The 286,065-nt window shown below is 48.3% G+C and overlaps 3 protein-coding genes across 6 annotated transcripts; 1 reads left to right on the top strand and 2 right to left on the bottom strand.

Annotated features, from left to right (window-relative positions):
* Positions 1–6,608: 6,608 nt before the first annotated feature.
* LOC120511304 (agouti signaling protein) lies at positions 6,609–30,499 on the bottom strand. Its single transcript, XM_039728134.1, has 4 exons — positions 30,370–30,499; positions 13,664–13,866; positions 11,480–11,541; positions 6,609–10,453 (listed from the first exon to the last, which is right to left on the bottom strand). The coding sequence occupies exons 2-4, from the start codon at positions 13,842–13,844 to the stop codon at positions 10,277–10,279; spliced, it is 420 nt and encodes a 139-aa protein (XP_039584068.1). The 5' UTR covers positions 13,845–13,866; positions 30,370–30,499; the 3' UTR covers positions 6,609–10,276.
* Positions 30,500–96,458: 65,959 nt separating this feature from the next.
* EIF2S2 (eukaryotic translation initiation factor 2 subunit beta) lies at positions 96,459–103,451 on the top strand. The gene is made up of 8 exons (XM_039728173.1): positions 96,459–96,657; positions 97,564–97,667; positions 98,649–98,784; positions 99,071–99,171; positions 99,566–99,714; positions 100,551–100,607; positions 101,012–101,097; positions 101,880–103,451. Exons 1-8 carry the CDS (start codon positions 96,477–96,479, stop codon positions 102,053–102,055), a joined length of 990 nt encoding a protein of 329 aa, XP_039584107.1. The 5' UTR covers positions 96,459–96,476; the 3' UTR covers positions 102,056–103,451.
* A 7,719-nt stretch (positions 103,452–111,170) lies between these two features.
* RALY (RALY heterogeneous nuclear ribonucleoprotein) lies at positions 111,171–232,809 on the bottom strand. 4 transcript variants are annotated; one of them, XM_039728120.1, is made up of 10 exons: positions 232,660–232,809; positions 190,726–190,810; positions 133,974–134,238; positions 127,055–127,127; positions 120,076–120,123; positions 119,447–119,604; positions 118,612–118,725; positions 116,659–116,798; positions 112,992–113,040; positions 111,171–112,765 (listed from the first exon to the last, which is right to left on the bottom strand). In XM_039728120.1, exons 3-9 carry the CDS (start codon positions 134,227–134,229, stop codon positions 112,996–112,998), a joined length of 834 nt encoding a protein of 277 aa, XP_039584054.1. In that variant the 5' UTR covers positions 134,230–134,238; positions 190,726–190,810; positions 232,660–232,809; the 3' UTR covers positions 111,171–112,765; positions 112,992–112,995. The 4 variants fall into 4 exon arrangements, with proteins under 4 accessions (XP_039584054.1, XP_039584053.1, XP_039584056.1 ...); XM_039728119.1 differs by lacking the exon at positions 232,660–232,809 and adding an exon at positions 231,938–232,213; XM_039728122.1 differs by lacking the exons at positions 112,992–113,040; positions 232,660–232,809 and adding an exon at positions 231,938–232,220.
* Positions 232,810–286,065: the final 53,256 nt, after the last annotated feature.

Here is a 286,065-nt window from a genome sequence, read left to right as displayed (position 1 = left end):
ACTGTCATCCTGGCAAATCTGTCCCTGCAAATTGATGGAATCTGGTGATCAAATGAAATTAATTATGAAAGATTGTACTCATGCTACAATCAGACAACTCTAATTTGGCCAAAAGTAATCAAGTATTTCTCAAATGTCTGTCAGACTAACATTCTGTTAATGCTTTCCTTATTGTTACCAGAGAAAATAACCCTTCTCTTATAAATAAGGCACCTCCTGCCTCTGTTTTCCCTCCATGGTTGAGTCAGAAGTGATAAGAGAGCACAGGCTGTACATTTTTCTCCATTTATCTCAAGCAGAAATGCCAGACTCTGAGATTTTTTAAATTTGCAATATTGTCTTCTTAGGCCCTGCTCTTTATTTTTCTGCGAGGCTGGAGTTCTATGAAATGGGGATTGATGGAGGTGCACAGGATGCCTTGGGAAATACAGATCAGTGCAGAGGGGAACAAGGCATGGCTGAATGGATGCTGCACTGGTGACTCTGAGATTCATGACTGAGATTGTTTTCATAGCAGTGGTTCTTCCTGCAGATGATATGAAGCTTCTTGGAAGCTAATTGTGGGTTTTTTTAGCCTGTGGGGCTTTTTGCTAAGACAAATCAAATGTAGTCTGGGAAGCCTCAACAGGGTTTGCAGTAGCATTGTTTGTCACTGGACAGCTTTGCACCATTGTAACAATTACAATTATTTTTCTTCTCTTTTAAAATCCCCTTCATGCCTGTGGTTTGCATGCCAGCTTAGGGAAAGCAAAAACAAACAATAGACTGACAGAAAAATAATAAACAAAACCCCAACCCTGTGAAAAAAATACTTCCAGAAATGAGTGAGATTAAAAAAAGGGTTTAAAGTTCTGCAGCATCCTTTTTATGGGACACCCCAAATTCTTGTCTAATTCCCCAAAACTGCACAACAGAAAGATTAAATTATTTAGGATACTTAGAATGTTTGTAGTAAAGTTTTTACTTCTTGTTCCATTTGCAAAGTCCAGAGACGATTTTCAGCAAACCTGGTACTTTCCTGTAGCACCCTAGTTTTGGTTTCATTAACCAGAAAATCATTTATGTAAGGGAATATTTAATGGGCCACAGGCATAAGTATGTGCTCCTTTTCCCTGATGAAGCAGCAGCATTTTGCAAGTAAACTGAACAGAATAAATGCTTAGTAATCAGGCACAAGGTTTTGGGTTGAGCCAGGGCTTACTGTTAGCATCTGCCTTTTTATTAACTTGTTTCCATGAAGAACAAACATTTCGTGGTCCTGTTCTTCCTCCTCTCCAAAACTTATGTCCTATGTATTTTATTAACAACTGGCTGCAGACACTTTTGACCCATTTTGGGGTCTGTCCTGCCCCTGAGATGTAATTTTGGAGATAAATATCAACATCTCTGACCACACTCCAGAGTTAGAGCAAAGGAGCAGTTATGGAGGATGTTGAAGGGAATACAGGTTTTGACCCATTTTGGGGTCTGTCCTGCCCCTGAGATGTAATTTTGGAGGTAAATATCAACATCTCTGACCACCTCCAGACTTAGAGCAAAGGAGCAGTGATGGAGAATGTTGAAGGGAATACAGAGAAGCAAACCATCTGATCTACCTATTTAGTGCTCCAAATATTTGCTTCCCAAACTGAGAAACTGACATTAATTGAATTACAGTTTTATAGCAACAAAATCTTTGAAATGTTTGAAGTGGTCTGGCTCTGTCAGGTTTTTCTGAGGTCTTTTCAGAGGAGGAGGGATCCCTGGGTGTATAATTACTTAGAATGTTCCTTTTTCCACTTTAGAAGACTCTAAGATTTGATGTCTTTCACCAACAAGTGAAAGAGCATTCTTTTAGTGAATTTATGTATATATTCATAATAGATGTATATTTTAAATGCTACTCTTATTTGTTATGGAACACAAGGAAAAGTGAGACTGTGTATTCTTGTGATTAATTTCTGGCTATTACTGTTGTAAGTCACAAAATACTGTTGTTCATCTATTTGAGACAGCTGTGCACAGTGAAGGGGAGCCCATTTGAGATCCCAAATGACATTCTAGCTGAGGAAACTGCCCAAAATGGCAAGGGTACTACATGAACACTGTTAGGTAAATCTAATAGATTAGCTAAAATGTAGAGAGTGATGAAGGGGTTATTAAAGTTTATTAGAGTATATTAAAGGATGATTTCCACTGATTCCACAGAGGGTCTGCAGTGGATCACTAGGAAATGGTGTATTTTCGTTTTTTCCTGCCTTTATCTGTATAAAATGAAACCACATGTGAATTGTGTTATGTCATTAATATAGCCATTTTAGGGCTCCCATATTTCAGGCAGGGTTTCATCTTTAAGGATTTCCTGGATGGAAAGATATGTGCATATGCCATGCAGCAATTGAAATAGTTTCTCATTTCACTGAAAAAAAAAAAACAAACCAAAAAAAAACCTTGCAGAAATTACTAAAGCCTCCTTTTTCTTCTGGGAGAGTGACTTGACCATATGTTGGCCATCTGCATATCATCTGGGAAGCTTGCCAATAAAATCTTTGTATCTGCAGGCCCCACAGGTTTCTAGGGGCACTTTGGGAGTGGGTGGTTGTGCTCTCAGGCAGCCCCGCGTGTCCCTGGCCTGGTGCTGCTCCTGCACGTGGGAATGGGGTCCCCCAGGTCCCACGTCACACCCGCCAGCCTGGCATGGCTGCTCCTGCTGTGGCACAGTGCCCTAGTTGAGATGGTCACAATCCAAAGCAACACTCCATTGTCAGAAGGCTTCAAAACCATTTTGATTCCAGCATGCATGCTTTTCATACATTCTTACAAAACTCCTCAGTTTACACTTTACTCATTGGTCAGGAAAGACAAACAAAGTGCTTACTGAAATAGGCAGTTGCAGGTTTCTTTATCCTTTCTTTCTTGGTCTCTATATTAACGACCTTGGCAGAAAATTCTTTCAACATGGATCCTCTTATCAAACTTCTCTCTGGTTCACAGAAGTCACTGTGAAACCTCCACAGCACAGGGCCTCTGCTGCTGGAAGTCAGGCAAGCGGCAGGATTTCATTTCCCTCTCCCAACCCTCTCTAATGTGACTGTGCAAGAGGCAAAAAATACTTATTCTGAAGGACCAGAAAAACTTGAACTAGCCCGTCATGCCAGACTGACACTGGGATGTCTTTGTCCCCAGATCAGGGATAATTTGCTGGTGAAGGGGAAGAATATCCCACCAAACCCCTTTCCAGCTGTGGAACTCCATTGCACAGGTCCAGGAGCAATTATTGTGGGTGGCCAGATGCTCTGGGCAGCCCAGACCCCCCGTGTGCCAGGCTCACCCCACGGCGTGGGCAGCAGGGCAGTGAGGGGACCCTGCCTCTCTGCTCCCCTCTCAGGGGGCTGCCTGCAGCTCTGGGGGCTCACACGTGCGAGAAACGACCGCTCACTTTTTAACATTTTAGAGGTTTATTAAACCTGTGATAGATGAGTAACGTGATGATTGACTCTCACAATTAACAGACAAATACCATGTATACAGGTTAATAAAAGTTTAAGAGACTTATGGTTATGTTTTGCCTCCTGACGTGGTTATCAAGAGACAGCTGGGGCTGGGACATCTGGGAGGGTCAGCTTGTCACTGTGGTGACACCTGACCTCCAGTCAGGATTTGGGGAAGAGACCTCCACCACTGGACAGTGAAGAAGGGGTTGATGGACAGAACTTTGGGAGGGGTTAAAGGGTTAAAAAGGGGAAACCATTGTGTGGGGAAGAGAGCACATGGTGGGGAAAATCTTTTGCTTTTGGTGCTGCAACTTTTTTTCTCTATTCAGTCTTCTGTTGTATTTTTTATAAGGTTTAATAAACCTTCCTAAACTATGAAAAGTGAGTAGCTATTTCTCACAAACCTTAACAAAAAATACAACAAAAGGACTAAATAAGGTTAAAATTGCAGTGCTGGGAGCCCTGCCTCTGTGACTGCCAGCCACCTGGCTCATCCTCAAAATGAATGCTCTGCCTTTTATACCTCTAGCCTCTCCTAAAGTCCTGTCAGTCGACTCCTTCCTTGCTGCCCCGTGGTGGAGATCACTTTCTTCCACCTTGGTTGGAAGCCATGTGCTGCCATAGTAACAAGCCAGCCTTCCCAAATGCCCCGACTACTAAGGCCATCCCGTGACAACAATACTGCAGGAGGACATATTACAGTAACATCACTCTACATCTATAAAACTTCTCTTAACATAATGTTCACCCTTTAATTGGGAGAGCCAATGATCCCATTACTCATCCATAACAAATGGGAGAAAGACCTGGAGCTGTTGGAGCAAGTCCAGAGGAGGCTATGAGCTGAGCTGGGGGTGCTCAGCCTGCAGAAGAGAAGGCTCTGGAGAGACCAAATTCCAGCCTTTTACTACTTGAGGGGGTCTGTAGGGAAGATGGGGTCAGACCTGTTAGCTGGGCCTGTTGTGGCAGGAGAAGGGTTGGTGGTTGTAAACTGAAAGAATGTAGATCTAAACTAGATGTAAAAAAGATCTTTGCTTTTTATGCTGAGGGTGGGCAGGCCCTGGCACAGGGTGCCCAGAGCAGCTGGGGCTGCCCCTGGATCCCTGGCAGTGCCCAAGGCCAGGCTGGACAGGGCTGGGAGCAACCTGGGACAGTGGAAGGTGTCCCTGCCATGGCAGGGGTGGGACTGTGTGGGTTTTAAGGTCCCTTGCAACCCAAATAATTTTTCCTTAAGAGCAAGGAAATGCACTGTGGGACTGGTGTGTGTATTCCTGTTCTTTGTGCTGTCCCATGAGCTGCTGATGCCTTTGAAAAATACCCGTTGGAATCTGGACACTGGCAAAATGAAAGCCGAAACAGTGGAGGTTCTACAAAGACAGGAGAGAATTGCTCATGGAGTGATAAGATTCAGCACTGCCCGCGTGTGTGTGCCCATCTGTGATGTCCCCAGTGGTGTTTTTATGACTACGTTGTGACCTGCCAACTGTTGCCTTTATGAGGCTGGGGACTTCACTCATTGCCTTTGGCCAGAGCTTGCCAAAAGTGACCGGTGACTTTCTCATCCCCACACTTAGAAAAGCACATGGTGCTTCAAGTGGGTTGCAGATGGCCCAGGAAGCAATTATTTCTTTCTAACTATTAAATCTACTACAAAAATGTAAGATTATATTTCTGGTTGGCAATGAATGGCTGCTTGCTGTGCATTCTTGGTTTTGGAAATGAGGTGCCTGTGGCAAATCTTCCACAGGTATTACAGGGGTAACTGGGATTTTGGAGTGCAGTAACCACAGAGGGCCATCTCACGTGTTTCCTGCTGGGTTCTGGAGATCATGGACTGTGGGAGCAGCACTGTCCAGAAGAGCAGCAAGGTTGGAGCTGAGGAATAGACAGGAAAAAAAATAGCTTCTGGGTTTGCTGCAGGAATACAATGTTAATTATTTTCTTTTCCAGGCCTGAGTGTGCAACTCAGAGGCACGTCTTGGAGTTAAATAGATCATTCAATGTGGACAAGTGTTGAATTGGTCTGTTTAGCATGTTTATAGAGTCACTTCTGGCCAGAGAATGGTCCAATTCATCTTAAAATGCTCTGTTGAAATATATTATGATTTAATGTTTTTTTGCATTGGCCTTGAGTACCATTTAATGTCTGCAGCCACCCAGGGAGTGAGCTGGAGGTTGCAGCACCTCACGAGGAGTGTGTCCCACCATGCTGTAGCACTGGGATGGATGTCATTTGTGCCCTGTGAAACAGAGCTCCCACAGAGGCACAGCTGGGCACAAGTTCTTCCTCAGCCCCTCGGTTTGGTTATACAAATCTCCTGCTGCTGCTCCAGTAATTCTTTCCATCATGGGTTTAACGCTGTCCTCATCTCAAAGGAACCTTGTTCAGTCTTTCACCACCCTCAGCCAAAGCACTATCACAGACACTGCTGACTCTTCTAGAGAACTTGGAAAAAGTCATTTTACCTTCCATCAAATCTTCCCTTCTCTCAGCAATTCCTGAAGGCTTTGGTTGGTTTCCTTTGGCAGTCTTCCAGAGAATTTGCGTTATTAGCTTGGAAAACTATGACATGTTTAGAGATAGTTTGGTATAGCCATTAAGGTGTTAATTCTACCACTTGTTTTATGCATCGGGATAAACTTGGATTTTATGGGCTTTGGGTGTGACATTAAGCAATCAAGTCAGGAAAATACAGTATACATGTTTTAAATTTACACAAGGCAGGTGATATGTGGAAAAGCTAACAGTGATTTATTTGTGTTTCATTCTACTAACCTCTAATTGGGGTAAAATTTCTATTAATCTGTAGGAGAACAATGACTCTGTCACAGAGCATACCTGAGACTGGCTCTACCCTTACTGAAAACCCAGTAAGTTTTCAGTGGAGACAATTTGGTGGGTGACAGGTAAAAGTTACATACTCCATCTTTGTTATGTGCATGTTTTATCATCTGTGTGCTGATGGCATTTCAGATGGGACCCCAGAGGGACTCCTGCAATGACAAACATCCCCTCAGTATAAATAACTGCTCAAACTAAATACATTGAAGCAAATTTTTGGTGTACATATTTTGCTGATTTGTACATCCTGTGCAATACCTCATGCAATGTGATTTTTACCCAGAAAAGTCAAGTCACTAAGGCTAGTAACAATTTCAGAGTATTTGATTATATGTATTCTCTGGTGTGATAGATGAACAGCAAAGAAAGCAAAGACTCTTTCTAATCAATTCCAGTTACAAAGAAGGCTTATTAATAAATCAAATTAAAAATACATTACAGATATATTAAAAACTACAGCTATATTAAAAACTATATCCATATATCTTGAAAAACAAATCCCCTTACTGTCATTGACAGCTTTTTTTCCTTTTCCTTCGTTGCCTACATGCATCATCCTGTGCTTGTTTGGGTCAGCTGTCATGTCCGGAGGTCCTTTGGTGGGTCTTGGCACTTTAATTTCCTTGTCTGAGAGCCCCAAGTTGTGTTACATCTCCATCATGATGTGGGGCCCCTCAGAGGTGTCTGGGCACACAGCCCTGCTGTGCCAGAGAGATGTGCTGCTGTCCAGAGGGACTGAGCCAGGCGGGCCAGCTCAGCAAGAGGAGCACAAAGTCCTGTCCCTGGGGAGGAACAAGCCCAGGACGCTCTGGGGACACCCAGCAGGGAGCCAGGAAAGGCCCTGGGGCACCTGGGGGGCACCGAGCTGACCAAGAGTCACCAGAAGGTGAACTGGGCTGTCTTGGGAGCATTGTCACCGCAGGTCAGGGGGGATCCCTCCTTGCTGCTCACTGTGGAGCTCATCCCTGGACTGCTGTGTCCCGTTTGGGCCCCCAGTGCCAGAGACAGGAACACACTGCAGAGAGTCAACCATCAGGAAACATTTCTTTTCCTGGTTTTAATGGAGAGTGAGGGTGCCAGAGCACCAGGACAGGCTGCCCAGGGAGGGGGTGGAGTTGCCCTCCTTGGAGATGTTCAGGTGCTGTCTGGATGTGGTCCTGGGCAAGCAGATCCAGTTGAGTGGCTGCCAGAGGTCTCTGCTGACCTCGACCATCCTGAGGTTCTGCAAAGCTGGAGTGGGAGCTGCAGTTGAGAGCAGCTGTTTGCTGGATTTCTGGCTCTCCTTCCTTCCCCTCCCTTCCCTCTGCTCCCACTCCCCTTGAGTAAAATCTAATTTTTTTTACCATGGTAAAATCTAATTTTTCTGACCAGCTGGACTTGCTGTTATGAAAGGAAACAAATTATCTTGTTTCCATATAAGAAGTAGTGTGATGATTGGTATGTTTTAGTATCAATCTGATGCCTTGAGAGGCTACCTGAACAGAGGCTAGGCAGTGTTAAAGGAATAAAGTAGGGATTTATTAAAAGGCCTTCAAAGGATGCATCCTGCACAAGATCCTGGCCAAGGCTACACCCCAGATGGACCCTGGGTCACAAGTTTTCACACTTTTATAAGTTTTGGTCCATTTCCATATTGGGGTCAATTGTCCAATTCCAGCTCCAGGTTCTGCAGTCCCATCCTCCCAGCTCTCCTCAATTTGCTGTTGTTTACACTATTTGGGCCTTTTGGGGCTTTTTGTTGTTTGCACTTTTTGGGCCTGAAGCTGCAGTGGTGTCCTTGGTTCTGGGGCTGGAAAAGAATTGTTTTGTCAGACTGAGCTGCGAGGAGAACTTGCTGACACTTTATATGAAGTTCAGAGTTCTATACCAATGCAGTTCAGAATCTGAAAAATATTAAAGCTACAGCTGAAGGCATCAAATCAACAACAGTTTGTTATGGTTACGAGAATTTTGAAAATTTTTGATGGAACATAAATCTTTACCTACTAAAAGAAGCAGCCACATTATGAAATCCATTATAATGTATTGTTCTTCCTTCTAATCTCCTTTTTCATAATAACTGAGTGGCTTACAGATTCCAGAGCCAAGAAATCTGGCTAAAAGACATACTTACGTATATTTACAAGAATTCAAGCTTATATCAGACATGCCAATTGATGTGCCTTATAAAACATAAGGAACACAATGACATTCTGACATCATTAGGGCTCTTTCTTAGATTAATCCAACAACTATATATGTATCTAGTATGAACAAAAATTTCTGTCAATATCTGACCTTAGTTTTGAGTTCTGGGCTTTAGACTGATTATTAGAATTTTTTAAAAAAAACTCTTTTATATGGCTTAAGCCCCTTTGGAGTGTCACCTGCATCATCTTTTTCTGCCTAGAAGATTTTTGTAGCCTTCAGCTGTGTTTAGAAATAAATCAGTAAACAACTGTCTTCTCAGTTAGACCTGCAGAGGGGATTAGAAAATTCCTGATTGGGATTATAAATTCATGGCCAGAAAAATCTGGTTGTGAAAGCTAAAGAGCACTGAAAGGGACCTTGGTGTAGGCAGGTGGAGAGAGCACAGGAGATGTGGGTTAGCCCTGGAGTGCTCCTGTGGGAACCAAGAGTAGCAGCTGGATAAAGGAAAAAACACTAAAAGCAAGGAAGTAGGACAGAAGAAAAAAGAGTGTAAGGAAGCAGGGGAGAGACACAGTGGGTACAGAACAGAGGAGGTAAAAAACAAGAGCTGGAGTCTGGCAAATAAAAAGTCTTCAGTGTCAGGGACATTTTCTGGGTCTGCTCCCTCCTTGCTCTCCTGGGAATTTAACCAAGAAGGGTTTTCCTTCTGTGCCATCTTGGATACCTCAAATTTAAGACAAAGAGCTTTAACAACAAAAGAAATAAATCTTCTGTTGCCTTGAGCTTCAGCCATCTCTTTCTGAGCCTTTAAGTCTTGATACAGCATGTGATGTATTGTTTTCCCCTGGCTGCTGCAGCACTTGGATGTTCCTGCCTGAATTCAGCCTTGGAGATGGTTCTGGGAGTTCCTGCAGCAAGAAAGGGCAAAGAATTGATTCCTTGGAATGGTTTGCTTCAAGACGTACATGTGGGACATACATTCATCTTCTGCTGATCTTTCCTTTCTTCCTCCAAGTCCCAGATATGTCTTCCTGCTTTTGGGCTCTGTACATGCAGTGTCCTTGGCAGCAGGAGGAGAAAGGCTGAAGAGCTGATTCCTACGGATATGTCTGGAGAAAAAAGCATCTGATTTTTATATTCCAAGGCACAGATACATTTAGGTTTATAGTATATATGTATGTCATACCCCTGGGAGGTACTGCCTGGTGGCAGAATGACCAAAACCCCTGAAGGTGAATGCTTAACTGAGAATGACTAAAAAAATGTCCTTATAGCTTTGGGTCCATCTTTGCAGGTGGAATAACCTAGATAAATTCTTGTCCTGATTTTTTTTGAATGTGTCAAAATGGGAGTTAAACCCAAACCCTGAATTTTCAGCCTGATACTTTGGCTGTGCTGTATGCTGGTGATGTCCCTGTGGGCAAAGCCAAGCTCTAGTCCCTCACTGGCCTAACCAGTCCTGTTTTAGTGGCCATTTGGATGCCATGGGGGCAGGTTTTATGGTGCTGGTTAGATAATTCTGCAGTCTGGCATTAATATGATCCTTCAAATAAAAGCTCAAACCCACAGGAATCCAGAATTCATTATAAAGCACAGCTCTTTTGCTAAAAATGCCTAATCAGTGCCAATCTCCCTGACTGTCTGCTTCCTGAAATAACATCCAGCTTGTGGTAACATTAACCCCATAAAAACAACTGTCCATTAAAGTTTAAGAGGGGTAAATTCAAGCTTCAGAGCTCTCTATTTTGATTACTAGAGACATGGGGCAATTTGAAATATGCACTTGAGAAGCTAATGAAAGACAGAAGGCTTGCTGTGTTTCTGACTTGGCTTAACACTTGGGGTTTAGCATCAGGCACTGGCAGATCGTCTGGAAGATTCGGCATTTGCACAAAGCACAGTAGTGACAGCAGGAATTCAAGTGTGGCTTGCAGGTTTTGAAGGTTGGCACACAGTTAGCAGCAGGTGGGGGCCTTGGCTTTGGAGATATCTTGCGTTTAGCATTTTTCTGGAAGATAAAAACATGAGAATTCATAGACAGGTGAAATGAGGGTGGTGAACAGTGGGAGGTTCTGGGGGAATGAGCAGCTGACGGTGGCAGTGGGAGCTGTGCTAGCAATGCAGAAGCATTGGGGCTGGGAAATGGGAAAAGGTGGCTTGTAATAGCAACCTTCTGAGCAAGATGACAAACCTCATTTTGACCATGACTGGATGGAGCTTTGGAAAGGGGCTCTAGGAAGGAGAGGGGCAGCAGTGAAGAAAGGGGTGCCAAAATGTACTCAGATGGTGAAGTTATCAATAAAACCAATTAAGGTGTTTTGTTTGGATCTCCCAGCTTTTCAGATGAGTGAAAACTCCCTGTCAGTCTTGTTTGCTGAGCTGTGACACTGAGAGAGCAGGGCAGTGGCTTGGCAATGCTCCACCTCGTGACCCCAGTGATCCTCCATCCATGGGAATCCTCCCCTGCACACACAGTTCAGGGAGTGGGAAAAGGCCTCTCATCTCCCCCAGGAATGCAGCTTCTCTGCTGGGGATGTGGAAAGGTGGAAGATTTTGGGTTGCTCAGCATGTGCCTGAGACCTGGGAGGGATCTCGAGCCCAGTGGCTGCAGGCACCCTGTGCACTTCTGAAACTCAGAGTTACAGAATTCTTTGGGTGGGAAGTTATTTTAAAGCCCACCTCATCCTATCCCTTGCCACAGGCAGGGACACCTTCTGCTATCCCAAGCTGCTGCAAGCCCCGTCCAACCTGGCCTTGGACCAGGGATGGTCCAAGCTTCTAATTTTCTTTCCACTGTTACCCAGGCTGCTGCAAGCCCCGTCCAACCTGGCCTTGGACCAGGGATGGGGCAGCCACAGCTTCTAATTTTCTTCCCACTGTTATTGTTTCACATCTATTTTTACAACACTTAAACTGTATGTAAATTATTTAAATCGGGGAAGGACAGTAAAAGCCTTTCAGATGAATGCACTGAGGGAAACTCTAGAAGTAACAAACTGTTCAATCCAACAAAGTTTTTTGAACAACCACCTACCTTGGAAGATTTCTTGTTCTCTGCTTCTTTCCTGCTGACTTTCTGGGATTTTCTAGTTAAATCTTCAATGAGAATAGCACAGCAAAATACAGAATCAGTTTTACAAATGTTATTTTGATTATATAATCCTATTTTTGTGTGAGAGGAGGCAGATAACCTGCATTGCCACCTCATTGCTGCATGTTTTGCGGTGATGTTCATTTCAGTTCAGTGTCTGAACTCTGTCACTGCTGCTTGTGCAAAGCAGAAGAGCAACTGATATTTGTATTTTAGAAAGGATTTTTTACATATTGTATGGTAAAATGCAAACAATGAATTATTTCAGAGAAATAAAATTAAAGGTCTCTGTGAAAAAGATTGGGGTGCTCATGCACAGTAGTCACATAAACAAAAATAGGAAAAGTCTTTAGAATTCTGTAATTTCTTCTGTTAAAATGTGGTGCTACATTCACAATTTTGGAAGGAATTACAAGTGTACACTGCTTTCCACAAGCAAGAACTCTGCTGATTTGGCATAAACTCTGCATCTGTGATGCCACCTTTCATCCTGCAGTTCTTTGTTCCTTCTCCCCCGAAAACCTCATTTTATATAATGTTACTTGCAAAGGTGTTTCATTCACATGCCTGTAGTTTTGGTCCCTCTATATATTTGCCACCATATCTAATTTTAGATATTTATAACTGTGTAAATTCCATTACTTGTTTTGGGGCTTGTTTTGGGCTCTAACACAGCAAGACTGTTAAAGTGTGAGACACCTCCCAGCTCACCAAGCTATTGTGGTATTTTTGATACCTCTATTCTGAGTGTGTGAGTTTTGTAATAAGCACTGCCTGTATGTAATGGATGATTGTGATAAAGAACATCCATATCCCCGCTGGTGAATGCTGGCTGCTTATCTGTTCCAGGATCCTCTATCAATATATCTTTGAATATTTTCTAATTGCTAGGATTTACTAAGTTGCAGAATGAAGAACAAATATTTTGAGCAGGTTTGGGGGGGTTTAATTTATTTTTCTTCTACCATTATAAGTTAGGATTATGCATCTCTAAGAAGCAGTGGGGAGAAATGTGCCACAGCTCAGCCCATCTGCCATGTCAAAAGCATGGGCTCACTTCTGTGAGAAGATGGAATATCAGCTGAAGGGTTTGTATTTTATAGCTCTGATTTTAATTGGGACATAAAAAAGTTATGGGAATTGTGAGAGTGAAGGCATCAAGGATCACAAGGACCATGAAATGGTACAGCTTGGGAGGCTGCAGAACAGCACAAGCTCTGCTAAACTCTCAGTTAAACAACACTGAGTTAACTCAGGATTCAGAGGTTCAGATTTTTTTAGAAATGCATGTGTTTGGCAAGTGTTTCTCCTTAAAGATATGTTGTCCTGAGCAAGAGCATGGAGAAAACACAGGAAACAAGGTAAGAACCAGAGTGCTTTAAACTAAGTCCCTAAAAACATGCAGAAAGGACCTAAACAAGAGAAGGTTTATATTTTAATTATTAGCATTTTGACACAGTTATGAATGCTCTGTAGCTGATTATCTCCAAACACCCATGAGTTTCTTGAGAGAAGAAGTTGGTGTAAATTACATGGAAAGAGTTAAGGCAGACACAAAGAAAGAATTTTGTGAAGAAAAGAGTTAAGCATCCCCCCAAAGAGGCTCTTCCCAAACAGGACAGGTGGTCATCTGCTAGTAACTGTAGAGACAGAGTTGGTCCTGTCTTGGACAGATAAATTAATGATCCCTGGCTCTCCCTTGCAGTGCTCTTTTCTTCCCCTGTTTAAAGGTTAGGTAAAGTGAAGTTATATTAATACCTGTTAATACTGTTGATTTTTCTACCACAAGAGCAGACCCTTAAAACCCTCACATTATGTTATTTTTTTCTCATATGCATAAGATTTTGTAAGCAAGGTTATTTCCCACATTAGCACAAGACTACTTCTCTTCAATATAAAAAGGTTTACAGTGTGATGGGAGCTGAAGGGAAAGCTATAAAACTGAAATAAATTTTATTTTTTCCCTCTAAACTGAGGTTTACCACATTGTCATTCTTGGGTGGTGCAGCCACCACAGTTCTCTGCCTTATGAAGCCAAGCAAAGTTATCCAAATAATTCAGAATAATCAAAAGCAGTGTTTCCTGCAAATCTTGTTAATTTGGCACAGAAGGGCAGGCTTTACTCACCTACGATGGAGATGGGTGGAAGATCTGAGAGGTCCATTTTGCTCCTCCTGGACACGTTGCATTCTGTCTTCTCCTCAATGACCAAGTGGGAGTCAGCAGCCCTGAACAGGCTGTAGCAGAGCAGGAGGCTGAGGAAGAGGTTCTTTCTTGCCATGGTGGAGAGGAAAAATTCCATTGTCATGAAAACCAAAGTTGGTCAAAACCTGTAGAAGTGATGCAGAGATATGAATCTCAATGGTTTTCTGTCATGTTGTGCAGCTTTAGAACAAATCTCTGACAATTATTTTATTTCCAGCACCTTGCCTCTGGTACTGGAACATCTAAGAATTGTAGTTCTAAGAGTGGAAAAACTCCTTGTTGTATTTGCTCAAAAAAAACCTCAAAGTTGTATTTGCTACCTCAAATACAACTCCCCGAGATGTTATTTTTTCCTGATTCTTTTCTCAAAAGGTTTATTTTCCAAAAGATGTGAAGGCCCTCCCAACTGAGCTTTATAATGGTTATTATATGGCCACGGGCAGAAACTCAACCACATCATCAAATTTTTCCTAGGAAATCTTGTCTACAAAAATGTCCTGGAAAACACAAAAGAATAATGACAATTTAAACACTTCCCCCCACCCCCGCATTGTGTTTCCTGTTAATTTTCTGGTCTTAAAAATAAATCATAAAGTAATATCTTGTTTTATTACACCTCCAAGTGGCTGCTATAATCCCATATAAATCACAGCCGTAACTCATGTGAGTTATAAAAGGCCACTGCTGTAAAGTGTTTATGTGCCTTGGGGTTATGCACTGAATAACTTCCAAGATGTGGCAAAGTCTGGGGCTTGGGGATATTTATGGAGGACCTGAGCTGTGGAGTGGCCGTTCACCTGAGGTGACAGTCCCTGCAGGGTACACAGAGCATGTCAGCAGCCTGGACTCCTTTTCTTGTACTTTCTTGTATTTCAAAGCTGATTTTTATTTCCATGTGCATCAATTTTCTGCAGTGTCAGGGTTATGGAAGCCTTGTTCCCCCAGAGGCACTGCCGGCCTCCAGATTTATGGTTGACTTTGTGCAAGTGAAAAGCTGCTGCATGCAGCAAAAAGAGCGAGTGAAACCAACTGTTTTGGGCCATTCATCTGTTTGTAATGACTTCATTACATGGAGTTAAAAGATGAAGTTTCTGCATTGGGAGGGCTTCAGCTGGTCACTGTTGCTACACCAAGTCTGTTCTACACCTGCTTTTGTAGCCCTGCCGACTCCTCCCTGGAAGATGGTCACTATTGTGCTTCTAATTCCAAGTGCTTGGAATCACTTCTGGAATTCTCTGTTCTGCACACCATGTTCCTGTGCCAAATCAGTGCTGGGGGCATCGAGGCTGCTTCCACTGGTGGCTGTAGCTGTGCCATGAGGACACTCACCTCTGCTCTGGAGCCAGGCTGGGAGCTGGGCAGGGGAGTTCAGCCTGGAGAAGTCAAGGCTCCAGGGAGACAGAGAACCTCTTCAGCCCTTATCAAAAAGAGGGAGAGCAACTTCTTATCCATACAGAGAGTGATAGGACAAGGCCGAATGGTTTTAAACTAAAAGAGAGAGATTTAGATTGGAGACAGAAGTTCTTTACTCAGAGGGTGCTGAGGCCCTGGCACAGCATGCCCAGAGCAGCTGTGGCTGCCCCTGGATCCCTGAAGTGCCCAAGGCCAGCTTGGATGGGGCTTGGAGCAGCCTGGGATAGTGTAAGGTGTCCTTGTCCATGCTGAAACTGGATGGGCTTTAAGATCTCTCCCAACCCTAACCATTCTGACAGTCCATAATTCACTCCTGGATCTGTCTGGGCTCCATTGGGATTTGCAGGGATGCACATGCTGGATCCTTTGTGGTTTATACACCTGCATGAGCCGCAACTGAAAGAGATGTATCTGAGCCTGAAGTTTCACAGGGGAGGATTAACCTCTGGGGAGGCAGTGCTGATGTGCCTGAAATTCTGCACAGCTGGAATCATTCAAAGCAGATGTGAAAGTTCAGACTCTGGCTGGAACAGAGTCATGGCTATGGGTAGGAGTCTCCTTTGAATGAACTGAATCAAATTTTATCATATCAGATGTGAAGAGCCTTTGATTTAATTCTGAATCTGAGAGAAGAAAGTGCATCTTATTTAGAAGACTCTAAAAATTCCAGTAACCAAAAGGAACAAGACCTGCCATAAGAATTTTTTGTTGTCATAGTAAAATCATGGGCTTGAATTTTCGGTTACTGCAATTTAGGAAAGTAACAAGGTGACACTTCTGTGTTAATTCTTTACCTACTCTGATTTTGCAAACTCTTGTACAGAAGCTCAGCCCTCGCCTGTGGCAATTGCCCATTTATAATGGGAGTATGTGAAAATATTTGCTAGGTCAGGATCCCACCCTCATCTTTTTCTTATCTTCAGAAGAGTTGCCCTTTTATTTGCTCTTCCCCATCTCCTTTTACAAAAGAAATCTCACTGAGATTTCTTGATGCTTCCTAAAAACTGCTCTAACAAATACCTATGTCTGTAAATAGCTATTAGGTCATAACCTTTCACAGCTCACCACTGGAGCTTCTTTTCATCTAACAGATTTTACCAGCCTGAGTATCCCTGGTGATGTTCATGTTCTAGGCAGATGTTTACAATTCATACAAGAACTGAACAATGACTTGTGTGTCCAAAAGCTTGTCTATGTTTTCCAAATACACAGTTGGTCAAATATATTGCCTAAAAATCTTAGCCTGCTACACATTAAAGTTTCCTGGTTTTTCATATTTATGCTTAAAGAAAATAAAGAAATTTTTTATGGTGAGTGTGATAAAACACTGGCAAAGGTTTCCAGGAAGGTGGTCATGCCCAATCCCAGAAAACATTTAAGGTCAGGTTGGAGGGTCTTTGAGCAACCTGATTTAGATGCAGATGTCCCTACTCATGGCAGGGAAATTGGACTAAATTACCTTTAAAGTTCACTTCCAACCCAATCTGTTCCACAATTCCATGACAGAGGGCTTGTCTGTGGCAGATGGATGGAGACATTTGGGCTCTAATTCTTTCCCTGCTCTGAGCTGGAATGACAAGAGGGAGCTGTGAGCTGGAAGCTGTTTTGCTTTGCACATAGTAGTGTTCATGCTGCAGATTTTAGTTTTTAAAGCAACTTTTTAGCCTTGATGCAGGATATGCTCTGTCAGATACCTGTGGTGTTCAGGTCACTGTGTGCTGCCCACCTGGAATTTTGGCTGGCACAAAGATGGACATCATGTTGGCCTGCCCCTAGTTCCACCCCAAAATGTTGTTTCTATTGTATTTCCTTGTCTTTATCTGAGTAAAATTTCCAATGGATGTGATTTTGTCTGAGCAAACAGTAAAACTTTACAGCTGACATCTGTTTACTTCAAACAGCAACACCTGAACCATGGCTGGAGTGGAAATGCAAACCTGGCTTGGTTTGAACCCTGGTGCACATGGGGATTTTAATCACAAACACCTGGGTGGTAGGGATTGTCCAGCCCTGGGGTGAGTGCTTGAACCTGGAAATTGCACATATTTGAGGAATATGCATTTGTTCTGCAAAATTCTGTCCATTGGCTGGAAAAGCAACGCTCCCTGGGGCAGTGGAGTCTGTGAGGGGTGAGCTCATGGAGGGATGAAGGAGGAGAAAAGTGGAATCAGAGGTGGAGTAAAAAGTGTTCATGGCCCCAAACTTGACAGAGCTCAGGAGTGTTTGGACCATGCTCTCAGGCATGGGGTGGGATTTTTGGGGTGTCTGTGCAGGGCCAGAAGTTGGACTTGATATTCCTTGTGGGTCCTTCCAACCTCAGGATATTCCATGATTCTATGACTAATCTTGGCTTTCCTCCTTTGCATGATATTGCAAAACCCTTCCTTGTTTTCTTTTTCTGACATTAAAGAGAGGTTTACTTTTCCATTTTGCTCATTATTTTCCTTCTGGGACTCATCAAAGGCTGATTAAAGCAATCAAACTATTTTCCTTACCTCTAGCTGTCTTCACATCTGTTTCTCTCTGAGCACTTACATTTAAAAGTTTATTTTCCTTTTGAGCCCCTAACAATTTAGAATAAATAGCTTTAATAGTGAAATCTTGAGAGGAGGGTTCCAATTTCCCTAATGTTACTAAAATGAGCAAGGAGAACTTTAATCTTTGGTTCTGGAGACTTAGTCTTGCCCAGAGATGAAATTTAAGCAGTGAACTTTAGCTGCAGTTTAGCAAATTATGTAAGGAAATAGTTAACATGTCGCAGTGGCCTTGATTGTCAGGGGAATGACAGAATTTTATTTAAAACCAAAACAAAGGCAGGCATTTGAAAGTTTGTTGACTGTCATCAGAGAGCACAGTACCCTTTTCTGACCCACTGCCTCTCTGCTTTGGTTTTTTATATTCAATATGTAAATAAAGTATTTTAATCTCTACCCCAATTGTTGTCTTTCACAAACATGTTTTCTGAATGTAAATTTGGAAAACGACAGATGATGGGAAACATTTTTCTCTTTTTAGTCAATTTTTTTGTGGTGTCATATTAAAAGTCTTCATGGAAATTTGGTTTGCTTGGAAATACCCTGGTATATTCAACACTTTTGAGGAGAACTCATTTCTTGTCACAGCTGATTTCACTCTGTTCAGAGATTCATCTTCATCCACAACAGAGTGAAGAGTGGGAGACATTAAAACAAAGAGTCTGCCACTGTAGAGGGACAAGTTGAAATTTTCTTAGACAGATTTTCTGACACTTCAAGTTGACTCAAATTAATCAGCATCTTTCTATAGAGCTGAAAACAGCTGCTTGGGAAAATGAGATGGTCAAGTAGGTGAACAAAGACCTATAAAATACAGAAAACCATTTTACAGCACTCAGTGAATCTTCACCTACACTGTGCTGCTGAGCTTCTGCTTTGAAAAGGATCCTGGAATCATTAAGGCTGGGAAAGACCTCCAAAATCACCAAATCCAACTTTTGAACAAACACCACCGTGCCCACTAAACCATAGGAGAGGACAGGAAAAAAAGGGAATGCAAGAAAAAAAAAACCCAGGAATTAGTGGCTGCCTTGAGAAGTGTTGAGATTTTTAGAGGGTGAGAGACTGAAAAATTTGGGAAATGAAACATGGAAGTTAATGGGAAGACTGAGGATCTCCTGAGGGAACTGCATGGTCACCTAGATCCATCCTATCCAGTCTGCAGAGCAATCCCACCTCAACCCTCAGGTTTCAGCAAAGGAATAGCAGTAAAAAGGGAAATGGTGTATTAAGGAGCACTTGGAGGGAAAGGAATGGATCCCCCTGAGACAAATGGGAATCACTAGTGTCCCAGGCAGAGCTCTGCTGACCCAGCCACAGGGCGTCCTCCACCTTGGAAGTTTCCTAACAGTTTAGGATTGACTGCACAGAATACACACAGAAAAGACAGGTACTTTTCCAGGGCTGTAAAGATGCAAAAACACATGACGGAAACCAAAGAAATAGCAGTTACTCCTCCTTAAATCACAAAATAATTTAAAATTAAATTTATGCAAATTGTACAATTGAAATTGTGCCAGCACAGAACTCTGTTGGTGGCTCTGTTTGGATTCTGACCTGAATCTCGCTGAATTTCAATTGTTTCACTCAGTGATGGAGGACTGGGCTGATAATCTCAGTGCCCCTTTTGGGTGTGGGCCTGCCGTACACCTCTGAGAGAATAGTGACAGGGCCAGACCTTGCAGAGAGGTTTTGTGTGGACACCTGAACTCCTCAATCCCCTCCCCATGTTCTTCCATGCCCCCCTGGAGCTCTTTGCCATCCCCACCCAGCACATCTGCCTTTTTTCCTACACTATTAAAATAAGAGGAAAGTTGAGTGAGACCTTAATGTAGAAATGTGACTCTGCAGATTGGAAATACACTCAACACACGCTCGATTCCAGCTGGGTTAGGGTGGGGTCTGCCCTTCACATGTTGAAGTGGATCCTAGGAAGCATGAGAAGGGAAATACCAGCATGTTCCTGTTCCCCTGTCATGTTCTGGTCTTAGTTCTTAGACAATTTTCATGCTCTTCAAATCCAACTGCAAAAGACAAGCTCTTGAGCACATCCAAAAGAACAAAAATGAAAGGAATTTCTTATTTTGCAGGTACATGGATGCCTCATCCCTGGAAGTGCCCAAGCCCAGGTTGGACAGGACTTGGAGCAACCTGGTCTAGTGGGAGGTGATGGGGCTGGCACTGGATCATCTCTAAGGTCCCTTCCAACCCAAACCATTCTGTGCTTCTATGATTTTATGACTCTACACAAGGGAATATGTTTTTCTCAGCATTTGGATCTATTCATGTTTTACTCAAGTTCCACTTGGGTTGTGCCACTGTTCATGCTGTTGGAGGAGGACCCAAGCAGGTTGTTTTATACAGCCTGCAGCCTGCAGACTGAGATGAAGGCATTCTCTGGCATTGCTCATGAAGCCCAGTTTCCAAATGTTTATAATCTTTTCACCTTCAGTGACTTTGCCAGGAGAAGGGAAGGCTATTTCCCAGTAAGGGAGGTCTCTGTATGTACATCTATCCCTTCCACTTGACCTTCAGTGCAGGTTCAGTTGTTTTTTGGGTTTTTTTTGAGGTTTTTCCCTTTGGGAGATACCCCATGTATGCCCATCTGATACTGATCATAATAGAAACCCTCAAAATACTCCCAGTTTTCCTTATTCCTGCAGCACACAGAGACGCAGGATAATAAATACCACTACACTGCCTGGAGAGAAAAGTCATGGCCACTGCCAGCCCCAGTGCTTGCATGGACATATCTCTGCAGGGTTTGTGTTTCATTAGCTCAGATCACTGGGGTTATAACTACCCCAGTTCTGCCAAACTCAGCTGTTCTGGAAGCCATGAGCAGTTCAGTGCTAATCCCACTGGGTTTTGGCATTGAATCAGGAATTCAGGTTAACTTGTACACCTAACTACCATAATCATTGCACAAATGCATTTACACAAACTGCAAGAGATGTTGTGTTTGTTCTGAACACAATTCCTTATTTCTCAGTCAATGATTACTGATTCCAATATCTTGTTTTTCAAGAGCCAGGATAAACGCCACTATTGGATTATCCCATTTGTGTACTTATTTCTGGGCATCTTTCATTCTAACTTCTCTTTTCTGATTTGCTCATAAAAAATTGCCCATGGTTGTGGAAAGCAGGCTCCAAAAGTGTTCCAGTCTCACACTTCATTCATTATTTCATGTCTTACCCTTTGTATTTTAGCTCATTTTTTAAAAATGCAAAGCACTCAGCTGTGGTGCTTGGGTCTAAATATAAACTCTGCGTGGTTAAAACTGATCCATGTGCTGTCTATGGAGACAGCCATGTCTGTAGCTGAAATTCAAATTTTTTCAGACTTCCAAACAAAATTAGGTCCAAGTCTGTTTTCTTTTAAGGGTAACAGTTGAGGCTATTTTTAGTTTTCCTCTAATACATCTACTTAAAGCTACCAACTAATGTTCTCCTCCAACCCAGGTAATTTCCCTTAGGCTCCCCAGGAATGACCCTGGAGGCAGAGCTGCAAGTGAAGCTTGGTTTTTACACCCCTTGCAGTCAGGGATTTCATCCATGTGCTCAGATGCTGCCAGACAGGGACATTCCTGCCTGTGCAAGACCCTCACTTGGAGCATGGTGGGATGGCAGGACACTAAACTCCTCCCTGCAGGGGCTAGGTAGCTGAAAGAACTCAGTTTCCCTTTTAATAAAATAGGTCAAAATCCTTATTCATCTGTATAAAATGGTGTCATCTTCATTTGTTTTTAAATAGAAGAAAAAAAAATTACATTAATTTCTAGGATTGGGATTTCTATAGGATGTCAGTGTGTTACATCTAGATTTCTGCTCCTTTTCACCATTAAATTGAAAAAAAGCCTGTAACATACTATTGACCAAAGTCAAACTGACAAATGGCATTGGAGGCCTTCTCTTAGCTCATTCTCATTCCTTTGGTTCTTTCTTCCAGATCTGTCTGGTCTTTGTGTATTTTTTTTGTCATTCTCAAGTACAGGGGCCTGGTCCAAGAGGCACTGTGTCTTCTCTAGCTCCCCTATATTGACTCCACAATCAGTACATCCAAATGAATTGTGTTTGTTGTGCAGACAGAAGTGCATCAGACAGAATTCTGTAGTGTTTGATGCAATATACTGTTTATGTGCAACTCTACCTTTAACATTTTTTAAACTTACTGAACTCGATCTACCCTTCTTGCTCCTTTTACTTCAATTTTCTAGTCCTACTTTCTGTTTTCTTTTTCTTTCGTTTTCAGCCATCCATTGTGCCCTGTTACTTTTGACAGAATTCCCTTTTGGCAGTTTTCTCTTGCCTGCCATGTATTTAGTTCTTTTTCCTTTGCACACTTTTATTGCTTCCCTACCTTTGTCCTCAGCATCTCCAGCTGGATAATCCTGAGGAATGAAGCAGTGAAACTGAATGAGATACAACAGTGCAGAGGTCACATTTAAACACTTCAACCTGAGAGCAAAAAACTACCAATTTCTAAAGGTAATGACTTCCGGATTTCAAATTATAGAAGAACCAGCTGTATTGTTCACAGCATGACCAAAAGTAAGAATATGATGCAGCTGTGCATAAAAAGGCAATTGAATTCTAGGGTGTGTCTAGGTATTTTGCAACTGAAATATGAAAGTGTTCAAAATTTTATCCACACACTGGTCTTCATTTAGAGAATCATGTCCAATTTTGGTCACCCATGTGAAGCAAAAATGTGTGCAAGTCAGAATGAATGCCAGCAAATAATAATTGCTTGAGATAAAAGGTGATCCAGCAACACCTCCAGTGTTCCTGTGCTTTACACCCCATTTCCTTATACTCCACGGGCCAAAGTTCCCTTTTTTACATCAACCCTTCCTATGATCTCCAAATCTTTGGGGCTCCTTGCAGCCTACAGAGCAGTTAGGAAGGTCAGACAATATAAAAAGATTTGCCAAATGCACAAATATGCAATGACAGGCATAATTGGGCTTGCATATATACCCCTGATTTACAGATGCTGTATATATTATTGTGTACACAAGTATAAATGCAACCATTTTTAACTGTGTGTGTTTGTATGTGAGGGAGGGGACAGTTCAGCACACTCTTTCAAACCATCCTGTGTGTATTTTTCTCTCACAGTTTTGCTAGTTTATCAAGCCCCTGTAATTAGGCATATGTCAGACTATTTAGACCAAAACCATTTGAGCTTGGGTAGGCCGGAAATGAAGAAAACAAATTTCCCTCTGGAGGATCTTCAGCTCAGTTCTCTGTGCTATCATAGCTCAAATTTCAGGCAAAAAAGGTGGGAATCACACTTTATGGCAGTGAGGAGCCCAGACTAACTGGCTTTCAGAGACAGCTGTGGTAAGACTGAAAAGGAAGAGTCCTCTGAGAAGAAAAACTTGTCCATCACAGCCTCTAGAATTCAGGATAAATCACTCTGCTTGTTCTCCTCTCTCCTGCTGCCTGTTTGGAGCCATCCCTGCTCAGATGCTATGTTCTTTGTTCAGGGTGGAGAGAACACCAAGCTGAGGTTGGAATTGCAGGAGAAAAGGTTCAAAGGAGAAGAAAGGGAAACCTTTCCCACATGCAAGGTAGGGAAGCACTGCAATCCTTGCCTGCATAGTTATTCAGTCTCCAAAGTCAGGGAGATCTAGGAATGAATTAGATGTCTGTCAGTCTGCTCTGACACTTCTCATATTCAAAACTAACACAGATTCAAAAAAAGTCCCCAAACCAGACAAATCTGCACCCTCCCAGGAACTATCCAGTGTGATGGTGCATATAAAGCCCCATCAAGGGTTGGATCTTTGTCTCACTTTCCATACAGAGGTCAGATGCCACAATTGAGGATGGAGTGAATTTTAAAACCAGAAATAGATTAATAACAGAAATACTTAGACAGAACTAACTCCTAAAGAAGTAACTCTGATGCAAGCTGGGTTCTACCCAGGTGGAAAAGGCCCAGGGACTCAAGAATTCTAAAGCCTCTTTGCAGGGATGGGGATGAATGATGTGGCTCTCGTGAATGGTTTTAGGGATGTGGCCTGTACCAGAGCTATTGTGCTCATTACTGCGTTTGCAATGGATTTGGAAGAGACTATTGCACCCATAATTTAGAGGAACATCGAGAAAGTAGCCTGAAATCCCCAAAACAGAACTGGAGAAATAAAGTGCTGCTAAATATCTAGGAGGGGGAAAAGCTGTAATGAAGCTGCAGCTTGCAAAAGCAAACAAAACCATTGGGATCATATGGTCTGATATCTTCCAGGACAGGCTAGAGACCCTGCCTAGATTTCAGTATTTCAGGGTTAACTGAACCAAAGTGATAACATCTCTGGTAATTCATTGCTCTGAATTTGTCTGATTTCAATTTCTAGAAACTGAATCCTTCTAAACCTTCTTCTTCATTGTGAAAAATGCATTTACTTTCTTTTTCCCTCCTGAGAGGTGCCTGGATGAGCAAGTAACTTCCTAATAATCTCCCAGCTCAGGTGAACGGGTTGAGCCTGTAGAACTGCTAAATATAAATGACTTCTCTTCCAGTTCTTTGGTTATCCACATGGCTCTACTGTGCAGCTTGCTCATTTTTTATCACAAGCAGAGGTAGTGACCTTGAATGTGACAAATAATCTCCTTACTCCACTCAAGTCATCTTTAATCAAGTTCTCCACCTTCTACTCCAAAATTTTGCTAGGATTTGAGTCAAGCCAATGGCCATGCAACGGCTTAATTATCCACAGGGCTTGGATCCATGTGGCTTAATTATCCACAGGGCCATTAAGTCAGTGGTAATTACCTGGCTATTCCCTGCCTTACTGAAAGCATCTCACCCAGCTTCACCAGTTTGACAACTAGCACCTAATCTGAGATGGCTATTTAGCTTTCCTTCAAGGTGCAGCCTGGAATTTAAGCTGTCTATGAAGGGTATAATTTTGTTTCCTGTTTTTAAGTAATTCTGCACTTTGTTTTAATACCCTCAGCCTTTTATAATATTTTGTCTATTTGAAATTACATGTGTTCCTGGTCCCAGGGTTGTTTGGAGCTGAGCGACAGGACTCTTCAATTGCTTGAAAATGTACTCGTGCCTTCATACTGTGATTTAGGGGATTTTTAAAAAAAAACATTCTTTAAGTGTTCTCTCTTGTTCCTCATTTTCTGCATGTTTCAGTCTTTCTAGCTCATCCAGGGAAAATCTAAAATATAATGATTTCTAGCTCTGTGGAACTGTCTCTAGAAGGGTGAGCATGTAAGAAGGGAAACCAGGGAAGTGCCTTGGAATATTGTATGAAAGAGGAAGCTGTCAAGCTATTGCTGCTTCATTTTCACTTTCCAGAGAAATTCTTATTTTAAATACTTAGCTCTTTGCTATCTTGTAAGAGCTTGCTTTGTCTTGTAAGACATTATTTTTTTGACAAGTCCTTCTCCTCTCTTCAAGTTCATGACTAGATACAGGCTTTACTGACATGTATATGTGAGACTTCGTGTTAGTATTCCCTTTGAAGCCTCTGGTGTTTTGGGGTTTGTTCTATTTGCACATTCAGGAAAAAATCAGCTTTTATGTTACAATCCAGACATCTAAAATGTGAAGTTGTTTTTTCTTAATAGAATATTGGTCTATGACTGGTGGAGGTTGATGGTGGATTTGCCTCTGAAATCCTTTGGCCAACAACAATCCTTCTGGCCACGGGTTAATGTGATAACTATTTCTGACTAATGGTCAGTTTATATCTGGTGGTAAAAACAGAATGAATTTGCTGTCTGGCTGCTCCCACTGATCAAGTTTTAAGCCACTTGCTTGACAGTCAGAGGATAGAGCTGGGAGAGGTGCCGAGGCCCATGTGATACCTATTTGCTGAGGATGGAAGCAGAGTGAGGAGCAGGAGCTGTGCTGTTGGCAGAGGTTCCCACTGTGCACCACATGCCCAGGAGATGGGGTGCAGCTGTGCTGCCCGTGGTGATCCATCCAGGATGTCCTATTGCTGGGTGTTTCTTCCCTGCTCCAGGTCATGGGGCTGGCTCTGATACAGCACAGCTGTACCCTGGGATCAGGATGCTGGGGCAGAGCCCCCCAGGGCCTCCCTGCTTCCCTTGGATCCATAGAGAAGGGAGGAATTTCTGCTTAGCTTATGGCAGACACACCTGCTGAAAGAAAACTTGAAGGGGCAGTGACTGAGGGATTAAATTTAAAAGAGAATAGTAAAAGTCTTTCATTTGTGTTCTATGTGTAATGGGATTTCTAAATATCCTACTTTTATCCCTGCCTATGTCCTTGACAACCTCAACGAGAGAGTCTGACTCAAATTAATCTTGGTTTGTAAACACAATTTCTTCTTGAGGGCACCACTTGCATATTGGTGACACATGTTGGCCTGTCCCAGCTGAGAGTGCTGAGTGACAGGGAGGGGAGACCTTTCTGGCTGCTGATGGGAAGAAAGAGAGTTTTCTGGACACTCGTTCCACATCCTGGCAAGGTTGTGTTAGAATGACTGTGGCACAGACATTTAAGAACACTCAGAGCCACTGGATTCACATAGAGTAGCTGCAAACTTTATCTGCTCATGTGCCTCCACTAGCAATGAGGGAAAAGAAAGCAAGAATAAGGTTATTTGCATTGCTCTTGTGTGTGTGTGTGGAAAATCCTGGGATCAGGCAGATGTTGTGTCCCATATGGAAGGAAGACATTGGAGCAATCATGGGTATCTGTGCAAGATCAGTGAGAGATCTGGACTGCCTACAAAGCTCTGTGAGGCACAGCTTTTCCACGGGAGGAGGGAAATCCATGTGTAGCCCATAAGTGGGAAGTAAGGATGAAGACAAATTTCTGCAAGTGGCATATTAATGGATGAACTGCCCACAGGAAAATAACAAACATTCTAAGAACAAAGTAACGATGGACAAACACCCAAGGAAAAAAATGTGTGTTGTGCATTTGAGAAATGCTGTTCTGGGAAGCAGGAATGCAAAAGGGTTTGGGATTGATGTGGAAAAGGGCTGTCAAATTGCAAATGGAGCTCTCAAATGGGAAAATGGGAGCAACTTCAGTAGGAGGGGGGATATTCATTTGAGACTGGTGTGGTCTGGAAGGCACTCCAAATACACCACTCATTTATTGGAAAGCGCTTGGACAAACCAAAGAAATTGAAAATGTTTATGTCTAAAAAGAGACTCAGAGCTCAATTCCTGGAATCCAAAGGGAAAATGGAGGGTGTCTCAGTTCCTGAAAGTGCTTGGCAGGATTGGATGGGAATGGGGTGAAAAATGAGTTTTCAAGCAAGATGACAAAGCTCTAATGGGATGAAGCTGCCAGAAGAAGCCAGGTCCAAAATTTTTCCAGGATTTGGACCATTCTGGTTCAGTAACAACTATACTTTAGAACTTCTAGCTTTGGCTTTTCTACTACAGAAAACTGATTTTTAAGTTTTTTTTTTTTCCTAAAAAGTACAGCTTCTAAGAAAAAATTGATGGATATTACATCGCTGTTTGTGTTATGGGCTAATGACCAGAACTTCAGTTTTATTTATCATCTTACTAGTCTGAAGCTGTGCCGAAGTGTGGATGTTCACTTCAACTCTGGAATTTTGGGGACTCATACAATCATGAAAACAAAGATGTTGCTTTTACACTTACGGCATTCCAGTTTTCCTACCAACTTGACCTAGCTCTGTACTTACTTATTTCCAAGTGGGTTTTTTAAAATTTTTTTTGTTTGTGGTGTTCACTTTTTTGTTTTGTTTTTGGTGGTTTTGGGGGGGGGGGTTTGGTTTTTGTTGGTTTGTTGGTTTTTTTTATATCTTACATTTTAATATCTCCAAAAACAGCTTTAGGTCATGGAAAATAACAGTTACCTCCACTGTGTCAGGTATTGAATCAGACCTATTGAAGCAGTCCATTTCAAAATCTTACGAATATACTGAAAGAACAAGCCTTGAAATTCAACATATAAATTATTAATAGCTCAGTGTAAATATTAAATCATAGATGCATAGATATTATATATATAAAATAATGTCTATAATTATTATGTATAAAAATAATATATATTATTACATTATGTCTGTGTGTGTATATATATGTGTGGTAACATATGTTAAATCTGATGATTCACTATAGCCCACTGGGAATTGGCCACTTTCTGAATTTTTCTTTCAAGCAAATACATTTCCACCCACACAAAACATGGATGTCTCTGTCAGCTGAGCCTTCCCAGAGTGTTCCCCTAAAAGAACGTCCCTGCTGCCACCAGCAGCTGGCTCTGGGACCTGCAGCTGCTCCGAGCACAGCTCCCCTTCCCAGGGCTGCTTTCCACCGGTGCAGAAATCGCCTCAGTCAAGGGAACTTTTGAAAAGTTCGTGGCAAAATTAATTTAAAATTTTGCTCTGCAGGGAGATACAAAGAGGCTGATGGGCACGCCCAGACATTTTTAACTGGGATATTTCTATTGTCAGGGCAAAACCCTTGCTTCATATTTTGCTAAACAGTTAAAGTTATCCTGCTGAACGGATTCACAATCCTTAATTCAATACTATTTGGAATGTAATTTCTTTCTCATTATCCCAGGATGCTTTTTAATGGCATGAGCATTTCAAAATGCAGAGAGAAGCAAATGAAAAAGGTGTAGTGAGTGCTCCCTGCAGAGAGTGCTGCCTTCTCTTTCCTAACCACTCAAATTCAATATACTTGTTGCAAATTAAATAAAAGTTTAACCACTCAAGTAAAGAAATTTGAAGACGAATTGTCTGATTTGAAAGAAAAAAATATGACTATTCCACTTATGTTGGTTTTTTCCATTAAATATGTTTTTTAAAGAATATTATTAATATTTTAAAAATGAATTAATATTTATTCTACACAAATATCCTCCATGAGCATGCACACTTAATTAATAAGGTGTTAATTATTTATTCAAGGGTTTTAGTAGGTGTTCAGTCTGCAAAATACTGATTAATGTGTATCTTTACTTCTGTGTCTGTGTGTAACATACTGAAAGGATTGCTAAAGAAAAAAAAATTATAGTTAAGCCAGCAAAATGCTTTAGTTTTCAGTGAATTGGGGTTTTTTATGTACAAGAAAAAAGAAAGATAATGAGAGAAAGCACTTTGTTGTTTGTGTGTTTTTGCATTTGGACTAGAATGCTGTGAAAGCTTTCTGAGCCTGCTTCAGTAGGGAAAAAAATAATTGTTCTGTGAAGCAAATGGCAAATGCATCGGGAAGTGAAACTCTGATATTTGTAAAGCAAATAGGGGATGTTCTCGGGAAAAAAAACCCCATACCAGAACAAATAACCAAAGAAAAACTAAACCCAACTAAAAACAACAACAAAAAAGGCTCCAAACCACCACGAAAACAAAACAACAAAAAATCCCCCTGCAGCCCTAATAAACTGCAAAAGACCCTTCTGAAAAAGATTGATTAAAGTGTCAAAAATGAGAGACTTCAGCCTATCCAAACAAAATGCCTGGAATTTTAAAGGGGCAGGCAGCGGGACAGTCCAGTGATGCCTCTGCAGGACTTTCCCTGCCCTGGTCAGAGCCTTTCTCACATTAAGAAGATGCCCAGAAACTCCAAAATCTCCAGGCACAGCACCAATGGCACTTTAGAACACAGTGAGCTCTCCTCTGCCTGCGTGGTGTGGCTGACAGGCAGCAGAGAGAGCTGTAAAGATGGAGAAATAAAGCAGGAAAAAGTAGAGAACAATCTGGACAACAGAAAGAAATTAGTCCTTTTTGGAAAATAACAACCGCAATGAAATTACCAATAAAATTGTTCGTTTTCCAGTGACCGCAGGGTCTAAAAAATTGCTAGAATCGAATAGAAATTGATGTTGAAAAGAAAAATTCTGGTGCTGCAAACAGAAATGATCTCTGAATTTTGTATCTTGTTAACTGTGTAAAGAAACCATTGCTTGCTGAACTCGTACAAAATTAAAGAATATTAAGAATACCAATGGAAGACTGGACAATTGGATATGTAAAATGTAGGATTCGTTTTGTGAGGTGCTACAGTAAAAGCTGACAGGGCAAGTCAGAAAAGTAATTACAGTCTGATGTTCAAAGACAAATATTATCAGTCCTAAAATAGATAAAATCCAATCCCGCATCTTTCTGGAGTTATGAAAGCTTCGAGGAAATAGAGTTGTTTTTTTTTTTTTTTTTAACATTATGTCATTATTTTAGACACTGCACTTAGGGGAATAAAATAACATAGCTAATCGATTGGAACAGTGTAAAAATACAGCTTAGGAAATGTACGTCGTTAATTTTAAAATCATGTAATAAAAGAGTGAAGAGAGATAATGTAACATCTAAAATAATTTCAGGGGAAAAAAACTTAGAAGTAGACTATACAAAGATGCAAAATTTGCAACAAAAAAAAATAATAATAATTGAAGAGACAGAAACACCAAACAGAATCGAAACAACCTAAATCGCAGGCAGTACCTGGAAAAGAAGGTTTTGGAGTAGAACAGAAAAGCAAAGCAAATAAATGCAGAAGAACAAAATGGTAAAATAACAAAGCTAAGAGAGTTTTAAAACGTTGCTGCTTGCCAGAGCCGTGAGGGAGATCTGCAGGACTGCTCTGAGGTGAGGGCGGGCAAATCTCTCCGGCGCTGCGCGGCAGGCACAGGGGATCGGCTGGGCGCGGGGAGCGGAGCGCAAGGAAAACGCCCTGGGAAGGTTCAGGGCTGTGGTCCTACCGAAGCAGAAGGGTGTCGGGGTCACCAGGCCCAGGCCCAGGAGCCGCCGCCTCGTCCCGCCGCTCCGCGGCCCGGGCGGGCCCTGGCAGCTCAGCGCTGCCGCTGGCCCGCGGCGCCCGCGCCAGCCCGAGCGCGGAGCGCAGCACCGCTGGTCAGCCTGCCCTGCTTCAATCCCTGCTTTTATCAGTCCTCCCCTAGACACCCCCACCCCCGCTTTTTTTTTTTGGTTTTTTCCCTCCTTCTCTCTTTGCTGTCTCATGGTAAAAAAATCCCGTGGAAGGTTGACCCTCAGCCCCTCCTTTTTCCTCCCGTTTGAAACCCACCAGGACAGACCCGGTGCGGCCGTCTTCAGGCAGAGGCGATTGCAGCTGGGATTTTCCTGCCACTGAGGTAGAAAAGGATGGATAGCAGGGGGAGGAAAAGGCCTGCTGATGAAACCCCATCCGTTGTGCTCTACCCCGCTGTTCCGGGCTCCTTGCGGCAGGGTTCCCTGCCTGAAGATCCCTGAAGATCCCCGTGAGTGCTGGGCATCTGCACGAGCAGCTCCTCCGCCATTGCCGGGGCAGAACTGGGAGGTTTCATTAACTCCACTCCAATGAGACAGTTCTGTGGAGGCACTAAAAGTCAAAATGCCACAGCGGAAAAGCTTTTTTTCTTAAGCTTGATAAAGGCATGAACAAAGACCAGATGAGTTTACCTGAATGTGGGTGTGATTATTCAGGACATATCAAATGTCTCTTTATCATTTCAAGGGTTACATTATACATCTCCATGGTATATTAATACTTTTTGTTGGCCATTTTGCAGCCATGTGCATGTCATGTGTGCCATGAGGGCTGGGGTTTTTTGGGCTTTTTTTGCCTACTTGGGTGAATTCTGTTCAAGGGAATAGATAGGAACAAGGAATGGCTGAGCTCTTTAGCTGCTGACAGCACTGCTCGTGTTTGCAGCCTGGGGCACCAAAAGCTCTGACTGGACGAATTTCAAAGCAGCAATGGGTTTTTAAGAAGCTGAATCATCAAATTTGATTTAACAGCCTCAAGAGTGGTTGTATAATAAAAGTTAATTGAGGGGTTGAAGCTCTGATATGAAATAAAACTGCAGCCCCCTTTAATTTCTCTGTCTTATGAGCAAGTTTGTATTTTTTAGTGCTGAGGATCTCATCAGGACTGTTCTGGGGTAGAAAGAATGCCTCTTTAGGAGGTCTTTTTATTACTCTTTTTTTGTTGTTTCTCTCAGTCAGCCTGCCAGACTGTGGCAGTTTAGGTGAGAAAGGTGATAGAAAGGTAACACGAGCTGACTTTACAAGAATTGAAAAATTTGCAAGGAAACATGGGGCCATGGGACTTGCTGCCTTGGAGCAGGAACCACTCCTTACAACCTCCAAACCGGAAAATTCCGTAAATATCTAAAATTGTTAATTTTCTTTTTTACTACTTCTGATTAAAGGTACTAGCAGTTTATGACGTTGCAGTGTTTTAGAGTGCAGAACATCTGCTAAAGGAGATCCACAGTGCTCAGCCTGTGTTTTTTCCAAAAAGCATCCTAAATGTTAGCTTGGGTCTTGGGACACTTAGGGGCTACCCACCAACAGAGTTCCTGCATGAAGGAAAGATGTGTCCAGCCACCAGAAATATCAGGGAAATACCCACCAACAGAGTTCCTGCATGAAGGAAAGATGTCTGGTCCAGCCACCAGAAATATCAGGGAAGAATGGAACTTCTGTGAGTGCTTGAGAAGCAACATTTGAGGGACCAGGTGGAGAGGAAATTGATGAGGAAAAACAGCTGAGTGGTGCTCGGAGCAGCTTCTCAGAGGAGCTATGTGAAGACACCTGGAACAGCAGGGGGGACACAGACCTGCATGAACATAAGGAATTTCTGAGGTTCTTGAGAGATGTTTTTCCCTCATTCCTGCTTCACTTTTGTTGGGTGATGGGTTTGAAATGGGGCACACTGGCAGAACTAGCTGAATTTCAGAGGGTTAGGACGTTAGCTTCTGAAAATGGGATTTATCATATGAAAATCTTTAACAGCAACCAAATCCTTCATCTGAAAGCATTTGAATTACAGAATTACATGCTGTTATCTACAGGGAAATTGACAGTATTAGCAGCCTTCCTTTTGAAAGTGCAATTTCAAAGTTCATGTTGAATTTTTTTTTCTTTTTATCCTACTTGAAATAAAAACTTAGTCTAAATTTCCCATTACAAACCCCCTACTTTTCAGACACTGCTGTTATCTAAATTAGGGACAAATTCTGTTTTTAGCTTACCTTCCAGCCTTGAGACCCTGAATTTAAATGTCATTATATTGCAGACTTCTATGGGATTCAATTCATTTTCTCATTTAAAAGAGAAAGAAATCCCAGGGATTTGTTCTGTGCTGCTTTGTAAAGAAAATCCACTATCATGGTGGACTGTGGTTTGGGTTGTCAGATGTGATGCAGAACACCTGGTTTGCATACACTGTACCAGTCTTGTAAAAATTTGGTGTGTGAGCACATTTGGGCCTCTTTTCTTGGCTTTGAAACACTCAGTGTTTCATTTTCTCCCTATTTGTCTCTTTTTATTTTCCATTCTTTTACGTTACAACAAAATCAATGTATTTTGCCTTTTCTTATTCTCCTTATTCCATAGTTAGCACATCTTGGTTTTTCTTCCTCCTCTTCTGTACAGGAATATTTTCCTCTATGATATTTGTTTTCCCCCATTTTTCCAGCCAAGTTTCCTTTCCTCTCTGGTGTGTTTTTACACTCTCCTTTATCCCCCGTTTTTATCTGCCTTTCCTTTATCCCCCTAATTTTTCCTAATATCCATGCTTTTTGATCTCTCTCAATTCCCCCCATTTTGTCAACCTCTCCATCATAATTCCTTGTGGCTCTCTCTCCCTGCCCTCCATCACTCCTTGTGCTGTGACTCCTTTGTGCCACCTCCTCCCTGCCCCTTCCCCTGAGCATCTCCCTGCAGATGCAGTTGGTGGCACTGGGAATGGGTTGAGACAAAAAGTCCCCACAAGGGTCTGGGTACATATGGGGTCTGTTTGATTCACACCAGGGTGAGTATGCACCCATCATCTGCAAAGCCCTTTGAATAGTCTGTGGATTGTTACAGATCATGTGTTTTAATGGCCTTGTACCATCTTAGAAAAGGATTTGACGTCTTTCATGGGTATATGAGCTCTGACTTCTGTCAGCAACATCTCTTTGATTTTTGGAGTCATGTTCCAGTGACAGAAAGCAGCTGAGCTGTCCTTGGTTTGCTGCATTTGTACAGTGCAAGAATCTAATTTATTAATCATTTTTAAACTTTAATCTCAGTTGCAAATGTTTTTATTGGAAAAACATTGCTATTCTGAAAACTTTCCTCTCATGGCTTAAAAGGTGTATTTTTTCTAATATATAAATAAGAAAATTAAATTAAAGTACTGTTGTTTACAAGTCTACCACAGGTTTAGTAGGCAGAAGGTTCTCTGCTTCTGTGATGTGCCAATACCAGCAGATAATCCAAAAGTATTTAGTGGAAGGACCATCTGAAGGGACAGTTACAGATTTCACATGATTGTACTGCTCACTAATAAGAAGAAAAAGAAAGTAAGTTTTTGGGCAGCAGAACAGTACAAGGATGGGAAACCCTGGCAAAGTCAAATTTCAGCATTTTCATGCTTTGAGATTTGTTTTTCTTTGGTTTTGTTTTTTAAATCCAAGCTGAAATCTTCTCCTGGAAGAACAAGCTCTCAAACCTCTGTACTTAGTAATAACTTTCTTTCATCCTCTAATATTAAATGACAGCAGTAATTATGTGCAATATCAGGTTACAAAGCATCTTGTCCTGGTCATCCAATGAGTTTGCTATGATGTAAATAAACCCAGCATTAACTCAGATGTGAAAGTCACTGCAGTTGAGATTACCAAAGCCAAAGAATAAAAGTTCTAGTTGATTAGAACTAGATGAAACTCATATCCAGATTGGTGTAAACTCTGAGTAATTGGCTTGAAATATTATCCAAAGAAGGGATGGATAATTGGGTTCAGCACCCCCAAAGATCTCCTGTGTTTCTTGAGACAATTGATCGTTTGTACTTTGAAGCTGCTTCCCATTTTCTCAATCAGACCAATTTGAGAAGAGCTATTCATCTGATAACTTACTTGTCAAAGCTTGCTAGGCAAGGCAGGACAGAAGCAACAAGAGCTTGGGTAATTTAAGAGATGAACTTGTGCTGGTGGCTTCACTATAATGGAGATCAAACATCTCTGAAACAGTTCAGTCTAAGCCAGGGATCACATGGTAGAAGAAAATAACCAGGCCAGGAATTATTATGTCATTTTATGTAAGGTTTCTAGAGAAAGATAAAAGCTGGATATGCACACATAGAGCACTGTGCTCCAGACCCCGGTGCATTGCAAGTCCTCTACTTAAAATACTTGTGTACAGAGCCATAGAACAGAATCACAGAATGTCCTGAGCTGGGAAAAGACCCAGAGGGATCATCCAGGGCAGCCCCAGCCCTGCCCAGACCTCCCAACAGCCCCACCCTGGGCACCCCTGGCAGCGCTGTCCCAACGCTCCTGGAGCTCTGGCAGCCTCGGGGCCGTGCCCATTCCCTGGGGAGCCTGGGCAGTGCCAGCCCCTCTGGGGAAGAACCTTTCCCTGAGCTCCAGCCTGACCCTCCCTGGCACAGCTTCATTTGTTTCCTGGGTCCTGTCCCTGGTCACAGAGAGCAGAGATCAGAGCTGCCCCTCTGCTGTCTCTCATGAGGATGTTGAAAACCCCAATGAGGTCTCTTCTCAGGCTCTTCTTCTCCAGCTGAAGAGACCAAGTCCCCTCAGCTGCTTCTCATATGGCTCCTCCAGACCCTTCCCCAGCCTTGTCGCCTCCTTTGGATGCTCTCTAAGGGCTTAATGTCTTCTTTTATACTGAGGTGAACAAACTGCCCCCAGGACTGGAGGCGAGGCCTCTGCAGAGCAGAGCAAGACAATCCTCTCCTTTCCCTGGCTGGAGATGCTGGGCCTGATGCCCTCCAGGACAGGGATGTCTCTCCTGGCTGTCAGGGCACTGCTGACTCACATCCAACTTGCCATCAACCTGGAGCTCTTCCTACAGCTGCTTTCCAGCATCCCATTCCCAGTCTGTGCACACACCCAGGGTTACCCCATGCCAGGTGCCTTGGTTAAACAGGTTATATCTGATTAGTTCTTGCTTTTGCATGGGAGTAAATGTAACAAATACCCCAGAAACATCACGTTATGCACAATGTGTCTTTGCAAATGTCAGTGGAAGGCAGTTTAAGACCTTTGTTATTTCAGTGGCACATCTCTTGCTGCTGGTTCTGCAGAGTTGCACTGCTATAATTTTTTTTTCTATGATAAGTAATGGAGAAGACAGGCATGTTTGAAAACTATTCAGAGAAACCGCTGTGTTGGCAGTGGGAGAAGTGGCAAATGAAGTGAAAGTGAAACCAATCCGATTTGTGCTTTTGAGTAAAATATTGTGAATTGAAGCATTGTATTTTGGTGTAATAATGCTACAGCTCACAGAATGTCTTACCTTTAGGCTCAAGAGGTCTGGTGTCCAATGGTTGCTCTGACAGTCTGTGAAATCAAAGGATGCTGTTTCACTAGAAATAGTCAAAAGGACTGAAATCTGCACACCTACAGGTTGGTACTGGATTTCCTGCTGGGTTTATGCAACATAAAACCCCCCAACCTCCCACTCCCTGTGGATAGGTTTAGCAGCTGGTCTGCAGGCCAAACAACTGAGTTAGCAGAAGAAGAAATTGATAAAATATGAGTTTATCCACAGCAAAGAAGAAAGCAAGGCTGTTAGCATGGAAACCACTAAATAGACACATAAGGGATGCTTGCAGTTAGAGGATATGTGCCTTAGTGAGCAGCGTACGTGCCTAAATAATTTGTTGTAAACTCTTACCAATTAATTATTGATGTTAAGTGCTTTGTACCAATAAAGCACAATGAGCTATTGCTTTGTCCAATGAATATAATGAGCTGTTTTGATGTAACTAATGACTGAAGATCATGCTTTGTTAAGGGAATAAAACTTAAGAACAACTTGTAATAAAGACAAGCCATTGTTGTCTCTGCACAAGTGTGTGTGTGTGTTGTGTGTCCATCTCAACAGCAACAACTCCCTGTTGATATTCTCTGGTTACTCTTTTCCCATCTCCATCCTTCTCTCCATCCTTTCTCTCATTCCTTTTCATTGCTTGGAAATTCATAACGTGAGTTGTCTTTCATTCTCATGGTGATCTAAAATATTTCAGCCAGATTTTACTTAATTTCTTTACCCTCATTTTTAGAACTTTGTGGTCAATATAAGATTTTGTTTTGAAATTTAAATACTTTAAATCCCTGAGAAATAGAGTGTGTTGATGATGGAAATATTGAAAATGTCAGAGCTTTTGGATTGGAACAATTATAGGTAAAATATTTATTGAAAAGCTTTATCCATCATGCCTTTAATTATGTAATTTAATAATGGCAACTGCCCAAGAACAGTTAATCCTAACCTTCTCTTTCACTCTCATACTTAATCAGGAAGAGTTTTAGCGTAAGACTGAATGTTTCAAATTTGTGTGATAAACTTGTCTGACTTGATCCTGCTTTCATATAAAAAAATAATAATAAAAGAAAGAAAAGAAAAATAATATCTTTAGTGGATGTGTTCTTTGTTAAAAGTTTCTTTACTTGCTTAAAGAAGAAAGGCAGCAAAAGCAGAGCATTAGGAACAATGAAGGGAAGAGACGGGCAATGGTAATGTGAACTGACAGGTGGCAGATGTACTTTTTATTGTCAGTAATGTTTTCAGGACTTTAAACTGCAAATGTTTTTAAGGAAGGAATTTCCATTACTCTGTGAAGTACCTTCTGTATTTCTACCGCTACAAAACTCGGTGCATCACCCGGTGCTCAAAATGTCAAATATCTTCACTATGTATGTATATTCTACAGATAGAAAATGAGGTTTGCTAAGTGCTTCAGTATTTTACATTAAATTCTTACATTCTTTGCATTTTAAGTTACAGGCTCTAACGGTTGTCTTGACCAACTCAGTAAAAGAAAACACAACATTTTAATTAAACTAATTTACATCCAGCATTCATAGCTTTGGTAATTCATGTTACGTTCATAACATTTTTCCTATCTTAGTGAGTTACTGTGCTGCGGGGGATATATCTGAACACTAAAACAGGCAATACTGTTGGGATCTTGGAATGTGATAAATAAAATTTAATTGTTCTCCTACAGCCATATTCTGACTAATCACAGAGAAGGATTTTAAGGACCCCATAATATTTAGTAACGATTGTCATTTTTTCAGCATCAGACATTTCTAAGTAGTACTGATGTATATTTTGAGATAAAGCACTGCATTTTTTGTTGCAATGGAGTTTGAAATGGAGGGGGGAAAATCCACTATAAAACCAGCATCACAATGCATTTCTTATTTTAAAAATTATTTTGGTTTTTACTTTCCCACCATTTAAAAATTAAGATATAGTAAATGAAGATCAGTGGTCTAATTACCCTACCAAAAAAAATCATCTGGGCTTGCCATCCTCGCTCACCAAATGGAGAAAAAGGTCTCGGAAACTTGCTAGAATTAATCTGAAAGTGCAGAACGTGTTCAGCGCTCGTGTGGGAGCCGCAAGCTGCGCACACGCGAAACCCAGCGGTGGATTCAGAACTTCTGCCTTCTTATTTTCTATACCAGAAAAGCAGCAGGCATCTGATCCTTGTTAATGCTATCAGTGTGTTTACAGATTTTGGAATTCTGCTTAGGTCATAAAAACATCTTGTATAAATCTGAACACGTATGATGATGTAGCATGTTAATAAATTTGTTGAGAGTTGCTGGTACAATAACAAGAACATTTTGGAAGCGGTTTAAAACAACCCAACTGAACATTCAATGAAATCTCTCCTTAAAAAGAAAACTAAACTCTCCACGGTGAAGAAGCTACTTTTTCTCCCCCCATAATATAAAGAATTTGAGGGTGGTGTGGGACAAAACTCTGGAGGAAGTAAAAGTGTGTTTCATATATGAAAAGATGTTTATAAACTTTAGCTGTCCAATTTCTAAAGGCAAGCTTGTAATTTAAAAAACAGAAAGAAAACATTGTCTTGCCCGTAAAGGAGATTAATATTAATTATAATTAACTAATTAATTAAAAATTATTAAGAATCAATTTATTTAAATTAATATTTATTTAATTAAAACTTTTCTCCTTTTTTAATATAGTCAGTTTATGTTTCGCAAAAAATGGTGAGTAGTTATAATCTTCAAGTTTCAACCAACCTGTGCTGCTATTTTAAAAGTAAAAATTATGTATCTATTTATGCCTACATATAAGCAGAATATTTAAACTATTGATTTTTCTGGCCCCTGTATTTTTGTTTTAGCTTGCTAAAATATCCATATGACATCTAGAGTTCTGGCTGGAGCTGTATCTTCTGAAAATATTTTGTTGTAATTTAAAACAATAATGAAAAATATAAAATCATTAATAACTTATAAATAAAAGCAAAACATCCACTTACACCACAAATAATTTACTTACCCCGGGAATGTAGCTGAGGAAACTCCGCTTCCAACCAGAGTGGAATGTCATAAAAGTGCTGTACATTGACTGGTAGTTCTGGCTTTTTTCATGGCAAGAAATTCCGCTGCAACTCAGGTGAAACTAATCCTACTAAATCCTTTGATTTATCTAGAGTTTCTTAGGTAACTCAGCTTTTAAGGCCTCTATCTCTATTTATTTTCCCTGAAAAGGAGCCACCAGAGCAGAGGAGGGAAGGGAAGAGCTCTGGGAGCGCAAGGGCTCCTGGCACTGCAGTGTCAGCCCAGGCGAGAGAGGCACAGCAGCATGTGCTCAGTACATCTTCTTTGGCTGCATTAGAGATGAGCCTCCACTCTGGCTTCCTGGTTTTATAAATCAGATGTGAAGTGAAGGAGGCATGTGAGCATTCTTGCTTATAACAAATATCCAAAACATGTTGGCAGGGGCTGTACTTTGGAAGGGTTATCATTTCTTTCCTCCCTCTCCAATCCAATGTCAGCCGGGAATTCTGCTGTCAGTTCATCCCATCCTTTAGTTACACAACAGAGGTTTGTAATCAGGTATGTAGGGTGCAGGAGACCCACCCACGGGCACTTCTGGAGAAGCAAGAAACTTCTGGCTTAGTTCTACTTTTGTGGGTTGTGTTGCTGGCTTTGTGCCTTTGGTGTTGGCAGCTATCATACGTTGAAGGCAAAGCCCCATCATAAAAGGAATTCTATTGGTTTGGCACATTCCTCCCATGAATTACAAAGTGATCAGGTGACCTGGGTTGAAAGGGACCTTTACAGTTCCATCCCCTGCCATGGGCAGGGACACCTTCCTCTATCCCAGGCTGCTCCAAGCCCCATCCAGTCCAGCCTTGGGCACTTCCAGGGATCCAGGGGCAGCCACAGCTGCTCTGGGCACCCTGTGCCAGGGCCTCCCCACCCTGACAAGGAAGAATTCCTTCCCAATAGCCTAACATTGACCCTGCATCCATCAGTGGGAAGCCTTTCTCTTTATCCCATCACTCCAGGCTTGTGTTGATAGTTTCTTTCTCCATCTTTCTTGTCAGCTCCTTTAGGTACTGGAAGACCACAATTAGGTCATCCTGAAATGTCTCAAAAAGGTACCTTCTTCAGAATGGTCTAATGGGATTTTAAGGAAAAAAAAAATCACTCCCAACTCCAAGAACTAAATTAGGCTTTGCTAACCAGGCTCTTCACCCGCACCATAGGCATGAGGCCTCCAGTCATCTTTCTGCCTCAGTCATGGTGGGCAACAGCAACCTTTGAGCATCTAGCACTAAAATCAAGCCACTGAGTATTGGGTTTCTGGCTAATTTGTGGGGAATTAAAAAAGGCCACTGAGCTTTGTGGTCTCTAGAGAAGACAAAGGCCTCTTGTTGGCTCCTTTGTTTTGCTATCTTGTTCATCCTTTGCCAGGAAGTTCTGAGTAGACCCTGGCCTCCTCTGCCAAGGAAGATGTTGGTTTGTGGGACAATGTGCAGATGATGACTTGGGGCTGCTGTTCTTTTGTCCCCTTCTCCAGTGGGAAACCTCTTCCTTCCCCATCTGAAGAGCATTTCCTTCCCTCACACCCTCAGGACACTCACTGATCCCAGGATGGCATGGCACTGCTCCAGCAGCTTGCTCAGAAAATGGAGAACAACTGATGGCCACCAAGGGGAGGGGGAAGAGCAGTGCAGGCTGGCACTGGCTCCTCTTTTCCCCCTCCTGAAGGAGACAAGGGACACAGAACTGTAGAACTGTCATGGCCTGGAGACACAAGATGGGACAAGGACACAGCAAGTTGGGGGTCAAGTATTGCAGAACAGAGTCTGACTTGGCCACACAGGGCAGGAGGCTGAGGCACAGAGCTGCCACAATGAACATTGTGGGTGTCTGGGGCGTGGTTGGAGTGCATGGCCAGCGTTGCTGCTGCCATGGTGTTGGTGTCCTCCATCCTGACACTGGGACAGTGTGGGTCGGATGCTCTCCTACAGCAGTGACCTGAGTCAAGACTCAGTGCCAGGGAAGTGGCCAATGGTGTTGGCAGAGTCCACAGCATTTTGTACAGTGTGACTCACGTACTCCTGGAATGCTTTGTGTTCAAAGGGACCTTAAAGCTCACCCTGTCCCACCCCCTGCCATGGGCAGGGACACATTCCACTGTCCCAGGGTGCCCCAAGCCCTGTCCAGCCTGACCTTAGACACTTCCAGGGATCCAGGGACAGCCCCAGCTGCTCTGGGCACCCTGTGCCAGGGCCTCCCCACCCACAGGGAATAATTCCTTCCCAGTATCCCATCTAACCCTGCCCATGGCAGTGGGAAGCCATTGCCCCTTGTCCTGGCACTTTAGGCCCTTGTCCAAAATCCCTCTCCAGCTCCCTCAGAGCAACTTCAGGCACTGGAATAAAATAAAATAATCTCCCCAGAGCCTTCTCCAGGTTGAACAATCCCAATTCTCTCAGTGTTTCCTTAGAGGAGAGGTGCTCTAATGATGAAATATTCCACTTGTATGAACCACACTCACAGAAAAGAAAGGTGCAGCTATAACACCAGAGGAAAGAACTCTTCTCTACCTCTGTCTTGTCCTTGGTCATCACTCTCCTGTGATGTCAAGGACCGGGAGGAGAGGCTGTTCTTCAGAGCCACCCAATGGGCCTTGTATTGATGATGCTCAAGGGGATGGCACCAGGACAAGGGGAGAGGAAGAAGTCTGGAGCTACAGCATCCAAACCAATTGCTGCTTCCCTGATGCCTGGGTAGGGACCTTTGCTGAAGTGAGTCCTGCTCCTGCAAGACCTACTCGACCATCACCTCTGCCACCAGGGTCTTTTCTCAGCCCTGCCTTTCTCAAGTCTAAGGGCATTTACTTGAATGGAAATTTTTATTAAGCAATAACTAAGCATGAATAAGCATTGTGCAGCATTAAAAACCTTCTCCTTCTTTTTACTGCACGCAATGCTTGTGGATTTTTATTTTTGCTAGCGGCATGACAGCAGTGCTGGGCTGAAAGCATTGCACAAGGAGAGCTGTGCTTTTTCACAGCCTCAGCTATACCACACACAGGCTGGGGAGCCTGTTGGTCAGTGCTGAGGATGGGCACTGCAGCTACACATGTAAGCAATCTACTCCCTCCAGTTTTCCCAAGAAGGCAATAAGAACACAGAACCCCTTGAAGCAGATAAAAGCATAAGGATTGGAACCATTGAAAAGATGGTTAAATAATGTGTGAGAAGAAATCTTGAGAGTCTTTTTCACAAGTTTTGGGGCAATGTAGGATGAATTATGGTCTATAGCTGAAAGTGAGGCTTTCAGGAGATTAAAATATTCTTTATTAACTGGTTATGAAATTGTTTTGTAGTGACTTTTGTTGTATGCAGTCAAGATAGAAAACCAAGAACAGTTAATCCTTCATAATTGAAAGGGTACTTCATTTCAAGATGTAACCACAGAAAATCTGTGTTTTATTTTTAAGGGGAAACGATATAATTTTATTTCCTTTCCAGTATTTTCACTTGATTTTTCTGTTGTTCAAATTACTTTAATTTGCATGAGGTTCAGCCTGACCTTATATATGGTTAGCAAATAACCTTGCCAGAACAAGCTGGAGCCTTCCTCACAAAACTTCTGATTCTTTCAGCTTTCTATGACAGTGATTACACAGGGAATTTTCCTCGGGGAATTTGGTTGTTTATTCACCAAACATGCCTCTTCAGGTGCATAGTAGTTAAAACTTTAGCTGAGAAAGGCAATTACCTATTTTTGTTGGTGAAGCTGTCTTAAGAAAAACATATTGTTATAATTCTGACTGAAGATGCAATATAAGATAATACAATATTACATAGGATGCACTCTTCTCTCAATCTATGAATTTTTCTACCATCCCCTTTCAAGCAACACAATTTTATTATGTAATTTTAAAAGTAATACAATTATGTATTACTTTAATTTATATTTATTACTTATATTATGTAATTTAAAAGTAATATAATTCAGCACAGACAAAATATATTTCATAATGGGAACCAAATCTTCAGGTGATTGTAATCAACAGGTCTGAGTGGAGTTTGGTTGGTCATTTTAAACCATCTGTTAATCTCGACTCATAGTTCTGTGTATCTGATATAGAAACTCCCAGTGATACCAGAAGCCTGTGCAAGTGGGCACAAATGACCAACTCTGCAATAAAAAACTAACTTTGAATCAAGGAGAAACATGTCTTTTTCTCAGGATGGCCTAGTTAACTCCACAGCCCCATCAAGACGTGCAAGAAGGCTCTTACCTTTGCACTTACTTCAAAACTAAATGACAAAATCTTATTGGACAGGAATGTGGAATTATGGCAATAGCCAATATTGCCCATCCTTTTTGATCAGTTCTTCTTGTAGTATTTATCTAATTTCTTTTCTAATTAGAGTGATCTCACTAAGATACAACATCTATCAGAACAACTGTGCACCCAGTGAAGGCAGCATATTGCAGAGAAAACTTTGTTGCCTGGCCACCAAACACGTTCAGTGGTTTGTTTTGGGACCCAGCACAGCTCCAGGAGCCACTGTCACAGAGTTCTGGCAGCCCAAGAGTTAACCTGTTAAGGCACAGACCTGCCCTGCAGACACCTGGCTGTCCAAGCCACTGCATATTTGGAAAAATCTGGAAAATGCTTGCATCAGAACAGAGGGCAGGTTAAAAACTGCTTTGTTCTAAAATCTGTTATAAGACAAATGAACATGGATTGTTTTCATCAGCTTAAAGAAGGCACAGAATTTAGATGAGCATGTGGAAAGTTAGAGGATAAATGAGGGACCCACAGTTTTGATCTTTTCCCTAAATGGATGATGTCAAGCAACTGGCAGACACTACTGCAATTTGTCCATCAGAGCTGGTTGCAGTTGAATGGTATTGGAATATTTCACACGAGACTTTATTTTCTTCATAATGAAAAAAGCCCATTCTTTATTCACATAACTGGTTTTTATACAGTTTTACAGACCTCATGTGTGACTCCAATTAGTTAGTAGCTTTCTTACCAATTACTTTATTAGTTAGTAAAAATTATTTTACTTATCCATCAAATCTCTCTACTCTTCAATTGTTTACTTATTTTCTTCATAGTTCTCATAAGTTTAATGTTTATACAAGTGCTAGTTGTTTTTCACCCAGGAATAGATTGTTATATTAACAAACTACTCACAACAAGATTACTTTCACATCACAGCTTGCAAAGTACTAACTTGACAAAGCCAACCATCCATTTAACAGAAGAGACCTGAATTTATGAAGCCTTGCTTTTATAATATTTTTCCCTTACAACAGAAAGGGACCACAACAGTGCCAGCCAAAGTAGGTGCATCTTGGACAGGGACAATGTGTGAAGCTTTGCAGAAGAGTTGAGTAATGGTGTAAGTGCTACAGGCAGGGTGGGGTGCCAGCACTGATCTACAGCTTGCAGCACTCTGCTCCCAGTGCAGCAAAGACTTGCTGCTCACAGCTCCCCTTTCTTTATTTAACATGTTCTCCTTTGCTTTATCCAGAGAATTAAGAGATTTCTTTTTAACTTTTCACTCCTGCTTGCATCAATTTTATCTCAATATTAAAATATCCCATTCCTCTAGTCTATTACAGGCCCTTCTGGTATTACAGCAAAAGTGGCCAAGAAACCTTTCTCTTTTTTTTTGCATAAACCTCCTGTCACATCATTTTTAAACCCCTGTGGTGTCAGGGTGCTGCAGGGTCCCCACCCTCCCAGTGGGGTCCCATATCTGCTCCAGCCTGCCTGGAAATGGGGCTGGACTGGGGGTTCCTGTGACAGCTCTGTCCTGTCTGTCCCCCACCCCTCTGTAGGGCTGGAACTGCTGGGACAGTGAAGACAGAAGAGCCACGTTTTGGGGAAGCCCCACTCCAGTGTGGCCGTGGGGCTCGGGGGTCCAGAAATGACCATGGTGCTGCTTGCAGAGCACAAGAAATTTGGCTGATTCTGCATCACCTGATGGTGCTGACATGCAGAAGGGATCACCCTTTACCTCTGCAGAACCCACCCAGATGTGCCTCCCAAAAAGAGCAGGCACAAAACACCTCTCTGAAGTGTTTCCACGCTTCTCTTTCCTATTTGTCATCCAGCTCTTCTAAGAAGAGCTCTAGGAAGTGTGTTGTCTGGCTTTAGCTAAACATGCTCCTCTTCCACTCCTGAGTAAAAGATGTGTTCCCAGAAGTGCTGTGTGAGTGGGATGTGCTGCTCCAAACATCCATATGGTTGCTGGGGTTATCATTCTTATTTATAACCGGTGTCATCTATAAAGTCAAATGGCATTTAATGAAAGGTTTTACATAAGAGAAGTGGATGCTTGGTTTCTTTGTGCCTATGGAAAAAATGTTAATCATTGCCAAGATGATGCTTATATGGCTGGTGGCAGGTCCCCTGTTGGTGCTTTATTGGGAACTGGGAAGAACAAAAGCCCCACCTGAGGACGGGTCATGTCACTCAGCTGTGGAGCACATGGTTTCCCTTTCTGTGAATGGACAGAAATGCTACAATAATATGATAGATTTCCTTGAAGGGAGCTTTCTCAGTTTTGCTGAGTGGAGGGACTAAAGCTACTGCTCTCTTTTTGTTTAGGACAGGGTGTCTGTATTCCTGTCCAGAAATCCTCGACAGAAAACAGAAATCTAGGAGCAACACAGAGGGAGTAGGAGGTTTGAGCTGAGTTGGTGTGGGCAGGACTCTGCCTGGTTTTGGGCATCTGAGCCACGACACTGCTCCAGCTGCAGCTGAACTGCTGCTGCCTAGGACATTCTGTTCCTGCCAGTGCTCCACCACAAACACATTCCTGAGCAGCACACAACATCTTAATTTTGCTGTCAATGGGTGGCGCAGGCTCAGCATCTCTGTGGCTGCAGCGGGGGCAGAAGGGAGCGCGGCTGCTGCGCTGAGGGGATTGCGAGCTCTGGGAAATCCATGGAAACCTCCCAATTTCTCCAACAGCTCTTCCTTGTCTTCCACCTGAACTCAACTTGTAGTGGAAAAATGGGTTGTGTACAGCCCCACAGACCTGGAAAAAATACATTACTTAGCAGATATTCCACTAGACCTGGTGTTTTCACCAGAAGTTTCATTTTGCCCCAGGTGTGGTTTTAAAGCACAAACTTGGTGTTCTCAGCTGCAATGCTCCATCTGTCATGCCTAGAGAATGCTGTGGCATTTTTATACAGCACTGTGACTTACCTGTGCCAGAGACTCAGGTAATTTTAGTTGTCTCATCCTACTCAGAGAATACACATATTTTACTATGCTTTCAGTTGTAGCAATTATGTTTAGCATTATACTGTATTCAAAGTGCCTGCTATACACCGAATAAAAGTGAAAAAATGCTAAAAAATGTATGAGTTCTTAGGAATATAACTTTTATCATGGAGTTATTTTTCTGGTGCCCAGAGAAGTTGTGGCTGCCCCGTCCTTGGAAGTGTTCAAGGGATGGGGCTTGGACCAACTTGGTCTAATGGAAGGATCCGACTTTTACTGTCCAAAGACAGAAAATTGTGCATTTAGAGTATCTTTTCCTCAAAGAAATGTGGGAGATTCCAAGACTACTTGCAGTGAGTGATGAAGCAATTAAACAAATGCATGAACTTTTGTTTTGTCAGCGAATGTTTTGGGAAGCCTAAGTGAATGTGTGTTCCCTAAGGAAACAACAATGAACAAGACTAGGAAGAATTTTCTGTTAGGCAGACATTGAGCAATAAGCAGTTGTACTATTTAATCTGGTTCTCTAGGACATCTAGTAAATGATCCTTTGTGTGTGGGGTGTGGCATCTGTGCTTATGGGCTTTCTGTGAAAAATATGAAACTTATAATAATTCAAACTTTGAGTGCCTGACAGTGTAGATAGTGATTGAATTGAAGAAAAACTTCAAAGGCTGAGTCTCCAGACACAGAATTGTGAGTTTGTTGGAACACATTTAGCAAGCATGTAATTACCATGCCATTTCTTGATTCTGCAGGGTTTCTAGGATTCAGAATAAGATGTAGCCAATTTTTTTAATCCTTAAAATTAAAACAATATTCCTCTGTTTGGATCAGGTTTTGAAAGGCTTGATTTATCAAGGCTAGTTAAAGATCTGAGTGCTTGAAAAGGGCAGTGGAAGGAAAACACTATCACCACTTAAGGCTGACTATCCATAGCAGCATCTGGCCTTGATATCCTCTTAGATCTAGGATAGATCAATTCTGGTGTTTGAAATCCTGCAGTGGGAAGGTTGCATTCCCCTCCAGATGTTCCATAAGGTTTTTCTTTCAGTTGGCGGCATCTCCTTGAAAGAGTCAGTTTGAAATAATACAGTCTTTGGGGCTGAGGGAAGGTTTAAGGCAAAAGTCTGGTGAGTCCTTGAGAAATAATTCCCACGTTAAGAATGTTCTTTGTTCTTTGTTTGGTTTTTTGCAGAGGTCAGTGCTTTATTGTCATTCTCTTAATAAGTGACACATTTTTTTTCGTGTTTCTCCTCCCTCAAGGGCTCCGTTTTGTGCAATGCTGCAGTGTTTTGTGTAGGTTGTGTCTCTTGCTCCACATGGGTTTAGGTTTTCCCATGGATGGGCAATGAATTGAGAGAAATCCTGAGTCACCATAAAGGGCACATGGGGCCCAGCACCACTTGTGTGCTCTCAAGTCCTCACCTGGACTCAAGGATGTTGTGGCACTCAGTGTTCTCTGTTCTCCCCTTACCCACATATATCAGCTTCCTGATTCCTATTTCCCAAACCTAAGTCTCTTTGATTATTTGAGCATGGCTACATGAAATTACTCCAACCAAATTGATAGTACATAATGATATTACCCTGATCTGGTGACCAGCAGGTCAAAACGAGAGTCAGTGGCCAGGTAAGGTCCCTTCTGCTCCTGCCAGCTTTGGCTATTTAAGGCATCCTCAGTAGAGAATATGGAACATGAACCTGTGAGGGTGGGCAGGCCCTGGCACAGGGTGCCCAGAGCAGCTGGGGCTGCCCCTGGATCCCTGGCAGTGCCCAAGGCCAGGCTGGACAGGGCTTGGAGCAGCCTGGGACAGTGGGAGGTGTCCCTGCCGTGGCAGGGGTGGGACTGGATGGGCTTTAAGGTCCTTTCAACTGAAACCTTACTATGATTCTATGATTTTGTGGTTCTGTATGTCTCTGATTTTGCTAGAAATATTGAGGTTTGTGGCTTTTGCCTCTGTCTTTTGTAAATGTGTATTTAAAGGCTATAGACCAATACCCAAATTTGTTTTCAGTGTTCAGCTGGATGAAGGAGCATCACTGACATACAGGCCTTGGTAGGATTTGCTAGAGTAGCCTTCATGCAGGGAGAGAAAGAGGCTTGCAAATTCCTGTTCCAGCTTAAGTGTATTGACCCGGCAAGAACAGATACTCTTCAGACACAAAAACCTTACTTGAAATAGAAAAGAAAAACAAAAAAGAAGGAGGCCAGAAATGCCATCCAGTGAGGCTGTCAGCACAGACCCAAGGAAGATCCCTATGCAGTACAGGCTGAAAAAGACTTCAAGGAGCTTAAAAAAATTGTCAACAAAATTAGAGCATCAGCTAAACTAACTGTGTGTTTCTAAATCAGTGGGTTTGTTTTGCGTTTCACTCTTTTACTCCTCTATCTAAATGGAGCTGCTTGTAAAATAGTCCAGGAAAGAGATTAAAATATGTTTTCAGTTTGTTCTGGTCACCATTATTCTGATTATGGAATTAAATTTACATTTATATTTTCCCAGCCTTCGTGCCTTTGAATTGCTGTGGTTCATAACTTTGGTATCAAGGAGATCGACCTGTGCCAAAGGCCCTTAGAGGAAATAAGAGGAATAAATTCTCCCAGAGTGAAGCCCACAGGGACCTGACACCTCCTCCTGAGCCTCACGTATCCTCTGATAGCTCCTTTGTGCTAAAATCATGCCACTGGGACACATCTAAGCAGGACAACTTTTCCAAGGGGTGCCCTGGCTTTGCCCCTGCTTGCTATCTGTGTTCCCTGCTTCAAGGCAAGCATAATAAAGAAATTGGAAATCAGGAGGAGGACTGCAGGTTGTCATGATGGATGTCAGAGCGGAAAACTGATCTCTTGAATCAGCTTTGCTTAGACCTCCAGGGAATGAGCAGTACAAGGGGAGGTCTGACAGTGCTCACAGGAGAGAAATCCCAGAATGATGCTTGGAAAGAGGTGAAAGTGTCCCCAAGAAAACAGGCACCAGAGAACACTTGAGCTCTGGCATGGGATTTGAGCTTGTATGTCTTTGTGTGGGCTTGAGGGTGGGAAGCAAAAGCTAAAAGCTGGGCTCTGGAACTTCTGAAAGATCCCAGAAATGGGATTTTGAGATCCTCTACAGAGAAGACAACATTTGTTTTTATGACCTGGTGGTCAGTAACATTTCCTTTCCTAAAGAGTGCCCAGATCAGTAATGATTTCCCCAGGCAGTCACTTCTCAACTTGTTCTGGGAGTGTTTAGTGCAACACCTTTTATCTGGTAAGTCTTTCAAATATGAACTATTTTTGGAGGGAAGTTGTCTTTCACTTCTCTCAGACTGCATGAAATCAACTCTATTCAGCTTCCAAAGCAAGAGCAGAGACAGCAAAAGTCTGAAAATATCTGGAGATTTTTGCCCATGTTGGATTGATTCAAAGAGGCTGCCCATGGGACTATAGTTGTGCATTTCTCTATTGCTCCAGGGACTCAGCAGCCTCTAGAATTTTCTTTTCCTTGTTTGCATAAATACAACTTTGATTATATGAAATAATGACTTGAATTTAAGCCTAAATATTCATATTTATAACTTTTCAGAATGACAGTTTGAGAGGTTGCAGTATTTCCCTGAATATAGAACAACTGTCTGTATATTCAACTATTACTGCCATTTAGAAATAACAATCAATTTATTGCATCTGTTCTTTAAGTATTATTTTATGCAGATTTTCTGTGAAGAAGTAGTAAAATAATACACAGAAAAGAAAAAATAACAGAAATGTGTCATACATTTATATTTCTGGTGAAAGAAATATGTTGCAGTGTGGTTTTTATAGTTTTATTAGAATGCTTACTGTTTGATTTGTGATCCTGTAATTCTGTTATTTTGTCCTCCCCCTGCCTTTAGAGTGGCATGGATTTCCCATTTTGAATCTTATGTTTTTAAAATTAGGGTTTCTCTCTCATTGTTATTTAGTTCAGTTAAGTGTTGGTTTTTCTGTTTGTCACCTAGCTACTCCCTGCCAAGTTTTAAACCCTCTCCCCTTCCCAGTTGTTAACCCCTCCTGTCCCTGCCCTTTCCCCAGAACCTTCCTTACTCCTCCTTTCATTAAATGTCAATCCCTCCCCGAACCTGCCTTCCCCTTAGAAGCTTCCCCATCAGTTTTGTATTTTTCGAAACCCCATTAGTTCACTGAAGCTCTCCTCCTCCCTTGAAATTCTTTATTGGTTTACCCACTGTATTCCCTTGCCTTGTGTTCCACCCCCAGTTCTCCTGATTCATTAAAGATCCCTCCCCTGAGACCTCTCCCCGTTTATAAGTCATTGTCTGCCCTCAGTTTGGGGTCCTGGGACCCTGGGGACAAGGGGTTTTGTCATCGAATAAAGTCATCCATGTTCCACCCCAGGACCCGGGCTCTGCCCTTTTGTTTCTCTCCGCTGGCAGCTGGGATCCCGCGGAGCGCGGAAGGGAGGCTCTGTCGCGCCCTGTTATCATCCAGCCCTGTTATCACCCAGCCCTGTTATCATCCAACCCTGTTATCACCCAGCCCTGTTACCATCCAGCCCCGTTATCATCCTAGCGCACCGCGACACAAATGTTCTCTGTAGAAAACTCCGCCTGAATGAAAGAAATTGAACTCCAGAAATAATAAGAATGGCAGGGGGAAAATAAATAAAATTCTAATAAGTTAAACTCACTGAGAGTGTATTTAGTCAATTTTTTGTTTAGTTTATTTATTTGCCTCCTGCTAGTCCTATTCTTTTTAATAAGAGCTTATAATACTAATAACTTATGAGAAGTTTAAGGATTTATTGGAAATTTAATAGGTTATGAAGCTTCTAGTAATTTATTAGAAGGGTTTTTAAATAGAAAAGAAATAAATAAAACTTCTGAAGCAAATTTAATGAACTTCAGGAAAAAATGGATAGTGATGTAAATAAAATTCTAATTAGTTTAATAACATCTGTCTTCTAATATCTTTATTAAACACCTGTTTTTAATCAAATTGTAAAATAAATTCTTTCTCATGGAGATGGGAAAACCTCCTAAAGGAGTTGTCAAATGCAGATAGTAGCATCAAAGAATACTCCTGTATTATTTCTCTGTGCTTGTGTGCAAGTAAGAGCTGTCTGCTGTTTTATGTGCTCCCTCAATGAGAGAGAAGTTCAAGGGGTTTTAAATACACATTTTGAAAATTGATCATTGATTGCAATTTCAGAAAATGTAACCTCTCAAATGTCAGTTCTGTAGTAAACCCCAGGCTGAGCTGAGAGATAAACATAGGCTTGATGGTGATACACGAACTAAAAGAGAAAGAAATTGCAGTTCTTTTCTTTTCCTTGCAGATAGAAACACACAGAGGACTGAAACAGAAATCAAGCAGCTCTTTGAACTTCAAAAATACTGCTTAAATAGATTTCTGCTGAAGGCAAAATGTTTACAGACTGTAGCATGAAGAGAAACATCTGCTGGTGGATGGCAGCTGAGAACTGAACATGGACCACAGTAGGACAACATCTGGAAGTGACACAGTGCTGAGTCTCCCTGTGAGAAACGAGATTTTATGCTATCTGTGCAAGGAATGTATCATTGGGAAACTGCTCAATACTGTGACTGGTTTTGTTGCCCTTTTTCGATTGGCCTATTTGTGTGTGAATGAGCAAACCCCAAAACCTTTTGGTGTTTTCCAGCAGCTTTTCAGCTGCTGAGGATAAGTGAAGTTCATATAATTTATGCAGCCTTCTGTCTTCAAAACACAACTGAAAGGCCTTCTGGTGTGTTTGAGAAGCTGCCCTTGAGTGAGGCTGGGCAGAAGGGTTGAAATGAAATAGTGGGAGCTGAAATGTGTGGGACTTGCCCAGCAACCAGAGCTGTGCTGCAGCAAAGGAACACTGCCCAAGACTGACAACTGCTGCAAACCTGCTGCTGGGGGCATGTTCCCCTTCCTAAAATCAGGTTGTGCCAGCACAAAGTGCCTACTTTACTTCTGCCTAACTTTACTTTGTGTTTCCATCCTCTTGAAAGCTTAGGGCCTCTCAGCATCACTCATGGGACAAGTTCTTAGTCTGAATTTTCATTTTCCTTTGACTCCCGCAGTGCAAAGAGTCTTGACCAAATATTTATAAATGTATAAATAAATTGATATGTCATCCCTTAGTGCAGTGAGAGGTGTGGGAGAAGAGATGCCCTGCCTGGCCTTCTCACCCCAGCCCATGGTCAAAACTCTCATAAAATTCAACTTTGATCCAAAAGGAGCATTTAGCCACCAGCATTTGCTGATTGCTCCTCAATCCCAGCCTCACAGTCACCCTGCTGCCACCAGCTCAGTTTTTGTTTGTCAGGACAAAGTACTTTAAGCCAACAAGGAAACAACAGGAGCTGTGTCAGGGGAGAGTCAGGTTGGAGCTCAGGGAAAGGTTCTTCCCCAGAGGTGCTGGCACTGCCCAGGCTCCCCAGGGAATGGGCACAGCCCCGATGCTGCCAGGAGATCTTGTGGTTGTCTTCTGAAACTACAGTGTAATGGGAATTTTTGGTTTGCTTGGCTTTTTTTGTTCCCCCCTCCATCTTAAATTGAACTATGGTGTAAATTGTTGCTAGAATGAAGAATAGTAATTTGCAAAAATATGCCTGTCAGGAGGAAATAGCTCTCTGCTCCACGGACACCCTTCTGATGCTGACCAGCATGTGCTGAAATGCTCACAATCAGGAGAACTGGGAATAAAGTCATGAGTGTCCCAAGGGAGCCCCTTTCACCAATTTGCCTGATTTTCAGGTAATAATAGAGTATATCTCAAAAACCCCAACTGACTGATACAGCCAGCTCATCTCTCTCTCATCCATACGAGCCCACAGTTCAATAGCCTGAATTAGACACACACCAGTGATTATATTCCAGCTGCCTGAGCTGAACTTTGTCTGGGTTCCTGGAACTTCAGAGCCCTGAATGGATTTTGGGCGGCCTGAAGGTTTTCATGGCAGCAACTGTGCAGAAAGTGGAATTCAGAATGAAGGTTATAACATAGCCTGCAGACTGTGATTCCAAGCAGCCAAACTAATGGCACCTCCCTCAGTACAAAGAGAACAAGAGAAGAAAAGAAGAAAGAAAAGTAAGAAAATTTCCTTTCCATTAAGAAAACTTCCTTTCCAAGGAATGGCTGCTTGGCAGAAATGCTTTTCATGGGCTGGGACTGGCATTTCTGGCACCCTCTGCCTTCAGAAACAGCCTGATCTCCATAGAGAAAAATGGGTCTTGGTCACATGTAGGCAGAGCTCTAATGCTGAATGAAAAGAGCTTTGAGGCAGGGGGGAGTGTCTTTATCACAAAGTGCAAAGTTAATGGTGCTGAGAGAAGTTACTGGGTATGGCCAGCGAACAAAGCTGGACTTATTTTGAGACATCCTTACAGGAAAATAAAAAGTATCTGGGAACACCATGGCTTTTGTGCCTTCTCTAAGGGCCACAGCACCATGTGGGGATAAGAAATTTGGCATTTGGAGCTGGCAGCAGGGGCGAGCCTGGCAGGAGCAGAACAGGGCTGGCTCCATGTGTGTGGTGCTAACTCTTGGCCTCATCAGGCGACTGTAATAACACTGCTTTGTTCCACTGCTGGAACCCTGGGTACTGAGAATTTCAGAGTTTCTGTGCTGCCGGGCACTGACCCCCAAGAGAACACTGCATCTGACCTGAGGCTGTAGAGAAGGCTTCCAAAATGGAATTATAGCACTGGGATTGTGGGTGTGGAGTTTGAATAGAAGTGTGTGATATCACAGGGTGGAAAACTTAGAGTTTAAGGGTTTAGAATATAGTAATATATATATAAAGCAAGATGGAGGTTTTAGTGGGGAGGCTGGTCCTATTTCTTCACCTTCTTCTCCATGGGTTTGGGTGGTTTTGTGTAATTGGATAAAAAAGTACCCATTGCGGGCACGGGTGGTTGGTTATTGGGTTAAAAGTGAAAATAATTTAGGTGTCATTTCTTAAATGGACAGCTTATCCTTAAAAGGCCTTGTAGAGAGAGAGATGGGGCTCCACTTTTAGTTTGTTAGAGTGCAGTGCTGTAGAACTCACACTTTGTGAGACTGTGACATAGATAAGAGCTCATAAACCTCTCAGTCCCAACAAGAAAAACCATCTCACAATTTAATCCTGACCTTGCCAAAAAGAAGTTAAGACTTGACAATCCATCTTATTGTATTTCTCCCCTTACTAACACCAATTAACTTCTATTCAGGACTGCTGAGTAGCAGCCAAGGCCAGCTGTGCCCCCACACGTGTCCCTCAAACCCCTTCAGAGGCTGGATGCCTCTCTCACCTGCATTAATGTATCGCCTATTACCACAAACGTGTTGTGTATTTAATTTCTACATTCCTATCAAAGCAATTCCAGCAGTTTAATGCCTTGCCCTTGCTTCTCTCACTGACTCACAGTGGTCCAGCTCTGGAATGAATCTTTATCACAAATTCCACTTATTTTCCACAGAGAGAATTTGAAGTTCGATCAACTCTCTGTTTTTTCTTGTAACTCTGAGTGAATCAACTGCGCCCAACAACATTTGAGGCTTACAAGCTGCAGAGCTCCTACCTAAGGGAATATTTGACAAGAAATCCACAGAAAATAATATTAGTTTACTCTGAAGTGGTGGCTTTGTGCAGAAATTTGGGAATTTGAAAAATACTGGATTATTTTCTTCTATATTTTGAGGCTTTAGTGTACTATTAGTGTATTATTAAGTGTTGGTTTTTAAGGGTTTTTTTGTTGAAGATTGAAAGTATTTGAGATAATAGTTTGTGTTTAGATTTAAATGTTTATTTTTTAATTTATATTATAGTTTTATAAGTAGTGAGTTTTGTAATATTTTATTAATAAAGTATAAAATCGTTAACTATTTTTCTTATAAAGTTTTTAATGTTAAACTATCTAATTGAGAAATAAGACTTAAATTATTTTTCTTTTTAACTTAATAACTAATAACCTGAAGCCTTAAGTTACTTATCTGTAACTTATATTTTGGTTTCTGTCTTTTTTGTCCCACAGAAGTTTTGGTTGGTTTGTTGGTTTGGGGTTTTTGTTGGCTTGTTGGGTTTTTTTAAGAGAAAGAGAACAGTGTCTGCATTACCTGAACCCCACTTCTTCTTGTAAATCAAACAATTTAAAGAATACGCCTTGCTCTTGCAGACCTGGCTACAAAACCAGCTGTTCATTGCCAGCAGCCCACAGGTCTTTCTGTTGGTTGTCTGTCACTGTATTGCCAAAAAAAAAAAAAAAAAAAAAAAAAAAACAAACCAAAAAAAAAACCAGTTTGCCCCTCAGTCATTTGAGTGCCTATATATGTTAAAAGGTTATGAAAAGTCTTTTGTGTGCCTAAAAGTGGCTCTGGTGGCTCCTTTCCAAAGACAGATGCTTTTTCATGTGGTTTTAAATTTTTTTTTAATTTTCTCTTTCCTCTTGGTAGTCCAACAGCTTGTAATCAAATACCACCCTACTTCTGTGAAATTAAAAACGCTATTTACTGTAAAGATGTGTTCCTTAAGTTGTTCTGGTTGATACTGGGAAAGTTGTGTCGTGGTTTCTGCAGCCCAGTTTATGACTGGAGGGATGTTACTGAGGGTTGGCAGGGTGAGGCTCCTCTGCATCCGTGGGGATGGAGCTAGGAATGCTGGGCCCATGGCATCTGTCACTTATCTTAAATAACCTCACAGAAACATCTTTTTACATTGTTTGAACACATAATTAGGGGAAAAGAAAGTCTGTGGTGAGAATCAAATCAGCCAGTTAAAACTTACAGAGAAAACTTCAGGTCTGAAAACAGAAGAGGTTGGAATTATTTTGTGTGGTTCTCACTGTAAAGCGAGATGGGAGCTGTGGATGTGGTTTACCTTCCAGTGAACCCTTTTCCAAAACCACCAATCTCATGGGTGCAGGGAGGAGGGAGCTGGATATTGTCTTCATCATTCAGGAGGGGTTCTGGCAGGAGCAGAGATGGCATCCAGCTGTACAGAAATCAGTCCCTGACTGCTGTGTTTCAGCTGTATTTCTGACCTGATCATTTCTCTTCTGTCTCCTCTCTGTCTTAGCTGGGTTAATACAAAGAGACAAGAAAATCTTTTCACATACCTGACTGTGGGCATTGAAACAACTCCAGTTTCAAGATCAAAGTCAGACAACTCGGGGTGAGGGAGAGGTAAAAGCTGCAGTTACTGCCATGGAGAGACAGGGTAATGGGAATAAAACCAGACATCTGCAGTGCTAGTCTTACTACAATTATCCATCTGCAATGGCTGGTGCTTCAAGGGAAAAACAGCTGAAAACTCACTGTGAAACCATGGGCTTTTTGAACAGCATTTCAGCAGCAAGGAGATACCTTTGAAACAGCCTCCTGAAGGCTCTGCCACTGTTGTCACAATGGGAAAGCAAAGGAGCATCTTAACAACAATCAATAACGGAGGTAAAACCTCTGTCTTGAGGTAAAACCTCTTGTCCTTTATGTAAAACCTCTGTCTTGAGGTAAAACCTCTTGTCCTTTACGTAAAACCTCTGTCCTGATTAACAGGAGTGTAAGGGCAGGAGGGGCAGGGCAGGGGTGAAGCTTTGGGCTCTGCGAGGGATCTTGTGACAGGGACAGGCAGGACTTGGAGTCCTGTGGGATGTAATTGTGGGATGTGATGCTGGAAGACTCTGGCTTTTAAAGTGATCTTCTTTAATGATGTTAATGACTCTTTTAAATGCCACAGAGGCAGAGTGACACTGCTGTGCAAATCCCAAATCTCACCCCTCACCCCCCAAGCTTGTGATGCTCACAGCAAGCAGGTTTGGGGAGGTAAAGTCTCTGAGTGAAATATTCTGTTTAGAGACATGTGTCAGATTTTCTCCAGTAGATCTGCATTGATGTAAATTAGTTCATATGGTGATATTCATTGGATTTGGGAAATTAAAGTCTGTGACTATGACGTAGCTCTTATTTTTCTTTTACTTCCCCCCTGGCTAGGAAGGTAGGTTCTTTTAATTTTTTTTCAATAGTTTACATTATTTTTTATTTATTTACTGAAGAAATGGGTCTTGGGAGAAGAAATACACTAAGTTTAGCTCTTCTTTGTGACTATAGAAAATGTGGAATAGGTATCATGGAACTCATGTTAATGATGTTTCATTTCAAGTACTGTGAGAAAAGCAAAGGAAGGAAATAAAAACCCAAAACTTCTTCTTTGGCTTCCTGAGGCAGGAATAGAACAAGGGAGGGATGTGATTGCGCCCACCCTCATCCAAACAGGCAGCCTGCATGGAATTTTGTCATTGTAAGGCAAATTTTTTTAAAAGTGCTGTCCAGGTCAGGTCACCTCAGAAGCACTTGTTAGCCAGATTTAAAGAGAAATAGGTATTTTGTTTAATGCACATTTCATACAAGGATTTGGAGTCTCTTCTGAAAAGAGAACCTGTAAGAAAACCAACACTGAGGCTGTTCCTGTGCTTGTTGTTACCTTGCCAAAAAAATCACTTTTACACATTATTGCAGGCACTTCAAAAGCACTTTTTGGCTACTCCCTTACCAATATGATGACACTACTTGAGGACCATTATTTCCAAGTACCCCAAATTAAAATGTATTTGGTTTCTTGTAAATCTTCTGCTATTTCTTCTGCCACCAGTTCTGGTGTTTATGACTCTCTGGACTTGCCAAAATCTGTAATTGTTATAACTTTCCACTCCCAATCATAAGACATTTTCCTTTGCATGTTTGCTACCCCATCTCTTTGTCTTCTGATGTAATTTTATGCTCTGCTATTCTCTTTTAAGTGTTTTAAAATCAGCATAGGTGGAATTACTGAATCAAGCAGTAATCACTTAAAGTGATTTACTTTATGCTTTCTGTAATGAAGAACTTTGAAGCATAGAGGTTTCAAGAACTTGACTTTTTGGATGCACTGAACACGAGGGCAAGGAAATATTGTGTCAGTTAAGCATAAATCAGAAAATGCTTCTTCATAAAATCAAAAAGTTTTACAGAAATATATGAATTTCAAAGAATTTTCTCCAAAGCCCTTCCAAGTTTTGATGAACTCTTGCCTGCTTTTTCTGATGCCTTCTTGCCTTGGCTCTTGGCTTTGTGCTTTTTTTAGAATAGTGATCTGAAATGCTTGACTGATTGTTTGGTGGTGGTGCTTTTGTTTTTGTTTTTTTTTTTTTCCTTCAGCCTTCATAAAGAGGCTTTTAGGGACAATATCTTTTTTCTAGGATCCCTCCTTACCTCTGTGCAGAAGCAATCCAATCCACAGCTGTTGCAGATCCTGTCTGTGCTCTATCAGCTGCTCTTGCTCTGTTCCAGCAATGCCCAGGGTGATAAATGATCATCCCTGGGAACCTGGGCAGGCTTTTGGCAGAGTCCTGTCTCTGACTGTTGTGCATCTGAATGCTTCATTTCTTAGGTCCAAGGCAGTTTTGTTGTTGCTTGTTTCCTGGAAACAATTGTAATTAAATCTGCAGGCCCCTTATAAAAATTGCCCTTATTTCTGTTAAAACTTTTTTTACAAGCTCTGCTAACTGCTCCAATCTGTCCCCAAGCTCTCAGGAGGGCCCTGTGTGTTCTTCTGCCTATTTCTGTATTGTGTTTCATTTCTGTAATTTTCCCATGTTATTTTTATTTGGTTTAGAATCATGGAACCACTGAGTTGGAAAAGACCTTTGAGACTGAGTCCAAACATGAACTTGACACTGCCAAGGCCACCCCTGAACCATGTCCCTCAGTGCCACATCTTCATGTCTGGCAAGTGCTGAGGTTTTCTGAGAGGCTCTTCTGTGCCCTGCACAGACAGGACCTGCTGATCACGCTGGTGATTTGTGCTCAGCTCTCTAAAACCACCTTGGATTGATCTTTCTCAGCTCCATCTTGTCTTGCAGCAATTATTTCTCCTCTGTCCCTCTACCCCCATCCCCATTTATACTTTCCCAGTTTACATACTTAAAAATACAGCCAGACTTACAATTCTCCATTTCCAGCTGTGCTTGATGCTAATTTAATGACTGCTCATTTTAAAGCTATTTAGTGTGCCACTGTTGGTTTGTGTGGTTGCAGTTTCTCAGTCCCTGTTTTGCACCACGCTGCATCCCTCTCTGAATGTGTGACACTTGGCACTAATGTTTAAGAATAATCTGCACATATTTCATCTGTAGCCCTTAGGCTGCCAAAGGTTTTACACAGAGGAATCAGCTTCACCACAACCAGAGAGTGGAGTGACCTTTATGTGGAAATGCAGTGGTGGCAACAGGCAGGATCTGCTGATTCCCAGCCACTTCCCAGTTACAGGTTGGAATTCTGAGTCCCATGAACAAGAACTCAGTGAAAACAAATGTAACTAATTATTATGAAACTCAGAGTTGCCTGTATGTTCTGGTTTTCCTCTAGAAAACAAAGCAGTTTGAATGTTTAAAGTTGGTTAATTCAGTCCCCTCTTGAGCGCTTTGATGGAAGGGCTGGCTTCAATCTGGTTCCATCTTATAGAAAGGGCTGAGGACAACGATAGAAAACAATTAATTCAGACTCATTTAATCTTGGGATCCAGTGGGATTAGGAGTTTTTATTTTCAAGTGGCCTGGTTGCTGTGCAGGATGACAGAGTAACAATGCCACAGTCTGAACACAAGAATAAAAATCCATTAATGGATCCACAGAGGGGCTGCAGTGTGCTGCTGAGCAGCCCTTTCTGCTGGCCAGTTTATAATTCAAAGAAATAAAATCTCTGTATGGCACAGTCTCCTCCATGCAGGTACAAAACTGAGTGAATTCCTCAAAACTGAGCGAATTCTGTTCCTGGGAGACCTTCAGCTCCAACACTCAGAATCCAGAGGGAGCAGGGGATGCACCAATTGCTGGGGTTTGGCTGAGAGCAAGCAGGATCAAAGAAATAATCTGAAATAATGTGGATGGAAATGTGGAACATTGCTATAATTTTAGATATTTGTTCTTATTTCAACCACTTGGATTTTTTTCCCCTCTTTGTTTTGGTTTGGTTTATGTTGGGGTTTTTTTGTTTTGTTTTTTGGTTTTCGTGGGTTTTTTGGTTTTTTTTTTTGGTTTTGGTTTTTTGGGTTTTTTTGGTGGGTTTTTTTTTGTTGTTGTGGGTTTTTGGTTTTCGTGGGTTTTTTGGTTTTTTTTTTTGGTGTTTTTTTATTGTTGTGGGTTTTGGTGGGTTTTTTTTGTTTGTTTGGGTTTTTTGTTGTTTTTTATTGGGGAAAATTGTCTCATTTTTTTCTCTCTTTCCCTTGGTCATGAAGAAATACAGGGAAATTCAGTGAATGCCAATGCATCCCTCTGATCTCTGCAGTGCCTCCAGGGCCAGCAGTCAGAAATACCATGGGAAAAACATAATTAATTAACTTAGTGTTGCCTTTTGCCCAACCTGGTAATGAAACTCAAGATCATTTTAGTAAGGAGCCAATATAAAAGTGAATTTTTATTTGAAGGATTTCAGGGGCAGTTATGGAAAGATGTCCACAAAAGCCCACTCCCACAGGGGTGAGTACATTTTTATAGGTTTTAGGAAATTAGCATAATTGTTAGAAAGCACCAATTAGGAGCACAAGTGGTGAGGCAATTCCCCCCCAGGTCAAGCCCCTTCTCTGGAGTCCCCCCTTACCAATGGCTGCTCTCTGTCCATGAAATGGATCTCCAGGAGTTGTTCTCAGCCTTGGTTCCCAGGAAGAACCAAGACAGCACTGGGGTCTTGTACCCCTCAGGGCTTGGAACTCTGGATTTTTTTTTGTCTTTCTGCTTAGGGAAAGGCCTTGGAAAAGTTCTGGGGAAAATTAGTCACTAATAGAATAGGTGACAGAGCTACAAATACAAGTGTGAAGAATACAGAGAACATCCCAAACAACTGAGGGCAAAACCCAAACAGCATCACAGAGGTGTATTTAATAGCAGTCACTGATTGCAGGATGTCTGGTCAAAACTGCACGTGTCACTCACAGAACAGTTCCTTTAAACCACCAGTGGAGGCCCAGCTTCTATTAAAATAAAAAATAAAGATTTTATTCCATTCGCATAATCAGATTTGGCAACAGATATTTTTGGCAGTTGCAGAGAAACACCCCTAAAATTCACTCAGTGGATTTTCCCCCAAGTATTAAAGTCACCTGTGATATGGGGATGATTTTATCTTCCTGTAGACACCTGCAATACTCCAAGCAAGCTAAGTCACCAAGCCATTCCTAAGAGGAATTTCTGAAGAGCTTCACAAATGCACAGAACTTCATTCCTGCAATTATCAGGAAAAGCACAGCTTTCATTAGCAGGGAATTTGAAGGAAGTTCAACTGGTAAAATACAGTCACTTCTAAAACTGAGCTGTATTATCTCGTGTTTTGTCACATTCTAAATTAATTATAAGTGAGAAAACAAAGGGGGAAAAGAAATCTGAAGCAAAACCTGGAAACACATTGTTTTATTAGAGATTTAGAAAGGTGCTTTTTGTGTTTCATGTTTGCTTTGAAACATTGAGTATGGACTGATGGTTTGCATCAGAGCCTGAGTTTTTGACAAATAGGTTTGGTCCATTTGCATATTGGGGGTTAATCTTGTAATTAAGGTTCAGGTAATGAAGTATTTACCCCAAGTTTGCTGCCCCCAACTCCCTTTTGTTTCCATCTCTGGGTGCTGAGGCAGTGAGGTGTCCTTGATTCCCAGCCTGGAGAGGAATTGCTGTGTCTGCCCAAACTGGGACAGCAGCAGCTCACACTGTGTGTGGGGTTTGGAGCTATACACTGAACAATTGCAGGTTACAAATACATGGAAAATAAACAAGCTACAATCCTAAGGCATCAACATGAAATGAATAGAATGGATTATCCATAGATGTTGCAATATTGGAAACACTCCACTCTCACTAAGTAAAACAGTATATGTTGATTTTGCCAGGTTGCCAAGGGAAGCCTGGAGCTGGTGCCACAGGGGTCACCAATCCCTGCAGCTCTTCCCCCCCAGCTCATGCCAGAGTGGCTTTGCCATTTCCCAGCCATTTGTCACCTCTGCACACCCAGATTGTGCCCAGCTGGTGCCACTTAGAGCTTGGCCTAAAGTAAAGCTGGCCCTAATGCTTGAACAAAGAGAAATGTTATGGTTTCAGGGTCTTTCTGTCCATTTACAATATACTATCTCAATTTCAAGCAAGAAGAAAACCCAACCCTTCAGCAAATATTTCTCAATGATGGATGAAAAAGCTCCCAGCAACTGGATGTGCTCAGTTTTCTCCTCCTTAGTTTCTATCACACAGCTCTTGATTAAAATGTTAAATATTAATGTGATTTCTTTGGTGTAGCAGGATTTTTTTTCCTGGCTGAGGTTGTGTGATTTCAGGCACCCTGGAAATTTCTAGTCCCTTCTGCCCCACCTTATCTCAGGGAACACATTGCAAATTCTAATTTACCTGATACTGAACAGGTATAATCTAAGGGGAGGGATACAGGTAAATAATGTCAGAGCAATTATAGGCTAATTATGTTTTAAAAGATAATTCACCTTTTGAGCATAGGCCACATATAAATGTCATCTACAAGTTTTTTCATTAACCAGCTAATTCAATCTACTAATTCAGACTATTTTACAAATGAATCTCTATTTTCTCTATTTTTTTTTATGATTCCAGCAGTGCTGGGAAACACAATACAGCTTAAACACAACAAAATAGGGGAAGCACACCATGGACATGGCCTGTAGAAATGGGATTGTTAAATGTCATCTTGGGAGGTTTTCTAGGATCAGTGGAAATAGCTGGCTTTATTAACTGGCATACAGAAAAAGAATTAGCTTAAGGATGCAGTTATCAACCTTTTTTCTCTTCCTTCATCAATGCTTCCTCCAGGTTTGTAAAGGGCACTGTGGATTTCCCTTTATCCATGTAACTCGTTTGCTATGGTCGATGCACAATGACAGTTAATGCACTGCATACTCCCAGATGATTTGCACATTTGCAAGGAACTAATTTTGTCTCACAACAAACAATTTCTTCCATGGATGTCAACAGCAAGAAGTAGAGTTGTTCCAGTCTTTGTTGTGAATGATGGGGAGCTCAGGATTAAGAACTGTGCTGGGAAGGCTGTGACTGGAGGAGCTGGGGATTATTCTGGTACCATCCCCAGACCCTCACTCAGAAATCAGAGGCAGTTTAAAAAAAAAAAAAAAAAAGAAGAACATAAATTTTAGCTTTGAATGTTAAAGAGTGATGAACATGAGCTAAGCAGAGCACTAAGAATCATGGAATCACAGAATGTCCTGAGCTGGACCCCCAGGATCACCCAGCCCAGCTGCAGCCCCCGTGGGATCTGACCCCAGGCTCCACAGCTGAACAGACCAAGTGCCCTCTTGCTCCTCATGGGCTTCCTCTCAAGGCCCTTCATCCTCCTCTTGTCCTTCCTTTGGCCCCTCTAACAGCTTTAGACCTTGTTTATATTGTGCCCAAAACTGCCCCCAGGACTCCAGGTGGGGCCACCCCAGTGCACAGCAGGGTGGGACAGTCACCTCCCCCAGCCAGCCTGATGCACCCCAGGACACTCAGAACCAAAGCAAGGATTGTGCTCCTCAAGGTCATGCCCAAGCTTTGATTTTCACCCTAAACAGCATTTAAGTCCTTGTTATTGTGCCTCCATTCTTTCCTCACTGTGTGTCGTTGGGTTTCAACATTTCCTCCTGCAGTGCCATTGTCAGGACATTTTTTTTTTCACTTCTTTCCCTGTTCTGCTTGTTTTATTTTAAAACAAATTTTTCTGTGGACAAACCCATGCTCTCTTCTTCCCTGCCTCCCCAAGACATTACCAACCCTCCCCAAACTCCTCCAGTCCTGGCTATGCTTGCAGAGTCTGCCTGGGACCTGGGATGTAGCCAGCTGGAGATGGGGAGCCCTGGGCTGTCCTGTCCCAGCAGCTGTGTTCCCATGGGATGTGCAAATGGAACACAGGGGATCTGCAGATCCCTAATGATGGACATTTGACCATGGTGTCTCACCACCATTTCACCAGCTCTGGGGCACCCTGGATGGACCCTGGAGCTGGTTCCTTGTCCAGCACTGCTGGTGGCTCCTCTCTGCACCCTGTGGGACTGCAGTTTGTGTGGGCATGGTGAGGGCATGGCTTGCACTGGGGCCACCCTTGGCTTCTGGCTTGTCCCCCTCCTGGGGAAGCCCCATTCTTGCTGCTTTCTGATGCATCTTGTTGCAAAATCCTCATTTTGGAGTTCCAGTAAACTATTGCTGCCTTCCTGTGGTGTTACAGGCTGCCTTCTGGCTCGTGTTTGCATGGAGCATGAGCCCAGAGCAGCTGCTTTGGGATGGAAACCAGAAGAGCAAGGGTGAAGCTGGTGTTTTGTGAGCTGTCCGTCCCTCTGGCCTTGGGTGGCAGCTGGAGCAGGAGCAGCTGTTCCGTGGCTCAGCTGCTCTGAAGCTCATCCCCTCTCAAGGCTGCTGGGTTCACATTCAGCCCGTGCTGCTGCTGCTGCTGCTGCAGGGGAGCAAGGATTCCCAGCGAGCATCTCGGGGTGATGGCAGTGATTGCAGGTGTCACCTGGTCACTGTCACTGCAAAAGGGCTTTGAGGCCCCTGTCACTGAGCCTGTGCTGGGTCAGGAGTGCTCCCAGAGCTGAGCCTGCAGAAGTGTCACTCAGCCCCAGGGGAGATGCTGAGTTAGCCCAAAGCAGCCCCACAGCACTTTCCACATTGCCTGCCTGATGCAGGGTGCTGGGAGAGGCACAGGAACCCTCTGCCTGCACGGGGAGGAAGAGGAGGAGGCCTGGGATGAACACACCTCAAGCTCTGCGTGTCTGCACAGTGTGTAGATGAAGCATTTTCCTGAGGCTGATGAAGTAAAACTTACAAAGAATATTTTTCCAAATGATGAAAGAGTACTTGATTACGGGACAAAGGAAAGGAAAGGAAAGGAAAGGAAAGGAAAGGAAAGGAAAGGAAAGGAAAGGAAAGGAAAGGAAAGGAAAGGAAAGGAAAGGAAAGGAAAGGAAAGGAAAGGAAAGGAAAGGAAAGGAAAGGAAAGGAAAGGAAAGGAAAGGAAAGGAAAGGAAAGGAAAGGAAAGGAAAGGAAAGGAAAGGGGAAAGGATCTGAGAATGGAATGGATGCTTTGAATTTTTAGTGTTATTAAAGGCATTTATGATAAAGGGTTTAAACTATGGAAAAGGCTTTAAAAAGCCACAAGAGAAAAAAAATTCCAAACTCAACAAAAACCAAACAAGATGAAAACAAAGCTGACTGCCAAGAGAAGAATACTCAACCCTAGACCATAAAGAACAATTGCAGTCCAGACAGAAAGCACCCTAAATACAGAGACAGTCTGATTTAGAAATCATAAATGGAAACAACTGTCAAAATTAATGTTCAGTAGGATAAAGAACAGTCTAAATCTTAGAAAAATAAAGTCTTCTCATAAAGTGACTCATAACAGTACAATGATTGATTAAGCTCAGCTCTACCCAGTGACATTTATAGTTCCAAGGTGATTTTTCAGTGTGGTATTTTGGAGTTGTTTGCCATGTAATTAGGAACACACAAGTTTTTCTGCTCAGCTTTTAAAAGTGATGTTATAGCCCAATGTCTCTGCTTCCAGCAGTCATTGATCCTCATGCTCTGAGCTCCCTGGTGCTCAGCCCTGCTGCTGTGCCCCTCACTCAGGCTTTGGAAATCACAGAGTTCTTCTGCCCCACATGCCAGGAGCTCAAAACCAGGTCAGGGCTGCTGTCCTCATGAAATCTCGGGTTCCTACAGCAGTGCAAGGGAGGAAAATACCAAGTTTCTTTGTTAGGCTTCTTATTTCCATCATTTTGGGTAAATTTTAAAGGCCATAGAGGTTTTCTGTGAGAAAGCCAATGAGAAGCTGTCTCCACTTAATACAAATGTTATTTTAAATGCCTTCACTGAACACAAACAATTCCCTTGTGTGCAATGCAAATCCCAGAATTGTGGGTTTGCAACGTTGGCTTCTCACTGGTTTAGTCAAAAAGAAGCAGCAACTTTAGAGGAATTAAAGACCTAAGTGTCCCTTATACGAAGCCCTGTGAAAGCAAGAGACTCTTCTAGTATGTTATTATAATTTATTTTTTTTTCACTTTGGAGATTATGAACATGTCAAAACTAATTTTTAAAGCTGCTTTGGCCATACCCAGTTCATCGGGACCATTTTATTTTGCTTCTATCATGGTGTGCACGACAAGAATTCAGAAATTCAGTTAAGGAAAATACTTGCATGACCTGCAGTTGCCTTGGGATGCTTGTACCTGATGCAGGAGTGAGGACTTGAGAGACACCTGGGCAAGCTGCAGCAGATGAATCTGTTAACACAGAAATGTAACTCTGTCCACAACACAAGTGTTAAGGTAACTTTAAGAAAATCCAGATTTTTCAAGGTTACATGACCAAATCCCAATCTAAAATTATTAATCAAAAAAGAGATCATGAGTACTGAAAAAGAGGTACTTTGTAGAATGAGCTAAACATCTTAGCACTGAGGAAGAATAGTTCAAAAAGTATAAAAGCTTTTAATAAAAGAAAGTTTTGTTTTGGTTCCTATTTAGTGTTTAGGGAAAAGGTTACCTAAGGGATTTTATTGAATTGTGAACAGCATTAACAATTAATAGGAATTGCTAATAGAAAAATTGTAAGGGCAATCTATAGACCTGATGGGAATCTGCTTTTACCCTTTCAATAAACCCTAATCCTGCAGTAAAGGTTTGCAATATGTTCTCCAAGCTGTTGATCAGTGCTACATAAAGACACCTGGAGCTGCTCCTCCTGCAGCCTGGTGTCACCTCCCACCAGGCTTTCCTCCTGATCTCCAAAGTGCTGCTGCATTTCCATCTCCTGCCTCTCAGTGGACTGACTGCAATTTGGTGTTTTCCTGACAGAGGAAAACACCAAATCCTTGGGTTTTAGCCCAGGGATTTCCCCATGTTTAGGAGAATTTTCAGGTTTTTGTGTCCATATTCTTTCTGGGATGCAGGGTGTACTGCCTGGGTAAATATTCCTGAATAAAGAAGACTGATATTTTTTTCAATATCACAGAGAACCAGAGAAATAGGATGTAAGAGCAGCTGTGTTGAAACCAGGCCTCTCTGCAGCACCCAAATTTAAACTGAAGACGCTCCTAATTGTGTGCAACTTCTGTCAAGGGCTCCCAGTCAAAAGGAAGTAGGCGTGGAGGCTGTTTAATGTGCAGCAGGGATAATAAATTCCTTACACATGGATCAGGGTGATGCCAAGATGAGTTTTTGCCTTTTCTTTTAGGTACCTTTGAGATACTTTTTATGTATCCTCAGTAGTCTTAGAATGTATCCTTGTAATTCCTTAAGTCTGATAACTCAGCACAGTCCCGGTACTCTGTTAGGCCAGGAGACCAAACATCCTAAAGGTCCTGTGGTAGGAGACCACAAAACCCTACACAATCTTGAGAAACCAAGGTTCCCTCTAGAACATATCCTGTGAACTGGAGATTTGGTCCGTCCAGGGGGGAATTCCACATTGGGGGGATATCACACCATCCATCCAGGCCTCTCACTGGGTCATCCTTGTTAGATATGCTAATTTTTAAGGTCTGTAAATTGTATACACCAGCTGTTGTGTGTGTGTGTTGCAGCTATCTTGGTTTGAAAGGACAGGTGTCTGCTAAGGAAGGCAGGAGCCTCCCCTGAAATGGAAAATGCAAACCCCCTCCCTCTGAATTATTATAATTCTGAAATTAAGGGGATCTCAGGTAAAGACATGGGTAGAGGACAACAGTTCTTAAATAGGGAAAAATAAAAAAAAAAGCAGCAATACAAAACAACCCTGCCAGAGTCAGAGCAGGCCCTGTCCCCTGTGTGTCAGGGTGGTGGCACAGTCCCATCCCATGGGGGCTCAGCCCTCCTGCAGTGCCAGCTGTGCTTCTGCTGGAGCAGGGATCCTGCACAAGGCTGCAGTTTTCCTCTGCAGCTCCAGGGCTGCTGGAGATGGGCCTGCTCTCCCTCTGGGAATGCAGGGCAGGAGAAAGCTGCTCCTCTGGGAATGCAGGGGGCAAAGGCTGCTGTGCTGTTCCAGGCTCAGATTGGATCCAGGTAGGAATGCTTGGCTCCTGCCCTGGGCGCAGCATCTCCCAGTGGGATGCTGGAATTTTCTCAGCCATGCAGGGACACTCAGTGGCCATGAAGAGCAGAGATCTCCTGGAGGGAGGATTGGCTGTGGGAGAGAGAAAGAAAACTGCCCAGAGAACAGCAGAGACTGCCCCAGCTCTGACAGATGGGGACAGAATGCACAGCTCAGACACATCTTGCATTTCCAACCTAGGACAGCAGCGCATCCCACCTTGGCCAAGTGGTGCACCAAGAGGATCCTTATTGAATCCCAAGGTAAAATCCCCTTATCCCTTAACTGTGTCTGGCTCTCAAATTTTAAGACCAGGAAAAGGCATCAAGGGGACCAGTGGCTTGTGAGCCATCCCAGTCCCTGTGCCCACAGCATCACAACATGGTGGAAAGGCAGGAATTGCACTGGGAAGAGGGACCAGCTGGAAGGTGTAAAACAAATGTGGAATAAACCTGCTCCTCCACACAGTGCTCAGGCCTTGGTGCAGGGAGAGAGTCAGTGCTGGACACTGGAATAAGAAAATGGGAAGCTGTGAAAGGGTGGAGAAGAGATTAGGAAGGGCTCTTTCAATAAGGAGACTGGGACCCAAAGAACTGCACTCCTGGTTTAGGGCAGCTGGAAGTATTCCAGTGAATGAACCCTGCAGCCCTGGTTACTATTTGGCTGCTGTAAAAGAATAAAGGGTTGAGCAACAGGCAAAAATGTGAAAATACCACATTATTTTCAACACTTTAAAGGTATTTCTGAATCTATAAAAATGTCAATTCTTCAGACTTTCAGGGAAGAGACAATTTCCTGCTGATCTGATCCCAAAACAATTAAAAGCTTCAGCTCAGCAGTTAAGTCCTTGAGGTAGAACCAGATGTGTTATGTGCTGTTGGGTGAGGAGGGAGCTCAAGGCCAAGAAAGTGCTACTGCTTCTGACCCAGCAGTTGTAAAAACTCAATTAAATGCAGCTCCTGCGGTAGCAAATGGTCAGAGTGCCATGTGAGCTTCAAAAGCAAGAGCAGAAGTAGAAAAGAAAGAGGAAAAAAATATCTAAAGGAGCACAAGTCCAATGAAAGCAGAGAAATATATTTGTGATTGAAGGCTGCTATTTGTGGTCTTTTAAATAAGAGCTGGACAGGCTCCAGATTATAACCAGGTGGCATCTAAAATAACTTTAGTAGATGGCCTGACCCCAGAAATGTGTCCATGTGTCTACCCTTAGGGTATGTAGATGTGGGAACAGCATGGGATGCATTAGAAGGTCTGGGGCAGGCAGGAATAGATCGAAATAATGAATATAGCTGAAAAAAAAAAAACTGTGAGGAAAAGGAATATAGTCTTTGCAGCTAGAACTCCCTGATATGTTCCCTTGGGGAAGGACAGAAAAGGAGGGTGACTGGGTAAAAAGAAAAATAGAAAACTTTGGGGAGCTTTAGATAAATAACGCAGGAATGGATCTGCAAGAGGACAAACATCAGCTCAGTATGGAAATGGCCTTGAGGGATGGAAGAAGATATAAGACAAGGCTTCAGGATGTGCCCTCCTTGATCCACAGGCAGAGACCAGGATGGAAAAAGGGAAGGTGAGCCCAGGGCCTCCATCTCATCAGGTGTGGATGACACAGGTACTGGAAAAGCAGGTGAGGGACTGGATCCTGCAGGTGCAGGGACTTCCCAAGGTGTCAGGGCAATAAGGGATGCTGCTGGGTACTGGGGTGTCCACACCTCCAGCATGTGGGGCCACCACAACAACCATTAATCTGATATGGGATACAGAGCAAAATCCAAAGGAATTTGATCTACTGAACTACACAGTGGCTTGAGAAGAGGATTTAGAGCACCTTGTGCACAGCCTATTGCTACTACCAGAAGAGTAGCAAGAGCAGCAAGACCTTCTGCCTCCAGCTTTTTTGTGGTAAACTGAATTAATACTGGGTTTAGCAAAGCAACATCCTCATCTTCTGTCACAGAGAAAGCTGAGATACCCTTGCCCACAGTGGAAAGCAGGGAGCTCAGCCTTGTTTGAGCAAGGACTGGTGGTAGAGTGCCACATTCCTATAGGGATCCTCTTTAGCATATCCTGAAAGCAGCTGCCCGGGCTCCTCAGCAAACATCTTTCTGTTTATTAACAATTCCAGTTTAGTTTTCATGTGGGAATTTGGATCAAGAAGATTTTTATTACTGATTTTTAGGGTACCAAACACCTGTTGTAGCTCACACCTGTGCTGGCAGCCCTGAGTGAGCGTGGCTGGGACAAAGTGTAGTCAGCTTAGCAGATGTTTTAGTCACCCTGCTACTAAGGGGTGCTGCTACAAGCTTGTCTTGGAAAAAAGGACAGCAGGAGTGCTTGGGTTCAGCAAGGGTTTCACAGTGCCCAGCTGTGTTGCTTGCATCATCTGGATGCAGGAAAAGTTTTCCAGAGTTTACTTGGAAAGCCTGTGTTGTGTATGTGGCTGTGGTGTTTCATGGTCACTCAAATACAAGATAAAAAATTAATTACCCAAGCATTAGTTATAGTTATGGAAACAGCATTCAAAATAAATTGGGAAGAGACCTGCCTGGTACAGAACAAAATGAAATGCCTGGAAGTAGATTTGAGTGAAAAGGCTGACTTTGCAGGAGCTCTTCTATAAACACACTCATGTCAGACCAGCCATGGTGTGTGAGCCAGGGTGGTGAGACCTGAACAAAGCTCTGAACCCCCAGACTGGAATTGTCTGCAGAGAATTGTGCCAGCCTGGTACGTGTGGCTGTAAGAGCCTTGTGCCAGCAGTGAGGCTGTGAACAAGGGCAGGGTTTGGGGTGCTGTTAGCCAGCTCTCCAGCCACACCATGGGCAAGAGCAGCAGTAGAGATAAATTAATTTGGATGTGCTTTGCATTCTCAGATAACCCAATGCCCCCAGAGAAGAATGAAATTCAAGACTATTGCCTTGACCCATGCAGCCCAAATAAAAATGATGGGGGAGTATCTACTTGTAGGTTGTGGCATACCTTGGGTTATGATATTTGTTTCTTCTTCTGTTGGTTCTCAGTTTCTCTTCTCCTTTTTTTTTTTCTTTCCCCAAAAAAAGAAAAAACTTCAAGCACAAACAGAGCCGAAGTCCCATGCTGGGAAATAGTGAAGTCCTACCTGTTTCTGGGCACAGTCCAAGTCATTGCCATTTGTCCCTGTTTCAGAATTCTCCCCTTGGATGAACTCTCCCCAACTGATCCTTGGCGTTTTTTCAGCTGGCTGCAAAATTAGGAATTGGAAATATGAAATGGAAGAATTTGCATTTGAAACTGCACAATTAGGTCCCCAAAAGAGAAAATAATCCTGTCAGTCTCAGGAGTCACCTGAATAAAAACTAAGGTCATCATTTGAAAGAGGGTGGCTAAACTATTAGAGCCTGTATAGGTCTTAGCTTCAATGGCTTACATTCAGTTTTCCTTGATGAATTCTCACAGTATAAACTAGAAAGCTATGTTCATAATTTTCTTGTTTCCTCCTTCTTCTCAATTTCAAATATGTCTAATTTAAGGCACGTTTGCTAGATCTGAAATAACTTTTTGGTTGTTTCTGTCATTCACCTCAGGCGAGAAATTCTCAGCTACAATCTCAACAAAAGCTGGCAAAAACATACCCAGCTCATCTCTTGTTTCTTACCTAAATGGAACTGTTAAAGATAGACCCCAGAAGCCAGAAGCAGAGCCTCAATGCCTAAACAGCCCCAGCCCTGCTGAGCCCTTGAGCATCCATGGATGGTCCCTGTCCTGCCTGTGGTGCCCCAGTGGCATCCTGACACTGCCTAGGAAAGCCTGGATCCATGCTAAAGTGGCATGAGGAAGGGGATTATTTCTACTACAGGCATTTGAGTCTGCCCTGCCCAGCCAGTCTGCCCTGGCTCCATCCTGCATGAGCCTGTGGAGCAGGAGCAGAACTACAGAGCTGCAGTGCCAGGACACTCTGGCTGAATGAACAAAGAGCTCCCTAGTCCACTTCTGGATGTTGATTTTTCAGACTTGTAATAGGATCACAAATCTGGCAGGGACCATGTCCTGGGATGACTTTATGCTGCTCATATCCCCACTCAACTGTTTATCCCAGAAATGAGTTTTGCACCTTTAAGGCTGGTTCTGAGTGCAAAGAAGGGGCAGAAGAAATTCGGGGTTTGTTTTCAGAAGCTGCACTCACTCCTCCACATTCCTGCTCCTGGACTGTGATGAGAGCAATCCATTTCTCCATGTGGCATTGGTGGCATGGTGGCTACAGGGAACCTTTCCTCTGAACATCCACCCCAGCACTGGCAGTCATGGTGCCAGGAGAAGTTGTGCCTCTATGCCAGTCACCTCTGAGGCAGCTTCAACTCCTTCACAGGCTGCTAACAGTAGAAATTGGAAACAGAAATGCCACTTCCATTCACATCTCTTGCATGCCATGGGGCTGAGACACTGGAAGCATCAAGTTTTGGAAATGAGGAGTGGAGATGTGGAGAGCAACAGGGTTTGTGAAAGGGGGGAAAGAGAAACCTTTGCAGCTGGGTTTCTTTTTCCCATCTTTGTTTCTAAGGACACAGAAATTTTCTTTCTTTACCTTCCTAGGAATTCAATAGATTCTCTAATCTCCTGAAATTTGCATTCATTACAGAAAAATGTGTTTGATCATTCCTTATTCTTTCTGTTTCTTCCTTTCTTTCTCTTCCACACCATCCATTTTTTGCTCTCTCTTTTTTTTTAATTTCCTGTAAAGACTTGGATTTCAAAAATCTGCACTTACCTGTGGCAGTACAGCTGTGCAGAGGTAATACATCAGTACATCCAGTCCTAGGCTCTCTGCCTTCTCAGGAGAAAGACAATGGTCCAATGACTGGGGGCATTTCCACTGGGTGATTAACCAAGGTTCATAATTTTTCATCTGCAATTATTCTGATTCCATAAGGTTTTGCTGTTGACAATTCTGTCCTACAGATAGGGGTATAAGAAATCCTTCCCTGTGAGGGTGGGGAGGCCCTGGCACAGGGTGCCCAGAGCAGCTGTGGCTGCCTCAAGATCCCTGTAAGTGTCCAAGGCCAGCATGGACAGGGCTTGGAGCAGCCTGGGATGGTGGAAGGTGTCCCTGCCATGGCAGGGGGTGGAACAGGATGATGTTTAATCTCTCTTCCAACCCGAACCATTCCATGTGCTCCCAGGTGCTAAATCCCAGTGAATAAGGATGAACTCAACTGCAGATTTATCCAGTTAACGTTGATGTTTTGATCCCCTCTTGCATTTTTTCTTCACACATTGCAAGAATCAAAATGTGTTTTTCTGCAGCTGTACTCAAGCCGTGCTAACTGCATTAAAATCAAAAAGTCAACTAAGAGGGGTATTACATCATAAAATATTTAATAAACATGGAGGTAAGGCTGATACATCCTTTGTAGATAACATCTAATGTATATAATATGTTGATTTAGTTCTTTGCTAAGCTATAAATACCACTTTTTTCATTCTTTTGAAATATAAGATTTAAAGGTCGTGGTGTGGGCAAACATGTACTTTTAAGAATGATTGGGCAGTGAAGAGCAAACCATTTCCATGTTATGTTTGGGGTAGCCTCAGGTGGTGCACAGGTCTTAAGTTTTTTTATTCCAGTGCATGTGATTTTTATTACATACTTCTGTTCTCAATTCTCTGACTTCTGCATCAGGAACAGAAAATTAATTCTTTTATCTGAATTACACAGAACAAATTTACAGGAATTTCTTTCATATCCCCCATTTTGCTCTGAATAACCTGACCAGACCTGAGTGCAACCAGTGGAGCACTGAAAACCCATCTGATTGACAGGATTTCTTCTAAAAAAGAAATCCAGACTATACCTTAGTATTACTGCTACTGCAAAATCAGTGACCCAGGAGATGATACAGATAGCGAGGGGATGCTTTTTCCTTATCTGAAGAAATGCAAAAGTGTATAAGGGTCAGCTGACACATACCTTGTAAACCCATAAAATGGGCTGCTGTGCCCTAGGCAGGGACTCAGCCAGACCAGGTGATATCACCATGCCTGAGGAGCTTCATGCTGACACCTGGAGAGGGCTCAGCTCAGGGACCAGAATTTCTCAATCAGCTTCTCAATGTCTGTCCTCTTCTTGGTAAATACAAATATTCCTGTTAGTCTTATGACTCTCTAGCCCTTTTCTGGATCCTCTTCATTTCTTAGGTAGTTTTATTTCATGTCTATGACTTTCTGTCTATATCACTGAGGTAAGAAAACATCTGTGTGCAACCTGCTGCCTTTCACTTTGTTGTGTCTTCCCTTGATCTTCCATTAATTAGAATAGAACCTGAACCACTGGAGCTGAAAAAGACATCCAAGATCATCAATCCAGCTGTTAACCCAGCAGCACTTTCACCAAGTGCCACATCTATGCTTTTTCAATGCCTCCAGTGTTTCCCTGGGCAGCTGTTCCAATGCCTTACCACCCTTCCCATTGTCCTAGGTTACAATGGAAGATGTAAACAAAAGTATGTATTCTATCACCATCTTCACAAGCTCTTAAAGGAAGCTGGGGCAGTGTTCTTTATCTCCTCCATGACATCCCTGATAACTCCCTCCAGCAGATCTCTGCTGTCCATGGCCAGGGAGTGTCCCTGCAGGGCTGATCAAATTCCAGCATCCCATGGGGAGATGCTGTGCCCAGGGCAGGAGCCAAGCATTCCTACCTGGATCCAATCTGAGCCTGGAACAGCACAGCAGCCTTTGCCCCCTGCATTCCCAGAGGAGCAGCTTTCTCCTGCCCTGCATTGCCAGAGGAAGAGCAGGCCCATCTCCAGCAGCCCTGGAGCTGCAGAGGAAAACTGCAGCCTTGTGCAGGATCCCTGCTCCAGCAGAATGTCTATCACTCCAACAGGACTGCTGCCACCATTTAACCGGACTGCTGCCACCACCCTGACCCACAGGGTGCCAGGGCATATTATGACTCTGTCAGTTTAAGCCAGTGTTTTCTGCCTTTATTTTAATTTTCCTATTAAATTGTTCTGACTTGGAATTTCCTGCTGGTTTGTTTTGACACTAGTACACCCATGAAGAAATTTCCCCTAATATCCAATTCAAACCTTCCCTGGCACAACTTGAGGCTGTCCCTATTCCCTGGGAGCAGAGCTGACCCCCCACCCCCCCAGCTGTACCCCCTGTCAGGAGCTGTGCAGAGCCACAAGGTCCCCCCTGAGCCTCCTTTTCTCCAGGCTGAGCTCCTTTCCCAGCTCCCTCAGCTGATCCAGGGGCTTCAGCCCCTTCCCAGCTCTGTTCCCTTCAGACATGCTCCAGAGAACTTGATTTTCTCCCAGTAATAAGCACAATCTTGTGTGTACAATCTTATTTCCACCTGTTCTTTAATTTCTTCCTGGAATAAAGAAATGAATTAGCATAGCTGTACCTTTACAATTTATGTAACCAAACATGTGGAAGATATTTCAGTGCAAAGAATTTCTGGAAACTTGGCTATTTTAATCTTTTTCTTCATTTGTCGGTCTAAACATTAACATTTCTTTGAACACAAGGAACATATTTTATAGTCAGAAATACTGTTTTTGCAGATGGCTCTGTTTCATCTTAATAAATAAAGCTTTGTTTGGTATTGCACTGAAGTAAACAATGTGGTTGGAATTTCAGAGAGGAGAATGCAAATAAAGGAAGAATGAAAATTGAAGCTATTTAGCTTTGTCTCAACTTGAAAATCAAGTTTCATGTTTGGGACCTTTTTGTCAAATCAGAATTTTGCAACTGTTATAAAAACCTTACAGAGACTATTTCATTCCCTTAAAGTCTTTCTGGTAGAAGAGATGTCACTGCCTGGAGGACCATTTAATTTTGCAATCTTTCAATTACAAAGATATTAAATCTTTTCTCAAACCCAAAAGAATGATTTGAGCCTACTTTTGATCATAACGCAATATTTATCCAGAAACTCAATAATTTTCTGTGTTTCTTACAGAGAAGACACCCAAACTTTATAGATCCTAATGGCATATGGGACCAAGGGATGGGTGGATGCTTTTTGTTGGATTATTTATAATCAATTATCCATTCTATTTGCAGACCTAAATATTGGCGGGGGGCACAATATGTTGCTTCACATTTCTTTCTTTATTTCTCAACAGATAATTGGAAACATCTTGAGTTTCTTGGGTGTAACCATCTCAAGGTGTGATTATGAGCTTGTCTTCAGCCTGGAGTGCCAGTGGTTTCTTAGTTCTTTGCTTCTCCGAGCCATTGGCAAGGATTTGAGCAACAGCACCAAGTCATCAGTGAGACAGAACTTCACGAGGAATAATGTGATAATCCCCAGAATGGAGTTTTGCATGAGTGCACAAAGTGCTTGCAGATGGGATAAATTACATCAAATATCTTCAGGCAGAAGGACAATCTGCCTTACCAGCTCCTCCTGCTCCCCAGACAGGTCACCCCGTTTCTGGTTTCCTCTCACTATATTTAGAGTTTCCATAAGAGTATTATTTTTCCATATCCAAGATCATTCTCCTGAAGCCTTCCTTTTGAGGGTTGCATTTTTGGCACTGTTTGTCCAGGACAGATGTGTCTTCTTGTTCCATCTTCTGCCCTCATTCCTATCCTTTAAAACAATGCCAGGGATATTACTGCAACCTGGGATCCTCTTCAGTGTTGCAGATTATCCTCAACACCATTTATATAATTTTAAGTTATGTGAAAGCTAAAGGAGGAGCAGCAACATTCAAAGGAAAAACTGTGAAGCAAAAAGATAAAAATGAAAGAAGTCAAAAATCAGGAATGTGGGAAATGGCTGAGGAAGATGGCACCTAGCTGCTTGTTGAGGAAGGGATATTTCTCCTAAACTGTGTCACCTTTTGGGATTGCTGGGTCTGCACAGGCAGTCTTCTCCCAGCATTCCCAAGAGATACCCACAACTGGTGCGAAATGGAAAGGTGCCTTTGGGTGCCCCACCATTGCCCTGCCCATTTTATGCATATTTTGCCTCCTGATCTTGAAGATAAGCACCTCAAATTTCCCGGGTGCTGCACAGTGGGGCTCTGTGAAGTACAAGCTAGGACTCACTGGAATATTTCAGCAGAATGGTTCTGTAGTTGTTAAGGACATTTGGGCTTTCCTCTTAATCAGGCAAAGTATTTGAAATGCAGCAGCCTTGTATTAAAACATATTTATGACTCAACCAAGCATCAGATGGCAGGAGAGATTGGAAAAGTACATTTTTGTTTCCCCGGTCACTCTGTTGGTCCCTCAGAACCTGTTGTTCCCAAAATCCTTGTCCAGGCCCTGAAGCTCTGGCCCACCTGGCTTCACTGATGACCCATTGCACTGGACATCTCAGGCACACAATTCAGGAGTTTGATTCCAGGCAGGCTTTTCCTCAAGGCTGCTGTGAATCCAATCCTCACCAACTTGGACAGCCTCCCAGAGAGAGTCAAGAGCAAAGTGTAATTCAGGGATCCCAACCCAACACTTGATCAGCGACCTTTGCAAAACTCAGCTGTTCTTTAATGGATAAATCATTTTGGCAAGGTGACAGACAGTAGGCTGGGCCAGCCTCCCAGGGCAGAAGCCACAGTGCTGCTGCTGGCATTTGTTGTACTGCTCTCAGGACTGGCTCTCCCTGGAGCATTGACTTAAGCATCCAACTTTGACTAGCAGGATGTCCAGGATATCCCACAGCATGTGCCACCATCATGGGGATTATCATGTGCATGTTCTCTACCATGTTGGTGCTGCCCTTCTTCATCCCTCATTGAAGAGTATTCGGCCAAACTGCATCACTCTGCACTTAGCATTGCCTAAACTTTAAACACACAATTTATGGATTTTAGTAAGTGTGGTCTATTGAACAGTAGCTCAGCAAATGTGGCAACTTGCCACCCATATGCTAAATTCCTCATGTGTTGTTTCCCAGTTTAAGTGTCTTTGCTATGCACAAAAGCATCTTTTATATATTGCCATGCATACATGGTAAAGCAGACAGAAGGAGAAAATGTTGAGGCAGAAGTAGACAATGCTGTATTACAGAATCCCAGAATGGGTCAGGCTGAAAGTGATCATGGTGAGACAACTGGTCCCAGCTCCCAGCTCCAGCAGGGCCATCCCAGAGCCCATCGCATGGGATTGTGTCCAGACGGTTCTGGAATGTCTCCAATGAGGGAGACACCACAGCCTCTCTGGACAATCTCTTCAGGGCTCAGTCACTGCACAGCAAAGAATTTCTTCCTCCTGTCCAGGTGGAACTTCCTGGGCATCAGTCCCTGCCCGTGGCTCTGGTGCCGTTGCTGGGCCCCAGGGAGCAGAGCCTGGGTCCTGCTCTGCCCCTCCCTGCACACAGGGACAGCCAGGGCTGAGCCCCTCTCACTGGGGCTCCTCTCCAGGCTGAGCAGCCCCAGCTCCCTCAGCCTTTCCTGGCTCCAGGCCCTTGCTCAGCTCCAGGAGCCCCTGTCCCTGCTGTGCTGAGCAGCCAGAGCTGGACTCAGCACTCCAGATGTGCCTCACAGGGCTGAGCAGAGGGGCTGGATCCTTTCCCTGACCTGCTGGCAGTGCTGTTCCCAGTGCTTTCCAGGATCCCAGTGGCCTTCTCAGGCCTCAGGGCATAATTCCGAGCACTGCTGGCTCATGGTTAGTGGTGAAGGACCAGGTGGATGGTTACTGCTGGTGTGATCCTTGTTACACACCAACAGAAGCTGTTATTCCAGGTACCCTGTTTGAACTGACCCATTCACAGCCTGCACCAGGCAGTGTTGTGCTGATGTGCTCCTGTTGCTGGCAGAAATGCAGCTCTGGAGACAGGCCAAGTGCTTTCCTTCCAAAGAGCACCAGTGGGCTCAGAATATGGGAAGGTACTGGCTGAGAGTAAAGTACCTCCCATGTTCCTTGAACAGCTACTGATGCCTTGGGAAGGGTGACCTAGAACAGAGACTGGCCAGAGCTAAAGAATAAAGTAGGGATTTATTAAGAGGCCTCAAACAGATCCACCTTGGGCAGCACAACTGAAAATGGTCACAAAATGCACAACCGGTCATGGGGTCTCTTCCTTTCATAAATTCTGCTTCATTTGCATATTGGAGTTAATTGTCCAATTACAGTTTTAGCCCATGAAGTCCCATCCTTCTTGTTTTTCTCTCTTCATTCTGCCATTGTTTGTGCTCTTGGGCCTGAGATTTGGATCATTTGTCTTTGCTCGCCAGCTAGAGCAGGAACTGTTTTGTCTCCCTACTCTGTGAAAAGAGCTCACCATCCCCTCATATGAAGCCCAGACTTACACACTAAAGCAGCACAGAATCTGGAAAATATAAAAGCTAAAACCTGAGGCATCACTACTTTTTTTGGTAGTTTTTTTTCTTTTTGGGGGTTTTTTTTGGGGTTTTTTTGGGGTTTTTTTGGTTTGGTTTGGTTTTGGGGGGGGTTTGGTTTAATTTTTTTGGTTTTGTTTTTTGGGGTTTTTTTGCTAAGGACTCCAAGTTGCACATAAATTTCATTAAAACCACATAAGAGATGTGTTAAAGCTATAGCAAAAAGTTGTCTGGTGAGGCCAAAGATGACAACAAAAAGAGTGAAAAATGTTCCTTGGTAAAAAAATGGACTTCATTACCAGATGATGAATACTACTCACTGGGAATTCTCAGTTCTCCTATAAAACAACACTGAGCTGCAATTTTTCATAGTGAGGTTTAAAAATAGTTCTTGATGGCAACTGTGTGGAAAGGAACTATATTTTTCAGGAAACCTGCTATTGGTTTGAGTTGTAGAAAGTATTTGCTTCCTGTCTGCAAGCTGAAATTCTCCATGGAAGTATATGACCAGGATGTTATTTCTACTTTCATTTCAGGTTCAAGTTTCTTACAACAAATGGTTTCAATTATCACTGTAAAAGAGGATTTTTATTTTCTGATCTTAAGAGACTTTGTTCTAGATTTTCCAGGGAGAATCCTTCTATTATTACTTGTTCAGAAAGAATATAACTTGATCTGGGTTTTCTAAATTTCACCGTGTTTTAAAAATTACAGCAATTGTCAGAACATCTTTAATGCCACTTCAGGTAGAGCAGGCAGGTAAACTGCCCCATGCCAGGATTTATGCCTGTGGAGCAGACCTGGATAAAACACATGGCTGCAATCACAGGATGCATCCCTAAAGAGAAAATGGTCAGAATGACTCCATGGATTTGTTCCTACATCTCTCAGCTCAGGAATTGTCTTCCTATACACTTGCAGAGCCCACGCTGTGAAACAACCATGGACATGAGGGAATGAGCCAAGGAATTGCCTCGTGGATTGTCCCATGTTCATACTGGCTCAGGCCTTTCCAAGAGGCTTGGTGGCATCTGGTGTCCAGCCAGGGCCAGTCCACCACGTGCTCGTTCATCTCTGGGGGTGGGGACAGCTCTAGATTGTGCTTAAAACAGAAAGGAAAGGCAAAAGTCAAGGACAGAAGAAATCTCCAAGTCACCAGCAAGCAGATGAGCTAAACATGACTTTATGGGCTGGATTTATCTCTGTCCTGGGTTACTGTTCCTTGCTGTTTACCATGGCTTGGCTTTGCCACTGCTGCAGCAATAATAAAGTCATAAATTTGGTCTAGACAGAAGACAGTCTGTTTCTCCTAGAAAAAGGCAGGAATGACAATAGGCAGTGAATTGGATTTTCTCCTCTCCTGGCAACAAAATGAAGAAACTTTGGGATGGCAGACTGCTTACTGCAAAGGAGCTTGAGTCAGTTATTGTAGAAATCTTTCAAGAAATGAAGGATTCCCAGCTCCTCCTGTGCAGAAGGGACAGCAGGAGCTTCTGTCCCCCTCAGACACCTCTTTCCAAATGGCTCCCTGTTTGGGCTGTCCCTCACCTTCCACCCAGCAGCACCTTGAGTTACAGCACAAATCTGTGCTTGCCTTGTCCATGTGAACTGTGGCACCAAGCTCAGAAAATCACTTGAGTTGTGTCCTCAAGGGGTGCCAAAGAGAAGGAGATCCAAATGGCAGGGAAGTGCTGAACATCAGGATCCCTGGGCTCTTCAGCCTGTGGTTTGGGAGCAATGTTAATCCAGAGCAGAACAATAGCCACAAACCCAGTGTCAGCCATTGCAAAGCTGGGATTTGTTCTGACAGGCAATAAAATTGAAGTGAGATGGCCCAAGATACTTTAGTGCATGGGCTTCCCAGCTCTGGGTAAATTTTTCAGGGGAAAGAGGCATATAGAAAGGGATTTTACTCCTTTTCCAGTGCCGCTGCAAAGATGTGGTGCTCACAGGCGAGGGAGGAAATGCTAAATTCCAGATATATGCTGGAACTCCTGAAAGTCAGGCTGTCTCCAAAGGTGCTTCTCTGCAGAAAGGGTTTCATTATAGAATGAACAGTCTCCCTCCACTGAGCCAAAATCTGCCCGTTCACCAGGGCATGATTCAAACCAGCCTTCTGGGCTAAATCAAGTAAACAATCATGTTCCTGCAGGACTTGGGTCCAGCCTTGTTGCATCCTCATTTAGGAAGTTAGCAAAAAAGGTGCTCTCAAGGGTGCTGCTAGAAGCCTTCAAACTGTGCAAACCTCCCAACTCTTAAAATATGCTGTTAGAGCACATTTTAGTAACTGAATAGCTTGAACCTTTTCAAGATGTAGATGGGAATGGATAAATCTTTGTGGCACTTGTCTTCTTACCCTAACACCTGACTGAAAATTAAAATCCATTGTGTGGAGTGGAAAATGCAGCCAAATGAGAGTGTAGTGTATGAGGGCAACAAAGCAGCTGGGTGTGAGGCAATGCTTCATAAATCTCCAGGCACATTTCAGCTGCTTTGCCCATGCCTTCAGGTGATTTAGAGATCAAGGTGTCTGGAGAAGAAATACAGTTTTCACTTCTGCAACTTGGGCTCCTGGCTTTTGTTTTCTTTCTCACTTGTCTCAATATAAACAAAAGTATTCAATACCAATAGAGATGTTTACTTGTTGGAATGTCATGGCTCTTACCATGACAGAAATACTTATGGGAAAGCATACTATTATGGGAAATACTTATAATGAAATTACTCTCTGGGAGTCCAGAGTTTTGCAGACAGCTGCACTGGGAAGATGATGGTGCTGCTGGCAGATCAGAAGGGGTGCCTGCTTTGCTTTTCCACCTTTATTTTCCAGACCTTTATGTTCAAACCCAGAGCTGGGAAGCAATGTGTATTTAGATTTGTATTTGCAGTTCAATGACGAACCCCATTAGATGGGTGGGCAGAAACCCTGGGCTATTTGCAGCCTTTGCTATTCCTTTTACTGTGTATCCCACAGACCCCAAGAAAGGTCTCCTCCTCTGCTGCAGTGGCCACCAAGATAAGGTTAATTGCTGCCTTTTTTCCCCTTCTTCTCTCTCTCATTTGCAGCCTTTGCTATTCCTTTTACTGTGTATCCCACAGACCCCAAGAAGGGTCTCCTCCTCTGCTGCAGTGGATAAGGCTAATTGCTGCCTTTTTCCCCCTTTTTCTCTCTCTCTCTTTGTTGTTGTTTGGGGGTTTTTGTTAGGTTGGTTGGTTGGTTTTTGTTTTGTTTGGTTTTTTTTCTTTACAGTAGTGTCAGTTGTGTTTGTCTTAACCTCTTTTTTGTTTGTTTGTTTGTTTGTGAGCAATCTGTTGGTATGTGACCAGTAGTGCATTTCTGTTTGGCTTACTGCTGTAACACAGAATATTTTCTCTTCAGCTGTCCATAACTGCAGAGACTGAAGAGAGAAGCAGCAGCCAGAGCAGCACTCCCTTGCCATGTCCCTTGCTGGAACAGGCCATCAGTTCCTGCAGACAAGCTGGGCTGATTCAGGATTGTACACGCACCAGACAGCACAGAGGAGGGAAAGAGAGCACGCCTTCTTGCTCTAAAAGGAATCATATTTCCTTCAAACATGGAGCTGGGAGACAGTTTTGTTTCTTCCATTCTGTAAAGCTCCAGTCACTGAGCTGAGTGCCCAGAGCCTGCTGCTGTGAGAGCGTGTGAAAAGGGAGGGAGGGAAGGACACACGAGGCTGCCTTTGGAATTCCCTCTCCCAGCTGCAGCTGGGTCATACCTACAGGTCCCAGCTGTAGGAGCTGCCCACCACTGGAGGTCGAGCAGATCCAGATGTGCTCATGTGCCCTGAACACTCCATGAGGCTTCCCTGGGGTATTTGGTGCTGTTTGGTTCTGCCAAAGGTGCTCTTAGCACAGCAAACACAGCCATGGTTATCCTTATGGAAATGATTTCCTATGGGAAATCTTGGGCACTGGAGCAAAATGAGATTTAAGGTCCCTTCTTCCCCAAAGCATTCTAGGATCTTACTTTGCTTTCATGCACAAGTACAGGCTCAGGTTTAAACTCCCACACATTTGGATCCTGCAGACTTCTGGCTCTCTGGTGACAACAGGCACTGAAATCACCCTCAGCTCCCAGGACCAGCATCTTGTAAAGCACTAGGTCCAGCAACTCACCTGTGTCTGGAGCAAATCAAGTGTAATTTTTCTGAATATGGATTTAATGATAGTGGTGCCTGCATGCTCACGCTATAAACAATCTTTGTGCATTTCTTTTCAAACTGCTGCTAAGACACAGAAGCAGCATTCTTGGCCCAACAGAGCTTGTAAATTTTTTTTAGTACCTTGAAGACAGGTTGGCCTGAAGTTAGGATTTGTAAGGCAATCCCATGAAGCTAGCAGGCTAAAAGTATTATTGTTTGTATAGAAAGCCCTGTCTGATATTCATCTAAGATACATTTATCCTGTTTCACTGCATAACTGAATTTTCTGCCTGTTTTACAAAGCTATTTTTCTTATTTTCAGCACCTTCACCTGCCACTCAGATCCATCTGAATTCTGGATAATGGAAAAACTTCTTACATCTTGTTTAAAAACTGCCCCTTTGTCAGAGTTTGTTCCTAAGGAAGGCTGAGCACTGGTGTACCCTGTGCAGGGACTGCACAGCCCTCATGTGTGCTCCAGTGATATTCAAGTGAGAAATTAATAGCAATTGGGCACTTTATATCTTCTCAGAGCCTGGGGCAAAGTGTCAGCAGCTCCAAGTGTTCCCTTTTGGCTCCACGTTCCAAAAGGCCAGTGCTGTGAAGAGCAGTGGGGGGGAGGATTCCAGCCCGGGAATTGCCACAACACTTGTGCAGCCTCACAAAACATGTCTGGCAGATCCTCTCCTGGCTTTCCAGGGGCACCAGCAGCCTCAGAGGGACAGCATTCCATGCTCCCAGGCCAGCTGAGGTGTGTGTGAAGCCAGAGGTCTGTGTGAGGTGGTGTGATGCTGGGACTCTTAAAAGGCTTTTTTGCTCGTCCATAGCTGTGAGTGCCAAAGCACTGGAACCTATCAAAACGTGCAACTAATAAAACCATCCCCTCATTAACCAAATCAGCTCCTTTTTAATTTACTGAATGCTCTCTGTGGGTCTGCTGTCACCACTGAGGCAAGGCAAAGGCTTTCAAATTTGCCAAATACACAACTTTCTGGACTGAACAGTTTCCCTGTGAAGGAAAGGCATTTCCAGCTTGCTTCCATGATATTACCACTTGAAAATAAGATCAAAGAACCAAATATTATCTCTTTTTGCTATTGAAATAATTCACAGAAGCAAAAAAGGTCCTCACTATCAGAATGATTAAAAAAAAATGTTCATTTTCAGGCCAGCAACTTCAAGATATTGGAGGTAACTTTAGCATCCCTATGAGCAAGGCCACAATATGCCCAGAATAACACTTTTCATTTTTATTTTCACTGTGTGCAAAAACCACTGTGCCTCCATTTTCCAACCACGACTGCAGAGAAATTTAGGAATGTAGGTGAATTGCACAGTGTCCAGCTGACTGCTGGTGTTTGCAATTCTTTTCTACCTTGCACAATAAAACACTAATTAGAAAAAGACTGAGCAGAACTCTTACCAATCCCCCTGATTTTTCTCCTGGAGTAGACAACCCTGTCCTGGGTTGTAAGATGTGGCTGGGCTGTGGATTCGTTCCCATCTGTCAGAGCTGGGGCAGTTCTCTGCTGTTCATGGCCAGGGAGTGTCCCTGCAGGGCTGATCAAATTCCAGCATCCCATGGGGAGATGCTCTGCCCAGGGCAGGAGCCAAGCATTCCTACCTGGATCCAATCTGAGCCTGGAACAGCACAGCAGCCTTTGCCCCCTGCATTCCCAGAGGAGCAGCTTTCTCCTGCCCTGCATTGCCAGAGGAAGAGCAGGCCCATCTCCAGCAGCCCTGGAGCTGCAGAGGAAAACTGCAGCCTTGTGCAGGATCCCTGCTCCAGCAGAAGCACAGCGGGCACTGCAGGAGGGCTGAGCCCCCATGGGATGGGACTGTGCCACCACCCAGACCCACAGGGGACAGCGCCTCTGCTGACTCTGGCAGGGTTGTTTTGTATTGCTGCATTTTTAAATTTTTTTTCTTCCCTATTAAAGAGCTGTTATTCCTATTCCCATGTCTTTGCCTGAGAGCCCCTTAATTTCAAAATTATAATAATTTGGAGGGGGAGGGGGTTTGCATTTTCCATTTCAAGGGAGGCTCCTGCCTTCCTGAGCAGACACCTGTCTTTTCAAACCAAGAAAAGCCCTCTCCTGTGTGTGCAGCTTCTGCTGATGCAGCCACCTGCTCTGACCAGTGCATCTGTCCCCACTAAAGTCTGGGTGCTGCTAGAGTGACAAGCCTTGCACATTGAACAAAGTGGTCTGTGGGAGATGGAGAATGGCTTAAAATGGGGTTTTAAAACTCACTCAACATTTGGTTTTTTCCTTTATTGCAGATTTATTTTGACTGGCCTTAAGTCAATCACTCATAAATTTAGGTAATAGGATGACAAGGAGCTGCTTCAGTGAAATAACTGCATTCACAGCTCTGTGACAGCTTAGAAATGGATCTAATTGTTTTCATTTTCTCCAAGAACTTTGTTGGAATTCCAGAACCAAGATGTAATTTGTGTCTGTTAACACTTAAACCCTGGTGTTGATTCACATTGCCAATTATCACCAGAAGGTATGTGTCAACTTCCAGTTAAGGGTTTGCCACGAGGAAATAACCTACATCATATGTCCATGTGTATCCATTTTCCTCCTACTCACTACTTGTGACAGAAGGTGGCATTTCCATCAGATTGGGAAAAGGTTTTTTATGCTCTTGTACCATTCCTAGACACATCTTTGACATTTTTATCCACATGCAGCTTTCTGTAATATAGACCTGGAACAGAATGCTTCCTGGCCATTCAGTCAGGATTTACTCCCTCATAAATGGATGCAATTAAAATGTTGTGTACACAGGGTGGGCCCAGACCAAAGCTAGTGACAATTTTTCCTGAGTGAGGTGTGAGTCAAGTAGTGTAGCAGTGCTTTGAACACTTTTGATCTCAATTAGCCTTCAAGGGAAGGAGAGTCTCCAGTGGAAAAAAGTGATGCCTCTATAAATGTGAGTCTTGCACCTGTTTTCTGTGAGAGGAGAAAAGGCTGATGGAGACAGGGAATATTGGTGCAGTTTTGGTTATGAACAAAGGCAGAGTCCTCTGTTCCTCGTGGACAGGAGGGACTGAACATCACCCTTGTTCTTGGCTCTGAGACCAACCCAGTCTATCTGCTCTTTTTCAACCACACATAGAGCTTGTCTAAGCTCTGTGTTCATTTTGTTTTTTGGTTTTTTTTTTTTTCATTTTCCTGGTTTTTTTAATACCCAAAGATGTTTTGTCTCTTTTGCTTTTTTCTTTTTTCTTTTCTTTTTTTTTTTTTCAATCTGTATTGTAAAGGGTACCTATCAAAAGCTCTGTCTGGATACTATTTTATTCCCAAATAGATTTTTCTGTGATTTGTATCCAGCAGAGCAATAAACAGCAACAATCTGAGCATTAGGGCTCCAGGGAGCTCCTGGACAGACTCTGCACTGTGGCTACCAAGGCAGGCTGGCAGAAATCCGGACTATAAAAGTTACATGACAAAGGCTACAGTTTCTAACTTGAGCATTTCTCACACACCGGACAAAATATTCAAAGGACACTCTCTATGGCCGTCCAGGCAGAAAGTTCAGCAAACTGAGCTGTGACAGAGGGGAAGTTGGGCTCTCTACACCTACGGTTTTCGCTGAATTTTGAGTACCTGGTTTGTTCACTAACTGTTGAAATTGTCTGCAAACACCATGTTCAAACTATAGCAAAGAGCTGGAGACAGTCAGGAGAACAAAGTCCTGCCTTCTCCTCTTCTCCTGAAACAGCGAGTGGTGTGTTTAAACTTCCCTTTGCAGGAACGCACAAGCGGTGTCAACCATAAACCTCTGCATTCACTGTTTCTGGCCAAGTTGAACTGCGAGCTGACTGATCTTCCAATATTCTGCAAAAACCAGTGCTCTGAGCTGTTCCACGAGCACTGTGCCGCCACTCAGCCCCTTTCCAAACGAGGGGCAGGAGAAAGGGGAAACCCCGGGGTTGCTGGGGCCGGGCCCTGCGGAGCCGCCGCGGGCATTCCCCGGGACTGCCGCAGGGAATCCCGAATCCCGGTGTCCGTGCTCGGGCAGGGCAGGGTGTCTCCCCGGGCACTCCCCGGGACTGGCGCAGGGAATCCCGAATCCCGTAATCCCGAATCCCGGTGTTCCTCCCGGGCACGGCCGGCCCCGCTCCCGCCCCCACAGGCCCGGGCTGCTGGGCGCGGGCGCCCCCTGGCGGCGGGCGCGGCCTTCCCTCGGGATCCCCTCACGGATCGCGGCCCGCCCGACACACACGAATTCCAGAACAGTTTAAGTGGGAAGGAACCTTAAAGCCCATCTCGTTCTATTCCCTGCCAAGGACACCTCCCACTACTATCCCAAGCTCATCCAGTTTGGCCTTGGGACACTTCCAGGGGTGCGGCAGCCACATCTTCTGTGGGCAGTCCTTGTCAGGGCTTCACCACTTGTTCCTTCCCAATATCCCGTCTAACCCTGCCCTGTGGCAGTGGGAAACCTTTGCTCCTTGTCCTGTCACTCCAGGTCCTGGTCCCAAGCGGCTCTCCTGGAGCCCCTTTAGGAAGGGGCTCTGAGTTCTCCCTGGGCAGCTCTCCTGGAGCCCCTTTAGGAACTGGAAGGGGCTCTGAGTTCTCCCTGGACTCTTCTCTTCCTCAGGCCAAACATGATTCCATAACCTCAGTTCAGGTTGCCTCAAACAGATGTGATGGCTTCAGGTTTTAGCACCATGGCACGGTCTGGCTTCAGCATCACAGCAAGCCCAAGAGCAGGGCTCAGAATTCAGCCAGGCAAACCCATGAGAGATTTGTTTGGAGGGCTGGGTAATACTCAAAACCACACTCACAACCTCCACAAGGATGTTTCCCATGACTGGGATTTGCACTGTGCCATCCCCCCAAATTCAAGGTTGCATTTGAAGTTTGTTCCTCCCAGACTGTGACTGCTCATCCCTGTAACTTGGGTAACTGCACAGTACTTGTATTGCACTCAGATTCTGAGCTGTAAGGATCTGAGCTTTAGTTACTGAAGTTAAAATTCTACTCAACCTGTGGGCTCATAGGCCTCTTCCTTATTATCACAACTGTTGCTCTTCAATAAAATAATAAAAAAATTAGAGTAAATCTGTAAATCTGTCATTCTGTGTGTTTCTACAAGCTCTTTAGCCCAGACTGTGCTTTTCTTACGAAAACTGATGTAGGATTTTTTCCCAAAATATCAGATCAAAGATACAAGTTCCACTGGGTCTTGGCAAAATGTAATTGGTAACAAGTAATTAACAACTAATGCACCAGCACTCTTCCACTTCAGGAACTTAATTAATTCACAAGGAAAGTAAGGAAAAATAAAGAACAGGGCAGTCATGCATCCTGAACAGCCTATTGGCATGGGAAGGGGAAAAATCAATATAAGGAGATCTTCCGGGTGTGCTTTGGTGTGGGACTGCTATCAGGAGCTTCAAAGACAGTGTTTTGTTGTCTGTGTGGAGAAACCCCAGCTCAGCACTCCTGCCAGCTGCTTTTCTCCTGAGGTTTTCCAGGTATCATGCATAACATTAGGCTACGTGTTATTCACTAGGCAGCCCAGCCGAAGGGAATCTCAGGATTTTTGATCATTGAGTATCTCAGGGTATTTGTCATCAATAAAACACATTGCCCAAGTACTACTGATAAAGAAAACAGAGAATCTTATTCTAGAATGTGTTAACAAATATGTTATGGATGAGGCATTAGGGAATCATCTGAGTTGGCCTGGTACTGCCCAGGAATCTGATGGAAGTGCTGTGCTCAGAACTGGGCACTGAGCTTTAAGAATATGGATGTTAAGTGAGGTGCAGGAGACAACAATGGAATCGAGAACAAAAAGGTTAGAGGGGCTGGATTTGCATGTTTTGAAAAAGAAGGCTGTGGGGGCAAGAAGAGAAGGGACACAGTGATATTCCAAAGGCCTGTGGGTTATCAGGGAACACTGAACTGTTGTGTCCTCAGGGACACAGAAACAGCCACTGGGTTAACTCACAGCAAGGAGGGTGAAGAAATTTTGTTGTCAGGCACTTGAAGAGGCTGTGGAGGGAATCTCCATCCATGGTGGTTTTTAAGAACAGCATAGATATACATAACTTGGGGAGGATACAAAAATATCATTATCCTGTCTCGGGACAGGTTAGTCTAGGCGAGTCCTGTGCAGTGGGAAAGGTGTTGGGGCAATACAGGCACAGCCATCAGCACTCCACGTGCTCCAGCTTCATGCCAAGGAAAAGCATCCCAGAGCAGACAGTCTCATATGACAGGAATATCAAAGCAAAAGTCTGCAGCAAAAGAAGGAAGAATTTGGTGGGAGACCCCATTCAGTGTTACAGCAACACCAAAGGTGTCTGATCAACATATTTTCTCCAGTGACCAGGGACAGGAGCCAGGGAATGGCTGCAGCTGTGCCAGGGAGGGTCAGGCTGGAGATCAGGGAAAGGTTCTTCCCCAGAGGGGCTGGCACTGCCCAGGCTCCCCAGGGAATGGGCACAGCCCCGAGGCTGCCAGAGCTCCAGGAGCGTTGGGACAGCGCTGCCAGGGGTGCCCAGGGTGGGGTTGTTGGGGGGTCTATGCAGGGCTGGGGCTGGGCTGGGTGATCCTGGGGGTCCCTCCCAGCTCAGGACATTCTGTGACTTTCTGATTAAAGAAGAGCTGCCTGCAGTACCTGAAAATCTGCAGCATCCCTGTGACACAAGAGCAAGTGACAAAGACAAACGTGGGGCAAATACCCAGGGAAATGGGGTGGTACAGAATCAAGAAAGAAAAGTAATCTTTTGAAGATGGGTTTCAGGGGTTTAACAGAAAAGTGTCATCGTGAGAAAAGCTGAAACTGGTCCTGTCCTGGTGCCTGCTTCGTCTCCAAAGTGATGGCTTTGCTAACAGAGCATGCTGAGGGCCCTCACTGCCCACTGAGGCGAGTGGGGAGGACCAAGGATAGACAAAATGTTTCTTGTAGGTGATGACAAAGTTAAATGATAGAGTGTGCATAAGTTTACATCCCCTAATGGGAAGTTATGGGCCTTCAAGAATCCAAATGGTCTGGAAATATTAAAATGTAAAACAAACTCTGCAACAATGTTTGGGCTGATGGCTCTGCCTGCTCTAACACTGTATCTTGCATGAAATGATGACCTTTAAATGTCAGAGTTGGTTGGGAGGGAGAATTTTAACACCTCATGGTAAATAGCTGTTTTCATTGGTGCTGTATTCTTTTATTAGGTAGTATTAGGGAAATGGAATGAGGAAGGTGTTCCTGCCCATGGCAGGGGGGTCAAACTAGATGATTTTTAAGGTCCTTGCCTATCCAGAACATTCTGTGATGACAATAGGACTGGAGGATCTGAGATATGAGGAGAAACTGAGAGAGCCTGGCCATTCAGCCTATAAAGACAAGGCTCAGGGAGATCACATCAGTGTGCACAGAGGTGAATAGAAGACAGAGCCAGACTCTTCTGGGCGACAGAAGGGGCAGAAGACACAGCCTGAAATACAGGAAATTCTGCTTAAATATAGAAAAAGATGGAACAGGTTGCTCAAAGAAGTTGTGGTGGCCCCATCCTTAGAGATTCTCAAAGCCCAGCAGAAGATCCAGAGGAACCTGTTCCCGCTGCTCCTGTGTGAGCAAGGAGCTTGGACCAGATACTCTGAGAGTCCTTTCCTACACCCACAAGTCTCCAATTCCAGGGATCATGCAGGCTGATCAATCAACCTGTGCCCACACAAGTTCAGCAAGGTCAGCTCTCTTTTCCAGCTGGTATTTGACACCTGCCTGGGGCTTTAAGCTATTTCTTTATTTAAAAAGTTTAAACTATTTTAAACTATTTAGGAGGAACTTCTTCACAGAAAGGGTGATTAGGCATAGGAATGGGCTGCTCAGGGAGGGGGTGGAGTCACCTGGAAGTGCATAAGGAAACACTGGATGTGGCACTCAGCACCATGATCTAGTTAACACTGTGGTGATGGCTCATAGCTTGGCTCGATGATCTCAGAGGTCTTTTCCAGCCTAATTAATCCTGTGATCCTGTATTCAAGAGTGAGGAGAGACTCCTTGCCAGAGGAGCTCATTGTGTCCCAGGAGCCACGATCTCCAAAGGTGTTTTCACATCAATAAAAAGCAGAATGCACATTTTTACATACAAAACAGCCCCTCTGATGTTCTGACAACGGGGTATCTACAGCAGCATGTTCCATTAGAAACATCAAGGGATCACTTTTAGGATATGGGGATATGGTGGAGATCTCTGCTCAGCACCAGGTCAGGAAAAGCCCAGCAAGCAAAGGAGACTTTCATGGGAATACTAACATCCCGACACCAAGAGAGAACAGTGGCCCAGCTGGAGGCCTGTCATTAGTGGTCCATGCGATGGGCTCTGGGATGGCCCTGCCGGAGCTGGGAGCTGGGACCAGCTGCAGCCCCATGGTCCCGCCCAGCCCGCTCCGTGTGCTGGGGTCCCGGGGCTGTGCGAACACGGCAGGAACTCCATTCCATTCCATTCCATTCCATTCCATTCCATTCCATTCCATTCCATTCCATTCCATTCGGCTCTATTGCGTTGAACTCCATTCCATTCCATTCCATTCCATTCGGCTCTATTGCGTTGCGTTCCATTCCATTCCGTTCCATTCTATTCCATTCATTCAATTCCATTCCATTCAGCTCTATTGCGTTCCATTCCATTCCATTCCATTCGGCTCTATTGCGTTGCGTTCCATTCCATTCCATTCCATTCCATTCCATTCCATTCCATTCCATTCCATTCCATTCCGTTCCGTTCCATTCCATTCCATTCCATTCCATTCCATTCCATTCCGTCCGGCTCCGTTCCGTTCCGTTCCGTTCCGTTCCGTTCCCCGCCCCTCAGCGCTCCCGCCGCCGCCCGGCGCGTGCGCAGCGCGGGAACGCCGCGAGTGGCGCGGGGCGGCGCGGCGGGCCGGGTGTGTGCCGGGCCGCGGGTGCCGGCAGGGCCTGCAGCCCCGGCGGGCGGCCCCGGCGCGGAGCAGCCGCGGGGGGAGGCGGATGGCACCGCCGCCGCTTCTCCATCGTGTTCTGCGCTCTTTAGCGAAACGCAGCGTTTAGGCGGTTAGCACTCGCTTTCTGGAGCTTTAATACCTCGGGTTTTAACCTTGGGAGCCGAATAGCGACATCTGAACAAATAATAACGTTTTCCGGATCTGCTGGTGTTTGTCTAGGCACAGTACCGGGGAAGTTTGTACATCCGTGTCTGGGAAAATTTTCAGTTATTGTAAATGCCCTGTGTTGGCAGCTTTGCTGGCCTCATTTCCATTGCTCTCATGGGGAAAAGGGAAGTTTTCCGTGTGTGAGGTGCTCATCAGTCCGTGGGAAGCTGCTCCGGCTGGATCCAGGAGGTGGCTGCTTCTGGCTTTGTATCTTCTCTCTGGTGGTGTTTAAAATACCTGTGTGGCTTGTTTCCTTCAGAGCAAAGTGATCACTCAAGCCTTGGAGAGAGGCTTGTCCTGCGTCATAAAAGAGAACTGGTGTAATTATGACTTCTTTTAGTGGTAGCTGTGACTGACTTACTCAGCTGCTTTAACATCTAGAATGAATACGTTGCATTTTTGTGCCTAGATGTGTCATGGGAGCTGCAGTTCTCATGTCTGGGCTGTTCTCATTCTCAGGAATGCTTGCATCAGATGCTGTCTGACTCAGGTGATCACAGGGCATGGAGCAGTTCATGGAGTGTGCTGCTGTGAATTGAGTTTGTATCAGTAAAACTGGTTTTCTTGCATGTGGATTGATTTGACACTGAGGTGATTCCAGGGTTCTGTAGTGAAGTTCCACCTCTGGGCTGCTTTATGTGACAGAGAATAAAGATGGTGGCAGATAACACAGTGGGGCTGGCTCTGTGTGCAGTGAGTGCAGGTGCCTTCCAGCACTCTGGTCTCTGGTTACTGGGAGCCAAATGCTTTGACATTGGTGTTAAGTTGGTGAAACTTTTAAAGCCTGTGAAGTCGAGGAGGATGAAGACATAGGAAGACAAATTGATACTGGAAACTGGAATAGATGGTAAGAAGCTGATTGTGTTGAGCTGTAGCTCAAAGTTTTCAGAGTTGTGTATGAATGAAACTCGTTGCTGGGAACATCCCTGAGTGCTGCCCAGAGCTGGGGCACAGCAGGGGCAGCACAGGCCCAGTTGTGGGGAGAAGTGGCCTGTTAATGTCTGTTCAGTTTGTTCAAAACCCTACAAAGTACATAATCCTGCTGAAGATCTAAAAGTTCTTTGAACCCTGCAGTTTTTTGAAGCTTCAGGCAGTAATATTAGAGAATGCTGTGTTTTGACAAATTTGAGTGCTGCTTGGTCTCAGTAATTGTGCCCCTCACCCTGGACAAAAGGCAGTGTAGTGTAAGGACACCTGAACTGACTTGATCAGGGCAGGGGTGATGTCTCTTAGACATGCCTGTGTTTATTCAAACTAAGGAAATGGGATTTATTTTCTGTTGGAATCCCTGCCGTTTGCCACTGTCACAGCAGTTCAGAGGATCATTGGCTTCAGTCTTGAGTTGCATTTGGTCCATGAAACCTTGCTTCTGTTTCCTCTCTCTGTTTGTTCACTTGCTAATTTTCTGTAAATTGGGATTTGGACTGTGGAGGCACTTGAAGTAAGGAGCAGGTTTATGGAGATGGATGTGAGAAGGAGCCATGTGGAATACAGAGGAGAAAACCCATATGGGAATTCGGCTCTGAGAGCAGGAACAGGGCAGGAATAATATTTTTTTCACACAGGAAAAGCATCCAGCTTTGTTGTGTTTGTGCTGGGGGCTGAGGTTCCTTCAGTAGAAAATCTGCAACTTTGTAGTTTGTCAGCACTAAATGTTATAAAGTTCAGACTAAGCCAACGTGCTGAGCAGAGAAAAGGAATAAAGAAAGTTGGCAACACCTGCCTCAGGAAGCCAGAACGTGACCAGCTGGGTTATCAGGCTGGTTCGTTTATGTCATGACTTGTTAAAGCAAATGTGACCTAAGGCTCCTGCTGAGTGCTTGTTGAAGCCCTTGGTGAGTAAAACATTTCAGGCTTAGGCCTCCTGCTCCTCAGGCTGTGGAGTGTGCCCTGTTCTGAGTAGGTGTTGGGTGTGCAGAAGCCTGGCTTGCCCTGCCTGGCTGGGGTGGCCCTGCTCAAGGCCACGTGGGTTTGATGCTGCAAACCAATCTCCTGCATGCAGGAGCTGTCTTGGTGTGTTCAGCCCAGAGTGGTTAGGCTGCCGACACTCTGTCTCTGTAGGCACAAGAGGTGCTTTGTGGTGGTTCAGATGGCTTTTCCCTCAGAAAAGAGTGATTTGGGATGGGTGGGCTGGTTACTTCTTAGAAGCTGTTACATCTGATTGAGGCATGATCTTCAGTTTGTTTCACAAATGATAAAAAGCTCTTCAGAGTCTTGCAGAGCATCTTCATGGAAATGAGTCAGCCACTTGTGCTGGATGCCAAGGCTGTGCACGGGACCCATGCAGGCAGCTCTCCTGCTGTCCCAGCAGGCTGGGGAGCTCCAGCAGGAAGCAGACGTGGAACCAGTTGGACATGCTGAGATTTCTGTGCGTTGCAGCAGCATGATTCACACCACTATCTATGGAAGCAGCAGAGAAAAAGCCCTCTGGCTTTCTTTTGAAGATCATTCCAGCACAGTGCGTGTGACTAAAGACCCACTTCAGCAGCTTGAAAGCCTCAGGGGTCCCTGTGTATGTGCAGGCTTTGGGGATGTTGTGCTTTAGACACCCACAGGAGCAGTTTGATGCCTTCAGCAGAGCCTGTATGAAACATGTATGTTTCAGAAAATGGGAAGAATACCACAAGAACAGGATATGTAGGAGAATAGTAAGTGCAAGGAAAGGTTGTGTTGTGGGGAGAGGGAAACCACCAGACTTCAGGGGGTAGCTGGGCAACAAGTTGGAAAGCTGCTCCTTGGTGAAGTGCTGGCTCTTTCCTGAGTGAGGGTGTTCATGATGGTGAAGTCCAGCTCTGTGAGAACATTCTTCCATTACTGGATAAGGAACACGGGAGAAAATGTCTAAAATGGTTGTCTTTAACATAACTGTGGTGTGACAGTCCAGGCAGATGTGTGTAACAAAGTGACCAACAGCTAGGATGTCAGCTTGTGTCTGAAGTGAAACAAAAAGCTTTAATGTGTTGGAATAGATCCCTCAGGTCTGCAGATGATGAAGAAGTTAAAAGTGAGTCTGCCGTTAGTGCCTTCTTCACAGCCAGACAGGTGAATTAAGCTGCTTTGCTGGCTAAGGAGCTCACTAACAGCTTTTAATCACTTGGTGTCTGAGGTTCAGTTTCTCAGTCTGGGGAGGGAGGAGGATGAGACCTTTGCCATTTCACAGTGTTCAGAGCTGGTGCAGGTCTTGCTGTATCACCAGCCCCTTCCGGGTTTCCTCCTCGTCCAGAGTGTTCTTGTCAAGAGAGTGCTGGCAAATCTTGCCTTCAATAAATCTGGGAATCAATATGTGTCCCAAGTGGAAGTGATATGTGATCAGACCATGTGCTTTGGTGGGATTAGATTGTCTTCTGTGTGAGTGGTGCTGTATTACTGCAAAATTGGGAGTCCATAGTGGTCATAAAATAGAAGTGGTAGCCAGTCTGTCAGAAAGCCACAGCTTTAACACATTTTCAGCTGCACTAATAAATAGGTGACAGGAAACTTGGATTACAGGAAAAGTAGCAGGTGCTGTGAACTCTGTCAGTTTTCCCTTGTAATTGACACAGTTGAGGTTAAAGCCCAGGAGCAGTTTGGGAAAAGTTATAAATAATGAATAGGGGATGATTATTGAGCTGCTAACAAGCTCTTGACTTTTACAGATGATTTTCGATCCTACTATGAGCAAGAAGAAGAAGAAAAAGAAGAAGCCCTTCATGCTGGATGAGGAAGGAGGAGACACACAAACAGAAGAGACTCAGCAATCAGAAACAAAGGAAGTTGAACCAGAGCCAACAGAAGACAAAGATGTTGAAGCAGATGAAGAAGACAGCAGGAAGAAAGGTAAAGTGAATCCATGTAGATAACTCTCAAAGGTGCTGTTTTGAGACTACAAGCCCAGTTTCAAGAATTTGGCATCCCAGAGTACAACACCAGAGCCTTGGTGTGTTCAGAGGTTCGTGAGTGATCTCTGCTGCCTGTTTGGAAGGCAGCTTGCCCTCTTGCTTGGAATCACATTCACAGACACGACCAAACTGCCAGGGCTTTACTAATTTCCAGTTTTCTAACTCAAACAGTCCTTTGTGTAAGGCACTGAAAAGAGAGTCTTTAAAATAGTGTGAAGTTTTAAATTTTCTACATGCAGTTGTTGCAATAATTCCACAATTATGGCTTGTTTTCATTTCAACAACTAAGCAATAGTGTGAATAACAGAAACATGGTTAAAGGAATTCTAGTTTTTGGACAATTCTGAATGTGATAACCAGAGTGTTCTTTGGAATCTTTCAATAAGTAAGTGTGTGATTGTTTATAAAACCTTGCTTTTTAAATTGAGGCCAACGTAATTTCAGGATTACCTAATTCAGAGTGCCATTAACTTAAATCCAGTTTGTTGATAAAGTTGGCTCCTGCTGCAGACCAAAGAAACTGTATCTTCCTCCTGCACTTCTAATTTTTTTTGTCCAAGCAGCTCTAATGACAAAAGTGACTAATTTATCTTGTACAGCAGAAAGAAAGATTAAACATTTAAAGAATCAAAAGACACAGTTAGAAGGTGCAGAAACTAAAACAATATTTTGGGGCAGGGGGAAATGATCTCTTCAAACCTGAAGGATAGCTACAGGGGTTACAGATCATTGCTTATATTTTACTGTGATGTTTTAAGATTTGGATGTAAATTACAAACCTTAATGTCTGAACTGATTCTACAGTTATACTTCTTTAGGCAATTCTTTGGTTTTGTTTTTTTAGATACAACAGATGACTTGGATGATTTAAACTTCTTCAATCAAAAGAAAAAGAAGAAAAAAACAAAAAAGATATTTGATATAGATGAAGCAGAAGAAGGTGTAAAGGTTTGTTTACACCTTTGTTTACATAAGTTGACTAAGCTCAAAACTCTTGTGCTTCCATTTTCTTGAGATTGGCAGTGCAGGAGTTGTCTCAAGTCTGTCATTGTGTCTTGGTGCAGTTCATAACTAAACTTTACATGTCTTTCATTTTTTTTCATTAACATGTTGCTCCTGCCTGGACTTTTTGTCCAGAAGTGGAAAAACCTGCCTGCTCTGCACAAAGAGCAGGTAATTCACCAGTCTGTAGGAAGGGCTGATTAACCTCCAGGTTAATTGTCTTTTGGGGTTAGAGAGATAACTGGATGTCAGAAGCCACACACAGAACAGTCCTCTAAAGGCCAGCACTTAAATAAAGTGCACATATCTGCCAAGAAATCTGTTTTTACTCTGGTGCTTTCTTTAAAAAGGATTGGCTACTGTGCTGTGTTCCAGAAGGTGTACAAGATATTTTTACTCTTCTCAAGTTTTATTCCAAGTAGTGTTTTTGTATCACATGTCAGTGTAACTGGCAAGCCCAGAGAGCAAGAGGACAGAGAAATGTTATTTTATGCATACACCTTCTTTTCATATTCTGCCTTTTGGGGAAGAATATGTTCCTCTGATCTGCCTCAGGGGACAAAATACTTGCTCTGTGTTCTTTCAGTGTGCACAACTGTGATAACAAATTAGAGTAGCACAGCTTTGCTTTCCCTTACTGCTGCCATGAGGGGTGTTTTGTTCCCTCCTGTCCTCAGATGGCTGCTGCCTTTAAGTGCAGTCTGACCTTGTTCCTGGCTAGGCAGAAGTTAAGCCAGAAGGTGCAAATCTGGCCCTGCTTGTGGCAGTAGTGCAGGGTATAAGGCTCTCTTGAACATGCTGAAATTCCATTTGTACCTGTTGGGTTTCAGGGCTGTGGTGATTGTCACAGTATTCACCTGTGCAGCTGCTGTTATTTCATGGTGGGCTGTGGTTGAGATGGATAAACTACAGTCTTACTTTTTGCAGGAATTGAAAATTGAAGGAGATGTGCCAGAGACAGTAGAACCTGAAGATGACCTTGATATCATGCTGGGCAATAAAAAGAAGAAAAAGAAGAATGTGAAGTTTCCAGATGAAGATGAGATAATGGAGAAGGATGAAGGTACAAGTATAACCTTGCTCAGTGAGATGTTGAAAGTGAAACGTAGTCCACCTTGTATGTAAATAAGTTCTGTTCAAATGCCTTTTTTCTTCCAAAATTTATCAGAAAAATGTTCTGTAAAAGCACTGTATACATTTCCCATGAGTGCTGGTGTCAGTTTTTGACAAACAGAGAAGACTAAGAATCCGCATCTTAGTGGAATTTTCTCCTGTGTACCTTTTAGAAATCATAAGATTGCGAGGTTAAAGACTGTTTCTTAATTAATCCCCAAAAACTTTCTTTACAGCATTTGAGGATGAAGATAGCAAAAAAGATGATGGAATTTCTTTTAGCCTTCAGTCAGGACCTGCGTGGGCAGGCTCAGAAAGGGACTACACATATGATGAGGTAATGTTCCAGAGACTTTTAAAACATATTTTCCATGTTCATCTGCATCAGTAGAGCCTTATGCTCATATTTCCTATTTCTAACTTCAGAGTGAAGGACTTGTAGTCAGTAGCTCCTGAGCAGAAGCTAACAAAGCATGTTTTCTATCACAGTAATTTTCACAGGGGGCAATATTTGTCATAGTTCAAACACCTCTGCCATGGGCCGAGCAAACCCTTGGGGAAGCAGTGTTGGGATTTTGCATTTATCAGAACACTTTAAATGTGTTCTGAACAGGTGGGGAAATGCTCTTAGGCAGGAGTCTGCTATTCACTGTGGATGCTGTGGCTGTTAGAGGTGAGGTGCTGTGAGGGATGGCAGGTGCTCACGTGGCTGTGGATCCCCTCTCTTGCAGTTGCTCAATAGAGTTTTTAACATCATGCGGGAGAAGAACCCGGACATGGTGGCTGGAGAGAAGAGGAAATTTGTCATGAAGCCCCCGCAGGTTGTGAGAGTAGGGACCAAGAAAACGTCTTTTGTCAACTTCACAGATATCTGCAAATTGTAAGTTTCCCCTTTGGATTTCCCAGGAATAGCAGATGGGTGCACTGCTCTATTTCCTGTAGAGTTTGCTGGCAAGTGGCTGTGGCAAACCAGGAGTGGAAGCTATTTCAGTCAGAGAGCTCATTACATTTCTCTGTGAGAAGATATTTCTGAACATGATTTATTGAGATAATTTCTAATTTTATACTTAAATTGCAAAAATGGTACATGGGCTGAAACTTGGTGAGTTCATTGGGTTCTAAAAGCTGGGCCACCAGTGACATTTATGTGCAAGCCTTGAGGAAAAGGATGGGAAAAGTTCTTTCTAAACTGAGCTGACTACAGATACTGTTCTCTTGGTAAATGATATGGACTCCAGTAGTGTTATCCCACTGTTTTCTGCAGTGGTATCTGTGTCTTAATTATGTCCTGTGAAGGCAGGTCTTTTCTTTGTGAGCACTTCTGGGAATGCAGATCTGATGGTTATCAAAAGTGTGCCAGAAAACAGGCCTGGTGAAACCCTGCTGGGGATCTGGGTTGTGCACTAAGGGGCATTTTTAATGGTGGTACTAATGTTTTTTCAGGGGATGGGACAGTAAGAATGAAAAATCTTTAATGGAAAACATTTTTTCACTAGTTTCTGTAATTTTGAGCTGGGGACAGTGGGAGGTTTTCTTGTGTGGACTGTTCAGGTTTCTTGCGTCCTCTTTAATTGTGTGTTTGCTCTTTGGTGCAGACCCCTAGCACTGCTTCCTTTGAAACTTTGTTACTTAAGCTGGATTTACCCTGCCAGTCCTGTATAAATACCACATTTCTCTGAAGGGGGAAGGTTAAACATTTCCTTTCTTTATTTTTAGATTACATCGTCAGCCAAAACATCTCCTGGCATTTTTGTTGGCAGAATTGGGTACAAGGTAAGGCTGCTGGGCTGTGTGTGTCCTCAGGATTGACACTGGTCAAATATAACATTTTTGGGGTTAGATCTGCATAGATGTGCTGGACATGAGGCTTTTGTTCCCTGCACTTCAGTGCTGTGCTGGGTGATTGAGGAGAGACCATTTTAGTGAGGAGGTACAGAGACAAACTCCCAAGGTCTTGTTTACTCCCCTGAGACAGACAGGTGAGGGTTGTGCCTAGGCAAAAATTCCTGTAGGAAGTAGCTCTTAAGTACCTTAGAATTTTGCATTATTTTGTCCCTACAACACAATTCTGGCTGTGCTCTTCTTGAAGAATACACCCTTGTCTTGCTTCATGTTCCTGATTTGTTTCAATGCTTCATACCTGCAAATCAAATAATTAATTTTCTCTTTTCAATTAGTGGTTCAATAGATGGTAACAACCAACTGGTAATCAAAGGAAGATTCCAGCAAAAACAGATAGAAAATGTCTTGAGAAGATATATCAGTAAGTAGAACTCCCTTTCCCCTGCACATTTCCCTCAGGCCCCTTGTGATGCCCAGGGGCTCCTGTATGGCCCAGGTGTGTGCCCACCATGGAGGAGGCTCAGGAGCCACAACTGTCCTTACCATGGAATGATGCAAATACAGGTGGTTCTGCCCTGCACTAAAGCATGCCAAGGAAAACAGCATTTGAGAACTGCTTGTTTTCATCTGAGCCTCATATCTTGGCTTTGATGAGGACTGTGGAAAACAACAGTAATTGTTGATTTTGCAGTCTGTTGTACCCTGTGAGTTGACAGATGCAGTGTTAAAATAAGTTCTGTTCAAATGCCTTTTTTCTTCCAAAATTTATCAGAAAAATGTTCTGTAAAAGCACTGTATACATTTCCCATGAGTGCTGGTGTCAGTTTTTGACAAACAGAGAAAACTGAGTCCACATCTTAGTGGAATTTTCCCGTGTACCTTTAAGAAATCATGTAAGCATGAGGTTAAAGAACGTTTCTTAATGAATCCCCAAAAACTTTTGTGCCACAGCTGGTCAGAGGACTCAGATTGTGTCACAAAGCTCCTGCTTTGGTGCTCTGTCAGTACCAGAGCTGCTGAGGAACTCGGGGAACACCAGTGGGAAATCTGCACGGTTATTAACATTAAAAGTGTCAGTGCATCTTGTGCCACACAGAAGCTCCTCTTGGTTAACCAGGGGCGAGTTCAGTGTTCCCAGTCAGCCCGTGTGAGCTGGTGGGAGTGTTTGAGCAGCAGCAGGTTAATGTCCTTTGTTCCCTGCAGAGGAGTACGTCACCTGCCACACGTGCCGCTCGCCCGACACCATCCTGCAGAAGGACACGCGGTTATACTTCCTGCAGTGCGAGACCTGCCACTCCCGCTGCTCCGTGGCCAGCATCAAAACAGGCTTCCAGGCTGTCACAGGCAAGAGAGCACAGCTCCGTGCCAAAGCTAACTAGGGTTGCTAACCAACACTGGAGTTGGCAAAGTGTTCTGGGGAGATGGGACTGGACAGGTTTGCCACCGGAGTGGATTTACCATTGTATTAAAGCGAGGTTTAAAAACGACAAGAAATTTGGCTTTTGATTGATTGGTCTGTGAAATCCTTGCAAGATGCAGATCCTCAAGCTGTTCACATACATTTGCTCATTGAATATATTTTACCAACTGTAAGGAGCGTGGTGGGAAAGGAGGTGCTTTTTAATCCGTTCAGACTTCTGTAAAACACGAGATAAATTAAAGATACTATAACAGTGAGTGTCTTGGATTTGGATTTTTCCTTCAGTTTCCTCTTCAAACACTGGTGGGAATGGTTGGTGTGTTCTTCTGCAGATCATGTCACTGAGCTATGTCCAAGACCCAGAATGAAATTTTAAGATAAAGGTTATTTTGCTTTTACATAACAGGCTTATTTTAGTTATGCTATCATGAAACAGAGAAAAACCAGTCACAGAGTCCCAGGGCTGACAGGCCAACATGAGCCCTGCTCCTGCTTGTACAGCCATGGGTGCCTTGTGCACAGGCTTAATTAGACAAAAATAGCTCTGAGACAGTTCAGACACCAGATTGGTGCTGAATCTTAACACAGAATCAATAAACTGTACTGTAAGTTTTCATAGTGTCATAGTACTAAATTTTGCAATTTCTAATAGAGAAACGTTTATATTTCTGAAGTCCTGCACTCTTCATCACTTTAAAAAGACTCTAAATGCAGCAAAAAACAAAAAAGTAATAGGTCTCAATGTCATTGTATGGTGGCTGCAACACAGTCTTCTATAAATCCTGAATTTGCAGGAGACACTGCCAAGTAATTTGGGTTCCAAATTAACACTTTTTGCTTCAGGATCTTCCCATGCCCTTCCTCTGCTGGCAGTGTCAGTGACCTCGAGGGGACACCTGGTGCTGTCCTTGCTGGGTTTTGTGGAGAAGTTCTTCCAGCTGGGAATGCAGATGGGGAGTGAAGGTGCCCCCTGGGTTGCAGAAGTGGGGACAGTTGTCACTTGGTTGCCAAAATGTCCCGGGGGAGGGAAAGGTGCAGCAGCTCAGGGCCCCGGCACCACCCCTGCGGGTCAGGGGAGCAGCCTCCTCCCCAGGGGAGCTGGTCCTTCTGAAGGCAATACAGCAAACACCACAACTTGAAGGGTTTCTACTAAGTTTTAACCTTTGTATGTTAACACAGAGCACAGTATTGCTGGGGAGTCACTCACTTGCTGTTTGAAAACTTTGACAGTGCTGTAAGGTGAAAAATCAAGGTTTTATGGTTGGTTTCTCAAAAGCATTTTGAATTTCAAGTGAGCTATAACAATGTTGGATGTATCTTAAAGTGAATAAAGCCAGGATCAGTGCCTCTTGTAACATTATTGTTGTATTCTTGTTTCTTCCTCTAGCAAAGAGTCTCCTGTTGGGAGTTAAACCTTGGAGAAGTGCGAGTTGCCTTTTTGTTTTGGTGACTTGCTGGTGGGGCACCCTGAAATAGCTGAAGAGCAATGATACTTTGTTTTAAAGTGTTTGTTTTTCCCTGGGTCAAATGCCTTTAGCATACTTTAAAAAATACAGTGTGGCCTTGAGCTGGTGCTGTATTTCAGTGCTTTAAATGAAAAGTTTGATTTAGTGAAATTGGATCAAAAAGATCCAGGTTAATAAAGAAATAAATCATTGTTCCAACCTCTCAGCTGTGAGCTCTGGCTTGCAGGAGAGTTTATAGGTGTATTTTGTAGATGTGCTTTGAGTCTGTACATGAAACCCTGAAGGCTTTTAATGACTGATATTTGAGTGCAGCATCTTGTGCTGTAGGCTCAGATCCTGCTGTGGAATAAGAATAACCTCACTAATGCAGGAAAAGCCTGTCTAGGAACAAATATCAGCCGGGGCTTTTTTTTGTTTGTTTTTTAGGAAAAGCTTCCCAGTACAGTTAAATAATGTTGTATGAACACAAATGCCTCATGCTGCTTGTGAGGCTGATGTGAATTTGAAGTGCAGTTGTGTTCAGAGGCAAAAAAGTTTTTACTTGAGCTGACTGTGAGAAAGCAGCATAGGGATGGAATTATTAACAGAGGAGTTGTGGTTCCCTGTGTCTGTGTGCAGATGCCTTTTTGGAGGCAGAGCTGGTTTTTTTCTCTCCAAGCTGAAAATTGGCTGTGTGGAGATGTGGGAGCCGGATTTTAGGTACTGAAAGTCTCTGTGTGAACAACAGCTGGGCTGCTCCTCTCCGTGGATTTTGCCATGCCCAGTTCTCCAGCTGATCCAAGTAATCTGAGCAATGCAGGGCTGGTCCTTCCCAGCACTGAAGGTGAAACATCTTCCAGCCCAGACCATTCAAGAGAAACTCATCTGAGACTTGTTCCTGGAGGTGCCTGGAGAACAGAATTGCTCTTGTGGTCAGTCAGCCTGAGCTTTACTGATGCCTTGGAAGAACAATCTCTTTATCCCCTCTTCTGCCAGGATGTGCTTTTATCTCCACTGTTGGGTGGTTGCAGCTCAAGGGCTTGGGGACCTTGCTTATGTCCCTGAAGTAACCAGGGGAACATCTCATCCCCTAACAAAGCAAAAATCCAGTGGGATCAGCTGCCCTGGGGCTCCTTTGCTCCTGTTCTGCTGAAATCACTGGCTGCTATGAAAATCAGTGAAATAAACTCCATTGCTGGGAGCTTCTGGCCAGAGCAAGAATTTAATCAGTTTTGTAACCACAGCTGGTGTAAAGGAGGAGCATTTATGAGAAGGCTCCATGGAGAGCTGGGAGCTCCTGGTTGGTCCCAGCCTGTGACGTTGTGCAGTGTGTCCTCCAGGAGTGGCCACCACACCCTGAGATCTGGGGCTTGGGGCAGCTCTGGAGCAGCTTCTGGGGCACCTGGGGCTGTCAGCAAGGGGAGGAAAAAAGCAGATTTTCAAAGCTGCTGCTACCAGAACAGCGTTTGTCACAAACTGCAGGAGGTGTTGAGCTTTAATCAGGTGAAAGGACCTGTGGTGGTGGCTGGGGGGGAGGCACAGGATAGAAACAGCAGGAAGTTGCTGAAAATCAAGAAAATGGGAAATTGAGTGTGATGCTGACAGCTGAGTATCATTAGAATTTATCTGTTCATCTTCTAAATAACATTTCTCCAGCTCTCTGTTCTGGCCCTGTTTTCCCCTAGAGGTTTATTCCAGATTACTGGAATAATATCCAAGAAGGTGAGAGGCCAGGCTGTGAGAAGGATTTGGACACAGAGGTTGAACAGAAATCAGTGGCTGCACAAGAATTTAGCAGTTCAGCTTCAGTCTGGATGGAGAACAAACTGCAAAGCCTCTCCAGCTCCTAAAAGAATTGCTGGATTTTCTTTCTGAGTTTTCTTTCTGCTGCTGTGGTGAAGGTCAGTGCCTTGTTGCCAGAGCAGCAGAGGACCCAGGTCACAGGGGGGTCAGGACAAGCCTGCCCTGGTGAAAACCTTGCCTGGTTTTTGCAGCAGGCCCACAGCTGGAGGCTGCAGAGGATTGGATTCCTTCAGAGTCCATGGGAGCAGCCAGGGTTAGGCTCTGCCCTCATCCTGCTCTCTGCATTTCTAGGCACAGCTGGCAGTCCACAGCTTGCTCTGCTTCCAGGGTTTGTCCACCTTGGGAAAGCTCAAGTGGCTCTAGTTTGGGTTAATAGCTGAAAGGATTTTGGGTGAGCAGTCAAATCCCACAGCAGAGAAAGGAGCACAATTCTGTGTGTCCTTTCCCTCAAATGCAGGAGCTGAGGGGCAGAAAGTTTGCTCTGATCAGTTGTTTAAATGATGTTGTGACTGGAGGAGGGAAAAGGCTTTTGGGAAGATGTTACATTGCAATATCTTCCTCCTAAAGTGAAACAGCTTTTTCTCCTAAAGAGAAACAAGTTCAGGGGCTGGTGCTGATCCTTACTGCACATTATCTCACCGGGACAAGCCTCTGCTTTGAGGGGACCTCACCTGGCTTCAGTCCCTGGGCTAACAAGTTTGGTGTTTGCAGCTCTTTCATTATCTTAGCTTTTTTTTTAGTCATTATTTTAACTCTTTCGTTATTTTATCTATTTCAGTGATGAAGACAGGGCAGTGCTATCATTCAGCCAGTCTTTAGTTTTCAGGAAAAGCCTAAAGACAGCTTTTCCTGAAGGTGTTTCACCATGCATGGATATAGATAAGCTCTGCATAAACATTCACAGAGGTATCACAGCATAGCCCTTACACTCTTACATATCCTTGATACAGAATGGCTGTCAGTCTGTCCCAAGCCCAAGGCAGCAGTTCTTTATACAGAAGGAGAAATTCCAGCTGGCCCTGGAAATGTGTTGCTGCCCTGCAAACCCAAGGAACTGGGTTTTCCTCACCAGAAGAAAAAGACTTCCTCACTTCCCTCTGCTCCTGTCTGTATGGACAGGCTCATTCCTTGCTGTTCATCCTTTTTCCTTTTTGCACATTGCAAACACCTGCATCATTCTGGAATAAAGCAGTCACCACTTCACCTCTGTGTTGGGAAGCATTTTTCTGCTCAGAAACCACCAGAAATGTGTGGTACCTCTGTCCCTCCCTCCCTCTTCAGCCCATTGCATCCCCCACAGTGGTCTCTGGGCTCACAGAAGCTTTTTCAAACAGAAGCAGCATCCTTAATTCTACATTCTACAGTAAAGCAAATCACTTGTAAAATTCATTGTTTCTTCCCACAGCCCTGCTTTGGGTAATCATCCCGTAAGTTTGGTGTATTTCTTTCTTCAGTGTGAGAGCACTGCACTGGGGGGGAGCAGGACTGTGGAAGCAGTTTGTGCCCTGATTGTCACCAGTGGCAGGTGCTTTATTACAGGGAGGAAATCTAAATGTGATTCATTTTGAAAATAAGGCACAGAAGGTAAATAAAAAATTAATTTTCAGTTACATTTTTTGTTTTGTGGACTGAAATGTCTCTGTGCTGCTCATGGCCCTCAGAACCTGCTGCAGGCTTTTTGTTCAGCACCAAAATTGCTGGTTTTTCCACCAAAGCTGTGAAAAAATAAGTTCTGAGAAATGTGAGCTCATCTGAAATGAAGCTTAAAACATTTTTCTTTGCTGCCTTGTCCCCACCCTCCCTGACACCCTCAAACAAGAGAGGGAGGAGTGGTTGCTCTCTCTCTTCTTCTGGAGCTGTCTGGGGCTCTCCTGATGTGGGGATTTGGGCTCGAGGTGTGGCTGTTGAGGTTTCCCCGTGGGTGGGAAAGCCCTTGCTTGGGGCTGCCTGTGGAGTCTCGAATACTGCACACATGGCAGTTTGCTTTGAATTCCAGACCTTCTCCACTTTCCCCAAATTCGTTTAAACAATGTGTTGAAGCACATTGTTTCCCTCTACTCTGTTCTGGATGACAGAGATGGCCTTTATTTAAATCCTGCCCCTGGCCAAGAACATCCCTGGACGTGAAGAAGGTGGAGTGTGCTGGGGCTGGAGCCCCTGTCCCTCTGGAGATGCTGCAGGCACAGAGGCCCCTCCTGAGCTGGCCCAGAGCAGCACAGAGGCTGTGGGGACAGCAGGGAGGGGCTGAGCTGGAGCAGGAGGGGCTGTCCCAGCTGTGCTGCCAGACCTGCTCTCCTCAGCCCGCCTGGCTCGGGCTCACCCAGCACGGGGAAGCTCTGAGCAAACCCAAGGAGTGCTGGGGGCTCTGCACCCTTGTGCCAGCCTGGCAGAGGCAGCAATCCCCCTGCCAGGGAGGAGATCTGGGCAAGGAAAGGTGCTGAGCTCGGTGTTTTCTTGCTGGAGCAGTGCAGGGGTCCCTCCTGGCACATGCCCTCTGTGCAGAGCATCCCCAGTGCAGCTGGGTCCTTTGGCACCACTGTCCCCATGCAAGGCCTGGGGGTGTTTTCCTGCCAGAGGATGGACAAGCTCCCCCAGGAGCCTGGGGGGTTACATCTCCACACGTAAAACTTTACTGAGAATGATGCCATGTGCAGGCTGACCTAGAGCAGAGACTAGACAGGGATAAAGGATAAAGTAGGGGTTTATTAAGAGGCCTCAATAGATCCACCTTGGGCAGCACAAGAGCCCAGCCAGGGCTGACCCAAGATGAACCAAAATGGTCCCAAAATGCACAACCACTCACAGGGTCTGCCATTTTGATCAGTTCTGCTCCATTTGCAGATTGCAGTTCATTGTCCAGTTACAGCTCCAGCCCATGAAGTCCCATCCTGCTTGTTTTTCTCTCTTCATTCTGCCATTGTTTATGGGCCTGAGATTTGGATCAGCCCCCAGCTAGAGCAGGAATTGTTTTGTCTCCCTGCTCTGTGCAGAGAGCTCACCATCCCCTAATATGAAGCCCAGACTTACACACTAAAGCAGCACAGAATGTGAAAAGAATATACAAGCTAAACCTGAGGCATCAAGAAGAGGGAATTGAACCTCCTGCAGTTAACAAGAAGAAAATGCAGGAGGGACACAACCGCTGTGACAGGCACAACAAGTGGCTCTCACAAATTCCCAAAGGACAGTCCTGTTACAGCTGCAGTAAGAGAAATGTTCCCCAAGTGCTGCACTGCCTGGAACTGTGATGCTCATCAAAGTCAGTGGGAATTAGTAGTCAGTGGGGGGATTTTGTTGCATCTCCTGACTCAGACTGAATGAATGAATGATTGCAGGCATTTTGGCCCCAGTGACTGTTTGTCCATGTCCAGAAGCAATGGAAGGAGCATTTGGGAGTGGAGGAACCCTGCTCTGCTGCTCTAATGCCTGTGCAGGCCAGTGTGGGGGAACCAGAGCACCAAAGCTTCCTAAGAATCTGCCGCCATGCCATGCCATGCCATGCCATGCCATGCCATGCCATGCCATGCCATGCCATGCCATGCCATGCCATGCCATGCCATGCCATGCCATTTACCCCAAAGTGTGTCAGCAGCCTCAGACATTCCTGTTCCCTTTGCAGAGGTGCAAGCAGGCAGCAGGGACTGAGACTTTGAGGGTGTTTCTAAGCAAGACCATGCTGCTTTTTGGCACTGATGGGATGGGAGCAAACAGCAGCACAAGTGAGAAGCCAGGTGAGGTCCAGGACACTTGGGAATGGGACCTTCCCTCTGTGGGTGGTGGGGGAAATCTTTCACAAAAGTTTTATTTCTTTTTTCAAGCTCACACCATGGCAGCTGTGTATGTTCAGTTGAGCTGCCCAGTTGAGCTGCTCAGTTTATGTTGGTCACTTTTCTTCAGAATATGCAGCTGTGGAATTAATTGTTGCCTGTGGGGTTGTTCTGGAGAGAATGGACTGGCCCAACCCTTGTCTTGCCACATCCCAGCAGGGCAGGGACAATTTACAGGGAGCGACTCCGTGGGGACACTGGACCATGGAAAAGGAGGTGGAGTGAAACAGGGTGGGAGCCTTTACATTCATTCAAGAGCTAATGGGATCTGACACATCTTTTTATGTCATGGATGTTCAAAGGGCCTGGGGAGGACCACACCTCTGTCAGGAAGGACAACCCTGAAGGGCCAGGAGCTGGCTGTGCCTGCGAGCCAAAACATGGGATGGGGAAGAAAACTGGCTTGGCTGAACTTCTGCTTGGAACTAAGGAGAAAAGTAGAATTTTTGACTTTTGGAAGAACAGGGAACAACTACAAGGATGTTGTGGGGTTATGAAGGGAGAAAATAAGAAGGGTCAAATCTCAGCTTGAACTTATCTGGCTACTGCCATAGGAGACAATAAAAAATGTGGTTGTAAATACATCAGCAACAAGAGTAGGACTAAGGAGAATCTCCCTCCTTTACGGAATGTGGCTGGGGGCTGGTCTCTTTCCCCAGCTATCAAGGGATATTTGAAGAGGAAATGGCCTCAGGTTGTTCCAGGGGAGGTTTAGGCTGGATACTATGGAAAATGTCATTTTGTGATGGTCAAGCACTGAACAGCTGCCCAGGGCAGTGGTGGAGTCCCCATCCCTGGAGGGGTTTAAAAGAGGTGATGTGCACGTGGGTCAGTGATGGCCTTGGCAGAGCTGGGGGAACCTGGGCTGGATGAACTTAGAGGGCTTTTCCTTCAAATGGGTCTGAGGGAAAACCATGCTCAGAGCAGGGGTGACCCCTCTGGGCCCCCACTCCTCTCCTGACAGACCAGAGGAGCCAGCAGGGAGCTCTGCAGGTGCTTCATGGCCCAGAGGGTGAATGGAGGGGTGGGGGTGTCCCTTTCCCAGCCCCCAGCTGGGCTCTCTGCCAGCTCACAGAGAGCACCAAACCCCCACAACTCCAGCCAGGAGCAGAGAGAACTGCCCTGCAGGGGCCTGCTGAGAGCTCCCTCACTCTCCTCCCAAAGTAACGAACAAAATCAAGGCAGCTCTTTGCTGGGAGGCCTCGTCTGTGCTCCAGGGCTGAGCCAGCCTCAGCCCCCGAGGCCCTGCAGCTCTCACAGCTGGGTACATGGCCCAGCAGACTGAGGGCTGGGCTGATTCTCAGCTTCTCGACAGCCAGTTTGACTTGCCTTGGTTTTGGGGCTTTCCCCCCCTCCTGTTGCTCCACACAGACACCCAGCCATCAGTCTGCTGCTGCCAAGTCTCACCTTGGAGGGAACTGATGGCAGCGTGGATGGACAGGTGGGTGCTCAATCATCTCAGACTCACCAGGAACTCAGTTTTGCTCCCCAGGGCTGGATGGTAAGTCTGCCACAAGGAACCCACCCAGGCTGGATGGGCCTTGGAGAAACCTGGTGCAGTGGAAGGTGGCCCCAGGAGATCATCTTTAAGGTCCTTTCCAACCCCAACCACTCGGGGTCACGGGACCCTCCTGACATGCTCTGGTGTCACCAGAGCAACACTTGCTTAAGGAGCAGTTTTTTGCACTGCTGGCTTGTGCAGCCCGGTAAAGCAGCCAGACTTTTCCAGTTTGTTATGAGCTGGACCAGTGCAAAGTCCAGAGATTAAAGGCCTGGATTTGGCCCCTGCTCTCCTGCATCAAAGAAGCTTCCAAGCCTCCAGGGAAAACCCAAGAACTCCTGTGAACACAGATATTTTGCTCAGCCCAGTGGGATACACCTTGGGCAAGGGCAAGTAAATCTTACAGGCAGAGCTGAGGCTTGGAAAGGGAAAAAAGACTTGTCTGGAATAGAAAAAACAAGTGTGTGTGTATGGCAGAGAGAAAAGAGGGGAAGCAAATTAGACTTCTTTCTTTTATTATACAGGATCATATGTACAAGGTCACCTCTCCCAAACAGCAGCAGCACAGTCAGTTCACAGCCAAACCTGCAGCTCATCTCTCCAGGCCTGGAGAACGGCTCGGGACACCTTGGTGCAGACCTTGCACAGGAACTGCCAAAGGGCAGGGCAAGCACAGGGCTCCCTCCAACCCCTCCTCAAGCAGCCCAAACTAAGAAATGCAAAGAAAACTTTGTGCTTCAAGAGCCATGCGTGCTCCAGAATGGCACCAGGGGCAGGGAAGTGTCACCCCTGGAGCTGTTTTCCCTTCACCCTTCCAAGAGATGCTGTGGACGAGGTTGGAGCACTCAGGACCACTCAGGTGTGGTGTGGCAGGGACTGGCCAGGGGAAGGTGTGGACACTGCTCTGGGTTCCAAGCACTGCTGTGGGTGTGTTCTGGAGGGGAAGGGGCAGGCAGGACACACCAGGTGTGGGTAAAGTGCTGTGTGAGTTTCAGTCCCCGGGAAAACAGGAGGAGCCCAGGAAGGAGAAACGAGGAGAGAACGGCTGAGGCCTCTCTGGGTCCCACGACGAGCCCTGTGCTCACAGCACGGGGCAGGGGGCACAGCAGCTGGGGGCTGCTGCACACCCACCTGCACCACGCCCAGAGCATTCCCTGTGCCCAGCCTCGGGCACGCTTCACCCTGGCCACAGAGCTCAGGCAGGAGCAGAGCGGTCACACCACGCTCCTGACGCGCCCTGGCCGGGGCAGGAGGAGGTGTGGGCAGCCAGGGAAGGTCTCTGACTCCAGCCTGCAGGAGTTGGGTGCTCCACATCCCTTCCAGGAGCAGCTGGTCCAAGGAAAGGGTCTCATCCACGCCCCTCACTCTGCAGAGGCTTGCTCAGCCCTGACACGGTGGAGAATGAGGACACCAAACCACTCAGGGTGATGATTGCTGGCTCTCTCCTGCTTGGGGTCACTTGCTTTCCTGCAGCTTCCTCTCCCCTTCCCTCCTCAAGCAGCTTCCCAGAGCACAGCTGCTGCTCCAGCCCGACTCCTTTCCACCTGAAGTGACCGTGGACACACAGCAGCTCATGGGGCACAAGAGAGGTGGCAGGAGGTGGCCGTGCTGGAGGACAGCTCACCCCACAGCCTCCGACCAACAGCATCCTCAGCACAAGAACACAAACTGTGCAGACTGACACTACTTCTCCCTCAGTTAGGAAATGCTCTGGCCCTCACCTCACACAGGAAATGTCTTTATTGGGCTGGGCTGAGCTCTCTCTGCTCTCCTGCAAGCAGCTCTGGAACACCTCTGGCTGCCCTGGGGACACACCTGCTCTCCTGGGCTCTGTGGTGGCTCTGGGTTGTGCAGGTCTGGCTCCTGCCTCCTCTGCTGGCTGCAGAGCTCCAAATCCATTGCAGGGGTGGTGGGGATCTGCTGGGAGGATGAGTTTTCTTTGCCTTTGCTTTACAGATGGATGGAAGATGTCGGGCCATGTTTCTCCTTTGAATGCCAGGTAGAGATGACAGCAGCACTTCCATTCAGCTTGCCTTGCTCAACGTGCCAGGACAGGGTTTAGCCTCGTGCTTTCCTCACACTGTTGCTCACAGCTGCAAGGAGAGAAGGGGGAGCTACAGCATTGTCCCTGAACTCCAGAGATTTGTCACTCAGGAAAGGGGGTGAAGGGCTGGCCAGTGACCCAGCTGAGCAGCCAAGCTCCATGCTAGGAAAACACAGAGGATCAGTGGAAAAGAGCCTCTCCTGAAGCAGCAACCCCCCAGGCCCAAGAGGCACAGAATGAGAGCTCTGGCTCCATCAGCAGCACGGGAGCTGTACCTGGTTACTGTAGCCTGGCATCCTCCACGTCTGTGTAATGGCTGTTCTCCTGCAGGGAAAAGGGAACCACAAACAGTGAATCACCCTGTGTCCCTGCTGCCCTGCCTGGGACACTGGGACACCTCACATGTGGTCACCAGCTGGTCCCCTGCTGTGGGAGAGCAGTGCCAGGGGTGCTCAGCATGATGGACGAGCTACAAAACACACCTGGTATGGACACCTGGCAAAAACACCAGTCTCCTCTGGCTCCTGATTGTGAAACAGCTCTGCCAAACAGACCTGGGGTGGGTAATTCCCTCCAGGGCTTGGAAATAATAGAATCAAAGAATCATTCAGATTTGAAAAGACTTCCAAGATCATCAAGTCCCACCATTAACCCAGCACATCCGTGTTCACTTCCCAGCTGTTCCAATGCCTGACCACCCTTTCAGTGGAGAAATTTCCTTGATCTCCAATCTGAACTTCCCCTGGCACAGTTGGAGGCCGTTTCCTCTCATCCTGTTTCTTGTTCCCTGAACTGCCCAGTGCTGCCAAGGCACCTCAGTCCACAAAGGCAAATCAATGTCCTGATTCTGCTGCTGAGCACAGGAACTGGTCCCAGCTTGCAGCAGAACTCATTATCCAGAATGGTAACACTCATCCAGCACTCCAAAGGCCACAATAATGGCCTTTCTAGTAATAATAGTGCTGAACTGCTCTCCAGGCAGGGCTTTGGAAAGCACAGCATGTGTTTGGACTGCCTTGATGGTCTTGGAAGTATTTTCCAGCCTTTATGGCTCTCAGTGGAATTTGCTCCTGGAGCTGCTGTGCAGAGCAGCATCACTGGGGAATGGGGTGCTCAGCAGTGGTGTTTGACCTCCTGCACAGGGTGAGGATTTCAGGGATGGAAATGGATCCTGGAGCTCTCTGCAGGGCACATGAGGAGCTCCAAAAGGAAAGAAAAGGGAACAGGCTCTGCCTGAAAGCCAGGAGAGGTGGCCTTGCTCAGGGCAGGCAGAGCCAGCTGCACTGGGATGTGCCTTGGAATGGGCTGGGAGCCTGGGGGGGAGGATCAGGGCCAGCCCAGCTGCTGCCACCGTGGCAGGCATCCCCTGCACACCACGGGTGCACAGACCCCTGGGGACCCCCTGGCATCTGGGGGAAGGAGCAGGGCTGGAGCAAGAAACAGAAGGCTTTGGGACAGCATCAAGAGTAAGTTCTGACCCAGCTGAGCAGGGGAGGCATCGCTCTGGTTCCTGAGGGCCAAGAACACCTGGTCAGGGATGTGAAGGTGGAGAGAAGCCTTGGCTGCAGAGCCATGGGACTGTGACCCTGAGTACCCCAGAGAAGTGACCAACACCAAGAGCAGGATCAGATCCCTGAACTGAAGAGAACAGATTTGGGCTTGCTCAGGAATCTGCTTGGTAAAATCCCATGTGAAACCTCTCTGGAGGCCAAGGAGGCCAGGACATCCAGACTCCTATGGTGTGAGACTTCCAGTGGGCACCCAGCACCAACCCCAAAAACTGTTTAGATGCAGACTGGGGAGACAAATTACCAAAACTGCATGAAACAAGAAGAAAATCTGACTGCAAATCAACCACAGTGTGCTGTAAATACCTGACCACATCAGGAGTCCTTTAGCTTTCCCTCCAGAAATCCCTCCCTCTGTGTGCAGGGATCTCCCCTTGAGCAGGGCCCCCAAGACACCCACTCCTCAGCTGACACCAGGCATTGATGGGCTGCCAGGTGACATTTTTTGCACACATGTGACATTTAATACACAACAATCTTTGTATCCCCTACTAAGTGTAGTAAATAGTACTGACCACCAATCCAGTTGGTCAGTACAGAGTACTCTATCTTTCACATCCAAATTTATGGCTCAGAACTCAAAAAATTCCCTCAGCTCTGTCTGAGTGACCTCTGGTTCTTCTCCTGCCACCCCCCTGCCCCATAGAGCCCATGTGGGTGCCATGTCCATGGACAGCAGTGGTGACAGCCACACTGGGGAGTGGGATAAAGGAGTCACTCCCAGGAACTGGGGCACCTCAGGACTGCTCAGTGCTGTGAGCTCTGCCCTGACCATCCATGTCTGAGGCTGGCAGTGGAACATTTCTGGTCTTGATGCCACATCAGGACCAGGGAGTTACAGAAAATAGAGATGTGAGCTGAAACAGTCATCTTTTTCTTCTCCTCTTAATGAGGACCAGCTCTTCCCAAACCACTGCCAGCAGATGTCTCTCCAGTGTTTTCTTACCCCTGCAAAGGCAGAGAAGTGCACATTTTTTGTTGACAGGCTGTGTGCTGCTTTATCATCATTAACATCAGCAAGTTTCCCTCTAATGTCTACCATCTGTTTGCCCTGATGTAATTCAAACCTGGCCTTATTTTTCCTGACACAGCTTGTGCCTTTCTTCTTCCCAGTGCCTGGAGTGACCTCTCCCCTCCAGCAGGGCTGAGGAACTCCAGCCACGAGGCCCCAGACCTGAAACTGCTCAAGGACCCAGTTCAGAGCCCTCAGCCAGCATGGCTCCAGCAGGACAGGGCAGGAGAGCACAAACCAGCTGGGAGTGCTTGGAGCTGGAGCAGTTTAAGGCCTTGGGAAGGGCTCTGGATGTGTGGCGTGGGCACCCCAGGGATGGGGGCTGAGGAAGAGGAGAGGGATGCTGAGCTTCATCCTCACTTCTGCTGACACCAGTGCTGGGGTGGGGAGGGACTGGAGCTGCTCCTGGGGCCACTCAGAGAAGGTCATGTCCTTCTACCCTGGAGCCCTGCTGCCCTCACAGCCTGGATCTGGAGCTGATCCTGCTCTCAGCAGGGTTTTGGGTTGGGATAAATGACAGTGCTGCCAGTCTCACCACAGTGCCTGCTCTGTACCCAAACACTGGGCTCCCATCCAAAGGCACAGATTTGTCTCTGGGTTCACAAGGAGCACCCCTGTTTGGGGCAGCTCTAGGAGCAGTGGGGCTGCTGTGTGCCCCACACATTGCTGGGGTCAGACCTTGGCTTGTGCCATGGAACAAGTGCCTCTGGAGAGGGACTTTGGACAAAGGCCTGGAATGACAGGATGAGGGGAATGGCTTCATATTGCCAGAGAGCAGGGATAGATGAAATATTGGGAAGGAATTCCTCCCTGTGAGGGTGGGCAGGCCCTGGCACAGGGTGCCCAGAGCAGCCCCTGGATCCCTGGCAGTGTCCAAGGCCAGGCTGGACAGGGCTTGGAGCAGCCTGGGACAGTGGAAGGTGTCCCTGCCCATGGCAGGGGGTGGGATGAGAAGTTCTCTAAGGTTCCTTCCAATCCAAACCCTTCTGTTACTCTGTGAATGTCGGGTCAGCTTCAGGGGCACTGCAAACACAGCTCATCTAACCCAGTCTGTCTTTGCAATGTGTTTAAATCCATCTAAGAATCACTTGGGAGCAGAGTGGATTGGTTTAAACCACTCCTGGCTGTGAAATCAAGGATAAGTGTCTGAATTTCAAGAGCCAACCATGTTTCTTCAGCACTTCTACGTGTTTGCACGGGCAGCAGAGCAGCTTGGAAGAAGAAGTTGTGACAACAATCAGATTTAAATACAGCAATTTCTTTGGAGGAAGAAAAAACTACTTTTCCTGGAGATTTGGCAAGTTCCAGTAAAACTGTGGCCTGCTCCTTTGCTGCAGGGATGCATTACCCAAGCTCTCTCACCAGTTCATCTTCACACTCCTCCCGTGCCAGCCCCTCCTCCTCGTCGCCGTTGAGCGGCTCCTCCGCGGTGGCCTCGGCCTCGGAGGCCGTGTCCTCCTGGGACACCTCGCTCTTGCTGCTCTCCACCTTCTTCCGGGCCTCTGCGGGGACAACGGCCACGTCAGGCCTGCAGCTGGGGACACAGCCTGGGCCACAGAGCAGGGCTGGACCAGGGACACGGCCTGGGCCACAGAGCAGGGCTGGAACCAGGGACACGGCCTGCACCACAGAGCAGGGCTGGAACCAGGGACACGGCCTGGACCTCAGAGCAGGGCTGAACCAGGGACACAGCCTGCACCACAGAGCAGGGCTGGAACCAGGGACATAGCCTGGACCTCAGAGCAGGGCTGGAACCAGGGACACGGCCTGCACCACAGAGCAGGGCTGGAACCAGGGACACAGCCTGGGCCACAGAGCAGGGCTGGAACCAGGGACACGGCCTGCACCACAGAGCAGGGCTGGAACTGGGGCCACAGCCAGACCCTGGGCCAGAGAGCCCCACATCCACTGGCAGCAGGAGGGGAAATGACAATGGTGGGAACTCTTCCTGCCATGGGGAGTTCTGCTGATTTTGAGCAGGCAGCCTGGGACACCGTGGAGAGGGCAGTGAAGGTTCCACATCCCCCAGCAGGATGGTGGGAGCCAGGGATAGGGATAGAATGGGGATAGGACCACAGAGCAGGGCTGGAACCAGGGACACAGCCTGGACCCTGGGCCAGAGAGCCCCACATCCACCAGGGGCAGGAGGGGAAATGATAATGGTGGGAACTCTTCCTGCCATGGGGAGTTCTGCTGATTTTGAGCAGGCAGCCTGGGACACCGTGGAGAGGGCAGTGAAGGTTCCACATCCCCCAGCAGGATGGTGGGAGCCAGGGATAGGGATAGAATGGGGATAGGCATAGGACAAGATAGAAATGGGGATAGGGATAGTACAGGGACAGGGACAAGGATAGGATAAGGATAGGGATAGGATAAGGAGAGGGATAGGATGGGGCGTGGAGAGGGCAGTGAAGGTTCCACATCCCCCAGGAGGATGGTGGGAGCCAAGGATAGGGACAGGGATAGGGACAGGATGGGGATAGGCACAGGACAAGATAGAAATGGGGATAGGGACAGTACAGGGACAAGGATAGGATAGGAATAGGGATAGGGATAGGAGTGATAGGAGGGATAGGAATGGGGATAGGAATAGGACAAGACAGAAATGGGGATAGGGATAGTACAGGGACAGGGACAGGATAGGATAGGGATAGGGTGGGGACAGCATGAGGATAGGGATAAGAATAGGATAGGGACTGGAACAGGGGTAGGAATATGGATGGGACAGGAATAGGACAAGACAGAAATGGGGATAGGGATAGTACAGGGACAGGGATAGGATAGGGACAGAGTGGGGACAGCATGGGGATGGGGATAGGGATAATAATAGGACAGGGATTGGGATAGGGGTAGGGATATGGATGGGAAAGGAATATGGATAGGGAAAGGGATGGGAAAGGGGTAGTGTAGGGTAAGATAGCATATGGGTAGGACATGGGTATGACAGGGATGGGATGGGATAGGAAAGGGATAGGATAAAATAGAAATAGGATAGGAAATTAATAGGAAAGCAGTGGGAAAGGAATAGGATAGGATAGGACAGGACAGAATAGAATAGGATACAATACAATAGCATGTGACAGTAAAATAGAATAGTAGAACAAAAAGAGCAAACTAAAAAAAATACAAACTATATGACAAAAGAAAAAAAACTCTCATCATTTTAAACCCCAACTCTGTAATCTCAGGAATTTTGGTGTGTAATTTTGGCCTGTGATTCTACCCTGGAACCTGGGGTTTGACACTTCCCTGTCAGAGCCTGGAGGAATTTGCGATGCCCAAGGCCAGCCCCGAGGCACCCCCGCCTCCACTGACCTGCAGACAGCTTCTGTTCCTCAGCAATCTGCTCCAGCCGGCCCAGGAGAGCATCAATGTTGGATTTGATCTGTGTCAGCTCCGTTTTGATTGTCTGCAGCTCGCTGCTCTTCACTTGGGGGAGGAAGGAAGGAAAGGAAGGCACTCAGCACGCTGCAGAGCAGCCCCATCCCACACCCGGCCCAGGGCAGCTCCCTGAGCAGGCACAAAAAGCAGGAGGAACCCCAGGCTGGAAGGCAGGGAAGAGCCTGGGGGGCTGTGTCCAGGCAGGCTGCAGAGGCTGACCCCAGGCTTTGGCACGCTCAGGCTGAACCTGCACTACAGCTCCTCCAGGACTTCAATGTTTACACTAAAAATTTTTGAAAGCAAATCAAATCGTATCAAATTGCATCCTTCACCTTCCTGAAACACCCTTGGAACCCCAAGGAGTAGAGCCCCTGGGTTCTGTGAAATTGGATTTTTATGTTAATTTTAAATACATAGTAAGAAATCAGTATAAAATTTTTAAAATATTTCTCCCTATCACCTTGTGTATAAGAATCAAACCTTTTGGTACAATTATACTTCTGGCAGCCTTTCTAAATCCAGTAATGCAGCTGCCATCAGGAACGTTTTTAGTTTATAAAGGCTGGAATTTATAGTTTATAGTGGCTGGAATAGAACAAGTATATAAGCAGCCGTACCCCACAATAAATTCGGATGCTTTGACCAGCACACCGAATGCCCATCTCCCTCTCTCCACGTCCAGCACCGCACCTTCCCCAGGTGCCGTTTCCCGCTGTGGGGAGGTGTTTTTGGGGCTCGCCGCGCTGCCCCAGCCCCGGCACATACTCACGCTTGAGCTTGGCCGAGCTGTTGGCGATGGCCGACCTGGCGAACAGCTTGACGGGCAGCGAGGCCTTGACGCGCCGCACCAGCGGGATGGTGACGCGCGGCCGCTTCACCGGCACCACCCGCGGCACCGGCGACACCCGGCCCCGGTACTCGAAGATCCTGAGGGGAACGGCGGGGAGGGAGGCAGCTGGGGCTGGGGCAGCCCTGCCGAGCAGCGCCGCAGCCCCGCAGCGTTCCCGGTGACGGGGGCGTGGGATGCCGGCCCACAGGCTGGGCTGGACAGCCTGCCCGCAAATCCCTCATTCATCCGAATCCCTCATGTCCCCGAATCCCTCATGTCCCCGAATCCCTCCTTCACCCGAACCTCTCCTGCCCCCGAATCCCTCCTTCACCTGAACCTCTCCTGCCCCCGAATCCCTCATGTCCCCGAATCCCTCCTGCCCCCGAATCCCTCCTTCACTCAAATCCCTCCTTCACCCGAATCTCTCCTGCCCCCGAATCCCTCCTTCACTCAAATCCCTCCTGCACCTGAATCCCTCCTTCACCCGAATCCCTCTTTCCCCTGAATCCCTCATGCCCCCGAATCCCTCATGCCCCCGTCCCACAGAGCCCCTCGGGCCGGGGTCTCACCTGTCGTAGAAATCGTCTCTGTAATAGTCATAGTCGAAGTCGTAGCCACTGCAGAGACAGGGCATCAGGGGTTAATTAGTGCTGGTAATTCATTATTGTGGCTCCCTCACGGCCTGCTGGGCCAGCAAGGATAAATAAATGGGTCCCGGCCATGAGGGACTCTCCCGGCTGCAGGGAGGGGTCCGGGAGGAAGACTGGGGGACTGAAGGCACAGGAGTGTTAACCCACTTATCTCAGACAAGAGCAAGAACATGTGTGGAGAAAAGTCGGGACAAAGGGGATATTTCTGGGGATATTTATTGATTGAAACCTCTCTCCCCTCAGACAGACAATAACCAGTCCTATTTTCTTGAGCCTGAGCTGCATTTTAACCCAAAGTAGGAGCATTCCCCACTCCAAGGACACCCAGCAACACTTTCCCCCTTGCTGCAGGCAGTTTTTCACAAGGCAGCACAAACCAGGTGGTTTGACCCCACACACTGGGAGCAGCTGCCCCAGCTGAACTCAGCACCCTTCCTTGATGTGCTGAGCTCATTAACACTCAATTAACACTTAATTAATGGCTGAGTCAGACGTGATGCTGGTGGTCTCCTCTCTGCTCTGAACAAACACAATTCGTGCAGCCCCAAAGAGCAAAGTCTGCCCTGCCTCCTGAAGTGGCTGAAAAGAATGAGATTGGTGGGGGAGAGGGAAGGGCTGAGCCCCGAGGGCCTGGGGCCAGGGAAGGACGACCACCCAAGAGTGCAGCTGAGAGTTCATCCGGTCCTGCATCTTTGACAGAAGTGGCAAGAACAACGTGTGGCTGGTGGGAAGTGTGGTGTGTACCAGGAATTCCAGGTCTGTCCTGCCTATTGTGGCACTGAGCTTCCCTGCCAGTGCTCAGTTTCAGTAACTGGCTGGCTTCTGAAAGATGATTTCCCCACGTTCCTTGGGTTCCCCAGGTGCCTGTGGCAGCATCTGGAGAGCCAGCCTGTGCCCAGGGGGGACCTGAGCACCTGTGCATGGCTGGAGGCACCAGAGCTGCTCTGGGGCCAAGGAGTTGGTGCCGGGGTTAAAGACAAGGAGGTGGCTCGTGCACCTCCTGCCCCAGCCATGCACTGCCATGGGGACTTCAGTGAGGAGATATTCCATAAAGCTGGGCCTTATCCCTGAGCAGCTGCTGCCTGTGGCATTCCCAGCTGGCTGGGGATGGGACGGGCAGTGCAGGCAAGGAGACTGGTGGGGAGATGTGACTGTGGAGGTGTGATCACCACAGCCCACCCAGATTCCACTGCATGGTGGAAAAGAACCTTTTTTGACAGACGAATTCCAGATTCTTTTCAGGCCCTCCCCTTCAGACCCGAGTTGCAGCCAACATTCCTGCTGGGCTCAGAGGAGACAGGAACACCCCACAGCCTCTGTCCCAACCCCTGCCTCATCTGTGTTTATTTATTCCCTCTCTGGATTGAAAGGGAAAGGCAATTCCTCCCAGGGCAGCTGTTGCTGGAATGAACCCAATTGTTTGTGGGGCTGAGGGGATGGAGATCACAGAACGGGCACTTCCATGGAGCTTTTCATGACGGGTAACTGGATTTTTGTTCTAACCCAGGGTGAAACCTGGAGATACAAAAACCCTCCAAGAAAATAGCTCCCCTCAGCCTGCCAATTCACTTTGATCACTGAGGATGTTTGACTCCAGGTCTGTTTGAATCCAATAAATACAAAATACCATCAAAATAGGAAGCCATTTGAAAGGAAAATTGAAGTAGGATGCTTCTACGCTGTCAGACTCTCCCTCTTCAATTTTTTCCTCCTCCTTAGATGCAACTCAAATGAAATTGCTGCAATTTTGTAATATTTTCAATCCTGACAGGCTCTGGTGAAGTTCTTCTGGCTCTCTCTAGCAGAGCCAGTGTTGTCCCCAGTCCCAGGCAAGAGGAGCCAGTGGAATCTCCCCGTGGCTCCAGGGCTCCCAGTGGGATAAAGCAGAGCCTTTATCCACAGCACAAACTCCCTCTGAGACCTTGGGTTTTAAGTTTTTCTATTCTGTTTTGGTGTGCAGCTTTCAGCTCTATATTAAGTGTTACTGGGATCTTTTCACAGGGTGGTGGAGACAAAACAATCCTATAGCAATGGGATGGGGATAAACTGATACCTTTGGTTTTCAGTTTTTCTGTTCTGTTTTGGTGTGCAACTTTTAGCTTATATTAATGTTACTAGGATCTTTTCACAAAACAATCCTATTCTAGCTGGAGACTCAAGGACGAGCTCGTCAAACTTCAGGCCCAAAGTATCAACAACGTGAGAAGAGGAGGGTGGGCAAGCAAGCAAGGAGGATGAAACTTCATCATTTGAAGCTATGAATTGGACAGTTGACTCCTGTATGCAAATGGACTAAAACTTATAGAAATGTAAGATCTTGTGGCCAAGCCCTCTTTTTCTTCCATCTTGGAGCCATCCAGGTACTGCCAGGGTGTGGCCTTTGAAGGCACTTCCATGAATCTCCAATTTGTTCCTCTGAACTCCATCCATTCTCTGTTCCAGCTCCTCAAGGCATCACCTCCACGAGGAGCTGCTCCTGCTCGGAAGCTCACTGTGGCTTGGACACTACAAGGCTTTGGAGCATTTGTTCCTAAAGAACACAAAACTTGGGGATGTTTGGCAAAATTCTGAGACACCCAAATTCCTTTCTCCTGACCCCAGTTCACACTCCTGGTGTGAGCCAGCTTCTCCTCCAAGCCTTTGCTCCCTGGCAGAGTTGTGGGATCAGCACATGGGCAGCTCCATGGGGCCAGCACACAGCACTGCCCTGCTGCTGCCAGCACTGTCCTGGGCAAAGCCTGGCACCTGGGAACAAGGAATGCAGCCCTGAATGGGATGGGCTCCTCCCTCTCCAGCACTGACCCTGCCCTGAGGCATTTGGGCATCTCTGTCCTGCTCCTGGGCTTGGCTCCAGCACCAATGGGATGAAGCTGAGCCTCAAATATCTGTAGATCCCACCTGGAGAAGGTTGGAGAAGGATAGAGATGCCCAAGAGCCCAGGTGAAGCCTCTTCCCAGACCAGTCAATCTGCTGAAGTGGCCCACAAACCCTGTCGATGTTACTGCACTGTGTCATCCCCTACTTCCATAGGGATGTGGGAGCAAAGCTGAGTATGCCTGTGCTCTCCTGGTGGGAATCACTCCTGGCACTTCTGCAGGGCATTCCCAGGGGCACTGAGGGGGTCACACCATGCTTGCAGGGCAGGGCACAGGGGCCCCAGGGCATCTGTGAGTGCAAAGCCCAAAGGTGAGGGGCTCTCCTGCCCTGGCCCTGGATCTTCATGGGATTGGAGACACTTCCACCCTTTCAAAAGTAATTAGGGGCATAATTATCCCAGGGAGCTGGTCCTGACCTCCCAAAACATGAACCCAGCCTCTGCAGGGCTGCTTGGATTCCTGCTGACTGTGGGGCAGCCCTGAAGGAAGGCAGGGGCTGGAATGAGGGATTTGGGCAGCCTGTGGCTGTGTAACCCTGCTCTAACACACTAGTCACTCACAGCTTAACACATGATGCCAGGGAGGCAGGGCTGGATGATTTTAGCAGCACCCCTGGAATCAGGCTTTGAGCACAGGGCAGGTCTGCCAGGATGAATCCAGGAAAAAAGCTGGTGAAAGGGAGTGCCTTGGCACTGATTTATCCTGAAAATTCCACTGCACGTAGGATAAACCATCCTGAGACTGAGGGATCATTCCTCAGTGACCTGGCAGCTCTGTCTTTGTGTTCAGGAATAGGTTTTGCTGTTTTTCAATCAGCAGGTGACATTGCAGCCTTTCAGAATAAAGCAGGGACAACCAGAGTGAAAGGCTGGAGAGCAGGAAGGTTTCAAGGAACACCCTGCTTCCACCTCCTGATGCATTGCCTCTGCTTTGTTGGCCTTTAGCAATCAAGCAACATTTCTACTGCCTCGGGTTCAAAATGCAACTGTTGATACCTGAGGGGTGACTGTCTGCATGTGCTGCCTCTCCACCACATTGGTGGGGCCACTTCAGAGCCTGGAGCTGAACAGCAAATGTGCATTTGAGCACCTGTGCTTTAATGACTGCCTGGTATTGCTATCACGAGTGCCATGGTGAGCTCAGCTCCCACCCTTCTGTCATGGCATTACTGCAGTGGGCAAAGGAATCCCTGCTGCCAAGCTGCTTGGAAAATGTGGCACTGATTCAAACAGATCTTGTGGAGCTGTGTGATTCCTTCCTCCTGCACACAGCCAAGGCAGTGGGGAATAAAGGAACGTGGGATGAAGCCTGGCATTCCCAAAGTGCTGGGACTGCTGCAGGCTGGGACATCCCTGCTCACCTCCCCCTCTGCCCCAGGGCTGCTCTCAGCCTGTCCAAGTGCGTTTTGTGCTGGGATGTCACTGCTCCAGCACCAGGGCCTGGGAGGGGTGTTTGGGGATGGGCTGACAGCAGCTTTGGGTGTAGCAGGGGATGGATGCCAGTGTTCTCTGGCTGTGACAGTCAGTCAGCAGTACTTTGTCCCTGCCACCACTTCAGAGACCCCTCCTGGGGCCACTGAGCTGAGACACCCAGCAGCCCTTGCTCGGTTGTCCTCTCTGTCCTTATGGGCAAGGAGCAGCTTCAGCCCCAGCTCTGCAGGGCAGGGCAGAGGTTTGTGCCTCCAAGAGGCCAGAGCAGCACTGGCAGAGCCACCTTCCCTTCCCAGGCAGCTGACAGCATCTGGGTGGGACCTCTGGCACCGAGCTGAGTGTGGCCCCAAATGCCCCAGGAAATCCTGTCCAGACATTTGCCATGCAGGCAAAAAACGAGAGTTGGAGAGTTTGGAGGGGCAGTGAGTGACTCCCTGGGGACACGGTCACAGCAGCTCACTGCCCAGCCATCCCCACAGGCAGCAGGGCCACGTCTGTGGGGGGTGGCCAGGGTGCCAGGGGAGCATCCAGGGACCTGCCCTGTGCAAAGGGATGCTCTGGGAAGTGCCAGAGAGAGGGAGGGAGAGAGGCCCAGAGATCCAAGAGTGGAGGAGAGCAGTGATAGCAGCAAGGCTTTGTAGGAAGTGAAGGTGCCTCGTGTGGAGACACCTGAGAAAACTGATGGTGGCAGGAGCCTGGCTGGAGGTGGATGGGAGCCTACATCCCCAAGGATTTCTGTCTAACACCTGGACACCCACCTAGGCTGGTGGATAGGTAAAAATGTCACAACTGTTGCTTCCTGTATGTTCAAGATGGAATCTCCCTTGCCTTGCCTTCCCCTCAACCCTCCCATGCAGACTTGGAGTGAGGCAAAGCAAAAGCCAGCTTTTGGAAAAATCCTCTGCTGTGTTTAACACAGCACTTCTATAAATTACAGTGCTGTGATTTTTGAAGTCTAACATTTAGAAAAATTGATGGTGGTTTGGGAAGCTGTAACCACAGCTCGCTGCAAACCTGGGATCCCTGTTTTCCAGGAGATATCCTAAGTTCTGCCAGTCCAGATGGCAAAGTTTTAATCTGACAGCCAGTCTGGGATGAAATATTGCTGGGAACAGGAGCAGTGCAGTTCTCTGGCCCATATTTTAGCATATCCATATTTGTGGGAGGGAGCAAACATCTCTCTCAGCAGTCTGAAGTCTGAAATATTGGTCATTCCAGAGGAAGGGATTAGTGCTCCAGGCACGGCTGAGCAGTAAATGAAAAGCTCGTTAGTGCAAGACGTATGGAAGGAGCTGATGTGTGTTATGGCCCCAGCCCCACGTGAGCAGTCCATGTGCAGCTGAACTGCAGGATTTGTGTCATCTCTGCTCCCACCTCCTTCCCCTCAGGTGGCATCCCCTGGGAACCTGGAGAGCCACGTCCTGTGAGGGCCCCAAGGGTCCCAGGGTGGGAGGAGAACTGTGCCTGACAGCTGCACAGGGGGAGCTTGGCTGAGACGCTCCTGGAAGGAATCCAGGGATGCCCTGTGGGTGGTGGAAGGCTGCTGGGGCTTTGTGGGGGGTCTGGCTGTGCTAGAGCTGCATTTTCTAACCAGGATTTGCCTTTCCACACCACACTGGTGCAGGACCACATGGCTGAGTCAGAATCACAAGGTTCCCGTCACCCCTCACATTTTTTCTTCTTTTTCTGGAAAAATCTCCAGTTCTCTCATGATTTCCCCTTTTGCTACACCCACCTATACTGATTTTAGTCTTTTCCTTGCAACCCCACATCCTCCAACTCTGTACTCAGCCCCTCGGTCTCCTCACCATGATACTGGCATCAAAATCATAACAATTTATAAATAAAGCACATTTGGGGACCTTATTTGGTTTTGGGTTCCTGAACCTGCAGGGCACTCCTGATACAGCTTTTCAAGTTTACCCATCTGCAAACAGAAGCAAGAACTTAGTAAGTCTATCCTGCATTCCCCTGACTTCAGAGTCTGGGGCTTGAATGAAAATCTTCACCTCATGTAGAAATTATGATAAATTCTCTCAAGCTGGGGTTCACTGGATTCTGTAACACACTCCATGTTCCACAGACCTCTCCATGTCCCACGTGCCCCTCCTGTTCCCTTGATCCCTTTGGTGTACTCCTCAGAACAGGCTCCCTTGGGACTGCCCCCAGCCACCTCCTTGGTTCACCTCCATTTGTCACCCCAAGGACTTCCCACTTTCTTCCCTTCTCCTCTCCCTTTGACAATCATTCTCCTCTTTCCCTAAATGATCCTTGTTCCCTATTTTTAACCCACACCCAGCACCTCTGTGCCCACTCCTGCTCCCTGGGTGCAGGGGGTGCTCCTCTGCCCACCCTTCTCCAACCCTCTCCAAGTCCAACACCTGCACAGGTGGGGCCATGCCCAGGGGATCTCCCACACCACCACAGGCACTGGCCAACCCCGAGGGGCACTGCCAAGGGCAGGAGCCCCAGGGAGAAACTCCGGGTGTGCAGTGCCCAGGCTGCTGGGGGCAGGCAGCAGGGAGCTCAGGGCAGGGGCTGGGGGTGCTGGAAGGCAAACCAGAGACCTGACCCACTGTGGTGAGCACCTACCTGTACAAGGCAGAGGCTGCTCTCTTCAGCCCTTTGGGTCTGTTGGGTTTGGGCTCCCCGGCCATGTTGATGTCTGCAAGGAAGGGACACACAGCTGTGACATGGCAGGTCCCTGCCCACCCTCACCTGCGGCTGGGGTGGATGCACAGCCCTGCCAGAGAGCAATGAGCTCCCCCCACCCCCTGCCTCTGGCACAGCTGGCACCTGCTGGGGCTCCACAGGAAGGTGAAAAACCCCTGAACTTGGAAACCTCTTCTTTTCCTTTCCAGAGCCACTCACCATTCCCTGAGCAGCCAGCACCCTGCACAGGGTCCACTCCACACACACAAACCCAGCACAGCTTTCTTGGAAGAATTCAGTGTGATATGGCAAAATCCAGACCTGCTGCAGGGTGCTGACTGCAGAGCATCCACCCCTGGATCCTCTGGGAATAACCAGAAATGCTGGGCACTGCCATGGGTCTGCCTGTGTTAAACTCTGCATGGTGCCTGTACCTGAGCTGCTCTCAGGGCAGCATCTTCTGCCAGGAGAGGGGAGAATAAACTCCAATCCCCTGAGGGAATGTCACTGCTTGGCTATGGTGCCAAACATGCTTTTGATGTGAGAATAAAGTGACACAGCCAATTTTATGGAGCTGCTGAGAGCCTGGCAATCCAACATCGGGTGTGGAGCCAGAACTCAGAGAGGTGAGCGGTGGCAAATGCCCCACTGCCTTCCCAATCAGCCCTAAACTCTGCTGGTTCTTCAGGTCCTATGTGTATGAAGAGGTGTCAGACCTCTGGGCATGGCAGATCTGAGCTGAGGAAGACAGGATTTCCTCATGTGGACCAGCACTGCCAAGCTCATCCTAAAACCATGGCCCTCAAACAGAGCAGGAAAAAAGAAAAAGGAAAAACCTCCTCATTATTTCAAAAATCCAAGTAGTGGAAGATGAGGGAGTGAAAGAGCAGCTGCTGAGTCCATGGGGTTGCTAAGAAGCCTCTTCATGAGCTGGTGTGAGGCCAGTGATCTCCAGGAGCTCGGAGCAGCCACACCCGTGTTTCTGGAAAAGGCTGGGTGGGTTCAGGAGACTCTTCCTCACAGCTGGCTCACCTACTGAACATGTTGGTGCTCAGGGTGTGCCCTGACCTGCCCTGAGGGACCTGAGAACCAGGGGCTGAAAGTGTCCCACCCACAGGCACATCCTGCAGCTCCATCAGACCAGCGCCCCACAGGGCTTTGGGATGGACCAGAGAGGTGGTGGGAGAAAAAGGTCCCAGAATGGTTTGGGTTGGAAGAAATCTTCCCTGAAAGCTCATCCCATTCCAACCTATTCCCCTATTTTTTAATTATTCTTTTCTATCCAAAGGAACATCCTGCTGACTTAGGTATAACCTGGAGAATCATCGGCAGGAGCACAGGGAGGCTGCAGCAGTGCTGGATGAGCTGAGCAGGAGGAGCACAGGCTGCACATGCAGGACACGGCTCTGGAGGAGCAAGGACACACTCCCACTGCCCAGGGCCTTGCTGTGCAACTCCCTGGCTGCCTTTTAGGGTCTGTCAAGAGACCTTATTGCTGCTGAAGCTGGAGCTTGGCCCCTCTCTGAGCGTGAACAACCAATGTGGAGTGGTTGGCTCAGCCATGGCACAGAGCATTGCCCTTGGGCCCGCTCCCATCAGAGCCTGTGTTTGCCTGGCTGCCCTCCTGCACCCTGCCTGCCCAGCTGAGGACAGCCTGGTGGAGAGAGGGCTGCACGTGGGCACAGGGCAGGTGCAGGGACAGCTGCTGCCAGCAGGAACATTTCACACACAGCCTGCTGAGCCACCAAGGCTGCTGGCACTGCCAGGGAACAAAGGGATCAGCCCTGCCCAGCTGCAGCTCTCTGGCTCTGAGCCCTTTCTGCTGCCAGGGTGTAGGTCACAGTTCCCAGTCACTGCTCCCATGGACTGGGGAGCCCCTGAGAGCACCAGGCTGGGAACTCCAAGGGAGAGGCACTCGAAGCTCAGGAGAGGAGAAGGACAACAATCAGCTCCATGTCCTGGGTTGTAAGATGTGGTTTGGGGCTGTGCATTCCATTTCCATCTGTCAGAGCTGGGGCAGTTCTCTGCTGTTCATGGGCAGTTTTCTCCATCTCTCCCACAGCCAATCCTCCCTCCAGCAGATCTCTGCTGTCCATGGCCAGGGAGTGTCCCTGCAGGGCTGATCAAATTCCAGCATCCCATGGGGAGATGCTGTGCCCAGGGCAGGAGCCAAGCATTCCTACCTGGATCCAATCTGAGCCTGGAACAGCACAGCAGCCTTTGCCCCCTGCATTCCCAGAGGAGCAGCTTTCTCCTGCCCTGCATTGCCAGAGGAAGAGCAGGCCCATCTCCAGCAGCCCTGGAGCTGCAGAGGAAAACTGCAGCCTTGTGCAGGATCCCTGCTCCAGCAGAAGCACAGCTGGCACTGCAGGAGGGCTGAGCCCCCATGGGATGGGGCTGTGCCACCACCCTGACACACAGGGGGACAGGGCCTGCTCTGACTCTGGCAGGGTTGTTTTGTATTGCTGCATTTGTAATTTTAATTTTCATGGTAAAGAGCTGTTCTTCCTGTTCCCATACCTTTGCCTGAGAGCCCCTTAATTTCAAAATTATAATAATTCAGAGGGAGGGGCTTTTCATTTTCCATTTCAAGGGAGGCTCCTGCCTTCCTTAGCAGACACCTGGCTTTTCAAACCAAGACACTTCATTTGCTGGTCCCCACTGCTACAAAGAGCCCTGTGGAACCCTCGCTGGTTCCTGGCAACAGCAGGGAGTTCATACTCTCAGCTAGTGGTGATGGGCAATCAGATCCCACAGGATTCCCTTGAGAGTGAAAAAGAAGAGACAAGAGCTCAGCAGCAACATCAGACTGGACAGATTTTGCATCTCATTCCCATTCTGGCTCCCTCCTCTGCATCACTGACTCCATCTGCCCATCCCAAGGCAGCCCTGATCTCTCCTGCTCATACCCAGGCACCTATTCCCACACTCACTCAGTGGGGAGCTTGTGCTTTTCCATGCTGCATAGTAGGGGATGGTGTGGATCAGCTTCCAGTGCCTCCCTCGGGCAATGCCTCCTGCAGTGACTGGGGTGTCTGCAGAAGGCACCCCAGAGGCTGCCAGGACCTGCTGGGACAGTCCCTCAGCAGGGTGTCTGCAATGTCCCCTGGCAGTCCCAGCCTGTCCTCCCTCCCCCCATTCCTACGTGGCCATCCCTCCTGTATTTAGAGAAAAGCCTCCAACCTTGATTGTCTCACCACAGCTCTTCTCTGCTGGGTTCTCCTGCAAGGGGAGCACCCCAGAGCTCCCTCCTGCCAGGAGCACCCCAGAGCTCCCTCCTGCCAGGAGCACCCCAGAGCTCCCTCCTGCCAGGAGCACCCCAGAGCTCACTCCTCCCAGGAAAAGCCCAGAGCTCCCTCCTGCCAGGAGCACCCCAGAGCTCACTCCCCTCAGGAACAGCCTGAGGAGCTCTCCTGTGCTCAGCCTGGCCCACGAGGGGCAGGCAGATCAAAGGCAGCTGAGTTTGCACCTTGTCCATGACATGAACAGGACACCCAGCTATCACACAGTCCTTTGCCTCCCTCTGGAATTCCAGGCCTTGGGACCAGCAGAGATCAGAGGTTTTCCTCACAGCAAACCTTTTATCCCTCTCTTCAGCTGAGTGAGCAGGTGCTCCCTGTCTCTCGGCCACATCTCCTCTATCTGTCTGGAGCATCACAAGGAGCTCCTGGGCTCCCCAAGGCCCTCTCCATCCTATCTCAGGCTGCACATGTGGGCAACATCTGGGCTGGAAGCATTCCTGGCACGCTGAGCTCTGCCAGGTCTGCAGCTCCTCTCTCTGGAGCTCGAGAGAAGTGAGCAGAAGTTTCTGGTATCTGGATAAACCTCAGAGGAAGCAGCATGGCCTCAGCACAACTTCCTATGTCAGGCTGTGCCACCAGCAGGGTGGGAATGGGCTGCAAATTGCTTTTCTGGGTGACCACTGCCCACAGCAGGCTTGGAAATCACAATTTTTTATTAAAAACCACGATTTTTCATTAAAAATTGTCTCCCAGTTCCAATTCTCAGCTTGGAGCTGCTGACACCTCAGAGCAATCTGAAAAAGCAAAGATGCAGCTGGGGGGATTTGCTTGTTAGTTCTCATGCCACAGCAGTGCAGACATGGGGAAAGTTCTCTTGTTTAACATCTGCTGGAAGAAGTCAGGCTGAGCTGGCCTGGAGGTCAGCTCTCCTGACAGGCTGAGGGTAAGGCCTGGTCCTGGAAGGGAATCACTGAATCACAGAATGGGTTGGGTTGGAAGGGTCCTTAAAGCTCATCCCATCCCACCCCCTGCCACGGCAGGGACACCTTCCACTGTCCCAGGCTGCTCCAAGCCCTGTCCCACCTGGTCTTGGGCACTGCCAGGGATCCAGGGGCAGCCCACAGCCACAGCTGCTCTGGGCACCCTGTGCCAGGGCCTGCCCACCCTCACAGGGAACAATTCCTTCCCAATATCCCATCTAACCCTGCCCTGTGGCAGTGGGAAGCCATTCCCCTTGTCCTATCCATGTCTTTGATACCAGGCAATGTCTTTCCTCACCCTTGTTCCTCCCCAGCAGTTCCAGGACAAGGCCATGGGATGACCCAGAACTGTGCTTTTACTGTTTGGCTCCTACAGTGATAGCCCAGAGCTGAGGTTTTGGGCCAACCCCTCAACTAAACCCTGGCACCCAGTGCCACATCCAGGCTTTGTTAAACACACCCAGGGATGGGGACTGCACCACCTCCCCAGGCAGCCATGCCACAACTTTATCACTCTTTGCTGTCCATCAGTGCCCCCAGGTCCCTTCCTGCCTGGGCACTGTCCTGCCACACCATCCCCAGCCTAGAGCATTGCAGGGGGTTATTGTGACCAAAATGCAGGTCTGGGCACTTGGACTTATTAAACTTCATCCTGTTAGACTCTGCCCCTCTATCCAACCGTTCCAGGTCTCTCTGCAGAGCCCTCCTACCCTCCAAAACATCGAGACACAATCCCAGCTTAGTGTCATCTGCAAACTTACTAACAAAATTCAATCCTCTCATCCTGTCAGCTGCTGCCTGGAGAAAGAGATCAACCCCCAAAATATTACCTCCTTCCTAAAATTATCTCCAGTTTCATTTCCAAAAATGGGGGAAAATGCCACAGCACAGCCCACCCAGCATGCTACTTGTGGATGTGACAGCCTGGTCAGAGAGAGAGAAAGCTAGATTAGCTTTCCCGTGAATTGGTCTGGGAAATATTAGGGAGCTGGAGAGAAAGAATTGTAAACAATCCATAGGTGGTGTTTTTCAAAAGTTGTTTTTCTCCTAAAGCTGTTTACCGATGGGTGTCTTCTTAATTAGCCAATCGTGTGAAATTTGTTGATTAAATGACCGATCAGGTCCACCTGTAGCAAACCAAGGTATAAAAGAGGATTTATAGGCTTCTCCTCAAGCCAGGTTTTATGAGCTGTCAAAGAACCTGTCACTCCTGAGATAGCCCAGCTACCCCAAATGGCACAAAGTTAGCAGGATGGCTTCTGAGGTAGTGCTGGAAACAGAAAAAGGTTTAATAAAAGGCAAAATAACAAAGCTCTTACAGAGAAAATCCAAGCCGGGGCAAGTGGTTCTTGCTCCTGCTACAACACCCCACAAAAGCAATTATTTCCTTTGTTCTCTTCTTTTTCTAATGAATTATTGAGGTGAGGCCTCTTGGCCTCTGTCCAGTTTGACATCCCCAGGTCTGAGGTGAAGCCCCAAGGTCCTATGAGGTGTCTTTGTACCAAACTGAGGAGAGAAACTTCTGGTCTTTTTGCCTTTCTAAGCACACAAAAAATAATTTAGTCACTCCATCAACAGGGGGCACATTCCTACAGAGGACTGAACAAATGGGCCACTTTTTAGCCCTTTGCCTTCTGACCTGAGTCTGTGTCATCTCTGACTCAATGGTGACAGGAAAAGGCCAGAGCACAGCCCATACAGAGAAAATCCAAGCCGGGGCAAGTGGTTCTTGCTCCTGCTACAACACCCCACAAAAGCAATTATTTCCTTTGTTCTCTTCTTTTTCTAATGAATTATTGAGGTGAGGCCTCTTGGCCTCTGTCCAGTTTGACATCCCCAGGTCTGAGGTGAAGCCCCAAGGTCCTATGAGGTGTCTTTGTACCAAACTGAGGAGAGAAACTTCTGGCCTTTTTGCCTTTCTAAGCACACAAAAAATAATTTAGTCACTCCATCAACAGGGGGCACATTCCTACAGAGGACTGAACAAACGGGCCACTTTTTAGCCCTTTGCCTTCTGATCTGAGTCTGTGTCATCTCTGACTCAATGGTGACAGGAAAAGGCCACAGGACAGCCCTCCCAGCAGGTTAGGGGGGAAAAAGGCCACAGGACAGCCCTCCCAGCAGGTTAGGGGGCAAAAAGACCACAGCACAGCCACAGCACAGCCCAGCCAACAGGTTACTGGGGGAAAAGGCCATAGACCAGCCCTCCCAGTGGGTCACTGGGGAAAAGGCCACAGATTAGTCCACCCAGCGAGCTAATGGGGAAAAGGCCACAGCACTACCCACCCAGCAGGTTACTGGGGAAAAAGGCCAGAGCACAGCCCACCCAGTGGGCTACTGGGGGAAAAGGCCACAGATTATCCCATGCACAGCCCACCCAGTGGGTTACTGGGGGAAAAGACCATAGACCAGCCCTCCCAGCAGGTTAGGGGGGAAAAGGCCACAGCACAGGCACAGCACAGCCCACCCAGTGCGTTACTGGGGGAAAAGACCATAGACCAGCCCTCCCAGCAGGTTAGGGGGGAAAAAGGCCACAGCACAGGCACAGCACAGCAGACCACTGGGGAAAAGGCCACAGCACAGGCACAGCACAGCCCTCCAGGAGGCTGCTGGCCGCGGCGGGGCCGGGGCACTCACCCAGGCTCTGGCCGGCCAGCACGCGGCCGTTCTCGCCCAGCACGGCGGCGCGCGCGTGCCGCTCGTTGGAGTACTGCACGAAGGCGTAGCCCTTGTGCACGGAGCAGCCGACCACGCGCCCGTACTTGGAGAAGATGGTCTCCACATCCGACTTCTTCACCACCGCCGTGTTGAGGTTGCCGATGAACACCCGCGAGTTGATGGACTTGGGGTCATTCTTGTTGGTGATGTTGCTGGTCTGCACCTTCAAGGACATCTTGGATGCCTGCAAGGATAGGTGGGGAGTCAGGAGGGTGTGAGAAGGAATTCACAGGAAAAAGGGTGGGGGGCAAAGCTCTCAGTGGAGGAAGCAGCTCCTCAATTTCAGCTGGTCACAGTGGGGCAGATCCCGTCTCCAGGAGCCCCTGGGTGCTGGGAGACCACTGGAACAGTCAATCCTAAACACAATCTAATTTCAATTGAACATAAAGTCAATCTAAATTCTTGATTTTAGAAATCTAAATTCTTGATTTTAGAAATCAGTTGATCAGGCTGGCACCTGGTTGGTTCTGTGCAAGGCCAGGAGATGAACTTTGATGATGCTTGTGGGTCCCTTCCAACTCAGGGTATTCTGTGATTCTAAGGTTCCTTTTAGGGGAGAAACCAAGATTAAAATCCATTTCACATCTAAGTGAAAGCTTTAATGCTGTCATACCAAAGCTTTTACCTCTCTATGCTAAACCACAGTTCAAAGAACTCTCAGTGAAACAGTCTGCATCCAGCACCTTGGTTCGTGCCCACTTTTCCAGGCTTTCCCCTGCCAACACTGCCCAGCCCAACCCTCACCATGCACAGGGATGGGTTTGTCCCTGTGAGGCCACACTCACACCTGGAAGGGGACTTGGGATTTCTGGATGTAAACGAAGAGATGTAAGCAGCGATCAGCCCATGTGCTCCTGCTGGCACCAGCGCTGCGCTGCCTGCGCTTTGGGCTGGATTTTGTGCGAACAGGAGGTGTCACTGTTAGCCTGGAAATCACCATCACAGCCGCTGGGAGCCACTCCAACCCCTTCCCGTGGCTGCCAGGCAGGCTCCTCCTCGGGTTTGCCCTCTGAGCAGGAGGGACAGGGCTGCAAGCTGTGTGAAGGCCAAGGCAGCGTGGCCTGTCTGCCCCAGCTCCAGCACAACCCACAGCTGTGCAGAGACCAGCTTGGCTCCCACCTTCCAGAGCCACAGGGATGTTTGGGATCCTGCTGTGCTGCACACAGGCTGTGGGATTGACCCAGGAGCTGTGCAAGGTGTTTTGTGATGCACATGAGGTGCTGCTCTTCCCCAGCCCCTTCCAGCAGCAACCACAGGTGTTCCCATTCCCGAGGGCAACACCACCAGGGTGTCCTGTCCACAACTTCTGCCCCAAGCCTGGCACAGGGGTTGTGCTGCTACCACAGGGCCTGGTGTCCCCTGCCTGGTGCTCCCCAGCCCTGGTACTGCCTGGCTTTGGGGTTTTGGCTCTCTGGGCCCCGAGCCCAAGTCTGAGCAGCCTGGTCCAGGTGGGCACAGCTGGTAACACTGCACCTTTGCAGAATAAAGCAGGGACAACCAGAGTGAAAGGCTGGAGAGCACCAAGGCTGCAAGGAACACCCTGCTTCCACCTCCTGATGCATTGCCTCTGCTTTGTTGGCCTTTAGCAATCAAACAATATTTCTACTGCCTCAGGCTCCAAATGCAACTGTTGATACCTGAGGGGTGACTGTCTGCATGTGCTGCCTCTCCACCACATTGGTGGGGCCACTTCAGAGTGTTCTGAGTCTGGCTCGTTGTATTTTCCCTTTCACACTTACAGATTAAAAGAGCCAGATACTTTTATTACTTTAGAACCAATTCCTGGCAGGCAGAGCTTTCCTAAAAACACTGGGAAAAATAGCCAAAGGACAGGACTTTCAAAGGAATCTAAGTGAATTCAATTCTGAACCTTTGGCAAGTGGTGCTCCAACTTCCACCCCGTATCAGCCCTTATTTAATGCTCTCTATTTGAACTTATTTTTGCAGTGGCACCTCGAGGAGGCTCTCAAAGGAAACTGGTGTAGGTGGGGAGAAATGGAGGCTTTTCTCTTTGGTCACTCTGGGTACCCAGCTTAAGCCTCAAGGACTCATTCCATAGAAACCTGAATATCTGCACCAAGCCCAGCTGGAGGCTGCTCCAGGGTGGCCAGTGCCCAGGGAATCTGCATCCTAATGTGGCCAGTGCCCAGAGAATCTCCATCCTATGTGGCCAGTGCCCAGGGAATCTCCACCCTGAATGTGGTCAATGCCCACTGGAATCTCCATCCTGAATGTGGCCAGTGGTGCTCACTGGAATCTCCATCCTGAGGATGCTGGCAGTGGCTGAGCTGAGCAGGACCTTCAGAGAGCCTGCACACTGTGGGGTATCTGTAGCCAGGTGGCCCTGGGTGGCCTTGCTGCCCCAAGGACACATCAGATCTGCTGTGAGCCCTGTTTCCCTGGGGATTCAGCATTGTCACAGCAGTGACTCCACATGTGGTGACTCCTGGGGCTCCTGAAGCCTGGATTTCCTGGTTTCAGAGCCAGCCTGCCCTGGCACCTCTTTCCCCCACCCCAGGCCACACCACGGGGACACCCTTGGTCCCTCTAAGCAGCTTCCCCACTCCAAGATGCCTTCCCACTTTTCCATCCTCATCTGCTGGAGTCTGGGCAAGTCTCCAACCCATTTTCTACTCACCCATTGCCCTCCTTTCTCCCAGACCTCTGAGAAATTCCCCTGGTCCCTGGGCAGTCTGAGCCCCTCTCCCCACCCCTGGAACCCACCAGGCAGCCTGCAGTGCCCACCTGGATGCCAGGAAGCTGCAGGACTGTGTCCAAAGCCTTCCTGAAGTTAGGGCAGACACCAACCACTCACTTGGCCACAGGAGAGAAGTAGCTTGGTCAAGTTTGGCTACACCATTCCAGGTCTGGCCCTGCTGAGGAATGAATATTCCCTTCCTCAGGATCAGACACAGTACCCACATCAAATACACCCCTGGCTCTGCTTCCACACCCCAGCACCGCAGAGCTTTGCTACTGCTGTCCCCAGCCCCAAAGCAGGCAAAGCCCAAAGCCTCCCCAAGGACTGATCAGCCCAGTCAGGTGTTATTGGCATGAGCCTGAAGCTCTGCCCAGCTGTTTGCAGCTGCAAACCCCAATTCCATCAGGGGCTGAGCTCCTTAAGCCTGTAGGAGGGATCTGGGTTAAGCTGCCTCTGTGCCTGGGCTGGAACAGGCTGGGATTCAGGTGGGATGTGGGTATAAAACTTTGTTCTCCCCCAAATTTCACGGGCTCCCAGCAGGTGCCATGTGAGCCAGCTCTGCAGCTGTCAATGGACCCCTCCCCATGTGGGTTTGCTATAAAAAAAAAAGACCTGGATGACTCCCAGCAGGTGCCATGTGAGCCAGCTCTGCAGCTGTCAATGGACCCATGTAGGTTTGCTATAAAAAAAAAGACCTGGATGAAGCAGCTGAGGTGTGGGCAGGAAGGTACCAGATGGATCTTGGAGAAGGAAATCTAAGATGAAGATTTTGGCTGCCATGGAGTTCGGGGGTCCATGTGAGCCAGCTCTGCAGCTGTCAATGGACCCATGTAGGTTTGCTATAAAAAAAAAGACCTGGATGAAGCAGCTGAGGTGTGGGCAGGAAGGTACCAGATGGATCTTGGAGAAGGAAATCTTCTAAGATGAAGATTTTGGCTGCCATGAAGTTGGGGAGGGGGTTGGAAAAGGGGAACCTGTGCCTCTCCTGGGTCCCTGCTGCCCATTCCCACCTCACACCCTCCTTGTCTGCTCTTGTGACCTTCCCCACATTCCCTGCAGCTGTGCTGTGCTCGTTCCCTGTGCTGTGTCCTCTCCTGCCCACCTGGGGGGCTGGGACCCAGCAATCCCAGAAAGCTGGATATGGGATGGGCAACTCCCACTCAGGAATTCACTTAGGCTTTCTAAAGCCTTGCCTAAGGTCACACACCCCGCAGGCAGGGAGCAGTGGCAGAGCAGGAGTTCACCCCTTGAATTCCCAGTGGCCCCGGGGCCACCTCGGGACAGGGCAGGGCTGGGCAGGGGACAGGACGTGCCTGGCTGATGGGAGATGGGACAGGGCCACCAGATGGCCAAGCCAAGGTCAGGCAGGGTGATGGCCACGTGCTGGCAGGGCTGGGCAGGGGACCCTGGTGTCCCTGCAGATGGGAGCTCTCCAGGGCCATCTGGCCACGCTCGGCTGGCCCTGCCTGGGCAGGCAGCAGGGATTTGGCAGCAGGGACAAGGGAAGCCAAGGCTGGGGAATGAGGGTTTGGGCCCCATCACTGGTGTCTCAGAACCCCCTGGGCCCTGCAGCCTGTGCAGGGTGCTCTGCTGCTGCCAGACACGAGCCTGGCGTCCCCTGGAGAAATCAGCCTCCCTTTCTCCTCTGTCCCACTCATCTGGGATTTCTTCTTAAACACAGCAGTCACTTGGCACCACTTACTGGCTTCCTTGCTGTAACAACTGGAAAAGGGCATTTAAACCATGGCTGTTAATATTTCATACTCTATCCCTGCATTCCAGCAGGGAATGTGTCCGGGTGAGATCCAGCAGAGCCATCAGCTGGGGGGGAGAGTGGCCTCTCCAGCCACCATGGAACATCCAGCAGGGCTGAGTCAGAGCAGATGTGTCTGGTCAGAAGCACCCACAGAGCACCCACACATATTCCTGGTAGTTCCAGGACATTCCAGTAACCACTGCTGGCATCAGCAGGAGCATTTCCACAGCTCTGATTTCACCTTTCATCCCCCACCCCAAAACTGCCACAAGATGAACTAGAATTGGAAAAGAGAAAAGACAAAAGGCAACAAAGAATAATACTTGGACATAAATAAATGAAGGTGTGAAGGGGTTCTTCACCTCCAGCACCCCAGAGAACATCAAGGACAGAGTATTAGGATTATCCCTGTTTTCTGCAAGGGAAACTGAGCTCCAGACAGGAGAGGTCTGGGGTGGAGGAGTGTGTGCCCCCAGCCTCACCAAAGCCTCCAGAGATATTGCAGTGGCACTCCCAGTCCCAAATGCCACCAAAGATACAAGGAGACTTAAGGATGAGATTGCCAGGAGTAAGATTTCTCCTTCCATACTTCCTTCCTTCCTTCTACCCTTTCTAGAATCACAGAACCACTTGAAGTGGAAGGGACCTTAAACCTCATTCCATTCCACCCCCTGCCATGGCAGGGACACCTCCCACTGTCCCAGGCTGCCCCAAGCCCTGTCCAGCCTGGCCTTGGGCACTGCCAGGGATCCAGGCACAGCCACAGCTTCTCTGGGCACCCTGTGCCAGGGCCTGCCCATCCTCACAGGGAACAATTTCTTCCAAATACCCAATTTAAACCTTCTCCCTTCCCCTTTCCTTGCTTCCTGCCTTCCCTCCCTCCTGCCTGTGCCATCCCCTCTGCACAGGGAGGGACCCTGTGAGTCCCCAGGGGCAGCAGTGAGGCCAGACCACAGTGACCCCAGGAGCAGCTGGGGACACCCACCTGCACCCAGGCTGGGCTCTCCAGCACCCTCTGACCACCAGCCCTGCAAGCTGAGCCTCCACAGCCCTGGAGCCTGGCATTTGCCCAAGATTCTCCAGGGGTTCATCGTCCTGGGCACCTGCGTGCCACTGCCAGGTGAGACGAAAATAGAGCAGGGATTAACTGAGCTTTGCACCCCGGAAATTCAAGGATCCCCTGTGCCGTTTTTAGGGGTGGTGAGGACCACTCCAGGGTCCCAGTGAGCTCCCACACCCCAGGACAGGCTGTGCCCACCTGCACATGCCCCCGTTCCATGCTGGGAGGGGGATGGATGCCAGCAAACTCCTCTCCCTGCCTCTGCTTCTCCTGTTTCCCTGTGACAGCAATGCCACACACTGTCCCTCTGCTGCCAACGTGCAGGAATCCCTTAAAAAACCTGCTATCCACCCAGGAACAGCCCGAGGCTGGCACTGGAGTGCTGATCAGCTGTCCCCTCCCTGCTCTCAGTGCCTTGGTTCCCAGATCAGCCGGTTAATTGAGAGCCAGGTGGCTGCAAACCCCAGGGGCCCGGGGAGTGAGGAACTGTCACGGCAGGAGAAGGGAGAGCACAAAGCAAACCCAGCCCCCTGTGTCCTGCAGGAGCTCTTGGTGTCCTGTGACAGCAGCAGCCTGGCTCTTGTGTCCCTCTCATCACGTTTGCTCACAGCAGGGGAAATGGGAATTTCCACCCTGGATTTTCTACCCTGGATTTTTTATCCTGGGGTTTTTCTAACCTGGGTTTTCTACCCTGGCCTTTTCTACCCTGCTCACATCTCCACCCAGGAACACCATCACACGTTTTTCCAGCTTGAAGGTTTGACAAATGCAGATATCCTTCAGGGACCCCAGCACAGGGACAAACCTGGTCCCTGCCAGGTTTGGGGCAAATTTGGTATTTGGGGTACTGGAAAAAGCACCAGCAACATGGATGGATGGTACAGCCTGTGGAGCTCCAGTGTCAGTGGGATGCACCTTGTTCAGGTGTTTTTAACCATCTCAGAAACTCCTGTGCAGGGCAAACCCCAGCCAGATATTGGGAAGAAATTGTTCCTGTGAGGGTGGGCAGGCCCTGGCACAGGGTGCCCAGAGCAGCTGTGGATCCCTGGGAGTGCCCAAGGCCAGGCTGGGCAGAGCTTGGAGCTGGGGTAGTGGAAGGTGTCCCTGCCCATAAGATGATTTTTCAGGTCCCTCCCAACCCAAACTATTCTGTTTTTATGAACTTAAAGGCTGAATCAACAACATTACATGGGGAGACAAAAATCCACCACAGGAGTGATTTGCACTTTCTTGCAAGCAGCCAGAAAAATGAGTTTTAGGGAAGGCCTGGGCAGTTAACATTTCCCAGCACAGACAGACTGTCCCACAGTGAGGATCTCACTTTGCAGCCATCAGGCTTCCCCTTGGCTCTGAGGGCTTTAGGAGAATCACAGAATGCTTGGGTGGAAGGGACCTGAAAAATCATCCAGTTCCACCTCCTGTCATGGCAGGGACACCTGCCACTGTCCCAGGCTGCTCCAAGCCCTGCCCAGCCTGCCCAGGGATCCAGGGGCAGCCACAGCTGCTCTGGCCAACCTCCTCCAGGTTTTTTTGTTTGTTTGTTTTCCTTTAAGCCAAAAAAAGGCAGTTTTGAGACAGGGGATTGCCCTGCCCAGCTCCATGGGCAGCAGGGTCCCTGCCATCCCCAGTGCCACCCACATGGGAGCCCTGAGCCATTTCCTAGCGAGTCCCCAGACATGAGAGCCCAGCTCTGAAGAGCTGGTTTAATAACCAACACAAACCCTGCACTTTTTCAATAACTCCTGAGTCCCCAGCAAGTCCTGCACACAAAGCTGGAGGGCTCAGCCCTCCCCACACAGAGCAGGCAGATCCTGCTCACTGCTGTGCTCAAATAAACAGAATCCACTGGGAGGAAACCAGCACTTGGGTTTGCTGGGGAAAACAGCTTCAATCCTCCCAGACATGAGTGTTAAAGGACTGGGAAGTTATTAAAAATGGGGGTAGACAAGGATAGCACAATTATTAGACTGGTTCTGCAGGCCCAGGGCTGTGTTTTAGGGGAATATTTGCTGTGCTGGGGCTGGAAAGCTGGAGATGAGCTCAAGCTGTGGGGTCCCTTTGCAAACCCTGTTCCCCCTGTAAGTGCAACCAGGCACATCCCAGCAGGGCAGGATCCTTTCACTGCAGGCAGAGCAGGTCCTGGGGTCCCTCGAGTGCCATTCTGGGCTGTCCCCTCTCCTGCCCAACAAGGGGCTCCTCCTACAGGGCCTGTGAATTCCTCCCAGGACTCCACTTTGCACATCATGGAATCATTATATTTCACAAAACCAAAAAATAACATAGCATAATTTAGCATTAAAAAAAATTAAAACAAGTATTACAAAAGCTTTTTATATAACTAACAAGCTATAAAACCACTGAAAAATTAAACACACCTCTATAAAAAGCATATATTAAAAACAGAAATCATAAAAAACCTCCCTTTCTCTTCCAACCATCAAAATAAATAACACAACCAAATCCAACCCCTATCTCAACCAAACCAAAGAACCCTACCAAAAAACCCCAAAGCCCCTTCCCAAAGTGCTTGCTGGCCCCCCCTTCAACTACCAGACAAAAAACCAAAACCACAAAACCAAACCCTTTCCAAATAAAAACCCAATAAAAAAACCCCAACAAACATATTTTAAAAACCCCATAAAAACATCATAATCAATGAAAAGAAAATTAAATCCCAAACAAAAAACCTGTAATATTAAAACTAAGATACTCTTATAAACTATTAAAAAACCCTCTTTTCCCCTATAACACATAAAACTATAAAAAATCAAATTAATATTAAACACAAACCTCTATACTAAAATAAAGAAATATTAAAATAATTATAACCCCGTAAAAATTAAAAATAAAAATTCAAAAATAAAAGCCTGGCTGATGCAGGGCTGTGCCCAAACACTGGGGACAGAAGTGGCTCCCCCCAGTCCTCCCCCAGCTCTCCACCCTGCTGTGCACAGTGCTTCCTTTTTTTAATTTTTAATTAAACAAGTCATTTCAAACTGCAGAAATCCTGCCAGCCCTTTGAAAAGCTGGCTCTGGTTTAAATTTCTGAAATCCTCCATAACAGAGCCATAAATAATCAATAGCTGTTTAAATAAGTATTTAATCAGCTGTTAAAGGTACAATAGTCACAAAGTCTATCAGGTCAGCACTTGGTTTATAGCTGTGGCTCGTTACCATCTGTCCTATATATTATTTATGCCTGTAGAAGATTAAAAATCTATTCATTAGAGCATTAAATCCTTCCTAATAAGTGTGATAAAGGATGACCTAGAGCTGGACAGTGAGAGCTGGACAGTGAGAGCTGTCCAAGCAGCCCCTGCTCCTCACCCTGCCTCGTGTCCACGTATCTGGGGCTCCCCCAAATTCTGCTCACAGAATTCACAGAATTCATGGGCAGGTGTGCCCTCACCTCACAGGGTTGGGGTCACCCCAGAGCTGCTCCTCTGCACCCCCTCTGGAGACAGTTTTACCCCAAAGAATCATGGAATAGTTTGGGTTGGAGGGGGCCTTTCAAGATTGAGTTGTTCCACCCCTTCCACTGTCCCACGCTGCTCCAAGCCCTGTCCAACCCAGCCTTGAATATTCCCAGGGATAGGGCAGCCACCACCTCCATCTGCTTGACAAGGCTGAAACTTTGTCTTTGAAAGCATTTTCTCCATGAAAATATATTTTAAATTAGGGCACTTTTCTCCTAGAAGCCCTCCCTCCCCAAATAGGAGCATCCTTTGATTGCAGAATATGCAACAAGTGGAGTTTTCAGGAGTCTCTGCTTCCAATCATCTCAGAAATCTCTTGTGAACAGACCAACATTCTTTCTGACAGCAGCAAAATAAATTCTAAAGGTCAATTGAATCAGATAAGCCCAGTCTGGCAGCCCTTTCAGATGCAAAATTCCATGGACAACATTTAGGTTCTGTTCAAGAACAGAAACAAAATTCTTTGGAGGAAAGAATCTTCAAAAGAAAACACCAAACCCCAAAACAAAACAACCCCAAAAACAAACAAAAAACCCCAAAAACCAAAAAAAACACCAACTGACCAAAAAAAAAACCTAACCAAAAAACAAACACAAAAAAAACCCCAAAACAAAACAAAAAACACCAAAAAAAACCCCAACCAAACAAACAAAAAAAACACCCCAAACCAAAACAAAAAAAAACCTCACCAAAAACCAAAAAAAGGAAGAAAATGAAAAGGAAAGAGCAATTAAGGAAAAAAACCCCAAACAAAACAAAAAAAAAAAAAACCCTCACCAAAAACCAAAAAAGGAAGAAAACGAAAAGGAAAGAGCAATTAAATAGAATGTCATCTGTAATCCCACCAGTGCAAAACCTGATGATTACCTACCAGGCACTGGACAATGCTACATGCACTAATCTAATTAAAGGCCTTTTTTACAGGCAGCTGAAGGCAGCTCATTAGTGTGTTACTGAGATGCTCATTAATGGCTGGCCATGACTAATTTCTTGAGAATTATTCGTTAATTCTTTATCATTCCCAGCCTAACAGAAAAACACAATATTTCCATCCCCCCCTCCCACTCACACGGGTTCTGATAATGTTCCTCAATGAATGCCCCACCACCAGGTCAATTGTTGCTTTAACAGCAAATGATTGATTTGTTTTTGGGGAAAACCAAGATTTTGGGAAGTTTCTTAGCTGGTAATGAACTGGCATTGGTGCTGCTGCTTTCAGCATCCCCTGCCCCATCCATGAGCCCTGGGCTCTCCTCCTCACACAAACCCCTCTGGCCATGGCCAGGAGCTCTGCCAGGCTGCAGGGCTGGGCCCATTCCCCATTCCCAGGACAGGTTCCTGTGGGAAGGACACGTGGATCTCTCACCACAGGGAAATGCTGAACTAGAGGGAAAATCTGGGCTCCAGGAAAACCCCCATTTCTGGGCCAAAATTAACCCCCCTCCAGGGCCACCCAGCTGCCAAAGAGGAGCTGCTGGAGCTGGAGCTTCACTGCTGGAATCCCCTTTTTGAGCTCCACTGGTGTCTTAAGTCATTATGGTTGAAAAAGACCTCCAAGATGATCCAAGGCCAACCATTAACCTCATCTCCCAAGCAGAGGAGCTGCACTGTGTTGCCAGAGCTGCTCATCCCCCAGGTCACCTCTGCCAAGCCAGGAAGGCTATGGCTGCTCCTTCTGAGAGACTGAGCAGGAATCAGAAATTCCTGTCCCTGGGGATTTCAGCACAGCCCCAACCCTCAGGAGACCTGGCAAAATCCTGAGCTGAGCACAGCAGGACAGTCCCCAGCCAGATCAAAGGGGTCCCAGAGACCCAGAGCAGACTGAGCCTTCAAAATGCCTGTCCATGTTCTCCTGCAGAGAAAACCATTAAAAAAAGGTTGTCTTCCCACCTGCTGAAGGATTTCCTGTCAGGGGCACCACCAAAGTCACACAGCTGCTCCCAGAGATTGGGCTCGTGGTGTCCCCCATGCAGGGAGCTGCTCCTGGTGGTGATGAGGATGAGGAGGAGTGTGGAGAGCTGGCTGGGGGAGCAGCTGGTGCTGGGGCTGCAGGACCCTGCTGGATCTGCTCTGGGATGGAGGTGGCTCCTCACAGATCACCCTGCTAAAGCCAAAGTGCCCAGGGCTTGTTCCTGTGATGGATGATGAACCCCCAGGGAATCTGTGATTGACCCTCCTGGACAAACCCAGAGCAGCCAACCCAAACTCATCTCCTCTGCTGAGTGCTCATCTGCAAGTGCTCCATGAGCTGCTGTGAACTGTGCCCCTGCTCCTGCACACAACACAGGACAGGGGATGAGGAGCCTCAGGGAGCCTCACGAGAACCTTTACCAGCTGAGGGCTTTGCCATGCTCCTTTCTTCTCCCTGAGTTAATTATCAGCTGATTGCCTTTCACAATTATTTCAGACACTTCCAATATGCAGAATGACAAGGAGCAATTAAGACACAAATCTCTGTGGAGTGGTTGGGATGTGGCTCCTACTTAATTTCTGGTTAGATTTTCTGAGGTTTTGTTGTCTAAATGCCACCTCTGAGGCTGCACAAAGTTTGGGGAGACACCTTCTCTCCAGGGAAAGCATCTCAGGTGGGACAGGGTCACCTGGGCTGCTTGAGGGGCCAACTACAGCAAGGCCTGTGGTGGTAGCCATTCCTTCTCCTTGTGAAAAATAACAAATCCTGCTCCCCATCCACTGGCCTTGGCCTCTCCAGCTGTCCATGGATGCCAGGATTAAGTCCAAGCCTGGCTTTGCAGAGGGTGCTGTGCTCCCTGGGGGACTGATGGTCTGGGGATTTCCCTCCCACGTCAGCAGGCTCTGGGCCAAAGCTGAGATCAAAGCCCACCATCTGCTGCTCTCCTGCTCCATCAGTGCCAGCCATGCATGCCAGGATGATGGGGCAGGCTGGCAGGGCTCTGGGGACTCTGCTGATGCTGCTTTCACCCCTTCACTCCCTGCCAGCCCTTCCTGGGGACAGCATTCAGCTCCCAGGGAAGGGGCTGAAGAGACAGACCCCCTTTTATTAAAACAGCAAGATTAGCAGCCCATCACTGTTTGTTGATTATGTTCATTCTTTTCTGTAAATGAAGTTTAAAAGTCATCAACAGATTTGTCAGCTGTGACTTATGAGCCCTCCCTGCTGCAGGGGAGTGAAGCAATGACAAATCCCCTCCACCAGCACCTCATCTGTTATGTGTGGGGAGTTGCCACGTTCCAATTACCAGGGACCCCTGGAATCCATAAACAAAGAGCTACAGAAATGTCCCTACAGCTGCTGGGGCCATTCCTCAGAGCAGGCAGGGCCCTGCCACAGCCCCAGGCTCAGGGACCAGCCCATGTGGCTTTTTCAGGGCCAGCCAAGCCCTGGGCCCAGCTTGGGGAGGTGATGGAGCCTGGTCCAGGCAGGAGATGTGGCTGCAGGAGCTGAGGGCTGGGGCACTGGGAGTGTCCCCCATGCAGGGAACTGCTCCTGATGGTGATGAGGATGAGGAGGAGTGTGGAGAGCTGGTGCTGCACAAGTGCTGGGGCTGCAGCACCCTGCTGGCACTGGGAGTGTCCCCCATGCAGGGAACTGCTCCTGATGGTGATGAGGATGAGGAGGAGTGTGGAGAGCTGGTGCTGCACACAGTGCTAGGGCTGCAGGACCCTGCTGGCTCTGCTCTGGGACGGAGGTGGCTCCCCACAGATCATCCTGCTAAAGCCAAATTCCAAAGCAGGGCAGGGCAGGCTCTGTGGGGAGCCTGACACTCCTCACCCACACGGGATGCTCAAATCTCCCCACACCAGGCAGGCTCTCCTCCTGCTCCCACTCTCACCAGGCCCCAAACAGCACGGGCTGCTGCCCCTGAGTCCTGGCAGGAAGGCAGAAGCTCCCCAGGTCTCTGCAGAGCCTTTCTCTGACCCAGCCCCTGTGTGGGGTTCCATGTGAAGCTGGAGCCTCCCAGCCTCTCCCAGATCCACTGGGACAGGGCACACACCACATCTCAAACAGCCTGGTGATGCCAGGGGACACTGCAGAGCTTCTTGTTAACACAACAGCTTATCAATCAATTAGATCACATTAAATGGCGATTTGGTCCTCATCACACTCAACCTCCTCGGGGGGAGGGCAAGGCCCTGGACATTTCCTGCTTGGCTTTCCTGTGCTGGGCTGCTGGGGGGAGCACTCACATGGCAAACCTTGCTTTTCCAGGCACAAAAACCTGCCACCAGAACCTCTGAGACAAGCTTCTCTCCAGAATCTCCTGTGCCAGAGGCCTCTGAGGTGTCCTGGGGGTGTCACAGCAGAGCAGGGATGTGGCACTGCAGTTGTGGGGCTGCACCACACCAGTGCCAGGAGCTCTGGCTGGCATCTGGCAGTGGCCAACACCCAACCCTGGCTGTGACACCAGCAGAGATGACACAGAACAGCCCCTGACTGCCCTGTGTGTGTGCCTGACATCCTCATGCCCAAAAGGTCATCACCCTTCCTTCACTCTCATAGGGAAGCAGGCAGGAATTTATCCTGTTACCATATTTGCTCCTATTTAACCCAGGCAAAACTGACCTTTTATCAGCAAACCTGGCTGCCAGGGCTGTGCCTTCCACCCCTGATGCCCAGACCCCTTGGGGCTCACCCACCCAGCCTGACTCCCAGCTCTGTTTGCTTTCCTGGTGGTGCAGGGATCTTTGGCTGTCAGAAAGAGCTGTGAGCAGAAACAGATCTGTCTGGACTCGGCTGCTCCACAATTATTCATTTTAACAGTAGCAGTGGCTGGGAAAGCAGCAGCAGAAGAATGATTTCATTTTCATAACCTTGAGTGCCCCCTGCCCTGCTTGGATGAGTCTGCCTCTGTTATTTCCATCCCCCAGGGATGCAGACCCCTCGCTGCTCCTGCTCCAGAGCATTTTCCTCCTGTGCTGAAGGCTCAGCCTCAGCTCTCAGATGCCCAGGGCTTGTTCCTGTGTGATGGATGATGAACCCCCAGGGAATCTGTGATTGACCCTCCTGGATAAACCCTGAGCAGCCAACCCAAACTCATTTCCTCTGCTGAGTGCTCATCTGCAAGCGCTAAATGAGCTGCTGTGAACTGTGCCCCTGCTCCTGCACACAAACACCAGGGCCCAGCCCTGACTCAGTGATGAGCTGAAGCTGATGAAGCTGAATGGGGAATTCAGACTGGTTTATGGAATTTTGTGGTTCACTGCAGTGGGATTTCAGCCTTTCCCTCATTCCCCACTTAGCCAGGGTGCTGCTGTGCATGGAGTCATCCCCTGGTGCACCCACAGCCAGGACAGCCACAAATCCTGTGACACTCCTGGCCATGCTCTGGTTCTGGGAAAAGCAGGAAGTTTTATAATTTATAATTTATTAATTTCTACTTTATACAAGAATCTGAGCCATGACAACACCTCTGTGTCACACATGCTTAGGACCCCATTACTGCACAGTGCCAGCAAGAGAAACAGAAAAAATGAAGAAAATTCCATTTGGAAGGGTTTTCCTAACTGCCCTCCATCCACATGGCTTTTGTTTTGTTAAATCAGTGACAGCTGCTTGGTTCTTGGCAGGTGGGGTCTGTAATGGCAGAGCCTGGCACCCATTTCATGGCTGCACTGGTGACCAGCACTTTCTCCTGGCACCATGGGATTGTGTGAAACTCACTTTGATTTTGTCAACCACAACTCCCACGATGCCTCCGCAGTGGAGAACAGCAAATGTACCCCAAACACTGCAGAATTTTAGGATTATTTGGGTTGGAATATCCTCTAAGATTGTGGAGTCCAGCTGTTATCCCAGCACTGCCAAACTCAGCCCTGACCCATGTCCCTCAGACACGGCAGGAATAAAGATAAAATAATGTTTATTTTAAAAATGCCCTTATTTGTTGTTGTTAAAAAACCAAACTACTTACGAGGGTGAGGGAAGAACTCTTAAGAGCTGTGTTTGTCTCCCTGCCCAGAGGACCCCTCACTCCTGAGCAGAGAGGAGGAAATATCCCTGCAGTCACCTCCAGAGTTATTTAATTCCTTGTGTCTGCAGCTTTCTCAGAGCCTGGCTGCCAGTTCAGGACGACACTTCAAACTGGGAGGGCTCTGCATGAAGAGCACTCATACAAGGAGATGAAAACCTTCCCACCCATGGGAACACCTTGCATGGGAAAAATTCTCTTCCTTCACTCTGCTCTTTAACCTCCCCGTGCCAAAGCCCACGGAGCTGCTTTCTGGACTCAAGATGAAGCCAGGAAGGTTTGTTCAGAGCTGTGAATCACCTGAAAAGCAGCCTGGAAATGCCAAGGATGGCAGTGGTATCTGCTACAGATAAGGTCTGTAGGGTCATTAGTGTTAATTACCCCCCACACATCCAATACACATCTTGTCCAGGGGAGAGGGGCTGTTTTACAGCAAGATCCCAAGCTGGGTTTACAGAGATAAAGAGGTATCAATAAACTGAGACTTCTTTAAGATGTTTGACTTGGGACATGTGTTTCCACTCTGAGATCTCAGCATTTACTCTGAGACCTGGCTGAGGGCTGCAGGTGCTATAAGGGAGCCATGACAACACCCAGCAGCTGGAGGAGGAGCCCAAAGTTAGATTATAAAGCAGGTACAAACACTTAATGCTGGGGCTAAGCAGCCTGAGAGGCTCCTTGCTCTGACAGAGCCTCTGTTGCTTTTAAAGCAAGGCAGATAATCTTCCTAAAAAACCTGCTACCTCTTACATGTTCCTTTAATATGGAATTCAGGGCAGTCCTGGGGCCTGATTTATACAGGTGGTCAGATTACGGGATAATCTGACTTAATAAATTTATTCAGCAATTTATCATACACATGACAGCTCATGCACATGATGCTGTCTCTCTCCAGTTTCACATCCAAAGCAGTTCAGCTCTCCCTTTGTGAGCTCCAGGACATCCTGGCAGAAGCAGGGGCTCCAGTTGCCTTGCCAAAGCTTGAGGTAGTTCTAACTCTTCATCAAAAATACCAAAGAATGAGCCTTTGGCTGTTAAACTACAGGTTTCCCCTTTAAAGGATGTTCAGGACCTACTTTTATTGTTTTTGAAAGCGTGCTCAGAGCAGCTGGGGCTGCCCCTGGACCCCTGGAAGTGTCCCAGGCCAGGCTGGATGGGGCTTGGAGCACTCTGGGACAGTGGAAGGTGTCCCTGCCATGGAGCGGATGGGATGAGATGGGCTTTAAGGTGCCTTTCAACCCAAACCATTCCACGGTTCTATGAATCTAATGCTGTCAAAGCAAAGAACATGGACTTCTGCAGAAGCTTCATGGATAAGCCATGGATGACACAATTCCTGCCACCATCACATTTCATTCTACTCTTCAGGAACAGTATTCTCTGGAAATTGCACCATTCACTCTATTTCAATCATCAGCTACAGCCTCTGGGAAATGCAGCGGAGCTCAATGAGGAGGAGGTGGGCAAATACAAGCATTAAATAGGTACAGGTGGAAGAACCTCAGCCAAGCTCAAATGTGGCCACCTTGAAGCTCGGCACAGGTTGTGCCCTGAGCTCCTCATGAGGAGTTTGTGCCATGCCAAGGACAGCTCAGCAGCTGTGTCCTGTCCTGGGCTGGTGCCAGACAGCCAAAGAGGGGCATGGTCCCTCCAGAACGTGGTGGAGAGGGATAAAACTCTCAGAAGGTGGGAGAGGAGAGGGTTTAGAAAGAGACCCCTTTCTTCTTAATCAGCTTTCAGCTTATGAAATCATCCTCCCACCCTTTGGGCAGTGCCCTTCCCTGCCCCGCTCCCGCAGTCGGGAAGGTGCCAGGCAGAGCAGGAGGGCATTACACTGGAATTTGGGGAGATTTCCACACCTTTACAAAGCTCCCTGCTGCCTGCACGCCTCCTGACTAGAGAGATTAAAGGGATTAGAAGCTTATAAATGATGAGGCAAGGAAGTGAGGGGCTTTAGGAAATACCAAGGTCTTAATTTACAAGGAATGTTTAAAAATGAATGGAGTGAGGATTTTCTCCCACAGGAAGGTGGGGAGATTTTATTGTGAGGGAAGGTTATTTGACCAGTAAAATGGTTGGTCCATCCCACGTGGAAGTCCCAATGTATATTTTATAGAGCACAGACAAAAAGCATCTCCTCTTTACAAGTGAGGTGAGCAGAGTGAAGGGGTTGGCAGGAGGGCAGAGGACATGGGTTTATGAACACAACAAACAAAACACTGCCAGAGCAGAGTTGGGAAGCACATTTCCACATGAGTACCTCATTGACTAAAAACTGTATTTTGGGGGAGGCTGAGCACTACTCCCAAAACGTCCTGGTAGGGCTCTTGCAGGAGGAGTAAAGTGCAGATATTTATTTTCACAGACACGTGGGCAGTGTTTTAGTTCAGCACTGGCAGCAGCTCTGGGCTCCCTCCTTGTTTTCACCTCCACATCTGCCCTGGGAGGGCTGTGCTATTCCCACCTGACTGGCAGCTTGGGCAGCCCTGGTTAAACCAAAACTTAACTGAACCTGCAAGAAGGAAGGGGTGGAAAGAGCTCTTGGAGGCTTTCCAAAGAGGGGTTTACAGAATATGTTCTTCCCTCTCCATTCTCCCTAGGCAGAGAGAAAGGCAGGGCAGGGTGGGTGTGCTGCAGGGTCCTGGCTTTGGCTAACAGCTCCCAGACACTTGGATAAAAGCTCCCCAGGCCTGTTTCTGCAGGTTTCTCCTTGGCCATTAATGCAATTCCTGCAGAAGTAATTCCCAGGGTAGGTTCCTTTCTGTGCTGGCCCTTTCAAGAGTGGTTTTCTCCATCCTCAGTCCCTGCTGATATCCCTGTGTGTATCCCAGGTAATTCTGTAACACCAGGAATCCAGGCTGTGGGTGCCTGCAGTGAAAGCCTCATTCTCACAGAATCACAGAATACTCTGGGACCCCCAGGATCACCCAGCCCAGCCCCAGCCCTGCCCAGACCCCCCAACAGCCCCACCCTGGGCACCCCTGGCAGTGCTGTCCCAACGCTCCTGGAGCTCTGGCAGCCTCGGGGCCGTGCCCATTCCCTGGGGAGCCTGGGCAGTGCCAGCCCCTCTGGGGAAGAACCTTTCCCTGATCTCCAGCCTGACCCTCGCTGGCACAGCTCCAGCCATTCCCTGTCACTGTCACAGAGAGCAGAGGCTGGAGCTGCCCCTCAGGAGGAGCTGCAGCCCCTCAGACTCTGCTGCTCCAGGCTGTACAGAGCGAGTGCCCTCAGCCACTCCTCCTATGCCCTTCCAGGCCTTTGACCACCTTTGTGGGTTTGAGAGACTATCTCCAAATGCCCACCATGACTGTGCACAGCTGCACCACACCCAGAAACTCTCTGAGAGCCCAGCGTGGAAAGGACCAACAGTGAGAGCCAGCCCTGTGTGCGACTCTGCTGGGACAGTTTGGAGAGGCCCCTGCCTCTGGAGGCACCTGCTCTGCTTGCACTTCCCTTACTACAGCATTCCAGAGTGGTTTGGGTTGGAAGGGACCTTAAAGCCCACCCCCTGCCATGGCAGGGACATCTTCCACTGTCCCAGGCTGCTCCAAGCTCTGTCCAGCCTGGCCTTGGACACTTCCAGGGGTCCAGGGGCAGCCCCAGCTGCTCTGGGCACCCTGTGCCAGGGCCTCAGCACCTCACAGGTGGTCACTTATGCCAGGGGCTCCTTTGCCCAGGGTCCCAGGAGAAGCAGGGATGCTGTGTAATGGCCGCACAAAAAGCCATTTTGGATGATTTTTGATGTATCTTATCTCTCACAGAAGAGAGCAGAGCTGGAGTCACACATTATTCTGGAGTCACCCATTATTTCTACTCGTAAAATCCACCCCATGTCCAGACACTTCAGTGCAGGGTAGGGAGTAAACATGACATCTGAAGGGAAGGAGAAAGTGAGAAGCGTTTGGGTCTCTATAATTAACCTTGTGACACTTGTGAATGGCTGACAGTCTGGGAGTGTAAATTCTGACACACATTTTTATGTAGTTCAGCCTCCCCTGCAATGCCATAAACCATAACAAAACCAGGGCCATGCCAGAGGGTATGAACTGGAGTATTAAACCTGTTAACCTACTTATACTTCAAAACCCCTGTGCAAAGTTAAATTAAGGCAGATCAGGACTCTTAATGGAATTCAGTAATTTCTGGTGCCTCAATTAAACCCCAAAATCCTACCCACAAAGCTGAGAGGGGGGGAAGCAAGGATGCCCCACTGGGATTTCCAGGTCCCAATAGCCAGACCATGATCACAAGGTCTGTGGAGCCAGTTTGTCCCTCAGATCACTTGCTCTGTGCCTTGCAGACAGGGGCTCTATTTATTTCCTCATCTGCTCCGTGGTTCACTCCTGCACAAAAATCAATGATCACTGCAAGCACACCCTAGAGTGCTCCTGATATGGTTCACCTTCATTCCCTAATTTTGGAGGTGGACCATGCTGCTTTCTATAATTTGCTCCTGATTTTTTTTTCTGGGGCTGTCACAAATTTATCAGCCACAGTGTGGCCAGCAGGACCAGGGCACTGGTCACCTCTCTTTGCTCAAATCCTGAGGTCAGTTTTGGGCCTCTTATGACAAAGACACTGAGGGGCTGGAGCACGTCTAAGGAAGGGAAGGGAGCTGGGAAGGGGCTGGAGCACCAGGAGGGGCTGAGGGAGCTGGGAAGGGGCTCAGCCTGGAGAAAAGGAGGCTCAGGGGGGTCCTTGTGGCTCTGCACAGCTCCTGACAGGAGGGGACAGCCGGGGGGTCGGGCTGTGCTCCAGGGAACAGGGACAGGAGCAGAGGGAACGGCCTCAGGCTGGGCCAGGGAAAACTTCCATTTGAGATTAGAGAAAATTTCATCACTGAAAGGGTGGTCAAGCACTGGACAGGCTGCCCAGGGCTGTGGTGGAGTCCCCATCCCTGGAGGTGCTCAAAAGCCCTGTGGATGTGGCACTTGGGGACGTGGGTCCGTGGAGGCCTTGGCAGTGCTGGGCCATGCCTGGACTCCCTGTTCTCAGAGGGCTTTTCCAAACTAAACAGTTCTATGGTTCTCTGGCTTTCCAAGCAGCCTCTGGCTGCCTCACAGGAGCTGCTGGTGGCCCTGGGGCCCACGGGGGTGGCTTTGGTGGCTTTTGTGCCTCTCTGCCCTCCGTGTGCCCAGGGTGTGCCCACAGATCCTGCCTGGAGCCAGCAGGGCTCAGCCTCCCCCAGCCTGGGCACACAAAAGCTGCTCATTCAGAGAGGAGGCTCCAGTAACCAGGACACTGAGACTTGACAGAGCTCTTCCCAAACTTGCCAGGCTGGGGGGGATGTCAGAGCACGGAGTGCAGGGAGGTATTTCTCGTGGAGCAGAGCAGTGAAGGCAGCGGGCACCGCGAGCCAGCAGCGCGATCCATCAGCGGGGGCGAGCCAGACAACTGATCTGTTTGCTGCAATTCCACTTACAGCCAAGAGAAATGAGCCATCAGCACAGGAATTATGTGTGGCAGGGAAGGACAAACTGCTCTAATCAAATCAACAGTGGTTCAGATAACTGCTGGAAGAACCCTGGCACCCAGCTCCATTCGGAGGGAGATATTGGGTCGGGAGGATGCTCCTGGCAGGACAACGAGGCACAGACACTGCACAGCCTCCCCCCCTGCAGGATGGATAAATAAGCTCTCAGGAAGCAATGCAATGCACCTCCAGAATACAGATTCTCTGGTGCTAATATTTCCTGGCTCCCTGCTACACAGCCAAGGCGATTTGATTTAAGCCAGAACATAAATAAAGAACTTCCCAACTGCAGGGCGAGGTAAGGCAGAAGAGGATGGTGGGGAGGAAATATGGAAGAATGAAAGCTAAAGCTAATCATGCAAGTTCCTGAGACTGATTGGCTCCCAGAAAGGCCTGAACTGGCTCCTGAAGGCAAAGCTTTCATGTGGGTCTCCACTGCTCTGTTACTTTCCTCAAGAGAAATGTGAACCTTGGGGTCAACACCTTGAAGCTCCTTTCAAGTTTGCTGATCTGAGCAGCAATGAACTTCCTTCTGCCCCTGTGCTGGCACACAGCAAAGCCCAGACCCTGAGAGGTTTTTTCATTCCAAGTTCTGGGGTCCCCACCATCAGAGGGATGTGGAGTTGCTGGAGAGAGTCCAGAGGAGACCACAGACATGCTCTGATGGCTGGAGCCCCTCTGCTGGGAGAGCTGGGGGAGAAGGCTCCAGGGAGACCTCAGAGCCCCAAGGAACAAACAAATACCCTCACTTAGGGACAAACAGGGCCATCAGGACCCTGAAGTCCTAAGCAAGCACCTCTCTATTAGACCTCATCTGGCTGTAGGTCCTGCCCATGGGAAGAAAAAGCCCCTGCTGTGCCCACAGCTGCCCAGCAGGTTTGGCAGACATTCCCTTCCTGAGGCAGGCAGCACTGGCTCTCCTCATAGCTCTCCCTGTTCTGTGATGTACGACACCTGGGAACTCTCATACATCCACTGGGCAGGCTCATTTATACAGTGTTTGAGAAATAGATGGTGTATGAAGTGCAATTTGGTGTTGTAGCAGAGCTCTGTCCCCCTTGGGGTGTCAGGGCATTTGATTAAAGCCCTTTTATGGGAAATCAATATTTTCCTCATTATAACTTTCATTCTCAGGCCTAAAAACTACTGAGATGGACTTGTAAGATGCTGCACTACATGCATGCACACACGGGTCTATTCATTAGGGAACTAATCCCACAGCATTTATTTTTCTTTCATAAGCTCTGACAGAGGTAAATAAGCAGTGAGGGGATCTCTCTCTAATGGGTTAGACACCACCTGCAGCAGGCATGCACTGTTTACTGCTGGATTAAAGGATCCTGCTTCCAAAAACTGGCTCAGATCTCCCCAAGATCCCAGCCAGAATCCTGGGCAAAACTCTTCCAAGGCCAAAACAGCCTAAAGCCTTGAGTTACACCCAAGGGCTGTGGCTGAGTCTCCTCTGCCCTTGTGAGACCCCACCGTGTGCAGCTCCAGGGGACAAGGACACGGAGCTGCTGGAGAGAGTCCAGAGGAGGCTACAAAGATGCTCCAAGGGCTGGAGCCCCTCTGCTCTGAGCCAGGCTGGAGAGCTGGGGGTGCTCACCTGGAGAGGAGAAGGCTCCAGGGAGAGCTCAGAGCCCTGGAGGTGAACAGCAGCTTTTTACCAGGCAGAGAGGCATGGGGCACAGGGGAACAGCTTTGAACTGAAGGAACAGGTTCAGGTTTGGTGTCCCTGTGAGGGTGGGCAGGCCCTGGCACAGGGTGCCCAGAGCAGCTGGGGCTGCCCCTGGATCCCTGGCAGTGCCCAAGGCCAGGCTGGACAGGGCTGGGAGCAGCCTGGGACAGTGGAAGGTGTCCCTGCCCATGGCAGGGGGGGGTTGGGATGGGCTTTAAGGTCCCTTCCAACCCAACCCACTCTGGGATTCCGTGGCATGATTCCATGCCCAGTGGAATTAAACGAATAAAGGACTGACTTGAGATCCATGAGACTTGACCCAGGTTCTGCCTCTGCCCCCCTGGGGGTCTGGGGCTGTGCCTCAGGAGCTCTGTGCTCTGGTTTTCCCTCCAGTACCACAGGCTGAGGTCACTGTCCTGCAGTGGGGTGACACCTGCACACAGACATCCCTTAGGGGCTGGAAAAGGAGCGGGGTCGTGGCGGGGATTTTGGCACAGAGCCCGTGGTTCTTCCCATGGGTGGTTCCAGGGGTGGCACACCCGACCTGCCCTGGGCTGCTGCTCATTCCCACCCTGCAGCAGCTACAGGAACCAGACAAGCAGCAGCAGTAACAACAAAATAATGCTTCATAGTCCCTTCCCATAGCAGCCCTGATTTATTTCTCCAAGGGCTTTCTTTGACTCCTGCAACCTGATCCCAAAGTGGTGACACCATGGGGACAGCCCAGCTGCTCCACTTGGGCATGCACAGCCACCAGCACCTGCACCCTGCCTGGACCCAACCCCACCATGGAATCATTTGGCTTGGAAAAGCACTCGAAGATTGATACCTCAGGTTTTAGCTTTTTATTTTTTCTTGTTTTTTATTTTGTGCTGCTTTAGTGTGTGGGTCTGGGCTTCACATTAGGGGATGGTGAGCTCTCTGCACAGAGCAGGGAGACAAAACAATTCCTGCTCTAGCTGGGCACCAAGGACAAATGATCCAAATCTCAGCCCCAAGAGCACAAACAACGTGGGCTGAAGAGAGAGAAACAAGCAGGATGGGACTGCATGGGCTGGGGCTGTAACTGGACAATTAACTCCAATATGCAAAAGAACCAGAACTTATAAAAATGTGCGATCTTGTGACCAAGCCCTCTTTCACTTCCATACTGGAGCCATCTGGGCAGAGCCAAGGCTCTGATACTGCCAAGGTATGGCCTGTGAAGGCTCTTCAATAAATACCCACTTTATTCCCCTTAACTCTGTCTAGCCTCTGTTCCAGCTGCTCAAGGCAAGAAGATCATCGAGTCCAAATGCTTCCCCAGCACTGCCAAGCTCACTGTCCCCAAGAGCCACACCCACATCGAAATGATGATAAAACAATGACAAGATCATCGAGTCCAAATGCTTCCCCAGCACTGCCAAGCTCACTGTGTCCCCAAGAGCCACACCCACATGGAAATGATGATAAAACGATGATAAATCCAATTTCCTTTCTGCCCACCACTGAGGGGGCAGATGAACACGTCCAGCAATGCTTCCTCTTCACACTTGGAATTAAAAGTCTTCACACTCCAGTTTGTTGTTGGTCATTGATTATGGTGATTTTGGGAGCCAGAATAAGGGATGTGAGGCCAAGATGCAAATGGGGATAAACAGAGGACAGGTCCTGAGTCAGTGTCCCCAGCCCAGCCCAGAGCTGTGCTTCTCACACCACTCCTCTCTTGGGCACCTCCACTATGGACTCACTTGATCCTGGAAAGATCAGAATAAACTTCATCACCTTCTGCTGAAAGCAGTTCAGCCACTCCACCCACCCAGTGTGACAAAAGGACACACTTCTCAACAAGATGAAGGGAACAAAGTGACTGTGACGGCAGAATGAAGGGACAAAGTCACAGCATCAGCTGGGGAGAGAAATGTTTCTGTTTGTTAGTTTTTTCATTCAAATTACAAGATTTCATTAACATCTGAAAGGACTGAATACCTTCTGCTTGCTCCCTGGAGGTTTGGAAGTGGGAAGGAAAAGTTTGCAAACATTTTCCAACTCTCCTACTGTTTATTCTTGGAAAAATGTCAGATGTTCAAAATATATCTGAGGGTTTTGTGCCCAGCCACACATGGATAATGCTGCTGCTTTGCAGTGGGATGAGTGTGTATGAGAAATGCCTCCATTTAGAGGAAATATAACTGCGTTGGGGTTTTATCCAGGATGAATGGGATCAGACAAAGGCAGTTTTGAAAAGGACCCAGCTGGTTTTGTGGGGACAATCTTCCTCTGGGTGAAAGCTGGCAGGGCTGAGATGGGGATCTGGCTGGGAACAGCCAACACCAGCCTGAGTCTGATGCATCTGTGCCCTGTTATCTTCCACAGCTCCACTGCTCAACCAGCCACGCTCTCACAAAGCCCCAGAATGAATTAATTTGTCTGGGTAAAGACATCCAGACAAGAAACACAGCACAAAGCCAGGCATCAGGGTTCCAAGGGACAGCAAACCACATCCCCAGGTCAGCCTGCTCTTTGTGTGCATGCCCAGCAGGAAATGCCTTCCCAAGGCTGGGGTGGCAAGGGGCAGCTCTGCATTTATAGCCCAGGTGGGCTTGTCCTCCCCTCAGGGCTGCTCGGGGCACACCCATCTATCCAACACCCCCTTGCCAGGCAGGATGAACCCCTGGTGCCTCCTGACCCCACACATGACAGTGGGGATCTGCACTCCCCCTGCCCCACTCATTTTAGGATCTGCCACTGAGGGATTTTCATCATTTTGAGAAGCTTAGACACCAGAAGGGAGCCCTGCTGCTTCCCAGCACTGGCAGGATTTACAGGCAGGGGAAGGGGAAGGAAACTTTATGAGATTTACACACTTTCTTTCCTTAAAAAGTGTAATTTTTTATTTTCTGACCTGGTTTCCAGGCTCACATCTGCACATGCACTCGCAGCAACCTGGCTTGAGGATTAGAGGCAAGCAGTGCCTTTAATGCCTTTATTTGATTTTAAAGCTGTCAGGAACAAACCCAGATGTCTCTCCTGAGCTCCCCAGTGGAGTATGTCCATCAGGGACCCCACAGCCTCCAGGAACAGGCACATCACCTGAGAGCTGCTCCATGCCAGGGCAGTGCCAGTGGAGTCCCAGAGATGGCACATGGGGAGAAACCAGCAGATGGGCAAAGCAAACACAAGGAATGACAGAACCCCACAATGTCCTGAGCTGTGAGGGACACACAAGGATCATGGAGTGGCCCTGCACAGACCCCCCAACAGCCCCACCCTGGGCACCCCTGGCAGCGCTGTCCCAACGCTCCTGGAGCTCTGGCAGCCTCGGGGCCGTGCCCATTCCCTGGGGAGCCTGGGCAGTGCCAGCCCCTCTGGGGAAGAACCTTTCCCTGATTTCCAACCTAAACCCCCCTGACACAGCTCCAGCCATTCCCTGGCTCCTGTCACTGTCACAGAGAGCAGAGATCAGTCTTCCCCTCCTCTTCCTCACATGGAAGCTGCAGACTATGATGAGTCTCCCCTCAGTCTCCTCCCGCTGAACAGACCAAGTGCCCTCCTCACAGGGCTTCCCCTCCAGGCCCTTCCCCATCCTCGTGTCCCTCCTTCGGGCACAGGGACCCTCTGGGCTGCTGCCCCACCTCCACAGCCATGGTGACACAGGCTGGGCATCTCGGGGGGGATTTGGGGTTACATCTCACTGCTGTGCCAGTGAGTCCTGGCACAGCTGAGGGAATGGAGATGAGACCCTCTGCCATGCCCAGGAAGGTGTGGCTGTGACCCCAACCTGCACTGGGCTGTCACCAGGTGCTGGGAGTCTCCCTGGAGTCTGGGTGGGTTTCCAGGAGCCACCTCTTTTTTTCCCATCTCTACTCTTCCTTCTGTTTGTAACATATTTGAAAAAGCCCTTCTTGTTGTCCTTGACATCCCTGGCCAAGCACATCATCCCAGGACAGAACGATGAGACTGGGACAGAGTGTAAATTCCAAACCTGCTCCTGGCAACCCAGAGCTGCTCATGCTACTGCATCTCAGGTGTAAATTACAGCAGGTTCCATAAAATGAGTGGCTGAGAACACCTCTAGGAAGGCCTTAAAGAGACTCTTGGGTAAGACTCTACCAGGAGCATGACCCTTTTTAGACATCAGAGAAGGAACAAGGAGTGTGAGCTCCTGAGCAATGCAGCTGCAGAAAACCTTCCAGCACATGAGAAAATCCAGGTCTCAGCCTCTCCCCAGCACGTTCCACGCTCATGTACATCCACCCACAGCCAGAAAGAGCCCAGCTTGGGCTGACAATTGGCACAATTCTGTGAGGAAGCCCATGAACCCAGACCAAAAGCTGCCCTGCATGAGCTCCAGCAGCACCAGCTGCTCGTGGAGCTCTAGGTTCTGTCCTGCTTTTACAGAAGACAATTAACTATAATTAATAATTAACTTCAGTGCAGCAGGATTGGTCCCTAGGGGAACACCAGGATGACTTTACTGGGTTTTATTTGCCCTGTGAGAAACATTGCCAGGTGTCAATGCTCACTGAGAAATTTCTATGGAAATGGTGGGATTTACAAACTTCCAAATGATTTATAAACACTTTGAGTTTCAGGATGAGTGAAAGCCACAGGTCTGTATTTTAAGCACTTTCTCCAGAACACCTTGTGCTCTCAGGGTTAGCAGATTATGATGATTTGGGGTGAAACATGTGCTGGGAGTTTGACTGGAGGAATCAGAGTTCTCTAAAACCCAGCGTACTGCACAACTCAGGCCATCCACAGCCATGACCTTGGCCAAGTCTGACATTACTTCTTCCAGAAGAGAACCTCCCAAGGTTAAATGCCTTAGAAGGCATTTAAAAACAAGGTAAGTCTGCCAAGTTTGAGTAGGAAATGTGATTTTTTTCTGCCGAATTCTATCCCAGTGAGGATCCTCCAGAGTGAAAACATCTTCTCTCTCTCTGAAGACAGTGAGGATTCAGGGTGCTACAATGAAATAGGTAGAAAATGCTTCCTTGAACTTCCAGGTGCTTTGTGACTCCTCTGGAGGGTTTGCTGGTGTGCTGTGAATGCCCTGTGATTTAACATCTGCACACTCAAATCTGATTTAAATGGTCACTCACAAGCTTGAGTTTTAAAAATATTTTCTAGATTTTCTTAATCAGGGTTTGATGTTTTATTTTATTTTTTTATTTGTATAAAAGAAGGTTTTAAAGATATGGAATTCCACAAGAGATGGAATTCCCCAAATCCACAAAAATCTGTGATTAAAAGATGCCAAAACAACTGTTCCTAATTCTGGAAACTTCTGAAACTCCTGAGAGGCACTTGGTAACTGTAATAAAAAGCTAATAAACACCTTGCACTCCTACAATGTGCTGTGTACTGGGGAGTAGACACATTCCCAACAACATCACATTATGTTCGTTAGAAAGATCATTACATTGCTTTTGATTAAGTGTCAGGAATAAACTGTGGATGAATGATGGAGTTTTTTAATGAGTTCAAAGTCCATGAAATAATTTTCTTCCCTAGGTCAATTAGAATTTCAAAGCAAAATTCCTATGGGACCAATTTATTGGGAGTGCAAAGAGGCCTTTGTTCTGCATTTCCCAGACTCCATAGGCTGCCTGTGTTTGGATATCTGGGATTTTGCTTACTCAGATAAGGGGCTGAATGTCCCAGCTGAGAGCTCTGGGGAGCAGCTTTTCCTTTCTGCCTGATAACAAAGATTTTGGTGCTGTTACTTACTAAAGAAAAAGGAAATGTCCTGCACAGTGAGCACTGTATTAGGTTGGAAATGGGGCTGTGTATTCTATTTGCCATCAGAGGTGGGGCAGTTCTCTAAATGCCCTGTATTGTTGTATTCTCTTTTCCATCTGTAGCAGTTGTCTGCTGTTACTGGGCAGTTCCTCACCTCTTCCACACCCACTCCTCCCCCTGGGCACCCCTGGCAGCGCTGTCCCAACGCTTCTGGAGCTCTGGCAGCCTCGGGGCCGTGCCCATTCCCTGGGGAGCCTGGGCAGTGCCAGCCCCTCTGGGGAAGAACCTTTCCCTGATCTCCAGCCTGACCCTCCCTGGCACAGCTCCAGCCATGCCCTGGCTCCTGTCCCTGGTCACCAGGATCCATCCACGTGAAATCCTCTGCTCCACAACAAGAAGGGGCACTTGTGGAAGTGCTCAGTACCCTGATGCTGATCCAGGCACTCAGTTAATAATTTGTTTAAACCTGAACCCAAGAGCAGCCTAATTAGATGTAACAGGACACCCCTCCAGCTTAAGTGTTTTGCTGGACCAGCTGCCTGGTATAAAATATAAAGCCAGGGGCTCTGTGCAGAATACAGAGGGATTTTGATTAAATTCTTCTGATGGGGAAGGCAGGAGGGAGAAATGTAGCCTTTATTGAATGCTCTCCTCAGTTTACAATTTATATTCTGAAAAGCTGACAGCTGTGGTCTGAAGGCAGGGAGGAGGAGATCAGCATGGGTGCAGAGAGCATCCTCCCCTGCCCACCACGCTGTGCTGACATGGAACCTAACGAGGAACCACCCTTATCTTATCTTTTCAGTCACAAAGAGAAAAATGGAATGATCATGCTTCCTGGAAGGAGGGACACAGCCATGTGACTCAGTTTTTCCCACTGATTTTGGATGCCCCCAAAGGACCAGCACACACCTGCAGAGAGAGCTGAGCTGCTGCCTCCCAGGAGCAGGTCCAGCTGGGCAGAACCACCTCCAGATCCAAGCAAAGCTCACCTGGAGCCATGCAAAGGACAAAGGGAAGACTCTGCCTGTGGAACAATGGGGTTCCTCCCCAGTTTGGATGTGCTGAGCTTGCCCAGCAGTCAGGATTGCAAAGGGGGATTATCCCAATCTACCAACAACCCCCAGCTCTCTCCTTCCCAGCCCTCCTCGTATGAATCAAGCCCCTGAAAACCTCCTCAGCCAGGCCTAGCTGCACAGCTACGTGCCTGTAATGACCAGAAAGACAATTCATTTCTCCCTCAGCCTGCAGAGCTTCAGAGATTCCAGCTGTGGTGGTGACCTGCTAATGACCACCATCGGCACTGCTGCCAGCCCTGCCCCAAAAACACAGGCTTTGCTGAGAACTTCTACTAACCTGTGCCAAAAAATCCCTGTATTTCCCCAAAAGTCATGGAATGGGTCGGGTTGGGAGGGACCTTGAAGACCATTTTGTTTTAACCTTGCTGTCATGGGCAGAGTCAGCTTCCACCAGACCAGGTTGCTTCAAGCCTTGTCCAACATGGTCATGAAAATCAAACTATGGAAAATCCCAAACCAGCAGCACTGGAAACTCCCAGCTTCCACAAGATGGCAACTTCCTCCTGCATGTTTCCAGCAGGATTTCCAGAGGGTTTTTTACCAGCAGCTGGTTTGGAGGGGGTTTGGCTGCTGCCAGCTAGAACACACTGCGGCTGTGGGTGGTCAGCACTGACCAAGCTCTGCACATCAGTAACACCATGGTTCCCCAGAGCTGGCTGCTCTGAATTCACCTCTGTCCCACCTCTCTGCTCATCCCAAGCCACTTTCTTCAGAATTTCACCTTTTGTGGTTTAACCCCAGCTGGCAACTCAGTCCCACAGAGCTGCCCCCTTGCTTCCCCTGGGTGGGATGTTGGTACTGGAAGGGTAAAAATTAGGAAAGCAGGTTGGGACATGGAAACTCAGTCCCACAGAGCTGCCCCCTTGCTTCCCCTGGGTGGGATGTTGGAACTGGAAGGGTAAAAATCAGGAAGCAGGTTGGGATTAAGACAGTTTAACAGAGAGAGCAAAAGCTGTGCACGCAAGCAAAGCAAAACAAGGAATCCAACTCCCACTTCCCATGGGCAGGCAGGTTTCAGAATCATTATAGGTTCATGGAATGGTTTGTGTTGAAAAGGACCTTAGAGCTCATCTTGTTCCAGCCCTGCCATAGGCAGGGACAACTTCCACCAGACCAGGATTCTCCAAGCCCTGTCCAACCTGGCCTTGGACACTTCCAGAGCATCTCAGGGCTCCTTCACCCCAACAGTGACTCGGGCAGACAAACACCATCACTGCAGACACCACCTCCTTCCTTCTTCCCCCAGCTTTCCATGCTGAGCACGACCCCACATGGCCTGGAACATCCCTGGGGACACCCGGGCTCAGCTGTCCCCTTCCAGCTCCTCGTGCCAGGAGCAGAACAGACCTCACCTCTGTGCCAGCCCTGCCCAGGCATGGCTACAACATCCCTGGAATACCTGCTCTGTTGGCAGCACAAATCCAAACCAGCTCCTGGGAGGAAAATCCACCAAACCAGCCCCTGGGGCTGCAGCTGCATCACCACCCAGTGGGATCTGCACCCAGCTCCAGGTGGCCCAGGCAGGTATTTAACCCCTGCAGGGCCATAAAGGGAGCCCAGGCCATGGCCCCAGCCCCTGCTAGTCCATGACTGCCCGTGACTGCAGGGCACTGCCACCCTGGGCAGGGAGGGCACAGCTGCCCACGAAAGGATTGCACAAAGGTCAGCAAGTGAACAGCAAACCCACAGCACAGGCTCCTCAGGGTTTCCTTTTTTTATTCTGGCCACACTTCTGGGCAGATTTGTACCTTGTAACACACTTGCCCTTTAAATGAGTTCTAAATTCTGGGACTGGGTGGAAAAGGACAGAGAGTGTGTTTCCTTCACAAAATAAAAAGGCTACTTTTGTGCAGAGCAGGAACTTTGTTCCCTCCAAATCCACTCTTGACCTCCCTGCCTATGCACACCCACGGACAGGGAGCTCTGAGAGCAGCTGTGTGGTCTCAGCAACCCTCCACCTCCAAACAAGCCAGAAATATTCCTCAGGAGCAAAGACAGCAACCAGAGACACTGATTAGATGAAGAAACTAATAAAGAAAACCTTTCCCAGATCACAAAGGCTGTGACTCCAAGGCAAAGCTAAGGTTTAGGATTATTCCACTTAGAGCTTCAGAAGAAAATTCAATTAAATGACAGCCTACCCTGAGTGCCCCTTTGCAGGGATGCCATGGGCACACCAAGGAGGGCCCCTCTGCTATGACCTGGGGAGGGAAGAAGGGCAGGAAGGAAAAGAGTCCAGGGATGGGAGACAGGAGATGCAGGAGCCAGAGCAGATTCAATTAAATGACAGCCTACCCTGAGTGCCCCTTTGCAGGGATGCCATGGGCACACCAAGGAGGGCCCCTCTGCTATGACCTGGGGAGGGAAGAAGGGCAGGAAGGAAAAGTGGGATGGGAGAAAAAGGGATGGGAGACAGGAGATTCAGGAGCCAGAGCACATATTGGAGCAGCTGGAACAAACCAGTCGTGGGAGGCAATTTAAAGTAAGGAATTATGAGATAGGCAAGGAGAGCCTAGAAAAACAAAGCCCAGAAATGGATTCCTTTTCAGAGAGAGGGGGATACAGAGGCAGCAGCAAGTGGTGCCCAGCAGGGTGAGCAGCAAATCCCCCTCGATGTGAGCAGCACTGGGGGCAGAGGGCTGCACAGTCACTGCAGGGACACTGGGGCCACCTCGTGTGCTGCTGGCCTGGGCCTGAAGAAAAGGGCCACAAAGCCAAAGGAGTGACCCAGCTGCAAAGACCTCCCTGACTCCCTGCCTTGGAGGCTCCCACTGCCCAGGCTGGGAGCTCTGTGCATCCTCTGCTAACCCAGCTCTTTTGGGAACACTGCTTTGCCTCCATCCCACAGGGTGGGCTCAGGGACCTCGCAGACCTCCTGTCCTCTGCTCTCCCCCCATCTGCTCTCCTGCCTTGCTGGTTTCCCTCAGGAGCTGATGGAAAAGCAGCACGGGGTGGGGGAGCAGCCAGGCTGCTGCATTTTGGCTGCAGTGTCCTTCTCCACAGCCCAGAACTGCCCATGTGGGACCCACAGGTTCAGGCTCACCAGGAAACTCCCACCTGGAAACCTGGGTGTTCCTGGGGAGTCTGGCCCTGAACACCTCCATGCCAGATGGATGAAAATACTGAAGTTTAAATTGCTGACATGAAAAACACGTTGGCATCTGGAGCGAGGCTCCTTGTTACACAAATACATGAAATATCTATAAAATTAAAAAATAAAATAACAAAACCAACAGGCTGCTCAAGCATCCAAGACAAAATCTGTGCTGCTCATAAACTGCTGCCTGCTAAATGGCCAGGCAGGCTTTATTAACCAACAACTGCAGCAGCAAACTCCAGTGACAGCAGAGCTCAGGAGCTAAAATAAATCTCAGAGACTTGCCAGCCAAGGCAGTGGAAACACCAGGGTTTGCAGCAATCTGGGATGCCTGGGGAGAGCAGGGGGAAGGACATGCAGAAATTGGCTGGGCAAGCTGTAACTACACTGAGCAGATCACCTCAGGTTAGCAAAGCTGGAGTCAATACCCAAGCCTTCAGATTTAGACTTTCAATCAAGTGCTTAATTAACAGAGCCCAGAAAAGCAGGGTTCTGCAATTTAATGAGACACTCAACGCAGAGCTAAGTGCTTCAGATATCCAAGCTTTCAAAAAACATGAGAGAGAGATAAAAGAAAGTGAAGACTATGCAAATATAACCCCTCTTTGGGTCGACTGCAAGGGTTGCTGCAAAGAAATGAGGATGCACCATGGCTGGAATGGCTCTGAGGCTGTGACAGGAATCTTGATTAAGGGGCTTGATCCTCAACAGCTTCAGCTCCTCAGAGTTCAAGAGGATATCCCAGATTTCCATCTGCTACAGGGAGACCAGCCTCTTTGTCTTGGGCTGGAAATGCAAGATGTGGCTGGGCTGTGCATTCTGTCCCCATCTGTTAGAGCTGGGGCAGTTCTCTGCTATTGCATTTGTATTTTTAGTTTTCCTAATAAAGAACTGTTCTTCCTATTCCCATACCTTTGCCCAAGAGCCGCTTAATTTCAAAATTATAATAATTCAGAGGGAGGGGGTTTGCATTTTACATTTCAAGGCAGGCTCCTTAGCAGACACCTGGCTTTTCAAACCAAGACACTCCTGCACTTCCCTCCCCTTGGTTCTTCACTTGTACAGATCAACCTGGAAGAGCCTGGAAGTAGCCAATAGCTGTGATGGGAATTCCAGCAAAGTTTCACACAACTGAGTCCCTTTAGGTGCCTCTTTTTCTCCTCTGCATGTTCTGACAGGAGGATCAGAACGCAAAATGCCCATGCAGAGCTGGAGGTGCCCTCAGCAAAGGAGTCATGTCAGGAAGGCACCAGGACAAGGCTTAGAGAAACAAACTTCAGATCCACGTGGACCCTGTCTGTACTTGTTTTTGTCCTGACCCTGGGCTGGCCTGGCCAGAAGGGGTTAATGGGACACAACTGGAGAGTCTGGGGAGGCTCCAGATCAGACACCTTGCTGAGAATGGCTCTGTGCAGTGCCACAGTCCTGCTCTGAAGGCTGAAGGCTGTGGTGAACCACAGAAGGAGTCCTGGAGTGGTTTGGGTTGAGAGGAACCTTACAGCCCATCCCATTCCACCCCTGCCATGGCAGGGACACCTCCTACTGTCCCAGGCTGCTCCAAGCCCTGTCCAGCCTGGCCTTGGGCACTGCCAGGGATCCAGGGGCAGCCCCAGCTGCTCTGGGCACCCTGTGCCAGGGCCTGCCCACCCTCACAGGGAACAATTCCTGCCCAATATCCCATCCAGCCCTGCCCTGTGGCAGTGGGAGCCATTCCCTGTGTCCTGTCCCTCCATGCCTTGTCCCCAGTCCCTCTGCAGCTCTCCTGGAGCCCCTTCAAGCCCTGGCAGGGGCTCTGAGCTCTCCCTGGAGCCTTCTCCTCTCCAGGTGAGCACCCCCAGCTCTCCCAGCCTGTCCCAGAGCAGAGATCCTAAATCCAGGCTTTGGGGCTTCCTGCTGGACAAGCACCACGAGGGCTCTGTGGATGGAGGGTGAGGTCCAGGGCACAGGTCAGACTCTAAAGTCAGGCCTTGGGGCTTGGCAGGACCTTGGCACTTCCAATTTGAGAACTGAGACGCTAATTCTACAGATTAAAAAAATAAATAATTATAAAGTACAGTAAGAGGCCCCAAAGGTGATTCAGGGCTGGAGAAAATGCTTGACAAAAGGAAAATTAAAGGCTTTGTTCTGTTTAGCTTATCAAAAGGGATATGGGAAGGTGATATGATTACTGTGTGTAAGAAGCTTCATCTGCAGACAATACCAGATACCAAAGGCCTCTTTAATCAAAAGGGTAAAGACAGAACAGGAATAAATGGCTGCAAGCTGAAGCCCAACCAATTCAAATGAGATAAAGGGCACAAATTATAGCAGGGAAATTATTAACCACTGGCACGAGTGACAAGGGGCAGGGGAGTCTGACTGTTGACATCTTAACTGCATTTCTGTCTGAAAGAGACACTTTAATCACACTCAGGTTCCAGGCTCAGTGCAGGGCTGGACTGGGAGTGAGCACACACAATGGTGGAATGACAGTGATGGGTTAATCCCAACAGCTCCCAGAGCCTCCAGGCTTCTCCTTACGGAAATCCAGCCCCAGGGATCCCTCCCACTGGTCAGAGCAGGGTAACAGTGCCCTCAGTGGAGATGCCAGCCTGGGGAGCACAGGTTTGGGAATCCATGCACAGCCCACTCCCTCTGCCCCCTCTGTGGGCTCTGCCTCACATTTTGCAGAAGCAGCTGTCAGACCCTGCCTGTCTGTGTAAAACGGCAGCACCAGGTGAAATGTTTTATTTGCTCCCTTAAATCACAGCTCTGCTTTTTTTACACTGCTCCAAACACCAGCTCCTGCCCCCTGCTCCATTATTTCCTGCATTTCATACCCGGAGAATATATCCTGGCAATTCCCCCTGGCTCTGGTTTCAAGCACAGTGAACAATTAACTGCAGCGGTAAGGCAGCGTTAATGAGGCTCATCCACACACTCCAGTGCCAGCAGCTGCTGCACAAACCCCTGCACGCATCCAGGAGCTGCAGGCTGCGACCCTCCCCTGGAATCCGGGTCCTCCCTGGGTGGGAAACCTGCCCCGGGGCTTCTGCTCCCCCAGCAGCTCCTGGGGGTGCCCAGGGGCAGCTCTGAGCAGGGACTGCCTTCCCTCTGGGGTCAGGGCACGGCCACCAGCAGCTCTGGGCACTGCCTGTCCGGCAGAGCCATGGGATCAGTGTGGAAAGGAACCTGGGACCATGGGCTCCAGCCACCACCATGTCCTAATTCATGTCCCCAAGTGCCACAGCCACTCAATGCCTCTTCAATCCATCCAGGAATTCACAGAATGCACAGAACGAAGTTTGGAAGAGACCCTCAAGATCATCGAGTCCAACCCAGCCCCAGCACCTGAACTAAACCCTGGCACCCAGTGCCACATCCAGGCTTTGTTAAACACACCCAGGGATGGGGACTGCACCACCTCCCCGGGCAGCCATGCCACAAATTTATCACTCTTTCCACGAGAAACTTTTTCCTAATATCCAACCTATAGGTTCCCTATTTCCAAGGGAAATATATTCCCCTTGGTGCAGGATGGGGAGTCCATCACTGCTCTGGGCAGCCTCCCAGTGCTTGGCAAGCCTTTCCAAGAAGGAATTTTCCTTGCTCTCCAATGCAAGCAGCAGCCCTGGCTGGGGCACTGCACACTGGTGCCACCCTGCACCCAGTGATGTCCTGGCAGCACCAGGGACTGCCACAGTGAGTGGCTCTGCACTCCCAGGGAGCCCCAGCTGAAATAATTTGATATTTTGGGGTTCTCCCCTCAGACCATTCCAGGGGTGACATCCAGGTCACTTTTCAGAGGCTGAATGAAGGAGGAGCAATATGTATTTTGCCTGGTCCCCAAGGACACCCAGCACCCCCTAAGGGACTGCACATGGCTCTGGGTGGAACTGGAGCCCAGCCCTGAGCTGGTGGGGCACAGGCTGCTCTCCCAGCCCAGGACTCCTTCGTGCTGCTGATGTGTCCCCATCCCTGGGAGTGCCTTAACAGAGTCACTGCTCTGACAATATTTACCTGCAGGCTGCCAAGTGCTCCTCAACTGAGCAAATATTTGTGTGCTGCACCCTGACAGCCACCCTGGCTGGGAACAGCATCCCTGGGACATGGATCAGTGGGGAGCTGCATGGCTGAGGCTGCTCCTCCACAGCCACAGCCCCAGCAAAGGCCAGCAGCTCCTCTGCCACAGGTGTGACACGGGGACGTGCCCAGGGACACCTCAGGGTGCCTGCCTGGGGACAGTGAGGTGATGCCTTGTGCAGGCTGATCTAGAGCAGAGGCTGGGCAGAGCTAAAGAATAAAGCACTGATTTATTAAAAGGCCAAAATGGCTCCACCTTGGGCGGCACAAGAGCCCAGCCAGGGCTGCACCCAAGATGAACCAAAATGGTCCCAAAATGCACGAGTGCTCACGGGGTCTATCACATTTTTGTAAGTTCTGGTCCATTTGCATATTGGAGTTCATTGTCCAATTCCAGCTCCAGCCCATGCAGTCCCATCCTGCTTGTTTCTCTCTCTTCAGCCCATGTTGTTTGTGCTCTTGGGCTGAGATTTGGATCATTTGTCCTTGGTGCCCAGCTAGAGCAGGAATTGTTTTGTCTCCCTGCTCTATGCAGAGAGCTCATCATCCCCTAATGTGAAGCCCAGACCACATACTAAAGGAGCACAGAATGTGAAAAATATAAAAGCTAAAACCTGAGGCATCATTTCCCCTGCTCCCTTCTGCCATAGGGCTGGTCCTGAATCCTGCTAGGATAACCCCAAATCCAGCCCTGAGCAGAGAGGACACAGCTAACATCCATAACTCCCTGCTGGAAAAGCCCAGCTCAGAGTGAGAGGCTTAAGAAGTCTTCCTATGGATGTGACCCATGAAACCTCCTGGGCAAGGCTTTGTTTGGCTCCTTGAACCAGGAGACAGCAGGTTTTGGGGAGATCCATCCCTTCCAGAGGGCACTGCTGGCAGCAATGGGCTGCAGGGTCAGGGGGCAGAGCCCCTGAGCTGCTCTGCCCCCCAGCACCCAGCCAGAGGCAGGAATAGCCTGAAGGAGCAGGAAAATGGGGAGTCCACAGAGGGAAATGGGTCCACAATTTTTCCTGTGTCTGGGAATATCCTGCCCACTCCTGCTGATCCCTGCCAGGGGTTGGAGCTGCCAGAGCTGCTGGATTTGGGCATCACAGCTGCCCCACATCAGGCTCCTGCCCTGTCACAGAGGCATGAAAACTAATATTTGGGGTTCAGGGAAAACTCCAGCTCAGCCACCCCAGAGATCAAGCAATTACTGCTAATTAGGAGGTGAAAATTGGGAGTGGTTGAGCAGAAAGGCTTTTGGGACAGGGACTGGCACTGAGGATGGAGGGGACAGGGTGAACCAGTCCTGTGAGGGAACCAAGACAAACATTTTCAGCATCTCCAGGAGGACATCTGGTCAGCTGTGACCTGCCCAGGTGCTGAGCCCTGGTTGTGTTTTATCCCAGAGAAGGCTGGACGTGGCATTCAAGGACCCAGGTGTATTCAGGGATCCAAGTTTATTTTATTCCTGCTGTGCCAATTTGTCACCCTAATCTCTAACAGCCCATGCTGGTCTGGCAGGGCTTGGAAGCAACTGCTGCCCTTGAGGAAGTGCTGGGAAAAGAGACCCAGCCAAATGAGATTCATGAGGCTTCCCTGGAAAGGAATTCTCAGGAATGGAATGTCCCTCTCTGAGGAATTCTCTGGGAGAGGGACAGAGTACCTGCAGCAGGGAGTGGCGCTTTGCTGAGGAATCCTCTCTCTCCTATCAGAAAATACCCCCTGATAGTGCTGGAGAGCAGCTGGAAAGGGAGGGAAAGGGGTTTGCCATGAAATCACAAAGCTTAAAGGAAAATGTATCAACTATGGCACGCTTTTTAGATTACAACTCAAAGTTACAATTTACTGTTTCTCAGTAAAGCTTACAGCTTTCATTCTTCCTATCAGAAGCATGACAACTGCAAACTGAAAAACTTTCTATGGGACATAGAAAATTTTAGACATAGACTTCCCATCCCTGGAAGTGTCCCAGGCCAGCCTGGATGGGGCTTGGAGCACCCTGGGACAATGGGAGGTCTCCCTGCCCAGGGCAGGGGGTGGCACTGGATGGGATTTAAGGTTCCTTCCAACCCAAATATTCCATGGTTCCATGATCTCTGAGGTCTCTCTCAACCCAAACCACTCTGTGATTCTATGATTCTATGTCAATTTTCACTGAAAAAGTAATTTTTAACCCAAAAAACTTGAATTAAAACCCATCCTTTTAACTGTAGAACAAAATCTTCTGTAGAGATTTTTCTTCTGTAGAAACAAAATCACCAATGTTGTCACTATGGAGAGCTATGGAATCTATAAAAGGTGGCCTTCCCATCAAATTCTGTGATCATGGCATTATTGATGTATCCCCACTCCACAGGACTTCCCTGCAAAGAGCCTGAAAAATTCTGATTATCGAGAGCATTGGTCAGCAAACTGCCAAGTGCTGGACTATTTGCTGTGCTGCTCCTCGTGATAAATAAATAAAACTGCTGTTTTGCCCTTTAGAGCATTGATTACATCTGGGTAAAACAAACAAAAAAGGAAAAAAAAATCACGGGAGGGCTTTACAGTTGCTCCTCAACTCCATCTCAGCCCAGGGGAGGAGCTGCTGTTAATTATATGTATTAATTATATATTAATGTTAATTGTGCTGTTCCCAAGGTGCTGCAGTGGGTGAAGACTGACCCCAGCTGTGGGTCCATCCAAACTGGAGGGGATGGCACAGCTCAGGGGGCTGCAGGCTCAGGGGGCAGAGCTCCTGAGCTCCCCCAGCCACAGGCAGGAACAGCCTGAAGGAGCAGGAAAATGGGGAGTCCACGGGGGAAAATGGGTCCACGAGCTGCAAAAGATTTTCCAGAGAGGAAAAGCACTGCAAGAGCAGCATCCAGGTGCAGACCAGGAGCAACATCTCCTTCCATCACCTCTTTGAAGAGTTCCTGGTGGCCTCTGCCATGCTGGCCATGGTGCAGGAACACAGGGAGGGCTGGAACTTGGACCTTGCAACCTACAGGGTGCCCAGAGCAGCTGGGGCTGCCCCTGGATCCCTGGAAGTGTCCCAGGCCAAGCTGGACAGGGCTTGGAGCACCCTGGGATAGTGGAAGGTGTCCCTGTCCCTGGCAGGGGTGGCACTGGATGGGATTTAGAGTTCTTTCCAACCCAAACCATCCCAGGTTCTATAATTTTGCAGGTGGTTTCTCCAACACCACAGCTCCTCCTGCAGCTCCAAGCCCTTAAAAGCACAGCAGGCTCAGAGCCCAGGGGCCACCACAGAGCCCAGAGGCCACCACAGAGCTTGGGGTGGGATGGGTCTGTCCTGCTGGGGCTGCAAGACCTACACCAGGTGAGCATGAGGGTGTCCAAGCCAGCACCAGCTCAGGGCCACCAGGACAGGAGATGGGGACAAGCTGGGGACAGGGGTGGCACACACCTGATCTCCCACCACATTGCCCAGCCACAGGGATGCTTTAGGGTGGGAAGCACTGCAGGCAGGAGGTGCAGGCAGGACCTGCCAGACCCCCAGGGCACACAGGAGGCTCTCAGTGGGGGGACAGCAGGAGGGGACAACCTGCAGAGGGGACAGGCTGCAGAGGGGACAGCAGGCACGAGATCCAGATCTCTGTCCATGCACGCCTTGCCCTTGGCTGTCCCTGCCTGCTTCCACACATGCCCTCAGCTCAGTGCCATCCCTCCCCTGTCCTGCCCTGCCATCCCTCCCTTCAGCACCCTCCTTCTCCCTCTCTCTGATGGGAAATGATGGCACCAGACTGCCCCGATTTCCTTCTCCACAGAAAATCCTGTGCCAAATCCTGATTCATGCAGTGAGTAAGAGCAGAGCCCTCCTCAGTCCAAACGGTGATCTGGAATCTGCAGAGGCTTCTGCCACCTGCAGTACAGGCTTCACTTCTCATTAACTTCTGGTGCTAACAAATCTGCCTGCAGCAGCAAGCTCCCAGGGGTGTTTCTCCAAGGGTTTTGTGGGAAGGACACTGCCATTCCCTGCCAGCCCCAATGTCCAGCCTGGCCTTGGGCACTGCCAGGGATCCAGGGGCAGCCACGGCTGCTCTGGGCACCCTGTGCCAGGGCCTGCCCACCCTCACAGGGAAGAATTCTCTCCCAATATCCCACCTAAATCTACCCTCAGTAAGCCAAAAACCATTAGATGAATCCCACATTTTATTTTCTGTTTGCAGCCAGAAGCTTCCTGTGACCCAGGGGGCTCGCCCCACCTTCCAGCAGGGAATGTGAAACAGGATCAAGCCCCTTGGGCCAGCAGACCCTCTGCTTTTTCTCTGTGAGCCCCCAAACCTTCTGTTCCTCTCTGTCCATCCCACCCCAGCCAGCACCTCTCTCCCTGCCAAGAGCAATCCCTTGGACAGAGCTCCTTGTTACTCTGAATTTTATGGAATATAGATCTGCTTTCTCCCCAGCTCTGAGCTTTGCTGACTCAGAGGAAAAGGATCTTTAATGATCCCCTAGATAGCTGTATTTTTCTTACCTAAGTGCTCACAAATTGCATCCTATGACCAATTAAACAGACGGTCTCTCATTTTTTCACAACAAACGTAATTTGTAATTCCAAAATGTCCCTAAAAAGCCCTTCCTTCCTTTTTATATTCCACAGCATTTGCAACTCAGCTCGGTAATTTTGAAATCAATAATTAAAAAAAGGGGCAATTAGGGTATTAATTGGGAATCACCAAGTTACTTCATAGAATATATTCCATCTTTATCCACTGCCTGCTCTGCCCAGACTGCTCCATCACCACAGCTGGGGCTCTCAGAGCAGCCCAGCCCTCCTCCAGCCCTTCCTCCCAGCTGGGCTCTGGGCTGGAAACACCTGACAAGGGATGGATCTGCTGCAGGGCAGGGAATGATCAGTCCTGGAGGGATGGGCAGGATTTACCTTGAACCGAGCTCTGTTTGCTTTTTGGAACCAGGTGGGGAAAACCAGCCTGGTCACGGGGGAGAATTACTGTGAGAACAGGGGAAAAGGATTTTCTGAGAACGTTATTGTCCACCATGACCACAAGAGTCCCATTTTATAAATGATACATTTTGTTTCCTGCAGACTGTTCTAGGTTATTCCTAGAACTGGAAAACAGAAGTGGCCTAACAGAAAGCAGGTTTTTGGTACTAAAATACCAATAACAGTAGTACTTTAGTAGTGCTAATACTACTAAAGTTCCAGTAGTTTTGGTACTAAAATACCAGTTTATATAGAGTATACTAGTATACTAAAATAGTACACTATAATACTGGCATAACAGTACTATATATGATGTGATTGCCATTATGTCAATATTATTAATACTATATTAATATCATATTATAGTATAATAATATGATAACATAATATAAATTAATAATTAACTAATATAACAATATAATATACAGTTATATTATATTATATTATATTATAGCTGTATTATATTATACTACATAATAGTGTAATACCAATACTAAAATACTGGGTTTTGGTAACCAAAACACCAGTGGTGTAGTTAGCAGCCCCAGTCACACTTCAGACATCCAGGCATCCCCTTCCCTGCCCTGGGAAAGTGCCTGGAGAGGGGGTCCCTGAGGCAGGCAGGGTCCCCAAACTCAGGACCCCACAGTGAGCAGGGGGCTGTGGCCTTGTCTCACCCCAGGGGAGGGAGAGGATGGCTGTGGAAGGTGATGGAGGAACAGGGAGTGAGCACCTCTGCTGGGTGGGGGTCACTGGGAGCCATTCCCTGTGCCCTGTCCCTCCATCCCTCGTCCCCAGTCCCTCTCCAGCTCTCCTGGAGCTCTTCAGGCCCTGCAAGGGGCTCTAATGCCTCTCTGGAGCCTTCTTGTGTCCAGGTGAGCACCCCCTGAGTGTCCCCAGTCTGCAGCCACAGCTCCCCCAGCCCCGTCTCTCTTCCCTTGCAGCCTGACATTTTTGGAAGCAGGCTCCTGTTCTCTCCTTCCTTTCACAGCAATATGCAGAGCCACAGGAGGCTCTGGATGTGCCAGACTGGGCAGCCCAGCCACAGGCAGCACTCCCACAGGAGCCCAGGCACGCAGGGACTGCACTCTGCCTCCCCCAGCTCCCCCTTGCAGGGATCTTCCCCCATCAGGAGGGATATTTCTGATTCAGAGTGCTAATGCAGCCTGGCTTTAGATGGATTGGCAGCTCACCACCTGCAGTATTAAGACTTCCATCAGCTGGCTCCTCACACGAAGGGCAGCGTCTCTATCAAATCCTAATGCCTGGTGATTCTGCAAGTTTGGGATTATTACCAAGGATAAGGAGGAAATGCAAGTCAGCTGAATGCAGGGGAATGTTATCCCAGTCTGGGAACAGCTCCTCTGCACTAGCACGGGGCCCTGGCACTGAGGGCACACAGAGGATGCAGGGCATGAAGGCACAGGAGCACAAACAGCCCAAGGGATGCAGGACTACTGCAGGAACTGGAAATAGTGCTGCAGGTGAAATGAGGTGAGGCAGAGTGAGGGACAGGGCAAGTTCACACCTGAGGAGGTCTCACTGAGCCCACCAGAAGTGCTCTGAGGTGCAGCAGAGCCCTGCTCCTGCAGCAGGAGGCACTGGCAGCTCATCATCACCTCAAGGGAGGGGATTCTCCTCTGCTCCACTCAGGTGAGACCCCACCTGCAGAGCTGCCCCAGCCCTGGGGCCCCAGGGCAAGAAAGAAACGACTGAAACTTGAAAGAAACAATGAATGAAAAAATGGATTTTGATTGAACAAAACTGATTTTTGATTGAACAAGAATGATTAAGACTTGATAGAACAGTTGGCAAGGAGGCCACAGAGAGGCTCCAAGGGCTGGATTCCCCCTGCTCTGGGACAGGCTGGGAGAGCTGGGGGTGCTCACCTGGAGAGGAGAAGGATCCAGGGAGAGCTCAGAGCCCCTGCCAGGGCCTGAAGGGGCTCCAGGAGAGCTGGAGAGGGACTGGGGACAAGGGATGGAGGGACAGAACACAGGGAATGGCTCCCACTGCCACAGGGCAGAGATGGATGGGAGATTGGGAATTAGGAATTGTTCCCTGTGAGGGTGGGCAGGCCCTGGCACAGGGTGCCCAGAGCAGCTGTGGCTGCCCTGGATCCCTGGCAGTGCCCAAGGCCAGGTTGAATGGGGCTGGGAGCAATCTGGAATAGTCAAAGGTGTCCCTGCCATGGCAGGGGTGGGACTGGATGAGCTTTAGGGTCCATTCCAAACCCTTGGAGCTTCTACAGCACCAGTCCCAGCAGAGACTTTCAGGAGGGACTTTGGGATCAGCCCTCAGGACACTCCCTGCTCCCCCAAGCTCTGGAGGGGGCTCCCTGGAAGGCCCAGAGGCAGGAGCTCCATGTCCCCTCAGGAATGGTTTCCAGAGCAGACACCCTGACACAGGACACTCCTCCTGGCAGGGGAGGGGCTGTGCTGGCCCCAGGGCAGGGACATAGAGTGTGCAGGAGCAGCTGAGACAGCCGGGTCCCTGCCTGGCTGCTCCACTCGACTCTGGAGCTGGCAGAGCCCTCCTGGGCTGGGTCTGCTGCTGAGACTCCAGGGGTGCTGCTGAGAGACGGGGAAGGCTTTTCCTGCCACATGTGGCTCTGGGATGGAGCTCCACAGATCACAGCTCACCCAGGAGCCAGCTCTGGGGAAAAGTGCTCAGGAGGAAGAAACGGCAGTGCAGTAGAGAAAAGCTCAGGGAACCATTCCTGGGGTCGGTTCTCTTAGAAAAACTGCCTGAGAGTGACAGAACAGCTCCTAACCGAGCACCAGGAGCTGTGCAGCTGGCTCTGAGCAGGATGATGGACATCCTCCAGGCTCATGGAACCACAGAACTATTGGAAAGCCCCTTAAGATCCCTGAGCCCAGCCACCAACCCAGCAGTGCCAAGGCCAGCACCAAGCCAAGCTCCCAGGGACACTTTCTGAACACCTCCAGCCATGGGGCCTCCACCACTGCCCTGTTCCAGCGCCAGAGCACCCCTCCAGGGAAGAAATTTTCCCAATATCCAATCTAAACCTCCTCTGATGCAAATGAGGCTGTTTCCTCTTGCCCTGGACCCCTCCAGCTGTCCCCTCCTGTCAGGAGCTGTGCAGAGCCACAAGGGCCCCCTGAGCCTCCTTTGCTCCAGGCTGAGCTCCCTCAGGAAGTCTCCAGCCCTTCCCCAGCTCCCACCCAGCAGTACTTCAGCACTAATAGTCCTAAAGTGCTACTAGTTTTGGTACTGAAATACCAGTACACCTGTAGTATACTAGTGTACTAAATATAGTATAAATATATATTAAAAATATACAAGAAATTTTCCCAATATCCAATCTAAACCTCCTCTGATGCAAATGAAGCTGTTTCCTCTTGTAGTATACTAGTGTACTAAACATAGTATAAATATATATTAAAGATATATAAACATATAAATATATGAATATATAAATAAATATATTAAAATATATAAACAAATGTAGTGAAAATATAAATATAGTATACTAGTGTACTAAAATACAATACTAGTATAATAGTGTTATATATTATATGGTTAGTATTATAGCAATATTATTAATATTATATCAATATTATATCATAGTATATTAATATTATAGCATAATAGTTATTAAATATTATATTATATTATATTATATTATATTATATTATATTATATTATATTATATTAGCAATAGTATTATATATTGCACTGTAATACTATATAATAGTATAATACCAATACTAAAATACTGGGTTTTGGCTGTAAAACACCAGTGGTGTAGGTAGCAGCCCAAATCACACTTCAGACATCCAGGCACCCCTACAAACTTCCCTGGACACACTTCCCAGGCTGGGTGTGCCCATGAGCTGTAGCTGTACCTATGGGAATTCCTTCACCACGTGGTCCTGGAGCCAAAATTCAGCCAGGTTTCACACTGCCCATCAACCTTCCAGCAGCTCCCATTAACCCTGCTACACCACGTGCAGCCCTGAACCCCCCCTGCACCACACAGCAGGCACCACCCAGGCACCAGGGCCCTACAAGAAGGTTTTTCCCCAAATCCCCTTGCAGATGGGTCTCAGCAGGCTTTGCACAGCCAGGAAAGGCAAGTGCAGCTTCCTCCAGCCCTCCCAGTGCATCAAACCTTCACCCTCCAGCACCACCAACTGCAGCATTTATCCTCTGCTTGTGAGCATGAGAAAGAAGTTCACTGGAACTTTTCAAAGTCCAGATGAAAAACTTTCCATCCATTTCATACTCTTCCCTCAAATTACAAAATAATATCACCTGATTTTACAGTTCTGCAGGTTTCATGTGCCACAAAGCAGCATCTTGGTGTGTTCCCAATTTCTGCCTGGCCTTGGCTTGGAGCATCCCTTACCTGCCCGTTTTTATTTACAAGTACAAAGGCAAAGCTCCAGTGCAGCTTTAACCCCCTGCAAAGAGAGATATTGGTGTTTATTTATAGCTCCTTGTTTGCAGAGAGCCCATGGAGCAGGGAAGAGGTGTCATTCCCAGGGGAAGGCAGATGGATTGAATCCATCAGCACACAGAGAGGCCTGGGGTGTTTCACAAAAGAACCACAACTCACAACAGAGAGGAATTATCCAAACAGATCCAAACACATCCTGGTCTGTCAGTTACTGTCTCCATGCAATCTCATAGAGCAGGATCCCCTCTTTGAAGTCCATCACTGAAGTACAGCTTTCCTCTCCAGATTTTGGGTTTGCTCAAGTTGGAGTCTCACTCTGAATCTCAAACTGTGTCACTGACTGACCCCCAAATTGTCTCCAGCTTCTTTAAAGGTTTGCTTTGACAGCTGGGAAACCAATCCTCCCAAAGTGCTGCACTGCTCTGCCATGGACTGCTTGCAGGGTTTGGGTTGGAAGGGACCTTCAAACTCATCCAGTGCCACCCCTGCCATGGCAGGGACACCTCCTACTGTCCCAGGCTGCTCCAAGCCCCAATGTCCAGCCTTGCCTTGGACACTCATAGGAATCCAGGGGCAGCCTCAGCTTCTCTGGGCACCCTGTGCCAGGGCCTGCCCACCCTCCCAGGGAACAAACCCTTTCCAATATCCCATCCAACGCTGCCCTCCTTAAGCTTAAAGCCTTTCCCCCGTCTCCTATCACCCCACACCTTGGTAAAAAGCAGGGTAAGGTAAGGATGGTTAGAATGGAGGGCTGTTCCGACATGAAAAAAAGGTTATTTCTGTACCTGGAGACAGAGGGAGAAAAGAAGCACTCTCCTTTGCTCATGCATTGATAAAAATGGTCAAAGATGGACAAGGAGAGCTTCTGAATTTGGAAAAAGGGTCAGCACCTCATAGACAGCCACAGATTTCCCATACAGCATCAGGGAACTGACCTACCTTCAGGAGTTACAGGGTGATCCTACCTGCAGTGCCAAACTCAGCTGAAGAGGGAAGAATGGGAAATGGGGAGAATGAGGAAGAGAAAAGAGTAAGAGAGAGATAACAGAATAAAACCAATGGAATGAACAAGTTCCCATGTTCCCCACATATCTCTGCTGAGTGCAGCAGCCAGCTCCTCCAGGCAACTACAATCCTACAGTTCCCACCTTTTATTCCCTAATCAATTCCAGCCATGCCAACACCTCACTGTGGAAATACAAGTATTTATAACCAACCACCAACTAAACCAGTGATGCTGCCTTGGTTCCTCTGAGATCTTCTAAGCTCTGCATGACCCATGCAGTGCCTGTTGTACTTCCTCATTTTCCATATGGTGACAACATCCCAGGGCTGTTACACTCAAGGATTACCAGTCTGATGCCCTGGGAGTCAGCAGGTGGAATGAGTGATAGAATCACACAATGTCCTGAGCTGGGAGGGACCCCCAGGATCACCCAGCCTGGCACAGACCCCCCCAACAGCCCCACCCTGGGCACCCCTGGCAGCGCTGTCCCAACGCTCCTGGAGCTCTGGCAGCCTCAGGGCCGTGCCCATTCCCTGGGGAGCCTGGGCAGTGCCAGCCCCTCTGGGGGATGAACCTTTCCTGATCTCCAAAGGACATGATATATCCAACCACATCCATTGGCAGAGCCATTTTCAGCCCCACCCTTCAGAGACCCTGCTCCTCCATCAGACAGAACCAGCTCAGCCACACAAGATCCCATGAAAATGGAAATCTCATACATGAGCACAGCTCTAACCAAAGTATTTTTTAGCAGGAACAGGAAAATATGTAGATACCCACTCTTTTGAGCCTCAGCCTACTGTGTTTTGTACCTGTTCTACAGGGGAGCAGGTAATAGCTCATGATCTTGCCTTGCTGTGTGTTTTTAACAAACACATGGTTCCCATCCTTCTGACCCCTTTCCCACTTCTGGGCTCAGCTTGCAAATCACATGGCCACAGATGACAAAATAACCTGAATATCTGCAGTAATGTGCTTTCCAAAGCCATTGTGGTAATGGCAGGGACTGCTCTGTAAGTAAATGGACCATTTCTGGTGGCAAATAAAAGCCCTCAATTCCTCACAGCCCTGGAGCAAAGCGGGGGTTCCCTCTTTGTCTGAGGGAGCTGGGCTGTGGCAGCCACAGGGCACCTAAAAGACAGAAGAAAAGTCATTTATTCCCTCTTTCCTTCCACAATTCCCCCACTGTTTAAATGCAGACCAGGAAAAAGCTTCAGAGCAGCAGGAGAGCTGGGCTGGGAGCAGCCAGGCTCCCCAGGGCAGCCTAAGCTGCACATCCCCATCTCCAGGATGAGGGCAGGAATGCAGAGCTGCTGGGGGCACACACTTCCCTCCCTGCTCAGAGCTGGAACCAAGCAAAGCCCAGCCCATCCCATCCCTGTCCCTGGAACACTTCCCTGCCTGCAGGAAGCTCAGCACAGAAGCTGCACCAGGGGATGGCCACCAACCCCTCCCTCCTGGATGAGACTCCCTGGGAAAGGAGCTGTGTCCTTATTGGAATTGCCCAGAGGGAATTTTGAGACATTTGGGGTGGAAACCAAGCCCAAGCAAGGGAGGAGATCCAACAGGCAGCAATCCCAGCCTTGTTGGGTCAGGAATCACAATGCAGCAAGGTCAAGAAGGTGGGGGGGGGGGAAACTCATCCAAGCAATTCTGAGTGGGAGGGATGGGTGGGAGATGATGCTGGCAAGCACAGGGTGAAATCAAACTGGAGAAATCAATAATGGGAGAGGGCAGAGGGGGTGCAAGGGACACAGGAAAAGATAAATTAAAAGCTTGCCCAGGTGTTGTGATGGCTAGTGAGCAATAAATTAAATCAAAAAGGGCAACAGGGACGAGCAAGGCACTGTGAAAAATTAATTAAAAGGAAGGGAGGCATAACCAAGACATAAAACATGGGTGCTCCTGGAAGGATTAGAGGAGCCAGGCAATGAAGAGGCTTTGGGAAGTGTAAAAGGAGCCAAGGCAGAGGCTGTGACCACATGGGAGGCTCAGGTAAACAACACAGACACATTTCCAGACTCTGAGAAGCAGGAAATATCAGGGAAAATAAGAAGTCTCCTGGAGAAGGAGGTGATGGCATAGCAAACTTCACTCCTTGGCTTTTGTAGCCAAAATGCAGCAGGGTGTTGAGTCCTCCCACCTGCCTGCTGCTGTCCCCTGTCCCTCTGCCCCATGGAGGGGGGCACTGCCCTGGGTGTGTCTGCACAGACACAGGGAAGGAGTGAGCTGGCCAGGCTGGAGCTGGCTGCCCCCAGGGCTCCCCCAAATGTACCCCCAGGGTCCCTGCAGCCATCCCTGCAGGCATCCCCAGCTCCTGAGCAGCCCTGGCTGCTGCAGCCCAGTTCTGCCCATCCTGGGGTGGGTGCATCCCCTGCAGGCTGGGCGTGGGTGAGGCTGCAGGACAGGGACAGACTCACAGCCACATCCCTGCTGGGGCACTCAGCAGGGCTGGGAGCACAGGGGGACACCCTGCTTCCCTGCAGGCCTGAGCCCTTGGACACTGGAGCTGCTTCACTCTGAACACAGCGGTGCCATGAGCTGGGAGAGCCAGAGCTGGAGAAGGGCTGGGTGGGGAGAGAACAGCTCAGGCACCTCACTGGAGCACAGGGGGAGCAGAAATTGCCCCAGGTCCCATTTGTGTCCCATTCCCATCACCCAAGGGCTGCATGGGGCCAGCCCAAAGCCCTGCAGTCATTCCCTGCATCCCCTGGGACAGTGGGAGCTGTCCCTGCCCATGGCAAGGGGTGCAGTGAGAGGAGCTTTAAGCTCCCTTCCAACCTAAACCATTGTGGGATTCTGTGAAACGATTACAGGAATATTTTCAGGCCCTTCAAGCCACAGGGGAAAAGAGAGAATTGGCCAAGTCTGGCTCACACCTGCCTTTAAAGCAGCTTTCTTTGAAATGAACAGGCTGCCTCAGTGCTAAGGAGATTATAAGCAGAGACACCTCTGCCAGAGGAGGGAAGAGGAATAATAAAGGCATTCAAAGCTATGACAAGAAAATGGGGGAAAAAAAAAAAGAATGCAGCAGACTTTGGATCTAGCAGGAGGGGACAAGGAATATCAAGGCACAAACAGTGACAGGCAAAGTTGGACAAGGAACAGATTCAGAACATCTCTGTGGGACTGAGCCACCCAGCCCAGAAGAAGCACAAGGACTTTCCTGAGTCCCAGCAGACACTGAACAGGCAGGGAAGGCTTGCAAGGAAAGTAGGGCAAGAAATGATGGATAATTAACAACACCAGAGAAAGCTCAGTGGCCCACAAACCTCTCCCTGCCCTGACTAACTTCTCCTTGGCTTGGGACCAGAACTGTGGGAAGCCAAGGGATGGTTCACTGCACCCCACCCCTACAGGCTCAGGGAAGCTGAGATATGGAGAGAGGGGAAAAGGGGAATTTCTTCTGGCTCTCCACAACTCTGGGTTCTGCTCCCTGGGAACAACGGACAGGACAAGAGGAAATGGTCTCAAATTGTGCCAGGGGGGATTCAGATTGGATATTGGGGAAAATGTCTTCGTTAAAAGGGTGGTCAGGTGTGGTATTCACATTCTATGAACAGAGAGAGACATTCTCTCTCCCAGGATTTTTCCTGGGGAAGGCAGTAAGAAGCTCAGAGAAGAAAACAATTCTTATCTCTACTTGCTGCTCCTGTTTGGAATGTGTTATGGAGATTGTTTACCTAAAATGATTTGTTAATTGGACACTGGTGATGGTTGTTTTGACTCCTTGGCCAATTTGGTCAAAGCTGTGTCCTGACTATGTCCAGACAGTTTTGGGTTTTTCTGTAGTATCTTTTCAGTATAGTTTTAATATGGTATTAGTGTAATATAACACAGCTCAATAAAGCATTTGTTCAGCCTTCTGAATCATGGAGTTAGAGCACATGACTCCCTACGTTGGGGTTGTCCTGATTCCATAGTCAGTCATCAGAAGAAGCTGCTCAGGGCAGTGGTGGAGTCACCATCCAGGGAAGTATCCAAAAAACATGCAGATGTGGCACTTGGGGACATGGACAGTGATGATCTTGGCAGTGCTTGGGTTAAGGGTTGGACTTGATGATCTTGGAGGTCCTTTCCAACTCCAGGATTCTCAGAGGAAATGCCCCATAGGAGGTGAACAAGGTGCAGATGTCCTGGTTCCCCAAGCACAGCAAACCCAGGGAGAGATGTGGGAGGGGATGAAACAAGGTTTGATTACAAGGCTTTTCCCCAGTACCACAGCAAAAACAGGCAAGAGACCAAGACTGCCATGGTCCATTTGTGTCTCTCTCCTGGGAAGGGGGTAGGAACAGCCCACGATCAAGTGTTTGTCCAATTAAAGAATCAGGGAATATCCTGAGCTGGGAGGGACCCCCAGGATCACCAGCCCAGCCCCAGCCCTGCACAGACCCCCCAACAACCCCACCCTGGGCACCCCTGGCAGCGCTGTCCCAACGCTCCTGGAGCTCTGGCAGCCTCGGGGCCGTGCCCATTCCCTGGGAATCTCTACAGAGCTCACCCACCAGAGGAAAGCTGGGGACCCACACCAGCCCTCCAGGCCTGCCCAGCACATCCCAAGGCCAGCCTCACTGACCCTGTGGTTCCAATGGAACCTTCATCCTCAGGCAGAAACCAAAAATAAAGGATTTTATGAGAAAAAAAACCCCACACCCTACGTTGTGAGGCTCATCCAAACACAGGGCTGTGGCACCATGTCCCACGCTCTGGATGGCACAGCCCAGCCTCTCCAGGCAGCACACGCTCCCTTATGTTTCACCACATCTTTTGTCACAGCACTGCCTGGGAAAGGTCAGTGCCTCAGGCAAGCAGCATATTTGATGATGAAATGGCAAAATAAGCAACTTTTGGGCTTGTTTCCTGAAATCTCCAGTTCAGGCCGAGCTGGAACCAAATCTCAGGCCTGGATTCCTACAGACGAAGGACTGTGGCCACCTCACTGCTCATCTTTTCTGCATTTCTTGCTAACCCTTATTTGTCTCCTTAAAAAAACCCCTAAAACCCATGCTCACATGTCACATTTGATGCATCTGCCAAGGCCAGAGCCATCATATCCCATCCAGCACACGTCAACGCAGCCTTGTAAGGGGAAGCTGAGAAAAGATGTGCAGGGAGATCTATTTTTGTACTTTCATTTTAAGGCACCCCCATGACTCCCTCCTTTCTGACTCACACTCCAGCTCCAGAACTGAGGAATGCAGCCACAAAGCTGCACCAGTCAGGAGAGGACATTCTGTCAATATTTTCACCTGAAGTTTGAGCACAGCCACAGCAGGAGGGACTCGTGTCATCATCTGTCTGGTGTTTGCACAAGCAGTTACTTGGCAAAAGATTTTACATTTTCCATTCACACACTACCTTAATCTGAATTAACATCCAAGTCTTGAGAGGTTCTGAGAAACAGATGATTTCCAAAAGGAAATCCAGGAATTAAAAAGGAAAAACAAAAATCCCCCAGTCAGATAATTTAAATTGACATCGTATTTCAGTAAGATCAAGATTTGCAGAAAACTGAGCATTCATTAAGAATCACTTGCTCAGCTCTTGAAAGAATCAAACATTTGGGTTGATCACAGAAAACCAGCTCAGCTCTAGAGATCAATCACTGGCTTAAGAAGGTGCTTTTTAACCCACGGCTTTCTTGGGGCATGGGACTTTTGCCTGAATGTCCAGGTGAACAATTCCACACGTCCTCCAGTTCCTGTGGCTGCTCCAGGTTCTACATCCCAAATCAGGTGTGGTGCAATGCACTGGGTCCTGTTTGTGTGGGAACTCGTGTTTCAGGGATCAAACATGATTCTGCTGATTTTCTGTTCAGCCTTACAGCCCTTAAATAACACCCAGTACTGTGCTGTCCCCAGATTCCAGCCACACAACCTTGCACCCTCAGACTGCAGGTGCTGAGCAGAGGGTCCTGTCCTGCATCACCTCTCCAATGCTTTGGCAGAGCTGAGAGCTTCAGGTAATTAATTTGGTTATTTCAAAGCCCAGGTAAGCCCAGGGACAGAGCCATGGGGGTGTTCATCACGGGTTAATTAGCAGCTCCTCTTCCCTCACTCACCCAGTGTCCACCTCTGAAGGCTCCAGCATCCAGAAGGGCAGCCCAGTGTGTCAGGGCTTGGCTGTCCTGGAAAACCTGATCCTGGCTGGGCCTGCCTGTGTCCCCACTCCCAGCCAGCCCAGCCCAGCTCCCACAGGTGCTGGGGGCTCAGGGAGGGGATGGCTCCATCCCTGAGAACTTCAGAGCTGGACACCCCCAGGGGCTGAGCCTGCAGACCCCACTCCTGCTGGGTGCAAACACCAAATGACCCCTTGAGCATCCTCACCAGAACAGCCCCTCAAGCTGGAAGTGTCCCAGGCCAGGCTGGACAGGGCTTGGAGCACCCTGGAATGGTGGAAGGTGTCCCTGGATCCTTCCCACTGGATGGGATTGAAGGTCCTTTCCAAACTAAGGCCTTCTGGGATTCTGAGCTTTGCTTCCACTTCCCACTGTGTGCCCAGAGCACCCCAAACTGCTCTGCTTCCCTGCAGAGTGGTCAGGGACTGGGGTCTCTGTGTGAGGAGAGCTCTCCTCCCAGCCTGCCTTGGCCAGGTGGCTCCACGGCCCACTCCCATGGGACAGGAGTGAGCCTGCTCCAGCCAAAACCTCCTCCAGACCCTGGGGAACTGGGCACCTTCCACCAGCCCAGAAATCCCCCACGCTCCTGCCAGCCACTGCCAAGAACTGCACGTGCCATGAGACCATTCCAGCACAGACAAGGGCAATCCTTCCCAGGAGCCTGCTCAGAACATGAGTTTTAACTTCAACGTTTTGTTTGTGTCTTTGAATTTTTTTTACAGCAGATAAAGACTGGGGAGAGTGCATTTTGGGGGGAATTTCTGCTTGTGCCCTCCTCAGCCTGGTTTTTGATGGGTCACAACTCCTGTGAAGCCTCGAGTGAGTTCCCACCTGAGTGATCCAACCACCCATTCCCTGACAGAGGCACCTCAGGCACAGAGGGGAGCTCAGTCCTAGAGTTTGGCTTTTTCAGGCTCGACCATGAGCCCTGGGAGGGTCCCATCCCACAGGCTCCTCTGCCCTGGGCACTGCAGCCCTTCCCAGCTCCTGCCCCCGCCAGGTTCCAGGATCTGCAACCTCCTCCTGACCCGGTGCTCTCTAAATTAAGCAGCTGTTACATCCCTTCCTTCCTTGGCCCACGGGGTGCTAAGAAGGTCACCACAGATGGCAGCTTAAAGGGCTGCCAGTGCCCCCCTAATCCTGGCCAGGCAGAGCTGCCCGAGCTGATAAGGGCCTGAGCAGGTGATTAGAGCCTGGAATATCTGTGCTCAGAGCCCTGCTGGCCCCTCCACCCCGGGCTGTTCTGAGACACACAGCACATCTCAGCCATCTCTTTTTTGCTGAGGCACCTAAGGATGCTCCTCTGTGTCCTCCCATTGAGGGCACTCCCAGCCCTGTAAGGATGGACTCAGGAACAGCTATTTCCAACACTTTCCCTGCATTCCTGCAATAATGGGCATTTTCATCAGCCTTCCTTGTTCTCCAGTCACTCTCTATGTTCTTCTCTAACTGCCTCAATGACAGACATTTCCCCACTGAAGTATCAAACAAGGAACAGGGAGCTCTGCAGCTCCTTCTGGAATCTACCTTTATTCCCTGTGCCACCAGTTAAGTGCAGGGAGAAGTGAAAAATGGAAGAGCAAATCATCAGCCAGCAGTGTTCAGGGGCTCAGGAGGCCTGAGGAAGGAAGAATTTGCTGGATAAAAGACAATTCCCTCCACTTACAGTAAATACCTTGTACCAAAAGAAGAGTCCACACTTCAAAACTCTACTGAATATGCCAACAGCCAAAACAAAACTTGGAAAAATTTCCGGCAGCGTTCTTTGTAAAAAAAGTCTTCAATAGTAAAAATTAATGGATTTCTTCAATGCTTCTGAATCCCACAATTTCACTTACTGGGTTAAATCCTGGTCTATGGAATTAGGGTACAGTAACTGTCTTTGCCATGCAGAACAGGGTTTTTAGTCAGGTCCTTTGTTCAACCTATCCATGTGCCAGAATATTTTGTGTCAAAATATCCTCACTACCACCATGGGCAGGTACACTAAGCTGGAACAGAAAACGGTTACAGACAAATCTGAACAAACACAAGTTCCCTTTCTCCCTCACCTGCCTCATTTTGATTTGAAGAAATTCAGGTGAGTCTTTTCCCTGCTGTTATTTGGAGTTTTCTGGATTAGATCTCCAAATAAGATCCTTATTTACTGGATGTGGTACCTCCAGGGGTCCATCACACAGCTCCTGCCTCTGTGAGAAGAAGTTTTATCTGATCATGTTTATTTTTTCTCTCTTCTATGCAATATCCAAAGGAACACTCCAGCTGTGATACCAAAACCCAAGCTCTGCAAACCCTGCTGAACTGGAAACTGAGGACTCCATCCCTGGAAGTGCCCACAGCCAGACTGGAGCAGTCTGGGACAGTGGAAGGTGTCCCTGCCCATGGCAGGGGGTGGCACTGCATGGTTTTTAAGGTCCCTTTCCAACTCACTCTGCCCATCTGTAACTTCTGCTTTTATCCATCTGCCCAGGAACTGGAAGAGAAATCCACTGCTGGAAACCACACTGCTGCATCTTCCTGCCATGAACTGAGCTCAGAACGAGGACACCCTGAAATCTTCACCCTCTGCTGAAGCAAACTGCAGCTTTTACTCTCCTGAAGTCCTGCTAAGCCACTCTTACCACAAGGAAACTCCCAGCAGAGCAGGCAGAGCCCTGCCAGCTCCAGCCCTCCCTGACCTCATGGCTCAGGAAGCACAGCAGGTTTCCAACAGGCACAGCCATTCCCAGCCAGCATTTCCCAGCCCTTAGGTCATGCTACCACTGCACCTGATCCCTAAATCCTTTCCCACCCCTCCATAAAGCCTCTGCTTCACAGAGGTGATTTCAGCTCAGCACCCTGGCCAAGCTACGTGTGGGGGATGTTGAACTTCCTAAATTGTGGCCCGGAGACACCTCTGAACCCTGTGGGGATGGGAACTCCTCTGTCCTGCCCTGAGCACTGACAAACACAGCCCCAACAAGGAAATGCCATGGGAATGTTTCCTCCCAGCCCCAGTGCCAGAGCTCCTCTGCTCCCCTGCCAGAGCCAGCAGAGTCACGTGTGAGCCAAGCCTGGCCCCCAGCCCCACACAGCAGCACAGCACTTCCAATCATCATTTTAACTTTGATATTTTTCAATTTCTCTCCTGCCTGGTATGTAATTCTGAAACTTTCTATTAGGTGTTAGCAGGTTCTCTTCACAGGGGAGTTAAGACAAAGCAATCCCTTCCCAGCTGGAGAATCAAGGACAACCTTTACCCAAAGAGCACAGACAATGCAAAGAGAAGGGGGCAAGCCAGGGGGGTGAGACTGCATCACCTGGAACTGCAATTGGACAACTGAACCCCATATACAGATGAACCAAAACTGATAAAAGTGTAAAAACTCCTGAGCAGGATCCATCTTAAATCAGCCTGGGTGCAGCCCTGGCCACGCTCTTGTGCTGCCCAAGGTGTGTCCTTTCAATAAATACCTATTTTGTCCCTTTAGCTCTGTCTGGTCTCTGCTCCAGATCAGCCTTTCAAGGCATCTCCACCTGCCTCTCCCTGCACTCCCTTGCTCTGGGATGAGCCCAGCAGAGCCAGGAGCAGAGCCCACCTCCAGGTTATCCCAAGTCACACTCGTTTTCACCCCACCATGACAAACTGCAAACAGAACTTCCAGCAGCAACACAGGCAAGGAATCTGAAATGCAGACATGCCCAAACCCAGGACACCCCACAGGGTGTAATCACAGACTCGAAGAAGCACGGAATTGGGCTGGGAAAGATCTTTGAGATCCTGGAGCCCAAGCTCTGACCCAACACCACGGCACTGAGTGGCCCTGAACCCCTCCAGGGATGGTGCCTGCACCACCTGCCCGGGGTTAAGGTGACCCAGCTCCACCACCAGCAGCCCTGGGGACAGGGGCAGGCTCTCAGCACACCCACCAACCTCTGACTCCCTGAACACTCACACGAGGCCAGGGAGAGGGAAATCAGCCTCTCGCAGCAGGCTCCAGGGGAGGCATCCTCAGAGTGCCCCCAGAACAAGGTTCTGCACAGCTCCTCTCCTGCCAGGGGGTGCTGCCCCAAATCCCAGGGCTGTGTCCCCCAGCTGGGGCTCACAGGGAATGCCAGGGCTCTGTCCCACCCAGGAGCACAGGCAGGGTCACTCACCAGGGCTGGCTGGGCACCCGGGCTCTGTCGCTGTCCCCGAGCCCGCAGCGGGAGCAGGCGCAGCTCCTCTCTGTGGCTCTTCACCCTGCAGGAAGCAGCACATGGAGGAGGGTGAGCAGATAATCCACGACTTTCTGGGAGGCTGTGCAGTGCTGGGAAGCAAAGCTGCTGCTGTCTGCAAGGATCAGAGCCGGGACTTTCTGAGCTAAGACTCTGAGCTGCTTAGCAGGGAGCTGGAAGCAGAGCAGACAGAGGTGGTTGTGTTCCCAGGGCTGAGCACTGGGGGGTTGTTTCAGGCTGGTTCAGGCACCAAAAATCCCACAAAAACTGCTCCATCAGGTTAATGCTCACAGAGGATAAGGACAGAGGCAAGCAGGAATTTTTGGTCACCATGGCTCAGGGAAAAAACAGAATTTCTTCAAAGTGAAATATCCCACAGCAGAACTTTTTCATAGTTTTGTTCATTTATTTATTTAATATTTGGAAAATATTACGTTTTGAAACCGAAGATTTTACTTTGGGTTAGGCCAACTTGAAACTATTCCTTGATGGAATTAAAACATTCTGCTTTAAGTCAGCTCCTCTGGGTCCCCTGAGATCTTCCTGGAACTTTAAATTAAGGTGCTCTCCTTTCCCTGCCATGGCTGAGATACCTGGCTGACCTGCCCAGCATGAGAGACGTGCCAGCTGGGGACATAACCAGGATTCAGAAGTGGAAACTGCAGGACTTTTACAGGCATTTTTGGCTGGGTCACCCTCAGCACCCAGTGGCAGAAGCTCCTGGTGCAGTGGGGTTGGTCCAGACAGGGTGTCCAGGGATGCTCCTCACAGGGAAAGGTGCAGAGCATGGATGCTCAGTTCTTTGTGCCCCCAAGGATGTTAAATTAGACCTGGGTGAGGTCTCAGAAGTTCACTGATAACCTGGAGTGAAAGCAGAAAAAAGGTGCCAGAAAAACCTCACCAAAACCAAAACCCAGTGAGCTGGAGAAAGTCACCTTCCACTGTCCCAGGCTGCTCCCAGCCCCATCCAGCCTGGCCTTGGGCACTGCCAGGGATCCAGGGGCAGCCACAGCTGCTCTGGGCACCCTGTGCCAGGGCCTCAGCACCCTCACAGCGAGGAATTTCTTCCTAATCTCTAATCTAAATCTTCCCCCCTTCAGTTTAAGGCCATTCCCTGCTCTGTCACTGAATTCCCCTTTACTGAGTCCTGTTGAATTCAGGCAGCAAAAGCAGCTGAGCCCAGCCCTTGCAAGGCTGCAGTTGATCCATCGAGTGCCCAATCCCAGGATTTTTGCAAAATCACTTCAAGCCACAATGCAAAAGTGAAGAAGAACAGAGGCAAGTGCTCTGCCAAAACACATCCTTTGAACAAAGTAACTGCACTAAAAGGTGCTGGTTTATTTTCACCCTGGGCTCCTCAAGCCTTTCCCTTCTCTCCCTGAATGATAACAGGCATAAAAATTAACCAGAAGCTCTCCAAGAGCCAACAAAACACACAGAAAGGCAATAAATCACAGGGCTGATGGCACTGTGAGGGAGCAGGGGGAGGGATGGAACAGTGCAGATTCTGACCAAGATACATCTCATTCTGACCAAGAAACCTCACCGAGAGCAAAATCAAGGGAGCTGAAAAAAGTCACCTTCCACTGTCCCAGGCTGCTCCAGCCCTGTCCAGCCTGGCCTTGGGCACTGCCAGGGATCCAGGGGCAGCCCCAGCTGCTCTGGGCACCTGTGCCAGGGCCTGCCCATCCTCACAGGCAACAGTTCCTTCCTAATCTCCAATCTATAATCTCGAATCTATTCCTTCCTAATCTGTAATCCTTTGTCTATCAGCTGCTCTGGGCACCTGTGCCAGGGCCTGCCCATCCTCACAGGGAACAGTTCCTTCCTAATCTATAATCTTGAATCTATTCCTTCCTAATCTGTAATCTTTTGTCTATAACCCTTCAAAAGCCAGGACTAGTCCCGGGGCAGGGACTCCACACACTGGGCTAAGTCAGGATGGAGCAGCAGAGGGAGTGCCCAGCCCAGCTGTGGGGCTGGAATGTGGTGTCCATGTGTGGTGTCCATGGTCCCACCAGGCTCAGACCCAGCCAGTGCCAGCCCAGCAGCACCTCCACTCACCTGGAACCCTCCCAGGGCATCACACACAACCCCAGCGCTCTGGAAACACCAGAAAATCTGGATTTTCTTCTAGCAAACAAGATCTCCTTTAATTTCACAGGCACCTCCTACTTGGTTAAAGAGCTTGCTCTCCAGGGATTTGCTCCTCAACTGGAGCAGGAAATGAAAGGACATTTACCTGGGGACAAAGATCCATCTCTGCAGTGCCTATCACAATGATGTATCATTTAAAAACAGGAGTGGAGCAGGTGTGAGAGGGCACCAGCTCTGGATGTGCATAGAAAGGGTTGACAGAGCAGTGTCTCAGAGAGAATCAGGTGGTGAAACTCCAGAACTCCTGCTCCATTTGGGCTCTCCCCTCAAACTTCTCTGCAGAACCGACTTTTGAAACGGGTGAAAAGAAATGGCATCTCAGGGAAGCCAAGGGGTGTGAAAGGAAGAGGATGGCCCCTGGAATGGCCCCTGGAATGGTCCCTGGAATTGCAGGGCAGGCTGGTGCTGGTGTCAAGGATGGAGAGGGGAAAATCATCAGCACAGCCAAGGTTCAGGAGACCAGAGCTGTCCTGAAATCCAGCCTGAACCTCCCCTGACACAGCCACTCCTGGGGCCTGTCCCTGACCAAGTGCCAAGGTGCTGATGTGTGCCTCGGGAGCCGAGGGAGCTGGGAGGGGGGTTCTGCTTCCCCCGGGTCTCCAGCCCCTCTCTCCCTGCCCCATCCCTGGAGGAGAGATGTGATAAATCACTTTCATCCTGAGGGTTTCAGAGGGCCTGCAGGGAGCAGAGTCCAAGAGCAAGGAGAGCTTATGGACATGTTATGGTCCTTCCTTTAAAAGGGAATCCTGGAGTTCCTCTTTTGAGCTACTGGGGAGTCTCCACACCACCCAAGGCAGCTCACTTGGCTCAAGCCTGTCCAGAACAGCTCCCACAGCTGAGGCTTTTCCTTCTGAAGCAGCCCCAAATCACAATCCTCACATGTGTCCTCACACTGAAACTTCTCCAGATGTCCAAGGGAGCTGAGAGCTGGGATCTGATTGTGCTCCAGCCTCTCCTGGGCACAAAACCAGGGGATGAGAGTGACCCCTGAGCACTGGGAGAGACTGGCAGGAATCCTGGAGAAACCAAAGCATTTGAGCTCATGCCAAAGGCAGAGTGGCTCAGCTGGAAGCGTGAGTGTTCCTCCTGGAAAAGAGAGCCTGAAGCACCAGAGCAGAGGTCTCTGCCCTCTGTGCTTCTCCAAGTGTTACCTGTAACACCCTGGATTTATTTAAATCTGTTTTTCTAACAAGTACTTTTTCTGCACCTCCTCTCATGGGAGACAAAATAGGGAGGAACCCTGTTTAACTGATGCACTTTAATTAACTGCCTGCTTTGTCAAAGCCCTGCTCCTGTATTCTGATGCAAATTCCCAGCCTTTCATTGTAAGCAACACTTCAGTTTGGCTTTAGTCTTAACTGATCTTTAAATGTCCTGTTTTCCTGGATCCATACCCACAGAATCCCAGTGTGGTTTGGGTTGGACCTTGAAGATCATCTTGCTCCAATTCCCTGCCATGGGCAGGCTGCTCAGACCCTTCAATTATCACTTCTCTGCCCATCCGACCCTGGGTTGGGTTTCTTTAGCCACTGAGCACATCAGCCACTTTTCCTGAGCAGCTTTTGGGCAAGGATGCTGCTCAGGGGTGTGCTGGGAGCTGGCTCTGCTCCCACCTCTTTCCTGGGAGCAGGACGTGCCTTGCAGGAGGCAAACAGGAGAATCTCCTGTATCAGAGACAGGAAACCCTAAACCAGGTCCCAGGCCAGCATGGGAGCAGGGATAGGTTTTCCTGTTTCACTTCAAGGGGCAGACACAGCTCCCCATCACCCCTAATTTTATATCTTGACATCTCCATCTTCTGCCTGTGAATTCTCTCCTGCTGTCAGAAGGTCACCAGGCCAGCTGGAAAGCCATTTTTCACACCCTGGCTAATCCAGAGGCACCTGGCTGCCTCCTTCCACTGGCAAAATGCTGACAACAAAACTAATTAGTGGGCAGCAGGGCCATGGCTGGGTGACAGCACTGGCCTTTACTGCACCAGCCAAAAATTCAAGGGATTCAGGAGCAGCTCCTGGCTCTTCCCCAGGCTCCTTTTGTGACCCTGGGCTCCAGCTCTGTGCCCTGCCCACTGAGGCTGGTAACACTTCCCAGACGTGGCCATGCAGGTAAACTAATTTATAGTGAGGAAATAATTCATTAGGTTGGGCACAAAGGTCTGTTTAGAATAAAATTGTAGCCTGGTTAAGCTTTTCACCAGATCTGTGCATTAGCTGAGTATTCCCAATATTCTCACAATGTCTGGCTGAGCAGATTGAGTGGAGCAGGGTGCCCAGAGCAGCTGTGGCTGCCCCATCCTTGGAAATGTCCAAGGCCAGGCTGGATGGGGCTTGGAGCAGCCTGGGACAGTGGAAGGTGTCCCTGCCCATGACAGGGGTGGGTGGGATGGGAAGAGTTTTGAGGTCTCTTCCAACCCAAACCACTCCCTGACTGTGAGAAATGACACGATGTCCTGGAGCCCAGCTGAATCACAGAACTCACAGAATGACCAGGTTGAAAGAGACCTTCAAGATCACTGAATCCCCCCTCTGGATGTGCTCCAGCTGCTTTCCCTGCATCCCTCCCCAGCACTGCCCCTGCCTGTGGGGCACCACGCCAGCCTCCAGACACCCCCCAGCTCCTAAAGGGAAAGGAAAACATCTCAACATCCTCAGCCAGATGGTTTTTCCTGCCTATAAAACACGAAGGGGAGTCAGTGAGCAGGGCAGTGTCTCCTGAATCCCAGCACACTGGGACACCCTGGAGACAGGAGAGAGGAAAGAGAAACCCTGAGCAGCCTGTCAGAACGTCAGCAGTGGGGATAATTGGTTTGTACACATTTCTCCCCCACCCAATTACCAGCTCGCTTTGGTGGTTGATTGCACAGCACTGTGGCCCAGCAGAGCTGCTGCTGTTTCCATTCCTGCACACATCACCCAGTCCCTAAATCATTTCTAATAGCTCCTCTCCTCGCCTGCCCTCCCGGCTCCTTCCAGCCCCATCAGCACGAGGCAGGTTGCAGATATGGAGGAGCTGACATTTCTCTTTTGAGTAATTTGCAGTGGATTTCTTGCCCGTTTGATGTAGTCATTTTGTTCTCGGCACTGATGTGACATTAATTATTGTTAAATATTCTTATCTGTTACACACAGTTCTGTTTAGATAAAGGTCAGTGCGTGAACCCCTGACAGTGCTCGTTGCTGCCATGCTCCAAAGCCAATTTGTCATCCTCTCCCTTCAATACCTTCATCTTGGTTTCAGTTCATTTTTCCATTAATTCAGGCACAGTAGAGAGCCATTAAAAAATGCAAAATCTCTCAGCTGTTCAGCTCAGAACTTGGACAGGGAATTATGAAGCTAGGGAGCACCAGTTGCACAGGGAGGGCAGGGAATAATGCCCAGGAAAATCCAGCAGCAGCCTCTTTTAAGGAACTGTATGGCAGCCCCCCAAAAATCTTTGCGTAGTTCTGCTTTAACGAAGATCAGCTAAGCCTTGTGCAGCACATGATGCCCTCTCCCAGCCTGGTGTGATGGGATAACAGCACAATCCAGAGCCCCTGGCACAGGGTGCCCAGAGCAGCTGGGGCTGCCCTGGATCCCTGGAAATGCCCAAGGCCAGGTCAGATGGGGCTGGGAGCAGCCTGGGACAGTGGAAGGTGTCCCTGCACATGGACTGGGTGGCACTGGATGGCCTTTAAGGCCCTTTCAACCGAGCCATCCTGGGGTTTATGATTCTCTGCTATGCCCACACTACCCTCTCTTGGCAGAGGACAAGTTCAAGCTGTCACAATGTCCCAGAGCAGAAGCAGCACCAGCAGTGACCCATCTCCCAGAGACCTGAGGAGCAGCTGGGCCTGCTCACAGCCACTGAAACCTGCACCAGCCTCTGCTCTGTCTTGCTTTTGGTCTCTCTGTCCAAATAATTCCCCTCTGCCACCCTGAGGTGTCACTTCCCACCATGTCACCCACAAGGTGGGGACTGCAGTGCAGGGACAGCCCTCTGGGACTCACTCCAGCACCCCTGGTCCCTGCATGCCTTGGGACACCTTGAAGAGCCAAAATTGGGTCTCCATGGCCCATCAGGAGCAGGGGTGCTGAGAGCTTCCAGCAGCATGGCTGTCCCTGGAGCCAGTCCTGCAGGGACACAGCAGGGCACAGCCAGGCTGGCACAGCTGGCAGCAGGGACAGCCCCAGCTCAGCTCCCACTGCAGGGAGCAGGGCTGGAGCCTTGGGACTGTGCTGCTGCCCAGATGCACCTACTGAGCTTCTGTGCTCCATCCAGAGCTGTTGGAACCCTGGATGCTGAGAATTTCAGAGTTTCTGTGCTGCCAGGCACTGACCCCCAAGAGAACACTGCATTTGACCTGAGGTTGTGGAGAAGGCTTCCAAAATGGAATGATAGCACTGGGATTGTGGGTGTGGAGTTTGAATAGAAATGTGTGATATCACAGGGTGGAAAACTTAAAGAGTTTGAGGTTTTAGAATACAGTAATATATCTAAAGCAAGGTGGAGGTTTTAGTGTGGAGGCTGGTCCTTCCTGTTCACCTCCAGCACAGCCACAACCCAGAGCCAGCCTGCTCACACTGCAGAGCCCAGCTAAGGGAGGCTGAGAGAGCCCTGCAGAGCACACATGGGGCACAGGCCATGGGGAGGAGCTAAGCCAACCAATTCAGTGACAAGGGCCAGGGTGACATGCCCAGGAGGCTCCACAGCCAGGAACAGGACAATCCAAGGGCTCAGCTGCCTGGAAAGGAGGGTTCTGCAAAGGTGGATTTGGCATGACTGAAGCAGCACATCATGAACCATGTGCTCATCCCAGCACTTGGCGTATGGAAGAACATTTGAACCTTTATTCAAAGTGACATTTAATTTTGCATTGTGCTAAATCATTCTGTACTTGTAAATAAAAGAGAATAAACTCCCAAACTTGTCCCCCACTCAGTGAAACACAAAGAAATAGTGCAACGTGCTGAATGTAATCAACTGTGGGGTTTTTCCCTTCACTTGGGATTTCAGAATCATTAAAGCTCAAAAGGATCTCTAAGACAACTGAGTCCAACAATGCCAAGCCCATGTCCCTAAGCCCCATGCCCACACGTTTTCTGAACACTTCCAGGGATAATGACTCCACCACTGCCCTGGGCAGTGTGTTCCAGGGCTTCACCACTCTTTCTGGTAGAACATCTTCCCTAATCTCCAACCTAAAGCTCCCCCTGCCTGACCTGAGGCTGTCTCCTGTCCCCCTGCCCCTTTTCCCCTGGGAGCAGAGCCCAGCCTGGCTGCACCCTCCTGTCAGGGAGCTGAAGAGAGCCAAAGGTCCCCCTGAGCCTCCTTTTCTCCACACTCAACAACATCTCATTCATCAGAACCACAAATAAACGCCTGGACAGAGGGATATTCCCAGCCCAGGTCCCTGCTGCAGCAGAGCCAGTGGGAAGCAGCAGCACTGCCCCCTCCCCTCTGCTAAATCGGGAGCAGGGAAGGGCAAGAGCTGGGCTGGGAAAGGTATGAGGCAACCCAGGTCCTCTCCAGCCCTGGGGACACAGTGTCCTGAGGCTAAAAATACAGAGACAAACCAAAAAGTCAAGGCTAGCAAGAGGCATTAGCAGAGCCTGTTTATTTCTGTAGCCAGGGAGCATCCAGAGAGAGCCCAGCACTTGCTGCCTGCCTGACGGACAGGCTGCTGCAGCTGGAGGGGTCGGGTTTCCTGCACACACTGGGCTCTCCCTGTCCCCTGTCCCCTCTCACACCTTGCCTGCCATTATTTTTAGCTGCTGCACAAAGCAGGGTGATGTGCAGGAGCAGAGGGACAGGATAAAGCATGGAAACAGCACCCTGGTGAAGGCTCTTGCCTTGCCACCACCACAGGGATCCAGGTTCACTAAAGTTTGTGAACAAACTCATCCAGAGTGGGATCCAAGATGGAAATCTCTGTACCAGCCTTTAGCAGTGGGAGATGTCCCACACCTGAGCAGGAAAGCTTCCACCAGCATGCCCACAGTGCCCCCACCACACCTGGACACACCACAGGGGGACCTGGCCCCTCTGCAGCCCCAGGGCCAGAGGTCATGGAAAGCTTCCACCAGCAAAAGCAGTGGGATGCAACTTCACTGGGCTGGCAGTGGCAGTCCTAAGGACAGGGATGTCCCCTGAGCCTGCTCCAGACAGAACCATCACTGATCAGACAGAATCCCCAGAATGGTTTGTGGCGGCAGGGACATTTAAGACAATCTCTGTCCAACCCCTGCCATGGCAAGGACACCTTCCACCATCCCAGACTGCTCCCAGCCCTGTCCAACCTGGCCTTGAACATTTCAGGGAAGGGGCAGCCACAGCTGCTCTGGGCACCCTGTGCCATGACTGGAGCTGTTAGAGCTCAGCTCCCCTCACCAGGCACAAAGAACCCCAGTGACACCAGGGTGGAGCCACTGGAACACCACAAGGAGCCTCTGGCACTGGCTGTGTGCCAGGCTGAGCCTCCCACACAGGGCTCTTCAATTCAATTTGCTTTCCTTCATTAACCACAATGGATTCACATCCCAACCAGAACTGAAAACAATCAATTATCTCTCTATTTAACCTCACTGCCATGTTATCATTCCCTCTGTCCCATGTCTGGCTCCCCTCTGATATCCAAATTCTTGCAGGGCTGACAGAAATTTGGCATGCTCTTCACACTGCAGGACAAACTTCCAAGGTAAAGAAAGGAAAACATCCCAGCTTCTTCTGCAAGAGTGACTTCAGCACTAACTACTGCAGAAATAGGAACAGAAAACTCCAGACTGGAAGTGCAGCTGATCCCTCTGCACCTGCACTCCAGTGCATGGACTGAGCTCTGTGTCCTGCTGTAAGGAACCACATCCCTCTGATGGGAATGCTGCTGGAGCTCTGGGGTAAGCAGGCACTTGATTTTCAAGGCTGATGGCAGAGGTACCTCATGGGAAAAGGGCACCCAAAGACTTCTACCCACAACCAGGTGCTGGTGCAACACTGAGAGCCACAGAACAAAAGATCTCCAGTGTGGGACAACTGATTTTTTGTGCTACTTTGGCCCCTGAGAGCGCATCAGATGAGGCAGAGCTGGTCTGAAACTGAAGGGGAGGTGCTGCTGCTGCTCTGCCATTGCTGAGCTTTGACACAAAGCCCAGTACATCCCAGCCCAGCAGCCACCTGGAGCCTTGGTCATGGTGCACAGCCCATGGTGCCCCAGAGCTCTGACCAGCTTCTCACCCTCATCATCACAGGCACCTCCTGAGACCCTCCTCCCACAGAGCCAGTGATCCCAGGGCAGCCACAGGAGGCTCCTCATGGCCAGGGGACCTCCAGGGCTGTCCCCACCACCCACACAGCTCCAGCTGGAGAGGGGGATGCTCATTCTGCATCCAGCTGGGTGGTTTGTTGTACACCAGCAGTTCTTTTCTGTAATGCAATGGGTGGGTGTATCATTACGATTACACACAGTCCGTACATCCAGCCCTTAATTAGATTTGTCTAATTAGAAATTCACTGAGTTATTTCACACGGTGGAAAAAGCCCTGCCTGGGTGGGGTGACATGAGACAGCCACAGACTCCTCTGGAGCTTCCAGGGCTGACTGATACCTGGAACAAATGACATCTCCAGTTCTGGGACATCCACAAGGTGTGCATAATGCTCAACATCAGGCTGATTTTGCATGGCTGAAAGGCAGAAATCAGGCAAAACCACATGGAAAACACCATAACAGTTCCCACCAGTATTTCCTTCTCCTGCAGAGATACTCAAGCAGCACAGCCAGGAGGCTGATGCTGCAGCCCCTGGTGCTGCACTGGAGCCCCAGACACCCAGCCAGGACCAGGAGATGGGATGTCCCCATGTTATCACCGTGGCTTGGATACAGGAATGAGATATTCATGCACACAACACAGAGGAAGTCACTGGGGGAAATCCTAATGGATCAGAAGGCTTTTGCAGCAGGCCAGGCAGGCAGATGGGAGAGCTGACCACAGGACTCAGATCCAGCCCACTGCTGCACCAGCTGGGCAGCACCAAGCAAAGGTTGCCCCTTTTGGGTTGTTTATCCTAGAAAATTCACCAGCTGAGAGGTGATCCTGCTTCCCACAGGGGCAAGAGTCAGGTCAGACAAAAAAAATCACCTGGGTTAAAAGAGAAACTGCTACATGGAGAAATCAGGGAATGGTTTGGAGTGGAAGGGAATTTAAAGACCGTGGAATTCCAGCTCCCCTGCCTGGGCAGGGATTGCACCCACCAGAGCAGGTTGCTTTGAGCCCCATCCAACCTGGCCTGACCAGGTTGCAAGCAGACACTTTTACACTTCAGCTGAGGGGAACACTGAACCCAAAGCCATTTTAATTCACCCCAGGGCAGAAAAGCATCTTGTGGCACGGTCAGGAGCTGGTTTGGACTCACCCTGTGGCCCTGCAACTTTGAAAATCTCTGGGCATTTCCTCCTGTTGGCACAGCCCTGCAGCAGGCTCCTGTGATGGGCTGAGAGCTCTCTGCACCCCACAGGAGAACAGCAACAGCACTAAACATTCAAGGAAGCAGCAAGAAAATGCTCTCCTGAGAGACCTGAGCCTGATTTTTTTTTTTCCATTAGTCTATTTTTACAGATGGAGAAATGAAGCAAGAAGGCAGAAATGGCCCCCAGCCACAGAGTTATTTACTGGCTAGTGAGCAGCCAGCTCTGCTATCAGATGTACAGGCTGCACTGCTACCCTGAGCAGCATCTGCACCTCAAGGAACTCCTCCCAGCCAGGCAGGGATGACCCAAGGCATGTTCCACACCTTCCCCTGGCTGGGTCAGGGGTGGCCAAGGGCCACCAAAGAGCCTCTGAGAAGGGAACACTGCAACACCCCCGCTGACTCTGTGACACCTCCACTGGCTCACATCCAGCTGGGAAAAGTCATGGCAGGTTTTCAAAAAAGCTGGAAGAGAAAGAAAACAGCAGGTCTAAAAGTGGAGCTACCAACACTCCACAAACTGTGGCTTGTCCTGGAGGGTTTTTTTTCCATGAAACTGCACAATCTGGCAGGTGGGAAAAGAGGGAAGCAGTTACACAAACAAGTAACTTATGAGGATAAGAGCATTTGATTAAGGGGCACTTGAAAGGAGGCTCTTTACAAACATTTGAAGGACTCTAGTACATGTTTGCAGTCATGTTTGGAGCTAATTTAAACAAAATGTTTAATTGCACAACCAGACAGGAATCAGATTATATAGTAAAATCTGGATTTTCTTCCTCTTCCACAGCTTTCCCTTAGGTTCATGGTCCCTGCCACCCAAGTTTCTCCCAGTCCTGTTTGTGGGAATAACACTTTTCCTGCTCCCTTTCCAGCTGTCAGGCTCCCAGTGCTCAGTGACTGCAATCACAGCCCTGAGTGACTCTCAGGGACCCTCCAGCTTCTCAGGCCAGTCACAAACAAACAGCAATGCTAGAATTTCAAACATTGCCTGAAGGTGAACAGCTCTGAGAGCTCTTCACCAAAACCACTTGATGGACAAGCTTGGCAGAAACCTCCTGTCTGGAGCAGGGCTTGGTGCAGAGGAACCTGTGTCCAACAAGAACCTCTGAGACCCCAGAGAGCTGCTCCCAGTGCATCATCCCAGCATGGTTTGGGTTGGAAGGGACCTCCACCCTCACAGGGAAGAATCCCTTCCCCAAACCCCATCCATCCCTGCTCTGTGGCAGTGGAAGCCATTCCCTGTGTCCTGTCCCTCCATCCCTTGCCCAAATCCCTCTCCAGCTCTCCTGGAGCCCCTTTATGCACAGAAGTTTCTGAGGATGATGGTCCTGTAATACTCCAAGAACAGGGGTAGAGCACACTTAGGGCAGAAGTTCATTTTCACCTCAAAAGCAGAAATCCTCCAGTTTTAATCCAAAACTACTCACTAAACCAGAACAGCAGGTGTGCTAGCTGTAACACCCACTGTGGCAGCTCCCCACCAGCTTCTGCAACTCAAACCTTGCCCAACAATCCCAGGAGCTGCTCACCCAGCCCCTCAGCCCTGTGGCAGATCATGCAGATGGCTGGGGTTCAGGGATGGGATGTGAACCCTTGCTCACACAGTGGCTCCAAACCCAGCTCTGCACCTGCATGCCAGCACAGTTCTGACCCCCACAAAGGAGCAGCTCTGCTAAGAACCCCACTTCTCACCTCACTGTCCCCAGCACAGGGGGACCTGACAGGTCAGCCAGGGCCAGCAAAGCCACGAGGCAGCTGGAGCTGTCCCCTGCTGGCTCAGCAGCTCTGCAGGGCCCTCCTGGCTCACTTTACTGCTGGACACACGTGGCTGCTGCTGGCCCAGACAGATGGAGGCAGGTGGGTACACGGGGGACTGCCTGAGCACACCCCCAAAGGTTTTGGAGAGGGTCCCCCCTAGGCAGCACCCCAACATGGGTTCTCCCCTGCTCCAAGTACCCACTAGCACTGTGAAAGATCTAACTCAGCTCCTGAGCTCCTCCTTTGCCAAAGCAGCTTGGACCAGCCCCAGCACCTTCTCCTTGCTCTGCCCACACCCCAGTTCCCCCCAAATTCCCCCTTCTGGGCACTCCTACTTTGCAGACTCCTCCTCAGCACAGAGCAGGGCATCTCAGCTCAGTGTGGTCCTTCCCACAGGGCTGTGTAACCCATGCATGGATGAGAGCTTGGATCCAGGATCTGGGAGTGGGAAGGGAGAGCCCAGTCCCCCTCCCCTCTGCCACCTCTGCAGTGACACTCCTGCCGTGCCCCCACAGAGGTGCAGCTGCTGTGGATTACCAGGAACCTGCAGGGCTCTGCTCCTGCATCCAGCAGATAGGGAACCCTGGCCCAAGAGGGTCCTGCCACAAATCCCTCCTGCTCCCCACCCCTCCCAAGGAGAATGGCTGTCCATCACTGCTGGGTCTCTGGCAGTGAAAGGAATGTGTGCCTGTGTCCGTGTGGTGGGAGGGAAGAGCCACAGGGAGATGGAAGTGGGTGCAACAAGGTGCTAATTACAGGAGAAAGGTAATTGTCTTCCAGGTAATAACAGAGCAGAGGTGCCTTACAGGGCTGGAGCCATGTCTGGCTCTGGTCATGGACACTGCCAGGTGAACTCCCCTCTGGAATTACCCTGACAGTGAAGGTGTCCCCCTGTGCCCCTCACAGCTGCTCCTGGGCAGGGCTGGCCCAGGAGGGAACACCAGGAGGGAACACCTGTCACACCTCCAAGGGCTGTGCCTATCCTCCCAGAGCAGCAGCAATGCCTTCACCTCCCCACACACCAGCAGGGTTGTGGTACCTCCACAAAGGGCTCAGCACATCCTGACCCCCTGGCCAGCCCCCAGCCACCATCCTCATAAGCAGCTCAGTGCCAAGGTGGGGGAGAGACAAGAACTTCCCTGTCCAGGGTTTTAGCTCCACAAAGGGCTCAGCACATCCTGACCCCCTGGCCAGCCCCCAGCCACCATCCTCATGAGCAGCTCAGTGCCAAGGTGTCTGAAGGCAAGATACAAGAACTTCCCTGTCCAGGGTTGTAAGGTATGTGTGTGTTCTGTTCCCATCTGTCAGAGCTGGGGCAGTTCTCTGCTGTTCCTGGGGCAGTTTTCTGCATCTCTCCCACAGCCAATCCTCCCTCCAGCAGATCTCTGCTGTCCATGGCCAGGGAGTGTCCCTGCAGGGCTGATCAAATTCCAGCATCCCATGGGGAGATGCTCCGCCCAGGGCAGGAGCCAAGCATTCCTACCTGGATCCAATCTGAGCCTGGAACAGCACAGCAGCCTTTGCCCACTGCATTCCCAGAGGAGCAGCTTTCTCCTGCCCTGCATTCCCAGAGGGAGAGCAGGCCCATCTCCAGCAGCCCTGGAGCTGCAGAGGAAAACTGCAGCCTTGTGCAGGATCCCTGCTCCAGCAGAAGCACAGCTGGCACTGCAGGAGGGCTGAGCCCCCATGGGATGGGACTGTGCCACCACCCTGACCCACAGGGGACAGCGCCTCTGCTGACTGTCAATGGTTTGGGGTTTTTTTGTTTTTATTTGTTTGTACTATTGCATTTGTATTTTTAGTTTTCCTAGTAAAGAACTGTTATTCCTATTCCCATATCTTTGCCTGAGAGCCCCTGAATTTCAAAACTATAACAATTTGGACGGAGGGGTTTACATTTTCCATTTAAAGGGAGGCTCTTGCCTTCCTTAGCAGACACCTGCTTTCTCAAACCAAGTCATTCCCTGATTTCAAAGAGCATCCTCCCTGGGTTGATTTAGCACAATTTGTCCTAAATTGATTTCCCATTCCCATTGGCTTAAGGGAAGAGCAAAGCAGCTTGGAAGAGTATTTCTGATTCCTGCAGCAGAGCAGATCAGTGCTGGTTAGAAAATGTAAAGGTGTTATTGGGGCAGGAATATCAGCCTGGGATTCCTGGTTGTGTGTGTGGAGAGGAGTCTTTCCCCTCCAATGCCCCTGCCCCAGCACTGGGCCCTGAGCACGGGAAGCATTTGGAGCTACTGGAGGGATGCAGAGGAGGAGATTCCCCCAGATCCCCCTGAGATGCTGCAGGGGCTGGGGCCCCTCTGCTCTGAGGAAAGGCTGAGAGTGTTGGGCTTGCTCAGCTGGGAGAAGGCCCAGGGGAGAGCTCAGAGCCCCTGCCAGGGCTAAAGGGGCTCCAGGAGAGCTGGAGAGGGACTGGGGACAAGGGATGGAGGGACAGGACACAGGGAATGGCTCCCACTGCCAGAGGGCAGGGATGGATGGGATATTGGGCAGGAATTGTTCCCTGTGAGGGTGGGCAGGCCCTGGCACAGGGTGCCCAGAGCAGCTGTGGCTGCCCCTGGATCCCTGGCAGTGCCCAAGGCCAGGCTGGACAGGGCTTGGAGCAGCCTGGGATAGTGGAAGGTGTCCCTGCCATGGCAGGGGATGGGACTGGATGCGTTTTGATGTCCCTTCCAACCCAAACCAGTCTGTGATTCTCTGATCCCTCCCTGCTGTTGGGCCTGGCTTTTCAAAACCACCTGGGGAATGTTGGTGACCCAGCATCCCTGGAATTCATCAGGATTGCAAATGGGACACAAGTCAGGGAAAGACATGAGCTCCACTCAAAGTCTGCCTGCTCAGCATTTAAATGTTAACACTGAAACCATGTTAAACATGGTTTAGTAAGTACAATCTTACCTCCATTACTGCACCTCTCACTTGCAGGGAGCCCAAGCCATTTTTCCAGCTGTCCTGGCTCCACCTGCAGAGCCTCATCTGCACTGAGAACGTCACATCCCACACAACAACCTGCCAGAATCCCAGAGGAGGTGCCACTAGGACAGCATCCCTCACTCACCTGGTGTCCTGCTGTCTCTGTGGTCTCTGCTCAAAAAAAGCCATCATCATCATCTTCCCACAAGAAGTTTCCATGAGGAATTTTATGCCCAGCCAAGCTGTGCCATGGGGCAAAGGTCCCTTCCACAGAAACCCAACCCTGCAGCCCAAGCCTGGCTTCCTTCCTGGGATGTATGGGTAAAGAGGAGTAACAGTCATGGACATACAGCTACTCCCTACTCTTACAAACCCCAAACAAAATGAAATCCAAACCCCACAGTGCTTTTATAGGGGGTATATTTCATTGAGTTTAAAGAGAAAGCACTGGGACAATAAAAATACTAAAATCCACACAACTGCTTTCCTCTTTTCTCATTTAGATTCCAAGTTCCTGGCCACATTTAAGTCATAGGATTCCAAATGTGGTTTGGCACCAGTATCCACCCTTGCATGCGGACCCAGAAGATTTTTCTCTCTCATTCTACAAAATAAACTTTTAGTTTTTATAAACTATGGCACCAGTTCAAAACTGGACAAAAATCAAAATGCATCAGCCCTTCTCCCATGCTGGGCTGCTCCATAAATTAACCAGCTCAGAGAGCAGGGACAATGAATTGGTGGCACTGCTGTGCCTGGAAAAGCAGCCACAGAGGCTCGCAGGAGCAGGGAAGAGCAGACAGAGGCTTCACATCTCCTCTGCTCCCAGAGAGGTTCACAGAGACCCCCCAGCTTCCCAACACCTGGAAATTTCCCTTATTTCTTCCCATTTGTAGGAATGATGGTTTCCATCTCACTTCTCTGATAGGAAAAATGCTGCTCAATTTGCCCTGAGCCCTGAAGATCATCCCAAATTCCACTTCCTTCTCACCCAGACTGTGGCTGTAATGCCTCCTTAAGAGCTGCAGCAGAGCAGAGGATTCCTGGGGATTTCTCTCCAGTACAGCTCAAACTCCCTGTGATCCTGGCCCGTCTCATCAGCGATGCTGGGAGGCTGCAGCAGTGCCCAGTGCATCTGTGCCCTCCTCACTCCAGCTCCAACGGGCATTTCTCCACCAGGCACGGATCAAGCTGTGCAGATGAGCAACTCCCTCCCACCAGGAGCCTGCAGGTCCCCTGGGACACCGGGAGAAGGTTCCAGTAGGGCTCAGGCTGATCACTGCCAAGGCAATGCTGGACCATGGAGGGACTGTACCCAGCGAGTCAGAGATCCTGGGATGGCAATGCCACCTCCCTGGCTGCAGATGGGGGTGCCCAGGGTGAAGCAAGGACATAAACACATCTGGGGGGCAGAGGAGCCTGGGAGGAGGAAAGGAGGGAGCTGAGCAGGCAGGGGCAGCAGGAGCAGAGCACAGAGGCACTGGCTCACTGCAGCATCACGTGCAGCATCCCACAGGGCCACTGCTGCTCTCAGCAGCCTCTAAAGCAAAACCTTCCCAAGGACTCAGGGCTGGGCTGAGTGGTTTGGTCCCACCAATCCAGACTGGTCCAAGAGGGCAGCTCTGTGGGCAGAGGGGAAGTGAGAGAGACTTTCTCCTTCACCATCCTCCCAAAGGGCAGGGGAGGGGCAGGCACCAATTTCTTCTCTGTGACAGGGACAGGAGCCAGGGAATGGCTGGAGCTGTGCCAGGGAGGGTCAGGCTGGAGCTCAGGGAAAGGTTCTTCCCCAGAGGGGCTGGCACTGCCCAGGCTCCCCAGGGAATGGGCACGGCCCCGAGGCTGCCAGAGCTCCAGGAGCGTTGGGACAGCGCTGCCAGGGGTGCCCAGGGTGGGGCTGTTGGGGGGTCTGGGCAGGGCTGGGGCTGGGCTGGTGTTCCTGGGGGTCCTTTCCAGCTCAGGATGCTCCATAATTCTGTGATTAACAGAGCACAGGCTGAGATCCCAAATCCACAGGCTCCTTCTTCCTCTCCCAGCTCAGTGCTGGTACCAAGCAGAGCATCCCTGAGATGCTGGAGCTGCTGCCCTTACCTACCCCAAATTCCATAAGCTCAGGTGCCTCCCCCAGACAGCCAGGATCCAGCTCCTAAACCTACAGTCTCCCAACTCTCTTCATCTTTAAACAGTTTTAAAAGCAGCTCAGCCCTTCAGAACCCCTAAATGTGCCTTATCATGGGCTTAGAGCAAGGCAAGAGTGGGACACAGGCACACACAGGCAGGAGCTTCACCCCTCCCTCCCCAGGATGCTGGCAGGAGGCATCACCTGGGATCTTTCCCAAAACACACTGACCTCTCATTTTACCACATGGTGAAGGAATGCAATTCAAACCTTGCCTCCAGCAGCACAAGATCTTGTTTCAATCCATCCCTGCACACAAAGCAGGCAAGAAACAAAGCCTGTGGCTCCAGCAGTGAAGGACAAATTCCCAGCAGCTGATTCCATGGGGGGTGCAGCACTGGAGGGAAGGGTTTGGAGCCATGTGCCCAACAGGGCCTGAAGGAAGCCCTGGAAGGAACCTGTGTGCACATGGCCCAGGTGAGATTCAGCTGCAGCTCCTGGGATATTGCAGCTGTGGTGCCCCCAAGCATGAAATTCCATGAGGAGTCTGGGGATTCCACCTACAAGGACTGCTCCCTGCAAATGTGAATCCCTCTGCAGAATCAGAACATCGAAGCAGCAATGGCTTCTTTTCATGGGTGAAAAATCCAAAATACCTCAAGGCAGTGTTTGGGGCAGCCTTGTGCTCATCCCACTGTCAAACTGGGGAGGGTCCAGTCCCAGTTAATGTCTGCTCAGAGTGCCAGGATCCCAACCCCTGAGCAAGCAGCCTCCCAAAATTTTCATTTCAGGTATCACAAACACTTTGATGAAAAAGCAGGTTTGATGGAGTCCCTTCTCATCCACAGGCAGCTCTAGGTACAAAGCCATCACTCATTTCGGTCCCAAAGTCCTTGCCCAGCATCCAGCTGCTTTTACACAGCCCAGAGCTGGGCTGTGCCCTGGACTGCAGCAAAGCCCAGCCCTCAAAACACACCAAATTAATTGGGGTCTTCAGTTAGTGAGGTCAGAGCCAATTAGCTCAATTTGACCCAGCTGCTTTAAGCAACATTTTTCTAGTATATTGGAGCTTGTTATCACAGATTCATCTTGGTGCCAGGTGAAAAATGAGCTGTCAGAGCAGTGTGACCCTGTGGGATGCATTTTCATCCTTTCTGGGGGTGACAAGAGGAGAGAGCAGCCTGGTGTTGCAGCCCAGCACCGAGAGCTGCTCTGACCAGGAACAGCCTCTTGAGGAAAAAACCATCCTGCTTGAGGAAAAAACCATCCAGACACCCCTTTCCCCCTGCCAACCCACCTGCTCCACGTGGAACCTGCCCAGGACACAAAGTTCAGTAACGTTGCGTTGTTAGTAACTTATTAAACTGAATGTTTAATAACTTTATGCCCAAGCAGGGGCAGCCACGGAGCCACCACTGCCCAGGTACCACAAGGACTCCAGCAGTGGGCCTGCAGTTGACCAAAATTCCTGTTCTGGACACTTTTAATCTGTAGAGAGAAAGGCCAGGCTGGATGGGGCTTGGAGCAAGCTGGGATAGTGGAAGGTGTCCCTGCCATGGCAGGGGTGGCACTGCAGGAGATTTAAGTCTCTTCCAACTGTGTCTGGAATTCTGTGAAAGAAATAATCCTGCTCTGTCCCTTTTCACTTTAAGAATGAAAAATGCAGATCAGAGAACGCCCAAGCCAGAGCACCCAGATGAGCAGCAAACTCAGCACTTGGCATTTTACAAAAATGAAAGAAACCTCAACAAAACTTTCCCTTTTCCTGAGAGAAAATGTACAATTTGAGGGGCTCTTTTCTAATGAGAAACATGAAAGAAAAAAAAAAGTTTGGTTTTTTTTAAATCTGTATTTCAAAGCAACAAAATAAGCAGCAAAATAACCCCATTTTATGTGTCACTTTATTGACATCCCCAGCTACGTGAATGGCACTGCAAACCCCCTCAGTGAAGTGGAAACCACCAAATTCTCCAAATTTGTTTTTATTCTGTGAGCACTCCTTTGAGTCTGTCAGATGTTCTTGTCAAGATGTCACACACGGAGGCATTTAGAATTTCTCCCAGACAAATCCCCAGTTCAGAAGCTCTCCACAGGCAGCACTGGGGCTGCTCATCACACCTGGCACAGCAGCAGCTCAGGGCACTGCTCTGTGGGACAGGCCTTCAAAAAGGCAAAAGGTGACTTAAAAGGTCCCCCTCTACATCAGAGGCCACTCAGCCCCAAATTCCTCACTGCAGGTCCAGCCAGTTTGGGCTGAGCATCACTGGGACACCCCAAGCAGGATCACAGTGAGGAGGCGTCACAGCCAAAGGATCACTGAGTGATTCAGTCTGGGAAAGACCTCCAGGCTCATCAGGTTCAACCACTCCCCAGCACTGCCAAGGCCACACCAACCCACGTCCCCAAGTGCCACATCCCTATGGATTTTAAATCCCCCCAAAGACGGTGACTCCACCACTGCCCTGGGCAGCTGTTCCAATGCTTGACAATCTACCCAAGGAAGACATTTTCCCTCATATCCAACCTAAACCTTCCCTGGTACAGCCTGAGGGTGTCTCCTCTTGTCCTGTCACTCATCCCCTGGGAGCAGAGCCCAGCCCCAGCCTGGCTGCACCCTTAGGGAGCTGTGGAGAGCCACAGAGGTGTCACATCCCTTCCTTTGGCACCTGGGACCAGTGAGAACCCCTAATCCCAGGGCCTGGGGCTTGAGATCCCCTCTTAGGGCTTCCCACATCCCCTCTTAGGAAACTTCTCACAAGTTCCCACCATGGAAAGTCTTGTGTTCCCCCCAGCAGCTGCAGTGGGGAAACCCCAGCTCCTCACACCAAGAGCAGCCACCCCATGAAAAGTCACTGGGGTCACCCCTCTGTGTGCCCAGAGCAGTGAGGAGAGAGCTCTGGCAGTGCCCAGGCCAGGCTGGACAGGGATGAGCTCTAAGTTCCCTCCAACCCAAACCAGTCCAAGGTACAGCTGCAGGGCTAAGATGGCTTTTTGCCTCCCTCACTAAATACAGAGATAAGACAGATCAAAATAAATGCACTCATTGAATAAGCACTCACTCCTGGGAAGTGTTATAGAATCAGCCATGAACTCTTCCTCCCTACCTTTGATTGAAATAATGGATTTTTAAAATTCATCTCTCCCTAACATCCCCTTATTATCATAACCAAGCCTAATGAATGCAATTAAAGCTAGAAGTCTCTCAATTTCTTTCCTTTCTGAACAGGTTCCATTTATTGGTGTTTTTTTGAAGCCCTGGAACAGAGGAGCAGCTGAAGTCACAACTCACACAAACAGAACTAGGAACAAAACCCCAGCCAGAGAAGCTGTTCCTCCAGGATTCCCAAACACACAGCCTCAGAGATTAGGGAAATGGAGGGGGTTTGTGCACAAAGCAACAAAAATAAAAGTTAAATGCAGTGTTGGGCCAAGAAGAAAGCAAATTCACCAAGGAATAGCTCTTTCTGCCTCTATTAGTTTCAGCAGGCTGTGGTGCTTCCCACAAGCCACTAATGCAGCCTAATTGGGAGGGGAGGGATGGAGCTCAGCAGCTGCTTAGCAAACTTTATCATTATTTTTCATGAGGTCCCAATTTTCCCTGCTGCCTTGGATTTGCTTTGCCTCTGCATATTTTGCTGTCCTGCTTCGTTTTCTTTCCTCTCCTCCTCCTCATCTCTGTTTTCTCACAACCCCAGGGCTGGCTACTGAAGAGGAGCCTTCACAAGCCCCTGGAGCAGGACAGCACATCCCTGCAGCCCATGGCAGCAGGTGGCTGGCCCAGGGCAGGGGCAGATGCGATATCAGCAGGGAATTCTGCCCTGGCACAGGGTGCCCAGAGCAGCTGGGGCTGCCCCTGGATCCCTGGCAGTGCCCAAGGCCAGGCTGGGCAGGGAAGGTGTCTCTGCCATGGCAGGGGTGGCACAGGGTGGGCTGTAGGGTCCCTTCCAAGCCAAACCAATCTGGGATTCTGTGATCATCAGAATTAAGGCCCTGCCTTTACCAGGTGCAGCCAAGGCTGTGGAGGCTCTGTGGAGCTCAGGCTGAACCCAAAGCAGCTCACAGGCTGCAAACACCAGGTCGGGATCCTCTGGTGGAACAGCCCCAAGAACTTTTTCACCACAGGCTGTGAAAGAGATGGGCAAAGATTCTAAGGATACACTCCAGGCAAGGATCAGAGAATCATGGAATATCCTGAGCTGGGAAGGACCCCCAGGATCACCAGCCCAGCCCCAGCCCTGCACAGACCCCCCAACAGCCCCACCCTGGGCACCCCTGGCAGCGCTGTCCCAACGCTCCTGGAGCTCTGGCAGCCTCGGGGCTGTGCCCATTCCCTGGGGAGCCTGGGCAGTGCCAGCCCCTCTGGGGAAGAACCTTTCCCTGATACCCACCCTAATCCCCCCTGACACAGCTGAAGGATGTAGGGACCCAAGCCCCACCTCCCACCCCAAGAAGCTGCTATCAATGAGATCCCAATGAAGCTCCAAGGGGTCCCAGGCTCTGTCCAGGTCCGTCCCTGGGTGGGTTCCAGCCTCCCCAGGCCTGAGGACACAGCTCAGGAATTACACACTTCATCTTCTGTCGTTTGCTTCCCCGGAGGAAGCAAGGCTCCAAATTGAATTATCACAAAGAAATCAATTCCAGATCAAACCTCTGTGAAATTATAATTGCTTTAATGATCTGCAGGCTGGAATAGACAGGGCCCAGGGAAAGCATCATCCACTTTTCCCTCTTCAGTTCATAAGGCTCCTGTAGGAATCAGCCTTTGTTCACAGGGAGCATTAGTGTTTTCTAATTATGTATTAATTTAATCTACTATTAATTTTCAATTATTGTTATTACACAGGAACTTCCCTTTTCCCAAATGTGATTGCTATGTAAGATGCTGAATTCCAAGCAGCTCAGGGGTGAGCTGACAAGCAGCTGCTTAGCCTTTAAAAAGGGAAAAAAAACACTTCAACAACCAATTTTGATGAAGACATTCCAACCAAACAAAATTATATTAAAAAAAAAAGACACAAACCTTTCTGACTCATCTGAAAATGAGCAGCATTTTACCAGCAGCCTGTTTAGCCTAAAGGCTTAAATCACTTAGGTATGGCGTGTCTGTGGAGATTTTCATTAGAATTGACATTTTGACAACTGCAAAAAAACTCTACAACAACCCTGCTCACAACATGACGGGCAGTTTAAAAATAATTATCAACCAGAGGACAAAGGCAGCCAGGGGAATGAAGTTTCACTGAAGTCTCTTCTTCCTAAAGATGGCATTTAGAAAATAATCAACCATCCTTCCTTAATTAATTGAAGAGGCAAAAATAGCTCTGGATCTTCAGCATTACACATGAGCAGGAGCAGAAGGGACAAGGCTGCAAGCAGAGCTCCCTGCATGGGCAGCAGAAGTGTCTGAGTGTGGGGGGATTTCATTCTTGGATTTCACATTCCAGAGACTCTGCTGGTCAGAAGGCTGCTGGCTCTGGGGGTGACCCTTTTCACTATGGAAAATATCCAGAAGAGGCCCAGGGGAAGAGGAAGACCCTGGAAAACACAGATTGTGTCAAAGCCAACCAGTCTGGTTCCACAGAATTCACAGAATCACTGGGCTGGAAGAGACCTCCAAGATCATCGAGTCCAACCCAGCCCCAACCCCTCAACTAAACCCTGGCACCCAGTGCCACATCCAGGCTTTGTTAAACACACCCAGGGATGGGGACTGCACCACCTCCCCGGGCAGCCATTCCAGAGCTTTATCAATCTTTCTGGAAAAACTTTTTCCTGATATCCAACCTGAATTTCCCTTGGTGCAGCTTGAGTTTGTGCTACCTTTCCCAGGAATTCCAGGGATGAGGCTTCCCAGAGGGAAGGCAGAGCCCCTGGGCCTGGGGCCTGTCTGCCCCGGAGTGGCAGAAGATGCTCAGATTTTCCATGAACAGCTAGAATCCCATCCAAGAACTTGTGAACTACAGAGAGACTGCAAAGGCTTCCATAGCTTGGGAGCAGAGGGACTCACACACACTGGCAGTGCACACAAAACAAGGAATTAGATAATCCTGGAAATAATAAATAATTTATTATTAATAATAAATAATTAATCACAAACAAATAGGAAGTGCCTCTGGCTCTGCTGCCCCAACACCAGCAGGATGAGCCCCTTAGAGGAGAGACCAGGGAGCAGCAGAGAGACAGACAGAGCTCCTGGAGCAGCAGGACTGAGCCTGCCTGCTCACTGCCCTGGGAGGAGCTGACCACAGCCTGGGCATCCCCAGGCACATCCCCCTGTGCCACCACTGAGCTGGGGTCAGCTCCCACTGAGGTGACAACACCCCCGGGCTGAGGGCACAGGGAGCACCCCAAGGTCTGTGTGCCATTCCCTGAAACACACAGCCTAAATCCCTGCAGGGAAACCTCTGGACAAGAAGCCTGCAGAGCACAAAGAATAGGAGAAACCTGATTTTTTAAAAATAGGAGTAATAAAGTCTACGTGTACTTCATGAGGTCAGTAAGGTTTCTTTTGAGCCATGTGGTCCAGGTGTGCCATCTGCCAGGACTCCTGCCTTGTCACAGCCCCATTTATCACAGAGCTCCATTCTTCCATTACTGTGTATCAAAACAGCTGCAGTGAAACCAGAATTACTCCCAGCTCAGAGCAGAATATCAGCAAGCCAAGCTCAGCTCATCAGCTGCAAGAGTGTTCTGGCATGGAAAAGCTGCACAGTGAAGAAACTCTTCCTGGTACCAGGGAATACCTCTTTCTGTGGAACACCCCTGGCATCTCCCAAGAGATGTCACCAAAAAATCAAGAACTTGGCAAGCTGAAGATAAACTGAACTGACAGAGAGCTAGAGGTGATAACTCAGGACATCTTCAAAAATAAATCAAGAACTTGGCAAGCTGAAGATAAACTGAACTGACAGAGAGCTAGAGGTGATCAGGACATCTTCAAAAATTAGTATCTTAGAGCCCTTCCAGACCCTAAAGGGGCTTCAAGAGAGCTGAGGTGGGACTTTGGACAAGAGACTGGAGGGACAGGAGACAGGGAATGGCTTCTCACTGCCAGAGGACAGGGATGGATGGGATTTGGGGAAGGGATTCTTCCCTGTGAGGGTGGGCAGGCCCTGGCACAGGGTGCCCAGAGCAGCTGGGGCTGCCCCTGGATCCCTGGCAGTGCCCAAGGCCAGGTTGGACAGGGCTGGGAGCAGCCTGGGAGCAGCCAAGGCAGGGGTGGGATGGGATGGGCTTTAAGGCCCAAATAATCCTGGGATTCTCTCACAGACACCACACAATGGAATTAAACTGGAAGCAGGGATATGAGAGTGCCCATACAGTCTGGAAAGACTTCACAGGGAAGCACAGACACACACTGCTCCTACAGAGGGCACAGGGTGCCCAGAGCAGCTGGGGCTGCCCCTGGATCCCTGGCAGTGCCCAAGGCCAGGTTGGACAGGGCTTGGAGCAGCCTGGGACAGTGGAAGGTGTCCCTGCCATGGCAGGGGTGGGATGGGATGGGCTTTAAGGCCCAAATAATCCTGGGATTCTCTCACAGACACCACACAATGGAATTAAACTGGAAGCAGAGATATGAGAGTGCCCATACAGTGTGAAAAGACTTCACAGGGAAGCACATAGCTCCTACAGAACCCTGGGCTGAGGATGTATCCCCCACAACACCCCAAGGCTCCTCAAACTCTGGTTATGATTTTTTTTTAGTATCTACCGTAACTACTTCCCTGTGCTGCCTCTCCAAGTTCATTGCTGCAATGGTGGATGAGCACACAGGAATTAAAAACACTCACAACAGGGGAGCCTTAAGGAACCTCAAAGTTTTCATTGGCTTTTGGGGCCTAAATCAGAATATAATTAAAAAAAATAATAAAAAACTCTCATACCTTCATCAGATGCAAGGGTGCAGCACAACATTTAAAGAGACCATCAGGAACCTGAAATTGCAGCACAAAGCTCTCCAAACATGCACTACAAGGTCACCATCTTCCAAGGTTTGGCAGTGTTTATTATTGGGTTCCTGACACCTGGGGCTCCTGAGGTCAAGCAACATGAAAATCCTGAGGTTTGTGAGGTTTGTTTTTTTTTCCCCCTATGCCGGCTGCTGGCCATCCTGCTGAAATAGCTGCAAGAATAAATCTTGAAAACAACATCCCTGGAGGAGGCCAAGAAGCAAAAGGTAGAGAGGAAAGAAAAGTGCAACACTCAAAAAATAATACAGAATCTGAAATCATGAGATCACTCATTCAGGGATATTTATCATGGGACGGAACACAGAACAAAAACCCACCAAGAATGGAAGACCTGTATATGGACAGCAAAAATTTACTGAAAGATATTTTACTCAGTGAATGTCACAAATAGGAGCGGGGTTTGGTTCAACATTTTAGCTGCTTGTGGCAGATTATTATCTGGGAATAGCTGCAATTCCACCCAAGGGAAACGTGCAGCAGTGATGGGACAGTCCAGATGTGCAGGGCTCCGGCTTGAGTCTCACAGAATCACAAAATGAGCCAGGTTGGAAAAGATCTTGGAGATCATCAAGTCCAACCTACAACCCAGCACCTTCTCATCGAGTGAGCCACGGCACAGAGTGCCACATCCAGGGACAGTGTCTTGGGTTTTATGATATGTGTGCATTCTGTATAATTCAGAGGGAGGGAGTTCACGTTCTCTATTTCAAAGGAGTCTCCTGCCATCCTTAGCAGACACCTGGCTTTTCAAACCAAGACAAGCAGTGACTCACACCTGACTCCTGAGCTCTCCCCAGCTCCCACCACTCAGTCACCGTGAAACCAGCACATTTCTTCCCCAAAAGGGGCACAAAAAGTTCCTTCTCCCATCTCCTGAGCCTCTTTCCCAGGGGGAGGGCTCACACACAGCCACCAGCATTGAGCTTCAGCCTGGGCTGCAGGAGCTCCCCACTGTCCCTGCAACCCAGATAAATGTAAAGTTTGGTCAAATTGCTTGGGCTGGCATGTTTTGTGCCTTCCTTTAAACCAAGTAACTCATGCTAATCTGCAGCTAAATCCCAGGATCCCAGAGGCACTGCTGACATCAATCAGGAATAATTCCTATTCCAAGGGACAAACCAGATCCTATTGACAAAATCCAGTGTCACATTTTTATTTAAAGGAGTCTCAGGCTCTGCTGAACAAGCAGGAGACACCTTGTTTTGAGCATTATTTCAAGGATGGCCAGATCTGAGCTGCCCCCAGAGGAGCAGGCTGGCTCTGGCAGGGTCATGTATAAAACATGACCCAGCACTGCAGCCTCTGCAGCACACAGCTTTGAAGAGTTATTGTTTATGGATGGGGGATTTTAATAAACCGGAGCAAGCAGGGGACACAGGATTCCCAGCTCCTGTGGCATTCCCAGGTGATTTAAGATTAAAACAATCCATGGAGGCAAATCAAAGCACAGCCTTGGTGGGGCAGCAGCAGAGGGACAGGCAGCACTTCCCAGCTGAGCAGGAGAGATTCCCAGTCCTTTTTAACACTCCAAGCTAATGGAGACAGCCTCAGGGGAGTGCTGGAGACCCTGAAGTGCCTCCTGGACTCTGACCAGGCTGGTTTGGTGCTGAATCAGCAATAGGGATGGACAAGGCTCCATGTGGAGAGGCTCCCTACAGAACAGCCCTCTAGGCAGTCAGGTGTGGAACCCAGCCAAAGGGAGAAGCTCCACCTCAATTCTCCCCAGCCTTGGGCAAGGAGCAGCCAGACAGAAAATTACTGCAGAAGGTTAATAAACTCCTCTTAGAGAGGGACAGGAGGCACAGGGTGGTGGCAGGGTCGGGGACAAAGTTTGGCAGACTTTTGACAATCCCAGGATCTCTGTGGCCCTCGTTGCTCCTCCTGAGTTGTCACAGTTGGGTTGGCACAAAAATCCTTCCAGCAGCTCAGGCAGAGGACTGATTTCATTCCAGTTGTGAGGAGGGAGAGAACAAGCAGGCTGCTGTTCTGGAAGCAAACCCATCCCAAAGTTCCAAGAACGCAGAGCTGCTGCCTCCACTTGTCACACCGACACCACCTCCCGGCACCACGGGAGCAGCAGTGCCCAGTCCCTGCACGGGGAGAGGCTCTCTGGCTCTTGGCATCCTCAGGGCAGGTGCCGGGGTCGGCAGTCAGGCTCCATGAATTAAGATCGAATTTCCAGGTGTCTTTGGCTTCCTGCCAGGGTGTCCGAGCCCCTGCCAGGGCTTTGAGACATCCAGGGCATCCAGAGAGATGCTCTGGGTTCCGACAGGCAGGATCCCCACCACCATCACAGCACTGGGACCAGTATGGAACGGGCTGAATCTGCTCTTCTGGAGCACTGGAGCCAGAGAAGGGCCCAGGAGACACCAGAGCCAAGTGACATGGCCCCCAAGTGTCTGTGCTGTTCCGACAGGCAGGATCCCCACCACCATCACAGCACTGGGACCAGTATGGAACGGGCTGAATCTGCTCTTCTGGAGCACTGGAGCCAGACAAGGGCCCAGGAGACACCAGAGCCAAGGAGAGAGGGCCCCCAAGTGTCTGTGCCTTCCAAACACCTGAGCTTTGCTGCATTTGGCTACTGAAACCTTCAAGGTCTTGGGCCAGGAGAAAGGCAGCCCCAACAGCTGAAGAGCCAGTCCTTCACAAAGCCACTTTTCCATAGCTGGAGGTCCCGGTGAATGCAAAATCCTCTTTACCTCTGACCTTTCAGGAGGAAAACCTCCTCAAAGCACTAAATTCAGCCTTTAACCCATCTTCTCCCACCTGAGCTTACATCAAATTAAAAAAAGCCTGGATGAGCTGCTGGGAGGCTCAGCCAGGCTCACTCCCCTTGAGGCACAAACTTCCCCCAAACCTTTCTCAGAAGGACTGTCTGCCATGAAAACATTTGAGAATCATTGTTTTGGCCAAAGCAGTAATTTCATTTCTGCTGTGAGCACAGAGGATAGCACAGGATCCTTCCTCCCTCCCTTTTTTCATCTCTAAAAATAAGGAGTTTGCACTCTGCTTTTAAAATCAAGTCAGGAGAAAACTGCAAAATACTTGAGTACCTCTGTTTCACCAACAGAACAGCTGAGAGACCCCAAGAGCTGAGGGACTCCACTTGTAACCTCACCAGAACCCAGAGCACAACAAATTCACCCTCTGCTCTGCTCTCTGCCTGCACTTTAAACCCCCAGGGTCCCCCCTCGATGTCCTGCCCAAAACAAGCCCAGATCTCCTGGTGGGACTCCTGACTCACCAGCACATTTTCCTTTTAAAGGTCAAAACAAATGTGTTGTGGCAAAGGGATTTCATTAGTTTGCTCTTAGTTTCAGTTGATCAGCAGGAGTTTAAGAGATTGGTTGCACTCTGGAGCTTCCCTAACAAGGCACTCTTCATCTTATTTACAAGAAGGGAAGAAGCAGCCATGGGAAACGTCTCATCCCTGCATCTGTGCCTGAACACAGCAGCAGAGCAATCAGCAAGGTGGTCTCTGCAGCAGAGAGCTGCACTGGGAGTGCTCACACTCATTTACACACCCAGAAGCTGCAATTCTTGTAGAGCAGGACAAGCAATTTTCAATTATTCCAACCTCCCCTCAAGTGCTCCAACACTGCTTGTTTCCATGAAGGTTTGTGTGACTCTGTGAATTCCAGAGGCTATTTCCTCACACTGGAAATCTACTCCAACCCAAGAGCAATGCTCCCAAATCCATGGATCAGTCACAACCAGATCACTGCTCTACCTGCCACCACTCACTGCTCCAGTCACCAGGAGCTGCTCATTGTCCCAAGCTCCTGAGTGCTCATCCAGCTGCTTCAGGACACAACTTCCCATCCCATGTGAAGTCTCCTGGAAAGATGTTAGCACTTGTAGACAATCCCTCCTTTGTTGAATCCTCCTTTGTTGCAGATGCTGCTCATTTTCAGAGGAGGAGGAGCCCCTCTTTCAGTTCACATCCCATGTGAAGTCTCCTGGAAAGATGTTAGCACTTGTAGACAATCCCTCCTTTGCTGTAGATGCTGCTCATTTTCAGAGGAGGAGGCGGCACCTGGAGCTATTCTTTCAGTTCCAATGTTTCTTGGCAAGACTTGTGGAGCAGGCAGAACAATTTTGATACTGGAAGTATCATCCACCCTGCGCTGGGTTGCATAAGGACATCCACACATCCATCTTCACCTGCTCTGATCCCCCCCAGCCACTGCTCCAATCGTGGTGGCTTCCAAGGTCACCTCAGCTAAGGAAAAGTAATGTGGGCAGCAGAACCAGTTCCCTCTTCAGATTTAAATGAGCCTCAGGTCCTCTGCTAATCTGTTTCTAATGGATGTGCAGGGACCTATTTTCAAGTTCTCCCTCCAAAGAAGCCCTTTCTGTGAGAAAGTTCCCACATCCCCTACAGAACCCCAGCACTGAAGACAGAGGAAACTCCCAACATGTACAAACCAGCCAGACTGGTTCAGCTCTCCTGTGCCATGGGCTGGGACCAGACTGGGGAGATCAGAGGACCCTGCCGAGTGGCAGATCAGCAGGAACAATGTCCTTGATCCCTGATGGCTTCACCCCAGTGGAGCATCTCGTACAAAACCACACACACCTGGATCTGAGGCTGTGTCCATGAGCACGGGGAGACTCTCAACTGCCCTACAAGGTGTCAGATCAGGTCCCTAACTTGCTCCTGGGCATGACAGGTTGCCTGTTTCCAACTCATTTTCGCCTCCGCCACTGCCAGAGTCAGAAGAGGTCAAGGAATCCCAGAACAGGAGTGGCTGGGGGGAGGAAAGGGGAGGGAGAGGCATTTGCATGTGAAGAAATACAGCAAGAGCAACACAGGCTGCAGAGATTAGGGAACAGGCTTTTTAGTGGGAGCAGAGCAAAAGGCAGCTGCTGGAAGCAGGGCAGGGAAGCATTTAGCATTTCCAGCTGCAAGGCTAATCTGATATGACACTGAATCAAGCCTGGATACGCAGCCCCGATAAATCTTTCATCAATAAAGCTCATTGTCACAAGCCTGGAGCACAGGAGGAAGGCAGCAAACTTCACCTGCACACACAGCTCCTGTGGGGGCTTCCCTAAGGACATTTCTCATGGAGGCAGCATGTGAATTTTGTGATCCTCCCTCGCTGGCTGCAGCGAGGAAACGCTGTCAAGTTGAGTCTTCGTAAAGAAGCAACTCCACATCTGACCTACATAGAGTGCACAGATGTGAGTAGCCTTGCACAGCACACCACAGATTATTTTTTTTTAATGCAGAAAAAAATTAAACACCACCTGCTTTGCTTGGGATTGTGCAGGAACAAAAGGCAGCTGTGCACAGGAGTGCCGCACCAGGATTCAGATGGGAACTCGGGAGCAGTACGTCCATCTTTTTTTGTTTAAATACATTTCCCAGAACTGCCCATCCCTGAAAGTGTTCCAGGCCAGGCTGGACAGGGATTGGAGCAAGCTGGGATAGTGGAAGGTGTCCCTGCCCATGGCAGGGGGTGGAAAGGGATGATCATTAAGGTCCCTCCAACCCAAACCATTGCAGGATTCTGTGATTTCCAAGACTGGAACACTGCTTGTTCACAGGACTGGCAGCCCTGTAACCTTGGGCAGAGTGTAAAGGATTGACATCCATCCCCCAGGGATCCTCACAGGATGATTAATGGCACCAGCACAGGGACAGAGCCCTGGGGCTGCTGAATCAGGGCACAACCACGGCACTGCTGCAAAACCTCTTCCCCTGAAATGAGCTGCACACTCCTGCAGCACCCAGGTGACCTGGCAAAGTCCAAGCCCATTAGGCAGGCTGGGGTTGGGCTCTTCTCTCAGGGAACAAGCAAGAGGAGGAAACAGCCTGAAGCTGGGCCAGGGGAAGTTTAGATTGGATATTAGGGAAAATATCATTGCTGAAAGAGTGGTCAGGCATTGGGCAGGCTGCCCAGGGAAGTGGCTCAGTCACTGGAAGTGTTCAGAAACCACGGGCATGTGGCACCTGGGGACATGGTTAGTGGCAAACATGGTGCTGGGTTAACAGTTACACTCCATGGTCTCAGGTCTTTTCCAACTGCAGTGATTCTGTAATTTCAGGTGTCTGTTACCTTCAAGAGTTTAACCCTGAGACAAAAAAGGTAAGAAAATCAGTTGATGCAGCAATAGGAAACAGGTGCTGAGGGCAGACTGGCCAAGGAGGCTGCTCAGAGCAGGGCCAGCTCCTCAACCCAACACTGAGCCTGGCAAAAACAGCAGCTATGCAGCTGCACCGAGTGAAATCCCACATGCCAGGCATTCCCCAGAGTCCAGTCCCTCCGAGAACATCAGCTGTGCCAGGGCAAAGCCCCGGGAATGGGGTGGGAATGGCCAGGAGCAGCAGCCTGGGCTGGGACACCTGCACCTGGCTGGGGCTGGGCCAGGGTCTGCAGGGCCTGGGGGAGGCCAGAGCAGCACACAAATGTCACAGAGAGGAGCTGGGAGCTGGCCCTGGCTGTGCTCCCAGCCCTGCTGCTGCTGCCCAAGGTCAGGCCGTGTCACATGCCCTCCTACCTGTTTTATATTTAGAGCATCAAGCCCAGAGCTTCATTTACCACCCTGCTGCTGCAAGGGCAAATGGCAGCACTGGCTACCAAGTCCTACAGATTTCTCAGATTTAGTTATATATTTTTTTGGGGGGTGGGAAGCCTTATTAGTACCTCCTGGTTGTCTTTTTTCTCACTAGTTAACTTTGAGCAAGCAAGGGATGAACAAGAATTCAAGGAAGTGATCACAGCACCAAGCTTGCCAGAGCTCAAGGGATACTTGGACAATGCTCTCAGGCACAGGGTGGAGTGTCCAGGTGTTGGACTTGATCCTTGTGGGTCCCTTCCAGCTCAGAGTATTTTGTATTTCTAATAAAATGAATTAATTGGTTTGCATCAATTTTATCAGCTGGTCTATTTGCTGGAGATTCCTCTTGCTCAGGACTGTGAGACTGAGTAAAATAAGAAGTTGACAAGCTTCAGGGTAAGAAAAAATAATAAAATCTAAACTCAATGCCTGATTTAACCTGGAAATTTATAAAGCAGTCACTGGCAGTACAAGTCCTGGCTCCCTGCACCTCAGCAGCCTGTTTGGTACTAACAGGGAAAACAATTCCAGCATGGGCTGAGGGCATCTACTTCCAAAACCACTTCATTTTAACAAAAACTCAGTGGATCTAAAGGCTGTTGGCCATCAGTGCACAAAGCTTTCTCTCTCACATCACTGTCACATTACTGCAGGTTGTGGAGATGCTCAGGAATGCTCCCCTCCTGTTACAACCCAGGAAAGAATTTAAAATTCACTGTATTTACAAGATTGCTGGGCTGCTTTGCCCAACTGCATTTTGCCCCAGGATATGGCACCTACCCAGCCTGAGCCGCCTGTTAAAGTGGCTCATCCTCTTTTTGGGGACTTGGAGAGAAAAGGCTTTGTGTAAACATGCAATATTTACTCCCCAACATGCTGTAGTTTGGCAGCCCAGCTGTGCAGACTTGGGGCAAGCCATAAATTACTCACATCACCAAGTGGGTAAAAGCCTTTGACTCACTGAGCCAGAATCCCCGGCACCAATGCCTCACAACAAAGTACAAAATAGAGATGTTTACACTACATATACTAAAATCTATTACCTCTGAGATCACACTGTTTTTCCCCCTCTTGCAAACGAGGGGTTGAAAAGGCAGAGAGCATCAGCACACAGAAGAGGATGGGGATATGGAATCTGCAAATTGAACTGCAGAAGGAGATTGGAATGAGATGACCCTTAAGGTGCCTTCCAACCCAAACCAGTCTGTGGCTCTATGATATGATGATGAAAAAAGCCATGAATACAGACACCAGCCTGGATCAGGAACCCACACACAGCTCAGGCTGCTGCACCCCCTGAGCCCAAGGACCTCTTCTCACCAGTATTTTGGGACTTGCACCAGGAATTAGAGTGATTGTGCATGTAAATAACTTGCTCCCTTCCAGCCCTGCCTGGGAGAGAGGCTGGTGTGACCTGGTACCAATTAAATGTTAACAACAGCACAAAAAACTCTGTCTGCATAAAGGAGCATCAGAAACCTGCTCCAAATGATTGATTAAACCTTCCTGCCTGTTCAGCTGTAGCTCTGGGCTTTTCCATGCTGAATTAACCACCTCTGCTGTCTGCTGCCTGTTTGACACAGAATAAATGTTCTGCTGTTAGCCAGTACTTTTCCCCCCCAGATCTCAGTGCTCAAATGGCAAAGGAAGAGATCCAAAAGTTGCTTTTCCAAATTTCCCTGCCAGCAGCTGCCACTGTCAGGCATCACCTCACCTCTGCACCCCACTGTTTGAACAGCATCACCCCATGGAGCCCCCCAGCCCTTCCCTAGGGAGCAGCAAGAAGAAAGATCCCACCACTGCAACAAGGGGAGAAAAAGTCCTTTTTGAACAGGATCCCACTCCCCAAACAGAACTCTGCCTCAAAATTAAGTTGCACTTTGGCTTTTATCTTCCCTGAAATCCCTGCTGCTGTGCAGACTGGGCTGGAAGATGAATCCAGAACTGGGCAAAAACATGGGAGCAGCTGATTTATACTTTGGCTGAAAGAGCTTTAATTCTCCCAGCCCATACACACAGAACGTTCATTTGGGGGGGAAAAGGTAATTTAAAACATCTTTCCTAATGTCCGCTGGCAGAACAAAGATGAAGGACTGTAAGAGATGATCAATGTTTAAGGCCATCTTCAAAGCGATTTGGGGAGCTGCTGAAGATAAACAAGCAATTGGGGCCCAGGAGCCAGGCTAAAAGCTGACAGAAAATTGCTTTTTTCCAAGGCAAACAGAAGGCAAGGAATGGCTCAGTTCAGAAAGGCTGTGCTCTCCCCCACGTAATACGAGCAGGGCAAGAGACCAAATTTAATTTCTTCCTCACAACAAGTTTAATTAAATCATCTAAGCCCTCCCTGCCTCTCTCCTGCCACGAGGTGTGGCTGTGCTCACAGGAGGTATCAGCGAGCTCGGCAGCTCTCCCCTGGCCTCCCTGGAAATGCTGGTTATGCTGCAGTCAGATGGCTGGGGAGCCCAGCTGCAGGGAAGCACTGGGAAACATCTCCTCATGAACAGGGAAACAGCCAAATCCCACCTTGGATGTGCAGCATTACCTGCAGAGCTCTCCTGCCAGGGGAACTTCCCAAGGGATGTTTCTCCTCACCCCCACCCCAAGGGTGCCACCAGAGGTGCAGGATGGATGGGCACTGGCTGCAGGGCAAGAGCTGCACCGAGGATTTTCATCACCTTAAACTGGAATTTCAGAGCCAGTTCCTTGCTTTTGGGCAAGGGATGGAGGGACAGGACACATGGAATGGCTTCCCACTGCCAGAGGGCAGGGTTAGGTGGGATACTGGGAGGGAATTGTTCCCTGTGAGGGTGGGCAGGCCCTGGCACAGGGTGCCCAGAGCAACTGGGGCTGCCCCTGGATCCCTGGCAGTGCCCAAGGCCAGGTTGGACAGGGCTTGGAGCACCCTGGGATAGTCAAAGGTGTCCTGGCCCATGGCAGGGGTGGCACTGGATGGGCTTTAAGGTCCCTTCCAATCCAAACCATCCTGGGATTCTCTCAGAATCATCACAGAGACAGGTGAAGTTTTATTGGCCTGGTGAAATGTGTGAACATAAGAGCTGCAGTTCCTTGCTTTTGGGCAAGGGATGGAGGGACAGGACACATGGAATGGCTTCCCACTGCCAGAGGGCAGGGTTAGGTGGGATACTGGGAGGGAATTGTTCCCTGTGAGGGTGGGCAGGCCCTGGCACAGGGTGCCCAGAGCAACTGGGGCTGCCCCTGGATCCCTGGCAGTGCCCAAGGCCAGGTTGGACAGGGCTTGGAGCACCCTGGGATAGTCAAAGGTGTCCTGGCCCATGGCAGGGGTGGCACTGGATGGGCTTTAAGGACCCTTCCAACCCAAACCATCCTGGGATTCTCTCAGAATCCTCACAGAGACAGGTGAAGTTTTATTGGCCTGGTGAAATGTGTGAACATAAGAGCTGCACTCTTTGGAGCAGAAGTTAAAAAATTATAAATATAAACAATACGTTTAAATTACTAGAAGAGCTGAAGAGGATTTCTGCAGTGCTTACAGCTTTTACCAACTCCAGAAGGAGCTTCAGGAGCTGTAAGAGCTCCAAGCATTGCAGATTGCTGCAGCACCAGCAAAAATACCTGTTTTACAGCAGCCACAGCTCCAGGGACAGGAACCAGCAGCTGCTGAGCCACCAAACCCCTCCAGTGCTGCCCCTGAGCAGGACACAGCTCAAGCCAGGCAGCACCACCAGCTCTGCAAGGCCTGTCCCACAGCAACCACTGAGATTTTTGCTAGATTTGAAAAAGAATTGTTTGAGCACCTGCCACCTGCAGTCTTCTACACAGGGACCTCATGCTGGGCCAGAAGAGTCACCCTGAAGCCCTGGCAAGTGGAGAATGTCACTGGAGGCCAGGTGAAAGGCAGCCGTGAGCACGGAGGGCACTGACACAGCACAGCTGCCCTGCGCAGGACTGGCACTGCCAGGGCTGCCCTCATCCTTCCAAAGGAGCTTCTTCTCTCACTAATGCTCCCAAGACAGTTTTCCAAATGAAAGTTTGCTACAGACAGAAGAGCAGCACAAGATTTAGACTAATAAAGACATCAAGACCTTTGGTGAGGGAGATCTGAACCACCTCAGGAATTCACACATTAAAATGAACACCAATGGTTCCACAATGAGTATGTCCATTGCCACCTTTTCCTCAACACCTCCTCTTGCAGAAATTGTCTCCTGTTGAAGTGCCAGCAGGCAGAGCCCCAGGGGAAGGATGTTGTCCCTCTGGGAGAGGTGGGACACAGCAGCAGCCACTGGGAATGGAGCTGCACTGCCTCAGTTATTCCTCCTGCTCACACTTTTAACCTGGCCATTCTTATTCTGCCTGCAGTAGCAAGCCCAAAATGAGTTCACGTTCATTCCCAGCGCTGGCTGTATTTGTTGAAATGTAAGCTGCTTGCAAAAGCATCATCAGATAAAGCCCTGGCACTTCTCAGCTCCTTTTGTTTGGTACCATCTCCACATGGAGGTGATGCTGCAGATACCACCAGGGAGTCGGTGAATTCACACAGACACAGCCCAGAAGTGCCCATCTATTTGCCTTACTCTTGGTAGAAATAAACCCCAGCAACCTGGCATCGTGTTCTCTATTTTAAAACCAGATCTTTAGGAGCAAATTAAAAGAAAAAAAAGAAAAAAAAACCAAACAAAAACAGACAGTTGTGCAACATCACTGGCAAAATCTGTGGATGTTCAGTAAAGGAAATACTCTGCTGCAGGTGCAGGGATGCTCCTGGAACAGAGCTCAGCATCCTGTTGGGCACATCCTGCTGGGCAGCTCTGACACCAGAGGGGAAGGAAAAGCCCAGAAGCCCTGAAATCAACTGAGGACCTTCCCTGCAAAGGCCAAGTCTTGCCTCGGATGGCCAGCACCACTTGCTCTACACATCTGCAACACATACTCAAGGCTTGCTTTAAAAAAAGAATCCAATATTCGGATGCTGAGGTGCCGGGGTGAGAACTGCAGGAGGCAGCTCCTGCAGAAGCTGCAGCTCAGAGGTGCCCCTGGAGGGGCTCCATCCAGTCCCACATCCCTTTGTGCTGGCCAGTCCCAGAGCCCTCGGCCAGCACGACAAGCAGCATTGTTTGGGTGTTACACAAGAGCCAAAGGGATGACTCAGGCTGCCCTTATAGCCCTTCCCTGGGGATCCAGAGCCTGGCTGAGGAATCCGCTGCTCCCAGGGAGAGGGGGGCTCCAGGGACACCTCCTGCCCAGGTGAGACAGCCCTGGCACTGCTCCTGCTGCCAGAGCTGCTTCCAGGCAGATTTTCAGACAAAACCTACTCTGGGTTTATTTAAGAACAAGCAGTCATTACAATACTCGCAGGATTTCACCTTCCTCTAACAAGGAGCATCTCACTGGGAGCTCACAACATTCCAGATTGCAGGCAGCAGACTCTTCCACATCCATGCTCCAGCATCATCTGTTATATCCTGCACAATATTCCCCAGCTCGGGCTCCACAGGAGCAGCTCCTCTTGTTTGCCCACAGCCTGGCAACACCAGGATGCTCCTTGTGATTGTTTCAGGCTGCAAGGAACACGAGAAGCCCCCAGAAAAGCTTTGGATTCACTATGTGCATGCAGACTGGTCTCTGTGAAAGGAAACAGCCTTAGCTCATGGTTAAAGCCTTGGCTTTGGTATTGCTGGCATCTCAAATACTAAACTAGACACAGACAGATGTTAATTCTGCAGAATACTCATCTAAATCAATCCCTGCCCGGTATCACCTCAATTCTGCCTTTTATAATGCACCTACAGTTAATTTTCTATTGGAGATGGAGCTGGCAGACACCCGACCCTCTCATTAAATACACACTTTCAGGTGAGACCCCCCTGGGCACTGTTACTCACTGGAATTAAACAGGTACACCAGGACTGGTGGCAAAAATAGAAATAGCCCCAGCTCTGGGCACGCCGGGGAAGGCAGCAGCCTTGTGTGCACAACAGCAAAATCAACTTAATCACAAATGACAACTTCTGAAAGCCTTTACTTTGGATTCATCCTTGGCATTTTTCTAGGCCAGCTTGAAAACAAAAGCTTTGTCTTCTTAAAATGCAATTGCCTGAGGCACCTCTAAAAAAAGTGACATAACTCAGGTTTGAAAAATGCCTCCTGGGTTTCAGATCCTCCTAAGAGCCTCTTTACTATTCAGCTTGATTCAGATTACCCAGATCAGCATGAACTCTGCAGATTTAGCCCCAGCTACCAGCACAGGTATAAAATGCACACATTTAGGATTATTTTTTTAAACTATATGATTAAAGCTCTACAGTTATAAAAAAAGAACTTGTTATTGATCTGAATGGTTGCTCCCTTCCTTTTCTCCAGCAGGTTTATAAACACTCTCTGATGACAGTTTATTCTGAATTTCACTCTGTTCAGTTTATTCCAGATTTTTTTTTCCTCAGCCTGTTTTTCTTGCTGGGTATTTTCAACCTTTCCATCACAAACCTCAAGCTGTGAGAAGAATGAGCAACTTGTTTTGGAATCACAATTTGAGCCTAAAATTTGATTCTTGTTTCTTCTCTCCTGCATAAACCTTTTTTATTTCAGTAATTTTACGAGCAGTGACTCTGTGCTTCTGCAAATCCAGGAGCACAGCCCTGTGCCAGTAACTTGATGGGAGGGGGCAAGGAAGGAAAAGGTGCAATTTTCCGAGACAGACACAGCTACTTCCAATGCCCATAATTAACACCTTAGATAAATCCACAGTACCTTTAGCATATCACAGATTTTTATCCCCGTAAGCTGTTTTCTTTGAGCAGACACAAATTTACTGCTAGGTCTGAAAACTCCTTATGCAGCCACCAGTGAAGAATTTAAATCAAAAGGAGTTTTGTTGCTTTTATTGAATGATTTGGGACACAGAGAGCTGTAAGCTGTCTTGGTGATGGGAACACATTAGAGTCTTTTTCTGAATGATCAAGTCCCATCACTTACTCCACATAAACTGCTCTCTGTCAAGAGCTTTAATCCTCTCTTTTCAATCCCTAAATAAAACATCCTCCCCAAACTCACTGCCTATTATCAGCCATTTCTAAAGAAAGTGGTTCTTAAGAGACACACCTCTTTCTGCTCTGCCGTTCTCCTGAAATCCATCTCCAACATTAGCCTGACAGAAGTAAAACAGCAGCAATCTTCCCGGCTCAGAGATCTGGAGGAGTGTCTGAACACCCACCCCTCTCGAAGGAAGCTTTCACACGTGGCCAAAACCACAGAAAGGCTTCCAGGAACAGGAGCAATAAACCTTGTGACAAGCTGTCAGCCAGAGCAGGCAGCCCAGAAGGTGCTCCAGGGTCACACATCTGAGGTTCTGCTCTGGCACAGCTCCTCAGCTCCCATCCTGCATCCCGGAGCACACTTGGAAGCCAGGCTCCTTCCCTTCCTTTAGAACAATGCAAAGAGCCCAAAATCCAACAAATGGCAGAATAAAGGACAGGGCAAAATGAGCATCCTGGAGCTCACTCAGAAGCCAGGCTCCTTCCCTGTCCTTTGGAACAACGCAAGAAGCCCAAATCCCAACAAACAGCAGAATAAAGGAAAAGTGCCATCTCCCATTTCGACTGCTAAAGGGAGACCAGGAGCGGAGGCACCTGTGGAAATGCTCAGCAGGGACAATCCGGAGGGGCTGGGACACAGCCCAGCCCTCCTGGGCCGATGACACAGCCAAGGAAAACAGGTTCAGCCAGGGCACAGAGGTCCAGGGCAAATGCCAAGGGCTTGTGCTGGCCCTGCCAGCTCGGGAAGGGCCGGCAGCAGGGTCCGACCTGCGCTGCCACCGCGGCCCCTCCCTGCCCGGCCATCGGCCACCACAGGGATTTACTGCAGGGGGAAAGACAGCAGTTTCCTCCACAGGAAATAAAAGGGGCTTTGCTCCTGGCCTTGAAAGTCAGCCCAAGCCAGCCGTGATGCCAGTGACTTCGGTCTCCTCCAAAGCCTGAGCAGCCGCTGCGCTCTGGGAAGGCCCCCGAGGCACACAGCACAGGCTGGCTCCCAGCCCTTCCCCGTGCCAAAACCACGGGAGAAATACACTCAAAGTGGTGGAGTCACCGTCCCTGCAGGCATTTAAAAGAGGTGTAATAAAGAAACGGGTGCACCACAACAGTGCAGAAGCGGCACTTGGGGACATGGTTTAGTGGTGGGCTTGGCAGTGCTGGGTCAATGCCTGGACTCGACCTCAGCGGGCTTTTCCAGCCTAAGTAATTCTGGGATTGTGTGCTGAAGCACTGCAGCAAGCAGAGCTGCGATGGGCCGTTCCCGCAGGTGGGCTCCTGCTCTTGCTGTTCAGGAGCAGTCAGGAGCTAAAGGCGCACACCCACCCCGCTGTCCATGCCAGCAGTTTGTGTCTCTGCCGCCGGGGCTGCCCGAAGGGAACCAGCCGCCGGACACCCCTCCACAGGCACGGCCAGATCTGACTCCTTCACACTCACCGAAGCGGCTCTGGAGCAAGACCCGGAGTTTCGTACACCACCTCAAATCAACAGAATCATTAAGGCTGAAAAACACCTCAAAAATCAGGTTCCAACCTCTGACCGAGTCCCCCTACGCCCACTAAAACCATAGGGCCGAGTGTCACATCTGCTCATTTGCAACATTCCCAAGGATGGTGACTCCGCCGCTTCCCTAGGGAGCCTGTTCCCAAATACACCTCCCGACAGACACCAGCAGCCCTGATATAATCGCGACAGAGAAGCTCCGGCGGCTCGGGCTCCGCACGGGCCCCGGGGAGCGGCGCGGCTCAGCGCCGCTCGGGCTCGGTATTCCGCCTGTTTTCCCGCTAGGAAGCCGCTCCCGGCCGCCCGAGGCCCCGCTGGCAGAGCGGCCGAGCATCTCCGGTCTGCAGGACGCACAAAGTAGCCCGCGACCGTGCGGACACACCGCGGACAGCGCTCCCGAGCGCCGGGAGCGGCGGAGGGCTCACCCCGGAGCCAGCGCCGCCCCGGGGGGGACGGACCCACCCGGCAGCCGCTTCCAGCACTTCCCCATCCCGTTAAACGGGGAAAACGGGCATCAGGGGCGGAAAAACCTAACCACACACAAGGAAACCGATGGGAAAAGTGAAGACTGAAAAGGGAAAAAAAAAAATAAAGCAGCACTAAGTCACTGTGCCACTGGCAGAGGGACCGCGCTGTCAGCACGGACCGCACGCTCCAGCTGGCGGGAGCGACCCCCCGCAGTAGCCGGGGGAAGGGGCGGCAGCACTCACCGGGCAGGTCGGTGCCGGGCAGGTCGGTGCCGTGCGGACGGAGGGCCCGGCCCGTCCCGCCTCGCCCGCGGGAGCCGCCGGCTCAGTGCCGCGCACCGCCCCGCGCCGCGGCTCCTTCCCGCCGACCGTACCACGGCTCCAAGCCGGGGGGGACCCACGCGCCGCGGAGAGCCCACCCCTCCGCCCGCCGCCCGCTCTCCCTGCTGCTGCGGCGCGGCCTGTACCGAACCGGCCTCACGGAGCTGTGTCGGACAGGGCAGCGCCGCCGGGACTCGGCCCTGAGCAGCGCCGCTCGCCCCGCTCCGCCCGCTCCCTCCCGCTCCGCTGCCCGAGCGGTGGAAGAGTCCAGAGCGGGGCGGGCGCGGGCGGGGCCGGGCGCGCGGGGCTGCTCCGGACGCGGGTCCCCGTGAGGGAGCGGCGGGGCTGCCCTGGCGGGTCTCGGCTCCGCTCCGGGCTCTCGGTATCGGCGATGCCGGTCCCGCAGCGCGGCCCGGGAGCTGCGGATCAGCCGCTCGCAGCGGCACCGCTCGCTCTTTGCCTACACCCGGCTCGGCGGAGCCGCAGCCGAAGTTCGCAGCAGCGGTGTCCCCGCCGAGCGCGGAGCGGAGCCGCGGGTCCAGCGCGGAGCTCCGGCCCGGCCGCTCTTCCCCAGGGGCTCTCGGTAACAGCGCGATGCTCAGCTCGGCTGCTCCGTTCTGTGTCCGCCTGCTCCTGGCACTCACCGGGAAGAAAGCGGTTCTCTTGGGGAAATGGTGTTTCCTGACCGAAATTAACGTCCGGCATCTCGCCGCTGACTAAAGGCGCGGAGAGCCCCGGCGCTAGAGGGACGGGCACACGGAGCTGTGCGGGAGCAGCATCGCTTGGAGGCGGCACACGGGTTCCACCGCTCCCGCTCTGTGCTCCCAGCTCACGGCAGCGGGCTTCGGGTGACATCAATGCAAATAATTTCATGCAGCTGCTCTCAACAGCGTGTTAGGGAAGGGCAAGGGCTCACCAGCAGGAGCGAGCCATCACAGAGGCATAAATCACAGAATCGCCATCAAGTCTAGCCCTTTTCCCAGCGGTGCCAAGCTCACCACTAACCTATGTCCCCAAGTGCCACATCCTCACAGTTTTTAAATCCCCCTGGGCAGCTGTGCCAGGGCTGGACAACCCTTTCAGTCAAGAAATTTATTCCTGGTACATGCCTGGGAGAGTGTAACAGTACAAATGATTAATTGACAATCAAGGCAAAGCCCCCATAAGTTTTCCCCACTGATCCCAACAGAATTATAGTGGTATTTAAGTGATCAGTTAGACAAAACTACCTGACACAGTGCTGATTGCTGATGGGACTGGTGGGAGTGCTGAGGTGCTCAGAAAATACCTCTGAAGGCTGGGTAAAGAGCCCTCAGTAAGGTGAACACCTGTCAACATCAAGATGTCTTTGGCTGTGAGCTGGAGGCAAGAACTCAGTACCTACCAACCCAAAAGAGAGCAATTAACTGGGTTTTTCAGTTTAATTTTTCTTGGGCTACTCGTGGCTGGCAGAGGGCAGGGATTAGATCGGATATCAGGAAGAAATTCTCCCGTCTGAGGGTGGGCAGGCCCTGGCACAGGTGCCCAGAGCACCTGGGGCTGCCCCTGGATCCCTGGAAGTGCCCAAGGCCAGGTTGGACAGGGCTTGGAGCAGCCTGGGATGGTGGAAGGTGTCCCTGCCATGGCAGGGGTGGGATGAGATGGACTTTAAGGTCTCTTCCAACCCAACCCATGCCATTATCCCATGATATCCCTTCCAAGCTTCAGTTTTTCACCTGCACCATGTGCTTTCCCTGGGCAGGGCTGAGAGCCACATCAGCTTCCTGGTGGAATGCACTGTTTTCCCATGAAATCCAAATCTCCAGTCTGACACGGGATGTTGCTCTCCCTCTCTCCTTGGAGAACAATCTCCTCTTTGGGTTTGGCTTTCCATGATAAATCCCCCCTCAGAGTGATATCACAGAGGGCATCACAGCAGGGCTGTGATCAGGGCATCAAGGTGCCTGTTCTGGCCATGGCATGTCCTGGTTTCCTTCCAAATTAATTCCCTTGGAGCTACACAACAACATTTCAGAATCATTTAGTGATATTTTCTCAGGGCTGTAACATTCAGAGCTTTCACCAAAATTCTCCACCCACCAAAGCCCCAGGAACATCTATAAACTTGTGCAACAGCAGGTGCTTCTCTTATTAGTCCAGAATTAAGTTTTCATCAAGCCCTGATTTCTTTAGAGTCCTATTTATTATTGCTTAACAATCACTTGAAAGTCTATGGGTGGGAAGCAATACAAAAGCATCTTTCATTATTCATTAAGGACAAGCGATGCAGGGCTTTTGGAAGGGAATAGAAAGTACACAGGCTTTTCTGCATTTAAAACAATTATTTCTTATTAATAACCCTGCAGAAAGGTGCCCCACGGAGATGTGCAGTTTGGGTGTTTTGAAGTTCAGTCTCTTGATCACAAAAAGAGTTTTTCTTCCCCGTGACATTCCTCAGCAGAGATCCTGGGAAATGTTTTGTCATTTTTATTTTTAAAAAATATTTAGGTGATTGTTTTGGGGGTGTCCCCCTCCTGGGATGGATAATAATGTAGTGGTGATTGTGGAGATCAAGACCTGATCTCTGTGAGAGTCTGTCAGGAGAATAAAAAAGCTGCAGCTACTGAGCAAACCTGCAGCAGGTTTGGGAAGAAGATTGGGGAGCTACAAGATTCCAGGAGAGCTCAGGCTGGAAGGGACATTGAGGATCTCATTTTGAGAGTGCATTTCTCAGGTCACTGCCATGGCTATGAGGACATGTCCCAGGAAAGACCCCTGAGGGGTCTTGCCCCTTGTAACTGGCACCCAGGTAGAGCCCAACCATCCCTAATCTCCCTGGAGCCCAGGGCTCATCCAGCCTTTACAAAGCCACCTGCACTGTGAGGTGCTGACTTGATATGCCAGAGAATGTAGGAGACCACACCAAAGCCCTTCCTGGCACCAAGGCACTGGGGTGCTGTGGGCTTCCATGAGAGGAACCACAGAAGATGCTCCTTATCAGCCTTTTATCCCAGGGAAAAGTGGACAGGGACCTCCAGCCTGCAGAGCAGAGGATCTGCTGATCCAAGTTCCTTGGTCTGCCCTGAACAGTCACACGCTGCTCTGAGGCTGAAGCACCCAGAGCAATTTTGCTGAGGTCCCACTGGTGAGGAGGAGCTCCAGGGCATGGCCCAGCTCCTCTGTCTGTGCCTTCCCTGAGGATCTGTTCCTCCAGTCCTGAATGGGTGTCCTTGAGGCTGCAGACTGGGAAATTCAGAAGGCCCTGGAAGAAGTCAGCACGGGGCTGTGCACAGGCAGAGTGCTGTCAGCAAAGGAGGCACTGGGAGCCCACCAGAGCATCCATGTGATGGGTGTTCTCAGAGTCCCACTGGCAGCAGAGTCTGGCCATGCCTCAGATTCCCTCAGTTTGTCCCCTCCCTGCCATCTCCTGCCTCTGCCTCCCTGCTTGGAAAAATAGAGCAAGCCAGACTAGAGGTGCTGTGTGTGGGGGCTGGGGGCCATGTGGGGCCTGGGGTGCTAGCCCAACTGGAAAGGGGAGAATGTGGGATCCTGCCAGGCTGGGAGAGCCTGGAGAGGCCATCTGGGGATTGCTGAGGTCACTTGGTTTGTTCAGCTGGGGAAGAGAAGGCTGAGGTCAGACCTCATCGGGGGCTGCAGCTCCTCCCGAGGGCAGCTCGGATCTCTGCTCTGGGACAGGGAATGGCTGGAGCTGTGCCAGGGCGGGTCAGGCTGGAGATGAGGGAAAGGTTCTTCCCCAGAGGGGCTGGCACTGCCCAGGCTCCCCAGGGAATGGGCACGGCCCCGAGGCTGCCAGAGCTCCAGGAGCGTTGGGACAGCGCTGCCAGGGGTGCCCAGGGTGGGGCTGTTGGGGGGTCTGTGCAGGGCTGGGGCTGGGCTGGTGATCCTGGGGGTCCCTCCCAGCTCAGGATATTCTATCCTGTAATTCCCTGGGAGCAGGGCTGAGGGCAGAGCCCCTTCTTGGGGAGCTCCCTGGAGCCATGGTGCAGCTCTCAGGGCTCCTCTGAGGGGTTGCTGCCTGCTGAAACATCCCAAAAGAAGTGAGTCCACCTGTGGGACCCTTCTCTGGCTCCTAACTGGATAGTGGCACCCTGAGAAGATGACAGGTCCTTTTTATTCTTTTTATTGGCATGTTTGTCCTAGACACTGTGTGTGTCTGCATCCTTCAGACATTTAACTCTCTTGCCCTTCCCTTCCCATCACCCTGTTTTCAATCTTCCACATTTGATTTTTGTGCTGGGAGATAGAGAAATACCAGTGGGTTTCTTTCCTGATTTTTTTCTCTGTTTTTAATGAATTTTTCATTCTGTTTCACTCATACAGAAAGAATAACAATGAAGCAACAGTGTCAACATAGAAAGCATTTGCTCCAAAGTCACACCACGGCCAATCTACAGCAGCAATAATAGATTTTGTGAATCCCACTGAAGGGAATCATAAGTGGAAGGGGTGGGGAGTGCAAATGAAAGGCTCTGAACTAATTTGTGCTTTCCACACCACAAAGCCCCATTCTAAGGAGCTGTTTAAAGAACAAGCAAAAAAAAAAAAAAAAAAAAAAAAAAAAAAGAACTCTGCCAAAGCAGATTTCTAATAGGAGAGGAGCAAGAAATACCCAGGTGCTTTGTGATGTTTAGAAAAATAAGTTGTCTAAAAAGGCAGCTTTCTCCATCTCCATCTCCTGGGAGATGAGCAGGATGCTGCCAGGGGCTGGGATCACATCTGGGCTGGGCAGGCATTGGAGTTGGGCTGGATTTGCTGTCATGCCAGACTCTGCTCTGCAGTGGCTGCCCCAGTAATGGCTCTGCTTCCCAGGCTGAGCCAGGTTCTCCTTTTATATTTGTTGTTCTTTCCAGGAGGTGTTAACACCAATTTATGAGCTCAGTGGGATGACAGAGCCGGGTGAGCAGTGCTGACCTTGGAACTCACCTCTCTCAGATTTCTCTTTCCACCCCATCTCAAAGTCAGTCTAAAAGCAATAAAAGGATGTTGGAAGGGGGGAGCTGGGGCTCATCCACTTCATGTGAAAGGAGGGAAAACTCAGTGAACATGATCTCAAAAAGCAGGTGCCTTGCAGGTGGCTGTATCCATACCGCTGTCATCCTGGGAAGGGCTGCACATCTCCCCTCAGCCTCCTGCCTGCAGGAGCTCCTGCCAAGGAATCACAGAACCATGGATCAGAAATCCTGAGCTGGAAGCAGCCCCCAGGATCATCCAATCCAACTCCTGGGCTTGCCCAGGACACTGAATAATCCCACGCTGTGTCTGAAAGCATCACTGTCATATTTTCTGGAAGAATCCCTTGCCCAGGAGTATTGGGAAGCTGAGAAGTCTCAGAGAAAAATCAAAACAATATTATCTGATTTGCTTCTCATGTGTTTTGCTGCTTTGGAATGTGGTAGGTGAAACACCTGAACTGTTTTTACTTATTGGCCAACTATGGGCCAGTTGTGTCAGACTGTCTGAGGAGAGAGTCAGGAGTTTTTAATTTTTATCTTTTAGGCTTCTATCTGTATCCTTTAGTACAGTTTAGTATAGTTTTAGTTTACTATAATATAATATAATATAATATAATATAATATAATATAATATAATATAATATAATATAATATAATATAATATAATATAATATAATATAATATAATATAATATAATATAATAATAAATTAGCCTTCTAAGAGCATAGAGTCAGATTCATCATTTTCCTCCCTTCAACGGGGGTCTCAGAAACAACCACATGGAAAGTCCAAATGCTCCTGGAGTTCTGGCAGCCTTGGGGTTGTACCTGCTGCCCTGTGTAATCCAGATGACTTTTCTTTCAGGATCTTCACACTACATGCAGCTGAAAACATGTTGAAAACAAAACCTATGCTTATTTTCTTACATTTTTCTTACTGTTACGTTGAGGAAATCAAAGATTTGCTGCTAAGCACTTCCTCCACCTTACAGGATATGCAGCAGCTCACAGGCCCTGACTGGGAGGCAGCACAAAGAGGATTCTCTCAAAAAAGAAAGAAAAACAATTAATGTCTTGGGGAAGGGGGAGCAAATGAAGAATTCCAAATATCATTATCTTCCAAATATCATTATCACTTCCAAATATCATTAAAAAGAAACCAGTTTGCCTGAAGTGTGATGGTTAAGCAGCACTGGCACAGGTTGTCCAGAGAAGCTGTGGGTGTCTCTGCATCCCTGGAAGTTTCCAAGGCCAGGCTGGACAGGGCTTGGAGCACCCTGAGACAGTGAAGGTGGGCTTGGAATGAGCTGATATTTTGGTCTCTTACAACACAACACATTCCAGAATTTTATTAATTTCTTCCTCAAAACAACGCTTTGTCTGCCAAGGTACTTTTGGGCCCAGAAATGCTGTCCAGCTCCAGCTGTGACATTGTTTATGAGTTACCAAGTGAAGGTGAATGCTTTGAGTGAGTGTCCCCAGGGAGAGGAACAGGGACACCGATCACACAGGGCCACACCTGCCCAGGTAGCTCCTGGTCCCTTGGTTGTTGTTCCTGGGCACAAGCACCAATAAATCTGCCACTGTCTGGGTATCAGCAGCGTTTCCCAGATCGACTTTGTTCTGTTTGGTTCAAGTGCCTGACAAATGAAGGAAGCACGAGAACGATAAAGACCAAATCTTATCTTAATAGCCTTTCATTATTAACTGTCTCCAGATTTATGTGTCACTGGAGGAGGGAGGGAGGGAGCCAGGCACCACGGGGGTGAGCCCAGGCAGGTTCCTGGGATTTCCATCAGTGAGGTCTGGCTCTGTGGTTGTTTTTTTTAACACCTACACTGCCTGTAGGGAAACTGTCCACGTGCTGCTCCCACCATCTGATGGCTCTTGGCCTCCAGGTCCTTCTCCTCTTGGATCCCCCTGGGATGGCAGGAGGTGAGGCAGAGGCAGGGACCAGCTCCTCGTCCCAGGCTGCTGCAGGGAAAAGGGAGACATGGGGGCTGTCCCAGATGGAAGAGAACACTGAGAAGCAGGATCATCCAATTCCCCACCAGGATGCTTCCCACTGCCTTTGCCATGCTCCAGGAGAGGAATGTGGCTGTACTCCAACAATGCTTTTATTTTAGAGCAATTTCCTGCTTTCCTGTGCCACTAGACAGACACCTGCCTGGTGAAGCCTCGTGTGCCAAAGGATTTCTCACCTGGGAAAGCTGACAAAGCCCAGCCTGCTCGCTGGCAGCTCCCATGGGTGTGCATTGACAAATGGATCCAGCACCATGGGAGCTGCTGGGGAGGGGGGAAAACCAACCTTCACCTGAACAGGGAGGAGAAATGTGGGGATGGGTCTGGCAGCAGGGACAGGGTGCTACACCTGAGCCCAGCGCCCCTGCCTGGCTGCCAGAGCCTGTGCTGATGGCAGGAGAACAGCAGCAAAAAGAGAAAAGTTCAAAGTGGCTTGCTAAACTCAAATCAATCCCTTTGCAAACCCAGCCAGTGCCTCTCCAACCTTGTGGTATTTCTGCCCACTGGAAGCGTGGGATCGTTTCTTAGGCAGATCTTAATTTGTGTGTCCTTTAGCACTTTTCCCTAAAAAGCCCCAAAAGGAGAGTTTCTGCTGCAGCTGCCATCCAGGAGTTCCCATTCTTAGCTGGAGCACATCTACCTCCCTGAGACCTGCTGTCATTAGGTGCCCAGGCAGAAATCCCACAGAAATGCTTTAATTAAAATGGACATTAAGAGCTCACTCATTCAAGCCAAAGAACATTAGGAGGAATTTAAATGAAGAGATTTTTAAATCTGTGACATTTGTTCTAATGAGAAAACACTTTCTAATCCTAAGTGTCTCCTAATTCAAAACAGATTGGAAAGACTGCAAGTGAAAACAATTTTTTTTCTCCCAAAAACATGTCCTGTAATTAGTAGACCTAACTGGCAAATACCATTTGTCTTTTCCCTACAGCTTCCACATCAGCTTGGAAACAGGAGGTGACAAACAGCCCAGGAATGCACCCACATATGTCTGTATTTTATGTTAGGACAGGTAACAGAACTCATGGAAATTTCCATGACATCAATCCCAGCATCTGGGGGGGAACTGATATGGAGGATGCAGGATGCTCCTGATCCATCTAATGAAAGGATATTGCTGCAGCCAGGGCTGGATGCTGAGGAGGGGCAGGGAAGCAATCTGTTTGCAACAGAGGAAAAACATCCAGTGATTTGCTAGAGTGGGACTATTTTTGTCTGGAAACACTGAGATAATGAAATGTGAAATAACAGCAGACAGAAAAGTGTGAAGCCTCAAATGAGAGTAACTTGGGGATGCAGCAAACCCTTTTGGGGGAGGGGGGAGTTAGACAGGTGTTAGAGAGGTGAAATACAATCCCTTCTCCTTTGTTTTAATCATGGAAGACTTGGCAGGAGAACTGAAGGGTCCTTCATTTTTTGTGTGTATCACAAATAAAAGTCCCGTACAGTAGAAGATGACATGTTCTGCTCCTCCCTCGATTGTCTTTTATTTGTGAATAGTCCCTCAGCATAAAACAGTAAGGCAGGAGATGTGCTGGATACTACTGCAACTTTCTCAGAATCCCAGATATCCATGGTTTGTAAGGACTTTATCCTTTTGCCTAGGAAAAAAGAGACTTGATTGTACCAACAGAAATCCCAACAATTTTGTTTTGGTTTGAAAAGCCAGGTGTCTGCTAAGGAAGGCAGGATCCTCCCCTGAAATGGAAAATGCAAACCGCCTCTCTCTGAATTATTATAATTTTGAAATTAAGGGGATCTCAGGCAAAGATACAGGAGCAGGAATAACAGTTCTTTAATAGGAAAACTAAAAATACAAATGAAATAGTACAAAGAAAACAAAGCACTGCCAGAGTCAGCAGAGGCGCTGTCCCCTGTGGGTCAGGGTGGTGGCACAGTCCCATCCCATGGGGGCTCAGCCCTCCTGCAGTGCCAGCTGTGCTTCTGCTGGAGCAGGGATCCTGCACAAGGCTGCAGTTTTCCTCTGCAGCTCCAGGGCTGCTGGAGATGGGCCTGCTCTCCCTCTGGCAATGCAGGGCAGGAGAAAGCTGCTCCTCTGGGAATGCAGTGGGCAAAGGCTGCTGTGCTGTTCCAGGCTCAGATTGGATCCAGGTAGGAATGCTTGGCTCCTGCCCTGGGCGCAGCATCTCCCAGTGGGATGCTGGAATTTTCTCAGCCATGCAGGGACACTCAGTGGCCATGAAGAGCAGAGATCTCCTGGAGGGAGGATTGGCTGTGGGAGAGAGAAAGAAAACTGCCCAGAGAACAGCAGAGACCTGCCCAGCTCTGACAGATGGGGACAGAATGCACAGCCCCATTTCTAACCTAAGACACACAGAAATCCCTACAGTATCAGCAGTCCATCAGCTCTCCCTGTCCCTGTGTGCTGGGACAGTGACCTGGCACTGACAGCTCATCCTGTCCCAGGGCTGAGCAAGATCCTCTGTGCTCGGGGTCCCCAGGCAGGGCAGGGCAGGGCAGGGCAGGAATGGTCCACAGACAGAGAGTTCTCCCTGAGCCAGCAGCTGGATTTGGCAATGAGGTGTTCTGGTGCAGGCTGGACAGGTATCAACCTGGATGCAGCCTCCCACCTCCAGATTTTGCAGAAGTTGGCCCCAGAGCTAAAATTCACCCTCAGCCTTACTCCTCCAACGGGACAAACAAAAGTATCTGGATACAAAGACCCAAAGTCTGGATTGGGATGTTTGTGACATGTATCCGCCTTTAGTTCCATGCATAACATTACCTTCCCTAACAAAGAATGTGGTTGTGGGTGACATGATCCTATTTAAAATCCAGATCTGCCTGGTTGCTGTGCTGGAGGGAATGGTGGTGCCAGTGGTTCCATGTGGATCAGGCTTGCCTTGTTTCCTGATGGGTCCCTGTAAATCCATGAGCACAAATGACAGCACAATTCCCAGAAAAAAACACCTACTTTTAAGCTTGGATCAGTAACCCTGTGAAAGTGTCTTTGTGTTTATCCTACTTTGGAAACATGAAACACTTTACCTAAGAGTCCAATTAAACCAACTTGGGCTTTAAAGCTTGGGTACTCAGAGCCATCTTCTTGAAAGAATAATCCTGAGCCGGCATAAATGGATACAAATCAATGAAGATCAAGAGACTGACACCCAAGTATGCTCACTGACAACCCTACTTAGATCTCAGTAAATCATCTCAAATACTGTGCAAAAACTCAGAGCTGTTCTGAAACCTGCAAATACAGAGACAGAAAATACATCCCTTATTTCGGGAAAATTCATTTGCTGGAAAACTGGAGTTCCTCAGGTTCTGGGTACAGAATTTGTAAACATAAAGCATTTAAAGCAATTTGCCAGTTTTGCAATCAGGTCTCTTAATCCTGACTGTCCCCTCTGAGATTCCATCTGCATCTTCAGGTGGTTTTGTAGCTGTTCTAATCTCTCCTCCTCCTGCTTTGGCTCATCACCATGGATGACCCACCATGAATAAAAGATTAGGATGTGCCAGATTTAAAGGAAACCTTTGCTTCTGGGGTCAGTGCTCCAGCTCCTGAGCTGCAGGACATGGAGGCTGAGGAGCCCAGAGGGGTCAGCAGTGGGTCATGGCTGGATCATGTTGATGCATTTCCAGTAACCTCCTGGTCCAGATTGAGAAGATAATGCTTCATCTGTGAGACCTAACAGGGCCAGTGCTGTGAAGGCAGTCAGTTCTGGGTCTGTTTTAAAAGAGATAAGAGGGTCTGTCACAAGGAAGTCCACAGGAAGAGGGATGAGGGCTACAGATGATGGGCAAAGGCTCCAATGATAGCCAAAGGAAAAAAAATTAGGATTGAAACTTTGAATTTCTGCTCAGGATCTCATGGCCCATTCTGCTGCAACCCTGCACCTCAATGCTTGGAAGGGAGCACCCTGTGCCAAGTGGTGCTGGGCATATCTTCTCCTTGGATGTCTGGTACTTGCGTGGGGTTTTGCTCAGTTGTTGCCACATTGAGAACTTGGACAGGCTTCAAGTTGGTTCATGTCTTAGTTTGAAAAGACAGGTGTCTGCTAAGGAAGGCAGGAGCCTTCTTTGAAGTGAAAAATGTCAATCCCCTCCGCTCTGACAGATGGGGACAGAATGCACACATATCTTACAACCCAGGACAGTTCAGCTTCCAGGAAGTGGAGGGGAAGGTGCTGATCTTCTCCTTCAGGTGATGATAAATGAGGAGGTAGAATGAAGCTATGTCAGGGAAAGTGGGACATTGGGGAAAGGTTCTTCCCCCAGAGGGTGGTTGGTCCCTGGAGCAGGTTCCCCAGGGGAATAAATGGTCATGGCAGAGCCTGACAGAGCTCAAGGAGCACCTGGACAATGCTCTTTATCCTCTGTTTACTTCTGGGTATTCCTGTGAGGAGAATGGAGTTGCTGATCCCTGTGGGTCCCTTCCAGCTTGAGGCAGTCTGAGATTCTATGAAACTCCTGAAAAGCACCTGTCCAAGAAATCTGCCTTGAGGAGAAGGGATTGAGAGGTGTTTAGGTCCCTTTGGCCACCTCTCCTGATGGTTCATCTCCCTTTAAACACGTGCCTTGATTCCTCCAGACACTGTTCATCTCTCTGCTGTGCTGAAGTGGCCTCAAACACCCACTCTTGCCCTCTGAGAACATTTCCCCAAAAAGCAGATACCCCACGAGCATAGGCACCACCCAAACCATTACAACCCCCTCTTCAAAGCACTTCTCCCATCTTCAGGCACACTCTCCCCTCCCAAAGCCTTTTAATCCCCCCAGCACTGGAGCTGGGCCTGGTGCTGCTTGGAGAGCTGTGCACAAACAAACCCAGCCTGACTGCTCCCCTGCTGAAACTCCCAGGGATCGCACTGTGAGGAGATAAGAACTGATTTTGAACAAACTGATTTCTTATCAGCTGGAGGTCCGATTTTGTGGTCTGATACTTCCTCTGGCAGCAGCTGTACGGGAACACCGGGACAGCTTAGGGGCTGCGGTGGCTCTCAAAACAAACAGGGATGGCAGAACTGGGTCTGCTGAAGGAAGGCATAAATGAAATTCACCTTCCAGCATTCACTGCAAGTGAAGCTGATCTGCATTTCTTATACCAAGCAAAGGCTACAGCTCAGATGCTAATTTTATCTTGCTGGCTTTGTAGTGTCCTTGATCTTCAAGAGAATTCAAAATAACATGGAGCAAATGTATAACTAAGTCATTTTAAAGAAGAAACTGCAAAGTGCATAACTCTGCTCAAGGGGAAACAGCTTCTCTGCTAAACACGGAGTATGAAATCAGATCATGCTGGCAGACTGAACAAATGGGCTCTTTACTCCTCATCCTCACAGCAGAGCTCTTAGGGAGCTTGTTTCCATCTGCCCTGCAAACCCATCCCAGTGGGAATGTGCAGGAGAGCCAAGCCCACCCTCACCTCCTCATGGCTTGTGACAGATTGTGACAGATTGTGACAGATTGTGACCCTGCCCTGGCACAGCTCCGTTCCATCTCCTCACTTGGCATCACCTGGAAGTGGAGATCAGCACCTTCCCTTCCACTGCTGCCCTGGAAGTTACACTAGGTTTAAGCCTGTCCAAGTTCTCAGTGTGACAGCAACTGAACAAAATCCCTTTGCTGAGCAGACACGGGTGATTGATGACACCAGGAGCACTTTGTGTAAAGCTTGGGCACAGTTATGGCAAGGGACCCTTTTCTCTGGTGTGAGCAGCCAGCCCTGGTGCTGGGCTGCTCCTGTCAGCACAGGCAGGCAGACACGTCTGGGAGAGTCCCAGCAGCGCCAGGAGAGCAGTGGGGACACAGGCAGTGTCTGCTGGCATGGCTGGGAGGGCAAGCACAAGCCCAGGAGAGTTGGGCTGGAGTGTCTGAAGCCCTGCCAAGCTGCCAGTGCAGCCCCCAGGGTCAGAGCCTGCTCCCCTCCCTGCAGAGCTCCGGCTGAGGCCGGGGCTGAGCAGGAGCTCAGGGCTCGCTGCTCTGCTCCCAGGAGAAAGCTGTGCAAACTCACTGTCCAGGAGCACCTGCTGGGAAGGTCCTGGAGGCTTTAGGGGAACAGCATGGAACTGCAGCCTGCAGTTTAGATGGTGGATGCTGCCTCCTATTTCCCAAGAAGCATCTCCTGGAAATGCTTGGGTGAGCAATCAGGCAAGGCAGTCAGGCCCACACACACCACACTCACCAGGCCAGCTCAGCCAAGAGAGGCAGAAGGGCCTTTTCTATGGTCAGTTCCAGCGAGGTTTATTGCAACACACCCAAAAGGAACCAGGGACAAAGCCCAAACCATGTGGTGTGCTCCAGGTTAGGCATGGGGTCAGTGGCCAGTGGTCTGAGGGCAAAGGGTGGCACAAAGGGCACTGCCCTACAGGGGAGATGGGGCTGGCCACCAGGGATCCCACAGCCCATGAGGAAACAGGGAAAGGAGAAACCACGAGGATTTGGGACATATGGGGAAAGGAGCTGGGGTGGATCAGTGTTGCAAGCTCCATGGGGAGGTCTTCTCTTTCAGCCTAGGTGGAGACTCCATGGTGTGCTCTCCCAAGGAAAGGCCCTGGGGATTTCCCTGAAGGGTTCACAGGATTCCACAGGCTGGAAAAGCTGTTCCTGGCTGGGAAGCAGGCAGAGGCCACTTCAGGGGTCACCTCAGGGCAGGGGACACCCTTGTCCCTCAGACAGCAGCCCTCCCACTCTGACTCTGCTCCCCAGGGCAGTGCCTGCCACCAAGGAATACTGAACAATTTCCTGTGGAAAGCAAATGCTTCCTTCTAGGCTGCTCTCCAGCCACGGGCCCTGCTTTTCCCCACCCATGTCAGGTTACAGTGAGCTGGGGCAGAGCCTGGAGTGCCAAGCAGCTCTTTCAAACCAGGAGCAGCCACAGCTCTCCCACCATCATCCCCAAATTATTGTCTTAGTCTGTCCCAGGCAGAGCTGTCTGGCACAGAGGAAAAAGGAGATTTCTCCATGCTACAGGGAAACATTCTTGTCTTTCACTGGTACCAAACTCCAGAGAAGTCCGTGATTTCCAGGTGAGAGGTGTAGGGGTGCTGGAATGGCGCTGCAGAGCTGTCACAGGCCTGGGAAGGGGCAGGAGGTCCCTGGCAGACAATTCCCACAGCAAGGATGCTGTGAGGGTACCAGGACATGTCCTGCATGTCTTTTCAAATTCCTACAAAGCAAAAAAGGAGAAAAATGCATGTCAGGTCAGAGAAACCCCCACCATGGCAGCATGGAGGGCAGGCCCAGAGAGCTCTTCCCGAGGGAGCTCAGAGGACAGAGAGGGATGTTCTTTCTCACCACTCTGTGTGTTCACCTCCACACTCAGCAGGACACAGGGTGGAATTCTTGGGGTGTCTGTGCACTCCATCCCTGTGGGTTCCTTCCAGCTGGGGACATTGTGTGGTTCCCTGAGGTTATTTGGCCATCACCCTCCCTCCTCAGCCAGGGCTGGAGCCTCACAGCCCCATCACATCTGCTCCTGAAGGACTGGTCAGGACTTATTCTTGTGAAGGTGAGTACAAGGAGGGATTTAACCTGATGGCAGCACAACCTAATCCCCCACCCCTGCAGAGCTGAAGACATCAGCTGGACACAGCGGAAGCAGGACATCTGCCAGGGAGTTTAGACTCTGCTCCATGCCTGTATTTTTTTTCCAGTTGGAGATAGACAAAGTGAAAAAAAAAAATCAAAGAAAAACAAACAAGCAAACCAAACCCCCCAAAAAACCCAAAAAACCCCCCAAAAAACCTAAACCAAACCAAAAAAACCCCCACCCAAAACAAAACAACAACAATGACAAAAACAAACCGCAAAAATCCAAATAAAAAACCCAAAAAAACCCCAACCCCCCCCAAACCCCAAAACAAACCCCCCAAAAAAACCCAAAAAAGAAAAAAACAAAAAACAACAACAAAAAAATCCCCATCAAAACCACCAAACAAACAAACAAAAACCCCTGGAGAAGGAGCTGAATTGAAAATAAGAAATGAGCTGAGGTATTTGTTTTCTTTGCTTGGACTTAATACTCCTTGGAATAAAGCAGTGAGAAGCAGATCCTCTGTTCCTGAACTCCTGGTGCCAGCCCCACTGCTCTGCCCTGGACTCTGCTCTCCTGTGAACCCCTGCCCATGGACTGGGACCCTGCACACAAATGCTGAAGGTGAACCATGAGAGGCACTGAACTTTCCTCTTTCTTGAGCACATTTGGCCTTAAATCCTTTCCTCCAGCCTCTCTGTGCTTTCATTAAGAGTTTCCCTTATTTTCAGAGCAGGTGCTCGCTCCTGTTCTTAATGAACCTCTCTGCTCCCTTGTAAACAAGCCCTTTATTAGCTGCACAAGCATGTGCTTGTTTCTATTTATACCTTTTCCATATCAATATTTGAAAGCACACTCCCCTACGCTGCATTCCTTCCCTGTGCCCTTTTCCATCCCTGCTGCCTCTTTCCCACCTCTGCTTTCTCTCCCAGGTTCATCCAGGCTCTTTTAATTCAAACCTTGATTTTTCATTTCCTTTGTTGGCCTGAATTAAATAATTGGGACCTTTGTTTCTGAATTATTTGCATTCACAGACATCTCCATATCCCTTCAGAGGTGTCATCCTCTACATGAGCTAGAAATAGGTGGGAAGTGAACACCTAAATCCTCCAGGCATTCTTATGAGTGCCTGCTGTCCACCTGCCTTTGGAGACAGCTACACACCAATTTTTTTACTGGATTTGTAGGGATGGGACACCTCTCCTGGGAGGAAAGGCTGAGAGCATTGGCCTTGTTTGGCCTGGAGGAGAGAAGGCTTTAGGGTGATCTTTAAGCACCTTTTGGTGCCTAAAGGGGCTCCAGGAGAGCCAGAGAGTGACTTGGGGCAAGGGATGGAGTGCTAGGACACAGGGAATGGCTCCCACTGCCAGAGGGCAGGGATGGATGGGATATTGGGCAGGAATTGTTCCCTGTCAGGGAGCTGAGGCCCTGGCACAGGGTGCCCAGAGCAGCTGTGGCTGCCCCTGGATCCCTGGCAGTGCCCAAGGCCAGGTTGGTCATTGGGGCTTGGAGCACCCTGGGGCAGTGGAAGGTGTCCCTGCCATGGCAGGGGTGGAATTTGAGGCTTTGAGGATCCTTCCAGCCTAAACCATTCCAAGATTCTGCTGCTGCGCCTTGTGTTCTAAATTCTCATCTCATTAATACAGGAATTCCTGTTCTGGAGTGGCAACCTGTGCAAACAGGAGCTGCTTCCCCTCTCCCATCAGCTGTACCCAGGGACAAGACTTCAGCTCCTCCACCACAAGTGCTGGGAGTGGCTTTGTAATGTAAATAGGCACTCCTGGTATTTTTAACAAGCACCTGCTTTATCCCTCTGCCTAATGAGAGCCTGGACAGAAATGCAGTGAAAGCACACGAAGGCAAGACTGCCATTTAAGCTAATTAACAGCAAATTAAATTAAACTGACACACACATATATTTTGGGCTCCTGCATCTAACAGGAGGCAATGCTGCAGAGATTTCATTATTCTCATTTCCCATCACCTGCTTTTTTTCCCCCAGTACCTTCCTACCCAATTACCTGGGGAAGGGAAAGGGAGAAAGATACTAAAGCCAATAAGATAATTCTCATTTACATAAAAAATTTTCTGCGTTGTGTTTAATAGTCTGCAAGTAACTGCAGAAGAATATATAGTCCATTCTTTAAAAAGCTCCAGTGCACTAATTGAAATTAAATTACATGGAACCCAGTGTCTGGCTCCTGCTCGTTGGGAGATAATATGCAAGCCCCAGCTTTGTGTGTTATTATTAATATTGAGGGATGAAGCACTGGAGTCACCCCAGAGCCACCTCCCAGGTGCAGGGGAGTCTGAACCCATGGCTTTCTCCCCATGAACATTCTGCACTTGCTGCAGGCAGGGCTGGGATCCCTTGGCATCCTGGACATCCAGAGCTGCAGCTTTTGCTGCATTAACCCTGGGTAATGCAACTGCAGCCTTTCCTTCACGTTCCTCTGCTTCTCTCACAGCTCAATTAATCCCTCAGGGGCACACTGCCGTCACAAACAAGGTTTAAGGGAATTGAACACCAAGTTGGCAGGCCTGGAAAGGAAAGGCTGGTGCTCCCTGGAAGAGGCAGAGCACCAGGACCTGCTTTCCCACCTTCCCAGGAGCTGCTGGGGTTCAGTGTGTGTGGAGCTCGCTGCTCACCTTCTCCAGGAGCTGCTAACAAGGGAGCCAATTAGTGCCAGTTGTGATGGGAGCACTTTTTCCACCAGGAGCTGGATTGAAACCTTTAATTCATTTTGCACAGGCAGAGGAACACAAAATGTTCAAGCATGGATAAAATCCACAAGTTGTGATGGTTCAGGGTACCCCCACGGGTTTTATTCTTTGTTTCAGATTTGCAGCTTTCATTAAAAAAAAAAAAAAAGAAGAAGCAGAGAAAGGAAAAAGAGAAAGGTTTCTTGCCCTTTTGATGATGAAACTAATTCTCCTCATCTAAACTAATACCAGGCTTTCTGGAATGACTCATGCTGAAATGGTCCCTTGGTGGTCTGGGACCTTGGAATAAGGAGTTGCCGAGGTTGGACATCAGTCCCTGCTGCTGGGGGCTGCAGGGACAGCCTGCCAGCCCCCCAGGCCTCGTGACATTCCCACACGGAGCAGGAGAACCAGGAGCTCTGTGCTGCTGTCCTCCAGCTCTGTAAGATCCAGAGGGAGCAGGACAGAGATGGAGAACCCCTTCCAGCATTGGCTCTGTCCTGAGGGGCCCAGCAGGGTCTGCCAAGGGTGCCTGGTTCTCAGTTCCATCCCATTCCAACCTGGGAAGGGCTTTGAGCTGCTTCTCTGCCTCTTGCTTGGACCTCTGCAGGGTTAGAGAGAAGACAAATGGCCCTCTTCCTCCAGGACCTGGTTTCTCAACTGGAGATAGACTTTTGGATGAGGCAGAAGGTGCCCTGAAGCACAGAACAGTCCCAGGGGAGAGTTAACAGCTCCCAGAGTCCTGCAGCTCTGAGCAGCTCCATGGAGTTCCCATTCCCAGCTTGGGAGCATCACCACTGCCTTGAAGAAGGCTGGACCTCATTTAGATCACTCAGTCCTGCCCTAAAGACTAAAGATCTTCTGGAGGGGTGAAGTTTCCTTTCAAAGGAGCCATCAAACACAGCTCACACCCTGACAGGAAGGGATCATCTTCCAGTGAGGTAAATGGGAATGCAGGCTCCCCCCTGTGCTTCAGATGAGTCACCAGGAATGTTCCTGAAACCTCCTGTCAAACAGACTTTACATTAAAGGAAGCATCACAAGGCAAAAGTGTTTTTCTCAGGACATTGATGAAGTCCTGCAGCTAATTAATCCATGAATTTGCAAAAGAAATGCTTGACAAAACACAGAGTTCAGCCAAGTTCACGGAATGAAAGAAAATATCAGATCAGGGAACCTGAACATCTCCTTTGGTCCGTGACAGATCTCCTTAGCAGCAAATCCCAGCAAGGAACCTCTCTGGTTTTCCCCTCAAGTCAAATCCTTTGTGTCAAACCCTATTTTTAACTCAGTCCACTGAGCTCATGAGGGTGAAACCCCCATGCAAGGACCCTGGGTTCTGCACCATTGCTTTTCATGGGAATGCACTGGGGAAAGAGCATCCAGTGCAGCTGGAGGTGCAGAACATTGAAGTGCAGAGGAAGCAACACAGAACTTCTTCCTCAAACACACAGAAGTTGTGCTTGGATCCCTCACTGCTACCTCAGGAGCCTGGTTTGTTTGCAGCTCTCCAGATCTTTCACTTTACTGTTTTTTAAAATGAAGATTATATTTTCTTTTTTTTCCAGTCATCAGGAACTTCACCTGGCTGTCACAATTTTTCCAACATGATGGATAGTGGATTAAGAAGTCCATCTGCCAGATCCCTCAGTGGTTCCTTGCAGGAGGTGATCTCTGGGATTTGAATGGAAAGGGGGGAAACTTAGGCTAAGTATTGGGATAAGGATAAAAACACCCTGGGAGCAAAGTGACACTGGGCTTGGAGGAGAAGGAAGAAAGAGAGTCTGTAACACTCTGGTGGTTTAAGAAAAAGCAGCAGCCACCAGTGCAATCCCAGAGCTCAGACTCCATGGGATCAACAGAACTGCCCCTCACCTTCTGCACCAAGCAGGACTGTGCCCTACCTGGATCTTTTCCAGAGGGGAATTGGCAGTCAAATTACATTCATTGTTAGTTCCCTGGTTTTATGGCGCTTCTGTAGGTTCAGTAATTTTTATAGCTGTGAAGTGCAATTTTGGGCAATGAACAAAGCCCTTTACAGAGTTCTGGCTGGACTGTGTGGGATTTAAAAGCTGACTAGACCTGGGGACAGTAGGAAGGATTACACAGACTGTGCCTCTTCATGAAGATGCAGGCAGGAGGTCCCCACGGAGCTTCCAGTAAGGAAGGAGAAGCAAAGCCTTACTCCAATAAACTCCTCAAATTCAGCACTGACACCATTGTGGGGTTTTGAGCAGCTAAATCTTTCTTTTTCAGCTTCCCAGGAACACACAACCACATACAACATTTGCTTGAGGAAACACTGGCTTCCCATTCTCAGCAGCAGAGTAAATATGGCAGAGATGAATTGGAGAAGATACCAATCAGCTGCTGAGTGGGTTTCAGAACGAATTCATGCAGCCTTGCCCTGTAGAAGCTCAGGGCTGGTGGCAGCACACTCACCTGGCATGGGCACTGTGACTCCCTGGGCAAGGGGAGGCAGCTCTGGTGCCTCCCCAGGTGTCAGACAGAGCCTGGGTCAGCTCTCAGCGCTGGCAGGGCTCAGGCTGTGCAGGGCTGTACCTCACAAGGTGTCATTAACACACAAGGCTCATTTCACCTTCCCTGTGCACTTCAGCCAGGAGCCAGGATCATCTGAATGGCCTGAGGGCTGCCAAGGCCTTTCACATGAGCTCTGCATAGAGCCCTCAACAGATGGGGAGGTAAGGGACAGAGTGGATCTCAAATTATTCCATGTAGCCTAATTATCTCATAATAACATCTTTAATGCATCTGAGAAGCTTGGAAGGACTCCTTTCATGCCTAATTGTGAGGCTTTCTGAGACAGCAATCACTGCTCAGAGGTATTTTCCAAGGATTTTTCTGTCTTTTGCCTTTGTAACATCAGTCAAGCAAAGCACTACTGAGCAGTCTCTGTAGCCTGGCTCCCTTTTTAACCTCTCCTGCAAAACCTTTGGATATTATTATCCCTTCCCTGTTTGTTCATGTCTTATGAGTGCAGATGCTTATTTGGGGCTTGCATGAGTGCACTCACCAAACAAAGAGGAGACATGAAAGGAGCAAAGAGAGCAGTTAGGTTGAAAGTCTCTGGGATGAGCTTGGAAGCTTTGTTAGCGAGTGAGGAGCCCCCTTTCATCTGCCTTCACCTGGCAGCCACGGGAGGGGCAGGGCAGGGATGCAGCCAGAGTGAGGAGTGGCTGCAGAGAGCCCCAGCTCAGGGAAAGGCTCCCTCGGGGGCTGCAGCTCTGCAAAGGCTCCCACTGAGCAGAGCCTCTTCCCTGGGTCACTCACTGCCCACGGCTTCCAGGGGAGCCAGGGCAGCTCCTGTGCTGGACTCAGTGCAAACACAGCTCCCAAAACAAACACAGATCCCCAGATAAACACAGCCCTCAAGCAAACGCAGCTCCTCAAACACAGCCCGCAAACCAGACACAGCCCCCAAAACAGACACAGCTCCCAAAACAAACACAGATCCCCAGATAAACACAGCCCTCAAGCAAACGCAGCTCCTCAAACACAGCCCCCCAAACAGACACAGCCCCCAAAACAGACACAGCCCCCAAAACAGACACAGCCCCCAAAACAGACACAGATCTCTAGATAAACACAGCCCTCAAGCAAACGCAGCTCCTCAAACACACCACCCCAAACACACACAGCCCCCCAGACACAGCTCCCCAAATAAACACAGCCCTCAAACAAACACAACCCCCAAATAAACACAGGCCCGGAAACACAGCTCCCAAACAAAGCTAGTCCCCAATAAACACAGCCCTCAAACAAACACAGCCCCCAAACAAAAACAGCTCCCCAAACACAGCCCCTCAAACACAACCCCCAAATAAACACAGCCCCGGAAACACAGCTCCCAAACAAACCTAGTCCCCAGATAAACACAGCTCCTCACAGTCCCCCAAACAGACACAGCCCCCAAACAAAAACAGCCCCCCAAACACAGTCCCCAAACAGACACAGCCTTCAAACAAACACAGCCCCCCAATTACAATAAACACAGCTCCTCACAGTCCCCCAAACAGACACAGCCCCCAAACAAAAACAGCCCCCCAAACACAGTCCCCAAACAAACACAGCCCCCCAATTACAGCCTCTGACACAGTTCCCAAACACAGCCCTTCCAAACACAACTCCCCCAAACACAACTCCCCTCAAACACGGGTCCCCTAAATACAGAACCCCTAAACAGAGCCCCCAAACAGACACAGCCCCCAGCAGCTGCTGCCTGGCACCCCCAGGAGCCCTGGCCAGCACAGACCCCCTGAGACAGGGGAGCACCTTCCCCTGGGGCTCAGGTCAGCAGCACAAGGCTGTGGGCACAGGAGAGGGTGAGGGGGCACTGGCAGGGCTCTGGGAGCATCCCCCAGAGAGCCAGGACATGGTGTTCTCCATCCCCCTGCCACAGTGGCTTCACAGACCTCCTGGGAGTAAACACACAGCAACTGTGACCTTTGGAAGTGATCTTCCACTGAGGGATGGTCCTCTCTAATCACACAACCATATTGGCTCAGAATAAACTCACGGCCTCAGTGGTCAGTGGGAGTTGGACACAGTGCTTTGCTCCAGCTGTTCCTGTGCTCCTGATCCCACAGATACCCTTTGTGTGCAGGCCAGGCCCAATTTAAACAGAAAGGAGACAGGGCTGCTTGGTCTTACATTGCTGGTCTCCCAAGAGACATTAATTCCCCTCCCAATCAGTTTAATCTCTTTTCATTTTGTCTGGAAACCAGCCCATGGCTCATCAAAGTGTTTCATGATCACTTCTCAAAGTATTTCAAGAGCCACTGCTCCAGCTGAGTCAGAAGTGCCCAAAGAGCCTCTCTTCACCCCTGAGCTGTTTGTTCTCCCTTCCAATGTCTGCAGAGTAACCTGGGGATGATGTTCAGTTGTGGTCCCACCTGAAGGTCCCCTGTTACCACATCAATCCACACCCTCCGTCACACATGGACCATAAATCCTTGCTGGGGTCCCAGGTGAGAGAGGAGAACAGAGTTAGATTTGCCTGTGGGCGTTGGTCTGGGTGAGGGACATTAATCTACTTCATAATTGGTTTTGCTATCTTTAATATAATTGCTTCAATATTGCTTCAAAACCAGTGCACTGTTACACTGATAGGTATCATTTATGTTATACTGATAGTTACAATTCCTATCCTGTGTAGTAAATAATTCTGATTGAGATATTTTAGTCTAATCTTTATTATCATCACTAATAATTTATTTTTATATAAACTTCTCTGGTTTGCCATCCTTATTCCTGCAGCACAAAGGTTCAACTACACCTGTAAAATCCTTTAAACTCCCCTGAGAGGGAGTTTAGAAAGCAAGGAGGGTCCTTGACCTCCTGACTCACTGGGAGGGCCTCCCTGACAAACTCTGTCTGAAGCTCCCACTGCCCAGGACACTGGAAAAGTGGGGATTTCCTCCTGCTGAGGAAGCACCAGGAATCATGTTCTCTCTCTGATAACCCTTGCACATTTAACATCCAACCCTACAGTAACAAGTCAGGCATCACTCTCCCAGCTACATTTTGTTCTGTCATTCTGGGAAGATAAAGAGCAAAGCCAAAAAAAAAATAAAAATTAGAAGAGTGAGGAAGCCACACTGGTAATGGCCCTTGCACAAAAGCCAGGGAAGTTTGCTCTCTTATCAGACAGCATCAGCCTGCTGTGCTGCCACAGCACACTGAGATGTCAGGCCATTTAGATTCCTTTTGATCTGGTAACAGGCACCAGATCTGCTGCACGAGGTGTCTGTCACACTAAATCCTCAGCTAGCACCTGCAGCACCTCTGAGGAACCACACACAGGGAGATAGGAGCAGCTTCAGGCTCTTCCTGACACCAGCTCAGGAAGCTCTGGGAGTGTTCCTTTGGGGCTAAACCCAGGAGTAGCACTGGTTTGAATTTGATGAGGGTCCGTTCGTACTCCTTCCATTCTCCATCACACTGAACAGGTGTGCTGGCCATAAGATCCCAGGTGAGGTGCAGGAGGAGCATCCCTGGGGACAGTCCTTGCCCTCAGACCCACACTGCTCCTTCCCTGGGCTTTCCAAGTGCTGCTGCTCCAAAACCCAAATGGAAGGGGGGTGTGTGTGAGGGGGTTCTTCAGGATTTCTCCTTTCTTGTTTACCTGTTCATTTTAGCTTGGGAAGGAGGTAGATTCTTCTCATTTGTGTTGTGAATAGACAGGAAACCAAGGTTGCCCAGGTCTCCATTCCACAGGGAATGGTGTCAGTGCCAGCCTCCCAGCCAAAGCCACTCAAATACACCCCCAAATGCTAATTCCACACCTCCTACATGGCACCAACATCACAAGAGCTCACTGGCCCTAAAGCAGGAGGGAGGAATAGTTGCCAGGCTTTGAACTTTCAGCCACAGCCTCAAGACCTCTCATTTTTCCAGGGGAAGCTTCCCATACTCCCAAGGAAAACCCACCTGGCATGCTTTTGTTGGTCCTGTCAGCATCACCCTGGCACTCACACATTGACCAGAAGTTGAAATAGCCCAAGCAGCAGAATCAGACATCAGGGCATGAACAGGGAGCTGTTATGTGTTAAATCAAAGCATTCAGTCACAAGGCCAGAAATATTTACATCAGAGGGAGCTCAGAATAGAAGTGAGGCAGCAAAGATTTTGGCCACTGAAGTACCAGAAAGGGCCACCAACCCTGGTATTTCCACAGCTGATTTTCACAGCCAGGCCTTGGTATCTTTGTTGTAATCCCACAGTCAAAGCACTTTGCACAGACTCCTTGCCTACAAGTCCATCAAGGGCTTTGCTGGCCCTGCTCCAAGAGAGGAGAGCCACCAGATCTGGTTTTGGAGAACACACGGTTGAGCAAGATCTGTGCAAAGCTCCCCACTTATATCAGTGTCATCCTCCACCTTGATAACAACTAAAAATAAAGTGCTGCAATAATCAACTAGATTGACTAAGACAGATGCAGCTTTTAACATGTGTACTGTAATTAACTTACAGAGGGCTAGAAAGCTCCATCTCAGCCTCTTCCCACAGTGGAGGAAGTTTGCCTTTCTAATAATAGGAGCTGGTAACACATGTTGAATTATAAAGTAATGAAAGTTGGTTTTGGCAGGAACAATCCAGACTTGTCGTGCTTCCATTTAATTTCCAAGTCTGACAGGCGCTCTGCTCCCAGCGGACCCGCTGCTTTTCCTGGAGCTCCTGCTGAATTTCTTTCCATAAGGTAGGGCACAAACCCTTGGCAGGAGGAGGGGGATGTGTCTCAGGGACCCTCCTGATGATGCTGTGCTGACTTTCCCTCACATGCCGTATGGTTTGCACACACGCTGTGTGCACACCCACACAAAACCTGCCCAGCCACAAGCTGTGCTTCCCTTGGGGTGGCCTCACCCTGAACCACCACAGATGGGATCACACAGCGCTGTGTGAGCAGCAGATCAAAGATGCTCCCCTGCCCTCTCCCGTTTGTGCTGTGAGGAGAGAGCAAACCGAGGTTTTCCAGGTCTCCATTCCACAGGGAATGGTGTCACTGATGCTCCCTGTCAGCACCTGCAGGTCTGTGTGGGGCCAAGCCCTGCCTGCTGCCTCGTGGCCCCTGTGCTGGGACAGCCCTGGCTGGAAATGGCACCGAGCACCTCTTGTATTTGCAGGGAACGGCCTGACAAAGGCAGGAATGATGAATCTGACTCCATGTTCTCAGAAGGCTAATTTATTACTTTATGATACCATATTATATTAAACAATACTATACTAAAGGATACAGAAAACATACTTACTGAATGCCAAAAAGATAATAATGAAAACTGGTGACTCTCTCCAGAGTCCTGACACAGCTTGGCCCTGACTGGCCAAAGAGTGAAAACAACTCACAGCAGAATCCAATGAAACAATCACCTGTGGGTAAACAATCTCCAAACACATTCCAAAGGAGCAAAACAGAGGAGAAGCAAATGAGATAATTATTGTTTTCCTTTCTTCTGAGGCTTCTCAACTTCCCAGGAAAAAAATTCTGGGTGAAGGAATTTTTCCAGAGAACGTGAATGCCACAAGCACCTTCTGGGCTACAACTTCTCTCACAAATCCTCTCCTGGGCCCAGTTTTCAGAGCTGGATTCCAATGGCTCTTTGCGCCCTTCTTGGAACCCGCTGTCCTAGGACCATCTCTGGTGTCAGCAGCTCCCTCCCACATGCCTGAGCTTCTCCCTGTCACTGCCGAGTCAGGAATGGATAAGTGACACAGACTCCAGGTCAGAAGACTACAAGGATAGGAGCCTGCAGTTTGCTGGAACCCCTTCTTTTATACCCTGGTCAGATACAGGTGCACCTGATTGGTCATTTAATCAACACATTTCACATGACTGGCTAATTAAGAAGACACCCTTCAGTAAACATGAGAAAAACAACTTACTACAAAACACCACCTGCAGATAGTTTACCACTTGTTTACCTTTCCTTCTCTCTGCCTGCCTAAAACTTCCCAGACCAATTAATGGGAAAGCTTACCTGGCTTTCTCTTTCTCTGACCAGACTGTCATGTGCACATCTCCCTGCCTCTGCAGCTGCCCAGCTGTGTTCTCCTGTCCTCCTTGCCAGCCCTGTGTGGCCAATTCCCACCTTTTGGCTGGGATGTGGCAGGGAGGCAGCTCAGCCAGGCCGTGCTGGCTCTGGTCTCCCAGCTCAGCTCCCAGCCACAGGAACCCATAACAGAGGGGGCTAGTGTGGGTTCTGGACCCCAGGACCCATCCTGGGTGCCACCATGGGCTGTCAGAGCCTGCTCTCTGCCCTTCTGCTGGGCTAAAAGCCCCTCACCCCCTCACATCTCTGCTGCCAGCACCCTGGGGTGACCCTGTCCCTCTGCTGCTCTCTGCTCCAGACCAGCCTGACCAGCAATAACTGACCCTCCCTCTCCTTCCACATCTGCTGCCTGCATCCCCCCAGGCTCTGAGATTTGTAGAACAATTTGTGCCAGTCAGGTTCCTGCTTCCACACATTAAAAAACACCTCCATGATAATATTTGTGCAGTGTTAATGTGTCTATGTGTGTGCGCAGACATCTGCTACAAATCCTCATTATTAAAGGGGCATCTCCAAGACACAAAAGCAAGGCCATGAATGCACTTGGTCAGATGTAGCCAGAGAGTAATTTTTAATATTTTTCCCCACACTTTTAAAGTCACAAGGGCTCCAGAGGAAAAGTTTTTGGCCAGGTCCACATAACATGGCATTGGCCTGGCTTCCATCTGTCTCCTCTGAGCCCTGGGGAGGTGAGCTCAGGATCCACCAGGAATGCAATGCCCTGAGAGGTCAAAGGTAGCAATGAGATTCCCTTCCTGATCCAGCATTGATTCAACAAGTTCAGCCTTGAATTTGCTTTTTGTGAGACCCGGTGTATCTCTTACCACTCACTTGCTATTTATTTACTACATTTTTGGCTTCATACAGAGCCATGGCCACCCACAGCACAGCCTGAGGGGTCAGCCTGAGGGGATTAGGGACAGAACCAGTGCAGCTTTGCTTCCACTAAACGAGGAAAAGGCTGCTTTGTGTGTTCACACAGCAACAGGGAGGTCCTGGCCCTGATGTCCTTGCTGGAGGTGCTGAGGGCTGGCTGCACAGACAGATCTGGGGGAGATGGGTTTAGTGACAGGACCCCAGCACACCTGAGCAGTACTAGCAGCACCACGAGCAGGTGAAGGGGTTTCAGTTCCCCCAGGAACCTCGTTCACTCCCTTTTTTTCCACAGCCTGTGCTGGGTGACTCCTCAGAGGAGCTGGCAATGGTGGCTGTCTTGGTTTGAAAGGACAGATGTCTACTAAGGAAGGCAGGAGCCTTCCTTGAAATGGAAAATATAAACCCCACCCTCCAAATTATTATAATTTTGAATTTCTGGGGCTCTCAGGCACAGATATGGGAATAGGAATAACAGTTCTTTATTAGGAAAAAAAAAAAAGAAAATACACAATGCAGTAATAGAAAGCAACCCTGCCAGAGTCAGCAGAGGCGCTGTCCCCTGTGGGTCAGGGTGGTGGCACAGTCCCATCCCATGGGGGCTCAGCCCTCCTGCAGTGCCAGCTGTGCTTCTGCTGGAGCAGGGATCCTGCACAAGGCTGCAGTTTTCCTCTGCAGCTCCAGGGCTGCTGGAGATGGGCCTGCTCTCCCTCTGGCAATGCAGGGCAGGAGAAAGCTGCTCCTCTGGGAATGCAGGGGGCAAAGGCTGCTGTGCTGTTCCAGGCTCAGATTGGATCCAGGTAGCAATGCTTGGCTCCTGCCCTGGGCGCAGCATCTCCCCATGGGATGCTGGAATTTGATCAGCCCTGCAGGGACACTCCCTGGCCATGGACAGCAGAGATCTGCTGGAGGGAGGATTGGCTGTGGGAGAGATGGAGAAAACTGCCCCAGGAACAGCAGAGAACTGCCCAGCTCTGACAGATGGGGACAGAACACACACATTACCTTGCAATTTGGGACAGTGGCCATGAACAGCTGCCTTTTCTCACGCAGAGAACTGCCCAGCTCTGACAGATGGAAATAGAACACACACATTACCTTGCAATCTGGGACAGTGGCCATGCCACAGCTGCCTTTTCTCACAGGAGACAGCCATGGTGGGGAGCCTGTCCAAGCCAGAGATCCTCTGTTTTGTGATGCAGAGCCCAAACCAGGACATCCACTCTGCTGCTGTGCTCCCTGGGGCTTTACAGCTCTGCTCCCTCTGGAGGAGAGCTCGGATCTGCTCTGCTGCACTGCTGCTCTCCCAGAGAGAAGAAATCTTGTGTTATGTGAGGAGGTCAAATAACTGCAGGAAAAGGGAGGGAAAGAAGCAAACAGGGCCCTCCCAGCACCACCAGGACCAGAGGTACCATTTCAGGTCACATTTGGAACCCAGTGCTGCATTTCAAAGCATGATACTTGGACTCAAGCTAAGCACACACATCATTAAATCAAAGTCCTGCTACTTGGCTTTATGGACTAGAATGAAATCTTGCCAAAACTCACGTTTTGTGGCCTAGCAGTCACCTAGAACAGAAAGCACAATGTGCTGGATGCTTCTGGCATCCCTTTTGTCACCCCAGCAGCACTTGCCCCAGGCAGCATTTGTGATTTTCCAAGGGTTATATTTCAATTGGATCAGCTTTTGTATCTAAACATGTGAAATCTTCCCAGGTAGACACATGTAATGCAGGTGTAAGTCTCCCAGCTCTTCCCAACCCAGAAGGGCAGAGAAGAGCAGTTTCATCAGGGCTGTGCCTTTGCACCAAGGGTTAACCCAAACCAAGCTCTAGCTCTCATACAGGGAAGTTAGATCCATAAAATAAAAGGGGAGATAGAAACATGTAGCAGAGGCTCTAGCTGCTGATTTCTGAAGGTTTGCAAATGCCTTCAGGTGGGGAACACTGCTCAGCACATCCCAGTGATCTGCAGGAGAGAACAGGCTTGGAAATACAACACACACAGTCAGTGCCTAGGAAAATGGCAAATGTAACATTTATCCTTCTGCTTTGTGGCTGGACTCAATCTTAGACGTCTATTCCAAATTGAATGTATGAATTTCAATGTGTCCCTTTAGTGTAAATCACTTCTTTTCCCCTCTCACTGCTCCTCAGCAGCAGGAGTTGAGCTGGACCAGGACAATTCTCCAGTGCTGCAATGGAGAATTTTGTGCTTGGTGAGAGGTCACCCTCCCCTCCAGGGACAGAGGAACAGGGAAACCCCTCCCTGCCTGGGCCAGGCTGCTCCTGGCAGGAGGCAGGCTGTTCCTGGCTGCCAACCTGAGAAGGAACCTCATTTCCAGAGAGAGGGAGAGGGAGCCCTGTGAGCAGGCAGGGACAGGTCCCAGGTCACAGGCCATGGCAGAGAAGGTGGCACCCCTGGAGGTGTTTGAGGAAAGCCTGGATGTGGCACTGAGTGCCAGGGTCTGGCTGACAGGGAGGTGTTGGCTCAGGTTTGACTCCATGATCTCAAAGGTTTTTTCCAACCTAATTCTGTGTGATTCTGACTGTGGCAGACTGGGAAAGGAGGTGCAAAAATTACTGATGAGGCAAGAGAGTAAGGAGTGTGTGATGTTGTTCAAGGGAAACAGAGCCCTTGGAGATGATAAAATATCCTTCTGAGGACAGACCCTGGACAAGGACAGGTCACTCTCTGTGGAATGACACATTCTGGAGCTGGGACTTCCCTACGTGCTCCAGGGGAAGGCTGACCCAGGGCAAGGCACTGAGAAATGCCCAAGCCTCATAAAGGCCTTGGTGCTTCTTGAGAGAGTGACAAATATGTTGAGGAGCTTTTCTTGCACAGATTCCCTGAAGCCCTGGGGGCTTTAATTGTTGAAGGCAACAGCACTGTAAGAATTGGAGCTAGTTCCTTTACTAATATCAGCAAAGGTTGCCCCAACAAGGTCTTAGGATGTCTGTGTAGGTTCAGCTATTTATCAAGAATTCCTACATGTATTCAGTTTTGTTCTTTCTACAGAACCATCCATTTGCTAGAACCAGCACCTCACTGCTTGTGTCTCCTACCCCATCATTCCTAAAGTTTCAGGGTGGCAGGAAAAAAATAAACCAAAAAAACCCCTTTGAAACCAACCAAGCCCTGCTGCTGCCATGGGATGTCCAGCCCTGAGGGGAGAGCAGAGCACAGCCACACCAGTGCTCTCTGCCTCCCTCTCATGCAGCCACAGCCACAACCCTGACTGCTGGGTTCAGCAGAATTACCCTTTATTGCCAGATGACAGCATGCAGCAGCTCTAAAGGCAACAAAATTCATCTGGCTGCTTTTTCTATGAGTGTCTGTTCTCAAAATGCAGTCAAAGCCACTTTCAGCTAGTTTCACTTATAAAAAGTCCAGCAAACCTGCGAGTTTTACACAAAATGCGAGCCATAAAGCATCAAAGGTTCTGTTGGAGGGTTGGTGAACTTTAGCAATGCCTTTGATGAAAATGGTCTGAGTTTCAAGTGTGTAATGAAACCCCAAATCATTCAAGTTTCACATGGTTGCAAATATTTCTCACAGTTCTGATCAAAGGTGTATTCAGCAGGGAAGAGGCTTTGATTTTGCAGTACAGGGGACGTGCTGAAATTTTCAAAGCCAGGCCCTGGGATTTAGCTGAGCAGTTCTTCTTGGAAGCAACACAGCTAAACTTAGCAATGCTTAGGGGGAAGGAAGGCGAAGATGCCATGTTTGGATTACTCCTGTTCCCCCTAAACCCCTTCCCAGGGGGAAGCTTTAATCCCCTCAGGGAGCCCAGGGGGCTGCCAGCCCCAGAGCAGCTTTGGCTTCTCCAGCTGCCCTCCCTGCACATTTATTTCAGTGCTCTTCCCTGACTTCTCTCTCCTGGCTGCTGACACTGCTGTGCACGGCACTTCAGAGGGAAGCCGGAGTGTTTGGAGGAGGAGGAGGAGGCACTGATGCTGCAGGACTGGCTGCTGACCCACATTCCAGCAGGCAGGCACTGGGAAGGGCTCCCTGGCTGCCCATACAGGATCCCTGCACCACCTCGGGTGTGCCTGGCCAGCAGGAAACAGGAGAGCAGCCTCATCCTTGCCCGTGCTCAGCCAGGAGACCCGAATCCCCCCGGAGCCAGAGGCATATGCAAATATCTGGGTTTAACACCACTGCCGTGCTGGGAAATCTTCATTTGTGACAACAATTTCCATAGCAACAGACTGAGCCGGCTGGCAGGAGCGGGGTCCCCTTGGAGGAGCAGGTGGAAGGAGGGAACAGAGAGAGCACAGAGCAGCTAGCAGGGCTTGTGTCAGCAGTGCCAGCCTCCAGCAGGGCAGAGCTCCCGAGGAACGGGAATCCTCCTGGAATCCGGTGCAGAGGATGCTGCGATGGTGTCAGGCTGGGGATAAGGACACCAAACCTCATCCCCCCACCTCGGGATGCCCTGCACAGCCCGGGGCTGCTCTCCCTGCTGGGACACCTCCCCTGGCCCAGGGCACACCGCACAGGAGGCAGAGGAGCAGGGATGGATCCCACCAGGGCAGGGGGTGGCAGCCGTTCCCACAGCCCTGCAGGTGGTGGCTCTGGCCCCATGTCACCTCCCTGGCCTGTTTGTGTCCCCTGAAGGCAGCAGCCAGCAGCCCTGAGCAGCAGCCTGAGCCAGGCTCAGCCCCAGACCAAGCCATGCTCAGACACTGCCTTTCAAGCCTCAGTCACCTGCAGAGCAGCAGAGCTTTGTCTGACAGCCACAGCTCTGTTACACCACAGACACACTGCAGAGGCTGTTTTTCCTAAGAACAGCCCATTTTCCAGGCAGCCTGGCATGATTCTGCAGTGCATTCCCACATCCAGTTTCCAATCAGCACAAATAATATGCACAAGCATCACAGAGCCATCAACTGCTGCCCCAGGGGCAGGAACAGAGCCTGCTCAGAGAGAGCTGGGGCAGACAAGGACTTTTTCTTAGGCAACAGCAAGTTTATCTGGCTAATGTGTTCTGCTTCTTGAAAATTTTGTTATTTTCCCTGAGACATTACAGGGAGTGGCCTGGTAGCCCCTTGGGATTCCATCCAATAAATCACATCACAGCCATTTAACCCCCAGAGGTGGCACCTGGGGCTGGCACATCTCACTTTTGGGTATCCAGAGGCCTTGATGCAGAGAGCCTTGCAAAGCCAAGGCAGATTTTTCCTCCCTGCCTACCCAGCTCCATATTTAGTTGTTTTTATTGTCCAAATAAGAGGCTACTGTAATAACAGCTTCAAAGACTGGAAGCCCCAAGGGCAGAGAACATCCAGCACCACAGAAATCTTGAGTAGCTTTAGTATTAATTGATTAAACACTTCACCCAGCAACACCAAACACCCCCATCCCTGAAATTCAAGCCTCATAAAGGCCTTGGTGCTTCTTGAGAGAGTGACAAATATGTTGAGGAGCTTTTCTTGCACAGATTCCCTGAAGCCCTGGGGGCTTTAATTGTTGAAGGCAACAGCACTGTAAGAATTGGAGCTAGTTCCTTTACTAATATCAGGAATGGATGCCCCAACAAGGTTTTAGGATGTCTGTGTGGGTTCAGCTATTTATCAAGAATTCCTACATGTATTCAGTTTTGTTCTTTCTACAGAACCATCCATTTGCTAGAACCAGCACCTCACTGCTTGTGTCTCCTACCCCATCATTCCTAAAGTTTCAGGGTGGCAGGAAAAAAATAAACCAAAAAAAAAACCCTCTAAACCAACCCCCCAAAAAAACCCTAAGTGCAAGGAAAGCTTTCTTACAAAGCTCACACTTATAGAGGCACTCATTTATCCAGGTTAAATCACACTGTTCCCAATCTCCAACCAATATCCCAAGCAAAAACCATCTCTCCCCTCAACCCAGCACACTCACAAGAATTTTAGGAGCCAACCCTTTATTCCTCAGGAGGGTAAACACTCAGCTTCCTGCCTGATTTGCTGAATTGGGCATTTTCTCCCCCTTCATGCAAACGAGCAGTTAATTATTTACCAGCCTGTCTGTAATGCTCTAGTTTACATGCAGAAATTTACATGATTTATTAAACAAAATAGCATTTAAAAAGGAATCCTGTCATAGAGATGTCATCTTTAAAGGAGACCGAGCAGTTTTTCCTGGAGAAGGAGGTAAATTGAGGAATTGCAGCCCATGCAGCCATTTCCAGCCCAAAGGATCTCCCTCCTCCTGCCATCCCCAGGCTGGGGCTGAAGCCTCAGCAGCTGACCAGCCCTGGTGAGGATGTTGGTGAGGCAGAGGGAACTGCTTCCTGAGGAAGATTCCACATCAGTCATGAATTCCTAAAGAATTGTCCTAAAAATTGGGAAGGTCAGCTTGAACCCAGTCGTTTTAGTGGCCTGGGAGCACTAAAGTGAGAAATTAAATGGGTGCTTAACCCTTGCAAGGGGATTTCTTCTCTTTTAAGCCAACTCTGTTCGTTCTTCTGCTGTGAAAATCTGATTTGGTCTGAGAAAACCTTCCATAGTGGTTATGGTGGATCATTTAGCTGAAAAGCCTTGCAAATGTAGAAAAAAATGCCATTTTCCTATTTAAAATCTTTTTTTATACTGTAGAACAATATCCCACTTAGGAGGAAACTGCTGCTGCCTATTCTTGAGCATTATTCATTCCAGAAACAGGCTGTGATGCTGTAGAGACTGACTAATTCCTGACTGGGAATTACTCTGTGCTTCTCAGAGCTGGACCTTCTGAAAACTCAGCAATTAGCTGAGCTTGTCTCCCTTAAGTGCAAATAAACCCTGATGCATTTAAGGATGAGTCAAAATGATTGAAACTGAACTTCAAATAATAAACATATCCATCACTGTCCCTTCAGTGATCCCACCTGTATCAATCACCATCTCTGCAGCCACCACAGCTCCTCCACTGCTTCAAGTACCAGTGTCCTTGCACTTGGCACGGGCATCCTGCAATCCCTAACTCATCTTTTGTCAGCCAAAATGTCTTATAATTTCCTATTTTTGACAATAGGAATGATAGCAGGGATGATCCATCACTGCTAAAACAATAGGTTCATTTGTTATTGCAGGAAATGATGCAACTGAATATAAGTTACACTGCAAAAATCTGTAAATAAGAGGGTTTTGGCTGTAAAGTGCAAGTTAGATGTATTCAAACAGAAACAAAGTGAACTTTTGGGCAGTGGCAGTGCTTAAATCACTGAGCCAGGTTACTGAGAGATGGATGTGGAGCCTTTTGAACTGAGGTCCAGTGCCCTTTTCAAACACTCAGCTCTGCTGCCAGTCCCTGGCTTTGATGTAGAAATCCTGGGGTGAACTGTGGGTTATCAGGGAGATCAGGCTCGATAATCAGAATGGGCCATTCTGGCCTGAAAATCCCTGACAAGCTGGAACAGAGAGTGTGAGAATGAATTTTTCAGCACTGACACTGATGTCTCTCTACTTTTGCAGAGCTGGACTGTGGAAAGACTCAACAGCAGTGAAGTCAGCACAGCAGAGTCTGTGGAAAATGCTCAGCAAGATCACTGGGTGTCTTGGTTTGAAAGACAGATGTCTGCTAAGGAAGGCAGGAGCCTCCCCTGAAATGGAAAATATAAACCACCCTCCCATTAATTACTTTAATTTTTAAATTAATGGGCTCTCAGGCAAAGATATGGGAGCAGGAATGACAGTTCTTTAACAGGATATTTAAAAATATAAATGTAATAGTACCCAAAAAAAAAAGAGAAAACAAACCACTGCCAGATTCAGTCCCTGCCCTGGGCGCAGCATCTCCCCATGGGATGCTGGAATTTGATCAGCCCTGCAGGGACACTCCCTGGCCATGGACAGCAGAGATCTCCTGGAGGGAGGATTGGCTGTGGGAGAGATGAAGAAAACTGCCCCATGAACAGCAGAGAACTGCCCCAGCTCTGACAGATGGGGACAGAATGCACACCCAGCCATGTCTTGTAACCCAGGACACTGGGGAATATTGCCTTCCATCCCGTGGGGATGTGAACAGTGGGGTGGGTGATTCTGACCCACAGCAGAGGTGTGTTCTCACCCTTCCTGCTGCCTGACTTCCTCAGGGTCCTGGGCAGGCTGGAATGAGTGGAACTCGTGTGGCTGCAGGCTTTTCTGAGCATCCAGCCTGGGGGATGCACACAATGAACATGCTTGTGTGTTTTCCTCTCTTCCAGCACAGCAGAAAGAGATGTGCAGAGTCACAGGTGAGGACATCCATCCAGTGAGATCCAGCACTGCCCAGCTCCAGAGATAAAGCTGTGCCTAAACCTCCTTTCAGCTGAGCCCAGGTAGTGCTGGGCCTGAGAGCTGTTGCAGGTAAGACACAGAGAGAGTGCAGGATGGGATGTGTGAGAGACAAACTGCCCCAACATGAATTCCCCCTGGATTTTGGCCTGGAATGCTGCTGCCTGCCCCATTCCCTGTTTAACGAGTGCTCTCTGAACAAAAGGATGAGCAAATCATTGTCAGATGAGGCAAAAAGAAAAATATTCCAAGACACATCTCCTCTCTGCCTGTGAGGCTGGAGTTGCAAGTTTTGGTTACCAGGATAACAGCAGCAGTTTGAATTTCCACCTGGACTCTGTGTGCTTCAGCTGTGACCTAAATGTGTCATCTCCACAACAAAATGGGAGTCTGGCACCTGAACATGGGGAAAATTAGGTTGGATATTGGGAAGTAATTTTTTACAGGGAGGGCAGCGTGGCCCTGGCACAGGGTGCCCAGAGCAGCTGTGGCTGTCCCTGGAAGTGTCCAAGGCCAGGCTGGACAGGGCTTGGAGCAGCCTGGGACAGTGGAAGGTGTCCCTGCCCATGGCAGGAGTGGGGCTGGATGGGCTTTAAGGTCCCTTCCCCCCCAAACCATTCCATTATTCTGTGAATCATGGCTGAGCACCCTGGAAACGATCTGCAGCCAGCAAACACTCTGGAGACTCACTGGGAGCTCCCCCACCAACCCCAGTGGGCACTGGATTGGATTTGTAGGGTTTTGACTCAGGTGAATCCTGCAATATCCTTTGGGATGCCCTGTGGGCTGTGAGCAGTGCTCAGGAGGAGCTCTGGGGGCTCCAGCCCTTGCTGACCCAGAGATGGGAAAGCTGAGGAGCTCCTGGCTCACTCCTCGTGCTCTGAGCAGCATTGCCCATGGTTTGCTCATTTTGTGAACGTGTTTATCCTACTCTCTGGTGGAGAGTCAAAGGATCCCTCTCAGACAGGTTTTATGTGGGCTTTGCCTGTCAAACCCTGCCTGCAGCATCCTGGAAGGAAAATTCTCAGCAAGGATGAAAGTGCCACCTGGAACAAGGAGCCTGGAGAGGCCAGCAGTCCTCAGGACACAGGGCCAGGCCTGTGGCTTTATGAGCAGCCTGTTTAGAGCATGTGTTCCCCTGGGACTGAGTAAACCAAGGCTGTCCTCTGCTGTGTGCATCCCACTGGAGCAGCTCTGACTTCAGAGACAGCACTGAGCTGCCAGAGGGAGAGAGAAAAGGGAGAAGTTGCTTTGGACTCTAGCTTCTAACTCTGTCTTTGGAGCTGAATTCTTCCTTGTCTGCAAACTTGGCTCAATTTACATGAGGCATCCTGATTCTCCCTCTCATCTGCTTCAAACATGGGATTAGGCAAAGCATTTAAAATTGAGGACAACCACCAAAACCCTCCTTGGTCACTGAAAAAACAAAGCCAGGCCTCCAGAGGGTGAAATCAATTCCTGTTAGTATTCTGTGCCATGCAACAGGAGCAATTCCACTTAGCTCTGCCTTAAATGCCACTGTGTGTCACCCTGTGCAGAAACTGATAGTTCCATTTTCAGCACATTGATCTCCCATGAAATCAATGGCTTGGAGCAGGTTCACCTGTCCAGGGCTGGGAGCAGACTCAGCTCCCCAGTCCCTAGGGTGGGGGCTGGAAATGTCAGTGCAGCAGCAGGAGCTCCTGTTGTGCTGCTCACACCAGAGGCATACCGTGGAATCCTCTGAATCCTTCCCCCTCAGGGAGATCTCCAGGGCCTTGCCTTGGAAGATAATATATGTTCTGGTTTGAAAGAAAAACCAGTGAGAAACCCCAAGTCAGAAATACAATTTATTAGGAAAAGACAAAAATCCCTAAATACATGCAACAATACAAAAGAAAACACCACTGGCAGAGTCAGAATACAGCCTGACACCCTGCTAGTTAGGGTGGTTGCAGCAGTCCAGATGAAATGGTCTTGTTGAAGTGGTGATCCTGTAGAGACAATCTGGTAGCTCTTGTCCTCTGGAAAACCAGTGGGTAAGGGCAGTTTGTTCTGTCCCAAACCCCAGATTATATCCAGGTGGGGAGGCTGAGCTCCTCCCCGCTGGGCAGAGCATCTCACAATGGGCTGATATCATTCTCTGAGTCATGCCGTGGGTCCATTGAACAGAAATGGCTCCTGGATGTAGCTATAATATTTTATGAAAAATCCTCTGCTAGGATTTTTCCTGTCCTGAGGAGCTGAGAGCCTCAGGAAAGAAATGTAAACAATAACTATCTGCTGCTGTGGAAGGCCACAGGTGCATCTTCCATTGGTCCATGTGGATTGTTTTCAATTAGTGACCAATCACAGCCACCTGTGCCAAGGCTGTGAGCAGTCACAGGATTGTTATGCATTCTATTCCTATTCTATTCTTGTCCTTTGTAGCCTTCTAATCCTTCTTCTCTCTCTGTTCTTTTATTATAGTTTTAATGTAGTATTTTAATATAATATATAACATAATAAATCAGCCTTCTAAACAAAATGGAGTCAAACCTCGTGTTCTCACACACGGGATGTTTGCCACAAGTTATCTCTGAGTCATGGGCAAGGCATTGATGGGCCCATTAACAGGAGAAAAGGAATAAAACCAATGCCCCTCCTGGTTTCAAGATCTCGTGAGGATGGGAATAGAATACATCTTTATATTGCAACCTAGGACATGTACCATGGAGTTATCACCACCTAGGCTAAAGAGAGGACTCAGCCCATGGTGGTCTGCAGCACTGCTGCCAATCCACATCAGATTGTCTCCCCCATGGGCCAGCTGACACTGTCCCCCCCAGTTATTCATCCCTTATTGCCCCTACAGGTTGCTGCCCTTTGCCCTGTGTGTCACCCTGTTCTTCTAATGTTCTTCTAAGCCTTCTGATGTTTACATTTTTGTAATGGAGTTCTCACACACTTTTCATGTAAATAAGGATTGTTTTGCATTCCTGTCTGGAGGAGGAGAGAATTGATGGACTGTTGGTTTGACCAGTGTGGTTGGAGAGGTGGCAATTTCATCCTCCAATCTATGGTCACTTTTGGAATTCTATTAATATCAAGGTCCAGAAATAAAGGTGCCCCTTTTTTGCCTTGGACATGTCAGCGTGTGTGTGTTGTTCATTTTGTGTCCTATTGCAACAGCCCTGCCCTTTGCCCACCCTGTGCCCTCAGGTCATTGGTCACTGACTCCATACTTGAGTCTGTGCACACCCCATGGTTTGGTCTTTGTCCCTGATCCCTTCAGCATGCTTTGGAATAAACCTTTGCTGGAATACATCATACAGAGACCCTTCCTGTCTTTTGTGAAAAACGCCAATCACTTGTTTTAAAATTTTAAAAGTTTAATAGTAATGAAGTGGTTATAAAAATAGTAATAAAAATTAGAGCAATAAGAATTTGGACAATCAGAGTTAGGACTAAGAGGACAATAAAAAGCAAAGAAATACAGACTTTCTGGATGCTTCCTGGAAAATTAAGCCCTGAAAGCACACCTGCTAACAAAGGATTAACCCTTAAAAGCAATAGGCTGTTGCATATTAATATATCTCATACATGATGCAAACATTCTTTTCAAACAAAGGGTTTTTTCTGGTTATTGTCAACTCCCCTCCCTTCATCTTGTTGACTTCTCAAAGTCTGGAAGGAGTTTGGTCTTTCCTGACAAGGAGAGAATAATTCTTCTCTTGGGATTTTGGTGTCTTGTTGCTCTTATGTCTGTGCAAAGAATTTCTTGATTATCTTATCCATTCCTTGAGCTAGTTAGAAAAGTATCTTACATCACATAGTTTCTATTTTATATTATGCTATAGCCTAAAAACTATGTTTACCACACTACTTAAAAGAGATTAATACAGCATAACTTTCCAACATAACACATACAGTATTCATTTTAATATTTGCAAAGAACCAATCATGTAATATGCATTTTTCACACTTTCCTCTGCTGAGCTACCTATGGTGTGTGTGTGCATGGACTTGAAATGGCTGTTCTGGTGGCCTTACCCTGAGCAGCTTCTGAAGGAGACACTTTGAAGAAGGCTGCAGCATTTCTACCACCCTGCCACGCTGCAACAGCATCCCCAGCTCCAGGACAAAAGGGGGTTTCACTCCCTTCCTTCAGGAGCTGGTTCCTGCAGGAGCAGCCAGAGGTCGTGTCTGGCAGGAGGTCACACGTGGCAAAGGAATCTGCTCCTGGGTTCCACTGCCAGCCTGAAAACATCACCGCAGGCAGAGCCAGCCCCAGGGCTGGCAGAGGAGTTGTGTGGGGAGCCCGTGGAGTGACGTGGAGGAGCTGGGGGCTGGATGAGGGGCTCTGCTGGAAGGCAGCTCCTGGCAGGGCCAGCTTCAGGCCCCTCCAGGGCTGGTCCTGTCACCCTCCAGGGGACATGAGCAGGACTGGCAGGGTGAGGAGGACACTCACAGCCTCCGGGGCTGCCGGACCTTTCCAGCTGGGTCACAGTGGTGACAAGGGAATGCTGTCCTGAGGAGCACCCTGGAGCTCACCATCCTCTCCCAAGGAGCCATGGAGAAAGGGGATGTGTAAGGGTCACTTCAGAGCGTGCCCACCAGGCTCAGAGGGGATTCCTGCTCCCAAGGTGGACACACTGGGGGGATTTTGCCACGTGGAAGGTCCTGAGATGGCTCCAGGCTGAGGGAGAGCAGGGCTTGGGCACCTCCTGGGCAGTGTGAGCAGTCTGGGTTGGGGAGGCAGGTCCTGCTCAGTGCTGGGGGAGCAGCTGTTCCCAGCTGTGGGGTCAGGAAGGGATTTTCCCCTGGGACAAACTGGCACTGGCCACATTGGCACCCCCACTTGCCAGCCTGCTCCTTCTGGCCAGGCTGCTGCCTGCTGGCACACCCCAGAGTGTCCTTGTGGCCTGCACAGGGAGGAGGAAGGCTTCTTTTCCCACAGGCTTCTTTTCCCACTGGCCAGACTGGGCAGTGTCCCTGGGGTTTTCCTGCCTTGCTGTGCAGCACTGAGCTGGCCAGGGCTCCTCTGGGCCACTCTGGCTGCATGGCTGCTGCTCGTGCTGTGTCCCCAGGTGCTGCATTTGGGTGGGGGGAGATTTCTTTGCCCCCACGGTCAGGGACTCCACTGGGCCTCACCTGACAAGTGACAACACCTTTTTCTGCAAAAAAGGTGCAGGAAGTGCCTGCTCAGATGAGCCTGAGCTCCAGGGACAGCAAAGTCAGGAGTGTTGTGGGTAATGGAGCCCTGGACAAAGAGCCACCTTTGATCTCAGAGAGGAGAACATCTAGGCTGGATGGTCCTGCGTCTCCCCTCAGAAGAAAACTACCTGAATACATTTGTACAGGTAGACAGGAGAAGGAGGAAAAGTTTAAACTGCAAGAGGAGAGATTTAGATGAGCTGCTAGGAAGGAATCCTTCTAGCAGTGAGGGTGGGCAGGCCCTGGCACAGGTGCCCAGAGCAGCTGTGGCTGCCCCTGGATCCCTGGCAGTGCCCAAGGCCAGGCTGGATGGGCTTGGAGCATCCTGGGACAGTGGAAGGTGTCCCTGCCATGGCAAGGGTGGCACTGGATGGGCTTTGAGGTCTCTCCAACTCAAACCATTCCATGATTTCTGCCACTCCTCTTCTTGCTGGGATCTCTCAGGTGTGCAGAGGTGACAGATGGAAAGCATTCCCAGATGGGACATTGTTAATAATGGGGCTCTCTCGCTTTGTTTTTCTAAAGTTCTAAGCCTTCTAAGAAGGCTTAGAAGAACCTTCTGGCCTTCTGGCTTCTTCTGGTAATGGGGTTTCTCATGCACTTTTCATGTAAACAATGATTGTTTTGCATTCCTTTCTGGAGGAGGAAAGAATTGATAGATTGATGGTTTGACCAGTGTAGTTGGAGAAGTAGCAATTTCATCCTCCAAACTACAGTCACTTTTAGAATTCTGTAAATATTGGAGTTCAAAAATAAACTGCCCCTTTTTGCCTTGGACATCTTGGAGTGCAAGTGTCATTCATTTCATGTCTACTGCGACAAGGCTCAGCTGAGATTCATACAATGAACAATGGGCACTGTCCCTGAGCACTGAGGACCATTCTGGGCACAAGGAACCTTTCCCAGTGAGGTTTTTTGGGGGGGAAACAGAAAGAAGTGCAAAATAATTTGCCCAACTTTCTCCTTAGGCAGAGCAAGAGAGCAGATAATGCTTGAAAAGGGGCTGAGAAGGGGATAAGTGAAATATCTGATGAGAAAGCTGCTCTGCTTCCTCTGCTGGGCACACTGGGAGGGAAATCCAGCTGGTGGAAAACAGTGCAGGAGTTGCATAAAGTTCTCCAGCTGTATTTGAGGTGGCTGAGTTTCGCTCAGTTATTTTACATCCTTCATTCCCATGCCACTGATGCTCTGATGGGTTGTATTTATCAAGCTCCTGTGACAGTCTCTTCTGAACTTTGACCATCAATCTACCTCCTCCTGCCTGCCTGGAGCTGGCTCCATTTTTTAGGAGCAGAGGAAGGTGCATTGCAGGAGTTTGTCACTTTGTCACTGCCCTGCACACACCCCTCTGGAGGTGAGCGTGGCCCTGCTCTGTCACTGTCCTCAGCCTCTGGGAGGTTTCAGGTACAAAACCCTCTCCCAGGGGCAGGAGTGCTTTCCTGGCACAGCTTTGCTCTTCTCATCCCTCTGAGCCCTCCATGTGCTGACATCCCTGCAGAGCAGTAAGGGATGGGCTGGGGAGCACAGGGATTTTTTGACTAAATATTCCAAGTATCTCTGGCACCTTTGTTATGTTCTTACATCACTGCCTGCAGCAGGATCCCAGCTCAACAAACCCAGTTTCTCTCTGTATTTTCGGCAATGCTCTCAGGGATGCACAGGGTGGGGTTGTTGGGTGTCTGTGCAGAGACAGGAGTTGGACTGGATGATCCTGTGGGTCCCTTCCAGCTCAGGACATTCTGTGATTCCATAATTTTGAGAAACCTCAGAGTAATCTGTGAATTTCCTAGTATGTAAAGAAATATCATAATAATATAGAAATATAAAGAATAATAATAGTAATAAAAGAATAACTATAAAAGAATTAAAGAAATAAAAATGAAATAAAATAATAATTATAATATTTTTAAAAATACAGGAATATAAAGATATTTTCTCAGTGGGCATTAGACCTAAGAACTCTAATTGCTCCAGTCTGGTTTTGGGTCCCTGTACTGTTGTGTTCTACTCAATCCTTTGTTGTCCCTCTCAGCACCTCTGGGAGGCTGTAGGGAAGTCTAAAGGCAGGTCTGAGCTTTCTGCCTTGGCCCTGTTGCTGGTGACAAGCCTGAGCAGCCCACAGCAGCTCACAAACCATGCCCAGGGTTGAAAGCCCAGAGAAGATTCAGAGTGACAAATGAAAATATTACAAAATAGGAGCTGGAAGTGATTTCCTCCCTTTCTGACCTATTATTAATGCAGTTGTAGAGGAAATGCTAAACTCCACTGCTGTGATCTTGGCTTGTAACAAGCTCTCCAGCACCTCTGCAAGGATTTTTATTTCAGCCTGACAGGTTTTAGAATTTAATTTTCGGTGGTTTAGAATTTGTGACCTCCCCAGCTCACCTGAGCTCATGGAGCCCAGAAGCATTGGCTGTCTCCTCACCACACAGGAAGATACTTCCCCAAATTTCCCCTGGAAGTTTTACATCTGGATATGTGGGGTATGAAGGAAATAAAGTGCTCCTCATGAACATTAATCTGAGGCAACTCTGCCTATTCCCAGAGCTGGGCTTTGGAGATTTCCCACCTGGTTTCCAATCATTTGTGGAAGGTGCGGTTTTCATTTGAAACAAACGCTGGCCAAAACAAAAATCTCCTGAGCGCCTGGGGTCCTGCAGCATCTCTGTGGCAGCAGGATCACAGTGCTGGATCTTGTTGGATTTTCCTGTCAAAGCAGACAGGAGCAGATTGATTCCAACATCCCCTGAAGAGTCCAAGGCTCTGCAGGGCTCCGTGGCCTCTCAGCTGAGGCAGCACATGGACTGGAGCTCAGAGCTCAGAGCAGGGTTTACAAGAGGTTTCCCCTGGCCCACATTGTGCCCCCAGGGTGTTGGACACCATGGGCAGCTCTGAGCTGGCCATCCTGTCACCCCTGAGGGTGTTGGCACAGTTTGATGTGCTGGGGTCACAGGGATGAGGGACCTGAGCAGCCTGGCCAGAAGCACCAGGAGCAGCACCTTACCCTGCCCGTTTCCCTTTGGGAAGAGCTCCCAGCCACAGCAGGGTGGGAGGTGGCCCAAGGAGCCTCTGCAGAGCAGCTGGGCCCAGGGACCCCGGGTGAGCAGGAGGAGGAGCAGAGACCCCCGGGTCTATCACAGAGCTGGGATTTCCTTCTCATCTCCTGCTGAGCCCTCCCTGCTTTGTGGATCCTGCTGCTTTGGGATGAAATGTGTCTCTGGTGCTGCCAAAGCTCTCTGCCAGTGAGGAGGAGGAGGAAGAGAAAGATGAGGAGGAAGAGGCAGCCCTGTGAGTCCAGCCCAAGCCCAGCACAGAAGGCAAAGCAGGGCATGGCAGGGCTTGTTCTCAGTGTGTGCTGATTTTATGAAAACTGGCACCAAGAGCCTGCTTTGTGTGGAAGTGAACTGGCTGCTTCTTGAAACGGCAGGACCCCCTCCCTGCCACCCCCATTAATGTCAAACTGGCTGTAAAACAGGTGTTTGAATCCTCTAAATATGTGCTGGCCAGGTTGGAATCTTGCTTTTAATCCTCTAAAATAATTGTCTAGACCTTCAACAGCTACTGGGTGCTGTTTCTGGAGTAGGATGTGCTCTCACCCTCTTCCCGTGCTGGTAAGGCAAGGAGCAGAGCCCAGACCAAAGGGCTGAAAGGGTTAAAACTCCCCCATTTGCCTGGTAGGTAACAGGACCCAAATCAGTGACAAAGGCACAGCAGTGCTGGCACTGAGGAGCTGGGTGGGATGGGCCATTAGCCTTTGGCTGAGGCTAATCCAGGACTGGGGAATGTGCAGCCCAATTCCCAAGGCCTGGTGGGAGCTGGAACCAGAGCCCTGGGGTGGGTGATACAGGAGGAGAATGTGCAGGCTGAGAAAAATCCAAATATAGCTTTAAAATGCAGCCTGAGCTGAGTGAGGGCTTGGGCTCAGCACGTGGGGAAAGCAACTTGATGGTGACAGGTGCCTGAGCACCGATACTGTCTGCAAGGGGGCATTTGCATTAGAGGAAGCACAAGGAATAGATTAAATGTATATTTAGGTGAGTCCTTTCAGGCTGGGAGCTGCTGGGTGGCTGGAGGCAACTTTTGTTCCAGATAGGGCAGGAAGCTGCCAACAAAATCAGCCTTTTGGGGCTTGATTATTGAGGAGGAGCAGAGAAAAGGGAGGCTAGGGAAGAGCTGGGGGCTAGAGGCAGGTGTGGGAGGTGGTTTGGGAGGATGTGCTGAGAATGACAGAGGAGGACATGGGCAAGGGCTGGAGAGGACTTGAGGAGAGGCTGGGGATGGCAAGGAGTATCCTGAGGCATTGATCAGGCATTTATCTTTGCTGTCTAGTAAACAACTGGTAATCATCTCCAGCCCTTTGTCCTGGAGGTCCTGGAGAGCTCCAGCAGCTTTCTGCTGCTCCTCATTATAGCCTGGCTGGAGGACTTGCTGTGGGTCAGAGCATCCAAATCCTGCTGATTAACTGGGTGAGAAATCAGTGCTGCTGGACTGTAGGATATTTTTTCTCCTCAGCTTTTACTTTTTATAAGAATCCATGAGCTGGGGGGCATTTGTAAGTTGGCAAAGTCAGGATCTCAGGAGCTGGGCACTGTCTGTGTGTTCTAAATCCACCTCTGGTTATGTGGGATGCAATTCCTTTTAATGAACTGTGTGTGCAGGAGCTGCCCTGCCCCTGCCAGCTCAGTCCCTGCAGGTGCTTGGTTAGCAGCTATTTTCTATCAGCTATTTTCAGGAGGTTGCCTGGCTGATTAACTTGGATTCCAGATACCTTGTCTTGACTGGTAACTATTTCAGCACATGCTGAAATATGTTTGGGAACTTATGGGAAATGGAAAAATAGAAACTTCCACAGAGCCAGGGGGTTTGATCTGCACTTGGAAGGAGCTTGGATTGATGTACAAATAAAGTACACAGACATTAAGTAGAAAAATCATAAACTTATGTTTCTATAGTTGTAAATAAGACTATACCTTAAGTAAATAAGAAACTGTATTGGGTAAGATGCTAAAGAGTCTATAGAATAGTAATGTGATTGTATAGAGTAAGCTGAGAGTTTAAAAGTTGTAATAGAAGCAGATGTGTATAGGTGTGATAATAACCTATTATGTAAATATATCCACAGTGCAATAGAAGGGGATAAAAGTGATAAGTTAGAAAAGCAAAATAAATCTTGTAGCAACTGTCTATTAGATTAGAAAGTTATATATTGTCTTCTAACAAAGAACTTGCAACTACTTTAAACTATGACCAACTGCTTACTCCTTTAAAATCTCAGAGACTGATGTTTATCTAAACAATGAATAGTTCTTAATCCAACAATAGTCCTATTCCTTTATTACAAAGCAGTGACAATGGTAGGAACTGTGCCCTGAGATGGAGCCCCAGGGGATGTAATTCAGCATTCTCCAGGATGAGTAAAAGAGTTGAAATTTAGTTCTTATACAGATGATTGAGAAGAATCTGTGCAGGTGTCCCAGCCTGCCCAGCACAGGGCTGGTCCCAGCCCAGAAGTGCTGATGATCTTTTTTAACCAGCCTCTAATTTCTTCCTTCTAGTTCCTTCCAAGGTAATAATCTTGCTGTTGCTCAGGTTCTTCTCTTCCTGAGTGATCTCTCAGAAGCTTTGGGTGGTGTCTCAGCCACCTGGGAGGAGCCCCTGGCTTGGAAGTGGCCAGGTGATGATTTAGGGGGATGTAGAACAGGGATTTTGCAGGGATCAGGTCCTGCCTGCTGCACTTTTGGAGAGGGAACTTGCAGTGCCTGGGAGGTGAAGCTCCCTGACTGACATATTTTGCAGCAGCTGCCAGAGTCAGAGTGATTTTGGTGCCAAACCTGAGCTGTAATTATTGCTAATGGTGTCGTGTTGACTTTGCTGCTTGTAGTGCTCAGCACAAAGGTGGGTTCAGTAAACACAGGAAACTAAAGCCAATTCATGGTAAAACCCACGACTTCTGCAAGTGTGTGCTGAATGAGTGGAGTACTGTGTGGGAACACTCATTCCAATCAAAATAACAAATTTTCCAGCATTTTCTGATCCATTCTGTCCATTCCTCATCAGCATTCATAAAAGGAAATTGTGTTTGTGGAAAGTTCTGTGAGAAAAGGAGTGTTTGAATATTAACGGAATTACAAGAAGTGACATGCAGCTGTGTGTGGAGGAGAAGCTCTCCAATACCCAGCATGTGATCTTGGGGGATTTTGCACAGTTTTGCACCATCTCTGGCAACAACAGGGGGTGCAAATGTAGGATCAGATGACTGACCAAACTCTGTGGGCAATAAACAGCTGATACTCAAGCTAAATGAACTCTGGGGAAAGCCTGGGCGTAGACTTCTTCTGCCTACAACATTTAGCTCATAAATAAATAAATACATACATAATTACAATAGTTACTGGGTTATTAGGGTAGGCAGTGAAAAAAACCCACCTACTGACTCCAACAGTGTCAGGTTTTCGCCTTAAATCTTCAAGCACAACTTGTAAGCTCAGTTGGTGAAGAAACCGGAGCTGAATTTATTACTGAGTCCTGTGACTGAGCAACTGTGCAGAGTTTTGTACTGGGGCCAGGGCTGCTGCCCCTGCTGCTTCCAAGGAGAAAATTACCCACCAACAAACAGGGCAGAGCAGTGACTCCCTGAACAGAGATCTGGTATTAATGTCAGGATAAAAACCAACTGGTTAGAATTTGGGATTGTTTCCTGCTCTGCACGAATGCTGATCTTCAGCTGGGCTGATGCCAAGGTGTGGGTTCTGTTCCATCCCCCTCCTTCTCCTCCAGGCAGGGGGGTGATCACTGATTTGCTCTTGATCCTTCTGCCTCAAATTCCAATCTTGCACAGGGCTGCTCTTAGTTTCTACCTAAATCTGATTTAGGGATGAATTTTTAGTGAGATCTCTGCTCAACCACCCTGGGCTGCTCTCTAGTTCTGATCTGTGTGTGTTCCCATTGGAGTCAACTCTTCCAAAAAATTTCCTAAGGAAATTTTGCTTATCAGAGAATCCCAGGATGGTTTGGATTAGGAGTACCTTCAAAAACCACCTTGTTCTGCCTTCCACTGTCCCAGGCTGCTCCAAGCCCCATCCAACCTGGCCTTGGACACTTCCGGGGATGGAGGAGCCACAGCTTCTTTGGCAGAGTTTATTTCCTTTTTAACCAATGCTTGTCCTTGACCTCTTTTCCTTATTTTGACTGAACTATTCCAAACAGTTTCATTTTATTGTGAAGGAGTGTTCATAGCTGGTCCCCATTTCTGTTTCTGCTCCTCTATTGCATGGCCCACACTCCTTGCATTCTCTGAACCTACAGGCTCCAGATCTGCTGTGAGTGGATATTGTGGATATTGAGGTACTGTCTGGTTGGATAAGGTTGCCTGTGAAGTGCTTCTAAAAATTAAAAATAAAAATAAAAATAAAAATAAAAATAAAAATAATAAAGCCCCAGCCAAAGGGGGGGTCCCCCAAAGGACAAAATTTAATTTAATGGGAAGTTTGTGGGAACATTTAGAAGTGTTTTCTTGGCTCTAAAAGCTGTGGTTTGTGTGTCCTCTTCTCTGCAGGGCCTTGGGAAATAGCAGGATGAGGGACAACCAAATTAAATTTTATCTGGTAAGACTGGTTTAAATTTTTACCTGCTTAGACTGCTGCCACCTTTTGGCACAGAACCAGGGAGAGCTGTTGCCAGACTGATTTGGGGGAGAAAAGCCTTTTCCATACCTAAACAGCAGGGAAGGGATCACTTGGACATGACCTGCTTGACGAGAGCATTATTCCTGGAGCTGCTTCTCCTTCTCTGTTTATTGATTGTTGTGTATAGTGAAGAATATAAAGTATTATTATTAATCTTGTTATTAATGTACATAAATTTATTTTGTAAATATTCTTTAGTTAAGGTCTAATTTTTTTAATAAGCTGTTTAATTATGATTTATTGTTTGTTTTAATTTGGTTTTTAAATTTCGTAGTTTTTAAAGTTGTTTGTGGATGGATTTGGAATGGTGAGATAAATTTATATAATATAATTTTCTAAAGGTTTTATAATTATGTTTATGTGTTAATAAAAGAAAATTGACAGTGGTTTTGTTTTGTAAGGTTGTATGTTTGAAAGTATTAATATTTGTTATTGTTATTAATTGAAATGAAAGTAGTATTGATTTTCTACAAATCCATTTCCCACACTTCTCTGTGCCCTGCCCCACTCCCAGCTCTGTTTGCCATGGTTCCCCCCAGTTGTTTGTGGAGCTGTGATGGATGCAGCCCCAGGCTGCTCCCAGCACTCCCAGCCCACAGCAGAGACTCCAGTGCTCCTCGGAGGGGAGCAGTGCCTCAAATCAAAGCTGCAGAACTGGGGAACATTGTCTGAAGGAGAAAAATTACTTTTGTCAGAGAGCTTCTCTTAGGCTGGAAATGGGACTGTGTGCATTCTGTCCCATCTGTCAGAGCTGGGGCAGTTCTCTGCTGTTCATGGGGCAGTTTTCTCCATCTCTCCCACAGCCAATCCTCCCTCCAGGAGATCTCTGCTGTCCATGGCCAGGGAGTGTCCCTGCAGGGCTGATCAAATTCCAGCATCCCATGGGGAGATGCTGTGCCCAGGGCAGGAGCCAAGCATTCCTACCTGGATCCAATCTGAGCCTGGAACAGCACAGCAGCCTTTGCCCCCTGCATTCCCAGAGGAGCAGCTTTCTCCTGCCCTGCATTGCCAGAGGGAGAGCAGGGCCTGCTCCAGCAGCCCTGGAGCTGCAGAGGAAAACTGCAGCCTTGTGCAGGATCCCTGCTCCAGCAGAAGCACAGCTGGCACTGCAGGAGGGCTGAGCCCCCATGGGATGGGGCTGTGCCACCACCCTGACCCACAGGGGGACAGCGCCTCTGCTGACTCTGGCTGTGGTTTGTTTTGTACTACTGCATTGTGTATTTTATTTGTATTTTCTTCCCTGATAAAGAACTGTTATTCCTACTCCCACATCTTTGCCTGAAAGACTCTTAATTTCAAAATTATAGTAATTCAGAGGGCGGGTGTTTTCATTTTCCATTTCAGGGGAGGCTCCTGCCTTCCTTAGCAGATTCCTGTCCTTTCACACCAAGGCAGTGCTGCTGTGTGCTGGCTCTGTGGGCAGGGCTGGGGCTGAGCTGGCTCAGCCTGGAGCAGTGGCTCTGCACAGTCAGGCTGGGAACGCTGCTGCTCCCTCCGTGCAGCAGGGGAGGCTCCTGCCTTCCTGAGCAGACTCCTGTCCTTTCACACCAAGGCAGTGCTGCTGTGTGCTGGCTCCGTGGGCAGGGCTGGGGCTGAGCACAGGGAGATGAAGTGACAGTGGATGGTGTCTGGGTGTGCTTTTCCTCCTGCCACTCGGGGTTTAACCGCCTCTGTTGAAAGCTTTGTGCAGTTTAACCCCCAGGAGAAGGCAGACACTCAGTACACAGCAGATTGTTTTCTCTGAGGCTTTTTGCATTACTGAAGGGACACAGGGCCTAAATGGAGATCTCAGTTTCCCCCAGAAGGAAGCTTTTTGGGGAGATGCCATCTAGAAGCACTCTTTTAACTTCCCAGACTTTGGGATAAGAGGTCAGATGTTCAAATACCTGCAGGGATCACAGAATCCCAGAATGGTTTGTGTTGGAAGGACCTTACAGCCCATCCAGTGCCACGCCTGCCATGGCAGGGACACCTTCCACTGTCCCAGGCTGCTCCAAGCCCTGTCCAGCCTGGCCTTGGGCACTGCCAGGGATCCAGGGGCAGCCCCAGCTGCTCTGGGCACCCTGTGCCAGGGCCTGCCCATCCTCACAGGGAACAATCCCTTCCCAATATCCCATCCAGCCCTCTGGCACTGTGGAGCTATTTACTCTTGTCCTGTCCTGCTGTTGTAAATAGTGTCTCTGCCTGTCCTCAATCCCTCCTTACTGGATCCTGTAGGGATGGGGGCAGTTCCTTTCACCAGGGCATGGCCGCTGTGCCCCCAGAGCTCCTGTGCAGCACCAGGCAGGGATGTGTGGGGTTATTCCCATGGCAGAATTCCCTGAGAGCTGCCAGGGTGGGCTGGGTGAGCAGCAGTCCCTGGCTGGGCAGCGCTGGAGCAGCAGGACGCAGGGACCCAGCAGGATTTTAATCCCCATTGCCTGGGAATGACAGGAATTTTTTATTAAGTGAGAACAGTACCTGTTTCTTTACTCTGTAGGCTCCAGCTTATAACTGAGAGTTAAATACCAGTATAATTCTCCTTTACAATGCATCCAAGATCTGCTTGTACAACCTTGAGTAGTTCTTTCTCACAGGAGTAGAATCCTTGACTTTAAAGACATCGCTCCCATGAACAAAGACAGAAAACTGTATTTTACATCTGCATTGTACAGAATGTAAATTATGGGATGGATGCTGGAATTATTATTATTATTGTTATGCTAGGAAGGTGGGATTGCCTCTGTCCCAGGGTAAGAACAACCTGTTCCAGGGGAAGATTCCCTGGTTGGAATGAGATGAGCCTTGAGATTCCTTCCAAGCCAAACCATTCTGTGATTCTGTCACTCTATGAGTCTGCAGTGAAAAACTGGGAAGCAGCTCCAAAGGAACCTTAGTGAAATGCAAAATACAAGATGTCAAGATCTGACATTCTTCATAGCTCCTAAGGAGACATCTAATAACTCATAAGTGAATGTAAATGTCATATCACTCCTAAAACATTGTGCATTCTCTATCAACCAGAATAATGACTGATTATAAATGTTCCAGTGCACAAAACACCAACAAAACAAAAGGAAAGCATGAAATTAAATTGAAGAAATAAAGTGAAAAATAACAACAACAACAACAACAACAACAATAATAATAATAATAGTAGTAGCAGCAGTAGTAGTAGAACTCTACCTTGCTTTTTTAATCCTCTTCATCTAGAAGGGTCCCAGAGCCTGTGGGCAGGATGGGCTGCTGCAGACAAGTCTGACACACAAACAGAAAACTGAGTTTTTCTAATTCTTTCTGGACTGGCAGTGAGGCAGACGCAGAGTTCTGGGGAAATTGAAATGCTTTTGGAAGGTTTCTCTGCAGTTGCAAGCACTGGGAAATGAGAGTTGGCAGCAATAGCAAGTGAAATCACAGAACTCCAGGAGCTGAATCCTGCAGTACCTCCCAAAGAGTATCCAAATGGGGGATGTTCCCTTTCCTCAACAGCTCCCAGCTTTTCTGCAGGAGTCAAGGAATAAAGGGAACATCCTCACTTCCTAGTTTTTCTTATTTCTGTCTTTGTATATCCTGTGGTGGATCTTCTTTGAGCATTTTTATCTCTGCTGTGCCTGCAGTGTCCATGGTATCATTTTCACACTTTCTTATTCTGCCCATTTTTAGGTTTTTTGGGGATTTGGGTAGAAAACACAGTTTTCTCCTGTTATTTGTCATATTTTGGATTATTTACTCAACTGCCAAGTTGCTGGGCTTTGGTTTTCCCTGGTAACTCTGAAAAATATTCACCTGTAAAATGTCTTAATATGCCTCAGAATCTGAAATAAAAAAGGTAAGTTTAAATTTGGTAGCTTAGATTACAGGAAACAGTGAGTTTGTTCCCTTTCCCATACTTTTGGTGAGCTGTGCTCTTTTTAAAAAGTAACAACTGGTGTTGTTACTTTTTAAAAGCCAACTGGTGTTGAGAAAAAAGAATGTTTTAGAAATCACATAAGGGCAAATGCAGGAGGCATCATAAGCCTGGCACGTTTCGGAATCCCAGTCCTAAAGTGCAGCTGGCCTGTAAAAACCTTCTCCCTTGCCATCCATTTGCAAAGGAATAGTTCTTCCAGGGCAGCAGGAGCTGGGCTAAGCTGGGTACAGGCACAGAGGGAGGGGATCATGGTGCACTCACTGCAGAAAAAGCAGCTCACATCTCACAGACCCTGTGCTCCTGCAGCTTGGCCCCAGAGAATCCCAGAATGAGCCAGGTTGGAAAAGACCTTTAAGATCAACCTATGACCCAACACCTCCTCATCAACTAAACCATGGCACTGAGTGCCACATCCAGGACCCTTTCTGTAGGAAAGTCACCTCCCAAAAACCAGCCAGGGCTGGTTCCTGCTGCCAGCAGTGCCTGCAGTGGCTCTGGGGATGTTTCCACATGTGCTGGGTGATGCAGCTGCCACACCAACAGAGGGGCACAGATGGGAAGGGCAGAGCTGGGGTTTTGGATGGTGTCTGGATGCTCAGAGTGGGTTTGCTGGGAGGGTGACTGGGGGGTGGCACCAGCCTGGCCTGGCCTGAGACTCCTCCCTGGCATTGTCCTGTCACAGGGCTGGCTGGGAAACTCCACAGTTCTGGCTTGGCTTCTCCAATAATGTTTGCTTCCAGCCCTGTAAGTTCCTTTTGCATGAGCAATCCCCCCTTCCTTCAGCTGTGTGTGTGCCAGAGTTCTTCCTCCTGGGTGCTCCTATCCCATTTCTGTCACCATCAGAAGGCATTTCCTTCTGGCTTGCCCTCGCCCTGTGGGGTCACCTCTTCCTTCCTGGCTCTTTCCTTTCTCCAGATGCATGGAACTCACTGTCCTAAATCCCTTCTCCTCCAAGAGAGGAGGCTGCATCCCTCACTGAACTTTCCAAAAGCCAGCTGGCTACAAGTTCTTCCCCTCCAAGGGTCAAGGAGTGTTCACCAGGGGCTGGCTATTCCAAGAACTTTGGCTGTGTGTCCCAGAGCAGGAAGAGGAGAGGAGCAGCTGCAAGGAGGAGAGGGAAAGTATTGCAAAATCCCAGCTGGCAAGCCAGAATCCAGAGGAAAAGTAGTGAAAGGAAAGGCTTGGAGGTCAAAGCAGCCAGAAAAAGCCCAGGGGCTTGACTTGCAACGTCCCTGTGATAATGAGAATCTGTATTTTGGGCTCCTGACCTGAGTTTTCTCAAAGAAACAATGACTAATTGTGGTATGGTGCTGTCTGAATACAAAACCAGGGTGGGAAATCTACTTCCAAGCTGTTGTGTTCTGTGTCCCTGTAAAGCTCAGACCCTGATCATCCAGATTCCCTGGGAGCACAGTGTTGTTTGGAAATCCATGGAAATCTGTGCCCAGAATGGTGGTTTTTAGTCAGGATCTTCTGGCAAAGGGACAATTTTTAGGAGCTCATGTTTTGCTCAAGAAACCCAGATGGAGGTTGACTTCACCCACCACAAAATCAATCTTTAGTGTTTCTGAATCACCCCAAAAATTCCCATTTCTGTCTTCTGTTAAGTGGTGTAGGATTTTCACATGGTTTACGTAGAACATTATTATTATAGTTATTTTCTTCTCTTTTTCTCTGCCATTAGAGGATTAGAGCCAGAGCATCCTGCCTCCAGCCCATTCAGTTCCCACTTCTACTTTAGTCCCTCCTCAGCCTTCACTCAGTGGATGGATCCCAGTGGGCACAGTCTGTGCCATGGTTCCTGCAGGGCCCTGGTGAGTGCCTCTGCTTCCCTCTGCCCTCCTGCCTGCAGGACAGTTTCCCACAGAAACACTTGCAGGGAGAGGTTTGCCACCCCTGCCCCCAGGGTGACCTATTGTATTTGTGGGGTGCCCCAATGAAGGAAGGAATGATGCATCTGACTCCATGTTCTCAGAAGACTAATTTATTACTTTATTATATTATATTATATTAAAGAATAATATACTAAAGAATACAGAAAGGATACTTACAGAGTGCTAAAAAGATAATAATGAAAACTGAAAACTGGTGACTCTCTCCAGAGTCCTGACACAGCTTGGCCCTGATTGGCCAAAGAGTGAAAACAACTCACAGCAGAACCCAATGAAACAATCACCTGTGGGTGAACAATCCCCAAACACATTCCACATGAGCACAGCACAGGAGAAGCAAATGAGATAGGAATTGTTTTCATTTTCTCTGAGGCTTCTCAGCTTCCCAGGAGAAAAATCTTGGGCAAACGGGTTTTTCAGAAAATGTGAATGTGGCAGTGACCCCACCACTGTCACGCTGAAGCACAGAGATGTTTGTGCACACAGTGCTGAGCTTGTGCCAAAGGGACATTTGAATTTTCCCTCAGAGCTGGTGCCTCTGCA

The sequence above is a fragment of the Passer montanus genome, unplaced genomic scaffold (assembly GCF_014805655.1).
Source record: "Passer montanus isolate IOZ18808 unplaced genomic scaffold, ASM1480565v1 scaffold64, whole genome shotgun sequence".
In the NCBI taxonomy this organism is placed as follows: Eukaryota; Metazoa; Chordata; class Aves; order Passeriformes; family Passeridae; genus Passer; species Passer montanus.
The sequence above is the reverse complement of the archived record's forward strand: the minus strand, read 5'-3'. Positions and strand labels throughout refer to the sequence as shown.

Excerpts from the sequence above, each read along its gene's own strand:
- LOC120511304 (XM_039728134.1), bottom strand. The coding sequence starts at position 13,844 with ATGACAATGGAATTTTTCCTCTCCACCATGGCAAGAAAGAACCTCTTC. Across the intron at positions 11,542-13,663 it reads TCCACCCATCTCCATCGTAG|ATTTAACTAGAAAATCCCAG; the intron begins GTGAGTAAAGCC and ends TTCTCATTGAAG. Across the intron at positions 10,454-11,479 it reads AGAACAAGAAATCTTCCAAG|AAAAATGCTAAACGCAAGAT; the intron begins GTAGGTGGTTGT and ends TTTATCTTCCAG.
- EIF2S2 (XM_039728173.1), top strand. The coding sequence starts at position 96,477 with ATGATTTTCGATCCTACTATGAGCAAGAAGAAGAAGAAAAAGAAGAAG. Across the intron at positions 97,668-98,648 it reads AAGCAGAAGAAGGTGTAAAG|GAATTGAAAATTGAAGGAGA; the intron begins GTTTGTTTACAC and ends TACTTTTTGCAG. Across the intron at positions 99,172-99,565 it reads GGGACTACACATATGATGAG|TTGCTCAATAGAGTTTTTAA; the intron begins GTAATGTTCCAG and ends CCTCTCTTGCAG.
- RALY (XM_039728120.1), bottom strand. The coding sequence starts at position 134,229 with ATGTCCTTGAAGGTGCAGACCAGCAACATCACCAACAAGAATGACCCC. Across the intron at positions 127,128-133,973 it reads GCTGGCCGGCCAGAGCCTGG|ACATCAACATGGCCGGGGAG; the intron begins GTGAGTGCCCCG and ends CCTTCCTTGCAG. Across the intron at positions 116,799-118,611 it reads GGAACAGAAGCTGTCTGCAG|AGGCCCGGAAGAAGGTGGAG; the intron begins GTCAGTGGAGGC and ends TTGTCCCCGCAG.